This window comes from Ceratotherium simum, chromosome 14, assembly GCF_057802395.1.
Source record: "Ceratotherium simum simum isolate JZ-2026a chromosome 14, ASM5780239v1, whole genome shotgun sequence".
NCBI classification, from domain to species: Eukaryota; Metazoa; Chordata; class Mammalia; order Perissodactyla; family Rhinocerotidae; genus Ceratotherium; species Ceratotherium simum.
Genome location: NC_141913.1, coordinates 9,612,220 through 9,900,577, shown reverse-complemented (window position 1 = coordinate 9,900,577; position 288,358 = coordinate 9,612,220). Strand labels below are relative to the sequence as shown.

Below are 288,358 nucleotides of genomic sequence, written 5' to 3'. Positions count from 1 at the left end.
AGATTCTAGAACATGTGAAACTAATCTATAGTGACAGAAAAGACAATCCTGACAACCTGCCTCAAGTGGAGTCAGGAACATACTTGAATAGGTTCCAAGGGAACTTTAGGGGATGAGAGAAATGTCCTTTATCTTGATTGGAGTGGTAGCTCCATGTATGTTTATGTGCCCAAACTCATGAAACTGTACAACCTTAATCTGTGTATTATAATAAATGTAAAATATACCTCAAAAAAACCATTTTGCAAAGAAACATTTTTATAAGGCTTGCAGGGTTGCAGAGAGCTTTGTTTTTTAGAAGTTATGAATATTAATTTTGATATGACACTGTTTGGTTTTTAGATATAAATTACTTATAAATAACAAGTGTTTCTCCTCACACAACAGCAAAAACAATACCTAACAAGTCAAAGCTTTTTCACACCAAACACAGTATTAAAAAAAATCACACCAGGTATGTAAATGTTATCTCCTCAGGAAAGAAAGTCAATTCCTTCAGGGAGGGGTTAACAGTGCCTTTTTTTTATGCTCCCAACAAGCACTTTATTCAATGCACAAATCTTTACTATGCCTCTAATACAGGACTTCTCAGTTAATATAGGCACTACCTGTTTACAGTCATGCACTGCATAAGGACGTTTCAGTCAATGACAGACCACATACACAACAGTGGCCCCATGAGATTAGTACCACACAGCCTAGATGTGTAGTAGGCTATATACCACCTAGGCAGGTTTACCTAAGTACACTCTAAGATATTCGCACAATGACGAAATCACCTAACGACGCATTTCTCAGACCATATCCCCGTCGTTAAGCTATGTGAGACCGTATATAGTAGCATAGGTCCTCCACTAGAAGATAAGCTCCATATCATTTTTGTACCCCAGTTATTAAACAATAACTATGTCTATTTACAAATGATGGATTTGACCACATATAGAACCATGGTATCTTAAGAGTTGGAGGGCCCCTAACTGTTATCTACTGGCATTAGAATCCTGAAAACTGCAAAAATGCCTCAAGAATAGCTGTGCCAAAATCTATAAGGGGAGTTCAACTCTAAGCCCACTCATGGGCAGTAATTTTTAAAACATTTTAGCCTTGGAAGTTTATCTAAAGGTTAAAAACATAAAATCATGTTAAGAAGAAGGGGGGGAAGGGAACAAGGGGAAGGGGAAAGGAGGAGAAGCAGGTGCTGTTGCTACTTACTATTTCCATTCACAACCCACCAAACTCACATACCTGAGTCAACATCTGCCCACTAGGACAGTGGCCTCTAAGGCTATTCTGAACAGCACAGTTTGAGAAAGAGTAATCGAGAGTTGCACTGTCCAATACGGTATCCATTAGCAACATATAGCTATTAAGCACTTGAAATGTGGCTAGTCCAAACTGAGATATTCTATAAGCATAAAATACACATGGGATTTCTAAGACTTAGCAAGAAAAAAAGAACGTAAACTATCTAATTGGTAATTTGTATATTGACTATATGTTGAAATTTCTTTTCTATATTGAGTTAAATGAAATATTAAAATTAATATCACTTGTTCCTTGTTTTAATTTTTAGTGTGGCTACTAGAAAATTTTAAATTACATATACGGCTCACATTTGTGGCTTGCATTTTTTTAATGGACAGTGCTAATACTGGTCTAAAGAACTAAAACCAGAAAAGGAAAACTAGCACTAGTTTCAATATATATCTGCTAGAAGTGATATAGGTTCCCACCCTGCTGTGTACTACCAGTGGGCTATTCTTTTTTTTTTTTGACAAGGTGGGTAGTAAATGGAAACTCAAAACAAACATGTGGGGACATCTGGGCAGATACAGAGGAGGCTGAGAACTCTGAACTCCCAAATCCCCCTGAATATTCCTTGCCTGCAGATGAACCCCACCCCCAACCAGCCTTCTCCTATATAAAAACCTTTCAGTTACTACACCTGAGCCGGGTGCCTCAAAAGGAAATACCAATTCTCCTCAGCCAAAGGAGAATTAGATCCCAACACACTCCAGAGAAATGAGAGACCAGTTCTAGGAAGAAACAGCCTCTACACTAACCATCAGCCCACTTTTGAAGCCTATAATCCAAAAGTCTGGAGATCAAAAGTGGATTCTAAAAGTAATAAACCAACAAAGATGGAATACAAGACTTGATCTGACCATTTACTGTCATGGATGGACTCACCTGATATTCTCTTTCTGCAAAAGGCCAAACAGCAAATATTTTAGCCTTTGTAGATCACACATAGTCGCTCACACATTCTTCTTTGTTTTGGGGTTTGTTTGTTTTTTTTACAACTCTTAAAAAAATGTAAAACCGAGTGACGTCAGCATCATGGCAGAGTGAGCTTCCCCAACTGAACTCTCCCCCTCTAAGACACAACAAAAAGGACATTCATATTCCAACAGAAGCTATTCACATAACACAAGGGACATCTGAGGCACCCAGGCAGCCGTACACCCGAGGACTGAGGTGCTGGAATCTCCAGAATAAGTGGAAGGAGCTGCTTCGGCTTGGCCTGTGCGCAGGCTCCACCTGACTTGGCGCCAGCAACTTTGGCCCACCACACTCCAGTTCCAGCTTCTTTGGCCCAGTGCACTCCAGTTCCAGCTTCTTTGACCCAGCGGCGCTCCAGCTCCTCCTTCTTCGGCTCAGCACACTCCAGTTCCAGCTTCTTTGGCCCAGCGGTGCTCTAGCTCTCCCTTCTTTAGCCCAGCACACTCCAGTTTCAGCTTCTTTAGCCCAGCGGCACTCCAGCTTTTCATTCCTTGTCCCAGTGCACTCCAGTTCCAGCTTCTCTGACCCAGCAGCACTTCAGCTGCAGTTGCTTCAACCCACCCACATGGAAGCCCCAGCTGCTTCAGCCTAGCTGCCCTCCAGCTCCAGCTATTTCCACACTTCCCCGCCACAAGCCTCCACTCAGCCACGCCTCAGATCAGCCAGGGGCCGACAAGAGTGCCCACAGATTGAGGCAGGCCAGAATACATAACCCTTGACTCCCACCCAGCGGCAGCAAGAGGAAATTGTGACCATATATTTTCACTATGAGGAAAGGTAAGCCAACACCAACAGGCACCATGCAAAAATATATTAAATCTCCAGACCAAAAGGAAAATGACAAGCACCCAGAAGTCAACCCGGAAAGCACAAAAATGTATAACCTTAATGACAGAGAATTCAAAATAGCCATCACGAAAAAGCTTAATGAAATACCAGAAAACACCGACAGACAATTCAGTGAAATCAGGAGTTTCTTCACAAAAGAGATTGAAACTATAAAAAAAAAACCAATCAGAAATCTTAGAGATGAAAAACACAATAGAGGAGATAAAGACAAATCTGGAAGCCTTAAGCACCAGAGCTGACAATATGGAGGAAAGAATTAGCAATACTGAGAACACCAATGCAGAAGTGCTCCAGAGGGAGGAGGAAGGAAAACTAAGACTAAAAAGAAATGAAGAAACCCTCCGAGAAATATCCGACTCAATTAGGAAATCCAACATAAGGATTATAGGTATTCCAGAGGGAGAAGAGAGGGAAAAAGGAGCAGAGAACTTGTACAAAGAAATAATATCTGAGAACTTCCCAAACCTGGGGAAGAAGCTGGAAATACCAGTGAATGAAAGCAACAGATCTCCTAAATATATGAACATGAAAAGACCCTCTCCAAGGCACATAGTAATAAAGCTGGCAAACGTCAACGACAAAGAAAAAATATTAAGGGCAGCTAGACAAAAAAAAAACAACATACAAAAGATCTCCTATCAGGCTCTCAGCTGATTTCTCAACAGAAACTTTACAGACTAGGAGAGAGTGGAACGATATATTCAAAATTCTAAAAGACAAAAACTTTCAGCCAAGAATACTCTATCCAGCAAAAATAGCCTTCAGGTATGATGGAGAAATAATAACTATCCCAGATAAACAAAAGCTAAGGGAGTTCATTGCCACAAGACCCCCCACTACAAGAAGTGCTCAAGGCCCTCATCCCTGAGGAAAAAAAGAGAAAGGGGATTCAAAGTTTTGAACAAGGAGGAAAATAGGTCATCAAAACCAGAAAGATTGCAGTCCTCTATCAAAATAGATTAGCAAACACTTAATTATAAAACCAAAGATCAAGGGAAGGTAAGCACCAAACATAAATATAACCTCATTATATGTAACACGAACTTGCAACACAAGAAGGAATAAGATGTCACAACAATAACATAGAAGGGGAAGAGGAAAGAGGTTGAATCAACTTAGTCTAAAGGAATCAGAGGCCATCAAAAAATGGACTATCACAGCCACGAGATTTTTTTATATAAACCTCATGGTAACCACTAACCAAATAATCAGAACAGAATCACACACGATAAAGAAAGAGAAAACTAACAGAACCCCCACACAGAACTACCAAACTGCACTAGTAGTCCGAAACACATGGAATGAGAAACAAAAAAATGCAAAAGAACCAGAAAAAGAGTGATAAAACAACAACAACAAGCCCCCATATGTCAATAATTACCCTAAATGTAAACAGACTGAACTCTCCAATCAAAAGACACAGAGTGGTGGGATGGATTAAAAAACAAGACCCAACAATATGCTGCCTCCAGGAAACACATCTCAGCTCTAAAGACAAACACAGGCTCAGAGTGAAAGGATGGAAGACAATTCTCCAAGCTAATGGCAAACAAAAGAAAGCAGGTGTTGCCATACTTATATCAGACAAAGTTGACTTCAAGATAAAACAGGTAATGAGAGACAAAGAGGGGCAATATATAATGATAAAAGAGACATTCCACCAAGAAGACACATCACTTTTAAATATATATGCACCCAATACAGGAGCACCAAGGTACATAACGCAACTATTAACAAACCTAAAAGGAGATATTAACAACAACACAATAATAGTAGGGGATCTTAACACCCCACTCTCATCAATGGACAGATCATCCAGACAGAAAATAAATAAGGAAACAGTGGATCTAAATGAAAAACTAGATGAGATGGACTTAAGAGACGTATACAGAGCACTCCATCCAAACACAGCAGATTACACATTCTTCTCAAGCTCGCATGGAACATTCTCAAGAATAGACCATATGTTGGGAAACAAGGCATGCTTACATAAATTTAAGAAGATTGAAATCATAACAAGCATCTTTTCAGACCATAATGCCATGAAGTTAAAAATCAACTACAAGGAAAAAACTGGGAAAGTGACAAAGCTGTGGAGACTCAACAACATGCTACTAAACCACCAATGGATCATTGATGAAATTAAAGGAGAAATCAAAGCATATCTGGAGACAAATGAAAATGAAAATACACTGTACCAACTCATATAGGATGCAGCAAAAGCGGTCCTGAGAGGGAAACTCATGGCAGTACAGGCCCACCTTAAAAAACAAGAAAAAGCCCAAATAAGCAACCTCAAACCACGCCTGACAGAATTAGAAAAAGAGGAACAAACTAAGCCTAAAGTCAGCAGAAGGAGGGAAATAATAAAAATCAGAGCAGAAATAAATGAAATTGAAATTAAAAAAACAGTGGAAAGGATCAATGAAACAAAGAGCTGGTTCTTTGAGAAGATAAACAAAATTGACAAACCCTTAGCCAGACTCACCAAGAAAAAAAGAGAGAAGGCTCCAATAAATAAACTTAGAGATGAAAAAAGAGAAATTACAACAGATACCAGAGAAATACATAAGATTATAAGAGAATACTATGAAAAACTATATTCCAACAAATTGGACAATCTAGAAGAAATGGATAAATTCCTAGACTCATACAACCTTCCAAAACTGAAATCAAGAAGAAATAGAGAACCTGAATAGACCAATCACAGTAAAGAGATTGAAACAGTAATCAAAAACCTCCCAAAAAATAAAAGTCCAGGACCAGATGGCTTCTCTGGAGAATTTTACCAAACATTCAAAGACTTAATACCTATCCTTCTCAAACTATTCCAAAAAACAGAAGAAGATGAAACACTTCCCAACACATTCTATAAGGCCAACATCACCCTGATACCAAAGCCAGGCAAAGACAATACCAAGAAGGAAAACTACAGACCAATATCCCTGATGAACATAGATGCAAAAATCCTCAACAAAATATTGGCAAATCGAATACAGCAATACATTAAAAAGATCATACACCATGATCAAGTGGGATTTATACCAGGGACACAGGGATGGTTCAACATCTGCAAATCAATCAATGTGATACACCACATCAACAAAACAAAGAATAAAAACCACATGGTCATCTCAATAGACGCAGAGAAGGCTTTTGACAAGATCCAACATCCATTTATGATAAAAACTCTCAACAAAATGGGTATAGAAGGAAAGTACCTTAACATAATAAAGGCCATATATGACAAACCCACAGCTAACATCATACTCGATGGGGAAAAACTGAAAGCCATCCCTCTGAAAACAGGGACAAGACAAGGGTGCCCACTCTCATGACCCTTATTCAACACAGTACTGGAGGTTCTGGCCAGAGCAATTAGGCAAGAAAAAGGAATGAAAGGAATCCAAATAGGCTACGAAGAAGTGAAACATCTCACTTGCAGATGACATGATCTTACATATAGAAAACCCTAAAGAATCCATTGGAAAACTATTAGAAATAATCAACAACTACAACCAAGCAGCAGGGTACAAAATCAACTTACCGAAATCAGTTGCATTTCTATATACCAACAACGAACTAACAGAAAGAGAACTCAAGAAGACAATCCCATTTACAACTGCAACAAAAATAATAAAATATCTAGGAGTAAATTTAACCAAGGAAGTGAAAGACCTATACAATGAAAATGAAAACTACAAGACATTACTGAGCAAAATCAGTGATGACATAAAGAAATGGAAAAAGATTCCATGCACTTGGATTGGAAGAATAAACATAGCTAAAATATCCATACTACCTAAAGCAATCTACAGATTCAATGCAATCCCAATCAGAATCCCAAGGACATTCTTCACGGAAATAGAACAAAGATTACTAACATTCATATGGGGCAATAAAAGACCCTGTATAGCTAAAGCAATCCTGAAAAAGAACAAGGCTGGAAGCATCACAATCCCTGACTTCAAAACATACTACAAAGTGATAGTAATTAAAACAGCATGTTACTGGTACAAAAACAGACACACAGATCAATGGAACAGAATCGAAAGTCTAGAAATAAAACCTCATATCTATGGGCAGCTAATCTTTGACAAAGGAGCTAAGGACATACAGTGGAGAATGGAAAGTCTCTTCAATAAATGGTGCTGGGAAAACTGGACAGCCACTTGCAAAAGAATGAAAGTAGACCATCTTCTTTCGCCATACACAAAAATTAACTCAAAATGGATCAAAGACCTGAAGGTGAGACCTGAAACTATAAAACTCCTGGAGAAAAATATAGGCAGTACACTACTTGCCATCAGCCATAAAGGGATCTTCTTGAATTCCATGTCTACTCAGACAAGGGAAACAAAAGAAAAAATAAACAAGTGGGACTTCATCAGATTAAAGAGTTTCTACAAGGCAAATGAAACCAGGATCAAAACGAATAGGGAACCCACCAGCTGGGAAAAAATATTTGCAAACCATATATCTGACAAGGGATTAATCTCCATAATACATAAAGAACTCACACAACTGAATAACAAAAAAGGGCCGGCCCCGTGGCTTAGCGGTTAAGTGCGTGCGCTCCGCTACTGGCGGCCCGGGTTCGGATCCCGGGCGCGCACCGACGCACCGCTTCTCCGGCCACGCTGAGGCCGCGTCCCACATACAGCAACTGGATGGATGTGCAGCTATGACAGACAACTATCTACTGGGGCTTTGAGGGGAAAAAATAAATAAATAAAATCTTTAAAAAAAAAAAAAAAAAAGAATAACAAAAAAACAAACAACCCAATCAAAAAATGGGCAGAGGAAATGAACAGACACTTCTCCAAAGAAGATATACAGATGGCCAATAGGCACATGAAAAGATGCTCAACATCACTAGTCATCAGAGAAATGCAAATCAAAACCACACTAAGATATCACCTTACATCCGTTAGAATGGCTATAATCACCAAGACAAAAAGCAACAAATGCTGGAGAGGCTGTGGAGAAATGGGAACCCTAATCCACTGCTGGTGGGAATGCAAACTGATGCAGCCTCTGTGGAAAACATTATGGAGATTCCTCAAAAAATTAAAAATAGAAATACCTTATGATCCAGCTATCCCACTACTGGGTATCTACCCAACGAACCTGAAATCAACAACCGAAAGAGGCTTATGCACCCCTATGTTCATCACAGCATTACTCACTATAGCCAAGACATGGAAGCAACACAAGTGTCCCTCAACTGATGAATAGATAAAGAAGATGTGGTATATATATACCATGGAATACTACTCAGCCATAAAGAAAGACAAAATCATCCCATTTGCAACAACATGGATGGACCTGGAGGGTATTATGTTAAGTGAAATAAGCCAGAAAGAGAAAGACAAACAGGGCATGATTTCACTCATATGTGGAAGATAAACCAACACACTCATAGATAGAACTGTTTGGTGGTTACCAGGGGCTAGGGGGGTGGGGGGTGGGGGGTGGGCACAAGGGTTGGAGGGATGCACTTATATGGTGACTGATAAACAATAATGTACAACAAAAATTTCACAATAAAAAAATAATAATAAAAAAATGTAAAACCATTTTTGGGGATGAGGGAGGGGAGGAGAACTGACCAAATTTGGCCCAAGGGACAAAGCAGTTTATCAACTCCTGCTCTAGAGCACACGGGAGCAGCATTAAATAGTCTGTTAGGTTGATTAATTGAAGCCTAGACTCAATAGTGGCCTAGTCAATGAAGCTGAAACGCTCACTTTTCCCAGGTTTACTGAAGCAGGAGTTAAAAGGTTAGAGAGACAGGATTGCTAGATTAATCTACTCTATTCACTCTGCTCAGCCATACCCTAACTCACACTCCTGGGCAGCTCTAAACACCATCATGGTTCTGATAACTGGATACTGAGACTGTGCCCTGTCACTTGGGCAGGTTACTTGCCCAAGGCAGAGAAGGCAGTCATGTGTGACTGATACCAGGGTTGCTGCTACACAATGAGAGCAAGGAGGACTATTTCAGGAACTCAGAGGATTCACTGGGGCACCTCTTAAAACCTCTTTTTCCAGTATCTTGGTCAACAGACAACAAAGACAGGACCATCAAGCACTCAGATCCCACAGAATGAATATCCCCACCAAACTAAAAACAACTCATCCAGTCCAGTGCTAGCATAAACCAACATGATATAGGTAGATAGAGAAGGTAACCATTATTAATTTAGGCTTCATTACCACTTGCAGAAGAGAGACCCATGGCTAGTAACTGTTTTATATTATTTCTTTTCTCCCCTTCTCCTCCTCCACCATGTATGAAGGGCAAAGGTGGTGGCTAATGTTTTAAGTTGCAGGTGAAAAAAAATGACTGATTTGACATCACCGTCCCCCCTCATGATATGTTTAACAATGATACGACATTAATAATGAAAACGGAAAAACATACGACAGTACAAATAGCACAAAATAAGTAGATTTAATCCCAAATATATCAGAAATTACATTATATGTCCATGGATCAAATCCTCTAAATAAACAGATTATGAGACATACTTAGAACATAGAGATAGAGGAAGGTTTAAAGGACAAAGAGAAAGAAATAAACCATAAAAATATCAGCCAAAAGAAAGCGGGTATAGATACATTAATATCAAAACAAGAACTTTAAGACAAAAGCAATATTAAAGAGGGTCATATCATAATAATAAAAGGTTCAATCCAACAGGAAGATATACCAATATCAAACTGCATTCATCTAAGAACATAATTTAAAAATACAAAATTCCCGAATTGACATTTATAGTCCCCTAATTGACAGAAATACAAGGAAAATATACGAATGCAAAATCATAACAGAGAGATCTGGACACACCCCTCTCAGCAACTGAAAGAACCAGACAAAACAAACAAAAAAACTCCACTTATTATACAGAATATCTGAACAATTAATTTTAAACTTGACATAATGGATAGATATACAACATTATCCCAACAATTGCAAAACACATTCTTTTCAAGCAGACACAGAACATTTATAAAAATGCCCCTAAACACAGGACCTAAAGCAAGTCTCCACAAACATCCAAGGAATGATACCACAGAGTATGTTCTTTGATCACAATGCAATTATACTAGAAATGAATAACCCCCAAAACTCTATGTGGAAAATACCCAGAGGTTTGGAAATTAAGAAAATCTACTCCAGGGCCGGCCCCGTGGCTTAGCGGTTGGGTACTCGCGCTCCGCTACTGGCAGCCCAGGTTCGGATCCCGGGCGCACACCGGCGCACTGCTTGTCTGGCCATGCTGGGGCCGCGTCCCACATGCAGCAACTAGGAGGATGTGCAGCTATGACACGCAGCTATCTACTGGGGCTTTGGGGGAAAAATAAATAAATAAAATTAAAAAAAAAAAAAAAAGAAAATCTATTCCACATAACCCATAAGAAATCACACTTAAAAAAAAACACAAGGTGGGTGAACTTGTCCTACCAGATGTCAACACTTACCATAAAACCACAGTAATGTGTGGTATTGGTTTAGGGATAGACAAATAGACCAATGGAACAGACTAATGACACAAAATTGAGTGCTCAGAAATCAGATTCATGTATATATAGTCAATTGGTTTATAACAGTGCTACAGCTAGGAAAATAGATTTTTAAAGAAATAGTGCTGGGACAACTGGATATCATTTGGGGAAAAAAGTGAAATTGGATTCCTACCTCATACCATATACCAAAGTCTATGCCAAATGGATTGATTAAAGACATAAAATGTGAAACGTGAAACACAACTTAGAACAGATTAGTATCCACAGATTAGGTAAAAAAAAAAAAAAAAAAAAAAAAAAAGAAATCCCACAAACCAATAAACAGCCAACCAAAGAAAAAAATGGACAAAGACAACGGCAAAGGCAACGATGACCAAGAAGAAAAGCGCGATGGACAACCACCACAATGGCTAAAATTTAAAAGTTTGGACACACAGTGTTGATGAGAATGTGGGGTAATGTGCAGCTGATGGCAATATTAATTGCTCAAACACTTTGGAGTACAGGCCAGAAGAGCAACCAATCCACAATGAAATAGATGCATGAAGAATCCTAAAAGGAACCTTGAGGCTAGTGGGGGAGGGATAGGGAACCTCTGGACCTGACATTTGAATATGGGTATTAATGCCAGGCATGTGACACTTGGGGGAAAAAACACCCTAGCATCTTAGAAAACTAGGCAAAAGAAAAGTGAGGCAATTATTAACTCCAGGAAGAAAGAAAAGGGGGATATAGTTTCAGAAGAATACTTAGCTCAGCAACAAACAATATTTACACAGTTATAACAACACTCACTATTGGCTTAACCAATAACTGAAATATAACTCTACTAAGGGGATATAGGAGAGAAAGCAGGAGAGCTAAATTCTAAACTAGAGGCAGAAAGTCAGTAATGTCTGAAATTGATAAATCAAAATACAGCAGTTATTGCATAGCACCAAAAATATGGAGCTAGACACTAAGAGAAACAACTAGAAAAGTGAAAGTGGTAGCTTCTGGAGAAAGGTACTAGGAGATGGGGAAAGGTGAGGAGTGGAATATTTGTCACTGTAAGGTTTTTAGTGCAATTTGACTTTAATAACAATGTACATGTACTACTTTGAAAATTTTAATAAAGTTCTCCACTCACTGCATTTCTGTCAATTTATCCTGGCATTCAAGAGATGTGCTTTATTAGCATATAAAGGTTTTAGCCATTTTTAAAATTTAGAGTACATGTAAAATATATTTTAAAATCTCACTAAAATAGAAGTTCTGAAAATTATTTACCCCATTGACTCAACAGGTCAAAGAAAATGAGAACATAAAAATAAATCTAGAAATGCAAGAGAACATAATTCAATATTTAAAAAACTTTAATTCATAGGAATACTATCCAGAGAGAGATTTTTATTGGGCTACTAAACATCTGAAACTCATCCCCAACTCTTCTCTTAAACTTCATATCCAATCAATCCATCCTTAACAAAGCCTGTCTACCTTCAAAACACATCCAAAATCTGACCACCTAACATCTCTACCACTACCCACACTGGTCCAAGCCACCATTATCCTTCACCTGGAGTTTTGTAATAGCGTCCTAATTGGTAACTCTGCCTTCAGCCTTGTCCCTCCTACCTCTCCCCTTCAGCTTCTTCTCAACAAAACATCCAAGGTGATCCTTTTAAAATTTAAGTCAGGCTCTGTTATTTCTCTGCTCAAAACCCTCCAGTGACTTCCCATCTCAATGAGAGGAAAAGCAAAGGCTCGATGTTAACTATTAACTACGTCCTAGTTTTGCCTCTGCTCATTCTGCTCCAGTTATTTGGCCCCCTTGCTATTCCTTGAATGCATTAAGCCTATGCTCATCTGAGGCTAAAAAGTGTTCCAGGCAGAGGGAAAAGCTCTGCTTTCAAAGAACTGACCATCTTTTTGTTCCAGAATGCAGCAAAAGATAAGTTACCCAAAATAATACAAAATGTGTTTTGATATCAAAATTAGTGTGCATGTGTACAATGTGCACAAGCACACACACACACTCCTAATCTCATATACAAAGAGATATGAAAAGCCCAAATTAAAACAAATTAGCATTTTTAAGAGAACATAAGCATAGCTAAATGATCTACCACCACCAAGTAAAACTGATAAAAGGAACACAGATGATTGAATTTTAGAAATTCTATTAATATACGACATCAACCAGTCAGACAAAAACAATTACCCTATCAGCTCAATGTAACTACCCCCCCACCAAAAAAAACACTTCTTAAAATTAAACACCCTTTTTTCTACACAGCCATAGGACTATTTTACCCAATCTGCTCTTGGTATATCAAACATCATTGGAAACTTCTAGCCATTTCAAGGTGCAGTAATTCCATCAGAAGATTTCAGCTCAGTACACTTCTCAATTCCAAAATAATTTACTAAAGGACTGTTTCCCCAAGCAATTACAAAAGCCTCTTCAGTTCCATAAATCATTGGCGCAAATTCAGGCCATCTAACCAGCTGGGAAAGATTTCACTTCTGAGACAACAGAATAACTTTTCACCAAAAGTCAGCTTGAACCTGGCACAAAGCGAAGACTGCAAGGTCTACCAAAACCATCAGACTTCTTACACTGAAGAGCTTCAATCCGCACAGATCCAGTCTTAAAGGCCCTCATATTGGTTATCTTTTCCCTTATCATCTTTCTCCTGACTCTCCTTCCACTGCTGATCTCCCTCTTTCTTAACTCTTTCCACTGGGGCTCACATGAATCTTGTCCCAGTGAAAATAAGCTTCCTACCTTCAATCTCTTCACATAATGCAAAGTCTACTTCCTAGCTTTAATTGAAAAATGGTTCTCTCCAAACTATCCCTTTTTCTCTACAGCTCTCCAGCAGTGGGCTAAATGGTAGCCCCCAAAAAGTACATCCTCATCCTAATCCCTGGAACCTGTGAATGTGACTTTATTTGGAAAAAAGGTCTTTGCAGATGTAATTACGTTAAGGACCTTGAAATGAGATCATCCTGGATTACCCAGATGGGCCCTAAATCCAATGACAAGTATCCTTATAAGAGACACACAGAGGGAGACAGACACAGAAAGGAGAAAGTAATGTGAAAACAGAAGCAAAGACTGGAGTAATATGGTCACAAGCCCAAGAATGCAAAGGCAGCCACCAGAAGCTGGAAGAGGCAAGGAACAAATTCTCCCCTAGAGCCTATGGAGGGAGTGTGCCCATGCATACACCTTGATTTCTGACTTTTGGTCTCCGGAACTGTGAGAAAATAAATTTTTGTTGTTTTAAGTCATCAAGTTTGTGGTAATTTGTTACGGCAGACATAGGAACTGATATACCTCCTAAGCAGGTTATATCACACGAAGGGACCTACAGTGTTCCCAGCACAGCAATTTTTCATCTCTTAAACAAAATTCTTTTCTTTTAAGGTTTATGCCATCCTGCTCTTATATCCTCTATTTTCCCTCATTATCTACTGACCACCAAAAACTCTTCAATCATAGTTTTCTTCCCAAACCAAACTATTACCATCGTCATAGGCTATAAAGTTCACACGAATGACCCTTAATCTCCTTAACTCCAATAACCTACCAATTTTTTTTTTTTGTGAGGAAGATCAGCCCTGAGCTAACATCCATGCCAATCCTCCTCTTTTTGTTGAGGAAGACTGGCCCTGGGCTAACATCCATACCTATCTTCCTCCACTTTATGTGGGATGCTGCCACAGCATGGCCTGACAAGCGGTGCATAAGTGCATACCCGGGATCCGAACCCGGGCCGCCAGCAGCGGAGCTCGCACACTTAACCACTACGCCACGGGGCCAGCCCAGAGCCTACCAATTCTTATTCCACTTCAACTGCACAATCCTTTTGCCACATCCAAGAGATAAGAGAAATATTTACTGAAAGTCTGAGTCTGGCGGTTTGTCAAGTTCATAATCCCTGTCTGGTGCTTTAAAAAAAAAAAAAAGCCTTAGGGAGTTCACAAATAGTTACATTCTGAACCTCCTAACCCTGCATGCTCCCCATAACCGATTAGATAAGGGTGGTTCCTGACCCAAGAGTAGCCAACACATAGTGACTATAATGCAAAGTTTCCCAACCTCGCCACTATTAACATTTTGGACCAGATAAATTCTTTGTTGTGGGAGAGCTGCCCTGTGCATGGAGGATGTTTAGCCACAGCATTCCTGGCCTCTACCCACTAGATACCAGTAGCGTCCCACCTTCAGTTCTGACAATCAAATATATCCAGACAATGCCAAATGTCCCCTGGGAGGCAAAATTACCACTAGTTGAGCATTTGGCCTTCCTTTTAATTCCCCTAGCTAGGGAAATTACAACAAGGTAAACCAAATGCTAGAGCTGCACTATTCTCAGCAACCTTCTGAGTCCTGAAATACATTCAGGTTTGTTTAAGGCCTGGTTTGTTGTTTTCAGCAAAGCCCAGTGTTTGGTGATTCCTATTCTTTTCTTCCACAGGATCTGGCTCTATAAATCGAGTCGTCTCTTCCTTATTTCTCTGTATCCTGCCAATTCATTCACCCACTATTTAAGGTAATCCAAGTGTTTCTCAAATTCAAAATGCCCAATAAATACCTAGAGATTAAAAAACATTTTAAGGGGCCGGCCCTGTGGCTTAGCGGTTAAGTGCGCGTGCTCCGCTGCTGGCGGCCCGGGTTCGGATCCCAGGCGCGCACCGACGCACCGCTTCTCAGGCCATGCTGAGGCCGTGTCCCACGTACAGCAACTAGAAGGATTTGCATCTATGACATACAGCTATCTACTGGGGCTTTGGGGGAAAAAATGAAAAAAAAAAAAAAAAAAACCATTTAAAAACATTTTAAGGAACATAAAGTTTAAACTAATTAATACTAACCAAAAAACATATGTCACAACTGAGGCGACAATAGACCATTAACAGAGAGTGCAACAGAAAACACACATGATAACACAAGGTATTGCCCCTAATAAATTTCTCTAAACATTCAAAGATTAAATCTCTCTATTTACAAATGGCTCCAAAATATAAGTGGGTGACATGCTCATCAACTCATTTTAAGTGTGCAATATGGCTGGGCATCTAAAACTTGAGAACAAAGCTAAAAAGAAAACTATAAGCCCCAAGTCAATAACATTTTAGCAACAAGATAGCCACTATCACCAAGTAAAGTTTATTCTAAGAAGAGGAGAAACATCACCATAAAAACTGTTTTCAGAATTAATCATTTTAATAGAAAAAACAAATTGTAAAATTCTTATAATTTTCTCAGTAGATTGATAATAGGTATTTAGTAAAAGTCAACATTAGTTAAAACTCTGAAAAAGCTAGACATGGACAATTTCTTTAATTTTTTAAATTCTCTTCCTCCACTGGCCTTTTATAAATTAACATTCCTCATGGTTTTGTCTTCTCATCACAAAAGACACTCACTGGGTAATTTCATCTATATTCATACTTTTAATTACTACCTATAAACTGTTTACATACAATGAATATCCCCAACACAAATCTCCACCCCTAGTGCTCTCAGATACCCGACAGCCTACTGGACATCTCCATTCCGATGTCTTAAAGGCACCTTAAACTCAACTGTCAAACACTCAACTCATTCCACTATGTCCACCCTCCACAATTTATTACACTACCATATACCCATATCAAAAGAATAAAGCCCCCTGCCCAAAAAAGACAATGTATACATATGACAGCAATGACAACAGCAGCAGCATTTATATTAGCAAAAAATATACATAAAACAGCCCAAATGCCCAAAAGAGAAAAAATAAAATGCCAAGATAGATTTTTGATAGTCATCAGAAATGAGGTACATAAACTGCACAAATATAATTTTGTAATAAAAATATAAATTAATGTGTCATACATGTGTGTGCTAACATATTAAACACACTAAAAGAATACACACTAAAATGTAAACAGTGGTTAACCCTAGCATCGTAAAAGATGGAGACGAAAGGGTATACAAAGAATGAAAGAATACCTGCACATTTTACTTATATGTTTATGCACTGTTTGAACCTTTCACATCAAAAATGAATATACTGGGGCCGGCCCAGGGGTGTAGTGGTTAAGTTCAAGCACTCTGCTTCAGCAGCCCATGGTTCGCCAGTTCGGATCCAGGGTGCGGACCTCCTCACTGCTCATCAAGCCATGCTAAGGCAGCGTCCCACATAGAGCAACTAGAAGGATGTACAGCTATGACATGCAACTATCTACCGGGGCTTTGGGGGAAAAAAAGCAAAAAAGGGGGAAGATTGGCAACAGATGTTAGTTCAGGGCCAATCTTCCTCAAAAAATAAAAAAGAAAGAAAGAAAGAAAATACTTACCAGTTGTGAAATAAAAAACTATATACTGTTTATACACTGAGAAAGCTCAAAAGTGAATGTCAATACTAATACACAAATGTTCATAGCAGCATTATTCATAATAGCCAAAAAATGGACACAACCCAAATGTCCATCAACTGATGAATGGATAAACAAAATGTGGTATATACATAAAATGGATGCACTATTGTGATTTATAAAAAATAACATATTTGGTCATTCAGATGACCAAAATACATTTCTCATATACATTTGGTCTCCTTCGACAGTTCCTGGCTCACAGCTCCACAACTGGAGGAATTGGAACTAGGAATTTCAATTTCCTAAGTGACGAGAGCCATAAAGATGCCTTCTGCTATGTTAACAAAGTGACTTTTGGAACTCATCCAAGGGTTGGGGCTGGTTGCCAGGTGAAGCAGCCACGTGATCCGAGGATTGGAACTTTCAGTTCCACCCCCTGATCTCCCCAGTGGCTGGGGGGGGGGGGGGGGCCTTGAAGTTGAATCAATAGAGAATAGCCAATGACTTAGTCAATCGTGACTACTAATGAAGCCTCCATAAAAACCCAAAAGGACAGCATGTCAGCCCTTTTTTTCAGAGCTTCCACATCAGGGAACCAGAACACTTCCATGTGCCATCGTGCAGGGCCCCAAGCTCCACGAGGACAGAAGCTCCTGTGTTCAGCACCTCGCCCTATGTATCTCTTCACCTGGCTGTTGATTCGTATCCTTTACTATCCTTTGTAACAAACTGGTAATCTAGTGAGTAAACGGTTTCGAGTCCTGTAAGCCATTCTAGCAAATTAATCAAACCAAAGGAGGGGGTCATGGGAACCTGCCATTTGTAGCCCACAGGTCACAAGTACCTGGGCTTGTGACTGGCCTCTGAAGTGGAGAGCAGTCTTGTGGGAATGAGCCCTTTACCTATGGAATCAGATTCTATCTTCAGATAAATAGTGACAGAATTCAGATGAATTCTCAGACACCCTGCTGGCATCTGAGAACCCCTTGTTGGTATGGGGAAGTCTCCATACACACGTTGGAACTGGGTCCAGGAACCCTTTGCAATGGAAGATTATATTTAGCCATAGATAGGAATGAAGTACTGATATATTTTTTAAGGGATGAACCTTAAAAACATTATGCTAAGTAAAAAAAGACAATCACAAAAGGCCACATGTATAATTCCATGAAATGTCCAGAAGAGACAAATCCACAAAAACAGAAAGTAGATCGGTGGTAGTAATGCACTGGGGAGGAAAGGAAATTAGGAGTGACATATTAGTACAGGTATGGGGCTTCTTTTTGGGGTGATGAAAATATGCTAAAATTAGACATTGGTAGTGGTTGCACAATTCTGTGAATATACTAAAAACCACTAAGTTGTATGCTTTAAGGGTAGATTACATCTCCATAAAGTTATTACCAAAAAAGTGAATCTGAAATGATACAGATTTTAATATGCATCACATTTTTAAAATAAGCCTAATTTGTCTTCCGAAAATTATTAACTATTTTTGTTTTTGAAGAAAAATTTCACTTAGTAACTCAGTGACAACAAACTTTCAAATACTAGTTGAACTGACTTAACAAAATAAAACAGTAAATTTCAAATTTTCATGTTAACAAGATTATCTTCTTAAAAACTAGCAGGATTTTTTTTATCTAACAACTCAACTTTCTGATGGGCTAAAATAGTCTAAAACTATATATGTTAAAAATATACAGGGCCGGCCCCATGGCTTAGTGGTTAAGAGCTCGCGCTCCGCTACTGGTGGGCCGGGTTCGGATTCCGGGCACGCACCAACGCACCGCTTCTCCGGCCATGCTGAGGCCACATCCCACATACAGCAACTAGAAGGATGTGCAACTATGATGTACAACTATCTACTAGGGCTTTGGGGAAAATAAATAAGTAAATAAATAAATAAATAAAGATTTATTAAAAAAAAAAACACACATATACAGAGAGAGATGCTGAGGACAGGCGTATTCCCTATCCTTAAATATCTTACAGAGAAATTATCTAAGAAGTGTATGTTCTCTGGGCCGGCCTGGTGGCGCAAGCGGTTACGTGTGCGCGCTCCGCTGCAGCGGCCCGGGGTTCGCCGGTTCAGATCCCAGGCGCACACAGACGTGCCACTTGTTAAGCGATGCTGTGGCGGCGTCCCATATAAAGTAGAGGAAGATGGGCACAGATGTTACCCCAGGGCCTGGCCAGTCTTCCTCAGCAAAAAAGAGGAGGATTGGCATCAGATGTTAGCTCAGGGCTGGTCCTCCTCAAAACAACACAAACAAAAAAAGAGATATGTTCTCTAAAATGGAACTATACCTGCATTATTAAGAATATAGGGGCAGGCCCCGTGGTGGAGTGGTTCAAGTTCAGCGCATTCCGCTTCGGAGGCCCAGGTTCACGGGTTTGGACCTACACCACTCACAAGCCACACTGTGGTGGCGACCCACATATAAAGTAGAGGAAGACTGGCACAGATGTTAGCTCAGGGCTAATCTTCCACAAGCAAAAAAAAAAAATAAGGAAGATTGGCAACAGAGGTTAGCTCAGGACTAATCTTCCTCAGCAAAAAAAAAAAAAAAAAGAATGTCAGAAAGACTGTACTATCTGTATAGAAAAAATTAAGTTGTTATATTAGTCTTTCTCTTAACCATCAATAAAGATGACACAATATAAACATTTCCTAATATAAAGTCCTTAGAAAAGCTCCTGGAACATCATAGGCACTTAAGTATTAGCTATAATAATAATTAGCCATAATAATATCACTGATACAATAATATTTTTGATGAAAAGAGCATAAAAAAGAAAATGTTTACCTTAGTTATCCTGGTTTCACTTAACTACTTGACAACTCCATTTCCATATTATAATTATCACTTTCAGCTTCAATAACTACATTAATTCTAAACTATTCTATTATTTACGTTAAAGCAGTAGTTCCCAAAATGTGGTATGGCAACCGTGGGCATTCCAGAGACCCTTTCAGGGGTTTGTGAGATCAAAATCATAAGTGAGTAAAAAGATCAAAATGCAAACAGATCAATGAACTTTAGTGCAACATTGTACAAAAAGTATACAGACATGGCTTCAGATTCTACTCTGCAACTAACCTTTAAGAAATTACCACTTGTTGGGGCCAGCCCGGCGGCGCAAGTGGTTAAGTGTGTGCGCTCCGCTGACGCAGCCCAGGGTTCGCCAGTTCAGATCCCGGGCGCGCACCGACGCACCACTTGTCAAGCCATGCTGTGGCGGCGTCCCACATAAAGTGGAGGAAGATGGGCATGGATGTTAGCCCAGGGCCAGTCTTCCTCAGCAAAAAAGAGGAGGATTGGCAGATGTTAGCTCAGAGCCAATCTTCCTCACAAAAAAAAAGAAAGAAATTACCATTTGTTGAGGTTTGTTGTAGCATCAGAGAAGAATATCACAATTATCTCAAAAGGTTACTAAAGTACTCCTCCCAACATAATCCCAAGATTATACTTTAACCAGAACAATATATAACAACAGACTGAATGCAGACACTGATAGAAGAATCCAGCTGTCTTCTATTAGGCCAAACATCAAAGAGATTTACAGGGGCTGGCCCAGTGGCATAGTGGTTAAGTTTGCGCTCCGCTTCAGCAGCCCGACATTCACAGATTCAGATCCCAGGCAAGGACCGACACACCACTCATCAAGCCATGCTGTGGTGGTGTCCCACATACAAAATAGAGGAAGATGGGCACAGATGTTAGCTCAGGGCCAATCTTCCTCAGCAAAAAGAGGAAGATTGGCAATGGATGTTAACTTATGGCCAAGCTTCCTCAGGAAAAAATAAATAAGAGATTTACAAAAATGTAAAACAGTTGCCATTCTTTCACTGATTTTTTTTGTTTCAGAAAACAGTAAAAAATGTTACTTACATTAACTTGTAGTTTCTTAGCTTTTTTTTTTTTTTTTGCTGCAGAAGAGTCACCCTGAGCTAACATCTGTTGCCAATCTTCCTCTTTTTTTTTGCTTGAGGAAGATTAGCCCTGAGCTAACAATCTGTGCCAATCTTCCTCTATTTTGTATGTGGGTCACCACCACAGCATGACTGATGAGTGGTGTAGGTCCGCACCCAGGATCTAAAGCCGCAAACCCAGGCCGCTGAAGCGGAACTCGCTGAACTTAACCACTACGCCACAGGGCCGGCCCCAGTTTATTAGTTATTTTTAATGAATTAATAAATATATTTAAATTAATTTCAAATACAGTAACTATCAATAGATATAAGCCATATAAAAAAACGCTATTTGGAGTCCCACATAATTTTTAAGAGTGTAAAGGGATCCTGACCAAAAAGTTTGGGAACCACTACATGAAAGTAATACTTAATACCCCATTTTTATTTAAACTCAGAGTTGTTTTCTCTGTGAATCTCACATATGCAGCCATAAATGTTTAAAGTAAGCCAAAGATAGTAGAGGACATGAATCTTGCTTTCTTCAGATGTACTGCAATGAAATTAAGTGTAAGAGATAGCCCCCTCAAAAAAGAAAAGACAGGATTTTCAGGTTAGCGGAATGACATATTTGCCAAAAGCAACTACAGTAGCATAATATAGCTGTAATACAAAACTTACGCAGAAATAGAGCCAAAGAATTTTCACTGTGCCAAGAAAAAAAGATGCACAGAAAAACATAAAAGTCTGGGCTTCCAAAAGGTTAACTGTCCTTAAGTGAATTACCTATGATAACAATTTTACTGGAGTTACACAACTACCATCTAAATTTCTGATCACATTCAGTAGAGGTTATTCAAAGAACTCTATGTGTAATATAAATCTGTTAATAAAAGTCATGAAAAAATATTTAACTATTAAAAAATCCATTATTTTGAATTGTATAATGCTAGTCACTCTCATTATCAGAATACACACAATCAGCTTTGTGCTGTAACGAATTACCAAGCTAAATAAGGCCATCCAGCAAAGGGGGTCAATGGCCTTCATTAATTAGGTTCCTTTCTCAGTTCTTCTGGGAGCATAACATCGATTTTGGGGAGGTGGGTAACTTATCAATTTAAATGCCTAGCACAAAACCTGTATGGGGCTGATGTTAAAAAAATTACTTGTTCACTACAGAATTATAATACTGATCAATGAGAAATGATAGCATATTTTCCTCAGCCTGGAATGAATAAGGAGGACAGAAGCTCATAAGCCAGTGCAAGTTCTGTTCTAAGAAGAGTACTTCCAAAGTCACACATATGACCTAAGGGGCATATACTGCATTCTGCCTAAAAGGAGGAAGTGTCTCTGTTAGTTTTCTCATTTCCTCACATGCCCTAGCCCTGAATTTGCAGCTTCCAAATTAAGCACTTTTTAAGCACTTTTCATGCTACCCTCACATCTAATTCCATGGTGAGAATTTTTTAACTTTTTCAAATTAAAAAAGTTCCAGTGGTGCTGGTGCCCCATGCAAAGCAGAAACTAAGGACCTAATCAGAAGAGAGGCTGAATACAGCATAGTTATCTGAAAGCAGAATGTTTTAAACTGAAATCCGTGTTTTACTCCGTTTTTTAAAAACTAATGTTTAGGTAAGGAAAAAACAAAACCCACACAACATCCTGCTATTCCACTGAGTAGCATTCACTTATTGGTTTCTGCAAAGACTATTAACTGAAATATCATTCGATGATACTATTGAAATACTTTGTGCTGCAGTTAATCCATTTCAGCTATCCAAAGGCTACAGAAAACAAGGTTCACAGCACTTCTCAAATCTCAACGATTTAACTCCTTCCTCCTTCCCTGCTGCGCCCTCCTCTCTCGGAAAACACCGTACCTGCTCGGTTTTCAGAACTTAACATTGAGGGGTGGGGGAGGGGAAGGTTGGGGGTGTGGGGGTGGGAGAGTTCTCTAATTTTTGGACTTGCTATCCCATTCTGCCTGAGTACAACAAACCCCTGTAGTAAAAGAACCTTATGAATAGTGATGAAAATCGAGGACCAATTTCCTTCTGCTCGCTTCTCTCTATCTCTATAAACTTCACTACGGCCCTCAATGCACCCATTTCTACGCCAGAGCAGCCCTACCTGTGCCCAGACGCCCCCTGCCCAACTCGAACTGCTCTATGAGCTTGGACCCGGGCCACTGCTCCCCTCCCAGTCTAAAGACTGAGGAACCAAGATGCCCATCTCCCGCCGCGCAGACTGCAGAGGCCTGAGGGTTCAGGCCGGGTCAGCGAGGGGCGGCGGGGGCAGGGGAGCAAGCCGCAGGGACCGCAGCTCCGCGCCGGCTGGTGGGGCTGGCTCCGGAGAGACGCCGGGAGAGAGGGACGCCGGGGGCGGGGACAAGGCCCGGGCTACCTGCGGGCCGCCGCCCTCACCGCCCCAGTAGTCGCAATGGCTGCAAGAGACCGCCGCGCTCTGTGAACCCTCGCGGCCGCCTAGGGAGCCCCGGCCTGCGCCCGTCCGCGGTCACGGCCCCTTCATTACCTCTGACCGCCCGGCAAGCAGCAGCAGGTGATGCGGCGACTGGGCAGCCGAAACGCGCAGGCTGGTCGCCTCCCACCCCTCCCAGGGGCGCCAGGAGCCCGGACCAAAGAAGTGGGAAGAGGCGTGCGAGACAACGCGACACAGAGGGGGGACAGGGAGGGGGAGAACCCTCCGGCTCTCCGGAGGGACTGGAGAAAGGGAGGCGAGGACGCAGGCGGCGCGACACCACGCGGTGGGGACGGTCGGGACGCTCGCGTACCTTCCTCACTCCTCCCTGAGGGTCCAACGCGAGCCAGCAGATCGCCTCACATCCGGGTATCAAGAGACACTCAGCCGCTTCTGCCGCGACCGCCGCCTCTCCCGCGGCGCAGAAACGCCGAACTTCCGGCGACGACGGCGACGCCTCGCCGGTCAGATGGGAGTTACCTGCGACCGTCTTGGGCGCGCTTGCGCAACGTTCCTCTTCAGCCCTAACCGGCTCAGCTGACGTACCCAGAAGACGAAGATGGCCGCCACGCTCGCTGCGTGTCACTCCGTTTTTCACCCGGCCGGGCCCGCTGGGCGTCGGGGAACAGGGAGCCTGTGTCCATCCTCGGCGCAGGCGCGGTGGGAGGCCTCGCGTGCGCTCACCGCGGGTGGGCTGCTCGCGGGGAAGCGGCGGCGCCCCCTGGCGGCGGCCTCTTGCTCTTCCCGCGGTCGTCTCGTGGAATAATAACACCCACGCCCCCAGCGGTGGTGGTTTGTCGTGGAAATTCGTCGCCCCCGCTTCTTCTGTTGGTTGCGGGTACTGCTCTTCTGCGACCTCCAGGTCACATACCTTTAATCTTCGACATGGACCAATGTAACGAAAAAAGGAGGCAACTGACCCTCTCTCTCCTTCCGCGGCACTGCACTCCCTCGCTTCCAAAAAATGCAGGACTTCACCGTCTCCGTGCACACTTTCCTCCTTGTGCACCAAAGCACAAGCGTCGACAAGAAATTGTATAATGTTCCACTAGATTTAGTCATGGCGGGTATTCAGATAAAGCTTTGGCTCTTCGAAGCCTCTAAAGATAGAATCCAGCGTTCTGTCACTAGGATCGTGGTTGCCACACTGCTTTTGAACGCTTTCTGTGCTACTCCTTCCTTTTTTGCAGAGATGTGAGGATGGATAAACGCTACTCTTGCCTTTGAGAATCTAGAGAGAGGTGATCATAGGTAGGTTCTTCCCTTCCTGACCTCTTTTTTTGAAGCCAGGTACAACCAAAATGTGCTCTAAGTTTGAGAAGCCTGATGTTTTTCTGACATTTCCCACAAAACTTTATTGAACTGCTTGTTACTTTAGTCTGGGGAGATTCCATGGTTTAAAAAACAAAATAGGTGAGGCCATTACCCACATCACCGTAGGTTGTGTTACTTAGCAAAAGCCTGTCTACTGCCTCCCCCACCTCCAATTCCTAATATAGGTATATTCTTTTTTTTTTTTTTTTGTGAGGAAGATCAGCCCTGAGCCAACATCCATGCTAATCCTCCTCTTTTTGCTGAGGAAGACCGGCTCTGAGCTGACATCTATTGCCAATCCTCCTCCTTTTTTTTTTTCCCTCCAGAGCCCCAGTAGATAGTTGTATGTCATAGTTGCACATCCTTCTAGTTGCTGTATGTGGGATGTGGCCTCAGCATGGTGGGAGAAGCAGTGCGTCCGTACACTCCCGGGATCCCAACCCGGGCTGCCAGTAGCGGAGCGCGTGCACCTAACAGCTAAGACACGGGGCCGGCCCTATAAGTATATTCTTTAATGACATATGCCAAATGTCTTAAATTGGGAAAAAAGTCAGGAGTAGACTGCTGACCTGATTGAAGCTGGTTATCTACCAGAGCATCGGACTTATATCTTCTTTCACCTTTAGATTGTCAGACAACTGGTGTAATTTCTTTCTGTGTGTAAACCACTTTATCTTCAGTAACTTAAATTCTGGCATACACACACACAAACCATATTTACAAGTTTCCATTCCCACAAAATAGGCCTCTGCTTCTGAGTGATCTGTTCCCCTATATTTGTTTTGTGGCCACGATCCAGAGCATAGCAATCCTTACAAGTCTCACACCATATTAAATATATATAATAAATATAAAATATATATAAAACATAAATATAATTATTTATTTAATTTTAATTTTAATTGGCACATTTAGGCCTTGTTTTTAATCCAGGGGCTCATTAATATCATCATGAGTTTTGTTTTTTTTTAAAAGTCTCTCCTAAGACTGGTTTTTCTCTTGGTTCTAGGTGAGTTCCCAAACTGCAGAGGCTACTACCTCTCCATTCACATCCAAAAGGGAAGAGTATTCCCTGCGAAGGTCTGATTGGATCAGCTTACATCCCAAGCCCACTGTGGACAAGTAGTGGAATGTGATGAGTGACAGTTAAGGGTAGAGTCAGCTTCCTTAGGACCACATGGATCACCAGGACACTATTAGGAACTGTTGGGAAGAGAAGGGGATACATATTGAGAAGACAACACACAAATGTCAATTACAGTCTTGCTACCCAAATTGTGGTCCATGGACTAGGGGCATCTTCATCAACTAAAGTCTTGTTAGAAATGCAGAATTTCGGACCCCACACCAACTGAATCAGAATTTTCATTCTAAAGTTTCCTCCAGGTGAGTCCTATGCATATTAAAATATGATGAGCATTGCCTTACAACACCCAAGACTTCTGATGATCAGAGGTGAAGTCCAGGCTGGAGATACAAATTAAAGCTGTGGTTTTGGAGATCACCTAGGCTAAAGACCAAAGTATCCATAAGGAGACTACACCCAGGGAAAGCCCCAAAGCACTCCAATATGTCATGGCTCAGTAGAGGATGAGGCAGCTAAGGAGACCTAGAAAGAGTAGCTAGTAGGATAAGAATAAAACCAGGTGTGCTTGGCATCCTGGAAGCCAAGAGAGGAGGGTGTTCAAAAGGGGAGTGTTTGTGTTGAATGCTTCTGAGATATTGAGTAAGATGAAGATAGAAGTTTGTCTTGGAGGTTTTGATAACTATTAGACAAGCAATTTCAGTGTAGTTTGAAGACTGAATTGGAGATGATAAAATAAGTGTAGACAGCTCATTCAAGAACTTTTTCTGTGATCGAAGTCTGGCAGTAGCTGGAGCTGCAGCAAAGGAGAACTTTGTTTTGTTTCTAAGATAAATTTGTTTGCTGATGGAAAAAATTCAGTAGAGAAGGAGAAATTGATGATTCAAGTTAGAAGGGGATAACTGAAGGAGTAAAATTCTTGAGAAAATGACAGATGGGATCCAGGCTACAATGAAAAAGAATTTACCTTTGAAAGAAGCAACAATGCTTCCACCCTTGTGATAGGAAGGAAAGCAGAAGGATGGCTTCTGTTTTCTTAAAAAAGTATGAAACATTAGCAGAGAGTGATTTGGGAGATGGCCTGTAAAAGGTTTCAGAAGGAGGAAAGAAAGAAGATATGAACTAATTTGTGAGATTATTATAGAAGCATAACACAGTCTCTGAGTAGTACCTCTTTGAGGTTTGTGGTCAGAATTTAAGGTAAAAATAATCAGCTAAATCGTGTGATTTTCTTCAGGTACATTAAGTAATGCTGAGGTTCCCGGTGTTGGAGCAGAATTAGCATAATCCTTTGGGCTTCTCTCAGAATTTCCCTTCGTGCAGGGATATATTTAGTGCTGCATAACACATGGCGCCCTGTCGTGGCGAAGTGCGACGGCGACAGGCCTGCTAATTGGATTTAATCTCCTCAAATCTCCCTCTTGCGGGAAATTTCCTTTTAGACTAGTCCTAACGCCCTCAGCAGTCGCAAGGTACACCTCCAGCCGCCAGAGCCCGTTGTGGCGACCCTCGCGCCGGAAGTGAGTGCGGCCCAGCCGGCCTCGGCGTTTCCGCCGTGCGTAAGCAGTGCTCAGCGCGCTCTTTGCGTCGGAGCCCCGGCAGTAGGCGTTTCCGGCCATTCATACTCCCAGTCCGTTGGCGCTTGGTTGTGGCGTTGCGTGCACTCTCGGATCGAAAGGGCGACGGCGCCGCTAGCATGAAGCTCGTGAGGTGAGGAGGTGACCAAGCGGGATGGGAGCTGTGAACGGACGGTTTGGGCCGGGAGCCGGGCTGCCCCAGTTCCAGGAGGCGCGAAAGCCGCGTGCGCGCGCGGCCTGCTGACGGCCTCCGGCGCCCGCCGCTCCCGCCCCATCTAGGCCGCGGGCGCTCGCGCGTGGCTTTCGGACTGAATCGCGCGGGGATCCCGCGTGTCTTCCAAGAAGTAGACGTAAGGCCGAGACGTTTCTTCCCACCTAGTGTCTTAGAGGCCTTAAAGGTGCAGCGCCAGGCTTACAAACTCGTACTTTCGGTTCCTTACCGATTTTTATATCGAGTACAACTCGTGTTCTAGTCTAGGTTACTTTTCTGGCTCCTTTCAGCTCCCAGAACCGGCAAATATAGGTAGGTCCACGCTCCCTGAGAACGTGGGAGACAAAGAAAAGGAAAATTATATGCTTCTGCGAAAGTAGTTTAAGTTGATCCGCTTTTCGTGATGAAACTTACGTCGCATTTAAAAAGAGTACTTAGAAGTTGCGGGAGTTTATCTGGAAATACCGAAACCCATTTCCGAAATGTTTTAAAATCGGGGTTGGACTTCTGACTTCATAAGTTGGTCTTTTTCCAGCTTTATTGAGATATACTGGAATTTTTTTCAGAAGGTAGAGCCCCTGCCTTGTTGGAACTTTATGTTTTGTGATGAAGACAGACAAGTAGATAGTTTCTAGTATGTTTGAAATAACATATAAAACCGTCAATATTTTATTCAGGGTGGACTTTGTAGAGAAGGCATTTAAGGTTAATTTTTAGTCCATTTTTGTTTGAGCTAGAACTTTTGGAGAAAAAGTCTCAGAATTTAAAGTACATTTTCTCGATACCTGCCAGTTTGAATGTGTTTATAGTTTCATATATTTATAATTTGATATATTTTGAATCATGCAGTATGCCTGCTTTTTGTGTAAAATTTCTTTTACTCAGCATATTTTTTTTGAGATTCGTCCACATTGTGGCGTGTATCGCTAATTTATTCCTTTTTATTAGTGAATAGTAGTCCATTGTGCATTTAAGAGTTACGTATTTTGTGTAAAACTGTTTTGAACATTCTTGTGTAAGTTTTGTGTTTTGTTCCTTCATTTCTCTTGGGTAAATACTTAGGAGTGGAGTTGCTGGATCGTAGCACAGGTAAACGTTTAGTTTCATGAGAAACTACCAGACCATTTTCCAAGGCGGTACTATTTTACACTCCCGCCAGCAGTGTATTAGAATTCCACTTGCTCCACATCGTCACCAGCATTTGTTGTCGTCAGTCTGTTTAGCCATTTTAGTCCTTGTATAGTGGTGTCTCATGGTGTTAATTAACAGTTTTCTAATGATTAATGATATTGAGCACTTTTTCACCTGCTTATTGGCCATTTGCATGTCTTTGTGAAGTGTCTTGTTTTGATTGTGTTGTTTCTTTTTATTGTTGAGTTGTAGGAATTCTTTATATATCCTTTGCCAGATATAATTTCTCTCAGTTTGTGGTTTGCTTGCTCATTTCCTTAGTAGGTAATGTCTTTTGGTGAGCAAAAGTTTATTTTGAGGAAGTCTTGATTTACCAGCTTTTGGTTTTATGGTTCTTACTCTCTATGTACTGCCAAAGAAACCTTTGCCTACTCTCAAACCATGAAGATTTCTCCTGTTTTTCTCTAAAAGCTTTATAATTTTAACTTTTATGTTTAGGTGTGATCCATCTTGAGTTAATTTTGGTAAGTGGTGTGAGTTAGAGGTCCAGGTTCATTTTTTCTATATGAATTTTTAATTATTCCATGTTGTTATGGATTTCATCATTTGTTGAACAGGCTTTCCTTTGCCTGTTGGACTGCTTTGGCACTTTTGTAGAAAATCAACTAAATAAATGTAGATTTATTTCCGGACTCTATTTTATTTCGTTGATCTATTTGTTGTTCCTGTGTCTTGGTTACTATAACTTTAACCTATATACTACTCTAGCCATCTGTCTTCCTAGAGATTGTCCTAGAGATAGAAGGTTGGTAACAATTAGTATTGATAAGGATTTGCATAATGGATTTGTAATAGCAAAATATATATATGTGGCCGTGGAAATATCTTCAGTATAAACTGCTAAATGAGAGTACAAGTTATAGAAGTCGTTAAAGTATGGTCCAATTTATGTAAAAACAAAGTTTATGCATATGCTTATAAATGCATGTAAAAATGTAGTAGAAGAATAGCCCTGCATACAAAGAGGGAGTTAAAAAGGGAGACTTTTACTTTTCTCTATTTAGACATGTACAATAAGTGTGTAATCTTTTACTACCAATTATAATTTCCTGATTTCAATTTTGTGGCTTATAATGACTTTGAGATCTGTATGTCTGGATTGGAGGTTAAGCTATATAATGGTTTTTGTTAGTGCCATCAAGTCAATCCCGACTCCTAGTGACCCTGTATATACAGTGAAGTGGAACCCTGTTCCATCTTGTTACGCCATCCTCGCACCTTCCGGCGCTATATCGGGCAATGCTCCACTGCTATTCGTAGGGTTTTCATGGCCAGTTTTTGGAAAGTGGGTGGCCGGGTCCTTCTTCCTGGTCAGTCTTAGTCTGGAAGCTACACTGAAACCTGTCCACCATGAGTGACCCTATTGATACTTGAAATACTTGTAGCGTAGCTTTCAGCATCACAGCAGCACGCAGGCGCCACAGTATGACAACTGACTGACAGATGGTGTAGTTCTCCGGCCAGCAAACAAACCCAGGCCATGGCAGTGAGAGCACTGAATCTTAAACGCTAGACTACCAGTATAATGGTTTAGAGAATCAGAAATATCCAAATGGCAGTTTCTCTTATTATTATGCTCCTTCATAAATGTTGAGGGTATAATTCAGGGAAAGCTGAAATTGTTATGCAGATTATTAATAAGAATTGATACAGATAACATCTCTAGCAGATTTTCAACAGCTGGAAATTTCACCCTTTTGACTTAAAACATGATTTTAAAGTGTTAAAAGTGAAAATTTATTTTATTCGTAGCAGATTTTCAACAGCTGGAAATTTCACCCTTTTGACTTAATAAACATGATTTTAAAGTGTTAAAAGTGAAAATTTATCATTTTATTCCTACTGTCTTCATAGATTTTTGATGAAATTGAGTCACGAAACTGTAACCATTGAATTAAAGAATGGAACACAGGTCCATGGAACAATCACAGGTATGGAGGTTGGACTGCTTTATAACGCTTTTTTTTTTTTTTTTTTTTTTTTAAATCTTTTCCACCTGCAGGTCAGAGTTCTTTTTTGGTTGCTTAATGAACATTATTGTCATATAGATCTCATTGTTTTTGTCTGAATTATTTCATTGACCTTCTTACTTAAACCTCACCTTAAGTACTTATGTTACGACCAAACTATATGTGACCCCTGTTTTCCTGCTTTTGTGCCTTTTATGCCTTTGCCAATGTGTGTGCCCCTCTGCCTGGAATGTTGCTTCATTCGAAATACATTTTACTTTTTAGGATTTTGTGTTCTCTGTAGAGATTGTAAAGTCCTTGAATAGAGGATGGGGTTTTTATGTCTGATTACCTCGAGTGAAAAATATGTGGTAAATGGGGAGGGGGTAGCGAGGAACCATAATTTTAACCTCACTAAGACAATAGCTGTGAGCATAACATTTTGAAGTATTTTGTCTAAAGCAAAGAGTTAGGTCTAACTAGTTAGGTCTAACTCTTTGCTTTGATAATATTGTATATTTGGTTTTATATTTAAGGCCACTACATTTCTTCACTCATAGTAGATGTCCCAAAAGATTTCAAATTTTCAAAAGAGTTGATGAGCCAAATGAAATAAAATTCTATCTTAGCATCTGATCCCATTCTCTGGAATATTTAAGTTATAAATTTATAAATAATTTTTTAATGTGTAGATCCAGCATCTGAATAAACCAAGAGAAATATACAATATTAAACTGGTATTATTTGTAAATACACTAGAATTTTGCAACACCAGTTCCTGTGAAAGAAAATCAGTACAGTATAAGGTTTTGATGCAGTCTCTGACCATAACTGAGGAAGTGTAATTGCTGTCCTGTTAAAATTCTGTAAACAATAATTGTCTGCTCTCTCCTGAGCCCTGTGTTAGATGTTGTAGAGGAAGCGGAGTGTTCTTGCTTTCTAGGAGCTCAAAATCTAGTGATGGAAGACACACACCCACACGCAAATAATGTAATGCAAGGTTTGCCTAACATATAGTAGGCACTTAAATGATTTCCTAGTGGGAAAGTTTTAGTAAATTGGAGGAGCAAAATCCAGTAAAAATCCAATTCCTTCCCCCACTGACAACCACTGTTACAAGTGTCTTGGGTCCTATGTGAATATTGTAGCCTTCACAGGGGAGATAGTCATACTATCTACCATAGGGATGTTGAGGATTAAATTAAAATGCCTTAGCATGCAATTCCTGGAACATAGAAGGAGCTCATAAATCTTTTTTTCTTTTTTTCCTCTCTTGATGGATCAAGGTCCTCAAGGAGATGGAATATATCAAAAGTATATTAATTTTAAGAAAGAAGAGGACCTCCTCTTCCTCTGACTGGCAGGAAGGAGGAAAAGATTAATAATACTGAAAATTTTGAGGTGAATGTTGGGAAAGTTGAAAGAATTCATGTTTTCTAGCGTTAACTTTCTAAGGACAGAAATTAACTAGAGCTTTAGTTTCCCATTTGTTCACATATATTGGTAAAGCCTCCAATAATCAGATGTTGCTGCTATAATGCCATATATTCTTGCAAGGCAACGTTGCTTTTATTTTGTAAAATCTCATACTAAAAGTAATGGCTTAATGGGAGCAGTAGTTTGAGGGCAGACCACTCAAAACCTGTGCAACTTGGTAATCAAAAATATTTTAAAAAGGGCCAGCCCCGTGGCTTAGCAGTTAAGTGCACGCGCTCTGCTGCTGGCGGCCCGAGGTCGGATCCCGGGCGCACACCAACACACCACTTCTCCGGCCATGCTGAGGCCGCGTCCCACATACAGCAACTAGAAGGATGTACAACTATGACATACAACTATCTACTGGGGCTTTGGGGGGAAAAATAAATAAATAAAATTAAAAAAAAAAAGTATTAAAAAAAAGAGTAACAATCCTTTCCCAAAAAACACAGTTAAAAAGACACGTGAGAGGGCTGGCCCTGTGGCGTAGCGGTTAAGTGCGTGCGCTCCACTGCTGGTGGTCCGGGTTCAGATCCCAGGCACGCACCGATGCACCACTTGTCAGACCGTGCTGTGGTGGCATCCCATATAAAGTGGAGGAAGGTGGGCACGGATGTTAGCTCAGGGCTGATCTTCCTCACACACACACACACAAAAAAGACGTGAATTTCTAGTAATAAGGAAAAATACTACAGTACGTATAGGACTTTATTTTAAAAACAAAGATGAAGATAGCTTCGTGGAATTGGGTGTAAGGAAGTTATGGAGACAGTGGGAGAACCATGCAATAAGCATTGCCAACCCTGAGATAGGATACATGGGGACACTGGAAATAAGGCATGTATACCAGTCACGGTTCCTCCAGGGCTTGCTGCATGCACTTCTGTAAGCATACCTAACTCTGCAAAACGTTAGCATGCTAGGGAAAATCTCTGTGAAGGAAAGATTGCTGATTTTAACTGGCATTATTCCTCCATTTAGCAGTTGGACTAAATTATGTCATAGAAACTTGCACTGTAGCAGAACAAACAGTACTCTTTGTAATATGGTGTTGACTGTGGTTTGATTAATTGGTTGCCTTCGTATCATACTAATAATTGCCCTATTTTTTTCCCTTTAGGTGTAGATGTCAGCATGAATACACATCTTAAAGCTGTGAAAATGACCCTGAAGAACAGAGAACCTGTACAGCTGGAAACACTGAGTATTCGAGGAAATAACATTCGGTATTTTATTCTACCAGACAGCTTACCTCTGGATACACTACTTGTGGATGTTGAACCGAAGGTGAAATCTAAGAAAAGAGAAGCTGGTAAGTTTGAAAGATTATAAATGTTTTTGTGAATGGTCTATTTATACCCTAATCCACTATTCAAAATATAAACCTATGTGAACAACACAGGTGTTTTTGTTTTTTTTAATCTCATATATTTGCCGTGAGTGCGTATAGTGTATTATAGTTCCTGGTGTTGTTATTAAAAAGACTGATGCTGTTCTTACTTCTCGTCCCTTTGTGCATGGCCTTGTTCCCCACCCCCTACACACTTTGGAAGATTTGGAGATTGACTCTTTATTCCTGTTTTTCTGAAATTTCTTTTTTTTTTTTTTTTTTTTAATTTTTTTACTAATTTTTAAAATTTATTTATTTTTTTCCCCCAAAGCTCCAGTAGATAGTTGTATGTCATAGTTGCACATCCTTCTAGTTGCTGTATGTGGGACGTGGCCTCAGCATGGCCGGAGAAGCGGTACGTCGGTGCACGCCCGGGATCCGAACCTGGGCCACCAGCAGCAGAGCACGCACACTTAACCGCTAAGCCAGGGGGCCAGCCCTTTTCTGAAATTTCTTAATGACTTGGCATAGGGTCTTTGCTTGCCCTCACCTTTTTTCCCTCCATTTTATTGTTCTGAGTACCTGGTGGACCCTTTCAATGTGGATATTCTTGCCTTTTAGAGCCAAGAAATTTACTTGTATAACTTTGATGAATTTCTTCTCTTTTGCTTGTTCTGTTCTTTGTTCCTGGAATTCTTTTTTTTTTGAGGAAGATCAGCCCTGAGCTAACAACCCTGCTAATCCTCCTCTCTTCTGCTGAGGAAGACCGGCTCTGAGCCAACATCCACTGGCAATCCTCCTCCTTTTTTTTCCCCGAAACCCCAGTAGACAGCTGTATGTCATAGTTGCACATCCTTCCAGTTGCTGTATGTGGGACGCAGCCTCAGCATGGCCAGAGAAGCGGTATGTCGGTGCGCGCCCGGGATCCGAACCCAGGCCGCCAGTAGCAGAGCGAGCGCACCCAACCGCTAAGCCACGGGGCCAGCCCCTGGAATTCTTTTTTTTTTTTTTTTTTTTTTAAAGATTTTATTTATTTTATTTTTTCCCCCCAAAGCCCCAGTAGATAGTTGTATGTCATAGCTGCACATCCTTCTAGTTGCTGTATGTGGGACTCGGCCTCAGGATGGACGGAGAAGTGGTGCCTCGATGCGCACCTGGGATCCGAACCCGGGCCACCAGCATCGCAGCGCGCGCACTTAACCACCAAGCCACAGGGCCGGCCCAAATTTATTTATTTTCCGCCCAAAGCCCCAGTAGATAGTGGTATGTCATAGTTGCACATCCTTCTAGTTACTGTATGTGGGCCGTGGTCTCAGCATGGCCAGAGAAGCAGTGCATCGGTGCACGCCCGGGAACCGAACCCGAGCCGCCAGCATCGGAGTGCAAGCACTTAACCGCTCAGCCACGGGGCCGGCCGTGGCTTTGGAATTCTTAATAATTGAGTCTTGTGACTGATTCTTTAAGTCTTACCTTTTCACTCTTATTTCTTCTCTCTTTGTCTTTTTGTTCTTTCTTCTGAGAAATTTCCTTGATCTTACCTTTTAATATAGTTTATACTTAATCTCAAGCCTCCTTGTACTCTGATAATTTTTCACAGAATCCTGTTCTTGTTTTATGGATGTAATTTTTTTATCTGAAAAATATTGTTAGAATATTAATTATAATTTTGGTTTTTGGAAGTCTTTTTGTGTGTGTATGTGTGTGTGAGGAAGGTTAGCCCTGAGCTAACATCTGTTGCCTTAAGTATCTTGCACTTTGTCCATCTATTATTTAACTAGGGCTCTAAAAAGAGAAGTTCTGGGAAGGGAGGCTGAACTCCTCAGCTGGTGGGTTTCACTGTAGGGTGGTTTAGAAGTGAGTTGACCTCTTCACTGAGGAGACCGAAATTTTCTGGATGTGGGAGTCTTTTTCTGGAGCTGGTTTTCTCACGAAAAGATTCCATTTGGGGCCGGCCCCGTGGCTTAGTGGTTAAGTGCTCACGCTCTGCTACTGGCAGCCCGGGTTCGGATCCCGGGCATGCACCATCGCACCGCTTCTCCGGCCATGCTGAGGCCGCGCCCCACATACAGCAACTAGAAGGATGTGCAACTATGACATACAACGATCTACTGGGGCTTTGGGGCAAAAAAAGGAGGGGGGTTGGCAATAGATGTTAGCTCAGAGCCAGTCTTCCTCAGCAAAAAGAGGAGGATTAGCATGGATGTTAGCTCAGGGCTGATCTTCCTCACAAAAAAAAAAAAAAGATTCCATTTGCCTACTGTGGGAGACTTATGTCTGGCAGCCAGCATTATAGGAGCAGGGCAGGAGAAAAGAGCTGGGTAGATGTTTATGTAATACCACGATTTTGAGACTTGTTTCTCCCTTCCAGCCACACTAAGAAATATACTTTGCATCGTGACCCACTCATACATATAACTGTAACAAAAGTCTTAGGAGGAATCACTTAGTCTTAATTCATGCAAATGCCCTTAAGTTTTTTATCCTAATCTCTTTCAGTTAAAAAAAATTTCGGGTTGCAACCCATAGCTTGAGAAACACCGACTTAATCCCCCTCTCCCTTCGCCTTAGCTCTGTGCCTTTTGCTGCTGTTTACTTTGCAAGTGTTTTCAAATATGAAGCCTTTTTGCCTCAATATCTGTAGGTTTATTTTACCTTTCCTCTCTTACCTACCTGTTGGGGATATAATCATTAGTTTTGCAAGATGGGGAAGAGGCCTGGCCAGTCTACTGCTCCACATAAGGATTGTCAAACCTTTTTTTTCTGTTTTCAGCCCCGTGCCTCATCATCTTACCCCTGGCTTCCATGGTCCTAGATCTTTTGGGAGTTGGTCTTCCTTTTACTAAACATTTACAGTTCTCCATCTACTTTCTGGCTTAAAAGTTTGTTGAAATCTTTCAACCACTGTGTTTTCTCTGCTTTTTTTTTTGCTGCTTATAGGTGTTTATCATCTTTATCCCTTTTCTATTATGAGTAGTATTTCAGAAGGAATTGGATGTGTGTGGTTAATCTGCCTTGTTTTAACAGAAGTCCTAGACTTATTCTTTATTGCTTTGAGTGGTAGACTATAAACAGTAGGTAGAAATTTAGGTTGTGACTGACTTGAACTCCATGTCAGGATTTTTTAATATTCATATCTGTCTGAAGATGAAATAAGTTCATTTGGGAGATGAGTTTCCATCACTGTGATATTCAGGTAGAGTTTGGATGACTAGGTGACAGGGATATTTCCATATGGATTAGAGTAGTACTAGGTTATGATTGGATCAAATGATTTAAGATTCTGAAGAGTCATGAGGTTGTTATTGGATGTAATATATTTTAAACTTTCTTGGCTCTTGCTTGGTTGGATTCTATTCAGTAACGAAAAATCTGGCACATGGTGTTCATGTTCTATTCCATTAATATGATTATCTCTTCCACCTTGTGTGAGGTTCAGATCATTTGCATTTCATTTTGTGGTGAGTTTGACACATGATACAAACAAAGAATGTTTTTAAACTTGATGAATTTCTCAGTAAATAAGTTCAAACGAAACAAAAAAAGTATCTTTGTAGGCCAACAGTTCTTGGTTCTGCATGATAATGTGTTGGGAGGGGTGACTCTGAGGTTACCTTTAAGAGAAGCAGAGTTAAGGTTTTCTTCACTATAGATGCTGTTTTGTGGTGGCCAGGTAACATCAGCCCAGAAGAGAATTTACCTTACTTTGTTTTTTTCTTCCCTCAGTTGCAGGAAGAGGCCGAGGCCGAGGAAGAGGAAGAGGACGTGGCCGGGGCAGAGGAAGAGGGGGTCCTAGGCGATAATGTCTCTCAGGATTACTGTTTCAAAGTGATATGTGATTTGGCATCTTTTTTGTACAGGTTTTGTTTGTTTATGTCAGTTTTTAATAAACATAAATGTAGGACAGTTGTCTGTTGACTATATCAAGTTAAGTTTTAATAGTTCATATATATTCATCATACTAGCTCAGTAAGATCTAAGCATTACTACTAGGCAGTCCCAGAATAATTCCATTCTTAGATCAGACTTTCAATTTTTTAAACTAAAATATTTCTTTTATGAATATATATAGAATAGACACCTTTTTACTTCACATGCACTGAGTATGCATTTTGTTTTACTTTGACTCCGTTCTGTGGAGCTTAACTACAAGTGAAATAATAAATTCTTTTTGGTACTCAGGAACTAAAGTCCTATGGAATGGGGTGTAGAATTGGTTCTCCTTTCCTGAGTTTTGCTCAGGAAGACTTAGAAACTTAGTATGGAGACTTAGATACTTAGTAAGAGATGATAGTCATCTTGTAATTCAGGAGTCATTGATTTTTTTGTCATTGTTAACGTTTTTTTGGTTTTGTTTCATTTTTTAAGTTCTCAATAGAATATAGTTTTACATTCTCTTGAGTTGAAACTGCAGATAACATTCACTAGATCATCAGTTGTGAGCAGTGTTGAAACCTGTTAATGTGGAGTGTACGTGTCATTGGCTCCTTTATCAAATACTTTTACGAGGAGTTTTTAAGAACAAAAGGAAGAAGACTAATTTTGTTTGACAGCAAAACTAGATTCTTTCCAGTTATTAATAAGGATTTTTTAAAAGTTGTTTTAATTGATTAAGCTTAGAGAAAAATACCTCTCGGTGTGTACAGTCCTTGTAAAGTTTACTACCATTTGTTTATATGATTAGGAAAAAACCTAACTTTGAGGATTAGGGGAGAACTAAATCTGTGTTTTCATTTAATCATGCATGTGGAGTTTTGTTTTTTAAATAAGAAGCAGAAAGATTGTTATTGGAAAAAAAGGTTTAGGTCTTATAAGGTTATATAAATTGAGAGAGAAAGAGCATATGTGTGTGTGTCTGTGTGTCTCATCCTTTTCCATCCTCTGGTCTTTGGTGCTCCTATTAATGGAACCCAAGCAGAAGGCAAAGGAGCCAGCCTAGTAATGCAACAAGGTGGAGAGGAGATTTGAAGAGGACAAACGGAAAAGACTTGGTGCAAGGAGTGAATAAACATAAGTTGACTCCTGCCCTCATGGAGCTTATATGCTAAAAGGGAAGTAGAGTTAAATATTGATATGTAATTGCAAATTGAGTACTCTGATGCTAATGAGTATTTCATCTTATCTTCTCTGTTTTAAAAGCAGTGCATATGGCAGCTCATTTTGGTTTTAAGTCAAATGCCAATGTAACATAAAAGATTTTAACTATGTTTTATTTTTTGAGTTTTAACGTCTAGATGTTTGCAGTGTGAAACCAGTCTAGTAATAGTTTAAATGTAATACTAAACTACAGTGGGGGGCCGGCCCCGTGGCTTAGCAGTTAAGTGCGTGCGCTCCGCTGCCGGCGGCCTGGGTTCGGATCCCGGGTGCGCACAGGCGCACCGCTCCTCCGGCCATGCTGAGGCCGCGTCCCACATACAGCAACTAGAAGGATGTGCAGCTATGACAGACAACTATCTACTGGGGCTTTGGGGGAAAAATAAATAAATAAAATCTTTAAACTACAGTGGGTACTAGATTGGGTTTATTCCACTAGAGGTCATTATTTCATTTTTATGTGAAAAGAAATTACATGAAGAAAAAGCTGTCTGAGCTGATTGCCATTATTAACTATAATGGAAGCGTTGCAGTACAAATAGAAAACAGACTCGACTGTAATATGCTTCTTTCCTAAAAAAAGTATATAGATAGGCTCTTAGTGCTGCTGCATTTCACACACATCTGATATCTTTTAAAGCTTAAGGTTATATTCGTAAAATTTGGTTTGTTTTTTAATTGAGGTAATGTTGGTTTATAACATTATATAAATTTCAGGTGGACATCATTATATTTCAACTTCTATATTAGACTACATCGTGTTCACCACCAAAAGTCTGGTTGCCATCCATCACTGTACAAATGTGTCCCGTTACCGTTTTCCCTCTCCCCCACTAGTTTTTTTTTTAAGGAATTTATTATGGGTTTAAGTAGAAAACCGTAGGTGAAATACTAGTCAAATTTCACAGCATGTTTTAATCTATTATAATTGTGTTATGCAAGGATGGCTTAGTATTTTGAAATGTATTAATATAGTCAGCAGACAAAATTCACGTGATCTTCTATAATAGATGTCAGAATGACATACCACACTCATTCCTGAAAACCCAAACTAGAAGATACTTGCTTAACATGATGAAGAAAGCCCATCTTAAACTAATAGCAGACATTTTCTAGAGACATTGCAATTAAAGGAGCAACAAAAAAGTATGTCTGATATTGGTCTTCATTATTTAGTGTGAAAATTCTTGTGGATCCACAAAATAAGAGCTATACTTTGAAAAGGAGAAATTTTGCATTATTTACTATTTTCTGTGTGGGAACATAGTAGTGTTCCATTTATCTGAACCAGCTTTCCCTCTCAGTAAAGTTTTAAAGTTTTGTTTATGTATTTCATATATTTTGGGTAGGGTTAGTATATAATATGAGATTCATTGTATGAAAGAAGAATAGCAAAGGCTCTACATGTCACATAACAGTAGATCTGGTTATTTGTGGTCATGTTCTATAAAGTTGCTCTGAACCCTGAATTAGGACGTATTGAACCACTGCTTTTAGGGAAAATACAGGGTTAAATTTCTGTGAGCCTCTGGTCAGAACATTTTCATCAACCGATCAATACATAACCTTGTTTTATGTGTGTTTGTTTAAAAACAGGTTATTTAATATATTTTGTATCATTTACCTTGAATTCACAACCAGCAGCACTATTAACTCATGCCTGAACAAAGTTTTTCTAGCACATGTATTTTCTCTAAAAGGCACATGACAGCCTTCTTGTGCCTACATAGGCTTGGGGGCCATTTTAAACAACATCAAAAATATTTAAAAAATTTTTTTAGTGTGGCACTAAATTGACCATGAAAAGGAAATTTGTTTGCAGTAAGAGAGCTAAAATCAGACAGAGTGATGCTTTGTTCAGCCTCAGCTGGGAACATGCACATCAGGTGACAGATTTTTTTGTTTCTCTATGCATGTCCATGCATGACCGTGAAAGCACCACGAGTATTGGTTTTGGAGTTAAAAATAAACTTTAGCAAGAAAGTAACTTCCCAAATACAGAATCCATGATTAATGATGATTGATCATACATAACATGTTTTGGTAAGGTTATACCAAGGTATTTTATGTTACAGTGAAGAGATATTTTATCCTACTCTAATTGAATTCTGACTGTTTCAACAATTCTAAGATGGATTTTTAAAATATATTTAAAAATCTCTGAAATTGAGATTCATCTTAAATGGTAAATTTAGTATCAAATTTAAAGTCAGCAAACTTTTGCTAGTAGTAGATAAAATAAGTGCATCTAAAAATTGATTCGATGAACTGAACTACAGAAGTTTGTTTTTTGCTGCAGAAGAATGGCCCTGAGCTAACATCTGTTGCCAATCTTCCTCTAGTCTGTACATGAGCCACCGTCACAGCACGGCCACTGATAGAGGAATGGTATGGATCTGCGCCTGGGAACTGAACCCCAGGCTGCCCAAGCAGTGTGTGCCAAACTTAATCACTAGGCTGCCAGGGCTGGCCCCTGAACTACAGAAATTATAGTGTGATTCATGTGGTTCTTAAGTAGAGCCGTGTGAGTTACTATGACCACTTTGTGTTTAAAGGATAACATGCATTGTGAATCTGCAAGGAGAGTAAAGATTTTTCATGTTTTCCAAAACTTTGTGATTTCCCCCTCTTCAAGTACTTGTGGAACAGTGGCAAAAATCAGTTTCTAGCTTCTAGCTTTTTGTAAAATTCCTGAGTCATAAAACCTAGAATATACAACCATGTACTGGGGCTTTTGGGAGGGGGAAAAAAAACCGAGAGTAATACCATATTCCGGGGTGAGAAGACTGAACAGTATGAAGATAGAATTCTTCCAATTTGTAGGTGTAATGCAATTATCTTGGTGAATTTTTGAGTAACTTCTTTATTGATAGTATGTCAACTAATAGGTATTTAATGCTCATTCTGTGTGAGATTTTTCTGATTAATTTATAGATTTAGTGCTATCGTCAAAAAAAGATTTTTTAGTGGACAGTATTAACTACTGTCATTTGACAAATACTGGAGTGCTTACTCTGTGCCAGGTCCTGTGCTAAGCTCTTTACATGTTATTTCCTTTTTTTTTTTTTTTTTTTTGTGAGGAAGATCAGCCCTGAGCTAACATCCATGCCAATCCTCCTCTTTTTTTGCTAAGGAAGACCGGCCCTGAGCTAACATCTATTGCCAGTCCTCCTCTTTTTTTTTCCCCCTTTTTCTCCCCAAAGCCCCAGTAGATAGTTGTAAGTCATAGTTGCACATCCTTCTAGTTGCCGTGTGGGGGATGCGGTCTCAGCATGGCCGGACAAGCGATGCATCGGTGCACGCCTGGGATCCGAACCCAGGCCGCCAGTAGCAGAGCGCGTGCACTTAACCGCTAAGCCACAGGTCCGGCCCTACATGTTATTTCTTTTAACCCTCAGAACAACTCTGTAGCAGATAGTATTTTCTGTTATCAGAGAGAAAACTTAAGCCCAGAGAGGTTAGGTAACTGCTTAAAGTTCCAGTTTTTAAGCAGCAGAGCTGGGAATTAGATGCAAGTCTGTGTCCAAGAACCCTGTGTTCTTAACTGGTAAATTGGTTCTGATGTTCATTCTGAAGAATGAAGAGGCTGTAGGAGTTGCATCATTTTGCTAGAAAAGACTTAGAAAGGAGTGGGGGAACTTAACTTGATAAGATACCGCACATTGTTAAGTATTAAAATCAGAGGAAATTATCTTGATGCTCATGCAATTTCGGCCAGATTTCATTTTTGATTTATCAAGTACATTTTTTAATAGTGCTTTTTGCTGTCGAAGGTAGAAGACCATTTGAGCTGGGTTAATGGTAAGATAAATTTAAAAACTTTAAGCAGTTTATCAAGATCTCTCAAAAGCCTTAAATTTTTTTTCTGTCCTTTGATCCAGGATTCCATTTGAGTCCAAGGGAAAAAATTGACACAAACTTAGTCATAAAGGTACTCATCACGTTTCTTAATTAAAAAGGAAAACAACTGTGTATTCCAAAATTAGAGGAATGGTTAAGTAAATCACTTATAGAATAGACCAGGAGTCACCAAATTTTTTCTGTAAAGGGCCAGATAGTAAATATTTTAGGCTTTGAGGGTCATATGGTCTCTCAACTATTCAACTCTGCTCAAAGCAGCCGTAGACAATGGATGAACAAATGGGCAGAGGGCTGGATTTGGCTTGCAGACGATAGTTTGCCAACGGCAAATACACTCTAGTGCCATTGTAAAAAAAAAAAAGGTTTTGGCAGTCAACTGACTGAAAAAAAATACTTGCAAAGCCTATGACCAATAAAGAGTTAATATCCAAATATAAAATACTTCTTTAAATTAGTGAGAGAGAGAATCCAATAGAAAAGTGACTAAAGAATATAAACAGGCAATTCCCACAAGAGGAAAGTCCGATAAAATGGAGAAAAAAAGCTGCCTAACATCTCTAGAATTATGGGATGCAAAAGTAAAAATTTGCTGCACATTTACCCAAGGGTATATATTCAAGAATATTGTAGTATTCTTTATAATAGTTAAAAAAAAAATTGCTAACTACGTAAATATCCAACAGGAAAAGAATTAAGTTGTTTATGTATATAGTAAAATACGTCAATGAAAATGAACTAGAGCTGCATGCATCGACATAGATAAGTTTCAAACAATATTGAGCAAATAATGCAAGTAGCAGAATGCATATAGTGTTCTATAAAAATACTATTAAGAGGCTGGCCACGTGGCGTAGCGGTTTAAGTGCTTGCGCTCCACTTCCGCGGCCTGGGGTTCGCAGGTTCGGATCCTGGGCGCGCACCAACGCACCATTTGTTAAGCCATGTTGTGGCGGTGTCCCATATAAAGTAGAGGAAGATGGGCGCGGATGTTAGCCCAGGCCAATCTTGCTCAGCAAAAAGAGGAGGATTGGCATCAGATGTTAGCTCAGGGCTAATCTTCCTCAAAAAAAAAAAAAAAATACTATTAAATAAGGAACATATAAAACTTGTGTAAGGATGCTGACATATGTGGTTAAAGTTTAGAGATGTGAGCGAGAATGGTTGATAAATTCAGGAGAGTGATCACCGCTGAGGGTTGGAAGGAAGGAGAGGAGTGTGGTAGTAGATGGGGACATGAGTTTTAACCGGATAATGTTCTGTTGCTTACGCTGGGTGATGGGGGTACTTACATTGAACCATACGAAATTGCTGATATTTGATTTCTTGATCTATAAAAACATCAGTTTCATATGGTTTAGCTTAGTATTTCTGTGCGTTTTTTAATATAAAATAGAATTGAAGCTGTGCATGAAAATTTGGCTAAAGGAAAATAAATATTAATCCAAGTACTATCACTTCAGCTACATTATCTCTGACATTGGTGAGTGTGGGCATAAGAGGTGGACATTTGCCATTATGTATGTTTGGTTAGTAAAACTTAAAGCTTGCTGGGAAAGTTTCAGAGGCCCACCTACTGTCAGCCATTTAACGATTTGTAGCATTTGCTGACTTCTCTTTTATTTATTTATTTATTTATTTATTTATTTATTTATTTATTTATTTATTTATTTATTTATTTATTTATTTATTTATTTATTTATTTATTAGTGAGGAAGATCAGCCCTGAGCTAACATCTGATGCCAATCCTCCTCTTTTTGACGAGGAAGATTGGCCCTGGGCTAACATCCGTGCCCATCTTCCTCTACTTTATGTGGGATGCCACGACAGCATGGCTTGACAAGCGGTGCATCAGTGTGCACCCAGGATCCGAACCTGGGTTCCCCCGGCTGCCAAAGCACGTGCACTTAACCGCTGTGCCACCAGGTGGGCCCCCGCTGACTTCTCTATCATGGCAATTTCAAACTACCAACATGCTGTTAACCAGCTCACAACATTTCTGAAATTTTGACAGTCAGCCTTTGTACAGTGGTGTTGCACACCATGACCATCTCCCCACCTCCCCCCTCTTTTCTCTCTGTTCTTACTTGAGGGATAAACAGCTCATTGTTTCTATCTGGATTGGTAAGCTAGGCCTTTTTTGGTATGGTCCTGACAAGATGAAACTATGGAATTGGAGATAGGTTTGGGGTGGTTGGTTAATGCAGGTCCTGGGAGTTAGAGTGATGGGTATGGAAACCCATAAAACCCTCTGCTCTAAGTGGTTCGCAAAGTCTCTTCATTGTAGGTTTTCTGGCCAGCACTCACTTCTTGACTTCCTGTACCAAATTTCTTCAAAATCAACTGTCTAGGGACAATCTATGCTCCCAGTCTCTTAATGCCTCTACAGTCCAAGTTTTCCCCGCTCTGCTACCTCTGGCTATTTGTTTTAGCAACAGAGAGGTAAAAGGTGATACCTTTCACTTTAGTTAAGTTGTAGTGTACCAAGGTCTGTGTTGACATGTCTGTTGAAGCACAAAATGACAAGAAGGTTTTCCTATACAGTATTTGGAAGGTGTGTTTGAATATGTTTTTTTTGGTTAAATATTGGGAGTCACATTCCTGAAGAATGTGAGGAAACTCCATTTGAGAATAGGCACTGAGGATCCATGGGTGAATGACAAACACCCATAGAATGTGGACCTTTAAGTAGTATTTCTGGTGAATACCTTCTGATAACTCGTTGCAGTTGATAAGTAAATTAGTTGGCTTGGTATAGAAAATTATATCTATGTCAGTGTCGGAAGATACTTTGTAGTTCAAGTTCATATACCAGAAGAGCTGATTCTAAGTAATTTTACTAAATTTTTTTTTCTTTAGACCTTAAGCCTTATTTTTTCTGAAATTTCAATTTTGTCTTTGAATATGCTTGAATTTTTACTGACACGTGGATATATTTTTTTAAAAACAGTTGTATGGAGATGTAATTCACATACCATACAATTTACCCATTTAAAGTGTACAATTCAGTGGCTTTCAGTATATTTAGAGTTGTGCATCCATCACCACATTGCATCACCCCAAAAACGAAATCCCATCCCCTTCAGTCATCACTCTGCAATTCTCCTTGTCCCTCTATAACCCTAGGCAACCACTAATCTGTTTTCTCTCTCTATAAATTTGCCTGTTCCAGACATTTCGTATAAATGGAATCATAATGTGTGGTCCTTGAGAACTGACTTCTTTGACTTGGCATCATGTTTTCAAAGTTCATCCAAGTTGTAGCATGTGTCCATACTTCATTTTTATTGGTAAATAATGGTGTGGATATACCACATTTTCTTTATCCATTCATCAGTTGATGGACATTTAGAGTTGTTTCTATTTGGGGCTGTTTTAGGTAATACTGCTGTGAACATTCATCTACAAACATATGTTTTCAATTCTCATGTATACTTCTAGGAATGGAACTACTGGATTGTGTGGTAGCTATGTTTAACACTTTGAGGAACTGCTAGACTGTTTTCCAAAGTGGCTGTACCGTTTGACATTCCCACCAACAATGTCTAAAATGTATAAGGGTTCCAATTTCCACATCTTCACCAACACTTAATTATCTGACATTTGGATATTATTTGTATTCTGTATTGCCATAACACTAGGAAATGCAGTGTCCATGTTGTGCTAAATTAAAGAGACTAAAGTATAATCACTGTACCTTCTGGGTTCGAATGGCAATTTTTTTCTCCAAGAATGTTGCTACATTTTAAAACGTGACAATCATATTAAAATCACTAAGACAGCATTTCCACCTGCATAAAATGAGGCTCATAAAAATTAAACATCAATGAGATTTTCACCTACATCTACCCCAGAACTACTAGTGAGAACACATCATGCTAGGTGGGCCTGTCCCTGGAAGAGGAGGTGAGAAGTCATCCATTATCTTGGTGACTGAAATAGGATTCCAACAAGATATATGCTTCCGGAAACAAAACCTCCCTATCAGCTCTTGTTCCAAATCACTGCCATAGTCTCATAATAATTGTCCCTTGTCAACTGGCTGCAGGAGAGAAGTAAATCCTGGACAATGGAAACTGCTAGGCGGCTAAGGCCATGATTGTCCTGTCTTTAAACAGCCTTCATAGTGGCAGAGCTGACCATTTGAGGACAGAGCCGTCCCTGAGCCTTCCACTCTGGGAAACCTCTCAGGTTAATTTCATGCATCTGAAAAAAATCAGCCTTTCTTTCCATAACAAGGAAACGTTTTCATCCTAGAAGCCAAAATAAAATATGGAAAAGTAACTGACAGGAACTTCCAAACAGTTTAGTGGTCATTCAGTAGCTACATTTTTCCAGTAAGAGCCTTCTAAAACAGGAGATTTTGCAATTTCAGTGAAGACATAGGCCCCAGCAGGGTGTTTCCAATTAAACAACAGTGCTTCCACATCTGCTTGTCACAGACTGACCTACAACTCTGCACAATCTGAATGTAGGCTCTATTCTGCAGTTTTAAGATTTGAGCCACAGGCCTGGCATTTGTTTTTGTTGGGTATTTTCCACTAACTCTGCACAAGTAAAGCATTTGATCATTGTTCTTTGTTGCTTCTTGCTGGAAATAATGTACATCATCTGAGAGATTTAGCTAATATGAATCTTAATGTACTGGTAGATTAAAGGAAACCAATAAACTTTTGGGGGAACTCTATTAGTCAGGATTCTCCAAAGAAACAGAACCAATAGGAGGTATTTATATATAAAAAGAGATTTATTATAATGAATTGGCTTATACAAACATGAAGGCTGAGAAGTCCCTCGATCAGCCCTCTGCAAGCTGGAGAGCCAAGAAAGCTAGTGATGCAGTTCCGATCTGAGTCCGAAGACCTAAGAACCAACGGTATAAGTCCAAATCCAAAGACCTGAGAACTGGGAGAGCCAATGGTGTAAGTTCAGTCAGAGCCTAGAAGACAGATGTCCAGTTCAATCAGGCAGAGAGAGCAAATTCTGTCTTCCTCTGCCTTTTTCTATTCAGGCCCTCAATGGACTGGATTTTGCCCACACAAATTGGGCAGAGTAATCTGCTTTACTCAGTCTACCAACTCAAATGCTAGTCTCATCCAGAAACACCTTCATAGACACACCTAGAAATAATGTTTAACCAACTATCTGGGCATCCTGTAACCCAGTCAAGTTGACACATAAAATTAACCATCACAAGGAACAATTCTTTACATCATCTATCTTAATCATCTCCTTCTCACTTGCATATCTACTCCTCACCACTAGTCATAACCACCTCTAATCTAGTTTCTCCACCCACTAAACTGTAGTCTTCCCATTCAGAGTCTGTCTTCTACATATGTTTACACTTTTTGTGTAATATCGACAATCTCTGTATGTGTAGATGTTTTGTTGGCATCCAACTTAGAAAAAGCAAACATTCTGCGAAGAACATATTGTATTTCAATGAGAAGCATGTTTGTTTAGGCCAAGGTCTTTTTGGATTATTATTTATTTTGGATTTATTATGGATTATATTTCATAAGAAATAATGTGCTTGAGTTTCCTAATCATGTTTTTATAATAGGTTCCCCCAACCTTTACTAAATGTTCTCATAAAATGACAACTGTCAGGGAATGTCCATGAAAATTATAACCTAAAATTATCTTTCTTATAGGGGCAATATGTCTCTTCCTCTTTCTATATTCCTGCCTGAGCCCATAAAATAGAACAAAGCCCATAAAATATTGAGGGTCGAAAAGGCTTGGTCATTTTGTTTACCTCAGTCCCCAAAGGAGCCTGTGTTCTGCTGATATTCTCCAGGGGCATCTGCTGAAAGGCAGGCATGGATGTCCCCCACACTATGTGACTTTCCATTCTGTGTGATCCGCACACTGGGTAAGTGTGCTCTGTGCACCCAATTATTCCCCTAAGCTTGTCCTAAAGTGTGCCTTGGGGGAAGAAAGGCATTCTGTTTTATCTTCCAATCCAAGCTGTGTTCTTTCATCTAGCTATAGCAGTAATAACGCAGGTAATCTGACTCTAACTGTCTTCTCAATTTGATTCAAAACCCAGAGATGAAGTATAGTTGATTGATACTTTTGAAACCCCAAAGCATCACAATATAGATACAGATAAGATCCTAATAAATGACTTTGGTCATGAATTCCTGACGCATGTTTGCAACATACATGCATACATAACGTCTACCTGTCTATCCAGCCCTGCTTTATTTAAAGATGGATTGAGGTCAACCATAAGCCAGAAAATTGAAAATCTGAAATTTTGGAGACCTCAGGTTAAATGGGTTCTGTAGTATACACTGTTAGTCACAAATCCAATATTCATTCTCTGCTCTTACCAACAGAACCCAATTTTGGGGGGAATAGAAATGTGTCTAACTTTAAAACCTTTATTTTCCCAGCCACCTTGTACTTAGTGGGAACCCTTTACCCTAGTTCTTTTTTTTTTTTTTTTAATAATTTTATTTATTTATTTTTTCCCCCAAAGCCCCAGTAGATAGTTGTATGTCATAGCTGCACATCCTTCCAGTCGCTGTATGTGGGACACGGCCTCAGCATAGCCGGACAAGCAGTGCGCCTGTGCACGCCCAGGATCCGAACCCAGGCCGCCAGCAGTGGAGCGCGCGCACTTAACCGCCAAGCCACGGGGCCGGCCCCTACCCTAGTTCTGATTGATGATATGTAAATGGAAATCTCTTATGAGAGCTTCTAGAAAAACTACTATTTTCAGATAAAAAGGGACAGACTCATCTGAATTGGCCCTTTTACTCTATCCCTTCTGTCTTCCTCCCTGGAATATAGATGGGATGACTGGAGCTGTAGCAGCTATCTTTTATCAATAAAGAAAAGTCCAAGAGAATGGGAGACCTAGACTCTGACATTCTTGATATGTTGAATCAATGCCAGCAACTGTCTTCCTCTGAATTTCTTGTTCTCCAAGAAAAAAAAAATCCCTTTAGAATAAACCATAGTAAGTTGGTTTTTTCTATTTATCTGTTGCCAAATGTCATTCCCAAGGAATACAGGTTCTAATAGAAGAGACTGTTTAGGCTCTGTGCTGTATGTTTTCTGCCAATCTTGTTTTTTCAGCTAACTTGGTAGAGACGGGATGAATCATAAAGATAATGATTCTGTGGAAATTAATAAAAGAAACCTCAACTAAACTGGAGTTGAGAAGGCCTGTAGAGACAGCTCTCACACTCAATCATATTTTATCAATTATTCCAAAGAGGAAGAGACATAAGTTTACATCTCCAGCAGGAAGTGCAACTACTTTACTACCAAAGGAAGATTTCTCTCCCTTCCTGGCAACAACAGAGTCAATGAGAAGCTCCACAGCTCAGCCAATGAGAAACTGTCGCCACCCTGAACTGCTCCTTTCCTCCAATGGACTTTCATTTAGAACAGCCCCCTACTCCCCTTTTGCTGTATAAAAGCAAGACTCTTCGTCTCTTCTGATTTGCCTATGGTTCACCTTAACACATCCCAAATTGCAATTCTTTGCTTATCCCAAGTAAACCCATTTTTGCTGGAGCAATAACTGGCTATTTATTTAAGGTCAACAATTCTGTACATCATTAGAGGTTTAAATCAGGGCTTGGAAAGAGCACATGAGTTATAGCAGAGCAAGTTGGTTGTGACAGTGCACCCTCCAGTGCTTTAAGGAGTGAGGCACCTGTGAATACCACAAGTGTGCTCCATACCTACTTGGTGAATAGTTTCTTTTTTTTTTTTTTGGTGGGGAAGATTGGCCCTGAGCTAACACCTGTTGCCAGTCCTCCTCTTTTTGCTTAAGGAAGAGTGGCCTTGAGCTAACATCTGTGCCAGCCTTCCTCTATTTTGTGTGTGGGACGCCACCATGGCCTGATGAGTGGTGGGTAGGTCCACACCCGGGATCCAAACACACGAACCACGGGCCACGGAAGCAGAGCATGAGGACTTAACCACTATGTCACCAGCCATCCCCAGATGAATAGTTTCATTGGATTGCTGCACTGACTGCTCTCAGCAGGATTCTGAAGTGGTTTGGTAGACGGTGATTAATTATATTTGCCTTAGAATAGGTATCCCCTAGGGGAATTATGTACCACTTTTATTATAGCTGTACCTTTCAAACATATGCAAAATAGAATAGTACATTGAACCCCCATATAGTTATTACCAACCTTCAATGGTTATCAACTTATAGGCAAACTTGTTTGATCTATACTATCACCCATCTCCCCACCCTTACCCCTCACCATGAACCCCTGGATTATTTTGGAGGAAATCTGAGATATTTCATCTATAAATATTTCAGTATGTATTTCTGAAAGATAAGGGCTGTTTTTAAAATATAACCACAATATCATTCTCATGCACAAAAATGCTGTCAAATATCCAGGCAGTGTTCAGATATCTGCAATTTGCCTCATAAATGATATTTTTGCACTTAGTCTTCTTACTCTGTTTTGGTTTTTCCTTCACAGTTTCCTGACTTCTTCCTTTTGCTGATTGCATCCCCATGTGGTCTTTTAACATGTTCCTTTGTCCCCTAAATTTCCTGTAAACTGGAGGTTCAATCAAGTTGGACTAATCCTCTTCAAGTTTAATATTTTGTCAAAAATATTTCATAGGTGGCATTCATATTCTTTTTCATTCTAGTCTTCTTTACAGCTTCTTAAGCAGTGTAACAGTGATTAAAAAGGGGAGTCCTGGGTTTCAATACTGAGTTTCTGAGTTTCAATACTGGCTCTGCCCTTCACTTTTTGAATGACCTTGGAAAAGTTACCTAGACTTTCTGTCTCAGTTTCCTCATCTTTCAAACATGAAAGGTGTGTTGGGAGGATTTAAGTAACAAATACATGTAAAGCCCTCTAAATAATTTGGCATGAAGTGAGAGGTCAATGAAAGTTATTATTATAAATTCCTTTTTTTAAATTGACCCTCAGAAAGCAAGGGTAATAAATATTAATTTTTGGAGTATTAATACTTTAGTAACAGTAACTAATAATATCCGACATTTTTTTTATTATTATTATTTTTGTGTGTGTGTGAGGAAGATCAGCCCTGAGCTAACATCCATGCTAATCCTCCTTTTTTTGCTGAGGAAGACCAGCTCTGAGCTAACATCTATTGCCAATCCTCCTCCTTTTTTTTCCCTAAAGCCCCAGTAGATAGTTGTATGTCATAGTTGCACATCCTTCTAGTTGCTGTATGTGGGACACGGCCTCAGCATGGCCGGACAAGCGGTGCATCGGTGTGCACCCGGGATCCGAACCCGGGCCACCAGTAGCAGAGCGCATGCACTTAACCGCTAAGCCACGGGGCCGGCCCAATATCCAACATTTTTAATAGCATTCTGCTGGCTAATAAACACTTTCGAGTACTTGATATAATTTGATGCTCATAATAATTCCCAGTGTTAACATGGCATATTACGCCCATTTTCAGATGACAACACTAAACTTCAGAGAGGTTAAATGTCTTTTCCTAGGTCTCATAGCTCATAAATGAAAGGGGCAGATCTTCTATAGGGTTTGCCATTCGAAATTCGGGGTTTTTTTTCAACACTATCATACTGTTCAGAGAAAAATAATATGCTATTCTAATAGATTGATTCCAGTAATTAATTGGTGGACCCTTTTGGATGCGTATTTGGCCATAATGGAGAGTTTTTAGGAACTGTGGAATCATACGACCCCTCTCTAAAACAACCAGCCCTCCTAAAATGGCTGGAGAATATGATGGCTGTTTTAGCCAGCTCTCACCTTTGGGTAAGCTATTTTGAATCCTGAACAGATGCTTTTAACATTTTTACTCTCAGAATAGGTTGCAGGTGAGCAACTCTGAGCTTTCTTTGGAGGACTTTGGGGATGCTGGCAGGAACTTTAGAACCATAATAGTTCACCTGCCGCTGCTCTCTACCCCATTCCCAAAGAGTCAGGTAAGGTGAAAACATGGGGAAAATATTTCCCAATTAGTGATGTATACAATAGGTAGGCATTGTTTTTTTTTTTTCTTTTTGGTGAGGAAGATTGGTTGTGAGCTAACATCCGTTGCCAATCTTCCTCTTTTTGCTGAGGAAAATTGGCCCCTTACTAACATCTGTGCCCATCTTCCTCTATTTTGTATATTGGATGCCACCACAGCATGGCTTGATGAGTGGTGCGTTAAGTCCATGCCTAGGATCCAAACCTGCGAACCCCGGGCCACCAAAGCAGAGCACACGAACTTAACCACTATGCCACTGGGCTGGCCCCTATGCGTAGTTTTTTTTTTCCTGTGTAGAAATGAGGTTTAAATAAGCAATTGGAGTCTCTTACAAGAGCTATGTCTTAATTAGAGTAAAGGAGAAATGGAGTGAAAAGTCTATAGAGGAAAAAAATTAAATATGAATGAAAATTGTAAATTATTTAACATGACTTCATAATGCTTTCTGCTTAAGGTTTGGGGATGAGGAAGGGGCTTTCTAAAAGCCAGGCTTTCCAACTCCTTTTGCAAGATGCCTTGTAAGTGCCTCAAAATACGTAACTGCAAAATATTCTAATATTCCTGTCAAGACCTAACTCCCTTTACTTCAGTAGTTTACCTTTGGCTCAAGCAAATGCATAGGTTCCATACTCTGTTCAATTTGGGCAAAAGATACGATTTATAATGTAATAAACCTAAAAAGCATATTTATGAGTTTATAAATCAGAGAACCATTTTGCCCTGTCCTCACTTTCTGGTGATGGGTTCTCTCCAGTAATAGTGCCGATGAAAACCACGATTACAGATAGCCAATGGAACAGTAAACTATCGGTACATTAAACATACCTATCATATCAACTCATGCCTATCAACTGGTTTTGGTCTTCCTTCTGCTTACATAGCTTAAAATGAGAAGTGGGAGAAGATACTTTTTAATTAATTTTCAAGTGGTATTTAAAATGTTCCTGGTTATGTTTTATGCCTATGCCAAAGGTTCAGAAATAGCCAAAGAAAAATCAATGAATCAGTGAGGTAGTAATTAGTAAAAGTTTATTGTGCACACACCAAAAAGACAGCTTGCAAACTGGGAGCACTCAGCTAAAACATGGAACGAGGCTCAGGGGTATATTGTCATAAAGCAGCTTATATAGTGAGAAAGCAGTGCCTGTTTATTCTTCACAGTGATTGGTTATAATATTAGAATTTCCCCAAATGACAGGGAATTGGTCAGTAATTTCATATCAACCCTGGGAAACAGTTTAAGTTTTGCTTATGATTTCCAGAGACATAAGCAAGAAATGACCCAGGTCAAGTCAGTCTTGCAAAACAAGCTAAATTAAGCTTTGTTTGTATGACTAAACTGGTTTTGTCTGCTCAGGGGATTTTCAAAGTTGGTCTCTGTTTGTTTTTTATTTCAACAATTCCCCCCTTTTGGTCATTCTCTCAGCAGGCTGACAGTATGACCAACCAGTATAGCGTTACTCTTGGTTACCACTGTTGATGTAGTTAGGCCGAAGAATCACATATTCGCTGTTCCACTAGTTGAGTCATCAGGCCAGAGGGCCATGTAGTCACAGTCTTCATCATTTATATGTTTATTGTTGATTTCATCCAGCTGTCTGATCCTAATGGACACCACTTGGCACGTGAGTAGCCGCCAACAAGTATTTAAAATGTTCAGGGGCCAGCCCAGTGGCGCAAGCGGTTAAGTGCGCGAGCTCTGCTGTGGCGGCCCAGGGTTTGCCGGTGAGGTCCTGGGCGCGCACCGACGCACTGCTTGTCAAGCTATGCTGTGGCGATGTCCCATATAAAGCGGAGGAAAATGGGCATGGATGTTAGCCCAGGGCCAGTCTTCCTTAGCAAAAAAAGAGGAGGATTGGCAGATGTTAGCTGAGGGCCTATCTTCCTCACAAAAAATATAAATCAATAAAATAAAATGTTCAAAAGTATACAATGCAGTAGAGAGGTTAATATGATGACTATAAGGAGAGCAATAGCCAAAAATTGAAAATTCCCTGGAGCAGAGACTCCCAGGAGCCAAGATTTAACCAACTAAATAAATCAAACGGGTTTCAATTTTTGTTATTGTTGTTGTTATTTATGTAGGTACAACATGATGTATTAGCAATCACATATTCTTATGATTACTTAGGACAGGATGAACTTGAGGATATTTTATTTCAGAAAGCAGTGTTGCAGGCGAGCTTCCACCTAAATTAGGCCTCTATATGTTGTGAGCAATTAGGTAATTTAATGAGAGACATTTCTACAGAAACAAAAGAAAAACAAGCATTAATATTTCAAGCAAATTATAAATTTAGTGTCTGAATTTGGAGAACAGCCGGTCGAGAAGATTTCTAGAGGGCCGGTTCTAAGTATCTTCAGATGGAGTGAGGGCAGGCAGTGGCAATCTGAGAAATATTCCTAGTTTGAAGTTTGAATGTCTGTGGTGATGTTTCTTAGTGGCTACATAACAATAGACATGAAGATTGTCCACAAATGAGCTGTTGTGATGATTTCTCAGAAGTTTGCATCACGTTGTCCAGCTTTAGCTTGCATGGCTTCAGGAAAAGGGCAGTTTTAGTTTCATAGTGATTCCAAGTCAGAAGAGTGGGAGAAAATTGGAAATGTTAGTTTGGAGAGTTCTAGCCAAATACTGGAGGAAATTGAAGAATTCAGGATCCAGTCCAGTTTAAAGGTAGAAAACAAAACCTCAAAGACAATTAACAGTGCTAGAATCTGATATCCATAAAGGTATATTATTGAAATATAATTTTTCTCTCTATAATCATCCCCATTTCTATCAAAGATAACCACAGTAAGCTAATTTGTTTGAAAATTAAGTCTAGTTTCAATAAACTTGGCCTGATTATTTGCATAAGTGCAGCAAGAATAGTGAATGACTATATAGGCTCTTTTTTTTTTTTATAATTTTATTTATTTATTTTTCCCCCAAAGCCCCAGTAGATAGTTGTATGTCATGGTCGCACATCCTTCTAGTTGCTGTACGTGGGATGCGGCCTCAGCATGGCCGGACAAGCAGTGCGTTGGTGCGTGCCCGGGATCCGAACCCGGGCTGCCAGTAGCGGAGCGCAAGCACTTAACTGCTAAGCCACGGGGCCGGCCCTATATAGGCTCTTTTAAATTGACTTTGCTGGAAATTTTCATAAGGAATCTCAGATTGGATTTTCAAAAGCCTCTCGAGGCTAGGAAGTCAAGCCAAGGATTTGTCCAATTGTATCCTGTTGCAAGGAAAACAGATTCTTATTGAACTTATGCAAATACATATATTGTCATGAAAAATAAGAATATTTATTTGAGCCTTCTCTCTTTTTTTCTTGGTGAGTCTGGCTAAGGGTTTGTCAATTTTGTTTATCTTCTCAAAGAACCAGCTCTTTGTTTCATTGATCCTTTCTACTGTTTTTTAATTTCAATTTCATTTATTTCTGCTCTGATTTTTATTATTTCCCTCCTTCTGCTGACTTTAGGCTTTGTTTTTTCTTCTTTTTCTAATTCTATTAGGCGTAGTTTGAGGTTGCTTATTTGGGCTTTTTCTTGTTTGTTAAGGTAGGCCTGTATTGCTATGAGTTTCCCTCTCAGGACAACTTTTTTTTTTTTTGAGGGAGATCAGCCCTGAGCTAACATCCATGCCAATCCTCCTCTTTTTGCTGAGGGAGACCAGCCCTGAGCTAACATCTATTGCCAATCCTCCTCTTTTTTGTTCCCCTTTTTCTCCCCAAAGCCCCAGTAGATAGTTGTGTGTTATAGTTGCACATCCTGCTAGTTGCTGTATGTGGGATGCTGCCTCAGCATGGCCTGACAAGCAGTGGGTTGGTGCACGCCTGGGATCTGAACCCGGGCTGCCAGTAGTGGAGTGTGAGCACTTAACCGCTAAGCCATGGGGCTGGCCTCCTCAGGACCGCTTTTGCTGCATCCCATATGAGTTGGTACAGTGTATTTTCATTTTCATTTGTCTCCAGATATGCTTTGATTTCTCCTTTAATTTCATCAATGATCCATTGGTGGTTTAGTAGCATGTTGTTGAGTCTCCACAGCCTTGTCACTTTCCCAGTTTTTTCCTTGTAGTAGATTTCTAACTTCATGGCATTATGGTCTGAAAAGATGCTTGTTATGATTTCAATCTTCTTAAATTTATATAAGCATGCCTTGTTTCCCAACATATGGTCTATTCTTGAGAATGTTCCATGCGAGCTTGAGAAGAATGTGTAATCTGCTGTGTTTGGATGGAGTGCTCTGTATATGTCTCTTAAGTCCATCTCATCTAGTTTTTCATTTAGATCCATTATTTCCTTATTTATTTTCTGTCTGGATGATCTGTCCATTGATGAGAGTGGGGTGTTAAGATCCCCTACTATTATTGTGTTGTTGTTAATATCTCCTTTAAGGTTTGTTAATAGTTGCTTTATGTACCTTGGTGCTCCTGTATTGGGTGCATATATATTTAAAAGTGGTGTGTCTTCTTGGTGGAGTGTCTCTTCTATCATTATATATTGCCCCTCTTTGTCTCTCATTACCTGTTTTATCTTGAAGTCAACTTTGTCTGATATAAGTATGGCAACACCTGCTTTCTTTTGTTTGCCATTAGCTTGGGGAATTGTCTTCCATCCTTTCACTCTGACCCTGTGTTTGTCTTTAGAGCTGAGATGTGTTTCCTGGATGCAGCATATTCTTGGGTCTTGTTTTTTAATGCATCCCACCATTCTGTGTCTTTTGATTGGAGAGTTCAGTCCATTAAATTTAGGGTAATTATTGATACATGGGGGCTTGTCGTTCTTATTTTATCACTCTTTTTATGGTTCTTTTGCATTTCTTTTGTTTCTCATCCCATGTGTTTCGGACTACCAGTGCGGTTTGGTAGTTCTGTATGGGGGTTCTGTTAGTTTTCTCTTTCTTTATCGTGTGTGATTCTGTTCTGATTATTTGGTTAGTGGTTACCATGAGATTTGTATAAAAAATGTCATGGATGTGATAGTCCATTTTTGATGGCCTCTTATTCCCTTAGACTAAGTCAATTCGATCCCTTTCCTCTTCCTCTTCTATGCTATTGTTGTCACATCTTATTCCTTCTTGTGTTGTGAGTTCATGTTTAATATGATGAGGTTATATTTATGCTTGATGCTTACCTTCCCTTTTTTTTTTTTTTTTTTTTGTTTTTTTTTTTGTGTGTGTGAGGAGATCAGCCCTGTGCTAACATCTGCCAATCCTCCTCTTTTTCTGCTGAGGAAGACTGGCCCTGGGCTAACATCTGTGCCCATCTTCCTCCACTTTATATGGGACACCGCCACAGCATGGCTTACCAAGCGGTGCGTCGGTGTGCACCTGGGATCTGAACCGGTGAACCCTGGGGCGCCGCAGCGGAGCACGCGCACTTAACCACTTGCGCCACTGGGCCGGCCCGGTGCTTACTTTCCCTTGATCTTTGGTTTTATAATGAAGTGTTTGCTAATCTATTTTGATAGAGGACTTTAATTTTTCTGGTTTTGTCAACCTGTTTTCCTCCTCGTTCAAAACTTTGAATCCCCTTTCTCTTTTTTTCCTCAGTGAGAGGGCTTTCTTGAGCACTTCTTGTAGTTGGGGTCTTGTGGCAATGAACTCCCTTAGCTTTTGTTTATCTGGGATAGTTATTATTTCTCCATCATACCTGAAGGATATTTTTGCTGGATAGAGTATTCTTGGCTGAAAGTTTTTGTCCTTTAGAATTTTGAATATATCGTTCCACTCTCTCCTAGCCTGTAAAGTTTCTGTTGAGAAATCAGCTGAGAGCCTGATAGGAAATCCTTTGTATGTTATTTTTTTTTTTTGTCTAGCTGCTCTTAATATTTTTTCTTTGTTGTTGACTTTTGCCAGCTTTACTACTATATGCCTTGGAGAGGGTCTTTTCGTGTTCATATATTTAGGAGATCTATTGATTTCATTCACTGGTATTTCCAGCTCCTTCCCCAGGTTTGGGAAGTCCTCAGATATTATTTCTTTGAACAAGTTCTCTGCTCCTTTTTCCCTCTCTTCTCCCTCTGGAATACCTATAATCCTTATGTTGGATTTCCTAATTGAGTCGGATATTTCTCGGAGGGTTTCTTCATTTCTTTTTAGTCTTAGTTCTCCTTCCTCCTCCCTCTGGAGCACTTCTGCATTGGTGTTCTCATTATTGCTAATTCTTTCCTCCATATTGTCAGCTCTGGTGCTTAAGGCTTCCAGATTTGTCTTTATCTCCTCTATTGTGTTTTTCATCTCTAAGATTTCTGATTGTTTTTTTTTTATAGTTTCAATCTCTTTTGTGAAGAAACTCCTGATTTCACTGAATTGTCTGTCTGTGTTTTCTTGTATCTCATTAAGCTTTTTTATGATGGCTATTTTGAATTCTCTGTCATTAAGGTTATACATTTCTGTGCTTTCCAGGTTGACTTCTGGGTGCTTGTCATTTTCCTTTTGGTCTGGAGATTTAATATATTTTTGCATGGAGCCTGTTGGTGTTGGCTTACCTTTCCTCATAGTGAAAATATATGGTCACTGTTTCCTCTTGCTGCCACTGGGTGGGGGTCAAGGGTTATGTATTCTGGCCTGCCTCAATCTGTGGGCACTCTTGTCGGCCCCTGGCTGATCTGCAGTGTGGCTGAGTGGAGGCTGCTGGGGGGGAAGCGTGGAAACAGCTGGAGCTGGAGGGCAGCTAGGCTGAAGCAGCTGGGGCTTGGGTGCAGGTGGGTTGAAGCAGCTGCAGCTGAAGTGCCACTGGGCCAAAGAGGCTGGAACTGGAGTGTGCTTCTAGTTGGGCGTCTAGCATCTGACATAGCATCTGACATATGGGCTACCCTTCTCACATGGTAACTTTTTTAATATGGCACAAAATATGTTTTGTTTTTGTTTTTTTTATGTGAGGAAGATCGGCCCTGAGCTAACATCTGCCAATCCTCTTCTTTTTGCTGAGGAAGACTGGCTCTGGGCTAACATCCATGTCCATCTTCCTCCACTGTATATGGGACGCCGCCACAGCATGGCTTGACAAGCAGTGTGTCGGTGTGCGCCCGGGATCTGAACCAAGGAACCCTGGGCTGCCGCAGCAGAGCATGCGAACTTAACCGCTTGCACCACTGGGCCGGCCCCAAAATATGTTTATTAATAGACCCAAATATCTTTCATCTCTCTGTAAAAAAATAGAAAGCCAAAAGTAGATAAACTTATGTTTATCATTTAGTGTTTATCTTATTTAGAAATGATTTGGATATTCAGTGAATATCTGTTATTTAGCCTAACTTAGTATAAACTTTTATCTTATTTACATTTATTTTAATTACTGTCTTTTAACAATTATGCTTGGATTAGACATTAAACAGCTAATGATCATCTTAAGTTATTTTTCTTGTTGACAAATTTTGAAGACAAGCCTGCTTTTATTAAACCAACAAACTTAAACTAGCTTTTATTTTTCAAAGATTATCCCAGATTGTGTGAACTTGAAAAACATTTGGGTCAATTTCTATATTTCTGCGAGTATACTTGATTTATATAAATGCTTAATTTTCTTTAAACTAGTTAAAAAGAGCTCTTTACAAATATCACATATTCATAATATAGGCATACGTAAACATACATACAGACACAGAGATCCTATAGCTTTTGTTTTAAAAATTTTAACCATGTCTCAGATACAAAATTCAAAAGAACAGTTGGATGTAAATTGTGTTTTTCGTAGATGGACTAAGTTAAGGTTATCTGATCAGATGGCCAGAGTTTTTACTAAAGATTTTTTATTTGCATTTTGTAAGGATCCTTTTAGAGATATTTTTGGAATCATTTTGTCTTTAAGAAGCTTCTGCATATCAATCAAAGAATGTATTCCATTGTCTTTGAGAGGTTTGGAATCCTCTCTTTTAAGGGTGCCCCATAAGATAGATCATCTAAGTCAAAGCTTCCCCAAAATGGCCATTGTAATTCCAAATTATACAAAAGTTCACCCATTTTTCCAGAAAGGTACAAGATCCTGGTCCAAAATCCAGGTGGAATCCATCTTGCCTTTAGATTCCCTAAGATGTCTTGACTGTGAGGGGCCCTGTTTTTCAACAGCTGTTCCAAAACACAGGAAATCATGTTTTTCCCCCCTTTTGAGCAGAATATGGTGACTTACCAAGAAGCTTCAACAAACAAAAACAGATACCAGAAAGCAAAACAGAAACAGAAAACTAGTGCACATGATAAAGTTGGGGAGCTCAAAATGCAAAGAGAGCGGAGCTCAGATCCAAGAGAGACTTATCTAAGAACTCTGTGGTCACTGAGGAAGCAGTGAGCACAAAGGGATGTGTGGGTACCAAAACCTGGTTTGCTCATTGACCCTGGAGTTGCAGGAGGTCATCTTCTTTGGATTCTGCTTCTGATGCCATTAAATTTCAAAGGTTCAGAAATAGCCAAAGTAAAATCAATGAATCACTGAAGTAATAATGAGTAAAAGTTTATTGTGCACACACCAAAAAGATAGTTTGCCAACTGGGAGAACTCAGCCAAAACATGGAATGAGGCTCAGGGGTATATTGTTATAAAGCAGCTGGTATGAGAAAGCAGTGAGAAAACAGTGACCGTTTACTCTTCACAGTGATTGGTTATAATATTAGAATTTCCCCAAATGACAGGGAGTGGGTCAGTAATCTCATATCAACCTTGGGAAACAGTTTAAGTTTTGCTTATGATTTCCAGAGGCATAAGTAAGAAATGGCCAGGTCAAGTCTTGTAAAACAAGCTAAATTAAGCTTTGTTTGTATGACTAAACCAGTTTTGTCTGCTTGAAATTTTCACAGTTGGTCTCCGTTTGTTTTTGATTTTAACGCTTGATATCAATCACTTCCACCTTTCAATTTAGGTTGCTGGGTTTTGGTTGTAGTTGTTGTTTTGTTTGTTTTTTAGCAGTAGAATAAGAGGAAGGACACATAGGGAACTAATGAGAAGCTATAACAAATGAATTTCTGTCTTCAGAGAGATTCACTAAATCTTGCGCTCAGGGTTCTCCAAAGGTACATATCCTCCACTGTTACTCTGAGGAGCTAGAATTTCGTTTATACTGCCTTCCTTCGTTGTGCAAAGAAGCTGCAGAAAGTCACCCAGAGGTCATGAGACGTGAGGTTGTGATTGAAACATCCCCTCTCCAAAAGTCAAGTTGGATGAAGAGTTAACTTGTGGGAGTTAGGAGCATAAAATTGTTATGGAAAGGGGCTGGCCCGGTGGTGCAAGCGGTTAAGTGCAAGTGCTCCGGTTTGCCGGTTCAGATCCCGGATATGTACTGACACACCGCTTGTCAAGCCATGCTGTGGCGGCGTCCCATATAAAGTGGAGGAAGGTGGGCACGGATGTTAGCCCAGGGCCAGTCTTCCTCAGCAAAAAAAAGAAGAGGATTGGCAGATGTTAGCTCAGGGCTGATCGTCCTCACACACACACACAAAAATTGTTATGGAAAGAAATGATTTAAATGGATTCGTCTTTCATTTATTTCAGTAGTCCCCTCTTATCCATGGTTTTGGTTTCCACAGTTTCAGTTACCCGTGGCCAACTGTGGTCCGAAAATATAAAATGGAAAATTCTAGAAATAAACAATTCATAGGTTTTAAATTTCGCACTGTTCTGAATAGCTTGATAAGCAGGCCGTCCCACTCCATCCCACCTGGGACACGAATCTTCCCTTTGTCCAGTGTATCCACACTGTATACACTACCCATCCATTAGTCACTTAGGCCATGTTCGTTATCAGATCCACTGTCGAGGTATCTCAGTTCTTGTGTTCAAATAACCCTTATTTTACTTAATGTCCCAAAGCACAAGTGTAGTGATGCTGGCAGTTCAGATATGCCAAAGAGAAGCCATAAAGTGCTTCCTTTAAGTGAAAAGGTGAAAGTTCTTGATTTAATAAGGAAAGAAAAAGAATCCATGCTGAGGTTGCTAAGATCTAAGGTAACTTTTATTACAGTATATTGTTATAATTGTTCTATTTTATTACTAGCTATTGTTGTTAATCTCTTACTGTGCCTAATTTATAAAGTAAACTTTATCATAGGTATGTATATATGGGAAAAACCTTAGTATACGTAGGGTTAGGTACTATCTGTGGTTTGAGGTGTCCACTGGGTGTCTTGGAACAGATAAGGGGGCACTACTGTATATGTGTCTGACTTCATCGTTACCAAGGTTCTCAGTATCCATCACAGCCTAATACTATGTCCTGTACGTATGTGAAACTCAACAAATGCATATTAAATTAGAACGCTTGCTAATCTTGTATCTTCTTGAGTAGTATGAAACTCGATATGTCAATAAAAAGCTTTAGAGGCTTGGGAGCTTTCAGAGAAATGGGAATTTCAGAAAGGGAATGGAAAAGAGGACCTCTGGATTAGATAAATTGAAGTAGAGGTTTTGGAAGAGAGAAAAATAAACTCTGTTATTTGTTCTGCATTTGGTTCTTTCCTTTTTCTCTTTCTTTACAATGAAAAGAGTACCTCCCTTCCTACTTTCTTTGGCCAAATCCTGAATCTTTAATCTGGATCACATTCTTTTCTACCTCTTCAGGGACTTAAATCCATCAATTATCCCCTCTCTAACTGCTTCTTCAACTTCTTCCCTCATGCGAAACCATGTCATATTAGTACACAAGAGTGTTTCTAACGTAGGGCTGCAGATTATTCCCCTGTGAGAATGAATCATAATTTAACTTCTACTCTATCAATGGACATTTATAGTTTTCAATCTTTTGATATTACAAACAATACTTTATTAAATACCTTTATCCTTTTGTTATTTTACACATGCCAGTGTTTCTGTAGGATAAATTCCTGTAAGTGGAATTGCTGAATGAAAATGTTGGAGGGGTGCCACCAATTTACACATTTTCCAGAAGTATATGAGAATGACTGGTTCCTTACACTGTTGCCAATATATGGTGTTATCAAACTTAAGAAAAATCTTCCCTGGGGGCTGGCCCTGTGGCTTAGCAGTTAAGTGCGCACGCTCCGCTACTGGCGGCCCGGTTCGGATCCCGGGCGTGCACCCACGCACCGCTTCTCCGGCCATGCTGAGGCAGCGTCCCACATACAGCAACTAGAAGGATGTGCAACTATGACATACAATGATCTACTGGGGCTTTGGGGGGAAAAAAAAGGAGGAGGATTGGCAATGGATGTTCTCAGAGCCAGTCTTCCTCAGCAAAAAGAGGAGGATTAGCATGGATGTTAGCTCAGGGCTGATCTTCCTCACAAAACAAAACAAAACAAACAAAAAACAAAAAAAAACCAAAAAAAAAAACAAGAAAAATCTTTGCCAATCTGATAGGTTAAAAACATTTCTAGTTTAAGTTACCATTTATGAGTGAGGTTGAACATTATTATTGTAAGAGCTATTTGTATTGTTGTATACGTGTGTGTGAACTGTTCGGCCATGTCTTTTGCGCATTTTTCTCACTGTGCTTTTGGTTACTCAAATTCTAATATATATTTGGGCCTTTTTCTAGTTCTTTATTCTGTTTCAGTGATCTGGCAAGGTCTGCACCAATACCTGTTTAAAGATATTGCAACCTAATTCACTTTTCAATATCTAGTAGTAAAAGATCCCCCTTCTTTTAAAAATATTTTTGACTATTCTTTTCTGTCTCTTGTAGATAACTTTTAGAATTGCTTTATTGATTTCTAAAGAAATTCTACTTGGATTTTAATTGGGATTTCATTAAACCTATAAATTAATTTGGAAATAATTCATTTTTTGCCATGTTGAAACATGTTTTTTTGGTTTATTCGTCTTTTTTTTTTGTATTTCTCAGAAAGTTTTATAATTTTCTTCACAAAATTCCATTTAGCATTTATTTTCTTAGCATAGCTGAAGACCTATAAATCATTTCTTAAAACATAAGAGAATTTAACTTTCCTTTTAATTTAATTTCTGGCTGAAACCAAAGATGAAATAGAAACCAAGGACTTGGTAGAAAGGAAGATCAGGCCCTTAGCATAATTATTCCTCAGCCCACCATTCTTAAGTGTCTGAAAGTTGGAATATATATATAATTTTCTGTAAACATACATACAGAAAAGTACACAAATCATATGTGAAGCATATGTAATCAGATTAAGAGATGGATCATTAACAGCAACCCAGAAGCCTCCTGTGCCCCCTCCCAGTCACTGTTTTCTCCCAAAGGGTAATCGCTATCCTGATTTCCAACAGCATGGCTTATGTTTGCCTGTTTTTGAGAATGGTACAGTAGTCCCCCCTTATCCATAGGTGATATGTCCCAAGATCCCCAGGGGATGCCTGAAACCACAGATAGTACCAAACCCTATGTATACTAAGTTTTTTCCTATATATACATAGCTATGACAAAGTTTTACTTATAAATTAGGCACAGTAAGAGATTAACAATAATAACTAATAATAAAATAGAACAATTATAACAATACACTGTAATGAAAGTTACCATAGATATTAGCAACCTCAGAATAGGATTCTTTTTCTTTCCTTATTAAGTCAAGAACTTTCACCTTTTCACTTAAAAGAAGCACTTTATGGCTTCTCTGTGGCATATCCAAATTGCCAGCATCACTACACCTGTGCTTTGGGGCCATTATTAAGTAAAATAAGGGTTACTTGAACACAAGCACTGTGATACCAGGATAGCGATCTGATAACGGAGATTGACTACTATGTGACTAACGGGCAGGTAGCATACTGTGTGGATACGCTGGACAAAGGGATGATACACATCCTGGTGGGGACATCACTAGATTTTATTATGCTACTCAGACGAGCACACAATTTAAAACTTATGAATTGTTTATTCCTAGAATTTTCCATTTAATATTTTCGGACCATAGTTGACCACGGGTAACAAACCACAGAAAGTGAAACTGCAGATATGGGAGGACTTCTGTATACCACTTTTGTTTTTAATGCTTTGGGTATTTCTACTTTTATTTTTATTTTACTTTATTTTTTTTATTGGCCCTGTGTTAACATTTTCTGCCCATCTTCCTCTTTTTCTTTTTTCTCCCCAAAGCCCCGGTACACAGCTGCATATCATAGTTGTAGAGTTGTGGCTCTTCTATGTGGCATGCCCCCCAGCACGGCTCGATGTGCAGTGAGTAGGTCCCTACCCAGTATCTGAACCAGCCAGCCCAGGGCCACTGAAGCAGAACGCATGAACCCAACCTCCACACCGCCAGGCAGGCCCCTTCTACTTTTATTTGATAACATAGGGACTGCATCCATGGAGTGCGTCCCTGCTGGGAGGTATTACTTGTTGCTTACCCTCTGTAAGTGGAAAAAGTCCAATGATTGGTGTTGTGAGAAATTAGGGAAAAGAAAATGGGTTCGAATCTAGCCCTCCTGCTATTGCTGAATGTGTCAGATATTTGAGCCATAAGCTCAATTTTCTTATCTTTTTATGCAGGGTGACTGTTGCCTATTATTTAATTACAAAGATACCATTTATTTTTCCAGCAACTTGAATAAGGAAAATGAAAGAAAAAGAAAATCAAAGAGTATAAAAGATAACTATCTTAAATTAACTATTTCCATATCTTCCTCTGTCTCTCAGTTTCTATTTCTTAATATTTTCACATTTTTCTCTGATACATTTTCAGGTAATAGCAAAATTTACACATCTACATAGTTTGAATATCTTGAGCTGACTTATTTAGTTTTAATAGCTACCTGTTTAACACCTATTAGAATGATTAAAATTAAAAAAAAAAAAAAAAAACGATAAAGGCTGTGAGGGTGCAGAGTGACTGGAACTCTCATAAATTCCTGGTGGGAATGCACATGGTATGGCCACTTTGGAACATAGTTGATCAGTTTCTTATACAGTTAAGCATACACCTACCATTTAACCCAGCAGTTTCACTCCTGGGTAGCCACTGAAAAGAAATGAAAACTTATGTTCACACAAAAACCTGGGTGCAAATGTTTATAGTACCTTTATTCATGGTCACCAAGAAGTGAAAACAACCCAGATGTCTTTCAACCAGTGAATGGATAAACAAAGTGTGGTACATCCATACAGGGGAATACTACTCACAAATAAAAAAGAATGAACTTCTGAATCACACAGTATAGGTGAATCTTACATGGATTTTGCTAAGAGAAAGAATCAGACCCAAAAGGCTTATACAATGTATGATTTCATATATGTAACACTCCGGAAAAGGCAAAACTATAGGGAGGAAAACAGATCATTGGTTGCCAGGGTCTGTGGGGGTGGAGAGAATAGTTTTCTATACTTATGTATCATGGGGGAATTAGGTGGGTGACAGAAATATTGCATATACAACTGAGGTAGTGGACACACAACTCTATGCATTTGTTAAAATCCATAGAACTGTTTGCCACAAAGAGTAAATTTCATATAAATTATAAAAATCCACCAGGACGTGGAGAGGAGGATGGAATGCAGATGGTGACAAATGACTCTGTCTGACAAATGAGTCACGTAACCACGCTGGAAGGAGTTAGTAAATTTTAGTTAGTAAGTTTTTCTCACAGGGGTGGAGGCTGGGAATTCTGAAACTACTTTTTTATTTGTATCATTCAACAAGTAAGTAAATATATTGTAGGTAATCAGAGCCATGTTTCTCACTGGGAGGAAGAAGTTACAAACAAGGAAAGACGGAGGTTAGAATTAATTCTATGCTGATAAATTGGAGTCAGAGGTAACAATATGGACTTATGTTTATTTATAGATGATAGGTAAATATAGATGTGTATGTTTATGCATTGTATATATAATTTTTTCCTCACTCCATTGAGAGAGGCTACAAGCAGGGGACCCTAGCAACAATGAGCATATCTAGCATCTAGATCTTGGTTTTTAAATGTCATTCTTTAACAAAAGGAACCAAGGCTCCTTGGAGAGCTAAATGATTTCAGGGCTGGAGTACGAAAAATACAAAATGAGCCTAGAGCATCTTGTGGTGCCAGAGTGCTTAAAAACAAAAACATATCAAAGCAACATAGAAACAACCAGAAAGAACTCCCAAATTGAAACAACTTGAACAACAAAATAACGATAGTATTGAATTATAACCCAAAGAAAAAGCAAATTATCCATGGGTCTATACTGATATTAATAAATGAATAAATAAGGAAATGGGGTGGGAAGTGAGAAGTAACAACTCTTTCTTTTAGAAGAATTCCGATTATAAACATAGAAGGAATATGGGAAATAGAAAATCACCATCAGAACACCACAGTAATTGCTTCAGGCCAGATCCACCAATGAGTGGACAGAAGTTTAAACAGAAAGAGGATATTTGCAAATAAGAAGCAGATAATAAACTATTACGACTAAGTGTGACAACTGCCACAGACAACAGTGACTTCTTTCTTTAACTTCTAGTAACATCTAGAATTCCAGTGTTTTTCAAACTGCAAGTTGCAACCCATTAGTGGGTCTCAAAAGTGCATTTTTGGAGTAATTTTTAAAAAGTAATAAAAAGAAAATCTACGCACAAAAGTAGAGAGAATGATGCAATAAATCCCATAGCCATGGCCCAGATTTAAGAACATGATTTTTCACTTTCCCACTTTGATTTTAAAAATGAAAATGGGGGAGTTAAAAGAATAAAATAGACCGGGCTAGAATAGGTTGGGCTACAAAATATGAGAGTGTATTGCACTATGAATATTGCACATAGTAAGTATTGTTCTATAAAACTCGTGTGTATTTACTGGGTTCAAGATATAAAACAATGTATAGGACTCTGTCAAAAAGGAAAGAAAGAAAAGAAAAACAGTGTATCCGTTTGTATCCCTATTGCAAATACAATGCTCTGTAAGGCGGCTTTGGGTAAATGATGATGACAACAACCAACAGAAACATGAGCAGACAGCTAGAGAAAATTCCAGGATATACTTAAAATTAACTTTTCAAAACAGGGAGCCAGCTTACAAGGTAGTATTTTCATGCTTATGTCGCTATTATTCGGCTAATGTTGACTGGAGACCTACTCTGTTCCAGGCAATATGCTAAGTTTGGGATGTAGAAATAATTAAAACCCAGCTCTTCTTTCTCAGAGCTGGCTATTGTGTGGAGAAACTGCGGGGGAGAACAGTTTATCCTCCATGTAAAAGAATCAAGACTTGAAAAGGTTCACTTCATCATAACTAACACACACACAACCACATGCATGTATAGCCGTATTTTATTTTTGTTTATACTAATGAGATCATCTACATATGAATCAACAAATTGTTTTTTCGTTAAATAATCTATCGCAAATATCTTTATAAATCAATACATCTAGTGCTACCTCATTCTTTTTGATGGCTATTTAATGTGAATATGTCATAATTTACCCACTCCCCTACTAAACAAACAGGAGGTTATCCTGAATGTCTAGAGCTGCAAGGAATCTCTACCTTTACACACCCTTGCTAGCTTTTCTATAGGACAGACTCTTCAAAATGAGATTGCTAAGTATAGTTGCTCTTGTATTTTAATACTATCAAAATTTTTTGCCTTCCAAAAAATAATTGCTAGTTTACATACCTACCAACAATTTGAGCAGCTATTTCCCCACACTATCACCAACACTGTATGTTATTAATCTTGTATGTTATTAATTTTGCAATTTTATGGTCACAAATATCTTTGTTTTTAAATTTTTGCATTTCCTAGATTACTAGTGAGATTGTCCACCTTTTCATATATTTATTGGCTATTATTCTGTTGCGTGTCCTTTGTAGATCCTTTACCCATTTTTCTATCAGGTGTTTCATTACTATTTTTTAGGGGTTCTTTAGCTATTTGGGATATTAGCCTTTTATATACTGCAAACATTTTTCTCTGTCATTTGTATTTTAATTTTGTTTATGGTGGTTTTATATAACTGAAGTTTTTCATCTTTATGTAATCATATGTATCACTTTTTTTCTTTATAGCTTCTCATTTTTATATTTTGCTTAAGAAGGACCTCTCCACACTAAAATTATAAAAATAACCTCCCATATTTTCATCTAGTACATTTATGGATTTAAAAAACATCTATCCCTTTAATCTAGCGCCCTGCGCTAACGTCTGTTGCCAGTCTTCCTCTTTTTTGTTTCTCCCCAAAGCCCCAGTACATAGTTGTGTATCATAGTTGTAGAGTTGTAGCTCTTCTATATGGGACGCAGCCTCAGCATGGCTTGGCGTGTGGTGAGTAGGTCTGCGCCCAGGATCCGAACCAGCGAACCCCTGGCTGCTGAAGCGGGGCATGAGAACCTAACCGCTATGCCACCAGGCCAGCCCCCACAATTTGTTTAAAATCTAGAAGATAACACTGAAAGGCAGGATCAGCCCCAGCTAAACCACATAGACTGAAAGTAATCATTACTAATGAATCAGAATATTTGCTGAACAGACCAAGAAAGCACTAGTATTATCAGTGCAATTATCCTAGACACAATTTTAAGGAAGTCTCCAGTACATTATCAGGAACATTCCAAAAGGTGGCATTTTTAGTAAATAATTTTGTGTTAATATGCTTTTTTGTACATGGGAAATATGTGAAATGTGAAACTTGGGGCAAAAATATACATATTTTATAAACAGGTCCAAATGGTAAAAAAGGAGAGAAAAGATGTTGAATGGTATGGAAGGTATCACTATTGGCTGGCTAGCCTAACAACCATTGCCGATCCCCTCTCCCTGGCTTGCCTCTACAATTGGAAAAGTTTACGTTCTTGATTTCCTAGCCTCCTACTCAATCAGGGTGGCCATGTGACTCAATTCTGGCCAATGGATATAAGTGCAAGTCTTCTGGGAAAGCTTTCACTTTCCTAAAAGGGCAGATGTGTCTGGCCCCAATCCTTCCCCTTTTTCTTTCTCTGAATACAAATGTGATGTCTGGAGCTGCAGCAGCCATCCTGTGTCTAGGAGATAACTAGCTACCCTACTAAGGATGGAGTGGAAACAGAAAGAGCCTGAGTCTTTGATAATACTGGTAAACCTCTACACCAGCCCTAGCCTGCCTGCCTACCTGGAGACTTCTCGTGATGCAAGATAATTAAATATTGTTATTCCTAAGTCACTGTTGGACAAGTTTCCTGTAGCTGAAAGTATTTTTAATTGGTAGGAATGGTGTGAGCCCAATATTCTGGAAACAGTGAAACAGAAGAGTTTTAATATTTCTCACTAATGCATTCATGAAATTATCATAAACTACTTTCTAGTGATTACTTTTTTGTAGATAAAAACTCACAAAGAAACAATTTAAAATGGTAGAATTTCTTTTAATATAATGATATATATGTATGCACATATTCTATTTTAAAAAGAAGCTTGTAAACTATAATCATTATAAAACATAAATTAGCCTTAATTTAATATTAGCAGAGTAAAAGATCATGTATAGAAGTCATTCTAACATTTCTGCATTTGCCTTTTAACGTTAGAATACACAAAATATTTAGCATATTGTATTTTATCTTATTTCAGTTTTCATATTATCATCATTAGGTATAAATACCTTTAGGAATGTGCTGACTTATAACTTACATTCAAACACCCAAAATCTCTCAGCAGTTATTAAAGTACCATTAAACCACCTAAAATGAGTAATCTAAAAAAATACTAGCCTAAATTAAAACCCTGAGGAATTAAAATCTTTTTACACAATAGTTTTGGTTAAGTGCAATTCCATGTTTGTACTACTTGATTTAAGGTCATACTTGGTAAGGCATAGTAGAAATAAAATCTACATAAGTTACAATCTAAATCTATATTACATTTCTTGCTACAAAGTTGTTTTGTTTCCTCAAAAAGTAGTTTTTGCATGTCATTCTGGACCTCTTCACCACTTGCTGACTTATTTGCTTTATATACAGTAGTTAAAATTTGTGCACCACGCTGAGCTCCCTTTACATGGTGGTTCGGACAAAATGCACCCGAAAAACTACATGCTAGAGAGTTCATGTCCATGCTCGACCACGGCCTGCATGAACTGCTGGTAGACTCGATCCATGTAAGTGGACTGCCTTGGCCAGATTCCTTCCAGAAAACCAATATGGCCTCCATAAGAAGTAAGGACCAAAGCAACATTGGGATTTTGCTTAGCAGTTTCTATTGGAATAGCTTAGGGGAAAAAAGGGTGGGGAGGTAAGAGAGGGGTAGGAGAGAGAAAAAATACATTACCAATTTTTGTTAGGAAAAGTGTATGCCTTTATCATTTCCAATAATTATAAACCAAAACACCATTAAACATATAAATATTTGTAATGAGTATGGCTAGTGGAATAAGTCTGACTAATTTATATCAACCACCTTAGTCTTGTAACAGTCCATGTTTATGGTTATGTACTGGACCATCATTTCTGGAAAAAATCAATCCAAGCAACAGTATAGGCCCAGTCTTATTTTGAGAAATTAAAGTAAGATAATTCAAGGAATAGTGAATACTTACATTTTGCTACAAGATTCCCACTTAGGTGTTACAGCAGAGAAAAAAACACAACTAATCTTTTTACCTTTGTGAGAGTTATAAATTCATTACGTATGACTTTGGTTAACTTTACATGAAGTTAGATTCCAGGCGCCAATTGGTGGTTGTGTTAAGGATTCAAAATTGTGATATGATTTATATAGTAAAAACATATATAAATAGCAAAAAAGAATGGAATAAAATACTCCCAAGTGGTAACAGTGTTTATCTTTGGGTAGTGAAACACTGGTGATTATTTCTTTTCTTCCTCCTCTATTTCTGTTTATAGTCAGGAGAAAGAAAAACTGTATTTTGAAAATATAGTTGCTGTATTTAAATAATTCACCAGTAATGACAGTCTTTTCATTTGCTCTTCAAAATCTGAGTAAAACATAGGGGCCGGCACGGTGGCGCAAGCGGTAAAGTGTGCGCACTCCACTGCGGAGCCCCAGGGTTCGCTAGTTCGGATCCCAGGCACACAGTGACACACCACTTGGGAAGCCATGCTGTGGCGGCGTCCCCTATAAAGTGGAGGAAGATGGGCACGGATGTTAGCCCAGGGCCAATCTTCCTCAGCAAAAAAAGAGGAGGATTGGCAGATGTTAGCACAGGGCTGATCTCACAAAAAAAAAAAAAAAAAAAAAAATCTGAATAAAACCTTGACTCTAAAGATATGAATCATAGTTGTTTTTTTTTCCTCCCATGCTTCGAGTTCAGACAGTGAAAATGTTTTGATTTAAGATCTATAACAGATCACAACCTGGCATGAGAAGTGTTTTGATTTCAGATATTACTAAATCTTATCTAATTAAGATAACATGGTTGATGTAATATCTTTGCCCAATATCTTGGGCAAAGTCTTAGGGGTGAATGAACTAATGAAAGGTAAGAGATCTTTCCGCCATGCTCCTCTAAGGAAGGAAAGGAAGCTGACACACTACCGGAGAACTGAGCCGCTTCCAAGGCAGAACGGCTGCTGTGCCTAAACTGCCTGTTGAGATGATGCTCTACATTTGACCCCTCACAGCCCTCCCTGAAGGATAAACTTAGAGATCCTAAATCAGCAAGTGAAGTCCTGGTCTAAAAGGGGTCCTGAACTCACGTCCCTAGCCAGCCACACCTAAAAATAGACATCTCCTATTTTGGCATCAGGTGTGAGAGCTTAAGGGGGGGCAGGGGAAATGACTGATGCTACTTTTGCTTTTCCTTTTTCACCTTACTTTAAGGGCTTAGATTTAGAGTCCTTCATTTGCCTCTAATAGAATTATGAAGAGCCCCAATTTCACACTCTGGATACACTCAGGAATTTCTAACACTGATAGTCACAGTCATATCAGAAGAACAAAAGGCTGTGTCACATTTGAGTCATGTGAAAGATGCCGGCTGCCTGTGCTCTCAGAATGCAGACAATTGTCCACTATTTCAATGTGGCGAGACTATTTTAAGGGCTCAAGAAAGAAAAGGAAATAATGAATTTAACCCTCAATGAACTGGGTGAGGTTAAATGCTGAGAAATTTCTGATGGTAGAAGGGTCAGTGACATATAAAAATAGATGAAGGCATACTAGACTTACTTAATCAATGAAAATAGGCTAAACAATCACTGTGTAATTCAACTGAAATTAAAGTTCACTGTTTCATTTTCTAATTTGTGGTCAAAGGCCACAAGTTCCAGCCATCTAAATTACCTGTGACTAATGATAAATCATATAATAAAATGATATCTCTCTAGGAGATATCATTTATTTTTATATACTTTGGGGATTTTCTGAAATTTTGACAATACATATGTATTGTGTTTGTAGTTAGAGTAATTTTTTTTAATGAAGTAGTTGGGGGAAAATGTTTTAAAAGTATTTAGAAGGGAAATAAGGAGAAAAAGTTTTATCAAAAATTTTTGTGAAATTTCAATAGAAAAAGAGTAGAGGTCAAGTCTACTGATCCTTAAGATACGACTACATCTAATCATCTCACACTGGGCCGGCCCATGGCTTAGCGGTTAAGTGCGCGCTCTGCTGCTGGAGGCCCGGGTTTGGATCCCCAGTGCGCACCGACGCACCGCTTCTCCGGCCATGCTGAGGCCGCAGCCCACATACAGCAACTAGAAGGATGTGTAGCTATGACATACAACTATCTACTGGGGCTTTGAGGGAAAAGAATAAATAAATAAAAATTATAATCATCTCACATTGCTTCAATGCACACACATATGCATATGTATCTTTGCTACCAAATTCCATATTCTTGAATTAAGAGAGCAAGGAAGTTAATTTGGGCATAATTTTTCTTTACACAATCTCCAGGGAGAAAACAAAGACTGTTTCCCTTCAAATATGACCATGTAGTCTGAATGTGCCACACCCATTGGGGTATTCAAGGACATCATGTTCATAAAGTCTCAAGTTCTCTTCCAGGCTAAAAGGGGAGAAAAATTCCAAAGCCTTCTGTACAGGAACCTCAGAGAGAAAAGGCAAGTGAAGACAACATACTCCTGAGGGAAAGATACTGTAACAAAATCTGTCCAAAGAACATCATTTGGTGTATTTAATAAGAAGGAAAGGTTGTAAAAATGAGGACAAGCAAAATATTGAGAGTCATAATTTGTTCTGAGGCTCTCACAGTGGATTAGATAAGGGTCTATGAAAACGTTTAAAGTGATCTGAGACATTTAGATACTAAATTATGAGTATCTAGCTACTTTTTTCTGTTTATCACAGTGGAAAACATATAACTGACATTTCATTTCTTACTACTCAATTTTCTTAAAAAGAACAATATTTTAAAACAGCTAATTCATGTCAAAATGTATACAAAGACGTTAATTTTACCATGACTGGGTGAAAAAACGTCATCCACAGAATTCAGACACAGCACTGGGATCCTTACTGACTTCAGTCTACGATTTGGACTGGCATCAGTGTAGTAATCGTCGATTGTTCGGTATCCAAACATGACCGAAGTGAATCGCTTATCAAACTCTCTGATGGATTTAGCCTAAAAAACAAAAACAGATTATATCTATTCTTGGAATCAAATGACAAAATAAAAGTATACATAAATTTTCCCTCCTACCTTCATGACATGATCCATGTCAATCTGCTTTACAAACATATGCCGGTGCCTGGAACAAAAGAATTTCAAAAGTGAAAAGTTAAGGCCATCCCCATCTCAAACATACCTAAAATACATAATAATAAATAACTTCACCTAGCACAGGGCACAAAGTTGGTACTCAGTAAATATTTACTTAATCAGACATAGCAGGAGTACATTGATATTTGTCCTGAAGACATTTTTTAAAAGTACTTTTTTCTTAACTGAGAAAGAATGAACTAGTTTTGTAATAATAAACATAAGTGTTGTTTCATAACAAATTGTACCTACACACTGCTGCTAGTAAACCAATTTGGCTAAAATGCCTTACTTAAGCCAGAAGCTTACAATGAGATAAATCATCTGAAGACATTATTTTTTTAATTGTTATACTGAAAGTTAGAATTTATATTTTTGTACACTTATATTTCAAACGTTGGTCATTTTTATTGTATTTTAATTCAAATCATTCTCCTCACTTTTCTTGCGACAGTAGCAAGAAACCACATTATATGATGATTATTCACTATTTTTAGCAATATTTTATAATTACCATCTGTAATTTAACAAATAGGTTAAGTTTAATCTAAGGTTTAGTGTCAACTTTTGGGACACCTATGGTTTTCAGTAAGTCATGCACAAATTAACTATACTTTTAATTTAAAGTTTAAATTTAAATTTATCAATTCACTTAAAAATACATGGTAACAATCACCAAAAAATAAACAGAAACATCTCTATGTTCTTTGCTACCATACCATTTAACTGTTAGAAGATACACAAACAATTCTAGAAAAACTAATGCAAAGACGGTATTTTGGTAACATTATGAACTGTGGGGGCTGAGAATACCCAAGTGAACTGCACTCTCCTAAGCCTCTAAAACATACTATGCTTGTAGGCACACGCTTAAGGAATCATATTATTCAGCACTGAAAAAACACATACTACTTAGGAGAGATTTAGGTATTGATAAGATTAGCAACAAGTAGAAAATCCAGGGAAATAGCCCACAATATTACTCAACACATTGAGTATTAATGTTTTTAGTCTTTTAGAGTAATTTAGAACAGTGATTCAAAGTGGGGGCACATCCTGTAGGGGTTGTACAAGATAATCCATTGGGGTACAGAAAGAAAACATTAAAACTTTTATCTATATTTGTAGTTTATACTTAAAATCTTTTTATTTTTGTACATATTTACCATATAAAGAATATTTTGGTGTAGTAGTAAATGAATATAATGTAAACATAAATATACATATTTTAGCAGTGTTATGCTTTAAAACTTTTTACTGTTGGGGCACGTAATCCAAAAAGTTTGGCAGCATTGGTTTTTTTTTGTTTTTTTTTTTTATAATTTTATTTATTTATTTTTCCCCCAAAGCCCCAGTAGACAGTTGTATGTCATAGTTGCACATCCTTCTAGTTGCTGTATGTGGGACGCAGCCTCAGCATGGCTGGAGAAGCCGTGCTTTGGTGCGAGCCTGGGATCCGAACCCGGGCTGCCAGTAGCAGAGCGCGCGCTCTTAACCGCTAAGCCACGGGGCCGGCCCCAGCATTGAGTTTTAAAGATGACTCACTTATTAACTGAAGACTGGAGGCAAGTCGTTAAATAATAATTAAAAAGCAGCCAGTTCAGTGGTTTCTCCAATGACTCTGAGCAAGCAAAAACATTCCAACCAACTGAAAAAGTTGCAGCTGCCTTCAAAGGAGTTTTTGGCCCAATTTTGCCCAGGTAATTTAAAAGCAGCATTCTAAAATGAGAAGAAACAGTAAATTTAGTAATGAATTTGTCATATCTCTCAAGACACCCCATTTTTTTCTTTCTTTATTTTTTTTTTCTGAGGAAGATTCGCCCTGAGCTAACATCCACTGCCAATCTTCCTCTTTTTGTACGTGAGCTGTCACCACAGCATGGCCACTGTCAGACGACCGGTGTAGGTCCAGGCCCAGGAACTGAACCTGGGCCACCAAAGCAGAGCCCACCGAACTTAACCACTAGGCCACCAGGGCTGGCCTCTGAGACATCCCATTTCTAACTATGGACTTTACATTAACTATGGAGAAGAAAAATATAAACCAGTGTTTAAGTCTTCTATCTTGGGAAAGCATGCAAGTTATCTTCATTCTTTCCTTACATTCATATACTTATTTATCTTGCAGTTGACTATTGTGAATGGGACAAAGCATACAGTTATTGCCTATATGTGTATCCTTCTATGAAGTAAAACATGAGAGAAATCTACCATAAGAGTGGTTTCCCTTTTTTTTTTTTTCTCAAAATGATGTTGGGGACTTATTAAAAATTTGCAAATCCCTGGGCCCCAGCCTCCAGGTGAATGTTTAATTTAGTATATGAGAAGTGTTTTTCTATAAAAGGCCACTCAGTAAATGTTTTGGGCTTTGCCGGCCATTTAACCTCTGTTGCAACTGCTCAACCCTGCGATTGCAGCGCAAAAGCAGCTGTAGACAATACATAAATGAATGGATGTGACCACGTTCCAACAGACATTATATACGGACGCTGAAATGTGAATCTCATATAATTTTCACATGTCATGAAATATTGTTCTTCTTTTGATTTTTTTCAACCATTTAAAAATATAATAACCATTCTTAGCTCTTGGACTGTACAAAAACAGACAGCTGGCCAGATTTGGCCTTCGGGCTGTGGTTTGCCAACCCTTGGCATAGATGAAAGAGAACAGAGGGAGTGGTTTTCAAACGTGGCTGCACATGGGAATCATCTGGGGAGTTTTTAAAACCATTACAGATGTCTGGGTCACACCCCAGAGCTTCTGGGTAATCGGCCTGGGCAGCCTTTCCAGTTGCCTAGCCTCCTTGCACCTATATACAGCAAGTCTCTGAAGGACTCCATAGTCTGGAGTTAGACTTTCTGAGTTGTGGCAGAGCAAGTGGCCCCTAAAGTCACTTGTTTTCTCTTCCTACTCCTTCCTGTTATTTGTCCTTATCTCCTATCATATATTTTCCTCTTGTTCTATCAATTTTCCTGACTCTAATCTGGTTCTACTTTGGTAAGAGCGACAAGAATGGAATTTAATCTAATCCCAATGTCAGATATCTGTTTAACACTGCCAAGGAAGAGAAAGGATGATATCCTAAGTTCTTTTTCTCATTATATTTTCCGTTCTTTATTTTTCCAATTGCCCAGGTTCTGAAATAGGAGAAATGGGTAAAAATTCTCTCTCATTCTTTTTTCCAAACCAAATGGCTTACAGGAATGGAATAACGTTTTAGATCAAAAGTGGAAATTTCGTTTTGACTCTTCACAATGATTGTATTCCTTGTACACAGTACTGTAGTTCAATAAGCCATTTAAAGGATAATACTTACTGTCCTGCAAAGGGTTCCTTCCAGGGTCCTAGTTTTGGTGGTCCTATTCTTTGGCTGGAGGTCTGAGACTTCTGGGAGGCTGGTATAATGGGCAAATGGGAAGGATCGGAAGGGAAGCTCTCAGGAGTAGGAAGGACCAGGTGTAGCCATGACCAAGAAGGTGGGGATGCTTCTTGGTTATTACTCAGAAGCAAAATAATGTCAAGATATTACCCGAAAAATGTGTTTTACTTCGACAGGAAAAGGACTCCATTTTTTCACCAAAAGAAAAAAATTACCAACAACAACAACAACAACAAAAAAAGGGCGAGATGGAGAAAGAACCCATGGATTAAGAGACTTAAGGGGCATATCCCAATGTGTGGACTTTGGGCTCCCCGACTCAAACAAACTGTAAAATCCAACCAACCAACCAACAATCAGTTGTCAAAATATGACACTGACTGAATATTTGATGATATTTAGGAATTATTGTTAGTTTTGTTCAAGTGTGATAACGGTATTGTGGTGTTTGTTTTAAGAGAGACTACCTTTTAGAAATACCTACTGAAATATTTATAAATGATATCTGAGATATATTTAAAAATAATCAGAAATTGGGAGGGAATAGGGGCTGATACAAATAAACAAGATTATCCATGAGTTGATAATTACTGAAGCTGTGTGATGAGCGTTGATTATTACTGAAGCTAGAAGATGAGTACATATGGGGGCTCATTATACTCTTCTCTTTACTTTTATGTATACCTGGAATTTACTATACAGTTTTTAAACTTGTTTACCAGCTTATTAGGAGACTGGAATCCGACTGGGTCTAAAGCAGTGTGGGTTCCTTGGCTGGGCTCAGTTCTGGCTCAAAGCTTCTACTTGGCCCGAGGCATCACGGGCTTGGGAATAACCCCAGTCTAGAGGGGTTGGGGGGCCCTGGCCATAAGGATCTTCCACAGACTATGCTTTTGTCTGCTGCATCGCCAAAAGAAAAAATGTGTCAAGCTGTAAAACACATCCCCAAGAGGGAAACCCACTTGGGGACGTGTCACAGCGCTAGGCAACTAGAAAGAGTGCTTCCTTCAAACAATTTACAAGACATTAATATTCAACCGGCTGCAAAGGACAATGGTCAAGTTCTGCCTTCAGGCACTGAGGCTTCAATGCGACATGAATAGGCATTTCCAGGAGCTTCTGAATAGAGAATCTGGGCCTGTTGATGTGAAGTCTGGCCTTAAAAAAGTCAATAATTTATATGATTAAGGGAAAAAAGTTCAGCTGGCAGCCTCTCCTTTAAGAGTCACATCATGGGGCAAGGGAAACAGAAGTGAAACACTGTCCATTAAGCACAATTCAGAGACTCAGCCCAGGGTTTTCCGCACTGATTCCGATTTCTTCCGTTAGTAGGTCAAGTCAGACCTTCCATGCTAATGTAGAATACGTGTTCTTTTCTGAGTTTCACGTTTATCAGAATCTAAAAAGCTGTGGTGAAAGCCTATTTTTCAGTCTATCATTTGCGAAGGCTATTCATTTTCAAGTAAATATGCTCCTAAGATGTTTTGAAAATTGAAATGACAGATAAATCAATTACAAAATTAAGAAAAAATATCATTTTCTATCTCATCTGCTGATTTAAAAAAGTAGTTTTGGACAATGGTTTAGGGAATCTAAGCATAGTAAAATGCCAGGTAATAAAAATTTTGGATTTTATTAAGCTCACTATCATTAGAATAAAACTATAAACAATTATTAGTAGAAATGAGCCTAAATATATACATGGCATAAAAATTCCAAATAAGCCCCAATGTAATTGCAAGCAGCACAAATTATAATAATATACATATGCCTAAAATAGCAGCTGGAGTAGGTGGTTAACAACAAAATTTCACAGCTTCTAGAAGAGCATTCCATTGTAGGTCCATTTGCCCAGCAACAAAACAAAACAAAACAAAACAAAACGAAACGAAACGAACACCACCTGGGGAAAAACAATTTTGAAGGCCTCTTCAGTTGGAGAGAGCAAGAAGTGATTATTTCTAGGATTGGAGTGATGAAAGTCAGGTTACAGGTTCAGCTTCCTGAGTGCTCCAGGAGAGCACAGTTACAGGGATGGCTGGGAGCACATCAGGGAATCTGAAGGTTGACATGGCAGCTACCGAGTGACAGAAATCAGCTCCACGGGGTTCAGACCAGCCTTCAGATTTACAAAACCCTGAGTACCCCAAGGAGGTGCTTGTATCCTTTTTACCACAGAACCAGTAGTCAAGGAACATATTAAAATTCACCTGAGTTAATTCCTTCATTCATTGAACCACATATGGTGAAATATGATAAAAATAACCAAACATTTATTTTAAAATATCTATGTAGCTTATAGTCTTCCGAAAGAGTCAGTTGCTAAGACCATTGCCCTCAGACATTTTGGAAAGGAAAAACCTTACCCTCCCATTGAAACCCCTGCTGCCAGAAAAGGAGCACAAGGGTACAGACTGTGTACGTGGTGAATAACTGTCTCCAAGTCTTCAGTGTTAGCACAACAGTAAGTCCTTGGCGTCTGTAAGCAGTGACAGGTAAAGCACAAACATTAAAATTATGAGGTTAACGATTTGTGTAACGCAGAAATGTAAAAAAAGCGCAAGAAGTCATAAATATGAGAAAATAACCTTTGTTTGCACATACTATTAGTAATAATAATTTATCATTTTCATATCTTGCAGTACACATATATACCATTTAAAGTCAACACTATTCAAGTTGGCAGTAACAAAATCATGCAAGGAAGCCTTGATGGAAATGGGGCAAGACCAATACAAATACCTTAAATTAAACAGACACTCAGTACCATACTCAAATGTGTCTCTGACTTAACAAGAACAGAGTCAATTTAGGAAAAAAAATGTGGAGAATTATACTTTTTTACAGGAAAAAAACACTTATGCTTGACAAAGCCAAAGCAATTCTTTATTAAAAAAACAAACAAGCAGGCAAGAGAACAAAAAAGGCTTTCCAATAATGCCACAGAAAATTTAAATTGTGGCTCCTTTCCAACTGGGGAACTGTTTTCTCTATCCTGAGTGTTATCTACCAATGAAGGGGTGTGGTTTTCTGGCACTGCCTTCATTTTAGATCAAGCAATATTCAGTCTGATTTATTAATTAAGTATTTTCTTCTACAATAATATATTCATGTAGTCCCAGCTGTGCTTCACTGCAACAGACACTTAAGACGTTAAAATATGTAAAGCTGATTATACCTCAATACATAATACATCAAAACAAATGATTTTCACGTGAACTGCATCAATAAGGGCTCTGTTTCTAGCAGAAAAGCTTCACCGATGTCTCATTTTAGATCTGGGAAGAGAGGGAAATCCCCTCTGTAGATAGATGTAAGAGTGTGTGTACAAATAGAGTATATGTGAGATAAAATGACCAGAAATTGAATAACAAGGAGCAGAATCTGGTAACTTTAATAAAAACACCGAAACTAGTTATCTGCACCACCCCAATTTTAATATTCCAATAAATCATGATTGCAATAGGAAGGTTGTGTGTCACCCACCATTGAATCACTAATGAGTAGCCTGAGAAAAATCACAATTTTCAATGATCCCTCCAATTAAACTCAAGCCTAAAACACTACCTATTGCCTACAATTATCTTTTTGAGATCTGCAAATAGGAAGCTCTCCAAAAGACAAATGTTAACCTGACAGTATTTACAATGGCTAATGTGTATTGAACAATTAAATTTGTGCCCACAAAACCCTGAGGAAGATCCTATATCTATTTTATAAATAGGAAACTGAGTTTAGAGAGGTTGAACGACTCCTGGAACACCTTAACAGCTAACAAGTGACTAAGCTGAGATACTTTTAAAAATACTTTGTGACGAAATGCATTTGAGGGGCACAAATTCAGTGTAAAATCTAAATAGAACAATATCTACTACCAAGCTCATTCATAGTGACTGCAGAATTTGTCACAAGAATTCAGGTGAAAAAATCATCCTTACTCGGTATTTTTATTACATGTGAGTCTATTCATATTGCATAGCTTTAAAATTTCGGAATTATTTATGAACAGTCATCAACATGTACTCTTGTTATGCAGGCTTGAAGTGAGGCGTGTGTGCACATGTAAGTATGCATGCACACACACACATACACATGAACATACACACAGAGTTAGGGTTTGAGAAAAATGGCCTATGGAAAATTATTAGGATCAAAGACTCCTAGTGCCAGGAAGGACCATAATAGCACCTGGTTCCTTATTTACACATGAGGAAATTGAGGCTCAGCAAAGTTGAGTAACTTGCCAATGGTCACAAAGAAGCAGAGCCTGGATTATGTTTGTAATAAGTAAACCAATTCTTGTAAAGCACTGGGATTCCACGAGAGATTTAGTAAATAACTCAACATCTGGTACCCTCAGATATAGGAACTGATTTTTCCTTAAATGTTTTTTTTTATAAATGGATTACATTCAGATCAACACTGATAATACTGGTATGGATCCAAGTTGCCAGAACTCAGCAAATCTAGAGGCTTTTAAGCATGATCTGCCTCCTGCCGGCTGTTCCCTTGGCTTCTGTGATGGCACTATCCTGTTCTCCTCCTGCTTCTGCAGAAATTTTCTTCAGGTCTGAAGATACATCTAGCAGCTTTTTTGACAAAAACTGTTGGTTAATTCTCAGTTGCTAGGGCTGCTAATGCAACCAGCAACTATCTCATTGCAGTCATTCCTGTCTTTTTCCACGCTTCCAGAACAGAGGTAGAGTAAGCCACGCGTAAACAGAAAAGGGATGAAGGAAGACTTGGCAGGACTCAGCTGGGTGGTGAAAACGCCTTTTAGAGTGAGATGAGGATGGGAAGGTATTCTGGAACAGTGCAGAAAATCTAAAGGATAGATAACCTTCCAGCAGATGTTTGGGCATAAATGTTTTATAAGTTATATAGAATAATTTGACAATAATTACAAACCAAGATTGTTCAAATTGTTCAACTGTAACTATGATCAGACAAAAGCAACAGTAATTTGCTTAATGGCTGTTAGGGGTTAGTTTTTAAAAAGCATTAAAGAGAATAATGAAATAAAATTAATTCTTAATTATTCATACATAATAGAAGCGAAAAGAATAAAGCATATATTTTACATTTATCTATGGACTACATCTAATGTATCCTTCTTAATCAGCTTCAAACAAACTGATTTCTCCCTAACCTGAAAGAGAATTTTCTTGTCCTGGTTTAGAAGTCATTTGTTTTAAAATGCAAATTTCGTTAAGAAAAATTTTTTTTTTTTTGTCTAGAAACAAATTAAAATTCACCCTTGGGCCGGCCCCGTGGCTTAGTGGTTAAGTGCGCGCGCTCCGCTGCTGGCAGCCCGGGTTTGGATCCCGGGCGCGCACCGACGCACCGCTTCTCCGGCCATGCTGAGGCCTCGTCCCACATACAGCAACTAGAAGGATGTGCAGCTATGACATACAACTATCTACTGGGGCTTTGGGGCGAAAAAAATAAATAAATAAAATCTTAAAAAAAAAAAAAATTCACCCTTAATCAGGTAGCCTGACTCTCCCTAGCTATTCTGGGAGATTAATTTGCCAATCTGCAGTGGAAGCCATAACCCTGGACCCTTCTCTCAATGCTGGGACTGCCTGCCACACATCCAGTACTGAACTGGGCCATCTGGTAAAAAGATTTTAGTTTTCTGCTCAGAAAAAAGGAAAACTGAAAAAGACAAGCAATGTCCTTTTAAAAATCATTTAAGTTTCACATTTACTTTATTATAAGATCTTGATAATCATCAGGAGCTTAGAATATGTCATCTTACAGTCTTTCTCTCAAATATTTAATGATCTCTACTCAAATATTTGATAAGATGCTGCTTAAATGAACTCTGTGATTCTTGTGTGGATGTAGGCCCCCCAAAATGAATAATCCTTTTATAATAGGACTAATTATGCTTTTTAATGATTTCTGCAGTGTGCTTTTGTTGTTATTGTTGTTTTGTTTTCATTCTATCCACCCCCAGTCCAGTACCTAGTAAACTGACCAGATCATTCTCAGGAAAATTGATCTTATTTTTGGAAGATGAGTTTGTGAAATAAGGAGTCAGAGAAAATAAAAGTATGTGTACATAAATAAAACCCACACTTCAATGAATAATCATTTCGCCCAGTCATTGATAGACGTATAAAACGACCAAGTGTCTAAATTTGGGATTTGCTAATTATTTAAAATAACCAACCACAAAGTAAAGGGCCCCAGGAAATATCCTGGCCACTACTGAGGCCAAGAGGGCCTATGTGCCATGTTCCTGCTAACATCATCTCTAGATGGTGATGGTACACGCTCATGCAGTCATGCTATACAAGCTACACCAATAAATGAGCACAGTTTTGTTAGTGGCTTAGAGTAGGTCAGCCAGGCACACAGGAGTTATCCTCAGTCCAGTCTCTTAAGAAGCAAACCTCATGCTCTCCCCTGGCTGGGTTTGGGGCCAGAGGTGACTCACCTGGGCCAGGGTCCTAATGGAGGCTGCCATATCCAGGACTACCCACCACCTCGCAATGCTTTTCAGTCCTGCCTGCACATTAGACTCACTGGAGTGTGTTAAGACAGATTACAGACACCTGGACTCCACCCACAACCAAATGAATCAGAATCTTTGGGGGATGGGGTCCAGGGATCAGTATTTTCTAAAGCTTCCCAGAGGATTCTAATGTGTAGCCAGGGTTGAGAACCAACTGCTTGAAGAGAATAAAGAAACAGGGTGAGAGTGGAGCCAAGAGAGGAGGAGGCTGCAGTGATGAGAATGATAAAACCTATCTAGCGTGACTCGGGGAGAGGAAAATCTAGTTCCTCGGGGATTCCTTGCACTGCATGGGGAAGTACTGCCAAGCATCTCATTCCTTATAGGATCTCCTGGCACATATGTGACATTCAATAAATGGTAGCTAGCTATTAAATTATTGTTATTATTATTCCTAAAATTTTAAAATTATTTAAATATTCTTCTGCTTTTATTTGAAAATTGTTTAGAGAATCGTACAATCCTTTGGGTACCCACCACTTACAACAGCTGACATTACTGAACTGGATCTATCAATGTTAGGAGAAAATTCTAAAGGATTCAGTGCATTCAGACTCACATCTGCCTGAGGTCAACCTTCCTGGGTTGTTCTGATGGGCGTCAAGGGAGGAGGGAGAAGTTATCTTTGGAGCACGTAGGAAAGGGCCACTTGGGTGGGACACAATGGTTGTTGAATAGGAAGGTATTGGGTGTGGGAAAGGGGGTGCCTGAAGGTACGATTCTGACAGCTGAATTGTGCCCAGGCTGGCCCTGCCCTAGATGCTCCTCCTCTCTCAGACCATAAGGGAGGTCCTTAATCCCTTCTGAATGCATCCTGCAGGAAACAGGGCTCCTGAGGGGAAGGAGCCCTACATCCTTCCTACCCCACAAGCTTCCATGAAAAAGCTAAGGTGAAAAAGCTCAGTAGGAAACAAGAGCAGATTTCTCTAGATCTGTGTCCTTAATTAACCACCAAAGAACCTGAGGTTGAGGCGAGAACCCTCTCTTTGAAACCACTCTTTATCTCCACCCCCAGGTTTTCAGGCTGACTTGACTTAAAGACAGTGCTGAAAGATTAGACACTCGACTGGACAGTCTGAGTGCCTGCCCTGAGACCACTAATCAGCTTTATGACCCCAGGCCAGTCACCCCACTTCTCCAGAGGCATCCTCATCTATGAAATGAGGCTTTTAGGATTAGAGGATCTCGGAGGCAGAGCTAATCAAAGTGCCAGTCCAGGAAGAGATAAGGGGCTGACATCAGAATATAAATCAGCATGCTGCTTCTCTCATCAAGAGAGGATTGCTACGAGAAAAAAAAATCTGCTCACCTTAATAGGGTGCTTGGAGCTGAAGCTAGTTTACATTCTGTCGCAGCCCCCCAACCTGTCAGGGACTGGTATCAGAGAGTTTGAGATGTGGAAGCTGGTCCACAAACCAACCACACTTGGAGCAGCACTGCTTAGAAGTATCTTTCAGCTTCATTCCCCCTGTTGGCCCTCCCTTACGTGCTGAACGGGCTGTAACTTGAACTGGAAAGTTCCTGAAGGAGGCTTTTCTTTTTAATAGCTTTACGAGACATGATTCACATATCATACAATTCACCCATTTAAAATGTACAATTTGGGCCGGCCCCGTGGCTCAGCGGTTAAGTGCGCGTGCTCCGCTGTTGGCGGCCTGGGTTCGGATCCCGGGCGCACACGGACGCACCGCTTCTCCGGCCATGCTGAGGCCGCGTCCCACATACAGCAACTGGAAGGATGTGCAGCTATGACATACAACAATCTGCTGGGGCTTTGGGGGGAAAAATAAATAAATAAATAAAATCTTAAAAAAAAAAAAAATAAATAAAATGTACAATTCAATGTTTTTTGGTATATTCAGAGTTGTGCAACCACCACCACAATTTTGGAACATTTTTATCACCCCACAAAGAAACTCTACCATTAGCAGTCATCCTCCCTCCCCCAGCCCTAAGCAACCACTAACCTGCTTTCTTTCTGTCACCATAGATTTGCCTATTCTGAATATTTCATATAAATGGAATCATACAATATGTAACATTTTGTGACTGGCTTTTTTCAGTTAGCATAATGTTTTCAGGGTTCAGCCATGTTGTAGCATGTATCAGTACTCCATTTCTTTTTTAATGCTGAATAATACTCCATGATATGGATATAGCACATTTTATTTATCCATCTGTCCTTTGATGCACATCTGGGTTTTTTCTACCTTTTGGTTATTATGAATAATGCTGCTATAAATATTTGTGTACAAGTTATTGTGTGAACATATATTTTCATTTCTCTTGGGTATATACCTAGGAATGGAATTGCTGGATTATCGGTAACTCAATGTTTAACTTCTTGAGAAATTGCCAGACCATTTTCCAAAATGGCTAGGAGAGTTTTCTTGTTGGTCCTAGGGACACAGAAGTGTGTATGACCCTATAACCAAAAGGAAAGGGACCCCTATGTAGCTTTCAATAAACTCAATTTTGGCTGAGTTTTTTGTAAATTATCATTCCTAAACTAAGCTGGAAACATGATAGTTTACAAAGCAATAATTAATATTTGGGAGTTTGTGGGTAACTTGGATTCCTGGATTCCTATTCTTGAAAACCAAACTGGAGAGAGGAAGAAAAGGTACCATGTACTCTGAGGGCTCCAAGAACCCTGTGGAATATCTGAGGATCAGTCTACTGAGGCCAGGACTATGTGTCTCCTACAGGTAACAGCCCCAGGGAGGGCAACGTGCAGGCTTCTCATTTCCTAGCGAGCAAGGCTTTTGGCTTTTGATCCTGCAATGACTAATTGGAAATGAAGACAATATGGTGGTGGGAAATGTCTACTTTCTTATTCTGCTGTGCAGGAGCCATAGTAACCCTTATAAATTCTAAGTCTATCACCAACATATTCCAGCAAACCTTTTACTTTTGCATTTCTTCCACTCCTAGGAGATCTGCTTACCCTAAATCCCATTTCACTTTTGCTAGCTCTTTTAGGTTCATTTCAGTTAGAGGCAGTTCCTTCCTGTTTGAATTGCTGATTCATCTTTTATTCTTTTTTATGCCTACCTAAGGTCTTACTGACTCTGGGTCTGAGCTACATTAAATCCTTTCTGGAACAAGGTGAGGTATAAATAAACATAGAGTTCCTCTAGTCTGATATAATAATTGTTCATAGCTCTAAGGTAGAAAGAAGGGTTATCAAGAGATCTAAATATCAAAGCTAGCTCTAATAATCAACATTGGCATCTCATTTTTGTGATCCGTTAGGGTGCAAGAAGTATGTATTAAGTTATAATTAATTTACTCCCTTAAATTTCTTTTTTAAAGCAGTTGTTCTAAGAGGATATAATTATAACTACATTTTGGTCATTTTACATCCTTATTCTTTCTTAAATTAGATCCCATTAGCCTTTATGATCAGATATTTGCTGGGAGTACTAGTTCATCAGAATTCAATCCAGGGCGCTGGATAAGACTCCAGAGACCAAGCTACTTCTATTCTCTGAGAACTTAGTGAATTCTTTAAAATAATAATAATAAAGAAGTTTGTCTATATACTCTCCCTTTGTAAGAACTCAAAGTGTTCTCGGAGATTTTTCAAAAATCTAATTAAAGTTTATGGCTAAAAGTTACCGGGTTGCTGCATTCTTTCAAAGTAAATTTCTGATTAACTTTCAATGGTAAGGGTAGAAAGTTTTTCAAGTTTCCTCCTTTCTTTCTCTCCTCCTTCCTATTTGTCATTTTCTAAGATTCTACCCACAGACCTCTCCCCTTAACTCTACAAACTCTCCCTAAGCGATGTCAGCCACTCCCGAGCTCCAAGTACCATTTGTGCACTGACAATCCATTTCTTTCTCTAGCCTGTACATCTCTCCTGAGAGCCAGGTTTACTAGAAATTTCCACCTGGATGATCTAAAAGCACCCTAAACATCTAAAACTGCATTTGTTATTTTTATCACACCAAAATCTTGTAAATTCTCCTAAATGTCCTATTTCAGTAAATATTACCTTTTACCATACTAGCCTTTTAGAAGTCAGCAAAGTTAGAAATGTCAACCTTGACTCCCTTCTCTTTGCTTCCCACAATACAATTAATACTATTCTTTCTGCCCCGTGAATACCCCTGATCTTTGTTCTCTCCTCTTCAGCCCTCCTACATCTGCTTTCAAACTCTGGGTAGGTCTACAGTAACTGCCTTCTAACAGGTCTCCCAGCCTCCAGCCTCCTTCCCCTCCAGCTGTTTTCTATACACTGCTGCCATGGTCCTCTTTCTAAAACATGACCAGGATCAAATTATTTTATACGTCAATTATACCTCAATAAAGCTGAAATTAAAAAAAAAAAGTCAACAGTTTGATGCTAGGTTCCTGGCGATTCTACACACGACTCTTCAAAATCTAGTCCTACCTCTTCTAGAAGAATATCTGTCACTTCCTGAATAACAAGAGGGAGTACAAGAACATAAGCAGAGAGTCAGACTGCCTGGGTCTAATCCTGGCTCTGAATTTCTTGGCTAGGGCAAGTTCTTAAGCTATTTATGCCTCATTTTCTTCATCTGCAAAATGGGGATGATGGTGGCTGTGCTTACCTAAATCACTGGGTTGTTTCTACTGCTGAATTTTAAGTCCAAAAAGACATAACTGATATATTCTAAGGACTCAATAAATATTAAATAAAATTTTCATCATCATTAGCCTTCCAAAAGTAAGTACTTGCTATCCCATGCTCTTTTTTTTTTTTTTTTTTGTGCGGAAGCTCAGCCCTGAGCTAACATCCATGCTAATCCTTCTCTTTTTGCTGAGGAAGACCAGCTCTAAGCTAACATCTATTGCCAATCCTCCTCCTTTTTTTCCCCCCCCCAAAGCCCCAGTAGATAGTTGTATGTCATAGTTGCACATCCTTCTAGTTGCTGTATGTGGGACGTGGCCTCAGCATGGCCGGAGAAGCGATGCGTCAGTGTGCGCCCGGGATCTGAACCCGGGCCGCCAGTAGTGGAGCGCGCGCACTTAACTGCTAAGCCACGGGGCCGGCCCTCCCATGCTCTTTAATACCTTGTTCTTTATGCTGAGAAAGCTTCTCTGTCCCCTCTCCTGTTTCAATACTACAGCCTTCAAGATCCAACTCACATTTACCTCCACCATGGTGTTCTCCTGTTTCCCTGAGGCAGTTAGTTACTCCTTCCCTTTATGCTCTGTAGCCTTAAAAAATCTTGCTACGGTTATACTTAGCACTGTACTGTGCATATTTTTATGTATCTGACTCTCTCCTGCAATTGAAGTTAAAGCTCCTAAGGGTTAGAGTTGTGTTTAATAATGTGTACACTCCTCACCCTACTGTTTTGTACATTGCCTGGTGTGATAGGCATACAACATGGATTTGCTGAATGAGCAGATCTTTGTCCCTCACTTTATGGGACCTAATAGACTTTACTTTGCAGCACATTATTCTCTTGAGAGCCTCAGACCATGTCTTCCCCGTCTTTGTGTCCGAAGCACCTGGAAGGATACACAGCAGACAAAAGCTGCTCAAAAACAAGTTGTTTGGTGACAAATTCAAATCTTCCCCTTCAGAGTGCCTACCCTCTGTCTATTAGATTCCTAAAGGCTGGACTAAATAAGGCAATGTGAACCTTCACATCAAACTATTTATTATGAGGCACTTGAGTAAGACCATAAACACTTTATAACTTTAGCTTTTGAAATCATATTGATCTTGATTCCTTCCAGGGCCTAAGTCACTGTAAAGCCAAGTGCAAGAGCTCATTTTATTCCCAAGTTCTCATAAAGTACTGACATTTGTGACAAGATTGTAAATTTTTATTTCCAGCATAACTTAATTAATTATAGTCTTAATATCATTCTCTGTCAACGACTTAAAAATAAAATTTCTTTCAATTCTGGTAGAACTGCCTTTGATCTGTTGAAGTGCTGAGGGACCAAAAGTTGAAAAACTTCAAGAAAATTTCAGTGAGTGTAATAGTTTTCATTCCACCTCATAAGTTTAACATCAGATAGGGTGATAATTTTCTAAGAGGTCGAAGAACTCCTACCCTAGCAAAAATTTTAGGGGTTAGAAGGAAAAAAAAGCTGATTTAAATAAAAGGATTTAAATAATATTTCCTCTACAAAAACTTTGGCTGGAAAATAGGCATATAACATACAGTCAAGCTGTTTCATGATAAAACTGAATTTCCTAAGTGAAAAAAAGTATCATTACACTGGTGAATTTGTTTTCTACTAGTTAATTTTTATTTATTTTTATTTTTTTATTATTATTATTTTTTAAATAATTTTATTTATTTTTTTTTCCCTCCAAAGCCCCAGTAGATAGTTGTATGTCATAGCTGCACATCCTTCTAGTTGCTGTATGTGGGACGCGGCCTCAACATGGCCGGAGAAGCGGTGCTTCGGTGCGCGCCCGGATCCGAACCCGGGCCGCCAGCGGCGGAGCGTGCGCTCTTAACCGCTAAGCCACGGGGCAGGCCATCTACTAGTTAATTTTTAAAGAAAATGTGTTTTGTATTAAAAAGGATATAGATAAATATCTCTTGATGGTAAAATATAGTAAGTACAAACGTTAAGTTATAAAATACAACGTTAATTTTTATAAAAATAGAAATATACTGCATATATTTTATTTATATATAAGATCTGGATGAACATAGACTAAGGGGATTTCCCTGGTTGTGTAATTATGGGTCATGTGAATTTCCTTTTTTTCTATGTGTATTTTTCCACAATGTACTTGTATGGTTTACGTAATAAGAGTTATTTTAAATAAAAAAGAATGTACTTAAAAAAGGACAAAATCGTCCCATTTGCAACAACATGGATGGACCTGGAGGGTATTATGTTCAGTGAAATAAGCCAGAAAGAGAAAGACAAACAGTGCATGATTTCACTCATATGTGGAAGATAAACCAACACACAGACAGATAGAACTATTTGGTGGTTACCAGGGGCTAGGGGGGTGGAGGGTGGGCACAAGGGCTGGAGGGATGCACTTATATGGTGGCTGATAAACAATAATGTACAACAAAAATTTCACAATAAAAAAAGAGAAAGAGAAATTAGGAAAAAAAAAAAGAATGTACTTTTCGTTATAAAACTGGAAATGATTCTTTTAAAAATTAAGCTGTTGGGGCCAGCCTGGTGGCGCAAGTGGCTGGGTGTCCACACACCGCTGCGGCAGCCCGGGCAGCCCGGGGATCCCGGGTGCGCACCCACGCGCTGCTTGTCAGGCCACGCTGTGGCGGCGTCCCAGATAAAGTAGAGGAAGATGGGCACAGATGTTAGCCCAGGGCCAGTCTTCCTCAGCAAAAAGAGGAGGATTGGCAGATGTTAGCTCAGGGCTGATCTTCCTCACAAAATAAATAAAATAAAATAAAATAAAAATAAAAATTAAGCTGTTGTCATTAATTTAAATTTACTTACCAAGAGATTCTCCCCCGCCATTCCTCTGTTGTTAAAAACCACACATCTAAAAACCAGGAAAGTAATTTTTGTTATTTTTACACATGATTCTTGCTCACAATATAATATTAAAATCATCTTACTAGCACTCTTTTAGAGCACCAAAAATTTTTAAACGTCTGTCCTAAAGACATGAGAATGTTTGACAATCTCATCTAAATGAACTAAAATACATTTCCAGCTCTCTAAATTCAACATGTGGGTTCAAATCAGAAAACTCTATATTGAAATGATGTTAAATTTTCCTACCAAAAGCCGAATTTTTACAACTTCTGCCTATGCATGTGCGTAGGCTTCCAATAAGTATTATTAAAACAATTCTAAATACAAGTCAAATTTAAACGTTTTGCCTCAGATAAAAAAAAAATGTCCTCTACCTATTCTATTTGTAACATTAATAAGTGTCTATCCCTATCCTAACAAATAGCTCTTGTTTCCTCAAGGCTCAGCAAACAGGGAGACTGGAATTTTACCTGAGGTGAAAACACTGCCACAGGTAGAGCTGCAAGGAGCCTGGCACCTGAGCTGGCAGGATGGGCCCCCTCTATGCTACTGCTCAGTGTTCAGAGGACCTAGGGGAGGAAAGACTACCTGTGTAATCTTTCCCTCTCGTGGGTCAAGGATCACATGTAAAGGGCTTAGGGCAGTGTTGGCTCACGGTAAGTACACAACGACAGTCAGCTGTTGGTAGCAATGGTACTTGTAGCGCCATGCTAGCTTTTAAAAAGTCATTCTGCATTTAAAATATTTCACTCTCATTTAACTTTCAGCCAACCATAACCCTAGATGTGTATTTGTTGCCATCCTCAAACAAAATCCCGACTTGAGCCTGCACAGGTTCTCTTTTATTTACTGAATCTATATTCATGTTGATTAAAATTCATTTTGTCTGTTTACTTATCCAATCAATCAAGGCCACTAAAGGTTCTAACTTCCTTCTTTCATGGTGCTGCTGATCACTGTATAGGTTCAGGCACCGATGAACTGACTGCCTTACAGAACATTCACAACTCGGACTCTCCTCTCAGTGGGGTTAGATTTCAGTGTGGCATTCAGGATATGTTTCTGCAAAGGAAGTCTTTCTTGCATCTGAAAGGTCATACAGAGAATTTTATTAGGCCCAACTGAAAGAAGAGAAATGTTCAAAAAGCTCAGAAATCTGATTTGAGAAAAAGCTAGAAACGTTACATTTTATTGACTAGTCAAAGGAAGATCTTAACTATACTATAAAAACATGCAGAAAAGTTAAAGTAGGGTCAGTTAGTCCCTAATCTTTTCTTGCTAACAAGAATGGCAAGACAGACTAGACATAAATAAAATTTAAGTTAGCCACTTGTATTTACTTGCATAGCACAGGAATTGGGACTAAAGTTAATTGTGACCTTGAACCTTGAAGATCCTAGTCATCCAGAAAAGAACCACTTTTAGAGTGCAAATACTACATAAGGATAAAAATGGCTTCTGGGGCAAGATATTATCATGTGACTGCCACTGAGTGAAGGGAACAGAACCGGTGAGGGGGAAGACAAAGATGATCTGCAAACTCATGAAAAAGCAGCCTATACCTCTGGGATTTTCTTCCAAACTGCAGACTGGGATATTTGCGCTTTCCTTTAGGCACCTTTGAAAAGCGGATCACAGCTCTGGTGTCTCTTGCTACAGGAGGATCTGCCTCAACCTCTCCATTGGCCTTTGTTCCTGACACTGTTCTATCAGTAGCAGTCATCATTGTATATACTTCTAGCCTTGGAAATGGGGCAGAGAGATAAGGAAGAATGAGGGAGCAAAGCAGCCCTAGAAGAAGGCACAATGAGGGTTGCCGTCCTGCCCTTTTCTCCCGCTCCAGCTGGTAATAAGCAACCAGCTTCTTCTTTCATTTAACCCCTTTTCTGCCCTGAGAGTTATCAGGGAACACTTTACACATAAAGCTAAGAGCTAGTGTGAAACAACTACTGTTCCTAAGACATTAGATAAGCCTCTGTTAACTTTGTAACAGCTCTCTCCAAATAATTTTTACAATTTCTTCAATTTCAAAGGGTATGTATGTGAGGAAAATTGTTCTGCAAAACTTATTTTTCCTACATATTTTAACTATTTAAATTTTCTTCTCAAAACAGGAAAAATATAAATAAAGAGAAAACATACCAAATAAAGAATAAATCTGCTATTAAGAACTTCTGTGACAACAGAACACGTTAATCAGGGAAGCAGGTGAGTCTCTTTTAATGAAGGTTAAATAAAAAGCTGAGGGTTACCTACAGCACAGGATTTCTAAACCTTTAGCTCTATGGACATTTTGGACCAAATAATTCATTGTAATAGGGGCTGTCTACAGTCGCCCTTGGTTGAGAACCACTGTTACAATGAGATGGACCAGATAGCTTTGAATGTACTCAAGCCCAGTGATCTACCAGAATAAAGGGATTTTATCAGACGATCTTAAATATTTTCCAGTTCTAAGATTCCACAGGTCTTTGAGTCTAAGAACAGATATAACTGTCAAAGGGTGGAGTGAGACGAACATTCAGAGATCGCTACACTGATTTCAGATAATAACAACAGATAACATTTATTAGTGTTTACTATGTGCCAGATCATGTTCTAAGCACTTAACATGAATATTAATATTGGATGATTCATTCATTCAAAAATTTATTTTACAAAATATTTACAGAACTAAAGATTGAGTTAGAGCTTGTAGGAGGAAAAGCATAATAAAAATATAAGGTTCCTGGCCTCAAGGAGAGTACAATGTAGTTAGGTTGAGAAGACATGCACCATATTTTCAGTTTAGTGACTACAACAAAAGTGATAGCACAAGGCAGTACACGATTCAATGTCCAATGAGTGGTATAGATAATAAAGCCATATGAGGTCAAGATGGGCAAAATTGATTAGGAAAAAATTCATGGAGAAGGCAGATAGATTTTATGCTGAGACCTGAAAAATAGTAAAGATTTCAGCAGAAGGAAAGTGTGGGATGTATTATGGGTTGAAGGGAGCAATGTGAGCAAAGACACAAGATAGAAATATATAAAATTTTCTAAGGGATGAGAAAATAGATTATCTTAGCTGAAACATGGCTACATAGAAGGTAATGATAGAAAATAAGAATGGAAAAATAGGTTACGACCAAAAAAGACATAGAGTTCTAAATCCTAGGTTAAGAAAAGATGACAAGGAGGTTCTGCTTTGGGAAATGACAGAGCAGACCCTATTGGGCTAACCCTTCCTGGAATGATAACTATCAACACTTGACAAATTATAAAGGCAATGAAGAACACCTAAAGCAGGCAGAAACTGAATGAGAATTGACATTTGGAAAAAGAAAATGGCATTGGGTAAGTTTCCTGTTTTTACACGTTTCTGCCTGAGGAGAGGCACAGGTTGGTATTACTCAATGATGGATCAAAGTCAGATAGAAATGCTCAGTCTCACGGGCTTAAAACACCAGAAAACAGAGTTTGGTGCAACTATAGCAGTTAGAAAATGAGGGGAAAATCTCAGAAAAGAGAGACACAGAAGGAGAGTCCTGAATTCTGGATAAAAACTGGGCCCAAAGCTCTGGCTGACCCTTCATCTACATATATGTGAGGCAGACTCCAATTAAAGATGAAAATACTGAACAGAGGTGCTGGCCCGGTGGCCTAGTGGTCAAGTGCATGTGCTCTGCTTTGGCAGCCTGGGGTTCGGATCCCGGGTGCACACTGATGCACTGCTTGTCAAGCCATGCTGTGGTGGCATCTCATATAAAGTAGAGGAAGATGGGTATGGATGTTAGCCCAGGGCCAATCTTCCTCAGCAAAAAGAGGAGGATTGGCATCAGACGTTAGCTCAGGGCTAATTTTCCTCACACACACACACAAAAAAAAACTAAACAGAGATTTTTGCTGCTGTCTACCACAGAGAAGACAAAGTTTTAACTTTTGAGTTAACTTGAGTTTAGCCAAGTTATCTGCCTGATAAAACAAACAAACAAAAATCAGTACTCTTTGGGAAAATAAAACAGAATCCAGAGCCTCTACAACAGATCATTCAAACTGTCCAGAACACAATCCAAAATTACTAAACCATGAAAAAACAGGAAAACATGACCTATATTTAAGAGATAAGATAATCAATGTAACTGACCCTGAGATGGTCCAGATGTTAGAATAGATGAGGATATAAAGCAGCTATTATAACTATGCTCAAGGACATAAAGGAAAATAAGATTGTAATGAATTAAAAAAAATAGAAAATCTCAGCAGAGGAATAAAATCCATTAATAAATGAAAATTCCAGAACAGAAAAATACAACATCTGAAGCAAAATTTCACTGGATTTGTAAATTGCATTTCCAATCTAAGGGTAAGAGAGAAAAAAAGATTTTAAAAAATGAATAGAGGGGCCGGCCCCGTGGCTTGGTGGTTAAGTGAGCGCGCTCCACTGCTGGCGACCCGGGTTCGGATCCCGGGCTCGCACCGACGCGCTGCTTCTCCGGCCATGCTGAGGCCGCGTCCCACATACAGCAACTAGAAGGATGTGCAGCTATGATACACAACTATCTACTGGGCCTTTGGGGGGAAAAAAATAAATAAATAAAATCTTAAAAAAAAAAAAAAAAATGAATAGAACCTCAGTGATTGGTGGAACAATATGCAAAAATCTAATATACGCATAATTGTAGTCCCAGAAGGAGAGGAGAGAGAGAATGGGGTAAAAAAAATTTGAAAAATAGTGGCCCCAAATTTTCCAAATCTGATAAAAAGATAAAAACACATAGACATAAAAAGAGAAAGAAAAGTGGTGGTGCTGGTGGGGGGAATAGAGGAACAAAAACCAGAAAACAAATAATAAAATGGTAAACCTTACATCCACCATAGCAATAATTACATTAAATGTAAATGGACTAAAAACTCCAATTAAAAGGCAGAGACCATCGGACTGGATAAAAAAGCAAGACCCAACTATATGCTATCTATAAGCAATACACTTTAAACACAAAAACACAGATACTTTGAAAGTTAAAGTATGAAAAAAGATATATTATGTAAATGGTAAGCATAAAAAGGCTGGAGTGGCTACAGTAATATCAGATAGACATCACAACCAAAGATAAAGAGGTACATTTCATAATGGTAAAAGAGTTAATTCATAGGAAGACTAACAATCATAAACATATATATGACTAATAATAAAGCCTCCAAATACATGAAGCAAAAATTGACAGAATTAAATGGAGAAATAGAAAATCCACAATCATAGTTGATTTTGACATCCTTCTATTGATGAGCCAAAGAAAATTAGTAAAGATGTAAACAGTCTGGGGGCCGACCCCATGGTGTAGTGGTTAAGGTCAGTACATTCCACTTCAGCAGCCCAGGTGTGCAGGTTTGGATCCCAGGTGCGGACCTACGCTACTTGTCAGCCACACCGTAGCGGCGACCCACATACAAAATAGAGGAAGACTGGCATAGATATTAGCTCAGGGCTAATCTTCCTCAAGCAAGGAAAAAAAAAAAGAAGAAGATTGGCAACAGATGTTAGCTCAGGGCGAATCTTCATCAGCAAAAAAAAAAAAGATGTAAACAGTCTGAATAACACTACCAACTATCTTAACCTAAGTTACATTTATATAACACTACATCCAACAACAAAATACACATTCTTTTAAAAGAAATGATAATACTTGAACATTTCCAACCTCACTAAGATCATAAAGATATTAAAACAGATTAACATAATTCATATATCTTTTTCTAGAATGTGAAGTGTCAGAAATCAAACACAATAATTAACAAGAATACATTACTGACTATATTACATACCCAACTCCCGATTATCACACAGTAACAGAGAACAGTAAAAGTTAATTCATAATTTAAGAACCTCATTCTCTTGTTTCAACTCTCTCCCTACAAAATCTATACCCTGAGTAGGAAACATGACTTGTTTGCCTGTCATGTCTGAATTTCCCTGATAAGACTGAGTCCTATGATATTACAGGTCTACGTTATCCCAACAGGCAACAATCATGGGATTTGAGGAGGTAGTTGTTCCCAAGCTAAGAGCCTGAGACATCCAAGGGTGTAAAAAGGTAGTAAAAAAGAGTTTTCAAAAATGATCAACATTTCAAAGAGCCTAAAAGAAATCACACATTTATTTGCAGCAAAGCTGTACAGTTGAATATTAACCCTGTCACAGACTAATTTGGCAAGATTACTAACACTGTAGTTCTGTTTTTGGTTAGTAAAATAGGGATAATAATATATATCTTGGAATTGGGTACATATTAAGTAAAATAACCTATGTATAGCACCTAGTATGGGCCCTATCATGTGGTAGGCACTAAACAAAGCTAAATTTATTAATAGGAAACTAAAATTGCAATTCTAGTTATCTCTTGCTGTTCATAAGTTATAAGTGGCCCTATGAATTAAAATTTTAAAAAAGACCAAGAAATTAACATTTAAATAATACAGTTTATTTTTTAGACATAGTATTTCAAAACCAGTGGCCACAAGGGGAAAAAAGAGTCAAAGTTATCCTCAATGTGAGGAAACTGAAAACCTATTATACAACTAGCATCACGAGTTCTCTTTCAGGGCCGGCCCCGTGGCTTAGCGGTTAAGTGCACGTGCTCTGCTGCTGGCAGCCCGGGTTCGGATCCCGGGCGCACACCACTTCTCCGGAACATGCTGGGGCCGCATCCCACATACAGCAACTGGAAGGATGTGCAGCTATGACATAAACTATCTACTGGGGCTTTGGAGGGAAAAAATAAATAAATAAAATCTTTAAAAAAAAAAAAAAAAGAGTTCTCTTTCAGTGATCTCTTATAACACTTTATTGGAATCTTTTTTTTTTTGCCATTAACTCGAACATTTTTCCCATTAGTTCTCCCATTTTCCCTAACATTTACTCAGTTGCTTTCTGATGTTCTCATATTTTATCTTACTCATTTGAATTCTAACTAGATCTCTTTGGTATCTTTGTAGAATCTGTCAACTAAAGCCCTAGTTGAACTAGCCTACAGAAAAACCCTATTTAATAACAAACCTACTCATGGGCCGGCTCCGTGGCTTAGCGGTTGAGTGCGCGCGCTCTGATGCTGGCGGCCCGGGTTCGGATCCCGGGCGCGCCCCGAGGCACCACTTCTCCGTCCAACGCGAGGCCGAGTCCCACGTACAGCAACTAGAAGGATGTGAACCTATGACATGCAACTATCTACTGGGGCTTTGGGGGGAAAAAAATGAATAAATAAAATCTTAAAAAAAAAAAAAATAACAAACCTACTCTTAATAGTACTCTGAACTAATAGGAATTATTCCAGTGTCACAGGTCACTGCTGGCAACTTTATTACGCAAAACTGAGTCAGAGACATGTATGTGTTCCAGGATGTAGACTCCAGCAACCACTCCACCTGAGCAAGGCATTACCTTCTTTCTCCCTGTGGGATCTAGGCAGGAAGTACCTCATTTCCGTCTGACCAGACTAAAAGAGTGAGGCTCTTCCCTAAGCCAGACGATGGCCTGATTCACTCCTTTACATTTCATAGCTAATACTTTTTAAAATGTTCATTACGGGCTAACATTCTTCCTGTACATGAGGTGCAATCCTCGCAACCCTATGAGGTATAGGTATCTTTACAGATGAGAAAACTGAAGTACAGAGCAATTACATAATTTGTCCATAGATACACAGGCAGTGTGGGACAGAGCTGGGATCTGAATCCAGGCAGATCTGACTCAAGGATCCACTTAACCAGCTCACTAAGCTGCCTCATGCTATCTAAGCTAGTAACATTCAAGTCTCTTTTTCCAAAGAAGACGGGTGCTCTGAACACAGAGTACCCTTGGAGTGCATGCCAGCTCTGATAAAAAGAGCTTTGCCCCTGAAAGTTTGTTAATTGAGGTATCATTTCATAGTGGAACATCTAACAATTAGTTCCCTAGAGAATGGGACCACTTGTCAGTACCCACTGTAAATTTTCCCAGAAATACCTTCATTCAGTGCTTTCTAATAAGCATTATTTCATCCTGCCAGTCTCATAAATAATCAGTCAAACTGACTCATTCTCAAAATTTTAAAAACCAAATTATTTTAACAACAACAACAAAATGATAAAAAAACTTTTAGATTAAAACATTCTGGTGTCAATTTAAAATGACTTCTTACCTAAGATACTGCTTTTAGACTGGGGAGTAGGCAGAACTGCCCTTTTGTTTCACTGCCTCATTTTCCTTAGCGCAGCCTCCCCTTCCTTCCTCCCTCAGGAAGAGTCTGTAGATGACCAGAAAATGCACTCCTAATGCTGCAGGAAAAGCTAAATGTCACCTAAAACCTAGTATCCACTGGTGCTACTTCCCCTGAATCAAAAATGTGCAGGCCCAATCCCTAACTTGAAAGTAAAGGAACATTTAAAAGTAGTCAAATGTGTGATCCACTCCTGCTCTTGCCTCCTGAGGTCATCTTAACCCCCAGCAGTTGGGCTTCCTTCCTCATTGCCACACTGAATCTTCTCAAAGTGCTTTGTCCGTCCTTGTTCTCCTCGCCCTTTCCGTTGCATCTGACACTGCTGACCAATTCCTTCCCTTCATAAAATGTCTTGCTTGGTTTTTCTGATATTCCAGAATCCCTCCATTTGTAACACTCCAACCACTCAGTGTTAGAGGCAGCCAGTTATCGCCCTTCTTTCCCCTCCCCTTCTTTCTCAGTAACAGAATCCCCCAATTTCAAGTGGCTACCTGGCTGCCCAAAATAAAGACTTCACTTTCAAGCCTCCTTTGCAGCTAAGAAACAGCAGGCTGAAGTGAGACAAGTAAAAGTGGTGTGCACGAGTGCCGGCAAGCATCCTTAAAGGAAGTTGATGCGCTCTCTGGTCTCCCTTTTTTTCCTTCTTGGGTGCTGGAACACAGATGCGATAGCTGAAGTTGAAGCAGCCGTGCGTTGTGAAGAAATGCAAGAAAAAAAGCTCACTTTCCTGACACTGCAGAGCACAACACAAGCCCCGGTCTACCTTCTTGGATTACTACAGGAGAAAGAAACTTGTATCTTAAGTCACTGCTATTTTGAGTATTCTGTCACTTGCAGCCAATCTTCGTCCTTTAATGCGTTTCTTCCCTACTACTGCATACTCTTTGTCACCTCAACTAGACCATATACTCTTTGGGAATATAGGTTCTGATACTGTATGGTACCAAAATACTTAACGACTGACCTAGATTTCAATATGAACTTATTATTACATAATTCTGGATGTGTCACTCTTTTTAATATTAATTGGGGGTGGAATAAATTGGTAGATGAAGGCTCTCAATAAAAGAGGTCAAAGTAAAAGATGATTTGGATATTCTCAGAGTTACTGACTTTCTCCCCGTTTTTAGTTGTAGTCCTGGAAATTAATTCAGAGAATGGGAAAAAGATTTAAGAAAACAGGATATTATTCAGCCACACAAAACAATATCTATTAGGCTGTGTTACTGAATAGATATTTTTTAAAAAGAAATGTTGAATAAATGGATAAGATTTCTAACTACTTTATCAATCATATGGGTGGAACTTACTAGAGGGAACAACTTTTCCTCTAGTTTCTGTGAGGAGGGATTCTCTCTAAACACACTCCTGGCCTCCTGGCCTTTCTCAATTTACTCACTCTCCAGAAGATGGAGGACTTATCTGATTGATAAATTTTGGAAGAATGATAAAATCTGGAAGAATGGCTGGGACTGTTTGGCTCAGCAATTCTCTTCTCCTCTCAGGGGCAAGTTTATTCAGGGAGTACATACTGGCACTCTGCCAGTGAACATGGACAACGTGCAGGCAGGCCAAGTACTCCCCATTCAATTCTATTTACCTTTTTTTTTTTTTTTTTAAATTTTTTTTTTTTTTTAATTTATTTATTTTTCCCCTAAAGCCCCAAGCGATAGTTGTAAGTCATAGTTGCACATTCTTCTAGTTGCTGTATGTGGGACGCGGCCTCAGCATGGCCGGAGAAGCAGTGCGTCTGTGCGCGCCCGGGATCCGAACCCGGGCAGCCTGCATCGGAGCGCACGCACTTAACCGCTAAGCCACGGGGCCGGCCCCAATTCTATTTACCTTTGACTTAGTAAAACCTTTGCTCACAATTAGCATAAAGAAACTTTGGCTTACTTTCCATCCCATCCATTATTAATTTTGAATTAGTGAAACTAACAGAAAAGTTTTGTGTCTTTGTTAGTTTTCAGGTACAGGAAAAAAAATTTGTTTAATAGCAACAATAGTAAACTCTTATGTTTCATTTGTCCACACGCTAGGAGTTAGGTTCTCTCTAACGTCTAAATCATATCTCACCGGTAAAGCATCAACAGTTCCCTGGTGACCTGACAGAATTCGTGACCCTCCCTAAACACTCAACCTTTACACGAGTTGGTAACTGGGGCCCTAAGGCAAGTGTACCCCATGATATTGGGGTGTTCATATTGCCTATGAAACTCTATTGTATAAGAGACATTATAATAATATCCAAGCATTCCTGTAAGGAAACTAGATGTTTCTATTTCCCAAGAGGTAGGTTTGCTTGTACCTGCTCTTTAAATTATAAAAAATGTTCTTTTTTGATCAGGGAATAGAAGATCTGAGAAGGAAGACATAAACATTTCTAAAGACCCACTTTGTTCAGGGCACTAAACCAAGTACTTTATCCATTCTAATTCATTTAAACTCTCTGCAGTAAGCAAGAAACTGTGATTGGGGTAGTTAAAAATTAATTGCCTAGGGTCACTCAGTGAGTGGCAGTTCCAACATTTGAACCTGGGCCTGGCTCCAAAGCCCTTGCACATCCCTTGTATTACGTAGCCTTCCACAAGCTCTGTTACCTACCAGATCCTATGCTACAGTATAATGACTTCATCTGTTTTGTGACTCAACCTAGCCTTGCACCAAAGTTCCAGATCCATTTTTTACCTCAGTGGTCTTTGAAACTACTTGGCTGTCTGTGGTAAATTGCAAAAATATTTTATAGCTCTTCCTATCAAGAGGTGAAGTCTATTTCCCTACCCTTTGACCCTGGGCTGACCACGTAACTCGCTTTGACTAGAATGTGACTTGCTCTGACTGGAATGCAGCAGAAGCAACATTGTGAGAGTTCTCAGCTTGGGCCTCAAGAACCCTTGCAGCTTTTACTTTGCACTCTTAGAACTCTCTGCCACTAAACAAACATGCTTGGGGCAAGCCTGATGGTGGATGAGAGACCATGTGGAGCTGAGATGAGTCATCCCTGCTGAGGGCCCCCAAAGCACAGAGCTGTCCTGGCTGCTGACCACAAATGCATGAATGATCCCAGCCCAGACCAGAAGAACCACCCAGCTGAGTTTAGCCCAAATTGCTGACCCAGGGAATCATGAGCAAAATGGTTGTTTTTAGCCACTAACTTTTGGGATAGTTTGTTACACAGCAAAAGCTAACTGATACACCCTCTCTGACCTAGATTCAGAGATTCCTTGCAGTTAAAAATACATGATGATAGGCCCAAAGGCCATTGAAGAGTTTATTGACCATTGCTTATTCACGCATTTGCTACCTTCAAGCCCAGTCTGATTCAGTGTTAGAGGTGCCTAAACTCAAATAAGCTGGGTCTTTAATCAGCTGACAGTGACCTGTCCAGCCTTCCCCTCTCATAGGCTCCCTGAGGCAAGGACAACTGCTCACAACTCTTTGCATCTCCTCATAGTACCTAAAATAAGCGCACAGCCTTCCTTATATCACACATTCTCAATAAAATTTTGGAATCCAATAGAAGAGATTTAGGCCCTTAGGGAAGCTAGAACCTTCCAACAGCTTTGAAGCACAGTATAATGACAGCCATGGTAATAAAGTTTGGCAACTTTTACAAGTGATGGAAGAAAGTCATGCGTACGAGCAACTCCAGGGCTTATGAGATTCAGTCCTTGAGTTTCAAGTTTATTGTTTTTAAAGATTTTATTTATTTATTTTTTCCCCCCAAAGCCCCAGTAGATAGTTGTATGTCATAGCTGCACATCCTTCTAGTTGCTGTATGTGGGACTCGGCCTCAGGATGGACGGAGAAGTGGTGCCTCGGTGCGCGCCCGGGATCCGAACCCGGGCCACCAGCATCAGAGTGTGCGCACTTAACCACCAAGCCACGGGGCCGGCCCAAGTTTATTGTTTTTAAAAGCGCTTTCTAAGTGTTGGGAGGCAGCTCAGGCCAAGTACAGAATCAGCAAGTTAAACAGGTACAAAAGGCTTTATGATCTGTACTTTTTGAGCATGACTAAGTTTTAGAAAAAAATTGGAATCAAGCCTCACATCTAACTGGATGGTGCTTTATTTATTTATTTTTGTGAAGAAGATCGGCCCTGAGCTAACATCCATGCTAATCCTCCTCTTTTTGCTGAGGAAGAGCGGCTCTGAGCTAACATCTATTGCCAATACTCCTCCATTTTTTTTTTCCCCAAAGCCCCAGTAGATAGTTGTATGTCATAGTTGCACATCCTTCTAGTTGCTGTATGTGGGACGTGGCCTCAGCATGGCCAGAGAAGCGGTACCTCAGTGCGCGCCTGGGATCCGAACCTGGGCCGCCAGTAGTGGAGCGCGAGCACTTAACCCCTAAGCCACGGGGCCGGCCCTGGATGGTTTAAACATGGATTGATGATGAACTCGTGCTATTGCTTAGAGCAAATTTCATTGGAACCATAATTCTGGAACACCATATCAAAGCTGAAAGACTGCCACTTCATGGACAAAATAGGCTTTTTCTGTAAAAGATCAGAGTTTACTTGTTAAAATTGAATGACCTATTATGGCATTTTCCCCTTTATATCAAAATGTTTTTATTAATATAAACTCAACATCAATTTTTCACACAAACAAATGTTTAACAAAAATACAACTTACTTTAAAGGCAACTCAGAGTATTCCATTATAAAAATTACCATCAGCTAAAAAAACTGAGGCACAGAAAAGCAGTACCTTTCACAACGATGCTTTTTTTAAGATTTTAGAGCTGAACCAGAAACTTAAAGTTACTAAGTCACTTGCAAAAAATTAAGTTGTACCTGGTGACTGAGTTGAATAATGGTTACTCAAAAATGCTATGGCAGGGCTGGCCCAGTGGCACAGCGGTTAAGTTCACATGTTCTGCTTCAGTGGCCCGGGATTCACCGGTTCAGATCCTGGGCATGGACCTAGTCACCGCTCATCAAGCCATGCTGAGGCAGTGACTCACATAGAAAAGCTACAACTCTACAACTGTGATATACAACTATGTACTGGGGCTTTAGGGAGGAAAAAGAAAAAAAAGAGGAAGATTGGCAACAGATGTTAGCACAGGGTCAATCTTCCTCCAAAAAAAAATTCCATGGCATTATCAACAGGACACTAGCCATGTGCATCTGCAAACTCAGAGGGACAGAACAGGCATGAGTCACCTTGGAAAAATAAGGATGACCTACAAGCTGATTCTGAATACTTTTTATACTTGGGATCCAAGCCAACGAGACAAGATTAGTGGATCCAGGGCCCAAATATGGAGTGTGACATGAGGGCCACTGTGTACTCTCTCAGGCGTTTGTAATTGCTATTTTCCATAGCACTCCCTTCAGTGGGGCCTACTGCTTCTCAGACCTGGTTCCTATGTCAATTCCTAGGTGATTCTAATCTCATTCATTCATTCAACCAAAATCTGGTGAGTGCCTCCAATACTAAGTGGTATTTTCTGTGAGACGATTCAGTTATGTATCTTCCTGAAACAAGAGGGAAAATAGAAAGCAGAGAAAAATAATAATTTAGGGGATTGCTTAAACCAGGGAAGAAATAACAAGTATTTCTGACACAAACATGTAGATATATTTGTGCTTCATTTAGAACGAATTAAGTGAAAAATGGAAAAAATCTTTCACTGATACCTGTATCCCAATTCTTCACTGAGATGGATCATATGAAGGATATATGATTCCTTGCTTGTTCCAGTGAGGCCGGGCAACAATAAGATAGTAGGTCTGATGCTGGCATCCATATAACATTTACTGTTATCATTATCAAACCAGTCCAGTAAAATCTGTCCTCCATCTGCAGTTTTAATAAGTTCACTGAAATAAATAATTCAAAAGACATACTCACTAAGTGTTTCAAGTCATGTCTTAATATTAGTGTCAATTCTATAAATAAATTACATTATTTGGTCATCTCAAAATAACTTTTTTCAGCATTCACTAACACATACACTTATATCACTTTCATTACAGGAATGTTATGAAATTAGTACCATAAAGTAACTCCAGCAACACCAGTAAAAGGTAGTATATAAAAATGACCTTCAAAGTACTTCAAATATTTATCGTAATCATTTCCTCATTATTCTAAAATATCTAGCATTTAACCCCTATTTGATTGAGGTCACCCAAATAATTCAATAGGGAATTATGAATAAGTGAAATGCTGATCTGATCACTGCTCTGGATCTCTGACTCAATAATGCAGTCTCCCCACAGAGAATATTACAAAATTTGATTCTTAAATATCAAAAGTACTTCTCACATAGTATCTATGAATTTAAGTTTCAGTTAACAAAAGGAACTCCAGAAAAACTAGATGACTCAGAGAAATTAATAATAGGCACCATTTAAATCTCCTGGTTACTGATATATTCTGGACCCTATCTCTAACACCTCAAGGGCATTATCATCAAGAACCCATTTGCTGGGGCGGCCTGTGGTGTAGAGGTTAAGTGCGCGCGCTCGGCTGCTGGCGGCCTGGGTCTGGATGCCGGGGTGCACCGATGCACCCCTTGGCAGGCCATGCTGTGGCTGCATCCCATATAAAGTAGAGGAAGATGGGCACAGATGTTAGCCCAGGGTCAGTCTTCCTCAGCAAAAAGAGGAGGATTGGCATGGATGTTAGCTCAGGGCTGATCTTCCTCACAGAAAAATAAAAAAAGAACCCATTTGCTTATCAATATGAAGTCCTTTTACAAGAGTCCATCACACAAAATCCAAATTAACCGGCATTCTCGCCCCCACCCCACTCCAAGCATCAATGAACTGGTGCATATCATCAATGAATTGGTGCATATCATCAAAGGACCTAGGTCCATAGGGACAGATGCATGACAGTTAGAAAAAGAGTGACCCCCATACACTTCTCTTCTCCTAGAAATAAACCATTAACATCAGGGCACCAAAAAAAAAAAAAAAAAAAGGTCAAAGGCAATACCTGAATATTTCCCTGCAGCTGGGTGTGGGGTGGAGGACATACTTTCCATTTTCATTCCCCCTTTGTTTTCCTTTCACTTACTAAACCAGAGGTGCTATTAGCCAAGAACTGGGAGTATGCAAAAAACCATGATTTTGAAGAAATGACTGAAAACGGAAATTTACTTACTTCCTGTACTGCACTGGGGGCTTGGACGTGATGAAAGGTCTCAGCAGTGTCTGTCCTCGACTCTCCCAGCACCAGACCGTCGGGTAGTACGTTTCTGTCAACACGGGGCAGTGGTCCTGAAGGAAGCGGCTGAAACTCGCACCCCCTGTCACTAACTGGGGTTTCTGTAGGGAAAGCCAGTATCAGTGAAGGATCCAGAAGAAAGCAAAGTTTCTGCCAACTGTAAACCAGAAATCAGTACAGACTCGTCCCTCGCGCGCGCAATCCCTCCGATTACATCTCCTTCTGGAAGCCCGACGCAAATAAATCACAGTCACAACGGACTTAAAAGACTGGTTTATCAGACCCCTTGAGGGAAAGGTAAGAGTTGGGATAAGGGAATAATTCTCAAAAGTGCTACAGCATTGCCGAGCAGCCTCGCAGGGTTAGTGAACGGTGACAGGGCAGCGCCGCCAGCGCCGAGGTCAGCAGGGTCCGGGCTGCGGGCCGAGGACCGGGGCCGGACCCGCCGGCAGGCGGGCAGTGGCTAGCCGGCTTTCCCGCGAGCGCTCAAAGGGCGTCCATCAGATGGCGGGGAAAGGCAACAACTAGGGAGCAGCATGCTCGCCCCAGCACGGCCCCAGCCACCCGCCCCGCCGAGAGGCAGCCTCCGGCTTCGCCCGATGCTGTCGCTCCTGGCAAAGCCACCGCGGCCCTGCGCCTCGGCGCCCGCGCCACCCCTAGCTCACCTTGGCAATGCTGCTCAGGTAGTAGCAGGCATAAGCGACGCTGAAACCCAGGATCAGGGATAAGCCCACTCCCGAACCGAAGAACCCAACCCGGACTTGGTGCTCCAAGTAGAGGGAGAGCTCCCGGGAGAGCATCCGCAGGTCCATGGCTAAGCGCTGCATGGCCCGGGGAGCGCGAAGCGCAGGTTCTGCGGTGAGCGGCCAGCCAGCCGGCAAGCGGGCGCAAAGGGACACGGCGCCGCCGGGGACCCGAGCCCAGAGCGGCTCCTTCTCGGCAGAGCCCGGCTTCCGCCAACAGGCGCGGCCGAGCCGCCCGGGGAGGCGTGGCTCGGCCCGCCCCGCTTCCCTGGAGCCGCCCCCACCGCCAGCCACTCAGGAACGTTCCAGAGGCGCGGTTCCAAGCTCGGCCACCGGAAGGGTGGAGAGGGGTCTCTAGGCCAGGTCGCAGTCAGCCTGGATGAATCCCAAGAGTGGGGAGAGAGCGGGCGTCGACTTCAGAGAGAGAAATGGGCCTGGCAGCCCACGTTCAGGTCCTGGAGTAGGCACCTGCCCCAGTGACCTTGAACGATTCCGCACGGCGGCAGGTCTCGGTTAATCCTTCCCGTAAACTAGCGGTTTAGGGTGTCTTGGATTTAAAGATTTGAGGAGTTAATGCCGAAGCTATGTTAGGAGAATGCACTACGTAGTGAAAAAAATCCTACTTCCCCCAGGAAGTTGTGTTGTCCCAAAAGGCTATCAAAAGAGAAAATGTATTCTGTAAACATTCAAGAGTGAAGACATTCATACTTGACTTTAAATCTCTCTGTGACTCTTTTTAGTAGCTGTGTGCCTTAAATGAGAAGTGGTTCCTGAAAATAAATGAGATCAAGACTAGAAACTGGGATTCAAAATTTTTAAAAGCGTATTTGTTTTTCATTAATGCTTTGAACTTAACAGACTCATGGAAATTCACAGTGACCTAATGTACAGCCAAGAAACCATTTATTTATTTATTTTTTTATTTAATTTTTTTTTTAAAGATTTTATTTATTTATTTTATTTCCCCCCAAAGCCCCAGTATATAGTTGTATGTCATAGCTGCACATCCTTCTAGTTGCTGTATGTGGGACGCAGCCTCAGCATGGCCGGAGAAGTGGTGCGTTGGTGCGCGCCCAGGATCCAAACCTGGGTCGCTAGCAGCGGAGCACGCGCACTTAACCGCTAAGCCAAGGGCCCGCCCACAAGAAACCGTTTATAAAGTAGGTTCTTCTAGGCTTATTTATGGCAACGTGACTAAAGCCAGGAGTTACTGATAGGCATCCAAAAGGGTTCGATTTAACATTTTGTTATTAGGAGTTCCTCCCACCAAGAGGTACTGAGTGGCAAGACTTAAATAGGCAAAAGGAAAAAGATAAGGGCTGTATAGACTATGAAAAATTTCACAGGATTGTAAATTAATGATATAAATTAGTGATAGGGAAATGGGATGGGCTGGAAGTGAGAAATTTATTTGGCTTTGATTTGGTCACTACAACTTGATGGTTGCTAGTACCCAGAATAATTCAGTTACCTTCCTGTGCCTGTTTTTTTTTTTTAATCTGTAGAATAATAATTTCAATGTTATAGAGTTGTTGGGAGTGACTAAATGAAATAACGTATGTGCTAGCCTCCCCTTAACGTAAGTAATTCTCTTTCACTCACTGGCTCTGCACCTGAGCACACCCAGAAAACACAAATGCATGTGGTGGTTGCCATGCTTGACAATTTACATGTGACTTTCTTTATAATGCCTGCCCCTGCCTTCTGCTCTGCCCACCAATAAATACATGTATATTTCATTTTCCTTAAATTTAAAGTGAAAATACCATAAAATAAAATAAGTTACTTTATAAGCATCACAATATGTGGAAAATGTGCTGACCTGGGAGTAGACAACTCTGAACTCATCCACTGAACTTAGGCAAATCATTTACTCTTTCTTTTTTCTTTTTCTTTTTTTGTGAGGAAGATTGGCCCTGGGCTAACATCCATGCCCATCTTCCTCTACTTTATATGTGGGACACCTGCCACAGCATGGCTTGATAAGTGATGTGTACCCCAGGATACTGGCCTGTGAACCCTGGGCCACCGAAGTGGAGTGTGCAAACTTAACCATGACGCCACCAGGCCAGCCCCTCATTTACTCTTTCTTAGCTTCAATTCCTTGTCTATAAAATAAGGTGGTTGAGATGGAAGATGTCCAAGTTTCTTTTCTATTAGAAAAATATTCACAATCTTCTTTAAGACAAGAACTATTACATCCAGTTTAGATGAGGAAACGAGAGCTGAGATCCTAACATGACCCCCCCACGATCACTTGGGGTATCCATGCCTTTGTATAATCCCTTCCCCTTAGTGCAGGTAGGACCTGTGACTTACTTCTAACCAAAAGAATATAGTAAAAGTGATGGGATGTCACCCCTCCTGTGATTCCATTATGTTATATGACTCTAGCTTAGCGGACTGGAGCTAAAGGCTGCTGCCTGCCTTGAGGAAGCAAACAGCCACATGAACTGCCCATAGAGAGGGTCACATAACAGGGAACTAGTGGTGGCCTCCAGGACTTGTGGTGGCCATTAGCTAACAACCAGCAAAAAGATGGGGCCTTCAGTCCTGCAACTGTAAGGAAATGAATTCTGCCAATACCTTGAATGAGCTTGGAAGCAGATTCTTCCCCAGTCATGCCTCCAGATGAAAACATAGCCTGGCCAACATCTTTTTTTTTTTTTTTTGGTGAGGAATATTAGCCCTGAGCTAACATCCGTGCCCATCTTCCTCTACTTTATATGGGACGCCACCACAGCATGGCTTGACAAGTGGTGCACAGGTCTGTGCCCAGGATCTGAACCTGTGAACCCCAGGCTGCCAAAGCAGAGCACACGAACTTAACCGCTACGTCACCAGGCCGGCCCCTGCATGGCCAGCATCTTGACTGAAGCTTTGTGAGACCTGAGTAGAGGACCCAGGTAAGTTGTGCCTGGACCCCAGACCCACGGAAAATGTTAGATAATAAAACGTGTAGTTTTAAGCTGCTAAATTTGTGGTAATTTGTTATGCAGCAATAGAAAACTAATAGAGAACATAAAGAGGTTCTACAAAAACATTCAAAGGTTAATAAATATCAATGACTCATTTTTGCCTACCAATGTATTTACTGTAGGAATGTTTTAAATAAAGATTTCAGGTCTTTCAATCAATATTCAAAATTAAAGAAACCCATTAAGAGATTTTTGGGTTTTTTCTTTATATTTCTTTTTTTAATGGTCACAATGAAAATTTATTACTTTTTAAACAGTAAAAAGTAATTTTTTAAAAAAAATTACAAAGCTAATCTTAAAGAAGTAAATCACATGAAAAATATATAGCTAAAAGTAAGAAAGGCCAAAACATTCCAAGACGTAATGAAAGACAAGTTTTAAATAGGAACACATCTTCACAACTATTGTGTAACATGCCCTGGTTCCTTTTATTGAGGAATGGTATTTAGAAAGCAAGACTTGGGTACTGGGTGTGGTTGATGTTACAGGAGTGTCATTGTGTTTAGGCCCTCTTAGCTAACATAGTTAGGTAATACATCTATGTATACTAACCTAGATATATATATACGTATAGTTGTTTCTGTGTCTATCCATCTGTATTTACATAACTCTTGTGTGTGGACTCCCTGAGGGCTTTTAGGAGGAATTAAACCTCTTAATTAGCAATATTTCTGTTTTTTTTCCTTTAATTTTTGGATAAAGCAAAATTCTATCTGTAATAGACAACACCCTATATCCTTAACCTCCTCCATTCTATAGCAAATCAGCAACAGAAATCAGGCAGAGGACTTACAGAGAATGTCAGGAGTGAAAATCACGAGACATACACTTAAAAAAACAAAAATTTTAGGTTACATTCAATTAAAAAATATATATTGTAGTTCTATATGGATTGTTATAAAAAATTGCAGATGTCACCAAATTCTTTACTAATAAAGCTGTGTAATAAAACTATGACCCCAAACTCCTCAGTTCTAATACTTATCATTGCGCTAATTGTAGCCCTATTTTTAGCACTAACAATCTCTAATACTAACAAAGCGCAACCTTAGCACTAACAATCTAATTTGCAACTGATTGATTTCTTTGGGAGGAGCACTGTACTCTAAGAACTGAGGCCAGAGACTTCAGAATGAGAAAAGGAGTTAAAATAAGGAAGGGATCAAGTAACAGGCAAAGGGTCATGCTGGAAAGGAGGAATGTACATGTGGGACCTCTGTAGGGAAGAAGCAAGTTGAATTCCTTGAAGGCTTAAAAAGTGATCAAGGGGAGAGATGAGTTTGTGGTCCCCAGCCCCCACTCCCCATCTGTACTGTTTAGACTCATCACTGGAGACTTGAGCAAAAATCTGCTTAAAGCTTCCCTCAAGGTTAATTTGTGTTTATTAGATTCAGGGTATGGCAGCCAGGTAGTATCCATAATAGGGAGGTAAATTAGCCTGCTTCCTCCAAGGTAACAGGAGTCATTTGGGAATACCTTCCTGTGGAGAAGATTAATTTACAGACTATAACCCAACTGGAGGAACATAAAGTTGATGCTTCCTCTTCTTCCTTCCCCAGGGAAAGCCAAATACATACTCTGTGTGAGACAGAACAATATACGGGAGGGAAGGAGGGAAACTATCATATGGGTTTCAACTGAAATGGTTGAGATAAAAATTATCTTAATAGAACTTCAATATATATTTCCCTCCGTCTGCTTCCCCTTCATGCATAGATGCAGCTTTCTGATCATATTTAGTTGAAAAGAGAAATATTTTTGGGCACCTTGACATCTGTGAAAACACCCTGCCCTGTTAATTCCCAAATAGCTTGTTTACAAGTAAATGTACCCATAGTAGACAAGTGTGGAGTGATCATGTAAAACACTGCAAGGATGTGCTAAAATCAGTTCTTAAGCAAGGCAACTCATTTAAGTAAACAAAAAAAAGAGAATAGTATGTTCTTAGTTGTATACCTTCAAACTTACCTCTGTATACACTTGTGTGACTGATGGGATATGGTGCTTGAGGAGGTAGGAGGCATGAGACCCAAAACCAGGTGAAGGCAATGTTCTTTCCTACCTCATCAAAGATCACAACCTATAGTTGTGATAGGCAGAATTCTAAGATGTCCTCCTCTCAAGATTCCTCCCCTGGATGTACACGCCTTTCTCCTCTCCTTGAGTGTGAATGGGACATGTGAATATGATGGGATATCATTTCTGTGATTATTTAACATTATATGGCAAAGGTGAAGTGATTTTGTAGATGTAACTAAGGTCCCTAATCAGTTGACTTTGAGTTAATCAAAAGGGAGATTACCTTGGGTAGGCCTGACCTAGTCGAATGAGCCCTTTGAAAGAGTGTCCGGGGGTCAGACATGGAAGAAGTTGGAGACTCTTTCTTCTGCTGGCCTTTAAGAAGCAAGCCTCCATGAGCTTTACAGCTGCAAGAAAATGAATTCTCCGAACAACCACATGAATTTGGATGAGGACCTTGAGCCTCAGATAAGACTGCAGCCCTGACCATTGAGTATAATGTTAGCTGTGGGTTTTTCAAAAATGTCCTTTATTTTGTTGAGGAAATTATCTTCTATTCCTAGTTTGTTGAGGATTTTCATCATGAAAAGGTGTTGGATATTTTCAAATGCTTTTTCTGCATTAAATGAGATGCTCATGTGATATTTTTCCCTTTCATTCTGGTAACATGGTATAGTACATTGATTGATTTTCATATGTTGAACCACTCTTGCATTCTGACTTTTAAATCCCACTTGGTCATGATGTATAATCCTCTTACCGTGCTGCTGGGTTAGGTTTGCCAGTATTTTGTTGAGAATTTTCTCATCTATATTCATAGGGGATATTGGTCTCAAGTTTCTCTTTCTTGTGTTGGTTTTGTCTGGCTTTGGTATCGGTAATGCTGGCGTCATAGAATGAGTTGGAAAGTGCTTTCTCCTCTTGCATTTTTTGGAGGAGTTTGAGAAGCATTGGTGTTAATTCTTCTTCAAATGTTTGGTAGAATTCACCAGTGAAGGCTTCTGGTCCTAGGCTTTTTCAGGGGGAAGGTTTTTTTATTTTTATTTTTTTAATTTTAATTTTTTGGTGGGGAATATCAGCCCTGAACTAACACCTGTGTCCATCTTCCTCTATTTTGTATATGGGATGCCACCACAGCATGGCCTGATGAGCGGTGCATAGGTCCATGCCTGGGATCTTAACCCATGAACCCTGGGCCACCAAAGTGGAGCGTGTGAACTTAACCACTACACCACCAGGCTGACCCCTTTTGGGGGAAGGTTTTTAACTACTGATTCAATCTCTTTACTTGTTTTAGGTCTGTTCAAGTTTTTCTATTTCTTCTTGAGTCAGTTTTGGTAGTATGTTTTTTTCTAGGAGTGTGTCCATTTCATTTAGGTTATCTAATTTGTTGGCATACAGTTGTTCACAGTATTCTCTTATAATCCTTTTTATTTCTGTAAGGTCTGCAGTAATGACCCTACTTTCAATCTGATTTTAGAATTTGCATCTTCTCTCTGTTTTTCTTAGTCAGTCTAGCTAAAAGTTTGTCCATTTTGTTGATGTTTTCAAAGAATCAACTTTTGGTTTCATTGATTCTATTGTTTTTCTATTCGCTATTTTGTTTATCTCTGCTCTAATCTTTATTATTTCCCTCCTTCTGCTAGCTTTGGGTTTAACTTGCTCTTCTTTTTCTAGTTCCTTAAGGTATAAAGTTAGGTTATTGATTTGGGAATCTTTTTTCTTTTTTAATGTAAGCATTTTCAGCTATAAATTTCTCTCTGAGCACTGCTTTCACTGTATGAGTGAAAGTATATTTGAGTTTTGGTATATTGTGTTTGTGTTTTCATTCATCTTATATTATTTTCTAATCTCTCTTTTGATTTATTCTTTGACCCACAGGCTGTTGAAGAGTATGTGGTTTAATTTCCACATATTTGTGAATTTTCCAAGGTTCCTTCTGTTACTGATTTCTAGTTTCATTCTATTGTGGCCAGATAAGATACTTTGCATGATTTCAATCTTTTAAAATTTATTGAGACTTGTTTTGTGGCCTAATGTATGGTCTGTCCTGGAGAAATTTCCATGTGCAGTTGATAAGAATGTGTATTCTGTTGTTGTTTAGTGGGGTGTTCTATATATCTCTGTTAGGTCTAGTTGGCTTATAGTCTTGTTTGACTCTTCTATTTCTTTATTGATCTTCTGTGTGGTTGTTCTATCCATTACTGAACTGGCATATTGAAGTCTACAACTGTTATTGTAGAACTATTTATTCCTTCAATTCTGCCAGTTTTTGCTTCATATATTTTGGGGCTCTGAGGTTAGGGAGATATATGTTTATAATTGTTATATCTTCTTGATGGATTGACCTTCTTATCAATATATAATGTCTTCCTTTGCCTTTTGTTAACAATTTTTTACTTAAAGTTTATTTTGTATGCTATTAGTCTAGCTATCCCAGATCTCTTTTGGTTACTATTTGCATGTTGTAGTGGGTTGAATAGTGACTACAAAAAAGATATGTCTAATTCGTAACCCCTGATACATGTGAATGTGACCTTATTTGGAATAGGGTCTTTGCTGTAGATATAATTAAGGGTCTTGCGATCATCTTAGTTTTAGGGTGGGCCTTAAATCCAATGACAGGTGTCCTTATAAGAGAAAGGAAAGGGATATTTGAGAGACACACAGAGAAGAAGGCAATATGAAAATGGATGCAGAGATTGGAAAGATGCATCCACAAGCCACGAAATGCCAAGGATGCCAGCAGCAACCAGAAGCTAGGAGAGGCATGGGATGGATTCTCCCTCAGCCTCCAGAAGGAACTAACCTGGCTGACACCTTTATTTTGGACCTCTGGTCTCTAGAACTGCAAGAGAATAAATTTCCATTGTTTCCAGCCACTCAGTTTGTGGTAATTTGTCATAGGGAACTAATACACATGGAATATATTTTTCCATCCTTTCACTTTTCAACCTATTTGTGTTTTTGATTCTAAAGTGAATCTCTTGTAGACAGTATATGGTTGGATCATGTTTTTTACTTATTTTTTTAATCCATTCAGCCAATCTCCGTCTTGTTTTTAAAAACAGCTTTACTGAGGTATAATTCACATACTATACAATTCACCTGTTTAAAGTGTACAATTCAATAGTTTTTAGTATATTAAAGTATAAATTTTAAAAAATTGTGGTAAAATACATATAACAAAATTGTCAGTTTAACTATTTTTAAGTGTAAAATTCAATGACATTAATTACATTGACCATGTTGTGCAGCCATTACCACTTCTATTTCTACAACTTTTTCATCACCCCAAACAGAAACTGTGACCATTGAGCAGTAACTCCTCATTCCCCTCCAACAACCTCTCTGGTAACCTCTAATCTACTTGCTGTCTCCACGAATTTCTATTATAGACACCTCATGTAAGTGGAATCATACAATATTTATCCTTTTCCTTCTGGCATATTTCACTTATTATAATGTTTTCAAGGTTCATCCATGTTGTAGCTTCAGAACTTCACTTCTTTTTGTGGCTAAATATTCCATTATATGTATATACCACATTTTGTTTATTCATTCATCTGTTGATAAACACTTGGGATGTTTCCACATTTTGGCTATTGTGAATAACGCCGAAGGAACATTGTCATACAAATATTTGTTTGAGTGCCTGCTTTCAATTCCTTTGGGTATATACTTATGAATGGAATTGCTGGATCATATTGTAATTCTTGTTTCTTTTTTTTATTGTGGCAAAACATACATAACATAAAATGTATCATTTTAACCATTTTTAAATGTACAGTTCAGCGGCATTAACTACATTCAGATTGGTATGCAGTCATCACCACCATCATCTCTAGAACTTTTTCATCTTCCCAATAGAATATTTCAGTGAGATGTTATAATTGTGGTAGATATTGGAGGTAGAGAAGTAACAGAAGAGAAAGTTTGTACAGTTTGGCACTAGGAATTATAATTGGACTCATTGCCAATTTGCATCTTTTTCTGTGATGGAATGCCTGAAAACACTCAAAAGAGTTCATGGTAACATGAGGAGTTGCTGGAATTTATATGTGGAATGTTTGACTACATGCCAACAGGAAGGGAAAAAATTGCTCTGTAAAGTCTTTGTGGGAAAAAAACAAAACAACTCTAAGATTTCACAAGAATCTTGTTGCATCTTTCAAGTTCTTACTGTTGGTAAATTTAATTTGGGAGGACAAAGGAAAAGAAGTGCTGTTTGTTGGTTGGGATCCGAGGTGCTAGTACAAATTTGTGGGGATGATGTGAGTATGTCTCAGCTCCCAAAGACAGATTCTGACAGCCGGGGAGTGGGGAGAGGCCGATATTGTTCCTACTTCTGAGCAGAGTGCCTTCAAGAGCCAGCCTGGCACACAGGTCAAAGATTATGGCCCCTAATATGCTTTCATTTCTGACAAGTGGGGCCACACAAATGTTTGCTGTGACTCTTCAGACAGCAGCCCTTGGCACTTCTCAAACCTAAGCATGTTAGGATATATTAAAAAATGAACCAAGAACCATTATATGTACAAATATTATTAACTCCTTTGTCATACACTTGAGGCTGCTGGGACCAGAGAAGTTATATGGTTTACTGAAGCCCACAGAGCTAGTAAGCATCAATGTTAAGCTAGAACCAAAGTCTCCTGACTTCAGTGCTCATTTCATTTCACCACATTGTTTCTATTCAAAACGCTGACACTATCTAAAATGTCAGATGATTTCCTCTAAATCTGTTTGAATCTCAGAATTCAAACAATTTCAGTTTAAACTCTGCAAGAGATGTTCCAACATAATCATTAGTATTCTTTTTTCAAAATGTTTTTTTCTTGAGCATTTATTCCACTTTCTTTGCGCTGGTTTCCTTGCTTCTGCTCTTGGACCAAGTGCTCTGGGTAGAGCTGACATCACACCCAACTCAAGAGTAACATGAAACCCAGGCCTATCATGATCTCAGAGTTTTATTCAAGGATAGATATATGGTCCACGCAGTGTTGTTTTGTCACAAGGAGACTTTTGCGGGGAACGTTGGGAGAGGCGGGGACCTCTTTTTTGCTGGAACTTCTAGCAATAAGGATGCACGAAGCTAGGAGCTTGAGGGCACTTGGTGACGACAGAGGAGGCCAAGAAAAAGAAAGGCAGAAATGAGAAACGGAGAAAAACTGAATCCTAAAGATGTTGTTTGAGCTCCTAAGTCAATATACATATTAATCTAGAACTTCTGTTTTTTTCAGTTATATAGTCTAATAGATTTCTTCTTTTGGTTAAGCCAATTTGAGTTGAATTTTCTGTCCTTTGAAGTAAAAAGGTCCCAACTAATATAACATTGTTTTCATTGTTCTGAAAAAATAATTTTAGAAAGGAAGAGGATGGAAGTCACTAGAGAGTAAATTTAAGTAACATATTTAATTATGAGTCAGGAATTTGAATTAGTTAGGATTGCTTTCAGCTTCACGTTACAAAAACAACTAAATAAGAAGGATCTAAAAACAACTTAAACAAGAAGGATATTTATTATCTCATATAAAAGAAATCTAGAAGCAGAGAAGCAAGGAAGTACCAGGGTTGGTTAACTCATCAGTGCAATGATATCATTGAGGACCCAGAATCCCTTCTATGTAAAAGTTGGGGCATAGACTGGGAAAAAGTGGGACCCTGAGACTTAGAATGAAGACATTTGGGTAGATTCAGACAAATCTGGGACACTTGAACCCTGGTGTCCCCCTTAGAGTCTTCTTTTTTTTTAATGTACAGTGTTGACTAGTCCTTCCTTCTGTTTTTTTTGAGGAAGATTGGTCCTGTGCTAACATCTGTTGCCAATCTTCCTCTTTTTTCTTTTTTCTCCCCAAGCCCCAGTACATAGTTGTGTATCACAGTTGTAGAGCTGTAGCTCTTCTATGTGGGATGCTGCCTCAGCATGGCTTGATGAGCGGTGAGTAGGTCCGTGCCCAGGATCTGAACCGGTGAACCCTGGGATGCCGAAGAAGAGCATGTGAACTTAACCGCTATGCCACCAGGCCAGCCCCATATTCTTCTTTTTTTGTGTCTTTCTTTTTCTTTTTCACTAACTTCTTATGTTAAAATAGTTTAAGACTCATAATAAGTTGCAAAAGTAGTACAGAGTTCCCATGTACACTTTGCCCAGTTTTCTCCAACGATAATATTTTATATAACCATAGTACCTTGTAAGAAGTAGGAAACTAGCATTGGTACAATACTATTAACTCAGGTACAGACCTTATTCATATTTTGCCAGCTTTTACATGCACTCTTTTTTTTTGAGGGAAGTGTACAGTTGTATGAAATTTTATGATATGTGTGGATTCAAGTAACTATCACCACAATCAGGATTCAGAACTGTTCCATCACCACAAAGAAACTCTTGTGTTACCCCTTAACAGCCACACCCTTTCCTCAGCTCTAACCCCTGGCAACCACTGATCTGTTCTCTATCACTATAATTTTGTCACTTCAAGAATGTTGCATATTTGGAATTATACAGTATGTAACTCTTTGAGATAAAGCCTGTGAGATCCATCCAAATTGTTGTGTGCATTAAGTTTGTTCTCTTTTATTGAAAAGTAGTATTTCATTCCCCTGAGCCGTCTTTGCCAATCAAAACACTCCTTTTCCCCATGTCTGAGGAGACTAGTCTTCCGGTGATCGAAGACCCTGTAGTGAATTCATCTGAAGTAGTTCCTTGTCTGACCTGGGAGAAGATAGATTATAAAACACCCCCAAACTGCAAAATTTTGCAAATTTATATTGTCAGAGACCTAAGACTATGTGTGGGAGTGGATTCTACAAATGCTAGAGAAAAAAGAACAGAACTTAACATCGGGCTGGGTCGAATTTATCAACATGGGAGCCCTTACCAGAGTTTTCAGACACAATGTGTAGCTCAAGCAGCAGGTCAGCTGACTGAAAACTGGACTTAATGGTGGCTTACTTTTCAGTAGGTGGAGATGCCAAAACTTCCCTGATATAATTTCAAGGAAGGAACTCAAAAGCTTCAGGAGTAGGAAAAATTGTCCCAGAGGACACTCTCTTCACTAAGATATTGAGAAATGCATTGATGAGGGGATCACCATCGTCTTTAAAAAGCTCATTGACGGCTGCCATCTACAGGTCAGGGATGATAGTGGGCAATTTCATCATTGAAACAGGTTCCTTGATTTCAAGCCAGAGTAACAGAGGCCAGGTGTCAGTGCTTAACCACCAGAGACTAGGTAAATGCACTTACTAAAACGGGCGATAAGACCAGAGTGGCAGTCAGATATTTTAACTCACATAGATCTTTGGTAGTGGCTATTAACCACAGTGAATTAAATAGATGGGCACCTTAAGTAATTTTTGATCTACACAATCAGAAAAACTCTAGCCCTAGTAGGCAGAGATCTGTTTTGAGTCACCACAGTGAAGAGCCATGGCTTTCCATCCAGTGTATGGAGTGGTAAGCCATTTCACAGGTCCTTGAATGAAGAGGAGGCTAGGTCTTCATGAGAAAGGACCCTGTGACACAGCCAAAAATTTATCCTATAACTCCCCCCCGTTTTTCTCCCCAAAAGGTACCAGCAGCCATTTTCCAGAGTGAATGGGCACTAGGGAAAGGGAAATTTCATTTTTAGGAATTCCTATATACTGGCTATGAGTATGCCAATCCTTGTGGGCACCCAAGAAGCCACTGGAATCCATTGGTCAGAGTGGTAGCTTATGGCGGTCACATGGTTAATCCAGTTTTGGCTCTAGTACATTCTATAATGATAACCACAGTTAGTTCCCTAGTTTCTGAATGCCGAGCTGGAACAGACATACTTGGCAACTGCAAGAATACGCACATCGGCTCCCTGATCTATGGAGTGAGACATAACAGTAAGAACGTCCAAATGGAAGTCTTGTAACTGCCCTTCTTACTGAAACAATAAACCAAAAGCAAAACCACATCCCTGGGGGAAGTGCAGAGGTTAGTGCCAGCATCAAAGACTTGAAAAATGCAGAGAGAGTGATTCATATCACCTCCCTATTTAACTTGCTATTTAGCCTGCAAAGGAAGATGTGTATTATTGTAAAGTTAATCAGGCAGTGACTCAACTACAGCTACTGTTTCAGATGTGGCCTCTTTAATGGAACATATCAATATGCAGCTCCAGCTATCGCAGCTGTTATAGTGGCAAGTGCTTTTTTCTCAGTGTTACTTGACAAGTATCATTACAAACATTGCTTTCACCTAGTAGGAGCAGTAGCATAAATTCAATGTCTTTCCTCAGGACTATGTAAAGTCTACTGCTCTCTATCATCATTTAGTTTAGAGAGACCTTGATTGTCTTGCCATCCTACAGGACTTCATGCTGGTCCATTATAGTGATGACATTATATTGATTTGACTTGGTGGGCCAGAAACATCAAGAATCTTAGATGCCTTAATAAGACACATGCATGCCAGGGGATGGGAGATAATCTCCAAGAAAATTTAGGTCTCATCACTTTGGTGAAGTTACTAGGAGTCCAGTAGTATGGGGCATATGAGAATATCCTCTCTAAAATAAAAGGCAAGTTGCTGCGACTTGCCACTTTGCTAAAAAAGAGGTAAAACACTTGGGCATCTTTGGATTTTAGAGGCAAGATATATCACATTTGTATTGCTCTGTCCCATAAGCCAGTTTTGAGTAGGTGCCAAAGCAAGAGAAGACTCTGCAGCAGGCCTGGACTGCAGGGCAAGCTTCTCTGCCATGTGGGCCATATGACCCAGCAGAGCCAATGTTGTTAAGTATCTGCGACAGATGGAGATACTATATGGATCCTCTGTCAAATGTTGATAGTAAAATCCCAGTGTAAAACTCTAGGGTTTTAGTGAAAAATTATGCCCTCTTCTGTCAGTAAGTATTTTCCCTTTATGAAACAGCTCCTGTTTGCTCCTGCGTTGTGGTTGAAACTAAATGCCTGACCATAGAATACCAAATGAGTTATATGCTTTGAACATGTGACCAATATATGGTGCTCCCATAGTCATAATTGATAGGTTCAGGAATCAAGGGTTTGACATGGCTCTTTTCACTATCACACTAATAAATAACTACCCTGGAAAATTTTTTTGATTCTCATTTCTACAACTTTGTGTTTTACTGGTTTAAAGAACTTATTTCCCAAATGAGGAATGTTTGTACCAGAGGACATTAAAATATTTCCACTGAATTGGAAGTAGAGACTGACACTTGAATATTTTGGGTTCCTCAAGCCACTAAACCAACAAGCAAAGAGAGAATTACTGTATTGACTGAGTGATTGGTCCCAATTATCAGGTGGAAGTGGGATTCCTGCTACAGAAAAGGTTAAGAAGGGACAGTTTTTGGAATCTAGAGATTCTTTGGGGCACATTTTCATATTGTTTACTTATGTTCCAGTAAAATTTAACGGTAGCCTACATGCATTAGTTAGGTTTCTTCAGAGAAACAGAAGCAATAGGATGCGTATATATATAGATATATACATCTTTATATTATATATATTATTATATTGTATTATTATTATATATAATATATAATTTTATACATATATATATAAAGAGATTTATTATAAGGAATTGGCTTATCTTATGGAGGCTGAGAAGTCCCAAGATCAGGAGTTGGCAAGCTGGAGACCCAAGGAGAGCTGATGTGTATGTCTGAGTCCAGAGGCTTAAGAACTAGGAAAGCCAATGGTGTAAGTTCCAGTCTGAAAGTACTGCAGACTCAAGACCCAAGAAGAGCCGATGTTTCAGGAAGAGTCCAAAGGCCAGAAAAAAAACTATGTCCTAGTCGAAGTAGTAAGGCAGGAGCAGTTACCTCTTACTCAGACTTTTTGTTCTATTTAGGTCTTCAGTTGATTGGATGAGGCCCACTCCTATAAGAGAGGGCAATCTGATTTGGCCAGCCCTTGGGGTCCAGTGGTTAAGATTCAGTGCTCTCACTGCTGCAGCCCTGGATTCTTTTCTGGGTCAAGGAACCACATCACTTGTCTGTCAGTTGTCATACTGTGGTGGCTACATGCTGCTGTGATGCTGAAAGCTATGCCACCAGTATTTCAAAAACCAGGAGAGTCACCCATGGTGGACAGGTTTCAGCAGAGCTTCCAGACAAAGACTTACTAGGAAGAAGGATCTGGCTACCCACTTCCCCAAAAATTGGCCATGAAAACCCTAAGAATAGCAGCAGAGCACTGTCTGATAACAGTTTCTGAAGGTGAGAGGATGGCGCAAAAAGACCGGGCAGGGTTCTGCTCTGCTGTACATAGGGCCACTAGGAGTTGGAATCAACTCTACAGTACTAACGAGTCTGCTTTACTCAATCTGCCTATTCAAATGTCAATCTCATCCAGAAACACCCTCACAGATACACCCAGAATGACGTTTGATCAAATGTCTGGGTACCCCATGGCCCAGTCAAGTTGACACATAAAATTAACTATCACACTACAACAACCCACTAAGGACTGAGAATGAAGTCCTTCAGGAATGAAGATTTGGAACACCTGCCTGGTATGGGACTCTAATCAGTTGATGTGCTGGCTGGGGGAAAAGGAAATATGGGCTATGTAATGGAAAGAGGGAGTTATAAATATCAACTACAGCCTTATGACCAGTAATAGAAATAAGGACAGTAACAGCTATGCTGATTTTCTTCCTTTCTTACATTAGTTTCCTAGGGCTGCTGTAAGAAATTACCAGAAACTTGGTGGATTAAAACAACAGAAATTTATTCTTTCATAGTTCTGCAGGCTACAAATCCAAAATCAAGGTGTTGGCAGGGCCAGGATCTTTGAAGGCTCTAGGGAAGAATCTTTCCTTGCTTCTTCCTAGTTTCTGGTGGTTGCTGGCAATTCTTGGCATTCTTTTTTTTTTTTTTTTGTGAGGAAGATCAGCCCTGAGCTAACATCCATGCTAATCCTCCTCTTTTTGCTGAGGAAGACCGGCCCTGAGCTAACATCCATTGCCAATCCTCCTCCTTTTTTTTCCCCCCAAAGCCCCAGTAGATAGTTGTATGTCATAGTTGCACATGCTTCTAGTTGCTGTATGTGGGACGTGGCCTCAGCATGGCCGGAGAAGCAGTGCGTCGGTGTGCGCCCGGGATCCAAACCCGGGCCACCAGTAGCGGAGCTCGCGCACTTAACCGCTAAGCCACGGGGCTGCCCGGCATTCTTGTCTCATAGGGGCATCACTCCCATCTCTGCCTCCACTGTCATATGGCCTTCTTCCCCATATGTCTGTGTGTCCAAATCTCCTTTTCTTGTAAGGACACCAGTTATTGGATTTAGGGCCCACTCTATTCCAGTATGACCTCATCTTAAGTTGATTACGTCTACAAAGACTCTTTTTTCAAATAAGGTTATATTCAAAGGTACGGGGTGGGGGAGTAGTTAAGACTTCAACATATCTTTTTGGAGGCCATAATTCAACATGCAGCACTTGTTATGTATAAAACCAATTATTATTATTATTTTTTTATTGATGTTTTAATGGTTTCTAACATTGTGAAATTTTGGGTTGTACATTTTTGTTTGTCCATCACCACATATATGACTCCCTTCACCCCTTGTGCCCACCCCCCACCCCCCACCCCCACTGCCCTGGTAACCACAGTCCAGTTTTCTCTGTCCATGTGTTGGTTTATATTCCACATATGAGTGAGATCATACAGTGTTTGTCTCTTTCTGGCTTATTTCACTTAACATAATACGCTCCAGGCCCATCCATGTTGTTGCAAATGGGACGATTTTGTCTTTTTTTATGGCTGAGTAGTATTCCATTGTATATATATACCACATTTTCTTAATCCAATCGTCAGTCGAGGGACACTTAGGTTGCTTCCACTTCTTGGCTATGGTGAATAATGCTGCAATGAACATAGGGGTGCATAAGCCTCTTTGGATTGTTGATTTCAGGTGCGTTGGATAGATTCCCAGTAGTGGGATGGCTGGATCATAGGGCATCTCTATTTTTAATTCTTTGAGGAATCTCCATACCGTTTTCCATAGAGGCTGCACCAATTTGCATTCCCACCAGCTGTGTATGAGGGTTCCTGTTTCTCCACATCCTCTCCAACATTTGTTGTTTTTTGTCTTGGTGATTATAGCCATTCTAACAGGCGTGAGGTGGTATCTTAGTGTTGTTTTGATTTGCATTTCCCTGATGATTAGTGATGCTGAGCATCTTTTCATGTGCCTATTGGCCATCTGTATATCTTCCTTGGAGAAGTGTCTGTTCATTTCCTCTGCCCATTTTTTGATCGAGTTGTTTTTTTGTTGTTCAATTGTGTGAGTTCTTTATATATTATGGAGATCAACCCCTTGTCAGATGTATGTTTTGCAAATATTCTCTCCCAGCTGGTTGGTTGTTTGTTCATCTTGATTCTGGTTTCATTTGTCTTATAAAAGCTCTTTAATCTGATAAAGTCCCACTTGTTTATTTTTTCTTTAGTTTCCCTAGTCTGGGTAGGCATGTCATCCGAAAAGATTCCTTTAAAACCAATGTCAAATAGTGTGTTGCCTATATTTTCTTCTATGAGTTTTATAGTTTCAAGTCTCACCTTCAGGTCTTTGATCCATTTTGAGTTAATTTTTGTGAATGGCGATAGCACATGGTCCACTTTCATTTTTTTGCATGTGGCTGTCCAGTTTTCCCAACACCATTTATTGAAGAGACTTTCCTTTCTCCATTGCATGTTCTTAGCACCTTTGTCAAAAATTAGCTGTCCGTATATGTGTGGTTTTATTTCTGGGCTTTCAATTCTGTTCCATTGATCTGTGTGCCTGTTTTTGTACCAGTACCATCTGTTTTGATTACTATTGCTTTGTAGTATGTTTTGAAGTCAGGGATTGTGATGCCTCCTGCTTTGTTCTTTTTCTTTAGGATTTCTTTAGCTATTCGGGGTCTTTTGTTGCCCCATATAAATTTTAGTATTCTTTTTTCTATTTCTGTGAAGAATGTCATTGGGATTCTGATTGGGATTGCATTGAATCTGTAGATTGCTTTAGGTAATATAGACATTTTAACTATGTTTATTCTTCCAATCCACGTGCATGGGATATCTTTCCATTTCTTTATGTCATCATGGATTTCCCTCAATAAGGTCTTGTAGTTCTCATTGTATAGGTCCTTCACCTCCTTGGTAAGATTTATTCCTAGGTATTTTATTCTTTTTGATGCAATTGTAAATGGTATTATCTTTTTGAGCTCTCTTTCTGTTAGTTCATTATTAGCATATAGAAATGCAACTGATTTTTGTAGATTGATTTTGTACCCTGCAACTTTGCTGTAGTTGTTGATTGTTTCTAATAGTTTTCCAACAGATTCTTGAGGGTTTTCTATATATACAATCATGTCATCTGCAAATAGTGAGAGTTTCACTTCTTCGTTACCTATTTGGATTCCTTTTATTCCTTTTTCTTGCCTAATTGCTCTGGCCAAAACCTCCAGTACTATGTTGAACAGGACTGGTGAGAGTGGGCAGCCCTGCCTTGTTCCTGTTCTCAGAGGAATGGCTTTCAGTCTTTCCCCGTTGAGTATGATGTTAGCTGTGGGTTTGTCATATATGGCCTTTATTATGTTGAGGTACTTTCCTTCTATTCCCATTTTATTGAGAGTTTTTATCATAAATGGATGTTGTATCTTGTCAAATGCCTTCTCTGCGTCTATTGAGATGATCATGTGGTTTTTATTCTTTGTTTTGTTGATGTGATGTATCACGTTGATTGATTTGCGGATGTTGAACCATCCCTGCTTCCCTGGTATAAATCCCACTTGATCATGGTGTATGATCTTTTTAATGTATTGTTGTATTCGGTTTGCCAATATTTTGTTGAGGATTTTTGCATCAATTTTCATCAGCGATATTGGCCTGTAATTTTCTTTCTTTGTATTGTCTTTGTCTGGTTTTGGTATCAGGGTGATGTTGGCCTCATATAATGATTTAGGAAGTGTTCCATCTTCCTCTATTTTTTGGAATAGTTTGAGGAGGATGGGTATTAAATCTTCTTTGAATGTTTGGTAAAATTCACTGGAGAAGCCATCTGGTCCTGGACTTTTATTTTTTGGGAGGTTTTTGATTACTATTTCAATCTCTTTACTTGTTATTGGTCTATTCAGATTCTCCATTTCTTCTTGGTTCAATTTTGGGAGGTTGTATAAGTCTAAGAATTTATCCATTTCTTCTAGATTGTCCAATTTGTTGGCATATAATTTCTCATAGTATTCTCTTATAATCCTCTGTATTTCCATGGTATCCATTGTAATTTCTCCTCTTTCATTTCTAATTTTATTTACTTGAGCCTTTTCTCTTTTTTCTTAGTAAGCCTGGCTAAGGGTTTGTCGATTTTGTTTATCTTCTCGAAGAACCAACTCTTTGTTTCATTAATCCTTTCTACTGTTTTTTTGGTCTCAATATCATTTATTTCTGCTCTGATTTTTATTATTTCTCTCCTTCTGCTGGCTTTGGGCTTTGTTCTTCTTTTTCTAGTTCTGTTAGGTGTAATTTAAGGTTGCCTGTTAGGGCTTTTTCTTGTTTGTTAAGGTGGGCTTGTATCGCTATGAGTTTCCCTCTCAGGACCACTTTTGCTGCATCCCATATGGTTTGATATGGCATGTTATCATTTTCGTTTGTTTCCAGATAGTTTTTGATTTCTCCTTTAATTTCATCAATGATCCATCGGTTGTTCAGTAGCATGTTGTTTAATCTCCACATTTTTGTCACTTTCCCAGTTTTTTTTCATGGTTCATTTCCAGTTTCATAGCCTTATGGTCTGAAAAGATGCTTGTTATGATTTCAATCTTCTTAAATTTATTGAGGCTTGCTTTGTTTCCCAACACATGGTCTATCCTAGAGAATGTTCCATGCGCGCTTGAGAAGAATGTGTAGTCAGCTGTTTTTGGATGGAGTGCTCTGTATATGTCTACTAGGTCCATCTCGTCCAGTTTTTGATTTAAGTCTAATATTTCTTTATTAACTTTTTGTCTGGATGATCTATCCATTGCTGTAAGTGGGGTGTTAAGATCCCCTACTATTATTGTGTTGTTGTTGATTTCTCCTTTTAGGTTTGTTAATAGTTGCTTTATGTACATTGGTGCTCCTATGTTGGGTGCATATATATTTATAAGTGATATGTCTTCTTGATGTAGTGTCCCTTTTATCATTATATATTTCCCTTCTTTGTCTTTCTTAACCTGTTTTATCTTGAAGTCTACTTTGTCTGATATGAGTATGGCAACACCTGCTTTCTTTTGTTTGCCATTAGCTTGGAGTATTGTCTTCCATCCTTTCACTCTGAGCCTGTGCTTGTCTTTAGTGCTAAGATGTGTTTCCTGAAGGCAGCATATTGTTGGGTCTTGCTTTTTAATCCATCCTGCCACTCTGTATCTTTTGATTGGAGAGTTCAATCCATTTACATTTAGGGTAATTATTGACATATGAGGGCTTAATGTTGCTGTTTTGTCACTTATTTTCTGGTTCTTTTGCATTTCCTTTGTTTCTTGTCCCATTTGTTTTGGACTGCCAATTCCGTTTGGTTGTTCTGTCTTATGATTCTTCTAGTTTTCTCTTTGTTTATCATATGTGGTTTTGCTTTGATTATTTGTTTAGTGTAAAACCAATTATTTTTCTCCTTCTTATTTCCCTTTTTTATTGAGGTATAATTGATATAACATTCTATTAGTATCAGGTATATGACATAATGATTTGATATTTGTATATACTGCAAAATGATCACCACAGTGTCTAGTTAGCATCTGTCACCATATATAGTTATAGAATTTTTCTTATGATGAGAACTTTTAAGATCTACTCCCTTAGCAAATTTCAAATCTGCAATATATATATATTTTTTTTTGTGAGGAAGATCAGCCCTGAGCTAACATCCATGCCAATCCTCCTCTTTTTGCTGAGGAAGACTGGCCCTGGGCTAACATCCATGCCTATCTTCCTCCACTTTATATGGGATGCCGCCACAGCATGGCTTGACAAGCAGTGCATTGGTGCGTGCCCAGGATCTGAACTGGCGAACCCTGGGCCACAGCAGTGGAGCGCGTGCACTTAACTGTTTGTGCCACCGAGCCGGCCCTGCAATGCAGTATTCTTAACTATGGTCACCATGCTGTACATTACATCTCCATGACTTATTTATTTATTATTTATTTTTTTCTTGGTGAGGAAGATTAGCCCTGAGCTAACATCCCTGCCTATCTTCCTCCACTTTATATGGGATGCCACCACAGCATGGCTTGACAAGCCGTGTGTTGGTCCGTGCCCGGGATCTGAACCTGCAAATCGTGGGCTGCTGAAGTGGAGCGCGCAAACTTAACTGCTATGCCACCGGGCTGGGCTCCTCCATGACTTATTTATTTTATATCTGGAAGTTTGTACCTGTTGGCCCCCTTCACCCATTTCACTCATTCCCCAACCCCCACCTCTGGCAACCACCAATCTATTCTCTCTATGGGCTTGTTTTTTTTTTTGGCTCCCACATATAAGTGAGTTCCTACAGTATTTGTTTTTCTCTGTCTGACTTATTTCACTTAGCATAATGCCCTCAAGGTCCATCCATATTGTTGCAAATGGCAAGATTTCATTCTTTTTTATGGCTAAATAACATTCCATTGTATATGTACACCACATTTTCTTTATCCATTCATCCATCAATGGACCCTACTATTTTATATAAGGAGTGTGGGTGGTTGTTTGAGCCTTCTCTCTTTATTTTTGGTCAGTCTAGCAAAATGTCTGTCAATTTCGTGGGTGGTTATTAACTTTATTATTTTTTTTTTTAAGTTTTTTTTTTTTTTTTTATTCATTTTTCCCCCCCAAAGCCCCAGTAGACAGTTGTATGTCGTAGGTTCACATCCTTCTAGTTGCTGTACGCGGGACTCGGCCTCGGGTTGGACGGAGATGTGGTGCCTCGGGGGCGCGCCCGGGATCCGAACCCGGGCCGCCAGCATCAGAGCGCGCGCACTCAACCACCAAGCCACGGAGCCGGCCCAGTTATTAACTTTATAATGTAGGTTAGAGGGTATCCAGGAAGGATTGTGGCTGAACTAGAAGTGGAATTATCTATATGGTAAGGGACGGGACTTTGTGCCTTCTCTTTTTGGGGATAAGGGGTGAAGGTATCTTCATTTTAAGTGGAATAGTTGCATCCTGTTAGGCAGATGCATGATGTTGTTATGTGGAAGTTTAAGTATGGTGGAATGGTGAGAATGGTGCTGAGTACCCAAAAGGGTAGACTATTCCTGTTATTAGAGAGACTAATGACAAACCAACTGACAAGAGGAGAAGCCATTTTTTGTTTCCTGCTTCCGATGGAGCTTCTAGCAGCTTCGGGTTTCTACTCAGGCAGGGCAGTTCCAGGGGCTGCAGTGGCAGAGTGTGCCCTGCACTCATGGAGCTCTGACTTTGGCAGTGGTAGTGACAATGGTAGGCAACTTTAGGCTCCTGGTCCCCTGCAGCTTCAGTGTGAGTGTCAGCCAGCTTCCGGGCTCCTGGCTTACTGCAAAACAGCAACAGTTCCAACCTCAGCAGCCTCAATGGCACAGTGATCATGGAGGTAACATCGTTTTCTCTTTTGCTCCTCTAGCCCTAGGGGATGGTGTTTCCCAGTAGTTATTAATCCCTTTTTGCTTCTGCAGCCCTTCCAACACTTTTGCAAACAGTTTGCTGTATTAAATTCCTTCTGTTTGAATACTTAGAGTGATCTATGTTTTCCTAAGTGGACACGAGCTGATACACCTTTCTTCTTGGGCACCCAGCGAAGCTACCCTTTTTCCTCCCTTTTAGTTAGATGTGACTGAATTCTAGATGATGAAATGTGATTGAGTGATATATGCTATTTTGGGGGCCAAGACTTTTGAGAAGTGAGTATGCTCTCTTCTACACTTTTTCCTACTTTCATAAGCTAGACTTGGATAACTTTAGGGGATGGTGGAACAGTAAGAGTATCTGAATCACCATGTGGAGGAAAGCATTAGGCTATTATATGAATGAGAAACAAAAATTGTATCTAAGCCTTTATGTGTTTTGGGGTCTATCTGTTACAGCAGATAGTGTTACTATACTAAAGTTACCCTCCAAATATTACACATTTTTTGTAGACTGTAAAGCAGCCACAAATTCATTCATAGTAGTAGAATAGTAGGTGAATAGCAAAACTACTTCATTTCTGGGGCAAGGATTTATTTATTTTATCTTACTTATGGTTGGAATGAAAATCTTACTAGTTTTGAATGACTCTAAATGTTTCTGAACAGATGGGCAGATAAGCAAACATATGTGCAAAATGACTGGGTTCTAAACTTGACAGACTCATGTATGACATAGTGGTCTCCAAAGTGGGGTGCATCTCCTTTGGAGAATACCAATTTAAACATGTATGGATGCAGAAGATGATCTATTGGAGTGAGGAAAGAAAGTATGAAAGTTTTCTATATATATCTTATCCTCTTATAATTTCTATTTTTGAGTATGTTCTATTACATATGTAATATGGTAGTACGTATATAATTTATGCATAAATAAGTACACCTATTAGAAGTACATGTTCAAAAATTTTGTACTGAAAGGATGTAGGATCAAAAACATTTAGAGACCATTGGCAAACTGTATTGATTTAAGGGCCTTGAAACAGTCTTAGCAACATGATATTGTCATAGATTCACAACATATTTAATAAGGGATGGATGGATAAGAAAGTGTTTAATATAGAGAAATACATCCAGAATTAGATGGGTTATCATTTTTAGCTCTATCTCTTAACTTCCTCTGTAATCCTGGACAAGTTACTTAGTCCTGGTCTCATTTTCTTATCAAATATGGGGATTGGGCTAATTTGAGGTTTTCACACTGTGCTCAGTGGTACTCCAGACGTTTTGACGAGTTTCTGTAGAGCCCTTGCAAAGGTAGGAGGAAGGAAAGACTACAGGCAGGCTCCTGCCTTGCTATATTGCTTCATCTAGAGTAACTAGCTCCCTTTATAGATCATATGCACAGCGAAAGAACAGAGGGTTTGGGGTGGGGGGAGAAAGAAAAGAAAACCACTGGGCTAGATCACCTCTTAAGAACCTTTTCCATTTTAAGGGTAAATAAAATTCAAAGTTACAACTAATCTCTGGTAATAAGAATAAAAGCCATGTCTTAATAAGTATAAAACTTCCCAGATGAGATAAACACAATTAAACATGTGGAAAGCCATTATTAATATGTGTTTGATGTAAAACGCAAGTTGCACTATTGAGTTTAACATCTCAGTTGGCCTCTACTTGAGTAACTTACTTTACAAAGTCAACCACAAGTATAGCTGTGCAGTGGCTATATTTTTTTCTAAAATCTTTTTATCAGCTTATTAATTCATATGATCAATTTAACTGGTTAACAAGGAAAGAAGAAAACCAGAAAAGATTCCAGAGAGAGAAGACAGAGTTGGCAGAGTAGGAATACTTAACAGCGTCCTTAATTGAATAGTTGCAGTTGAGTAGCTCTGGCAATAGCACCTTTAAAATTTCCAAGATGAAAATGTTTGAAACAAACTAGAAATCTGGCTGGCCTATTTTGAGCAAATATTTTAACTGTTTAGTTTCGAAAATTAGCTCTCCTTGGCCTTTGGGACTCCATGTTGGCATTTTCCTGTTACTTCTATTTACATGAAAAATTAAGAACATTTTATTGATTTCACTACATAATAATTCATTGGTTACATTTTACACTCCCTTTCTTTCCACTTGATTATTCGATTCTGTTCGACTACTCCCCCCTACCTTGACTCAGGAAAAGCAACAGTGTGCTAACAACAGTGTGCCAGCATGCGTGCTGGGCTGTGAAACAATGGTTTTAAATCCTACACAATATATTGTCCTTGAAGTACTATCAGCCAGAAACCACTCTCACAGTCCTCTTATTTTTCTTTCAAGGTTATATTTTGTGATTGGGGCAGAATTTTGTCGTGAGTGGGGGAGTTATCGATAGGCAAGGTGCTTGTAAACTCTTTCCCAGGAGCTTGCGTTGTTGGGAGTCTCCTTACCACCCTGACTCCGCATGAAGGCGAGACACACATCATTCAGTACCATTCTGCTCAGCTTAAAAACATCACTAGTCAGCCACTCTGATTTGAAATGTTTCCAATTTACACTTAATTTATGCTATAATCTATCCTATTCCCTGCCCGGTTAAAAAAGAAGACTAAAACAACACGGAATCCCAAATTCACACTTAGTACACCCAGGTACACTAGAACTCAATGGAAGACTGACTTCGTCATAGCTACCCAGTTTCAGCAGCCTGGTTCGCATCCCCATCCTCACTTCCTCCGCCTCCACCTCCAGGCCGGCGCGACGGAATTCCTTCCCCGTCCTTTCCTTACAGCCAATGGGGCGCGCCGTACCAACAGTAGGCGACAGCTCCAGGGAACCGCCCCTCCGTCGCCCCAGCCTGGGGCTGGGCGTCTACCCCATTTTTTCCGGTCTGCGCGCATGCGCACTCTCACTGGGCCCTGGAGAGACGCTTAGGCATCGATTTTCCTCTCCTTTCTTTTCCCCGTCGCGCGGCTCACCAAAACCGTTCCCCCTTTACTGTTGCTGAGGATCCCTCTGCTAGTCACTCAGAGGAGGTGCTGCTCCGGCCTTGGGCGCGGCAGTACCCGGATGTGGAGCCGCTCTCGCCAGGCGAGGACTCTGTGGCGGGGCGGAGCGCGGCGGCGTGCGCGCGGGCAGACAGAAGGGGGCCCCTGGGCCCCGGCGGGACGCCGGGAGGTACCACCGCTGCTCACGGGGGAGGCGGCGGCGCCGGCGCTGGGGTGCCCGCCCCGGAACGGGGAGTCAGGGGAGGAAAAAGGCCGGCAGTTAACCTTGCTTCCTGCCGCCCTCGCCGTCTCCCCCGGGCCAGCCTCCCCCGGCCCCCTGCGCTCCCCGCGCTCCCGGCCGGGGGAAAGCGTGGTTTCCTGGCGGCCGTCGCTGTAGCCCGGCCGGGGAGCCCGGAGGAAGCGGGGGAGTCCCCGCCCACGGCCCCCTCCCCCCTGCCCGCCCGCCGCCGCCGCCGCTGCCGCCGCCGCCGCCGCCGCCGCCTCCGCCTCCGCCTCCGAGCCGCTGCGGTCTGGCCTCCAGTCCGAGCAGGGGGCGCGGCGGCGGCGGCCACGGCTGGGGAGCGGCTGTGGGCTCGGCGGGGACCGCGCCGCCGGCCCCGTGAGTTATTCCCACGTCCCCCGGGGCTCGCTGCCGCCCCCGCCGGCGCCGCGAGTCCGGCCCGGGCCCAGCTCCCTCACGGGCCCCCCGGCGGCGGCGGCGGCCCCCACCGCACGGGCCCCGATGAGTAACTCCCGGAATAACCGGGTGATGGTGGAAGGGGTCGGGGCCCGGGTAGTGCGCGGCCCAGACTGGAAGTGGGGGAAGCAGGACGGCGGCGAGGGCCATGTGGGCACGGTCCGGAGCTTCGAGAGCCCCGAGGAGGTGGTGGTGGTGTGGGACAACGGCACCGCCGCCAACTACCGCTGCTCCGGGGCCTACGACCTGCGCATCCTGGACAGCGCGCCCACGGGTAAGCGCCGGCCACCTGGCCCCGGGCCTGCGCGCGTGGGGGGAAGGGGCGAGGCCGGGGTGGGCGTCCGGCCGCCTTGGAGAACCTTGCGGTGGAACGTCTCGGCCGCAGCGCCCGGCTGGAGTAAGCGGAAAGGGAAAGAGCCAAAGAGAGTTTTAGGTTCAATATCTAGTAAACAAAAACTTGCCTAAAAGACTTTCCTCCCGCCTCCCCCAGTCCCCAAGGGAAATGATGGCAGTACCATCACAGAATGCTTTCAAGCCTGGAAGGCACAAAGCAGCGGGGAGACAACAGACAGTTCCCTTCCTCTTCCTCCTCCCCCTCGTCCTCCCCCTCTAGGGAAGGGGTCTGGAGGGGCCATTGAAATTAATCAGCCTCTAAGTGATAACTGTCTGAAGGGAGGCTTGCCTTGCCATATGGTGTTCACTTGAGCGGTTACAATTGCTGAGGGGCCTTTCTTACCTCAGATTTGTTGAGGTTTTTTTCCCTCTGTCTTTCTTACTCAAACACGTAGAAAGACTTGAAGTTCAGTAGCCTAGTGCTACTTGGGCCCTGTGGAATGATTTTTCTTCTGAATTGTTTCATTTTATATCTTTATACCAGTAGAGGGAAAAACAGTTAAAGCTGTTGAACCATTTCTTTGTGTTAAATACTTCTTCCAAGTGGAAGATAGGCACAGGGGACACCTGATATGTTTTTTTGTTAACATCTTATTTCATTTGTAAGGTTATGTCAGAGACTTATCCATTAACACAGCGATGAGTCAATGTCCTTGATTCACAAAATTTCAAGGATATTTGTTATTGACTGTAGAATTTTTATGTAGTCTGATAAACTGAAGGCTTGCTCTCACAAAATAAAGATCTAATTTATTTTAATGGAATTCATTTTCAAATAGATTTATCCTTGATATTCTATTCACTAGAAAATAGTTCAAATTTAAGATTTCATACTTTTCAGAATGCATAAATAAGCTCCTTCTAAGGCTTTATGATTGAGTTTGACAAAGCCTAACAAATCCTGAAATGGGTACGTAGTTATTGTTAGCAATAAAAAGGAAATTAACAGAAGCCAAGTCAGTTTTTGAGTAGGTAATTCATAGGATTATGTTTCTTAGCTGACTTTTTAAACATTGAAAAGGATATATGTACAGGACCAATAGAAAAGATTCAACAGTACAAAAAGGAGGCAGCCATTGTTACTACTTTCTTGGGTATTCTTACAGAATACTCTGCATCGCAAACATATATATTAATATACTGCAAATCTACCACCCTTTTAAAGCCCATGTGGTAATAAATTATATTCTCTTCTGCACTTCTGTTTGTTAACTTAATAAAACATATTAGTGATTGTTCCATGTTAGCACTTATAGGTCTACCTTATTCTTTCATAGCTGCATAGTATTCCAGTGACTGGATGCAGTAATTTATTTAGCCGGTGCTTTGTTGATGGTCATTTATATTGTTTCAGGTCACCTTATTTACAATGATGCAGTGAATAAATCTTTGTACCTACGTCCTTGTGTGTATGTGTTGAGTACTTCTGAAGTGGAATTGCTGCATCAAAGGGTACACATATTTGGGGCTGGCCCCGTGGCATAGCAGTTAAGTGCGTGTGCTCTGCTGGCTTGGGTTCAGATCCCGGGCGCACACCGAGGCACCGCTTGTCAAGCCATGCTGTGGTAGCGTCCCATATAAAGTGGAGGAAGATGGGCACGGATGTTAGCCCAGGGCCAGTCTTCCTCAGCAAAAAGAGGAGGCTTGGCATGGATGTTAGCTCAGGGCTGATCTTCCTCACCAAAAAAAAAAAAAAAAGAAAAGAAAAAAAGGGTACACATATTTAACATTTTTATAGATGTTGACTAATTGCCTTGGAAGACATTTTTTACCAATTTACACTCCTAGCAACAATGTATGAGGCATATGCCTGTTTCTGCACACTCTTAAAATTTCATCATGCTAGTTCAAGCTAAAGTTTGACCACAACTCACTAATTTGAAGGCATCTTGGGATCAGTAATTGTAGGTTTATGGGGAAACTGAAATATCTTTTCAGGGTAAAGGTAAAGTGTAACATCCTGTACCACTGATTTTTGAAGGGATGTTAATGTTATCTATATGTTTTGTAGTATGGAGTTTATCTGTCATATAAATATTCATTATCTTGTATAAAAGCAGGTGTTTTTCAGAGGTAATTGTTTTAAAATCTTAGTTTAATTTACAAGATAATTTTACACATTATTTAATTTGTGTGTAGCAATTCATCTTGTTCATCTGATTCTTTTAGCAAACATTTTGAAAGCATTTCTAGATGTAGGATAGCCTTATGAAATGCTTGTTGAAATGTATTTTAATTTCTGTGGCTTAATTTCTGCAGGTTTTCTTTTTTTTTTTAAAGTATTGAACAAATCACAAACCCTTGGCTCTGGTTTTGCTCCAGAACTATAATACTACTTTCAGTGTTTTTCTTATCTTTTTTCTTCAAAATATTTAATAATTAATGTCCATTGGCATTTTATTACATTCTCAATATTTGCTAAATATATTTATTATATACAGTACTTGATATTTATTTATATAATAGTTAAGTAAAAAAATTTAACCTTTCATTTGGAAATAATTTCAGGCTTACAAAAAATTACAAAACTAGTAAAAAGAGTTCCCTTCTGCTCTTCACCCACTTTCTTCAAATGTTAATTAACATCTTACAAAATACAATTATTAAAACCAGAAAAGTAACATGAATACTATTAACTAATCTACAGACCTTATTCAAATTTCACCAGTTGTCCCACTACTGTCCTTTTTCTGGTCTGGGATTCAATCCAGGGTCACATATTGCATTTAGTTGTCATTTTGTCTCCTGCAATCTGGGCCAGTTTCTTGGTCTTTCTTTGTCTTTCATGACCTTGACACTGACCAATAATTTTATAGACTATCCCTCAAATTGAGATTGTCTGATATTTCCCCATGATTAAATTTAGATTATGTATTTTGGGCAAGAATATCATAGATGTAATGTTTTGCCCTTCTTAGTGCATTATATCAGGAGGTACAGGCTACCCATATGTCTCATTAATGAGGGTGTTAACTTGGCTAACTCACCAGCATTTTTACCCACCATTGCTTTGCACCTTTAGTGCAATGCCAACATGAAAAAGGCAAATAATGTCTTGGTATTATTATGAAAATACTTTTGACTTCATAAAACCCCTGAAAAGGCCTTGGGGACAACCATAGGGGTTCAAGAACCAAAGTTTGAGAATTACTGCCCTAGAGAGAATCTCCCATTGGGCATCAAGAGGCTTGTATAAGAATATTCACAGGAGTGTTGTATGTAAAAGCAAAAAGTTGGAAAAAACTTAAATGTGCATAACAGGAGAATGAATAAACGAACTGTGTGAATTTATACAAAGAAAATAAAGTTTCTTGAAAAAGAAAACCTACGGTGTGTTAAAATGCACAACAATACTATTTATTGTTTAGGGCAGGGTTTCTCAGTTTTGGCACTGTTGTTCTTTTGGACTGATTAGATGATTCTTTGTTGTAGGGGCTGTCCTTTGCATTGTAGGCCAGCATCCCTGGGCTCTACCCACTAGTTGCAGTCATGATAACTCACAGTATTTCCAGACATTGCCACAAATCCCCTGTGTGGGCAAAATTGCCCCCAACTGATACTCATTGGTTTAGGGACTCATTGGTTTAGGGATATGTACACGTGTGGTTAAAGTATAACAAAAAAGTAATGATAAATGCCACGTTCAAGGGAGTGGATATCTGTATGTTGAAGGAAGTAGAGTGCAGTTGATGAAAGTACCTCAGGGGCTATAACGATTTTGGTAATGTTTTATGTTTTAAACTGGGTGGTGGGTGCATAGATGTGTTATATTTTTATGCCTTTTTGTGTGCTTGACATATTTATAGTTAATTTGAAAAAGTCTTAATGATATTTACCAGAGGATAACTGAGATTGTCATTCTTTGTTCCTTACTTATACCTGCATTATATGAACAGGAAATTTATTGCGGTATGTTTGGGAATTACAAAATGGGTGATGTTTAAAGTAAATTCTGTGCAACTTTTCTGAGAGTTAAGGATTCTACAGTGGTTGGGTCATTGTGAATCTTTCCCTTATTGCGTGTTGGAGGTTTTGTCTGAGGGTTGTATGTGGGGTCTGTAGTATTTTGGCATATAGGCTTTATTTTTTTTCTTTCAGATAACACACGATAAGTTTGAATTTATGGTCTAGAATAGTCAAACCTTGAGAAGAGGATCATTTAGTATATATTTGAATGATAACACTTCTATCCAGATATATTTGGCCAGTTTGTAGTGAGCAAGAAGATTGTGGAAATATATGTATGTTATTGTTGAATTAGTTTGGAGTTAATTTTGTGAAGTCTGTTATTAAGTAGGCATAGTTGACCTTTTATCTTTTAGGTAGTGATTTTACAGGATTTGGGGAGAAATGTGTTTTTATTTAACGCTTGTTCTGTGGTCACTTGACTATAGTGTTGTATTGTTCCCAGGGAAAGAGTCGAGAGAATGATTTTGGGTTTCTAATTGAGGTTCTTTCTACCCTCTTGGGTATGGATAACAGAAAGTTAGAGGGATTAGGTTTATTCAAAACTGGCTTCCAGTATTGTTGGTCCAGGCTGTTTTGGGGGCAGTTCTTTGTCCTTTTCTTGCACCCCCTAGCTAAGAGTGCTTTTTAGGTCACATGTGGACAGACTTCTCAGATGTCAGTACTCAATTGAAGGTCTAAAAGTGCTCACCCTGGATAAAAAATGAAATGAATTAACCCTTAGCTTTTCCTTTCTGAGGCCCCCTATTTCTCTCCTGGTTTGTTTCTAGAACTATAGGAGAAAAGAGTATTATAAGGGGTCAGAGCCTTAGGGAAAAAACAGGACTTATGGGAACAGTGTTTAGGGAATAGGATGCCACACCTGAAAGGGATGAAATGTTGTGAGATTTTTCTTGCTGATGGCACCTGTGGGGAAAACTTGATTTTTTTTTTCTTACAGATCCTACCTATTTTAAAGACTTACGTAAAATGTCTTTCCCTTTTTATCTCTGTCTGCTAAAACAATGTTTTAAGTGATGAAAGTCCATCAAGTTTTAATACTCCCTGTAGATTGCAGCTTGGTTGAGCTGAGGACCTCAAGAAGGCGAGTAACCCCTGTATCAGTACTTCTCAAACTGTAGTAAGCACACAGATTACCTGGGGACCTTTAGAAATGCAGATTCTGATTCAGTAGGTATGGGATTCCGTGAGATTAGTTCTCACAGGTTCCCAGGTGATGAGATGTTGTTGGCTCATGGACATACTTTGAATAGCAAGATGCTAAGTGACTACTTGTCACTTGAGATGCCCAGGCTCTCTGTTGTCTCCTTTTCCCCTCAGCCGATTCCAAGCCTTGATTGTTTGTTGGTAATACATGTCTTCAGTTTTAGAGATTGATGTTATCGGGCAGGGAGAAGAGAAGAGTGTGTACATCTGAAATAAAGGAACATGAAATAGCTTTCTAATATATGTATTTGTTTGCAAATATAACACTATCTTAATATATATTTCTGGTTGTATACTTTACTGCTTTATCCCTCTGGTTGGATTAGATATATTTTTTTTGGATGTGTTTCCAGATAGCCACTCACCAGGGTCTTTCCTCTACTTTCTTTAATTGCTAGACAGTGTGATCCCAGTGCACTCTGTGCTTCTATCTGTTGCCGTAGGTATGCTGTGTTGTAATTGTCTTTTACACTAGATTGTTAGTTTGAGAGGAAGGAGTGTGTGTGTATGAGTGAGTGATCCTTGTATCTCCATTTTCTAGCAGTTATGGCTCTGAACGAATATTTTCTGAATAAAGTGCTCTTTTCAAAGAGCTTTTGATTCATTTGATTTGAGGTTAGATAGATATTATCTTAAAACAGATAAAAGGAAACTGAGAGATTAAGAAACTTGTCCAGTCATAAAGCTACTGAATGGCAGATATAGGGACGAACAGTCAGTTCACGCTTTTCCCTCTCTCTCATTCTGTCTTCCATTTATAATATAGTAGTTCAGAAACGTCACCATTTGTATCACTTTTCCTGAGGGAAAATTGATTAGGAAACTTAAATACTTACGCTAGTCTGTGGTATGGTCATTTGATTAACTTATTGTAATATTATTGTTGGACATCAATGGTTTTTCTGTTTGTGTGTGTATACAATCTGTAACAGGAGGGGCTGGTCCGGTGGTGCAAGTGGTTAAGTGCACGCACTCCGCTGTCGCGAACCAGTTCAGATCCCAGGCGCGCACCGATGCACCACTTGTCAGGCCATGCTGTGGCGGTGTCCCATATAAAGTGGAGGAAGATGGGCATGGATATTAGCCCAGGGCCAGTCTTCCTCATCAAAAAGAGGAGGATTGGCAGATGTTAGCTCAGGGCCGATCTTCCTCACAAAAAAACAAAAAACAAAAAAAATAATCTGTAACAGGTAGTTCATTATATATAATTATATTTAGCCTCCTTTAGAAAACATATCAGTCCTGTGAAAGAGAGTTTTTGCTGTCAAAGCAAGTAATTGAACTGCACGTGAGGCTGTCAGATTCTCCAGCTCCAGCTGGTCAGCCTTCACTATCATGGTATTGTTTTTTTACTTTATTGGGGTTCTTAATCTTTTATGTTTTCTTTGTTCCAAACAGTGGCTCAAAGTCCCAGTCATCCTACACTCTTGAAGCCAAGCTCTGCACTTGGCAGAAGATATGACATTGTCATATCTACTAAACTATCAGATCTTACCCAATATTCAAATTACTGAAATCTCACCTGTTTATAAAGCTTCTTTTGTTTTACGAGGAAAATCGGCCTATTAATATTTATGTTTGTATGTGTGTGGTCAGGGGCAGCCTAGATAATTACATTACCTGGTGTGGGAGAAAATTTTCAATTAGAGGTTAGAAGCCAGCTAGCTGGCTTTTTCCTTTAACTATAAAATAAATGGATTAGATCAATTTAAATATAAATTTTCCTCTAGCTTTAAAAATTTGATTTGATGTTAATAGCAATGAGCTAATAACTATTCACACAGCTAACTCACAGCTAACCCAGGAAATACAAATAAAAAAAAGATATCTTTAACCCCAATTGGATTGACAAAAATTAGAAGTCTAAAAATAGTATGTATTAGGGCCGGCCCCATGGCTTAGTGGTAAGTGAGCGCGCTCCGCTGCTGGCTGCCCGGGTTCGGATCCCGGGCACACACCGACTCATCACTTCTCCAGCCATGCTGAGGCTGCGTCCCACATACAGCAACTAGAAGGATGTGCAGCTATGACATACAACTATCTACTGAGGCTTTGGGGGAAAAAATAAATAAATAAAATTAAAAAAAATAAAAATAAAAAAATAAAAATAGTATGTATTGATAAAGAATATGGGGAAATTAGAGCTCTCAAGTTATCGAGATTGTAAATTGGTACAACTACTTTGAGAAGCAATTTGGCAACACCTTGTAAACTTTGAGAATGCACATATCCTGCAACTGAGAAAATTCTAGGTATTTTTCTATGAGATCTCAATCACACATCCATAAAGAGACATGTATTAAGAAATTCATTGCAGTATTTTTTATAAAAGCAATAATTTGGAAACTACTAAAAGTTTATATGTAATGAGTATATTATATTACATGCATCTCAGACAATAAAATATTAGCAGTTAAAATGAAAGAATTAGCCAATATTTACCAAATAGGTTGTGAAAAAGTAGGTTTCAAAGGGACACTGTAGACAATACTATGTTTTCTATGTAAATTTTAAAGAAGACTAAAAATTATGGAAAAATACATGTAGAAAAAGGATAAATGCTAAGATTGAAAGGATCTAACCTTCAGGGTGGTATTTTGGTATTTTGCTTCTCATCAAAATATTCTTTTTCAAAAAATGAGAGCAATGTGATTTTTCTTCATTGTTTTTGAAAATCTTGGTTTAATATGTTAGTAAATCAAGTCTGATTCTAAATTCAATTTGTTTCCATTCTTGATTTTGCTTAATGCTATAGCTTTTAGGAGACCTCACAAAGATAGATAATACATTCAAAGGGAAGAGGTGCATTTCTGGTGTATGTATGCTGGTTATTAAGCTCTTGTCTCTTGGCTTCAAAGCCACCTTCTGTACTCTGCCATGTGAGCCTGGGCTGGGACTCCGCACATGATATTTCCCCTTTGCTAGCTGGATGCCTGTTGGCTCTGCCAATAGGGCATGCTGGAAGGAGACTGGAGGGGGAGAAGGGACTTGTTCTTTCCTGTTTTGTTTGCTCTTCCTGTCAGTATCATCTCAGCAGGATTTCAGTATCAGTATTTGATTCCAGTTTGCTTATTTCCAACACCACCAGAAACAGCCTCCATTGTGCCACCTCCTCCTCCCCCTCCACCCCAGCAACACCAGCACCAGCACGATCCCTCTTGAAAGATCTGGATCCCTGCCCTATGGGAGCCCTCCTTTAAGCCTCTTACATTGTAATAATCCCATTTTTTTCATTGTTTCCCTATTTCTAGAGGTGGTGGATTGGTTTCTGTCTCCTGATTGAACCCTTGACTAATACAATGTGTTTACCAAATCTCAATCTTATTTTTCTATCCTGTTTACCAGTTAAGTAAAAATTTTCATTGAAATTTAGCTGATAAATTTTCATTTTTTCTGATGCTAATCATTTCTTACAAATGAGTTGGAAGGTGTTTCATTTTTATATTTTGAATAAATGAATTAAAAATCCACTGAATTTAAAATGAAGTAAAAAACTATTTTCTTTTAAGGATGCAGATGTGAGAGTTTATTGGTGATACACATTGCTTCAGCATTAAAGGCCGTGTAATGATGGAAACATATCCAAACAGCAATTTTCACATTGCTCAGTCTAGTTTCTTTTGGATAGCATTTATTTTCTCATTTATTGTCAGACATCATCTTTACCTGGAAGGGACAGATTAAATGGGTATAATTAAAGAAAAAATCTTCTAAAGAGCATAACACTAATGACTGCTTTTCATCACAGAAAATGTGTGCAATTTTGGAACACATTATCATTTTGTAAAAGAAAAATATAGAACTCATTCTTAATTTTGACTCTTAAGCACTTTGTCTCAAGATAATCAACAATGTGTGGTTTTGTATCATTAGTATACACCCCACAAATCTGATTAACTAGGCACAGAAAGCTGCAGCATGTCTTAATGTGCCAGAGGTGAGCAGCAATGTTAGGCCCTCATGCTCTCACCTCCCACTCACCCTCAGTATACCTTGTGTTCCCTGTGTGACATGTGATTTTTTGTAGGGACCCACTGAGGGTGCTAGTGTCAACTGACTAATTTACAATGAGTAAAACCTAATTTCGTTCTTAGATTTTTAGAAAAATAAATATGAAAGTAAATGTTGTAATGAAAGTTAACTCTTTATTCAGAATGCTTGGGACTGAGTTTATAAACTTTTGAATTTTAGAACTGTAATATGATGTGTTTGCCACATAGTACATAACTAACACCCACTTTGAGGTCCACAGCAGCCCCTTGTAATCAAATACAGTAATATTTCTGCAGCGAAGCATATGAGTAATTATACTAAAGGGATAAATAAAAATTACATACTGTATATAGCCTGTTGTTTGTTCAGATCATGGTTTAGCACTAAGTGAGTTTGCTGCTAATTTATTAAAAAACTTAAGAGTTTTTGGATTTTGGAATTACAGATAAGAGATTGTGGACTTATATTATTTTCTCTTGCATTTCAAAGCATCATCTTCTGTGTCTTCTGGGTCATGTACCTCACTTTGGAAACCATTGCTCTAAGTCAGTAAGCAAGAGCTTATGCATTTTAAGTACCTGTAGGAAAATGGCTTTTTTAGATTATTCCTCCTCATTCTCCTCAACCCATTTCTTTGCTCACGTACTTGTGTATGTCCCCGCACTATTTAGCTTGCCTCTTTTACCATCGTGTCTGGATTACAGCAATTGAACCATCTCCTCAGATGGAACTAGGAACACAGCAACAATTTTTATCTTTGTAAGCCCATAGATTAGCTCTATGTAGAGTAGATAGGTTCCTGTAAAATAGTCTGGTACTTAAGTTATCTTTAAAACTTGGTTTCTGAGGGAAAGTTGCTTCTGAATTCTAAACCACTGGCTTATAAATGAACTTGTAGAACTCAACTAAGGTAAGGTGGGGTTTAAATTAGTAGAGGAGCTAATGGAACATAGCAGATAGTCCAGACATTCACTTTTGGCTTTGGAATACTTCTTTTTTAAGCACATTTACTTTTGTAGATACTTGCTTTGGTTAGAATTAATTTATATTCTCTAGGCACACTCATGATGTGAGTATTTGGTTTTCTCCAGGAGTGGATTTATGTTCTTGATGATAATTTTGTCCCTAAAAAAGCAAGAAATGGAATGGAAACCTTTTTTTTTAAAGATTTTATTTATTTTATTTTTTCCCCCCAAAGCCCCAGTGGATAGTTGTATGTCGTAGCTGCACATCCTTCTAGTTGCTGTATGCGGGACTCGGCCTCAGGATGAACGGAGAAGTGGTGCCTCGATGCGCACCCGGGATCCGAACCCGGGCCACCAGCATCGCAGCGTGCGCACTTAACCACCAAGCCACAGGGCCGGCCCTGGAATGGAAACCTTTTGATATTAAAATCATTATTTGAATTTTGGGAGTTTTGCAGGGCTAGTGATAATAAGTCATAAAATCTTGGGATTGTAATATCTTACATTATGGTGCCTCCCTTACCCCTCTCCCCCAGTCTCTCTTCATGGAGTAGTGGAAAATGTACCAGCTTAGTAGGGAAATCCAAGTATTTGTTCATTCTTGATTTTATCAAGTGGGCCTGTTAACTAGGAGAATGGACTAACATTTACTGAGCTCCAGTCGTGTCAGGCACTATGCTAAGTGTTTTACATACTTTATCTCATTTAATCCTCATAAAAATGTTATTCCATAGCCTTCATTTTACTGGTGAGATAACAGGCCATGAGAAATGAACTAACTTGCCTAAGATTTCACAAGTTGATGGTGGAGATTCAAATCCAGGTTTGCCAGCACCCCCTGGCCCCCCAACTTTATAACAGTCTCTTTGAGCTTTAATTCTTCATCTGTAAAATGAAGTTGGAGTAGGTCAGGGTACAGAGACAGGTGTTTTGCTTCTAAAATGAAATGAGTTTTTACCAGTTAGCATGAAAAAAAATTAAAGTGGATAAAATTCTTAATTTTGTTTGACTTCATTACGTTTCTACCCCTATGTAACAAGTGCTAGATATGTTGCTAAAATTGCCAATTGTGTGCCTAATTTGACACCTTGTGTCTTTTGTTGGGACTGTGTGGGGCATGATGCAATTTTATTAAGCAAGCTTGTAATAAAGGAGAGTAGCAAAGCCTGCAAAAATAGAAAAGAGAATAACTTGTCCAACAGAAAAGATACGATGAGGGAGTTGTAGATTTTGGGTGAGACATCTTCAAAGACATTTTCTTAAGGCGTAACAAGAGTTGGATGGAAGTAGATGGTGTTTCACTCTAATACACTATTGAAATTAATTAAAAATAGATAATATTTTTAATTTTTAAAACATTTCTCTTTGAGATTTATTTGAATATTAGAATAGGATTTAATAACTTGTATTTTGAGTTCGGTAGGTCAGATGGGGAACATGATGCCCTAGATATGTAACTATTTTTCATATAAGATCAGAATGAAGTAGGAAAACACCCTGGTAAAGTGAAGAGCATAAGAGGCCAAGCTTTGTAATCAGACCCACCTGGGTTTGAATTTTGGCCTGCCAATTGTGTTGTGTGACTTCAGGCAAGTTCTCTGAGCCTCAGTTTCTTCATCTATAAATGGGGATAATAATGCCTACCTTTTAGTATTGTTAGGAAGGTTAAATAAAATGTATGTGAAACACCAAACTTGATACTAATGAATAGTGGCCAGGATTATTAATAATAACAAACCTATTTTTATTAATTTAGTAATACTCAAGAGTAAGGAATGTGGAGTATACCAACCAGCTGGCAGGTCACAAAGGCCTCACCCTAATTAGGAATTTTAATTACACTCGAGACAGTTTCTAAACCAGTAAGTAGTTTGATGGTTCAGGGAGAATAAGATGCATACTCTAGTTGGTTAACCCTCTTTAATCTCTGTAAACTTTTTGTCACATTGATTTAGGGTTAAAGTTGAATGAATCCGTAAATCAGAAATAGGATTTCTTGGTTGGTTGAATGACATCAACAAACAGTTTTGCCACAATAAGTAATTTAGTTTAAACACTGGTTAATGACTTGTAAATTATTTTTTAATGTTAGGTGAAATCTTTTAATTAGGGCACCATACTAGTCTACTAGGGATGTTTATTTTTTATTTAAAACATGTTTAAAAATTTATTATATAATATTTAAGATATCCAAGTAGATACGTGATTAATAAATACCTGCAAATCCATCTAGAAATAAAGCATTACTAATATATTTCAAATACTCTGTGTACTTCTTCCCAATTTCATTCTCTTCCTTCCTCTCCTAAGGTAACCACTATCTAGAAATTAGTTATTTCCATGGGTTCTTTACATTTATGCTATATTTTTATACATCTGTAAACAATATATAGTACTTTGTGACATTTTTTATTCTTGTATAATTGAAAAATTCAGCATTATGGTTGAAGGATTCATCCATGTTGAATTTTGTGGCTGTTGAACATTCATTTTAGGTATTCCATTGTATACCTAATATATGTTTCCACTCTCTTGTTAATGAACAATTATATTGTTTACCTTTTCTTTTGGTGTTACTCAAAGTGCTAATTCAGATACTCTTGTTCCATGTTGAAGAGCTTTGCAGAGTGAACTGCTTGTAGTGAGAGCTCTTTCCGTCATCTTTTCTATCTAGAAATTTAACATTTTACTTAAATAAATCAGTGCTTTGTGAATTGGAGCTGTTTTCCTGGCTTTCTTAAGAACACGTGGTTATTGATCTTGAGTAGCATGTTTTACTGTTCTCATAAAATTTTCCAACAAAAAGATTTAAGCAACGTAAGTTCTCTAAGTTATTGAATTTAGGCGAGATGCCATTAAAAGGTAGAGCAGATGGTCATTTGAGTATTAGTAGAATGAGTCAAAAGCTGTCGTCAGGTGGTTCATTTAACGGTGGCAGATGTCTTCATAAAGCTTAGCCAAAGGGAAGGAGCATTCACTCTCTGGTCAATACCGTATTCTATAGGAAGGAGAAAAAGCACTAATAGGTTTAGTTAGGGAATTAAGTTTTATGAAATGAAAACTTGAAGGAATAACTCTTGCCAGTGCTAAGGAGGTTTAGACTAGGAGGGAATGGTTTTAGATGGGAATGAATTGGGTGGATGTAGTAAGGGGAAACAAAAAAGCTACCAAAGTAAGAGATCAGTAAAATGTTGGCCTTGTTGATTTAATGCCCTTTCTCCTGTTTTATGTTTTCTTTAAATATCAACTTTTGTTTTAAAGTCAATTAATTGCATTCTCATTAAAAATTCCATAGTGCTCATTTTGGTAGTGGAGTGGGTTGCTTTGTTTACTTTCTCTAGTTCTCAGCATTGGTCTGTTTCACAGCTGTTCAGTAGCTTTGTTGGCATTTGAACTATGGGAACCAAGAAAGGATTTGGATGTGCTTTTGTGTGCATTAATGGTTTCCCTGAAGTATTCTTTAAAACCATGAATCGTAAAAGGTTTTTTGTTTTTTCTTTTTTTTTACCAGTTATCATTGTGTGTTTAAAAGGTTCCTTTTAAAGAATGCCTATACTCAGATTATGAGCTCATGAATGTTATCACTATACTTTGTGGAAAATGAACTTTGAGATGAAAAATTTATAAAACTGGACTTTTTCTCATTTTGGTCAGGTGGGGAGGTGGGGATACATTTTCTCTATGCCTTTCATCAACCAGCTCTTATTTGAGGAGCTGCGCAGATAGTTTAGGATAAACCCCTGAGTGCATAGTGGATACCAATTTGTTTAGTGCGTTTTACTTTTTGTGATGACATAGGAGACCTATTTTAGACCTTGTTAAGAAACTTAACCGTGGTGTGGACATTGACTATTACTGCTATTTGATATTAATTATGATGTTTTTGGTCATGGTGCTTTCCTGTGGTAGAACAGATTAGACTCTAACTTCAGGCCTGTGGCAATGAGGAGTGTACTTAGGTAAGGTATGTATTGTCTTTTCATAAGCATGGAATAGCTCAGTTAGTGTAAGGGTTAAAAGAAATAAAAACTTCTAAGTAGCCGTTACATACCAAATTGCTAAAGCAACTATTTGCAAGTTGGTTTCTGTAACTATTTACTTAGAGTCCCTCATGTTTTTATTTTAGCTTTTATTTTAATTGTGACATACACCAGCATCTCCAGTGCTTATACAGCATCTCCAATGCTTATATAACTGCCCCAACTCACTCAGCTGCTTCCTAGAATTAATCCACAGTCATTGTAGAAAACTTGGAAAACCACAAAGGGTAAGCCTATCAGCACATTTTGGGGATTATCTTTCTAGTTTTTCTGTGCACGTGTATTGTATGTATTAGGTAATTTATTTACCAAAATGGTATACTGTAATTCTTTGCAAACTACTTTATAAAATAACAATATAGTTCACCATGTCAGTAACATTTCTTCTACAACATGGTTTATTAACTGCATTGATTTTTTTCCTCTGTGGATTATCATAGTTTACACATAAATAGCCCCATATTTTTTTTTTTAGATTTTTTTTTATTTATTTTATTTTTTTCCCCCCAAAGCCCCAGTAGATAGTTGTATGTCATAGCTGCACATCCTTCTAGTTGCTGTATGTGGGACTCGGCCTCAGGATGGACGGAGAAGTGGTGCCTCGATGCGCACCCGGGATCCGAACCCGGGCCACCAGCATCGCAGCGCACGCACTTAACCACCAAGCCACAGGGCCGGCCCAAGCCCCATATTTTTGACACCAGTAATGTTAAATTTTTGTTTTTACTACACACAATTTAGTATCTTTAGATGTACCTTTTAAAAAATTTGAAGGCAGTGTCAAGTCTTTTAAGGCATTTGAAACATTTTGTCTTACCTTCCATAGAGGTTGTATCAATTTATATTTCCTTCTCAGCAGTATCTGTCTGGCTCTCTTGACACCATCTTCACATGCACCGACATATTATTTTTCATGTGTGCCAATCTGAGAGGATAAAATTGATCTCTCTTGTGTTTCCTTTTTAAAATTATGGAATTAATATGTGTCTAATAAAACTAAATAATTCAAAAGTGTATAGAACAAAGCATGAAAGTGCCCTCCCCCTCCCCATCTGTGCACCTCCATCCACTGTCAGCAGTTTGGAGTGGGTTTTCAGATTTTCTCTGTTTATACGCTGTGTATACGTGTACTCACAAGAGCATGCGTGTGACTTCTAGGTTTTGAAACTATGTATGATACATTTGAAATATTATTTCCTACTTTACAAAATGCTGTGTTGTTATTTTTCCCCTTAGAGAATAATATTCAAGTAAATAATACTTGTCATTGACGTAAGCATGTATCCTTGTTTTAATAGGCATCAAGCATGATGGAACCATGTGTGATACCTGCCGCCAGCAACCGATCATTGGCATTCGATGGAAATGTGCAGAGTGTACAAATTATGATTTGTGTACAGTTTGTTATCATGGAGATAAACATCATTTAAGGCATCGCTTTTATAGAATTACTACACCAGGAAGTGAGCGGTATGGAAAACAATTTTTCTTCAGTTGCAATTCCTTTTTTGTGTTAAATTTTTTATACTATTAAGCCTTAAAAATAGGAGTAGGAAATCGTTTCTGGCAGCTAGTTTAGTCAGGAGGTAGCAGGTAGCAGGTAGCAGGCTAGAGGTGGAGCAGGCCCCAGGCCTGCTATATAGTGAGAAAAGAGCTCTGTGAAGATGGAGCTGTATGTATTATTCCAAGATAATCTGGGCTGTTCTTTGTCTCGTATAGAGACTTGGCACTACTCAATGTTTGGAAATGCAAGGGCAGCCCAAGAGAGGCTGCTTATTTTCTTCTTACTATGCATTCTGTTCTATTAATTGCTATCAGATGAACACTAGGGCCCATTGATTGAATCAAGAGGCATTTATTAAGTCTATGGTGTAGCTGCTGTACTTGTGCACATTTGAAGACAAATAAGACAGTATTCTTAAGGAGTTTACAAGTTAAGGGATTATTTGATCAACAGTGATTATCATGTGATGTTTTGGACTTTCTGTAGAGATATGTGTTAAGTGTTTTAGGAGCAAAGAGAGAGGAGTATTGTGAATGGGTGTAGAGTTTCAGGTGATTGAGTCTTCTCACGTAGACATGGATAATGCATAGAAGCAAGAATCTAGCCAGTCAAAAGGAGGCAGCAGGAGTAGTAGAAAAATGGATTTTGATGTCAGACTGTCTTGATTCAAATCCTGGTCCTACCATTTATTAACTGAGTAATTTTGAACAAGTTATTTATTTTTGTCTTTTGCTTACAATTTTTTAAGTTAGGGTATAAAAAAGACATTCTAAAAATGAATAGAATAATGAGATCAAGTAGAAAAACAAAAGAAAAAAACCCCCCAAATCTTCCTGATTTCATGAATGAGAAAGTTGTAGAAGAATAAAGGTTAGATGATGTTGGAGAACCAAGCTGGTCCAGGTAGTTGAGTGTAGAGTCTTTTTCAAGGTCCATAGTCTTCTGTAGGTGTGTAATGCCTTGGAGACAGTTTACTGTATGTCAGATCCAGGCCACAGATGTATTTTACTTGGCATATACAATGCTCTAAATTTTTGAACAGTTGCTAACCTTTTAAAATCAGGTGATTTCACACAAAAATCTAAGTTTATGAATTCTGAACACACACACACACACACAACAGACACACACACACGGACACAGACACACAGACACAGACACACAGACACCCAGAAGACTGTCAACACTGGGCCTGCATTTGTTCATGGCAGTAGGTGGCTAAAGTGTATAGAAGCACCTGCACCCTTTAGACAGGTGGTGCTTTTTAGTTCAGCAAAGTCCCTACCACTCCCTGTTGTCTTCCTAAGCCTGAGGTCAAGTGCCACTTGCCATTTGTCATTGCTGTGGTGCTGTCTTTCTTAGGCCCTCATTTATATTACTTGCCTGACAGTTGTAGGGATTTGAGTTGGCTATCTCTAAAGTAGTGAAGAGTTTAATGATACTCTGAAGTGATTAGAATGGGTTCATGTGTTGATTGCATTACTGTTTACTTTTGTGACCTTGGGCAAATTACTTACCTTTTTGAGACACAGTTTCCTCATTTGTAAAATGAATAATATAATGATACCTTCCTCTTAAGGAGCATAACAGACTTGATACCTCTGTAAGTGCTTTTGTGTATAGTACAAGCTCAGTGAATATTAGCTGCTGCTGTTGTTATTCAAACTACTACTATTATCATCATCACCACCAACTATGGAATCTAGAAGGTATTCCTGTCACATACTGCTATACAATGAACCAGAACAAAGAAAAATTTTTATATTTTCAAAATAACCCTTTTTTTACAATCTTGTTTAAAAAAATAAATTACTGTTACCTATTTTATATAAATTTGAAAATAAATAATTTTATTTTCAGGGTTCTGTTGGAGTCTCGTAGAAAATCTAAGAAGATTACAGCCAGAGGGATCTTTGCAGGTGCCAGAGTGGTACGAGGAGTGGACTGGCAGTGGGAAGATCAGGATGGAGGAAATGGCCGTAGAGGAAAGGTAAAGTTTTTTTCCTGATTCATCATGTTATTCTAGAGTATTCTTTGTTCAGGAGATTTTTATTTCTACTATAATTAAATTTCTTGGCCCATTTTTTTTCCTATGCCAAAAAAATTTTTTTTAAATCTTCATTTGTTTTTTTTCCTGGAAGAAAAGAGATTGTTCCTGCTCTGTTGTAAATATTGGCATTCCTTGAGAAGGTCGTTGGGTAGATTTTGCCTTTAGGCTTCATATTGCCATTTTGTTGCCTAGAATGCCTTTGTGAACATCCTCTTTGGACCAGTCCTCCCTAAGCAGTCTCATGCTCTCCACTTTCTTGATATTAAAATTTCATTTGAATTTACTTGTTTTATATTCCATTCCCTCAAAGTCCTGTTTGTTTCTGAGGGGTAATAAGGCAGCTACTTTGTTATCCAGTCCACTTAAGTCCGTTACCCTCCTCAGGTAGCGTGTAGAGCTGTCTAGGGGTCAATTATAGTGGTTGTTCTGAGGGGAATTTTGTACAGCCTGTTTAACTGATGTGGGGTAGCCAGAGATATTAGGGTAAGTGGGTTGTTGGTTTTATTTTGAGTTTTATGTTGCCTTTGCTGATTATTCATTCATTAATTCAGTCAACAAATATCAAATGTGTATACTCTGTGTTATGCTAGATTCTAGAGGTACTGATGTCAGCAGAATGTCATGTTTGAGACTTAGATGTCAGTCACTATCAGTTCCACTATTACCTTCTTGAAAAAATTGTTTTTAGCATTGAGGAATGATTTTAAAGTCTGTCATCTGAGGAACCCTTCACAGGAACTGGAAAGTGTTTTTTGTACAATTTGGTACTATATAGATTCTTTTGAATTTAAGATTTTTAAATGTTTTTTCAAATAGATGTTTTCTAAATTCAGAGTATTATTATATTGATCTCATTTTAAATAATAAGGTCTAGTTTTAATGTTTGGAAGTCAGACAGATGTATTTTAGCTATTATATTTTAAGTACTTTAATTTTTATTAAGGAAGCAAACTTTTGCTTTTTTTAAAAAATTCAGTAAATATTTATTGAACACTTACTGTGTTCAGGCTTCTGTTTCAAGCATCAGGGATATAGCAATAAACAAAAGAGTTGAAGTTCCTACTCTCCTGAAACCTATATTCTAATTAGGAGAGAGAGACAAAAAATATAAATCTAAATTCTGTGACTGTAGTGTAGCCCGTGGACCAGCAGTGGTGGTGTCACCTGACAGCTTGTTAGAAATATAATAATAGTTCCCCTTCTTCCTAGACCTTCTAAATTAGGATCTTCATTTTAACAAGATCCCTAAGTCCTATATATGCACATTAAAGTTTGAGAAGCACTGCTCTAAAAAGAAAAAGAGAGCAGTGTGGACTTGGAAAAAGGCACCACCTCTAGATGGATGGAATGCTGTGAGGACATGCTTGGCAAGCTAATGGCAGAGAAAAGGACCCCTTTGGAGGTGGGCGCAGGAGCAACCTTGTCCCAGCTCATGGGGTGTTGGTAAGTGGAGCTCAGGCTGTATGTTCAGCCCCTACTCTCCTCCTTGGCGAGGCCCATTGTGCAGTGAACAACTTCCACAACCATTTGTAGCAGTCCTGAATCACATAGAAGAATGTATAAAACGTATGTGAAAGTTTAAAGAATATTAATAAAAATGAACCCTTTTGTTCCCACTGTACAGATTAAAAAATAAAATGTTATGAGTACCTTTAAAAGCCTTCTGTTTACCCTTTTTCAGTTGCAGGCCCCCCAGGGCAGCTGAATTTTGCTATCATTATTCCATTGTTTTTCTTTATTGTTGTATGACTTAGTGCTGTGTACTACAACATTTAGGATTTAATTTTTGAAGAACCAAGTAGCAAGCACAAATCTAGCTATTGTGAGGACAGAGCAGAGTTACCACTTTTAGATGAAGTCTCCCAGGAGATAAAAACCGAATAGAGTCTCTGGGTAACTGGTCTTACTTCTCTGGGAGTTTAAAAGAGGGCTTCTGGGATGGTCAGTGGACAAGGTCGTTAGTGGGTTGAGGGTGCAGCACAGTCTGGATATCAGGCAGGGCAGAACTATGGGCCAAGTGCTGGGCATTGGGCAGGAATATGGTCAGAGGGGATGGGTTACTATGTATTTTTTGCTTCTAAGCTTACCATGGGCCGCCTCAGAATTTTAGTAGTAGGTCAAAGCAGAATATTCTGTGGGGTGAGATGAGAGACCTCAGCTGATCTAGATGGCAGGGAATGGAGGATGGAGGGGAGAATGGGAACTTCATTATTACGTAGTCCGCAAGCCAAGTACACTTGAGAATTAGGGTCAGGCTCACTTGTGTGTTGTCCCCTCAGGTCACTAAAATGGTATAATGACAGTAGGGATCTTGGTGATAAGGTAGCCTTCAGCGTGTCTGGCCTATGAATCACATGGCTGCAATTTGGACAGATCACCCTTGGTGCCCAGCAGTCACCCTGGAAGCTCCCTTTGATAACTACCTTTTCCTCTTTCCTGGCTGGATCTCATGTTTTCTGTATTTCAGTACATTATCTTACTTAGCTTACTCTTTCCTTTCATAGAGTACACATTCTAGTAACTTCTTTTGAAAGAGAGCACGAGAAGTAAGATTTTAATGCTTTCATTCTAAATATCTTTTTAACTTTATATTCTTCCCCACAGTTAATTATATGGTCAGAGGGTTGGAAGTTATTTTTTCATCAGCTTTTGAAGGCAGTTGCTGTTAAAGTCTGAAGCCATGTAAATGGAACTTGCTGGGGTTTTGTTTTATTGGCACTTTTAGGGGGTAAAAAGTAGGCATTCTTGAAGCTTTGATTCGTCAGTATTTCATTTTTGGTTTGTTACGATTTAATACGTTACATTTTAAGAATGAAATGAGGAAAAATAAATGAAACCGTCTTGCACATGTGACTGTGAGTGAGGGAACTTAATATGATAATAAATCTTCAGGGTAACATTGTTTAAACACGTTTGAGATCAAATTCAGTTTTTATTTCTGACTTTTGATCTTGTATGTGAATAAAGAGTTTTTAAGTCCTCCTTTTTCCTTCAGTGCCAGCTGCTCTGTCCCAATCCCCTGGTGTAACCCACATGAATAATACGTAGTGTATGCTTTTCTTTTTTTTTTTTTTTTGAGGTTTAAGATCCTTACATCACCTTCATTACTACATGTGTTCAACTATATGGCTAGTATGAGCTGTGTTATGGGTTATATACCAACCCAGGCTGATGTTGCAATATTAGTGCAATCTGTGGCCCACCACATGCTAGCATGTACCATGATTTGCATGGTGATAACAGTGTTCACACACAAAAATAAACATGTCAAGTGTAGACTTTGGCAAACATGATGTAAAGACGTCATGGAAGTGTGTAGTGTGTTCTTAAAGGGTTTCTTAAGCACCACTACCTGTGTTAGTATTTTAAGACTATTTTTCATTTTACAAATGCTTTTGAATATATGTCAGTTAAGTATTTCATGTAGGTACAGTAGAGATAGTTTCTATGGTACACCAGAGTAGAAAGAGTAGTATAACAAATTCCCATGCACCCATCACCCAACTTCAAAAATTGCCAACATTTAAAAAAATGTAGGGGCTGGCCCCGTGGCTTAGCAGTTAAGTGCGCGCGCTCCGCTGCTGGCGGCCCGGGTTCGGATCCCGGGCGCGCATCAACGCACCGCTTGTCCGGCCATGCTGAGGCTGCGTCCCACATAACAGCAACTAGAAGGATGTGCAGCTATGACATACAACTATCTACTGGGGCTTTGGGGGAAAAAAATACATAAATAAAAATCTTAAAAAAAAAAAATGTTAAGCCAGCCCTGATAGCCTAGCGGTTAGAGTTCAGCGTGCTCCGCTTTGGCGGCTCAGGTTCGGTTCCCGGGTGCAGGGCCACACCACTTCTCTGTCGGTAGCCATGCTGTGGCGGTGGCTCTTCTGGACGAACCAGAAGAACTTACAACTATACGCAACTATGTTCTGGGGCTTTGGGGGGAAAAAGGAAGGAAAAAAAGGAGGAAGAGTGTCAACAGATGTTAGCTTAGGGCGAATCTTCCCCTGCAGAAAAAAAAAATGTCATTTATTTGTTGAAGAAATCAGGTTCTTTTGATTTGGCCAGTTGATTCTTGATGATATTCTTTAACTTGGTCCTCTAACCCTTGTATTTCATATAAACTAGTTGTTAGATATAGAGGCTTCATTAGATTCAGGTTCAGTTTTATTTTGGCAAGAATACCTCTTAAGTGGTGCTATGTACTTTTTATTGCATCACATCAGGAGGCACATAAAGCCTAATTTGATTATCCTACCATTAGTGATGTTAAGATTGATCAGTGGATGCAGGTATTGTCAGTTTGATCCGTTATGGAGTTTCTCAGCAACCTTTTTTTTTTTTTTTTTTTTGTGAGGAAGATCAGCCCTGAGCTAACATCTATGCTAATCCTCCTCTTTTTGCTGAGGAAGACCGGCTCTGAGCTAACATCTATTGCCAATCCTCCTCCTTTTTTTTTTTCCCCCAAAGCCCCAGTAGATAGTTATGTCATAGTTGCACATCCTTCTCGTTGCTGTATGTGGGACGTGGCCTCAGTGTGGCCGGAGAAGCGATGTGTCGGTGCGCACCTGCGATCGGAACCCGGGCCGCCAGTAGCGGAGCGGGCGCACTTAACCGCTAACCCACGGGCCAGCCCTCAGCAACCTTTTACTTAATGATTTTAGCAGCCATTCTGCATGTATTTCTTAATCAGAATTGAAAGTATAAAAGTAATGTAGTTATTTTCTTATGTCTTCCACTGTGTTTCCCCCTCAATAATAAGTCAAATTATGTTAACAAATTAAGGAATTTTATTTAGTGATTCAGAGCTTGACTAGCAAACTTACTTATATCCCAAGTGATTTGAAATTTAAGGTATATTTGATTTAAATAAAATATGTAGTCTTGGTTTTTTAGTTAGTGAAATGTTTTTTTGTCCTCCTTATAAAAATACAGATTTATTTAATCTAGCATTGCATTTTTAAAAACAAATGAAGTAGAATCTGACTATATTAGAATCAGAAGGAATTTTTTGCTAAAGACTGCATGTTTCACTTTAGAGTGTTAGAAACTGTTGCTTTGTTAATTATACAGTGGTTAGTTGTAAAAATCATAAAGCAAAGCAAGGCAGGGTTGGATTCTAAATTCAGGATGTTAGTTACCTCTGTTGGGAGGCAGGAGGATGGAATTGATGAGGGGCACACAGAGGACTTGAAAAATACTGGTAATATTCTTTTCCTTAAGGCTGATTTTCATTTCATTTTTTATTGTTCTTTAAAGTTTACATATGTTATATATTTTGAAATTAAAAAGAATGGACTCATTTACTAACAATTTGAAATATTTCTCAAATGTTTGATTAAATCCTAAATATAAAACCGTTTTATCTCTATAAAAACACCATAAAATACATAGCTTACAAAACTGTTTCTTTAGTACAGGGTAAAAATGAAAGGGTCTTTATATCTTATTTGAAATAATAGTCTGTTTTTAAGGTCATGCCTTAAAAATTGTATTTAGCATCAGCCGGGCATTCTAAGTAGCTATGAAGGGTGGCTGATTATAGGTGTCAAGATGTAGAGAAGTAATGAGTTGCATATGTGTAACTTCCCCTTCTTAGCTGTAAACTGGTTTATTTGGGAATACTCCAGTTTAATGCTCGTTGTATGTCAGTTTTGTGTAGTTGATTCTTGGCCCTTAAGCAGTAGCAACCCTAGTTTTTATTTTATTTTTTTTAATATCAAATGAGCTTACGAATCAGTCTGGTGGCATGTGGGGCCTAGAGATTGTGTTTGGGTTTCCATTGTAGGCATGGTGTTTTAGCTTAGATGGCCTGCTTTTTGGGGCAACTACTGCTGGAGGAGCAAAATCACTCAAGTCTTCTTTGAACACTGCCATTGAGCCTTGTGCTTCTCATCTTTTAGCTGACCAGAGAGCAGGTTTATCTTGAATCATTTTGGGCAGTTGGTTAAAAATTTAAAATTTTCTATCGTATAATGGGCTTAAGAGAATACACTGTTCTTTGAAAAGTAAAGATTTAAAATTTTGTGTTAAAGTGTATATTTTCTGGTAATCTATTACTGTAATTGCTAAGCCTTCCAATTTAAAATTTCTACAGTGGTTTCATAAATTACTTTATAATTCTGGAAAAATGTCTCTAATTATAATTTAATTATACATTAGAAGTGACATATTTGGCAAATTAGTATTTTTCATGATCTTGTTACACGGGATGGCAGCTGAAATGATTTTTAAGATTTAAATATAGTTAAAAGAACTAACCTCTCCTCTCTGTTTTTTAAAAAATTATTTTCTCCAAAAATTCCGTTAGGTAACAGAAATCCAGGACTGGAGTGCATCGAGCCCACACAGTGCAGCGTATGTTCTCTGGGATAATGGTGCTAAGAACCTGTACAGAGTTGGCTTTGAAGGCATGGTAGGTAGTACGAACCACAAAAGATGACAATATTGGATGGATGAATAAAGGGAAATAAAAATAGCCCTTATTGGTTTTTAATTTTTTTATTTTGTCATATCCTTTTGTCAGGGTACAGCCATCTGAATCATGAATATGCAATAGGAGGGAAAATCTGTAAAGTGCAAATTTAATAAACTTTACATTTTTACTACGATTATTTAAACTATTTAATAGTAAATATGATTTTGTCCTCAGTTAATGTTTGATAACTTACTATACATTGATTGTATAGAGCTGATCCCTTATAAATGTAAGTAGGGATTTTATTTACTAAAATCTGTCACAAAGATTTAGAATCATCTATAAGGCTGCTCTTTGGCATGGACATTGAGAATAGTATTATAATGAGATTTTTGTGGTATATTTGTATTCTAGGATCTGGTAGCTGATAAAAGTATAAATTACAATAGGTGTTAAAATTATTTTTTAAGGAGATTTTTTTCCCTGTATTTTTCAAGTGTGGTGTTGATAATTGAAAATGATTGTCCTAAAAACACTTTGAATTACTTAAGTGCTTAGGAGAATAATGGATAGAGAATAATTGATGAGCCTGTGTTTCTGCGCTTCGTGGATCATTGTTCAAATGTTGACCTCAGCTATTTAATTCATAAAGTATAATTAAATAGTATATCAATGTCAAAATATTAATGCCTTTTATATCCCTTCCATCTTGAATATATTCCTCATGCAAAGAATTCTTTAAATTTAATTTTTTTCCCCACTGTTTTATGCCCCTCGTTAGGTGGGGAAAAAATACTCCACTGTCCCTTTGCTTTAATTTCTTCCATTTATATATAAAGCCAGGCATGTGAATCTAAACAAATACTTTACTTGCCAATTTTTATAATAATATATAGCATTTGTTATCAGTTTTTCATTATTATCTTTGTGCCTCTCCCTGTTTTTAAATTGTGGATTCTTGAGGGTTCCAACTGATTATTAACTTGCCTCAAATGAAGCTTTAGTGCTTTATGTGCTCAGGTGCTTAATGAGTAGTGTGTATATATAGATTGATCCTGTTATGTTTATTGATGGCTGAGTAATATTTCTCTGTATGGTTATGCTGTTATTTATTTAATGAGATTTCTGTTGAGGGGGGTATCTGGGTTTTTTTTTTCCTCCCATTGTTGCAAGCATTGTTTCAGTAAGCATTCTTTTGCATATGTCTTTGCACATTTATGGGTGTATTTCCTTAGGATAGATTCCTAGAAGTGGAATTCCTGGGTTAAAGTATCAAATTAAAACAGTTTGACCTGTGTGTCTTTTTGGTTAGGATTGAACTAAATGTGATGCTCTAGTGGCAAAGAAGACTGTGAAAGAGAGTTGGGTTCTGTGTGTGTGTGTGTGTGTATGTATAAAGGAGCTCCTTTCCTTAATAGAGTGTGTATGTACTGATTGCCTACTATGTATATATAGGCATTTTTAAGGAAATGTACTTCTAAATTTTCACGGTAACCCTCAAGGTTGCTCTTCTAAGTTCATATTTTCTGTACTTTCCATTATACCAGGACTGCCTCCCCATTCAGATACTTAAATAATAAATTTGTTTTCTTATGAAAGCTGAGTGGGAAGGAACTTGCGTTAACTGAGTTATGGTGAAGTAAGGACTAAAGTTGACGTGTGTAGGAAAATTGACTGGGCAAGGAATCAAATACTGGATTTGGTTCTGTTCTTTTCTACTTTCTGGCTGTTTAGTTTTGGATAATTTCCTTTATAAAATGAGTTAGTACCTGCCTTGTATATTTCATAAAATTGATTAGAAAGATCAAATGAGTTGAACTTTTTTTGTTAAAAGTATCTTTAAAATGGAATGTGTTAGGTACGTTTTAAATATTAGATATTTGTTATAGTCCTTTTTTTTAGCATGTGTTTTTGGAAATATTATAATGGTAAAGATCTAGGCATTTTAATTTTGAACTTTAAAAGAAAGCTAAAAATAAATAAAGTATGACCTATCTGAAGATCAAGTTTATAGTTTTTGATGGGTCCTTTTGAAAGCAGTGTTTAGTGTGACTGTTAACTCAGAACTACTCTTGACTTCTGCTGAGGGTATGTTCTGAATGAACATTTGTCTGTTTTAGATATTGACCTATGCTTGAAGTTTTCAAGGGTGATTTTTCTGGTTTCTTTTCTTCTTCTTAGTCTGATCTGAAGTGTGTCCAGGATGCCAAAGGAGGTTCTTTCTACAGAGATCACTGCCCTGTGCTAGGTGAGTTAGCAGACTAGAGAAAATTACTAAGTAATGGGTCAGAGTGCATGGAATCAGAAAAATGGTTAAACTGGACTTTTTAATTGGACTTGAAAAAAATTATTTACCACTAAAGCTGTTTAGAGAGATAATTTTTTGGTTTTAAAGCATTTCTTCTTTTTTAATGATTTATTTAGACTCTGAAAGACTTGTCATGTCTTGAGAATTGATATGCCATTTATATGTCATAATATATTTGAAACTTTTGTCTTTCATAAACTTCTATTGAAAAATTTTGTTAGATTATCAATGTTATATCTCTTAACACTACTGAGAATAGAATCTGACAATTTAATGCTTATAAATTCCTTAGAAGTTTTTGAAAATTGCCTTTTTAGTACAAGAACAGCTCCAAGATTAAGGTAATATAATAAATATAACTTCATATATCATTAAAATAAAAAGAAAAGAACGAGAAAACCAAAACTAGCTTCATTTTATAGATTGTTATTGCCATGGTGAACATTTACCACATTCTTTTGATTGAGCCTTTAGTCCCTGAATGCTTTCCTTTCTCACGTGAACTCTGTGTTCTTCTTTCCAAATCATTTGATTTGTCCTTTTGCCAAAAAGTGCTGTTTTCTTGCAGCATGCCTTAATTTTTTAATTTTTTTTTTTGATGAGGAAGATTGGCCCTGAGCTAACATGTGTGTCCATCTTCTATTTTGTACGTGGGATGCCACCACAGCACGGCTTGATGAGCGGTGTAGGTCTGCGCTCGGGATCCGAACCTGCAAACCATGGGCTGCCAAAGCAGAGCGCACCAAACTCAACCACTGTGCCACTCACTGGGCTGGCCCCTAATTTTTTTTTTAAAGAAGAGTGTAGAAGAGATACTTATGTTTTGATGAGCTCATCCATTTCTCTTGCTGTCAGAAACTTTCCTGTTTTGTGTCTTACCTTCAGAAGAAAAGTGCAGAGTCAACATACACATTCTGAATCCGTCAGCATAGTGTTTTATGATCATGAATCCTTTATTCCAGAACTAGCTTTGAAAATAACGTAGGGAATGGGCTTTGAAATATCTACAAGTGCTCTTTAGGTAAAAATCACAAGAACCATTTGGTAAAAAATAGTACTAAGCACTTCAGAGAAAAAAATAATTCCAGGGTTCTCTTTCGTATTCTCTAGTTAGTTATTATGGTCCTGATGCAGTGATAGTCAAAGAGTCATCCAGGCAGAAAAGTGAATGTTTTCAACACCCAGAACTTTGTGTTCTGATATAGGGTTGCATAGTCTTTTAAAGATTCTACTCTTGTTCACTCATTGTTATAAGTCATCACATTATTTCAATTTTAGAGTCTGATGTTTGTTTTGTTTTGTTTTTTTAAAGCTCTCCAGTTCTAGAATCTGATACTTACAGTATATTCTCAAAACATTTCAAGATTAGGTGGTAACTAAAACATCTAGAGCTTGTTCTTGTTTAAAGATAATGCAGTTGCATGTTGTTGCTGTGATTTTCCTTTTTCTTTGTCAACTCCCTTTGCAATTACAGGTGAGCAGAATGGCAACAGGAATCCTGGTGGATTGCAAATTGGTGACCTGGTAAATATAGATCTTGACCTAGAAATTGTACAGTCTTTGCAGCATGGTCATGGAGGATGGACTGATGGCATGTTTGAGACTTTAACTACAACTGGAAATGTTTGTGGCATTGATGAAGACCATGACATTGTAGTACAATATCCAAGTGGCAATAGGTTGGTGATATTTCTTAATTTTCAGTAATGGCAAATAAAGTTAGTATGTACACGAAAGAGCCTTAAAGAAAGCAAATAATGTGATATAATCAAAGTCTCCTTAAAGTTAGCTCTTAGTAGATAAAAATCCAGAATATGTTAGTAAGGTGGAGTGGAACAAATGATGAGAAAGAGAGAGAGAGAGAGAGTGTGTGTGTGTGTGTGTGTGTGTGTGTTGTGTTGTGTGTATGTGAATTTATATGAATATATTTATGATACAATATTCTGTGCACTTTTTTTCCTTCGGGGAGCAGAATGCGTTATATCAGTGTTAGATCCAGGTATAGCTAAAAAGTTCTGTGTTCATAATGGACCATATGAATCTACTCTGAATGACAAGGATAAAATTAAACTGCTGTGGCCCATATCTCCAGGGTCATCTCTTGGTAACACAGCTCTCCCTTGTCACAGACACATATGCACACACTAATCCTTATCAGCAACATAGAATTGCTTTCATTTCCTCAGTTCTGTACCTTTGCACATACCACTGTCTCCGTGCAGAATACCTTTTCCTCCTTTTCTCCCTCTTTCTCTGGATTATCTCCTCTGTATCTTATATTGAGCTTATATGCTTTGGGAAACTCCTCTCTCATCCTCCCTACACTAGTCATCTGTTTAGGTCTCCTATTTATTAAAACAATTATTTATTTAGGTTGTGAGTTTTCTTTGAGACTGGGCCAGTGCCTTTTATTTATTTGACCCTAGGGGCCAAAATATATCCAGTTTACCAGTATGTTTGCAGTATTTTATTTTATTTTATTTATTTATTTTTTAAATTTTATTTTTTATTTATTTTTGTGAGGAAGATTAGCCCTGAGCTAACATCCATTGCCAATCCTCTTTTTTTTTTTTTTTTTAAAGATTTTATTTATTTATTTTTCCCCCCAAAGCCCCAGTAGATAGTTGTATGCCATAGCTGCACATCCTTCTAGTTGCTGTATGTGGGACGCGGCCTCAGCATGGCCGGAGAAGCGGTGCGTCCCTGCGTGCCTGGGATCCGAACCCGGGCCGCCAGCAGCGGAGCGCGCGCACTTAACCGCTAAGCCACAGGGCTGGCCCTACCAATCCTCCTCTTTTTGCCAAGGAAGATTGGCCCTGGGCTAACATCCGTGCCCATCTTCTCTACTTTATATGGGACGCTGCCACAGCATGGCTTGACAAAGCGATGTATCAGTGCGCGCCCAGGATCTGAACATGGGAGCCCTGGGCTGCCAAAGCGGAGCGTGCTCACTTAACCACTGCGCCACCAGGTCGGCCCGTTTGCAGTATTTTAAAGAAAAAGCAATAGTTAAATTGAATAATTGTCAAAGCTTTATTAAAGACGTGTATGTAAAGAAACTAACTCTATGAGGTTCTTTAAGGGAGGGATTATATATAGAATAAGAAAAATTAACATTAAATTGCTTACCAAAGTATAGAATTGGCTGTAATTGTGTTCAAATCTTAAGGATATATATCAAGAGACACAGAAAAAGCATTTGACAAAATCCAACACCCTTTCATGATAAAAACACTAAATAGACTAGAAACAGAAGGGAACTTCTTCAGCTTGATAAAGGACATTGAGAAAAAACCAACTTCTAACATCATATTCAATGGTGAAAGACTGAATGCTTTTCCCCTAAGATCAGGAGCAAGGCAAGAATGTCTGTTCTCCCCACTTCTATTCAACATTGTTCTAGACAGTCTAGTCAGGGCAATTAGGCAAGAAAAAGAAAAGGAAGAAGTTAAACCATCTCTGTTCTCAGGTGACATGATCTTGTGTGTAGAAAAACCTAAGGAATCCACAAAAAAAACTGTTAAAAATAATGAGTTCAGGAAAGTTGCAGGATGTAAGATCAACATAGAAAAATCAATTGTATTTCTGTGCACTAGCAATGAACAGTCTGAAAATGAAATTAAGAAAACACTTCCATTTACAATAGCATCACAGAGAATAAAGTACTTAAGAATAAATTTTGCCCAAGAAGTGCAAGACTTCGTATACTTCAAAACTATAAAACATTGTTGAAGGAAATTAAAGAAGATCTAAATAAATGGAAAGATATCTCCTGTTTATGGATCAGAAGATTTAATACTGTTTAGATGGTGTATTAGTTTCCTAGGCTGCCGTGACAAATTACCACAAACTGCGTGGCTTAAAACAATAGAAATTTATTGTTTAGGGCCGGCCCCGTGGCTTAGTGATTAAGTGCGCGCGCTCCGCTACTGGCGGCCCAGGTTCGGATCCCAGGCACGCACTGACGCGCCGCTTCTGCGGCCATGCTGAGGCCGCGTCCCACATACAGCAACTAGAAGGATGTGCAACTATGACATACAACTATCTACTGGAGTTTTGGGGGGAAAAAAAATTTATTGTTTCACAATTCTGGAGGCAAGAAAAGTTAAGGTGTCGGCAAGATTAGTTCCTTCTGGAGGCTCTGAGGGAGAATCTGTTCTGTGCCTCTCTCTTAGCTTCTGGTGGTTGCTGGCAGTCTTTGGTGTTTCTTGGCTTGTAGATGCATCACTCATTTCTCTGCCTCTGTCTTTCACTTGGCCTTCTGCTCTGTGTGTCCCTATGTCTTCACAGGACTTTCTTCTTTTTTTTCTGGGTACAAATTTTAGTTTCAAATGCATTCAAATCAATCTCTGATTAGTCAAGTTCAGACAGTCATAGGGAGATCATTTGAGACTGAGAGCCACATAGAGAGTCTCCTAGCCCACTATTTTATTTTCATCAGCACAACATTTGTAGCTTAACCATCTATGGGGAAGGAACGCTGAGGAGGCATAGAAGGAAGTTAATTGCTCATGGAAATTCTAAAATCCTTTACATAGAAAATGATCAAAAGCTAATTTCACATGACTTTCTTATAAGGACACCAGTCATTGAATTTAGGGCCCAGCTTAATCCAATATGACCTCTTTTTAACTTGATTATATCTGCAAAGACCTTATTTCTAAATATGGTTGCATTCAGAGGTATTGGGGATTAGAATTTCAACATATATATATATATATATATATATTTTTTTTTTTTTTTTTCTGAGGAAGATTAGCCCTGAGCTAACTAACATCCGTTGCCAATCCTTGTCTTTTTGCTGAGGAAGATTGGCCCTGGGATAACATCTGTGACCATCTTCCTCTACTTTACATGGGATGCCTGCCACAGCATGGCTTGACAAGTGGTGCGTCGGTCTGCACCCAGGATCTGAACCTGCAGATCCCGGGCCCCCAAAGTGGAGTGTGAGAACTTAACTGCTAGGCCACTGGGCTGGCCCTGCAACATATCTTTTTGACGTAATTCAACCTATAAGAAATGACAGCATCCCCCAAACTAATCAACAGATTCATTGCAATCTCTATCAAAATCCTAGTGCCTTTTTTACAGAAGTTGGCAAACTTATCCTAAAATTCATATGAAAATTCAAGGGAGCCAGAATAGCGAAAATAATTTGAAAAAACAAAAGTTGGAGGACTCACAGTTCCTGATTTCAACATTTGCCACCATCAAGACAGTGTATTACTCACTTAAGAATAGACATGTAGATTGGTAGAAAAAGAATTGAGAGTCCAGAAATAAGCTCTAGCATTTAAGAACGGTTGATTTTTGACAAGGGTCCGACACAGTTAAATGGAGAAAGAATAGTTTTTTCAACAAATGGTGCTGACAGTATATGCGAATATTGAATCACTATGTTGTACACCTGAAACTAAGATAATGTTATATGTCAATTATACGGCAATTAAAAAAAAATAAAGCTACAATAAAAAAAAAGCCCTCATAAACATACAAAATGGTGCTAAGTCAACTGGTTATCAACATGCAGAAGAATGAAATTGGATCCCTGCTATGCACCATATACAAATATTAAGTCAAAATGGATCACACACAAACGTAAGAGTTAAAACTACAAAATTCTTAGAACAAAACATAGATGTAAATCTTTGTGACCTTGGATTAGACAGTGGTTTCTTAGATATGACCCCCAAAGCAGAAGCATCCAAAGAAAAAGTGAATAAATTGAACTACATAAAAACTAAAAAATTTTGCATTTCAAAGGAAACTATCAAGAAAGTGAAAAGACAACCCATGGAATGGGAGAAATATTTGCAAATCATATGTCTGATTAGGGACTTGTGTCTAGAATATATAAAGAACTCTTACAATTCAACAATAAAAGACAAATAACCCAACTGAAAAATGGGCAAAGGATTTTAATAGACGTTTTTTGCCAAAGAAGATTTAGAGATGGCCAATAAGCTAGGGCTGCCATAACAAAATACCACAGACTGGGTGGCTTAAACAGCAGAAATTTATTTTCTTACAGTTCTGGAGGCTGGAAGTCCAAGATCAAGGTGCCGTCAGAGTTGGTTTCTGGTGAGACCTCTTCTTGGCTTGTAGACGGCTATCTTCTCACTGTGTCCTCACATGGCCTTTTGTCTGTGCCTACTCAGAGAAAGATGTCTGTGATGTCTCTTCCTCTTCTTGTGAGGTCACTAGTCCTGTCGGATTAGTGCCCCATCTTTATGACCTTGTTTAGCCTTTGTTACCCTTAAAGGCTCTGTCTCCAAATACAGTCACATTAGGAGTTAGAGCTTGAATATGTAAATTTTGGAGGGAGACAGTTCATTCTGTAACACTCATGAAAAGATGCTCATTATTATTAGTTATTAGGGAAATGCAATTCAAAACTATAATGAGATACCATTTCACATATAGAATGGCTAGAATAAAAAAGTCGGATAATTACAAGTGTTGGTGAAGGTGTAGAGAGATTAGAACCAAACCCTCATACATTGATGGTAGGAGTGTGAAGTGGTCTAGATGCTTTAGAAAACAGTTTGGTAGTTCTCCAAAATGTTAAATATATGGTTACCATATGACCCGGCAGGTCCACTCATAGGTTTATACCCAAGAGAATTGAAAACGTGTGTCCATGCAAAAACCTGTATATGAATGTTTGTAGAAGCATTATACATGGCATCAGCCAAAACGTGGAAATAACTTAAGTGTATATCAACTGATGAATGGATAAACAAAATGGATATGTCCATATGATGGAATATTATATTTGGCCGTAAAAGGAAGGGAGTACTGACATATGCTGCAACATAGATAAATCTTGAAACCATTATGCTGAGTAAAAGAAGCCAGTCACAAAAGGTCACATATTATGTGATTTTATTTATATAAAATGTCCAGAATAAGCAAATTCATAGAAACAAAGTATATTACCCGTTGTTAGGGGGTGAGGAGACGGGTGAATGTGGAATGACTGCTAATCGTTATGGGATATCTTTCTTCAGTGATAGAAATGAAATTAGATAGTGGTGCTTGGTTTTACAACTCTGAATGTACTAAAAGCCACTGAAGTATACATTTTAAATGAGTTAATTGTATGGGATTTGAATTACATCTCGAGAAAGGTGTTAATGAAAAGAAGGAAAAAAATGTAATTTCAGGTTAGCATGTACTAACACATTTTGTGTTAAATATTATCTGGTTTGTTGTTTGGAAATGTTAGGTTAACACAAATTAGGATTATTACTTGCAGAATTCTTCTTTGATCAAAATTCTTTCTTGGGCAATAGTTTTAACAGTAATATGACATTTGAGTTATAGAAAATAATATTTTTTTCTTTATTTATTCAACAAAAATTTATTAAGTACTTATCCAGTATTAGGCCCTATGATTAGTGCTAGGATTACAAAGACAATTAAGACATAGTCCCCTGCTTTGAAGGGGTCTCCCTTTTAGTTTAGAGAGGCAAAACCAGAAATAACTGTATTAAAATGTTGTAAGTGATTATGATAGGTGAGTGTTCAGGGTATTCTAAAGGTACAAAAGCAGAGTAGTCATTTCAGCTGGGCAAATCAGAGAAAACTTCAGAGAGAAAATTACATTTAGAGTAAGTTTGAAAAATTGACTCGATTTTCATCAGGGCAGGGAAGCACTGTAGGCAGAGGGAACAATTTGAGTAAATACTATTGTATTCAGGCACTATAATAGGTCTAGTAAGTTTTGGAATATTGGGAGTAGGGTCAAGGGCACTGTGATTGATAAGGCTGAAAAGAAAACTTTGTGTATCTGATTTTTATTCCTAACTGGTCAGAGGCACTGCTTTCTCTTTGTGGTTGCTTTAGAAAGAAAAATTTACTTACATGGTTACAGGAATTTAATAAACAGATTTTTTTATGTTGTGACCTCTCAGAGTCTTTTATATGCTAATGACCGTTAGAATTAAGGAGAGGAGGATATAATATGCCATATTGTAAAAGCTTATTTGACTAGGGAACTTTTTTGCTTTGGAGTGCCATGTGGGACTATGGGAAATGTGTTATACGTTGTGGTACAACTATTTGGTGGAATATTAAGTAGTCAATAAAATAGTGATTATAAAGATGGGAGCAGCATAGAAAAATGCTTGTGTATAGAGAAGAAGAAATCAGAATCCAAATTTGTTTTGATACAATGATTATAATCATTTAAAATACCTAACCATGACAAATTAAAACTAGATACTATTTTTATCCATGAAGTTGGCAATGGTATGGGGGAATGCTGTACTCTTTGTAGAGCAGTTTGGCTGTAACTATCAGAATTGTGAACAAATATATACTTTGATGAAGTAGTTCTTTTAGGAATCTCTAATGACAAAGTGACCCCATGTGCACAAAGATGTACATACAGGGATGTTCTTTATGCTATTGTTCATAATAGTGAAAAATTAGAAATACTTTAAATGATAGTTAATAGGAGAATGATTAGATACATTAGTGTATATCCATGCTATGAAATACTCTGTAGCCATTAAATTGAAATATGTAGATCTATGTCTGTGACATTGAAAAATAAATCTTCCAAGATCCATTCTCTGAGAAAAAAGTCACAGAATAATTATATATATATGTATATTATGATCCCCATTATGGAAAAGAAAACAACTCTCTCTACATTGTAACTATCACTCAGCATATTGATAGGTAATCTGCGAGGATACACAGTGGCGTATTAACAGTGGTTTCTAGTGGGGTGGGGAATGGTGATCCAGGTGTGTTTGTGTGAAATGGAACTTTCGCTTTTTATGTTTCTGAATGTTTTAATTTTTAACAGTGAGTGCTTATTACTTTTATAACAGTTTTTTAAAACATGGAAGAGAATAAATCTAGACAGAAGTATAACATATTAGAGTGGTGAGATTATGGATGACTCTTTTCCCAAATTTGTATAATAAAATTATGAAGAGAAATACAAATCATTGAGGATGTAACTGCAAAGGAATGCTTTACTCTTTTGATATGTTATAGGGCTTTTCTCCCTGCAATGTTTAACTAAGAGTGTTGTGTTAAAATTAAGTAAACTTACCCACTTTGAGTTTTGGCTTTGATCTTCAGGTGGACCTTCAATCCTGCTGTTCTCACTAAAGCAAACATTGTACGAAGTGGGGATGCTGCTCAGGGTGCAGAAGGAGGCACCTCACAGTTTCAAGTGGGTGATCTTGTGCAAGTTTGTTATGATCTGGAAAGAATTAAACTTCTACAAAGAGGACATGGAGAATGGGCTGAAGCTATGCTCCCAGTAAGTATATGTAAAATAGTTCTGGACTAGGAATTATACCATGCTTATGTAGTTTTTAAAAGTACTTTAATTTTAGAAACTAAATTAGCATAATCTTTTGAGAGTTGTACTCTTCATTTGCAGCTAGGCATACTTATAGCTTTTATTTTCTAATTTATTTCAGTTAAATTAGCCCAGGGAGGTTCAAAAAGAGCTACAGTTAATATTTTTTGATAGAGCTATTAGTGGAGAAGGTAATGTAGGGGAAGGCAACAGATGCTTTCCTGATGCTTGGCACCAGAAATGGGAGTGACGTGCTCATCCATCGCTAGCAGTGCTGGACCACTGCTGCTTTCCTCACTTGGGGCTCTGCCTTGCTGAAACTTAGAGTGTGGAAGGGCCGCTCAGAATGTGTGCCTTCTGAGGCGACTTTGCTCCCAAAGAGCTACGGTTTAATTTTTTATTTATTTCAGTCAATACATTTTTTTTTATCATATGTTAAGCAACAACAAAAAAATTTGTTTGCCGCCTTTTCGTCCATCCTTCTCTTTCTCCCTCTGTCCCTCCCTTCTGTCCTTTTGTCCCATCCTGCTACTCCCCACACTGCCTTGCCCTTTATCCCATTTCCTTCCACCTTGCTATGTCCTGTTCAGCCTTCTACTTTGCCCACTCCCTGCTCCTGTCTCATCCAGTCCCAAATCCCATCCTGTTCAGTGCCTCCTTCCTGTCCCGTGTACCTCCCCTCCCATCCCTCTTCGTATCCCGTCCCCCCTGCCCCCTGCGCTGTGTTGTCCAGTCCCTTGTCCTGGCCTGCACCTCCTTCTCTTCCTATCCAGCCTCAACTCCTGCCCCATCTAGCTCTCTGCCCCCTCCCATCCTGTCCAGTCCCCCCTCCCTGTCCTTCATGTTGTTTTGTCCCTAATCAGTCCATCCTTCCTTCCTGCCTTACTTCTTCAGCAGATATTTTAGCACAAACTGTGCCTTTTAGGCTTCGGAGATATAATAGTGAACAACACAGAAAAAAAATCTCTGTTGTTTTGGTGCTTTCATTCAAACACATTTCGTAGTTTACAGAGGCTGCTGATGTTATTTTTTATTGCTTTAGTTAGATATTGAATAAATGATGGTTGTGTATGTTTTTCAGGACTATGTATTTTAGAATGTTTATTTTTGTCAAACAAATTAAGTTCTATATAATCCCTCTTTGTTTTGTTTGCTTTTGATGTTGAAGTTGGTTAAAAGAATGTATTGATATACTTCAAGCCTCATTGTAGTGTGGTTTTATTTAAAATGTAATCTTTTGACTTGTTTTATAGGGGCTATATATACTATTTGAAGATTTTTCATAGTCAAGATATTTTTGTTTTTCCACTTAGCAATGACACCTTGTAGTTGCTTCTGTCTGTTGAGTGCCCAGTTATTCCAAGCACTGTGCTAGATGATGTGCACATGTACACACGTGCACACGTACATGTATGTATACATGTAACTACATATACATGTAGACTTTATTTGTCTTAGGAATATTATATGTAGGTGGTGGTATGGCATCCTTGTATTAAAGATGAGGAAATCAGAGCTAAGATTCTGAACTGGAATTTGAACCCAAAAGCTTAAGTACTCTGTCTCCCCTATTAAGCTGCTGTAAAAGCAAAACCTCTAGATAATTTCTAGAGAGGAATTCTGGGATTCTATTAGTGGTGATATAGATTTGAATCTTCTCAAATCTTCTTGATAAAAATAGTCAACAACTAGATTAGCATAACCAAAAAAGCCACAAACAACTGTACCAAAGCCAGGTGACAGAGTAGCCTGTTGAGCCCTAAAATATGAATGAGTGGAGATAAACCGCTGACAGCTACTGGGTCTGCATCTGTCTGTATGGCAGCAGAGAAAATTAGTGGGGCATCAGATGGACCTGAGAACAGGGGAACTCCAGTATAGCTAACAAATGTTCATTGGCTAGTGTGGTCACAACCACTGAACCTGAGAGGACTCTCGCAGACTCTGGTTTGGGGTGAGAGCAATAGGTCTGTGCTATAGTCTGAAGGGACTGGAGCAACCTGGGTCTGTAAACTCTCAGAAATAACCAGCCGAAGCTCCCTTCCAGGGCAGAGCCCTCCATTGAGGAGAAAGTGCTGAGAAGAGAAACCAAACTGAGTAGGTTAGAGACAGTAGGGACAAAGGAAAGAGTAGGTCCAAATAAAAGTTGGATGGATCATGGTGGAATCCCCATACACAGTTATTATTGAAAAAAAAGAATAAGGAATAGAATAACTTCTCTACAGACAAATGAAAGTACATGAGAAAGATATGCACAGAAAACTAAAATCTAATAATGCAAAATGAGCTAAAAGAAATTAAGAAAATGATAAAAGATGTGAAAGAATGAATTAAATCATAATTAGAAATGAGGTGACAGAACTTAGAGAATTGAAAAGATTGTTTCAGAAATGAAGAGTAAGATAGAAACAACACAGAGCAAATAAATACAACAGATAATGCCTTAAGAGAAATAGAAGATAAAAAGGAAGAATATTTTTAAAATCAAAAAGATAAAGTATATGAGAGAAAGTGACAAATATAGAATATCTAATATATGTGTATTAGGAGTCCTTGCAGAAAGGAAAAACAGAAACCAAAGCAATGGGATATAACAAATGCTAAAATGTGTAATTCTAGAAAAATTTTCCTGAAATTAAAAGGTTTGAAACTAGATATTGAAAGGACACATTGATGGGCTGGCCCAGTGGCATAGCGGTTAAGTGCGTGTGCTTCCCTTTCGCGGCCCGGGGTTCACAGGTTTGGATCCCAGGCGTGGACTGGTGCACCACTTGTCAAGCCATGCTGTGACGGTGTCCCATATAAAGTAGAGGAAGATGGGCACAGATGTTAGCCCAGGGCCAGTCTTCCTCAGCAAAAAGAGGAGGATTGGCATCGAATGTTAGCTCAGGGCTGATCTTCCTCACACAAAAAAATAAATAAATAAAAATAAAAGGACATATTGCATATCTGGGCAAACTGACCCAGAACACCAAACACTGAGCCATATTCTGGTAAGATAACTGAATCTTCAAGAAAAGAAAAAGTTCTTTGGGTATCTAGTAAAAAAGACAAAGTTACTTATAAAGGAAAGAAAATCAGATTGCTGTTAAGAAGTCTGATCTCAATGTTTTATGCCAGAAAACAGTGAAATAACATTTATTTAAGGTACTCAAAGAAAGAAAATGTAAGCTAAGGATTTAATATGTAACCAAACTGACTTTCAAGCGTAAAGGCTACAAATTGCTGTAAACATGTAAGAATTCAGAGTCTTTTCCTGTGAGCCTTTTCTGAGAATTAGTTTCAGACAACCAAAATGACTACAGAGACACCAGCTGAAGGACTGGTGGTGATCACTGAATATATATTTATTTGTTGAACCACGAGTCTGTAATGGTTATAACGTAGATATAGTACACTGTGAAAAAGTGGGATGGGAATGGAGAGAGTGTAGGGAAAGTTTAATAAGGTATTTTATTGCCTTTTAATTATTAATTGAGACTAAATACTGTTAATTTAAAATCTGATTTAAAATCAAAATATTAGGGAGAGAAGAGGGAATAAGAGTATATAATATATAACTATAAACATAACTATTAGGACAATGTAGTTTAATATAAAGTTTTAATATAAACTTTATATTAATGAAAGCAAAGAATGGCAGGATTAACCATAAAGTTAAAAAATTGAGTGTTCATGTATAAAAGCAATATGATATAGGGGACAAAGGTAGAAGGGAGATGTCTTTGAATATGTCTTGTTTTATAGATTTAATCTGAAATCACATACACATTTTATACAATTATATAACAAAATTAAATTTAAAAAAGGAACTTCTAAAGTGGAAAATAAAATGAAGTGATTTTTAATCACAGTAATTTGTCTTTATGTCCTTATAGGGGAATATACCCTACAGAACTGCATAGAAAAAGAAATATTTAACAATTTTCAGAAATCTTATTGTTTGTGATAGTGTTAATATCGTTATTCTGAGATTATTGTGTCTGTAATATGACAAAAAAAATGAGTAGTCACATGATAATTTTAATTGTTACTCCCAGTGACTTTGAGAACCAGAATGATTAGAGTGGGAAAAGGAGATACAGGTCTAATACAGAAGAGGTTCAGTAAAAACCCTGTAGTCTTGAATTCGAATTGGAAGTGTTTGAACTTCTGATTTCATCTTTTAAAACAAAATAAAACAAAACCCCCTTTTTCCTAGCTCTGTTCATGAAAAGGCCGAGAAACAATGACCATTCCAGTAACAATAACCAACTTTAGTGCCCAGATTGTGGTCTTGAAATAGCCTTTCCCTCTGTAAAGAACCAGGGCTCTTTGGAGAAATGGCTAATTCTAGCTCTTGGGGAGGAAGTGAACCTCAGAAATGACCCTCAGAAATGGCTAATTCTAGCTCTTTAGCAGGAAGATGATCCTCATACCAGATAGCAAGGAAGCTATCAGAGATTTCTAGGTCATGTTAAAAGGATCTAGCAGCCAACTTGAGGATTTCTTACTAAATTCAGAAACAGATGAACCTATTAAACTATACCAATTAGCAAAATTCAGGTTGTAAGAAACTTTATAGGACAAATAACCCTGTTTCTTCAACAAATAATTTGCAAAGAAAAAAAATATATGTAGACTTTCTTTGGAGCTTGATTTAAACTTAAACTATTTATGTTTATGACTCAGTTGGAAATTTGAACACTGACCGGTATTTTATGTTACTGTAGAGTTATCGATAATTTTGGGTAGGTTGGTAATAGTATTGTATTATGTTTGTTTAAAAAAAGAGTTGACATGACAAAATAATACAGGAAGGGAGAATGGGTAGGGGAAAATTGGTTGATGAGTGAGTGAGGATTCAGTATACTATTGTCTACTTTTGTGTGTTTGAGATCTTCCATAATGAAGTTAAGGAGGAAAAAGCAGAATGCAGCCTCATAGAGTTTGAGATTATGGTGGAAAATTCCAAGTGAAAATGTCTAATGAGAAGTTAAAATTGGAGTGTGTTGGGGGTTAACAGAGGGATAAACAGGGCTAGAGAAGTGTATTTTGGAGTCTTTAGAAATAAGATGACAGTTGTCAAAGTGGATTAAATTTTTAAGAAAGAAGAGTAAAAAATTAGGGAATAAAATTTTGGGAGAATGAATAGATTTAGAGATCTGAAGAAGGAAAAGAAGTCAGTGAGTGGAGAAAAGGAAGGACCAGGCAGAAGGATTAGACTGGCATCTGGAAATCAAGGGAATAATTTCAAGAAGTGGGGGTCTGATGCTGTGGAGAGGTCAAAAGAGAAAAACAAGTCAAGGGCACAAGTCAAGGGCAATTTCTCCTCCAGTATTATCACTATTCTTCACCAATTTTCTAGTATTATTTGCTGTTCTGTTGTGCTCAAGAGATGGGTTTTGGACCTGAGTTTGAAATGGGGCTAATAATAGCACTTAACTTTCAGGGTTATACGTATTAGGTGAGTCAACACATATAAAGCTCTTAGAACAGTATCTTCTACATGTTAAGAGCTGCTGCCACTGATTGTGTTCTGCACCTGATTGCCCTGCTTATTCCCTTTATTTAATAAGCATCTTATTTCTACACACTTCTGTTTTGGAATCAGGCATGACTCCAAAAAGGATTTAAACATAGATGTAAGCTTTGAGCCCTTTTTGGTTTAAATAGTTTTTTTTAGAAATCAGAGTTTCTTTTTTTAGGCTGAATTGATGATGGATTTTGGACTTCATGAGTTACAAGTTCTCAAGATATATCTTGTGGGGTTAAAGAAGAAGGGTTGAGGGCTGGCCCCATGGCTTAGCAGTTAAGTGCGCACACTCTGCTGCTGGAGGCCTGGGTTCAGATCCCAGGCGCGCACCGATGCACCGCTTCTCTGGCCATGCTGAGGCTGCGTCCCACCTACAGCAACTAGAAGGATGTGCAGCTATGACATACAACTATCTACTGGGGCTTTGGGGGGAAAAAAATAAAATAAAATGCTGTATATAAAACTACTTGAATAAACTGACTCATATTTAAAAAAAAAAAAAAAAAGAAGGGTTGAGTATCAAAAGGCAAAATTTTGTGAACTTTATGAATAAGATAGGCTGTCATGATTTATTTTTGTTTTTATATTCTTGTGGAAGTATAGTAGTTTTACTAAAATATTTTTTAAAGATACTCTTTAAAGTTTGTAACTAGTAAATAACCCCTTTGAATATGGTTATCCTTTATTTATTTATTTATTTATTTATTTTTTTTTTTTTTAAATAATTTTATTTATTTTTTTTCCCCCAAAGCCCCAGTAGATAGTTGTATGTCATAGCTTCACATCCTTCTAGTTGCTGCATGTGGGACATGGCCTCAGCATGGCCGGAGAAGCGGTGCGTCGGTGTGCGCCCGGGATCCGAACCCGGGCTGCCAGCAGTGGAGCGCACACACTTAACCACTAAGCCATGGGGCTGGCCCATATGGTTATCCTTTAAAAGTTTTTTCATTAGGAATCAAGTAAAATTAATGCTTTACACATGTGAAAAATGGTGATTGATTTTTATGGTATATACTTTAGACTTGGAAACATGAATCTAATGTTTTTTTAAAGACTTTAGGTAAAGTTGGCCGAGTACAACAGATTTATTCAGACAGTGATTTAAAGGTGGAAGTTTGTGGAACATCTTGGACGTATAATCCAGCAGCAGTTTCCAAGGTGGCATCTGCAGGATCAGCCATTAGCAATGCATCTGGTGGTATGTTTTGTGTCATGTTTCTTTAAAAGTAATATGTTTTACAATAGAACAATTGCTAATTGCCTATTGTCGTATACAGATAACCTCGTGTGGGTTCTTGGTTTTCTCCCAGATCACATAACGTCACTTGAATGTTAACTACCTTTTCAACTTTCACTGAAGATTTTTTTCTTTTTTCATACAATGAACAACCTTTGTTCTGGCTGAGGTATGCCCTGGAAAAGTTCAAGGGCTTCTCCATATCAAATCTGAGATACCTGAAATTTGACATTCTACTCTTTATTTAGAGCTTTTGTTTTCTGACAAAGAACCATCACTTTCTTAGACTGCTTTATTTTCTCTGTATTTCCAACATTATTACTAGCAGATGGCTTTCTTTCTGGATATTTTTACATATAAGCCATATTTTTCCCCTATATTATACATGTTACAGTGAGTAGAAAACCATGTTGAGATGTGGATACGCTGGATGCTTGGGTAGACTTTTGCCTAAAATCTTTCCTCCCTATGCTCCAGCTTTATATACACAGACTCAGTTCATTCTGCATCAAATTACAAGTTACTCTATGTATATTGTTGTCATGCAGAAAAGAAGATAGAACCATAACTGTAGATAATAAAAAAGTAAAGGAAAACGTTGGGTGACCTCCAATTTTATTTTGTAGAGCTTTCATACTTCCTCTCCCTCTGTCTCTTCTCTCCTGCTGTAATTTGCTAGTCTGCTTGAAGTTTAAATTAAGAGGTGTTTATTTTTACCTTGAGGTTAGATGGCATCACAACAGGCTGACTACATACGAATTAGAAGAGTGAAAGATGGTTACTATCCTTCTCTCAAATAATGTGGACTTAGTGTTGGTCCTCTGCCCCACTTTGTGATTTCTTTGCTTTCCAATAAGTAGACCCAAGAATTAAGGAGTAGAACTAGGTAGGTTCTCTACTGATTAGTGCTATTTAGAAAAAAATGTTATAAAAGGGTCTATATAAGTACATCTCTGGTTTGTTCTTACTTTAGTCAAAACTAATCAGTTGTCACCTTTGAAGTACGTTATTAACACTTAGATGTCCATTTTCAACTGAAATTGGTTTGTCCCTAAAATAGTTGGCTAGATATCATAGAGATTACATTGCTTTTGCATCATAATCATTGACCTGTTGATTTATTCTAAGGTCTGTAGCATTGAGCTCTGCGAGTCAGTGTGGTAGGCTTAAGACCTGAAAGGAAGTTTGTATCATTATGATACTCCCATTGTAGTATGTTCATTCATAATATCTTTGGTGTGACTTCTAATTGATGAATTATTATTTGTGTGTAACTCTACTTTTTCTGATATTTGAACTTGAAATACATGAATTGGAGAAAACTGGGAATACTTATGTGCTTGAATTGAATGCAGCTTTATATGGTAGTAATTATAACTTGTATGGGTAATATCTGTAGCATAGTACAAAAATAACATTAATGGTAGAAATAATAAAAAAGAAAAAGTATGTGTTATAGGCATATAGGTAATGCTTGCCTGTTAGTAGTTAATGTTTGAGATCCTCCTATATTAGCAACTTTATTTGATGCTTTACAGAAAGACTCTCCCAACTCTTGAAGAAATTATTTGAAACCCAAGAATCTGGTGACCTCAATGAAGAATTAGTTAAGGCTGCTGCCAATGGAGATGTTGCTAAAGTGGAAGATTTGCTAAAAAGACCAGATGTGGATGTGAGCATTTTAAAAATTATTTTGAAGCATATACAAAAATAGAATAGTGTAATGAACCTTATACTTCAACAGTTATTAAGATTTTACTGCATGTGCTTCATCTATTCCTTCTTCCTTGTTTTTCTGAGGTATTTTAAAGAAGACACCACACATCATTTTTCAGTGTGCACTTCTAAAAGATATTGATGTTTTCTTATTTTAATACTGTGACCTTTTTTATTTTATGATTGACAAAACTTAGATTTAGGTTTTTAAGTGGCTAGTGTCCTTTTGGGAAATTTAGTGAATTTTTCTCATGTAAATTTCATCTTGTCATGTCTTTTAAATATATTTTAATAACTTTTATAAGCAGTTTTCTATCCCTCTTTTTAAAACATTTAAACATTTTCCTCTCCCGCCTCCTGTGAAAGTTGACTATTTCAGAGTTTATAATGCAGATAAATTGGAGGTTATGCATTTTGTACATCTTAATAGTTGATGTAATTTTACTGTTCACATAAGCTATATTTTAAGTGGGCCATTTTGGTTCTTGCTTAGTCATCTGTTGGCTTTCCCATTGCTACTGTGCTGGCACTGATACGATGTTCAGTGCCCACCAGGAGATTGTAGATGGAGTGTCACTGTGATTCATTGTCACTGTGTTGTGAGGCTTTTGTTGCCACACCTTTGCATGTAAGTATGCTAGACAGTTTGAAGAAGATCAGATCTATAATTGTAAGGTGTAAACATTCCTATGAGCTCATGTGGCATTTTAGGTTTATTAGAGAGAGAGTAATTGCAGCAGCACAACTCAGTGGTTTCTTGATTGATCACAAATAATTTGTTTCAGATATTAAAGTACCAAGTGTTTTTTGTGTTTGAAAGATAGAGTCAGACTTCTCATCTATATATTTTATTTAAGGTTTACATTTTATTATACTTAATTTTTTTCTTCATTTAATTACTAATTTATTTTAGTTATTTTTTAACAATGTCATACATTCTAAAAATTTAAAGGGAAAAATAGTTTTACAAGGTTTATTATGAAAAACGTGTCCTTCTCAACCTTATTTTCCCATTCTTCAGAGGCAACTATTTTTACCTCTTTCAGCTGATTTCCTTCATATATTTACCTTCACATCTTCCAGTAACATACTTCTGTTATTTATTGATTTTTATGTTTTAGGAGTTATCTTTTGATACTTCACTGTGGAAGTGAGGATTCAGCTTTCTTTTACCACTTCCAGCCCACCTTCACCACACATATACACACTCCTCCCAGCTCCTTAACGTGGTTATATTGTGTTGTAATTTTAAGATTAGAATTAATTGTGCATGTTATTATTTAAATGACATTCATATCTGAGCTGTGGACGATACTGGATTGTGTTTTCTTACAAACCTTTTTGTTTTCCTTGGTGTTCATAGTTGTTTTTTTTGAAAAACATTGAGGTGTAATTTACATATAGTGAAATAACATGGATCAGTCAGTTTTGACAAATGCATACACCCACGTGATCCACGCTCCTATTAATATGTGGGACGTTTCTTTCATTCCAAAAAGTTCACTTGTAGTTTTTCCCAGTCAGTCCCTTTTAACCCCAGACATAATTAAATTTTTTTCTCATTTGTTAGTAATCTGTATTGTTATAATTAATTTTTCTCCGAACTTCTCTCTAATTGTCTGATCTCTCAAGACATTCAGGCACATCAGGTACGTATTCATTTCATCATCTAAGATTGCTTTCAGTGCCTTCTAATGTGATTCATTGGGGCAGGTTGCCCTCTGCACCTGATGCCCGTTTGGAATGTCTCCTCATCCATCAGCCTGAGGGTTCCCTTCCCCTCTCTCCTTTGTTGGATTTCTTGTTTTCTGTATCCTTTGTCTGTTTCCACGTTTACTCTCTTTTGTGAAGTACAGTCTTTGGTAGCTTCTTAAGAAAGTGTTCATGGGAAATAGATCTCTAATATGTAATTTTTTTTTAACCTTACAATTAAATTTTAGATGGGAATAGAATTCTAGGTGGGACATCATTTTCCTTCAGAATAATTCCATTTTCTGCCAGCATTCAGAATTGCTGTTGAGGAGATTTAAGCCGTTCTGATTCCTGGTCCTACACGTGAGCAGTTTTTTTTCTCTCAAGTATGAAGATCTCTTTTTTTTTTGCTAATATTGTGAACTTGCACAATGATGTGCCTTGATGTGGGTCTATTTTTATCCATTGCTTTTGGTGTTTGATCTTTTTATTCTGGAAGTTGTGTCTTTCCTATCTGGAAATTTTATATATATAAATATATATATATTATATATTAGACTTTATTTTTTTAGAGCAGTTTTAGGTTTACAAACTAAAATTGAGAGGGAGTTACAGAGATTTCCCACATACCCTCTGCCCACATATGTATAACCTCCCCCATTATCAGCATCACTCACCCGAATGGTACATTTTTTACCAAGGATAAACCTACGTTAACACATTATAATCTCCCAAAGTCCACAGTTTACCTTAGGGTTCATTCTTGGTGTTGTACATTCTATGAGTTTGGACAAAAGTATAATGACATATATCCATCATTATAATATCATACAGAGTATTTTCACTGCCCTAAAAATCTTCTGTGCTCTGCCTATTCATTTTTTGCCCCACCCCATCCCTGGCAACCACTGATCTTTTTATTGTGTCCATAGTTTTGCCTTTTCCAGAATGTCAGTAGTTGGAACCATACAGTAAAGCCTTTTCAGATTGGCTTCTTTCACTTAGTAATATGCATTTAAGTTTCTTCCGTGTCTTTTCATGGCTTGATAGCTCATTTCTTCTTAGTGTTGATTAATATTCCATTGTCTGGATGTAGCACAGTTTATCCATTCAGCTACTGAAGCACATATTGGTTGCTTCCAAGTTTTGACAATTATGAATGAAGCTGCTGTAAACATCCATGTGTAGGTTTTTGTGTGGACGTAAGTTTTCAGTTCCTTTGGATAAATACCAAGGAGTGTGATTGCTGGATCATATGGTAAGAATATATTTAGTTTTGTAGAAAAATGCCAAACTGTCTTCCATAGTAAGCATACGATTTTGCATTCCTATCAGCAGTATATGAGAGTTCCTGTTGCTCCACATCCTTGCCAGCATTTGGTGTTATCAGTGTTCTGGATTTTGGCCATTCTAAAAGGTGGTAGTGATATCTCATTGTTGTTTTAATTTGCATTTCCCTGATGACATATGATGGGGAGCATCTTTTCATATGCTTATATGTCATCTATATATCTTCTTTGGTGGGGTGTCTGTTCAGGTCTTTAGCTCATTTTTTAATTGGACTGTTTTCTTCTTGTTGAGTTTTAAAAGTTCATTGTATATTTTGAATAAGAGTACTTTACCTGCTATGTATTTTGCAAATATTTTTTTCCCAGTCCATGGCTTGTCTTCTCATTATCTTGATATTTTGTTTTGCAGAGCAGAAGTTCTTAATTTTAATGAAATCCAGCTTATCTTTCTTTCATAGATCATGTCTTTGGTATTGTATCTAAAAAGTCATTACTGTACCCAAGGTCATCTAAGTTTTGTCTTCTATGAGTTTTATAGTTTTGTGTTTTACATTTAGTCTATGATCCGTTTTGAGTTAATTTTTGTGAAAGATGTAAGGTCTGTGTCTAGATTCATTTTCTTGCAGGTGGATGTCCAGTTGTTCCAGCACCATTTGTTGAAGAGACTTATCTTTGCTCCATTGTGTTGCCTTTGCTCCTTTGTCAAAGATCCTTTGGCTATATTTATGAGAGTCTATTTCTGGGCTCTCTAGTCTGTTCCACTGATCTATTTGTTCTTTGGCCAGTACCACACTGTCTTGATTACTGTAGCTTTATAGTAAGTCTTAGAGTCAGGTAGTGTCAGTTCTCCAGCTTTGTTCTTCTCTTTCAATGTTGGGTTGGCTACTCTGGGTCTTTTGTCTCTCCATATAATTTTTAGAATCAGTTCGTCAATATCCATAAAATAACTTGCTGGGATTTTAATAGGGATTGCACTGAATCTATAGATCAAGTTGGGAAGAACTGGCATATGACAATATTGAATCTTCCTGTCCATGAACATGGAGTATCTCTCCATTTATTTAGTTCTTTGATTTTGTTCATCAGAGTTTTTAATTTTCCTCATGTAGATCTCGTACATATTGTGTTAGGTTTATACCTAAGTATTAAATTTTGGGGGGTGATAATGTAAATGGTATTGTGTTTTTATTTGAATTTCCCTGATAATTAGTGATGTTGAGCATCTTTTCATGTATCTGTTGGCCATCCATATGTCTTCTTTGGAAAAATGTCTATTCAGATTCTCCGCCCATTTTTAAATCAAATTGTTTTTTTGCTATTGAGTTATATGAGTTCTTTATATATTTTGGATATTAGCCCCTGATCATATATATGATTTGCAAATATTTTCTCCCATTCAGTAGATTGCCTTTTCATTTTGTTGATGATTTCTTTCGCTGTGCTGTGGTATTGTGTTTTTATTTTTAAATTCCACTTGTTTACTGTTAGTATATAGGAAAGCAGTTGACACTTGTAATATTAATCTTGTATCCTGTAATCTTGTTATAATCGCTTATTAGTTCCAGGAATGTTTTTGTTTATTCTTTTGGATTTTCTACATAAGTGATCATATCATCTATGAACAGACAGTTTTATGTCTTCCTTTCTAGTCTGTATATGTTTTCTTTTCTTTTCTTGCCTTATTGCATTAGCTAGGACTTCTAGTATGATGTTGAAAAGGAGTGGTGCTTTGAAAAGTTGAAAAGGTGCTTGCCTTGTCCCTGATTCTAGTGGGAAAGCTTTGAGTTTCTCACCATTCGGTATGATGTTACCTGTACTTTTTTTGTATATAGTCTTTATCGAGTTGAGAAAGTTTCCCTTTATTCCTAGTTTACTGAGAGTTTTTGTCATGAGTGGGTGTTGAATTTTGTAAAATGCTTTTTCTGTATCTATTGATATGATCATGTGATTATTCTTTTTTCGTCGGTTGATGTGATGGATTATGTTAACTAATTTTTGAATATTTTACCAGACTTGCATACCTGGGATAAATCCTACTTGGTCGTGGTGTATAATTCTTTATGTATATTTTTGGATTCAATTTGCTAACATTTTGTTGAGGATTTTTGCATGTTCGTGAGGGATATTGGTCTGTAGTTTTCCTTTCTTGTAATGGCTTTGTCTGGCTTTGGTATTAGGGTACTGTTGCCCTCATAGAATGAGTTAAGAAATATGCCCTCTGCTTCTGTCCTCTGAAAGAGATTTTAGAGAATTGGTATAATTCTTCCTTAAATGTTTGGTAGAATTCACCCTTCTGGGCCTGGTGTCTTTTTTTTTTTTTTGGCTCTTTGTCCATTCGTATCTGAATAAGATATTAAAAGGCCAATTGGTAGCTCTCTTTACCTGGACAGGACTTGGTGACTGACTTTGCATTATGGTGATTGTTGTGTGTAGAGCTTTTGAAGATCTCCAAATGCCGTCAAGTAGGTGTCTGTTCTCTATGGCTATTCAGTTGTTTGAGGGAAGAAATGTCCTTTTCCCTGCCTAGAGACATGATGCATGGCAGCTAATACTCTGTCCTGGAGTTCGAGGAGTGGGCCTGGAGTGTGGCCATTGCACATCAGATTTATACCTGTGGCCTCTCTTGTTAGCCCTCTGATGTGCTTGCATTTGCAGGCTTTGAATTTGTCTGGGGTTCTCAGCCGTTGTCTTCCGTTTCTATAATGTCAGAACTTCTTTGTCTGCTTGCTTTCTTTCAAAATTGTGTTGTTTTCTGATGTCAGCTCTCCCTTTCTCTTTGTCTTTATGGCTTTTGATGTTTGAAATTATTTTACTGTCTTCTTAGTGTAGTCTCAGGAAGGATAGGATATAAACATGTTTGGTCAGGCTATCATCTTTAACCATCTTTTATGGTTTTATGGATGGGAGTGAATGCGGTGAGATTAAGAAATTGCACTTAGCCTTGGGTATGTTCATGGGTAAGTTATGCATTCGCGTAACATTCAAGGTAAAGAAAAGATTGGAAATTACTGCTTTATAAACAGAATAATTGTATATAGCTCAATAATATATATATATAGCTCGTTAACAATAACAGAATAATTGTATATAACTCATTAATCCTTCATGGAAGTTTGCTTGCAGTTGGTATTCGATATATTTGTCTAATTGAATTTATTTGTACTATAGTAGAAAGTATCTTCTCTAAAAGTTTTCCGTTCACCTTATTGTCCTTTTTTATTGAAACATAGGCTCTGAGATATAATAATCCAAATAGAAGTAAATATACAAAACTAGTGTAACTTACTTCCCTTTGTGTGTCCCTCCTTCTTTCCCTTCCTTTCTTTCTTTTTTCACCTTTGTAGATTCTCTCTTTGAACGAGAGAAGTTACGTCTGTTTAAAAAAACGCCTGCATCCCGTCTCTACATTAGAACAGTTTCTGGTGATCTGTACTGGGATATATGGAACACCAACCTAAATTGTTTTCATAGAATCATACAGTGTGCTAGAGTTAAACCTATACTACGTGCATATATTGGCTCTGTCTGGTTTGTGACATTCCTTCAGCCTTTGGTTTTTTTTTCTTTAGGTAAATGGACAGTGTGCTGGCCACACAGCTATGCAAGCTGCTAGTCAGAATGGGCATGTTGACATTTTGAAGTTACTTTTGAAGCAAAATGTGGATGTAGAAGCAGAGGTAATTAAACTAAGCTTGAAAACTATTTTAAGTAAAAATGGATGTCCCAGAAATAGTACTTCTATATCATGAGATGGATTTTTTTCATTCTTGAAATTTAATGTTCACCTAAGGCTCTTGTGACTGAAAAGAAAAATTTGACAGATGACAACTTGAAGCATGTCTTGTTTTTCTGTAATCCTTCAATATTCTAGGCATAACCCTAAGTGAAGATAGGAGTTGAGTTTCCCTTTACTATGGTAGGACCAGGATGCTGTTGGGAGCCCTGTTGGGCTCATCTAAGAATTATACTGGGTAAGTTGAGGGAAGGGGAGTATAGATCATGTAGGCCAAGATTTTTCCTGATCTGTGACGCCCAGAGGCCTTTCTTTGTTTTTTTTGTTTTTCTCATAAGGGAACCAGTAAATTAGAATTTGTTTAGTCTTATTGTTTCTTACGTTAATGTGGATCTTTGAAGATTTTACAGTGCATTTTATTGCTCTATGTATATGCGCTTAATTTAATTTAGAGTATATTCTTATTAAAGGGAAATAAATACTTTTTACTATCATTGGAATTTCAATCGAGAATCTGTACGAGTGGAGTGAAGGATGGCTTCCTTTGTTGTAGTTAACTATAGCCTCATTACTTAAAATATATATTAGAATTACACTTGTTTTAGTCTAATGCAAGATTATTCAGGAGTAAGTCAAATTCAGTCAAATTTAGACTAGGCAGAATGTTGCAATTTTGTCCAAATGATGCTCTCATCCGAGGAAGCTTAATAAGGACTTAAACTGGTGGACCAGCCTGTTTTTACTAATTAAAAAATTTTAAAGATACCTATCTGAAAGGAGAAGTCTTATATTATTTTTGCTTTTTTCTCCAATTGTATGCATTTTGAGTTGTTGGATAGCTACTACAGAGCCATTGGTGTTGTAGGTGTAAATAAGTCGTCTTTTTTTTTTTTTTTAAAGATTTTATTTATTCAGCTTTTTCACCCCAAAGCCCCAGTAGATAGTTGTATGTCATAGGTTCACATCCTTCTAGTTGCTGTACGCGGGACTCGGCCTCGCGTTGGACGGAGAAGTGGTGCCTCCGGGCGCTCCCGGGATCCGAACCCGGGCCGCCAGCATCAGAGCGCGCGCACTTAACCGCCAAGCCACAGAGCCGGCCCTAAGTCGTCTTTGATGTTGAAATTTTCTTTTGCCTAGAAAGAGCTTAAATTTTAAATTAGCATAATAGACATCATAAACTATCTGATAGTTTTATTACTGTGATGTCTTTATGAAAGAGATTATATAATTTGATTTTGCTTTTACAGTAGTAATTTTTAATTTAAGTCACATCTTTGTTGGTTGTGAATTTAGGAACCCAGTATGTGTTATAAGGTTTTTTGGTAATACGGGAAAGGCTTAATTTAAATTTAGTATTTTGTAAATGTCAGGCAGTTAGTTTATTTTATTATTGTTTTAGTCTGGTCTGGGGAAATGGAGTGAAATTCCCTGAATTGAATATCTCATTTTTAATTCAGTGAATCCAGAAACTACAATAGCAACAACTACTAAAATATCAAAGCCCTTCTGATTATAGCTAATAAGGCAAGAGACTGAAAAACCAAATTTCTTTTTGCCTAATTTTTTTAAAAAGTATGCTTTCTGATTCAGAATTTAATTACTAAACCAGGCAATATAAGACTATCAATAAATTTGTGTTTCTAAAGACTTTTTGTTCACATGAGAAGCTCTGTAGAATAAGGGTGCAGCTTTGGGGTGGGAACGAAGTTGGCACTTTTTTTTTCAAGAGTGGGTTTCCTTTTTCCTTAATTGAACTCAAGTACAAAGCAAATAATTAGTTAATACTATAAACATAGTAAGACTGGAGTTGGAGTGAGGCTCAGTAGGCTAGGTGTTTGTAAATAATTTATCTTTCAGTTTGAAAACTGTGTGTTGACTAGAGCGGTGAGATAACATGTAGACTTCTACCATACCTACTCATTTGGATTTACGTTCCGTGCATTTTCTGTTTTAAAAACCATTGTAGGCAGATTTAATTTGTAGATGTCTGGAGACATTTTTGATTGTGACTAACTGGTCAAGGAGGGGCGGGGAGAGTACTACTGGCATCTAGCGGGTAAAAACTAAGGATGCTACTGAGTGTCCTACAGTGCACAGGACAGCTGCCACAACAAAGAATTATCTGGCCCCAAATGTCAATAATGCTGAAGTTGAGAAACCCTGGTTTAAAAGATGAAGAAATTCATTAATTTTACAGATGCACTTAAATTTGTGATTCATCATTTACCAGTTTGTTATTAATTTTTTTATTGGACATTTTAAACATTTATAAAAGTAGAATAGTATATTGAATCCTATGTACTCATGAACCCACTTCAATTATTTTTCGTGACCAATTTTGTCTTATCTGTACCTCCTTACCTCCCACTCTCTCCACTAAATTATATTGAAGCAGATCCAGATGTCATATCATTTCATCTATAAATATTTATGTATCCTAAAAAGATAAGTGCTCTTTTTTTAAACTTTATTATACCTTTAACACACCTAAAAACAATAATGATTAACAGTGATTTTTAAAAATCCAATTTTATTAAAATTTTTGAGGTTAGCTGAAGAATAAAGAAAATAATATATTTTGTTCTCTGTTTATCTCATTCTGTAACATTTCATTGTTTTCATCTGCATTAGGAAGTGGGCTCAAGATAGTATAGATCAGGGGTTGCAAATTATGGGCCCCAGGCCAAATCCAGCCCCCCATTTGTATTGTTAAGTATATTGGAACACAACACACTCATTCATTCATTTATTGTGTGTGGCTGCTTTCGTGCTACAACTGCAGAGTTGAGTAGTTGTGTGGTTGGGATGAGAGACTGTATGGCCTGTAAAACCTAAATATTTGTTTTCTGGCCCTTCACAGAAAAGTTTGTTGGTCCCTAGTATAGATGACTATTGTAGATTTTTTTCAGTTGATTTAAGCTGTTATCAAACTAAATTATTTAGTATATATCATTCCTTTTGACTATATGATAAGATTACATTTTTTTTTCTATTTCTTTTTTTCTTTTTTAGGGGGGCTAATTCTTTTTTTTTTTTTTTAATTTATTTTTTTTCCCCCCAAAGCCCCAGTAGATAGTTGTATGTCATAGTTGCACATCCTTCTAGTTGCTGTATGTGGGACGCTGCCTCAGCATGGCCGGAGAAGCGGTGCGTCCGTGCGCGCCCGGGATCTGAACCCGGGCCACCAGCAGTGGAGCGTGTGCACTTAACCGCTAAGCCACGGGGCTGGCCCTTTTTTTCTATTTCTTAGGGAAAACTCAGAGAGCTATTTTGGAATGTTGGTTGTCTCCATGTATGACCTAATGAGTACAACAGGATTACATTCTGTTTCCTCTTTATTGTATAGGTAAAGGCACCAAGGACTGTGAGATCTTAGTCATGTTGATATAGGTGAGCTAATTTTAGATCCTCCAGGGACTCAGTATCTTTTTCTTACTGATAAAGTGTAAGAGTAAAGGTGTGGAGTGTTGAATGGAAGACCAGTTTTTTTTTTTTTTTTTTTAAATTTTTGTGAGGAGATCAGCCCTGTGCTAACATCTGCCAATCCTCCTCCATTTTTGCTGAGGAAGACCGGCCCTGGGCTAACATCCGTGCCCATCTTCCTCCACTTTATATGGGACGCCGCCACAGCATGGCTTGACAAGTAGTGCGTCGGTGCGCGCCCAGGATCCGAACCGGCGAACCCTGGGCCGCCGCAGCCGAACGTGGGCACTTAACTGCTTGCGCCACCGGGCCGGCCCCCGAAGACCAGTTTTTGAAAGTGTGTCTTTTACAATAAGTTTTCAAATACAGTACAAATATATACTGAAGTTATCAGGAAACTTGGGGTGGTTTTATTATTTAAGGTTAATGAAAACTGTTTTGAATGGAGAGGATTAATAGTAGGGAACAATACTAGACTTTGTCACAAAACCCACGTTGTAAGGGTATTGCTGTCTAAAATGGTATTGGGTGAAAAGTTTGATTGATATAAGCCTTAGTTTCCTCATGTATGATAATAACTTAAACGGTTGGGATGTGAAGTAAGGGCAGTAATTAAGATAGCAGTTATAGTATACAACAGCATGGGAATTTAAGGTGTTATTACTTGTGTTTGACTGTTCTTATTAAACATTTCTCTCCAACTGGTGGAAGTTAGTACAGTTTCTCAAGAAACATGCTAATTCTCTCTGATTCTGCTTGTCTAGTTAATGAAAACAAACTGTAGGAACATTTTATTTAATTGTAAAACTGAGAAGGAGAGGGCAAGTGGGCTTCAAGACTGATCAGTTTAAGGGAATTATTTTCTTAAAAACAAGTCAGGACCCAGAATAATAACCTCCAAAATGGTTCTGGGAATTGGTATACATAGGGATCTGTATTAATTCAGGTTGTGAGTGGAGACTTCCCTCTTTCCCTACCCCTACACCCTTCCTCCCCCCAAAACTGGCACTATTGAAACATGGCATGTCAAAGAAAGATTCTGTTTATAAGACCAGAAAACAGTCTTTAAGTTGCCTTTTGCAGGAAGGCAAACTAGAATCTGAGGTTGCCCAAACAAACAAGGTCAAGTTTTAGGGGCTGGCCCTGAGGCCTACTGGTTAAGTTCGGTGCGCTCCACTCTGGTGGCCCGGGTTCGGTTCCTGGGCGCAGACCTACACCATTCGTCAGCCATGCTGTGGCTGCGACCCACATACAAAATAGAGGAAGATTGACCACAGATGTTAGCTCAGGGCAAATCGTCCTCAAGCAAAAAGAGGAAGATTGGCAACAGATGTTAGCTCAGGGGCACATCTTCCTCAGCAATAAAAAGAGGTCAAGTTGTAAAAGGGGAGATGTCATAGTTTTACAGTCTTCCCTTATCAATAAATTCTTTTGGTTGCTCAGGTTAGTTCTTAAGAATCATCGATTCCTTTTTTTTTTCATGTTCTTCATCTGATCCATCATTAAATCTTGTTGGTGCCTTAAAACATATCCAAAATTTAAGCAGTTTTCACCCTTCCTGCTGACACCACCCTGATCTTCACACTTCTCTTCCCCTAGATAGCCTCATGACTTTCTCTCTCACTTCTTTCAGGTATTGACTCAAACCTTCCCTGGGAGGCCATCCCTTGGCTGTCCTATCTAATCCTTCCTTGCTATATTTTTTCCTTGGCACTTTTTGCTACCTAAAATTTATTATTTGTTTACTTATTTTCTCTCGCACTGCAATGTAAACTATGAGGGCATGAACTTTATTTTGCCCATTGTTGTATTCCCAGTGTCTAGAACAGTCTGAGCGCATAATAGGTACCTAATAAATACTCATTGAAGGAATGAATGAATGCATGAACCAGAATACAGCATTCCAAACAATCCTGTTGAGGTTTTAATATGATCAAAATACCAGCATCTTGATTAATTGAATGAGTTTTAAGGAAAATAAGATGAAGTATAATATTACCTATTATATTTGAGAATAATAAAATAATTGAACTAATTTACTGAAAATGTCAGTGTGTTCAGGAAATGTTTAATTCAATTTATGTTAAAAATCATGATGGTTACTGAGAGGATTCTGGGAAGATGATGAAGTAGGAGGTACTAGGAATTTGTCTCCCCACCTAGACAACAACTGCTCTGGCAGAATCTTTCTGATATAACTATTTTAGGCCTCTGGATTCTATTGAAGGATTTCTACTTTCAGGGGAAGGCTTGGAGGTTAATTACGGTTAATTTTGGTCAATTTCAGCTCTTAGCTCAGCAGGAGCTACCCATATCCCACCCTCCAGCCCAGTGGCAGGCAGCTAAGCTAAGTATGTGTTCCTGGATCAGGTTGCAGGAGGCACAGTGGGCAATAAGGACCCTGTTGTACAAATATCAAGATCTGTGTTCTGATGGCTAATTGCTACTTCTGATCATGGAGGTGCAGACACTGAGGTGGGCAGCCATTGTTCCATCCTCCCATTGTTGCAAGCCCTTTCTTATCAGCTGAAGTGACTTCCAGAGGATTTAAGAGTCTGTGCCCTTTTCCTTTCCCTTCCCATTTTTCTCTTTTTCTCCTTTTGGGAGCTTAGCATTAAAGTCTAGTACATTCAAAATCAACTGCATGTGTGAGGGAAATTAGAAAGTCACTGCACATGCCCAAGGAAAGGTGCAGGCTCAGAAAAGACCTGAGAAGACCTTAAGTTTACATCTCAGGCTATAAGCATGAAGAAGCCTACATCAGTCAAAAATAAAACAAAAAACAGCAAACTCTGTGGGAGGGAAAGAATTTGATTTCCAAAGTTACCACATTATTAGATTCAAATGTCCCATTTTCAACAAAAAATCACAAGGCATACAAAAGAACATGAAAGAATGACCTACTCAAAGGAAAAAAAAATAAACCAATAGAAACTGTACCAGAGAAAAACCAGATGGCAGACCTACTAGACAAAGCCTCTAAAACAGTTGTCTTAAAGATGCTCGAAGAACTAAATGAAGTTGTGTAGAAAGTCAAGAAAATGATGTGTGAACAAAATGGAAATATCAGTGAAGACATAAATAACATAAAAGAAAACCAAAAACAAATTCTGAAGCTGAATAATACAATACAATATGATACAATAACCTGAAAAGTATAAGAACTTAGAATGAAACATTCATGGAGGAATTCAGAGACAGATTTAACCAGGCAGAAGAAGGAACCAGTGAACTGGAAGATAGGACAATGGAAATTATTGAGTCTGAGAAACAGAAGAAATAAAAGGTTGGAAAAAAATGGAGAGAGCCTAAGCGACGTTTGGGAAACCATTAAGCAGACCATGATACACGTTGTAGGAGTCCTAGAAGCATAAAAGAGAAAGAGAGAAAGGGGCAGAGAGATTATTTGAAGAAACTGTGGCCAAAAACTCCCCAAATTTGGTGAAAAACATGACTATAAACATCTAAAAAGTGCAGTGAATTCCATGTAGGATGAACTCAAAGGGACCCCCCCCCCCACACTGAGATACATTATAATCAGACTTTTAAAGAGAGAATCTTGAAAGCAGCAAGAGAAAAGTGACTTGTCACTTACAAGGGATCCTGTTAAGATTTTCAGCAGATTTCTCATCAGAAACTTTAGAAGCCAGAAGATAGTGGGCTGATATATTTAAAGTGCTGAAAAGAAAAAAAACCTATCAACCAAGAAGCCTATATCTAGCAAAACTGTCCTTCAAAAGTGAGGGATAAATTAAGACATTTCCTAGACAAAAGCTGAGGGAGTTTGTTACCACTAGAGCTTCCTTGCAAGAAATCTTTTTTTTTTTTTATAATTTTATTTATTTATTTTTCCCCCAAAGCCCCAGTAGATAGTTGTATATCATAGCTGCACATCCTTCTAGATGCTGTATGTGGGACGCGGCCTCAGCATGGCCGGACAAGCAGTGCATCGGTGTGCGCCCGGGACCCAAACCCGGGCCGCCAGTAGCGAAGGGCGCGCACTTAACCGCTAAGCCTCGGGGCCGGCCCTCCTTGCAAGAAATCTTAAAGAGAGTCCTGCAGGTTGAAATGAAAGGATATTAGATAGTAACTCAAAGTCATGTGAAGAAGTAAAATCTTAGTAAAGGTAAATACTTGGGCAATTGTAAAAGATAGCATTATTTTAACAACAGCGTGTAACTCTACTTTTTTTTCCTACGTGATTTAAGAGACTAATACATTAAAAAATTATTAGTCTAAAATGCAGTTTTACTTTAACTTTGGTTTGTAACTGCACATTTTGTTATCTACATAATTTAAGAGACTGATGGATTAAAAAAACAATTATTAGTTTATGTTTTTGGACACACAGTGTACAAAGATGTAGTTTTGTGACATTAGTACTGAAAGGGGTGGTGGGATGGAGCAGTAAATCAGTAGAGTTTTTTGTATGTTGTTGAAGTTCAGTTGATGTAAATTCAGATTAGAGTCTTATAACTTTAGGAAGTTAAATGTAATCCCCATGGTGACCAAAAAGAAAATAGTTGTAGAATATACACAAAAGGAAATGAGAAGGGAATTAAAATGTTTCACTACAAAAAATCAACTAAATACAAAAGAGACAGTAATGTAGGAAACAAAAGACAAAAAAGCTATATGACATATAGAAAACAAATAGCAAAATGATAGAAGTTCTTCCTTATCAGTAATTACCCTAAATGTAAATGGATTAAACTCTCCAAAAGACAGAGAATGGCAGAATGGATTAGGAACAAAAACAAAAACAGAAAGCTTGTTCTAACTGTATGCTGTTTATAGGAGACTCACTTTAGATGCAAAGACACCAATCGGTTTAAAGTGAAAGGATGGAAAAAGATATTCCATGCAAGTAGTAACCAAAAGAGAGCAGGGGTAGCTATACTAATTTTACACAAAATAGACTTTAAATTAGAAAGGTTATAAGAGACAAGGACATCATTTATTAATAAAAGATTCAATATAGCAAGAAGATGTATTAATTATAAACATTTACATACTTAATAAAAGAGCATAAAAATATATGAAACCAAATTGACAGAATCGAAGGAAGAAATAGCTTCTACAATAATAGTTGGAGACTTCAATATCCTACTCTCAATAATGGAACAACCGGACAGAAGATAAGTAAAGACGTAGAGGACTTCAACAATACAGTAAGCCAACTAAAGCTAACAGACACACACAACATTCTGCCCAACAACAACAGAAAACACATGCTTCTCAAGTGCACCTGGGACATTCTTCAGGATAGACCATACGTTAGGTCACAAATTATGTCTCAGTAGATTTAAAAAGGTGGCTATCATACAAAATGTCTTCTCTGACCGCAGTGTGATGAAGTTAGAAATCAATAATACAAGGAAAACTGGAAAATTCACAAATCGGTGGAAATTAAATAGCACACTCTTAGTCAACGGATGAATCAAAGAAGAAATCACGAGGGAAATTAGACAATACTTAGAGATGGATGAAAACAAAAGCACAACATACTAAAACCTATGGGATGCAGTGAAAGCAGTGCTAATGGGGAAATTTATAGCTATAAATGCTTATATTTAAAAAAAAAAGTTACCAAATCAACAACCTAACTTTACAACTTAAGGAACTAGAAAAAGAAGAAGAAACTAAACCCACAGGTAGTAGAACGAACGTAATAAAATATTCAAGCAGAGATAAAAAACAGAATAGAAAAAACAATAGAGAAAATCAGTGAAACCAAAAATTGGTTCTTTGATCAGAAAAATTGACAAATGTTTAGCTAAATGGACTAAGAAAAAAGAAAACCAAATTACTAAAATCAGAAATGAAAGTGAGGACATTACTACCAATTCTATAGAAATGTAAAGAATTACAAGAGTATTATAAACAGTTGTTATGTCAACGAATTGGATAACATAAATGAAATGGACAAATACCTAGAAACACAAAACCAGCTAAGACTGAATCATGAAGATGTTACAGGAAATCTGAATAGACCTGTAACTAGTAAGAAGATTGAATCAGTAATAAAAAATCTCCCGACAAAGAAAAGCCCTGGACCTGATGATTTCAATGGTGAATTCTATCAAACATTTAAAGAATAACTAACACCAGTCTTTCACAAACTTTTCCAAAATATTGAAGAGGAGAGAACACTTCCTTACTCATTCTATGAGGCCAGTGTTACCTTGATATCACAGCCAGGCAAAGACACTATAAGAAAAGAAAACTGCAGACCAATATCCTTTATGAACATTGATGCAGAAATCATAGAGACAGAAAGTAGAATGATGGTTTCCAGGGGCTGAGGATAGGGAGAATGGGGAGTTACTGTGTAACGTGTATAGAGTTTTAGTTTTGCAAGATGAAAAGAGTTCTGGAGATGGATGGTGGTGATGGGTGCACAACAGTATGAATGTGCTTAATACCACTAAACTGTACACTTAAAAATTGGTTAAGATGATAAGTTTCATGTTATTTATATTTTACCACGAAAAAAAATCATTAAAAAAGCAAGATTGTTATTAAGGCATATTAAGGATTCAATTCAGCACCCATTTTGGTTCTTATTAGTTAGTAGGCACTGTGGTATATCCTGGGAATAAAGATGATTAAGTCACAGTTGTAGATGCCAAGAAGCTCACAGTCAAATAAAAATGACAGACTTGGAAACAAATAATTATATTGTAGTGTGATAAGTGAGATAATAGAAGGAGAGATAAATTAACTTTGTGAGAGTCAGGGGAAGTTTCTGTCAACTTAAAAAAAAAAGAGGCAACTGCAGAACAAAAGGAGAGCATTTATTTGGGGTCTTAGAATTGCAATTTGGGGAACACAGATTCCCTGAGCAGCCAGACAGGTGTCCTCCTGAGGAGTAAAAGTCAGGAGTTTCTATTAGCAAAACGGAGAGCCCAGACCAATTACCTCAGTTGTTTGTCAGGGAGGGTAGATTTATATTACAGTTCATTGGCTTACTCAAGGACATCTTGTTGCAACCAGAAAAAGTATATTTTTGCACAGTCCTTCAGAAAGTCCCTTCTCAGCAAATAATTCCCTTTTGGCAAGTGAGCAAGTTCAGCACAATTTCATATTTGTAACAAGATGGAGTCCAAGGTACAAAATGGAGTCACTGTTGCCACCTTGATTCACATTTCATAGGAGAGGAGTTGCGTGAGCTGAGTTTTAAAGGCTATCTATTCTCAAGCCAACAAGGTGATAAATGAGAGCATTGAAATCTGGAGAGCAGCATATGAACATATGGGGTCAAATAAGTTGATAAGTGTTTTTTATGTGAAGCAACTATGGCAACAGATGAGTCTGGGATGGTCCACAGAAGTAGGCTTTAAACGAGGTTTGTTCTATATACTAGAGTTACATTAAAGAGTTTTAAACGTAAATTTTGTGTTTTACAGAGAGAATTCTGTCTTATGTGTGAAAAATAGATTGGGATAAGAATAAAGTGGAGGCAGGGTGAGCTATGGCAATAGGTCAGGTGAGAGAAAATGAAGGCCTGAATTAATCAGTGGTAGAACTGGTGAAGAGAACAGATACGAGCATAAATTGAGCAGCAAAAGCCATAGAATTTGGTGCTTGCGTATAGGGGCTCAGGGAAAGGAAGTAGGTGAGCATGACCTACTCACCATGTTTTGTTGGTGGTTGTGTTGACTATATGGTCTTTGGTTCTATCAGCTAAGATAGAGAAGACTGGAACAAGAGCAGTTTTGGAAAGAGAAGGAGACAAGAGGGTAGAAAGAACCAAGATCAGTTTTAGATTTAATTTGAGGTCCCTCCACAAATCCTTTTTGGTAACCTTTTGGAGGCCAGCTATAATGTCCCTCAGCATCTCATTTGGTGCCAGTATCAGACAGAATAATGAGCTGTATGTTTTAGGTTTATTTGGAATACTTAAGATGAATCCAAAAGAAGACCCTGTTTAAGGTCTTTGTGCAACTGAGGTTTCCTCATTTAGAAGAAACCTGGAAATAAATTTAACTGTTGTTTTTTAGTGCATCTGTATTTTTGAAAATCTTTTTTTTTTTTTAACATAAATAAATTGTTGACAGAACCTGCATAAAAGTGTTTCAGTAGCAGTTTTCTAACAACCATAAGTGTATGGTACACTTCATACATTGTTCCTCTTTGCATTCAGTGAGTGTGAGTGGTTCCTTTCTTAACGGAAGGAGTAACACTAGTTAAGCTTAAAAATTGTAACAGAAAGTAAATCCAGATTGGAGGTTAGGAAGATCTTTTTAAATATAAGATTCTGAAATATTGAAGTGCCTTACTAGAGAGGTTAAGATACACACGCGCGCACACACACGAACATAAATTTTTTGTGTGTGTGTGAAAAGCTTGTTTTTCTGGGATGTTTAATATAATGCTGCTCAGAGACACAAGAGTTGAATCTTGTCTTTCATGTGATAGTTTGCCAGTTTCTTTATACTCAAGGTTGATAGGAACAAAAACTCCTAGCCTGGTTTAGCTGAAATATTCATAAGGTGGAAGTACTCCTGAGTCGTGGTTTTCCTACCTTTTCAAGAATGGTTGTCAAATCTTTGTGGACTCCTGTATGAATGACTTTACTTTTAATATCCGTTTGAGAAGATATGCCAAGACCAAAAACTATTTTGAAATCAGCAACTGTTTTTTTTAATGTATTTAAACACATTAAATGTATTTAATCACAACAGTGTTTATCTCTTATCCTTGAAAAGTAGTTAAATAATTCTGAGTACCATATGAATTTTCAAACCCCTTGCAAAAACCACTGCTCTGGAGAAAGTCTTAGAGCAGGCTTACTTTTGAAATGGAGTATGGAATAATATAAAATAAAAAAGGGTATATAATATAAAAAGTCTTTATAAAATTTTTTAAATGGAAAGTTTATATAGTTGTATCATAATTTAACACTTTCCTAATGTTAACTTATCGTCATGGCTGATAAATTAGGAGTAATGAAGAATTGAACTACTTCTGATAAAACTCTTTGTCCAGGGGCCGGCCCCGTGGCTTAGCGGTTAGGTGCGTCTGCTCCGCTACTGGCGACCCAGGTTCGGATCCCGGGCGTGCACTGATGCACTGCGTCTCCGGCCATGCTGAGGCCACGTCCCACATGCAGCAACTATAAGGATGTGCAACTGTGACGTGCACCTGTCTGCTGGGGCTTTGGGGGAAAAAAAAAGAGGAGGAGGATTGACATGGATGTTGGCTCAGGGTTGATCTTCCTCAAAAACAAAAAACTCTTTGTCCAATATATGTGTGACATGATATATTGATCCAGGTTCATCATTCATCTTTGGAGTTAATCGCTATTCAAGTGAATTTCTAATTATTTTGTTGGCTCCATTCTGTTTCCCTTTCTCACATTAATCTGGTTCTTGGTGAATTATAGCTTCAGGTTTTTCTTTCTTAAGTATTCATTAATTCAGATTGAAATACTGATGTTTAGGATAAAGATGGAGATAGAGCTGTTCATCACGCAGCTTTTGGAGACGAAGGTGCTGTTATAGAAGTACTACACCGAGGCAGCGCTGATTTGAATGCTCGCAACAAGCGCCGACAGACACCACTTCATATTGCTGTCAATAAAGGTCATCTTCAAGTTGTGAAGACGTTATTGGACTTTGGCTGTCATCCCAGTCTTCAGGTAAAACTTTTAAAGAAATAGATTCTGCAGGTATTGCTAGAATCCTATTAGAGGGAAGTACTAGGTTCTATGGTAAGCATTCTGTTGTTATCAGTTCTTGCTTGTACAGTCATAGTAAATGATACCAAAGGTGTAGAATATAATAAAATTGGCAGCTATTCCTTCTTAGAAAAGCCTTTTTAAAGAAAATGTCAGAATAGTTTTATATTGGAGGTGGGGACGGGGACTTGAAGTATGATTGGCTGCATTTCATAATAGTTACTTCATAACTATCTAAATTATTATTATTATTATTTTTTTTGTGAGGAAGATCGGCCCTGAGCTAACATCTGCCAATCCTCCTCTTTTTTTGCTGAGGAAGACTGGCCCTGGGCTAACATCCATGCCCATCTTCCTCTACGTTATATGGGATGCCACCACAGCATGGCTTGACAAGCGGTGCGTCGGTGCGCGCCCGGGATCCAAACCGGCGAACCCCGGGCTGCTGCAGCGGAGTGCGTGCACTTAACTGCTTGCGCCACCGGGCCAGCCCCACTATCTAAATTATTTTAATTGTAGCTTAATTTATCTTAGAGTCTTGGTCTAGTCATTAGTCTAGTCTTGGAAGATTTTCTGTTTTAGAAAATATATAGGGTTTTAGGGTTGATTTACAGTTGGATCTAATTTTTGAAGCAAGAGTCCTCTAAGAGGTGATTCTTCCCATCCAAAGTTTTAGCAACCGAATGAATTAAATTGGGTAGATCTTAGAGAAGTAATGAAGAAGAAGAACTGAGGACTGAGAGTTTGAGAAGAACTGAAAGAATCAGAGGTTTTGTTCAGCTAGCTGGTTATTAGAGACTAAAATTTTTGAGGTATAGCCATTTTGGAACTGACAGCTTCTAAGTGGATGGAAAGATTGGAGGATGGGGGAGGAATTAGGGAGTGTTAATCTGTTGAAGGAGAGGGAATTTATACCTGCTCACTTTTTTTGTCTAAAATGGGGGGCAAAGTCATTTGTTGAGAGTGAGTGGGGAGTGGTAGGTATAGAAAGGGTAATTGAAACGAATGATAAATGTTTGGAACAGCTACTGTGGGGACTAGAAGGCAGGACAGATCAGGGCTTGTAGGAGCTTATTCCAGCCGTGTTAAGAGCCCATCTCAAGTTGGAGTCTATGAATTTTTAGTGCCATCAGATAGGAGGATAGCAGATGGATTGTTGGAGTGAACCTGTATTAGGAATTTCTTATGTGGGTAGATGAATATATGCCTGGGATTGGCAAACTTGTTCTGTAAAGGGCCAGATAATATTTTAGGCTTTCATATGATTTCTGTCACAGCTATCCAGTGCTGCCATTGTAGCATGAAAGCAGCCACAGATAATACGTAAATGGATGTGTGTGGCTGTATTCCAATAAAACTGTTTACAAAAATAGGTGGCAGGCTGGATTTGGCCACCGTAGTATATACCATAGGTTAGGCTATATATGGCTTTACTGAAAATAGTATTTATGAAAGTATAAAATGAATGAGGTCTAAATTATCCATTTATGCAGATGACTGATAATGAATAACAACTTATTGCTAAATTAGTTGATTAATGAAAAAAAGTAGTCAGTAAAGGATTCAAGTCAAGATTCAAGTCAATCTTGAAAAAAAGGTAGACTGAGATGCCAGATTTCTTCTACATTTGTTTTCACTTTGAGTTAACTAGCTACTTTCCTGCCCTTTGAGAACATGTAGATTAGTGATTCTCAGCCATGACTGCCCAATATATTCAGCTGGAAAGCCCTGAAAAACTACTGATGCCTGGGTCTCACCCCTAGAGATTCTGGGGTAGTTGGTCTGAAGAGCAGCCTGGGTATCAGGATTTTTAAGAGCTCCCCAGCGGATTCTACAGCGCAGCTGAGGTTGAGAACCACTCACTTTTCATTCAGTGCTATGGGGCTCCAAGACTGGTGTAGGTTTGGTGTGGAAATTCAGGGTACAACAATTAATGGTGGGAATATGGTATAGCAGGCCATTTTAAACTAATGAATTTTTGGAGGCAGCTTTTCCAAATCATTAATATTGTTATTTGCTGAATTATCTTTGAGAGTACTTCTTTGATTTTTCTTTCTTTGTTGTATTTTCCATCTAGATTGAGTATGAGTTTATTTACTATAATGAGGCTAATGTTTCTTGCCTGTATTTTTTAATTTAACACACAGCATGTTTTATTGATGTTTGTTGGATATGGCTTCTGTTTTTGTTTCTTTGTTCAGTAGTTCAGTATAGGTATTAATGTTACATGTGATGATTAATTGAAGAAGAACTAATGAAAGTCTCTTTAAACTTAAACCAAAAAGGATTCTGAAGGTGATACCCCTCTTCATGATGCAATAAGTAAGAAACGTGATGACATCCTGGCAGTTCTTCTGGAAGCTGGAGCAGATGTTACCATTACAAACAATAATGGATTTAATGCTCTACACCATGCTGCACTAAGAGGAAATCCCAGGTAAAGATGTCACCTTTTACTATTTTATATGCAATTTAAAAATATTTTCCTATTGCTAGTTCTCTTTTTCTGATACTGATGAGGAGATAATTTTGGCTTATTGTAGTGTTTTAAATAGTTTTAAGGTCTGTGAAAATTATATCTTCATTAAATAGATTAGTTTTATGTGATGATATTTTGGTTGTAAAACTAATACAAGTTTTACAAAATGGCTATTTAAATATATATTAAATATGGATATAAAGTATCAGGAATACTTGCTTATCTTCTAAAGATTTAATTAAAATTCATTTTTTTGTTTCTTCAGGATCACTGTCAGGGGTACCCTCTAATCATGTTATCCATTTGCATAGTAATTATTTTTTTAAACTTGTGGCTAAATAACTATTAAGTTACCTAATTCCTTATTAATAATATAGTTATATAAACTTCTAGTATAGATGTTCTCCAACCTTTGATATAATAATAGGTGGTCTGCTGAGAAAAGCATTTGCTGGTTAAAGTTTAAGAAAGACTTTTGGGAAGTCATAGAATTCATAAAATATCTGGAAAGTCCCACAGAAAAGGAAAATGCTTAGCTTTGCTTAACCTAGAACTTTCCATGACTGAATGTTTTAGAATAACTTTACCTTGAGAAATATTTTAGAAAATTCTGCATTAGATGTCTTCTGTTGAATCAGCCTTACATGTCTTGACTGAAGGAAGTGTTCACTTTGGAATTTGCTTATTTATTTATTTATTTATTTGTGAGGAAGATCAGCCCTGAGCTAACATCTGATGCCAATCCTCTTTTTTTTTTTTTTTTTCCCTGAGGAAGAGTGGCTCTGAGCTAACATCCGTGCCCATCTTCCTCTACTTTATATGGGATACCGCCCCAGCATGGCTCCACAAGTAGTGCATCAGTGTGCGCCCGGGGTTCTGAACTGGTGAACCCCGGGCCGCCGCAGCGGAGTGTGCACTTAACCGCTTGCGCCACCGGGCTAGCCCCCTGGAGTTTTTGATAATTTAATCGATCCTGAATTTTTTTTAATTGAGATATAATTGACATATAACATTATATTAGTTTCCGGTGTGGAACATAATGGTTAGATATATGTATATATTGCAAAATGATCACCACAATAAGTCTAGTTAACATCCATCACCACACATACTGACAAATTTTTTGTGTGTTGAGAACTTTTAGGATCTAGTCTCTTAGCAACTTTCAAATATACAATACAGTATTATTAACTGTGGTCACCATGAATTCTTATTCTTTGGTTCCATATTGCATTTTTCTATCATGTTTCCTTCTGATTTTTTGCTATTTTTTAGCTTCTTAGGATCACCACTAGAGGGTGAGCACAGAGAACAAAAGGATTTTATTGCTTTTGCTTGTTGGTACCCATAAAAAGGGGTACACAATGTAGGATGAAATAAGTGACCATATTTTAGATTATGTCTTGATTTGTTTTTTCAAATTACAAGTATTTGAACACTTCACAACACTTGAAGTTGTGAAGGAGACAAAATAGTATCATATGTTCCCTGCCTTTCAAGTAGAAGATGATGATGGTAGCACTTACCACATGCCAGGCCTCTTCTGAGTGGTTTACATGCATTATCTCATTTAAGCCTTTGAATAGCTTTTTGAGGTAGGTGTTAATATCCTCATTTTATAGTTGAAAATGTGAGGCTTATAAAGAGATGACTTATTCAGGATCACACAGTTGACTAGTGGAGCAGCTGGAATTTGAGCAAGGTCTATCTGACTTTAGAATCGTAGTTCTTAAGCACTTTATATTACTTTTTCTGTATTATGGTCTATATGTGAGGCAAGACTGGAACACATGGACAGTGTGAATGATTTAACTAACAATGTGTTCATACGTCGCTCCCCATGCTCCTTCTTTGCTTAGGGTTATCTTTGACTACTCGCTCACTCATTCTGAACTTCCAATTAGTTCGAAAATTCCATTTACTCTACAAGTCTTTTCAGTCCATTCCATTCTTTCTATTTCCATCGTTGCTGACCTAAGTAGTCACCACTTTTACCTGGACCATTACAGTATCTTTCTAATTGTTCTCCCTCATTTCCGTCTTATCTCTGATTTTAACTTTCATACAATTACCAAATTATCATTCTAAAAGCGTGGATCTAATGACTCCCCTCTCCTGTTCCCAAATCCTCAGTTGCTTCCTATTGTACATAGAATAAAATCTGTACACCTTGACTTGGCATTCAGACTCAGTTCTGGTGTGTTCTGTGCCTGTCTTTCTAACTTTATCTCCCACTAATTAAAAGCCCTCTGCCCACCTTGCCCTTTAGCTACACTACACTACTCTTCTTTCCTAAGTCTGTCTGCTTTCTTCTTTCATTTATTTGAGCATTTTCTTCTATCAGGATGCCCTTATCCACCTTCTTTATCTTAACCATCTTTCTTCCAGAACTAGATCTCATCATTGAAATTATTTTCTATTTGCCCTATATTTCCTTGTCTGTGTTCTTATTTTATTGCACTTATAATCTGCTTTGTACTGTCCCTTAGTATGTGCATTTTTATGTTTCTTTCTTTTAAAATTGTGGGCCCTCATATTCATCTGTATGTTTCCCACAGTGCTTTCACTGTAGTAGGAACTCAATAAATGTTAGTCTTAATTTGACAGTCAGCACAGTGTTAATTATCACAAGAGTGTTTATATCAGTTACAAAATAAATTCTGTAGAGAAACTGTTAGGAGTTCAAACAGAGCAATTACTTCAGATTAGAATGGTCAAAAAGAGATTTTATTGAGGGAATTTAGATTACAGTATTAAATCATAAAGTTTAAGATAAACTGAAAATTGAAGTGTTTAGGAAATGAGTAACTTGCAAATATTTTGAATTGTTTTACTTTATTGGGAGTAGGTATAGTAGATTTAATAATGCCGAGTATATACAAGGGGGAGAAAATAGACTACTTTTGTTTCTTCAGTTTTTGAGAATTCCTCTGAAAATTTATAAAATGACTGCTCCAAGCAGATAATTGGTGTCAGATAACATTAAGAAAAAAGGAAGAAAACCATTTTCATTCTACAACAAAGTGGTGCTTCAATTAAAGCTACATGACTTCTTTGTTCCCATTTCCTTAAGACATTTTATGTAGATTGCCAGATAAAGAGTGTGATTTTAATTGGACACTAAAGAGTATCAGAAGATGACACAACTTATATATCAGTTGTAATTGCAAGTTGGGTTGTTTTGAGTTCTTTTTTCCTTATCAAATTTCTTATTCTTAAAATTGGCCCCTGTGCTAACCAGTGATGTCATAAGACAGAAGGAACCAATTCTGAGAAGTACTCAGAATTAAAAAAGTGTTTGGCTTTAACACTTATTTGTGAAAACCAGCTATAGTACATTTTTATTTCCAGAACCTGATGAACTTAGCATTTGTGGATAAAATATTAAATATGATTAACAAATGTGCTAACATTTTCTCTTTATAAGCATTTTATAATTTATATAACTTAATGACTTCATTACCTTGAATTATAACATTTTAATTTGTTCTTTGTGATCTTTGTTTTATATTGCAGTTATACTTCTTCAGTATTCTTGGCTTAACTGTTAGACTTTATGTATAGTCAATTTTAATCGCAGTTGATGGTGCTTTAGTTAGTATAATTCTTAGCTATTTTTTGAGTTTTTTAATTAGAATGTCTATATTTTTTCTACTGTAAAAATATTACCAGCACAAATATTTACTTAGAATTGTTTTGATTTATTATGGTTAGTAATATGGAAAAACTTGCAAAATTTGTATGTGCATGTGTACACATGTGGAATTTAAGTATTATTCTGTTCCCTAGCTTTGCTTTTAGTTAACAATAATAATTTTTCAGCAATAAGTCAGTAACACAGTAGAGTTAATAATTATTGGATTTGCTTTTCTAAAAGAAAATGTAATTTTGTCATCAAAAATATGTCTAGATGTCCTATATTTCTGAAGAATGTACTTTGAAATCTAGATTTCAAAGCTGCAGATCAATGGGGATTCCAGATTTTAAAGTTGATCTTGATGTTTCCTCATAATATGACACTAGCTGAAATAAAGACATTAAGAGAAAAGGAGTTGGGCGGGCCCCGTGGCTTAGCGGTTAAGTGCGCGCGCTCCGCTACTGGTGGCTGGGGTTCAGATTCCGGGTGCGCACTGACGCACTGCTTCTCCGGCCATGCTGAGGCCGCGTCCCACATACAGCAACTAGAAGGATGTGCAGCTATGACATACAACTATCTACTGGGGCTTTGGGGGAAAAAAAAGAAGAGGATTTGCAATAGATGTTAGCTCAGAGCCGGTCTTCCTCAGCAAAAAGAGGAGGGTTAGCATGGATGTTAGCTCAGGGCTGATCTTCCTCACAAAAAAAAAAAAGAGAGAAAAGGAGTTATAAGCCATTTCTGTTCTTTCAGAATTGTGGAAGAGAATTATGTTTTTGCTGTGAGACACTGAGTACTTTTGTTGTGCTTTATAAAATTTGGAGCATTTTAGAACGCAGTTACAATATGTTTTAATATAGTAGTTTTTTTATTTTAAGAAATCTTAACTAAGAGCAATGCTGTTTTTGTATTCTGATATTTGATATTTATAGAGATGTTTTCCCTAGAGTTTAGCCATATTTTCTTTTCTTTTTGTATATGAGTAAAATTTCAGATTTAAATGAAGAGCAGAAATCATTTCTGTTGTTAAAAATGAAAACTAAATTTCTTTGGATTAGCATTAATCTGCACATTACTTAGGTACTTTTGTGAAGATGTTGCGCTTATAGCTGCCTTTAAGTTTTTAGAGCTCCCTCACAGACATAAAAGTAAATTAGCAGTATTCTCTGTAAAGCTGGCAAAAAACAGTATTTTGGAAGTGCTGGTGACAGTATTATAAAGTTACTTAGTGTAGTGTTATTTACAAATGTTTCATTAATATAAATTGAATGTGAAAAGTAACAGTAAAATATGAGTGAACATGATGTGATATACATGTTATGTTTTCAGGTTAGCGCTAGAATAACTTCACAGGCATTTCTTATTTACTTATCTATCTATTCCCACAAAGACACTTACTAAATCTTACTGAATATGTGAGCAACTCATATTTTCCCTCTAGAACGTTGTGATACATTTATTTAACTTTTTAAATTCTGAAATATAGTCTGGTAAATGAGACTATGTTGAATATAGGAAGATTTGATAATCTGACCATATCTTGGTGTTTAGTGTTTTTCTTTTCTTATAAACTCTGAACATGCTGAGTGCTTTATGGTCATGTGTTACTTAATGAAGGGAATATGTTCTGAGAAACGCATCGTTCAGTGATTTCGTCATTGTGCAAACATCATGGAGTGTACTTACACAAACCTAGATGATACAGCCTAATACACCTAGGCTATTTGTTACTAATCTTATTGGAGTACTATCATATATGCGGCCCGTCGTTGACCAAAATGTTGTTATGCAGCACATGACTGTGTATAAAAAATGGCTGAGAGTCTATTAGATGATAGTATACTTACAGTTTGTCCAGTTTCTCTCGTTATATACATCTACCCTTGTAACATATAAATATATTGAATGTGACTGACTGAGATGTAATTAATATCAGCAAGGCGGCCTATGAACTTGAATGAAGTGATAAGATTTATTTACATATAACTTCTTTTGCCCACATTCTTTTAGGGGAAGATCTTTACTTTGCAATAGAGGAGTGGTCAGGAGTTGACAATCATGTGAACATCTAGGTTTTCAATACGATTTGTCATCAGTAACCCTTCATTAATTCTGAATGTTTGTCTCTATTTATTAAAGAACATTACATTGTCTGTAGTTTTATTGCAGTCAGTAAGAAAATTAGAGGGATATTGGATCATTTGTCATTTTCCTCTTCCTTCATTTCTCTCCACTGAGAGAGAGAAGCTTGTGTGTATATTTTTCCTGAAGGACAGAGAAGGCAGAAAGAGTGAGGAGAGTCATAGAATGTTATTATTTGAAGAGATCTTCATTTTTACAACTGAGGAAACAAGTATGGAGAGGTGAAATATCTATGTGAGTGAAAGTAGCAATGCCTAGCATTTTCTTTCTTTTTTGAGGATTAAAAACTTATGGTTCGGGGTCAGAAGAATTACATACTTACTGTTTAAACCTCTCCACAAGGTATTCTGCAGTATCATCATCTCCTTTTTCACCTTACCCGTCAATATTCAGGTAAATAGCAGTAAAATTAAATGCTAATCCTGGGGCCGGCCCGGTGGCGCAGGTGGTTAAGTGTGCGCACTCCACTGCTGCGGCCCGGGGTTCGCCGGTTCGGATCCCGGGCACACACCAATGCACTGCTTGTCAGGCCGTGCTGTGGCGGCATCCCATATAAAGCGGAGGAAGATGGGCACGGATGTTAGCCCAGGGCCAGTCTTCCTCAGCAAAAAAAAAAAGAGGAGGATTGGCAGATGTTAGCACAGGGCTGATCTCCTCACAAAAAAAAAAACCAAAACAAAACAAAAAAAAATGCTAATCCTATGGAAGATAGTGACCCAATGCTTCTAGAGTGTTATTTTATCTAATGTTCTATTTTTCTTTAATTTAAAATATGCACATGTCCATGCAAACCACATGGTGGCATTCCTGGTATGGTTTTAGGTGACCTTCCCAGATATTTTCTTCCTCTGAAGGAAGTTTTTTATTATTATTATTATTATGCAGCATAGTCTAGATTTCATTACCATTTCTTTTCTAAAGGATAAGAAATTTAATACCAAGAGACTATAAAGAAGTAAAATTATTTTATTTGAAATCCTTAAGTCATCCACACATTTTTCGTAAAGCTTTTTATAAATATCGTTAACCACTATGGCTCTTCCAAGTAGAATTAACAGTGACAAATTATTTGATTTAAACCACAATTTGAATAATTGAAATAAGTTGAAATTAGTTGACGTGTGATTGATATTCATAAATGAAAACGTTGGTTGTCCTGTAGTAATCAATGCATAGCTACAGCTGGTTGAAGGGGACCAAATCCATTGAAGAGGCGATTTGGTTCCATTTTACCAGCTCTAGCAAAGCATTGCAGTGCGGCTAGTTTGGGATCCAGAACAGTTAAAATGCTTTTTATATATAAAATTATGGTTATGGACTGTCTACAAATGTTAGAGATTTTCATATTGGTACTTCAGTCATTGAATTGTAAAATTTTCTGTTTTGAAGGCAGTTTTCCTACTGTGTACTACTCTAACAGTTCAGAAGTCTTCATCCTTGAATATGTTGTTAATGCGTTAAGGAATTATCAGTGTACATCTTTGTTTTTAACACCTTCACTTAATTCTTAAATGTAGAGAATAACCTGTTTTCAAAACCAGCAACATTTAAAGGAACAAATAGACCTTGATGTGTTTCCGAGTGTTTTCTATTTATCTCTAAGCAGTAAATTAAGTAAGTAAGCTAATAGGTTAAGGAAGAGTACTGCTAGTCACACGTTTCTACCACCACTGCTTTTTTTAGTCTTATACTTGAAGACTAATAGCAAGTTGCTGACAGTGGGTGGAGGAATATGAGTGGCCTTAAGAAAGTACCTTTGGCCTTTGGTTTATAAATAGATCACACGTGTATTCAGTGTATTGCTTGGACTTGTGTTGAAAGGAGCTACCATGTGTGCCAACTTATTTTTCTTTGTTTTTGCTTATATAGTGTTACTAATCATCGGTTAGTAATTTAACCCTTTTAAAGATCTATTTCCTTGACTGAATTCTCTATTGTTTTGGGTACAGATTGCTTAGTTCTCATTCTCAGTTTAATAATACATTGACTTGTGGTAGTAAGCTATAATCCATGAATTTGAATATTAAAACCTACCATTTAAAAGTCAATGCAACAAATTTTTGTTATAATGTGATTTCAGTGTTGCATTTCAATATCGGGAAGGGATGTCTTCTGAAATACACTTGCTTAAAATAAAAGTTTGAGAAATTATAGTTTGCCTATCAGGTAAATGCTCTCAGTGAAATGTAAAGAGTAAAATAGTTACTGTTTTGAACTGAACTGGGAGAAGGTCAACATGAATTCAGGCAGTATTCAAACAATTCTCATATTAAGTATATTCTGCATCTGTTGGTTGGTAAGTATCTTGCTGCTGGTGAAATTAATGTAACTTATAATTCTTTCCATTATTTATTCTAATAGAAGTGAAACAGGTGTTAAATTGCCTGGACTTAAGTGCTGAAGATAGCAATAAAACTGGCTTCTATTTTTACTAGTTATATGGGAGCTGTTTAGTAGATCCAGTTGCTCAAGTGTGCTTTTGGATGGCAGTTCAGTTTCATATACTGGCCATATCGGGGCAAGGAGAGGCCATGGAAAAAAAAAAATAGTACAACATTTGATAATGTCAGCATCTGTTATCCCTGTCAGAGAGACAGTTGAAATGTTTGAGTTACACCAGTGTCAGCAGATGCCCAGAGTTTAATATGTACTCAGTTAAAAATGAACAGCTGATCTAAGTGATGGATGTGACATTTTAGAGTGATTGAAAATACTTTTAGATATGTTAAGTTAAACTTGTAGGCACTAGAATCAGTATATATAATTTTATTTTTTAAAATTAATAACAGATGCTGTCATTTTATTTTCTGTTTCTTATTATAGCAATAAGAGTCTTAGCGCTGGGATGTTTTCAAGTCCAGCTTGAAATATAAGTTTTTTAATAATATATTAAAAACTTTTATACCTATAGAATAACAAATATAATTGTTCATTATAAAACATGGGTATAGTAATACCCTTTGAGTAGTTTTATAGAGGAACCTCTACTTTTGAGATACGTATTTTCAGTTTTTGGTATTTAGGGCGTGTACAATTAAACTTAACAAATGGAATGTGAAGCATTGCCATTCTATTTGTGAATGATCAAAAAGAAGGGCTATGCTTAAGTGAGTTAAGCTTTGAACTAATTTTTTCTTTGAAAATGTAGAATTTTTAAATCATGAGCTTTTTATAATTTCCAGTAAACATGCAATTACTTATATGCTACCATATCTAGTCATTCTTTCATTTTTTATAATCTGTTGATAAAATGAAAATCATCTTTTGACAACTATCTAGTTGTCTTATTAAACAGAGAAAATTAACTATACTTAACCTTATATCCATTTCTATGCAACTTGTGACACACAAAAAATTAAAAATATGATTATGCTTTTTACACATCTAAATATTCCAGTTGAAATAATATTTTCAGTAAGAAATGATTAGGATATATGAATATTAGTATTAGAATTTCTTTTTTCTAAGTGTGTTGTAGCTTAAAACAGATACTGTTTATAAATTGTTGCTAGCATCTTTATTATTTATAATTTTTATTAATATATAAATATGTATTATACAAAATAAATTTTGTATAAAATACAAAAAAGTATTTTGGTATTTCTAACATGCTATAAATGGTCTATCATATTTATGAAAATTGAATTATAGTTGCATAATACTAATAAAAAATGGTTGTTCTATCTGTGTAAATTGGTTTCTTGACTATAGTGTTTTCATTTTATGTGCCCCCTTTGGGGAAAGCAAATTTAAGGATAATATAGATAATAAATTAATGTTTTAAAAATATTTGGCAGTCTATTGCCAATGTGCCCTGTTGACTTACAGCTGTGGCCCAGAATTTTGTCATTTTTCATGCATTAATCTTATGTTTTAATTTATTCTAAGTAATAACAGCATTTAAACTAGAGACTGGGTTAAGGACCTGATGAACTTGAAAACGACAAGGACCACTTTTTTTTCTTTGAGAGTAGAATTTTACTTAAAAGATAGTCTTTTAGAATTGTGACTATGTAGCTTTCAAAAAAGAAAATCTAAAACAACAAAACTTGCTTCAGAAATTCCTCTAATATTATTAAATTAAAAATTTATCAAAATATGAAGAATAGCTGTTAATGTAAATGAAGTCAGCTTTTGTTATATCTTGTTTTTCTTAACAAATCAGTCGGCCCTGCTAATGTGTTATATTTAAATTAAGATCAAATTGTGGAGACAGAAAATAGGTCATGTGTATCCTTTATTCTTTTGTGCTAGTAATACTGTCTTCTCTTTTGTATTCAAATTTTAATCATGAGTGCTTAATTTAAAAATGTAAAATGTAGTATGTTTTAAACTTAAAAGATTTAAAAGGCGTTTCATGATAATTTTAAATCTATTTCAGTAGAGCTTTTTTTCTTCACAAAATATAAATCTTAGTGACATTTACTTTCCATCTGTAAGTATTAGGTACATTTTTATGGTGTTAGTATTACCAAAGGTCATCTCTTTGATGCTAGGTTAATTTATCATATGAAGGTCATTCACATAGAAAGAAGCAAGGGCTTCTTTTGGCTGCAGTTTAGTTCCCTCTTGGTGGTTTATTGCCTACCAAAAATACATACTTCTTTACATTCCATAGCATTGTATGTTCATATGGGTACATAAAGAAGTATGTACTCTGAGTAGGTATTACTAAGTTGTTAGCTGTAAAAACATGAAATGTTTTATTTTCCCATTTGTTAGTAAAACAGCTAGCTTACTGATGTAGAGCAATGGTAGATCATTTGCAGAGACTATCAAAGACTAAACTTTTGATAACAAATTTACCTGAAGCATGACATTAGTGCCATTTATAGTTCCTTGTTCTTGGTGGACATGTACTTCTAAACATTGACCAGTTATCTGTTGAACTTTGTCCTGGTTTGGTTGTTTTTGCAAGAGATTCATAGAGTCAGTGGAGTTTTACAGAGTGTATTTCAGAAATTGGTAAGACCAGCGTAGTGTTTCTTCATAGTCTTCAGAGTGAATTTCTTCTTATTTTGTAGTTTGCCTCTAGAGCCTACAAATAGACAGTAATTAATTTGGTGCAAATTCTTTTTACAAACTAGATATCTTATTAAAAACTGAGAGTGTGAGTAAACTCAATTTTTAAAGATGATGAATTTTTTGTTTTTTTTTAAGTTCACAGATAAGAACTCATGATCATTTGAAAACTTCTTTGTTGTTCCTTTGTCTTTATTAGTTACTTAACCTGAATTTTGCATTTTGGTGCTTCTGTTTAGGTTAAATGTAAATTCAAATAAATGTATAAATATCTAATTTTGGTGAATTTAGTTTTTGATTCTTTATTTTTTTAGTATAAAGGATAATTACCAGAACAGCTGACTCTTTCGAAGTGTCACTTAAAAGAACTGAAAGGTGTTAGCCTATGAGCACTTGGGTTTTAGCTTAATCATTTAGCATGAAAAGAATTATAGTTGGTGTGTTGCCTTTGATTATTGTGGTATTAAAAGGTTAATTTAAAAGAAACCCGTACGAAATTTTCAGATTTGGGAAAAGAGGGGGATAAAAGGCAGGGAAAGTAGAATTTCTGCAGCGTGTGATAAAAAGCTAGTGCAGCTCATAGAGAGCAAATCAGAACATAGCAGTAGATAGCCCAGTACTACAGCAGTTTCAGCAATGCAGCATTAGAATTTCACCATACATATTCTGATTTATTTTTGTGGCCAACTAAGAGTAAGCATTAAAAAGTATTTTGTGATCTGCCAACTTTCTTGGCTGACTAAACCTTGAAATAGTTAATAGTTTTTAAAAAATGGCATACTTTGGAAGCAGGGTGTGCTTTACTAGGGATGCAAAATCATTTGATCTGAAATAATAAAAACTAAATCTTTAATAATGTAAATGACAGTAATGGATTTGTACATTTTTGAGATCAAGAGTTATGAGCCGTGGTATTTGAACACCATTCCTTTTTACACTACATAAGCTCTCTGCTTGAACTGTGAAATTAGGCTATGCCCAGATAGAATTTAATTTAACAATAAAAACATATATCGATTCAATAATAGGTAAGCATGCAGAAAGTCATAAGCATCCTTAAAAGTACAGGCCCTGTGGTGCTGTTACCTGTGAGCTTAGTGTCATGCAGCGTTTGCAGCAGGAACAGAGATAATGACCTAGAGAGTCATAGCAGCAGCAGCCATCTCATCTTGATGGTTCCTTCACTCTATTCGCTGATTCAGCACTTCTTTTCATGAGCTGGGTGAAGTGAGGGGAGGTATCAGTGAACACAGAACCTTACCTTTTAAGATGAATTTGAAAAACAAATGAACAAACAAAAATAAATCAGCCATCTTTTCCCTCTTCCTTCCCTTACTCTTAAAAAAAAAACTACAATAGAATTGAATCAGCGTTGGCCATTTGATTTGGAATGTCATATTACCAGTATAGCACAGATATGAGTACCTTGTGTCTGCTGTACATAAAGTTAAGCAACCGAGGAAGGTTGCTACAACGGCCAAGAAAATGAACCTCACTTATTTCTCAGATAAAATGCTTCAGAAGAGGGGAAAAGTTGCAGAGGAAGTTAATGTTATAATTAAAAAAAGACAAACCGAAAAACAAAACACACCTCACTCCCCCCAAGTAATTGTAAACATTCACCCTATTTTCCTTTGCCCACCAGAATAGATTGGGTTCTTCTGACTTCCCAGGAAATATTCTGCATCTTTCTTGCTGTGAGATTTTTTTGGTTTTTAGTTTCCAGGATTAAATGGTAGATCTGTATTGAAGCTACCTTGTCATATCCAGAGGTCAAGTCTGCAAGCAAGGTCAGGACTTCCACATGGTCACTACAGAGGTTAACTTATATTCTTCCCTCAGTGGCCACAGGCTGAACTGTTGCAGCTTTATAGGCAGCTAAGCATTTGAAACATGCACTCCCAGGCAAACAGACTCTCTTGTGCCTCTCTCTTCCCTGACCATATTTAGTCAACCATAGCAAAAAATAGTCTCTCAGCTGTTGATTGTCGATCCAAAAGCTGAGGAAGCCTCTATCTTGCTTTCTGCCTATTGATTGTTCATCCTGCGGTCTAAACACTGCTTTGCCATTTGTCCTGCCCTTTTTTTTTTTTTTTTTTAAAGCACTGCCAAATAAAGCGGTCTCTCATGTTTCCACTTACATTTCCCAGACTTTCACTGAGCTTGCGCTGAGACTAGGAAAGCCTGATGTGGCTGTCACTATACTTAGAATCACTGCAGAGAAAAAGGAAAGAGGAAAAATCACCCCGGCTAGTAGCAAGACAGTCTTTAGACAGATATGGAACAAGTAAAATCCCTCTGCTGCCCAAAGATATTTTATAACCTGATTCTTTGTTGGTAAAAAATATTATGGATAGTGATATTTTACATAGCTAAAGGCCCGAAGGGATTTTGTAGTGTTATCTTTAGAGCTAGTTGTTGCTATACATGCTTTTTAAATTTAATGAATAGTATTTGAATGAAAAATATGTGGAAATGGTAAATAGAACATGTATATTAAAGGTGGAGAGAGATCATTGAGGAAGAAGACAGTAGTGTGTAAATGAAATTTTGAAATGCTACTTAAAACTTTTAATTGTGTCAATTTCAGTTAAATTTTTATAGTGCTTAGATGAAAAACAGTCGAATACTTTTGAGAAATTATGTACTTGTATATTGAAACTATACATATATATGACTATTAAAATGCATTTTATTAATTAAATTTAGTTTATTTTCAAATGTGAAGTGGTTTTTTTATCCCTTCTATGTGTCGTTCCTCCTTAATTTTCTGTAATAGCATTTCTCAGAGGAAAAATACTTCTGCTATAAATTTTAATATTGAAATTTATTTTTTTAACCAAAGAGAAAAAATATAACATCAAATTCAACAAACTTGTGGAGATACAATTTAAGATCTTACAAACCTAAAAAATGCCCAAGAGAAACCAACTATACCTCGTTCGTAATTCAAATATATTCTCTTAAGTATTGATTCAGTTAAGAATTTAGAAAAACCGTTATCAGCTTTCTAAGCTCCTTCTCCTGCAGGAGAAGTTTGTCCTTGACCTTCTTTTTATCGTCAGCATTTAATACCGTAGAGGTTTAATTATTTTGGATAGCTATTTTAAAACAGTGATATAAAGAATGCTTCTTTAGATATTTGGCAGTTTTAAAGAACCAACTTTTCCTAGAAATTGAAATAATCTTACGCGTATTGTGAGAAGGTGACACGTGTTTCAGAGTGTGTAAGATAGGTGAATTTTCAGGTTTCTGAATTGCTCCATATTTGCTAACTATTTTGTAGCAGTGAGAGGCTTTTTTTCCCCCCGCTGGCACTTACATAATATATTAAGTGCCGGGCACTCTTCTTAGCCCTTTTGAATTTTCGTAACAACCCTGTGAGATAGGATTTGTGATTCTTTCACATTTTATAGATGAGAAAACTGAGGCATAGAAGTTAAGTAACGTGCTCAAGTCACCAGCCGTTCAGTTTGCTATTGCCAGAGTTTAAACTCAGATAGTTTGGCATCAGACTCCGAGCTGTTCACCACCATGCTGTGCTGCTGCTCTGGTTTGTACTAATGAAATCAGTTAGGGAGTTACCACTCCTGGGGACTGGAGCATGCACCGAAAATATAGTATGTTGCTAATATCCTTGCCTCAGTATATTCAGAAAGGTGATTGTTCATTTGATTGTTTCTTCATTTGTTCCATGCAACAAAACTTTGAGCTTCTTATACTAGGTATACAAAGGGGACATAAAGATAAACAAAATGGGTTTCCCTGGCTTACAACATAGAAGGAGAAAAAATAAGGGCTGACTGGTCATTTAAGAGATCATTTTGGTTGTCTTCAGTTTAAAAATGATCAAGTACTCACCTATACAACTCTTCTGCATCCTGTATTGTCATTTCGAGCTAAGTTCTACTACGTTACCAAATTTCTAGTAAATGAATTTAAGCTAAATTAATGAACCTTTTAATTATGGTACCTGTCAAAAAAGAGTTTGTAGGAAAAAAATAAAACCCACCAAAAAAAGAATTAAAAAACATAAGTAATGTCTATTCACTGTAGTTCTTTCATTGAGAGAAAAAACCATCCATATTCATTTGTTCAAGTGATTACCATGGATAGCATTTTGGTATATACCCTCCTAGACTTCTTGTCTACATTCATTCAGATAGGGATGTGTATTGAACAAAAATGTGTTCAGACTTCTTACATGCTAACCTGCTTTTAGCAAGCCCAAAAGAACTTCTATGTGGGATTGATCAACTTTCTTAATAAGTTCCTTTATGGATTCTGGACCACCATACTTTAACTGATATTTGAGGGATTGTTCATTAACTTAGTAAACATTTCTTGAACCCCTAATATGTGCTATAGTGCTATTCTAATGTTTTTTTTTTTTTTTTTCATTAAGTAATACTAATATATAAGGCCTCCACAGTATGGTTTGTTTGGAAAAACGTTGCCTATCTCTGAAGAAAGATTGCAAAGCATCACAGGCCCTAAAAATGGACCCGGTGCCATTTGACGATTACATACCAATGCAGACAGCTGCTTGTCTCCTCTACTTCTTAGAACTCATTTGTTCATCATTCAGCAAACGTTTGAGTGTTACCATGTGCCAGGGATTATGCTGGGCACCACTATTAGTTGTTCCGGAACTTAATGCTTCTTTGGCACTATTCACAAATGCCTGCTTAACTGGTAGTAAGATCTTATCTTTAAACTATCCATGTCCTTAACCTCTTGGAAAACAACCAGATTGGGAAATAAAGAAGAGTGTTGGAGCATTGGGGAAAATATCTCCAAATGTCATATACTGTGTTCCAGAGGTGAGAGTCTATTGGCTTAATAAAATGATTGATTTGTTGAACTGGTAATACCCTTATCCCAGCAACTCTGTGGGCCTCTGTGCTTGCAGGATAACAACAGGCTCCTCTTAATTAACTAAGGTGCTGTAGAGAACAGCCTGCAACTGGCCTTCATAGTTATATTGTGGGTTCCTAAGGTTGTCTATCCCATGGAAAGAAAGGAGACAAGCCTCTCAGAGCAGCTCTTGATGTGAGGGTAAGGGGACCAGAGACTGTCCTGTTTAACTTCTCCTTAGCTCACCTTGCAGCCTGGGCCCAAAGATTGGCTCTTTTCTTGAGGCCTTGTATTATTTGTTTCTGTTTGGTTGGTTTTCACGGGGAGGAAGGTCAGTAATGAACGTTAATTAGTGGCTTTCTAGTTATTATGAGAGGGTTATAGTTCTCTGTAAAAATTAATCTACCCCAAATCTCCAGTGTAGAAGTTTTCCAAATAATTTATGTAGGTACTCCACCCTCAAGGGAATGGAACATAACTTTCTACTCCTTAAGTGTAGGCTGTACATAGTGACTTCCTTCCAAAGAGTATATTGTATAGCGTTCTGTAGTATAGAAAGGGGGAAGAAGAGTAACTTTACAGTGGAGAAACCTGACAAACACTGCCTCAGCCAGGTGATCAAGGTTAACATTGAGAGTGATAAGTCATGTTGATAAAATGCACCTTTGATGTGATGTGATGAAATGGCACGTTACCTTTGTGAACTTCCTCCCCGAAACTCATAATCCCAGTGTAATCATGGGAAAAACATCAGACAAATTCCAACTGAGGGACATTCTACAAAATCCCTGATTAGTATTTATCAACACTGTCTGTCAGAGTCATCAAAAACAAGGAAAGTCTGAGAAATTATCACAACCAAGGGGAGCCTAAGGAGACTTTTCAACTAAATGTAATGTATTCTGGAGCAGAAAAAGAACAATAAATAAAAACTAAAGAAATAGAAATGAAGTATGGACTGTAGTTAATCACAATCAGTGCTGGTTCATTAATTGTAATAAATGTACCATACTAATGTAAAATGTTAACAGTAGGAGTGAAGAACTTTCTGTACTATCTTCACAATTTTCTGTAAATCTAAGAGTTCTAAAATAAAAAGTTTATATACAAACAGCAACAACAAAAATTAATGTCACTCCTGGCTAGTTGACAGTTGACTTTTGTGTTAATTTTGATTTGGGGCTATCTGCAGTGTTTCTTCCCATGTTAATCAGGAGTTGATTTTGCTGTAATTGAGTTATCAACAAAATAGTTTAGTCTTGTGTTCTTTTAAAAGTATATTAAGGCAAGAGACTATATTTTAGAATAATTTTTGTCAAGACCATTCTTTTTTTTTTTTTTTTTTTTTTTGTGAGGAAGATCAGCCCTGAGCTAACATCCGTGCTACTCCTCCTCTTTTTGCTGAGGAACACCGGCCCTGGGCTAACATCCGTGCCCATCTTCCTCTACTTTATATGGGACACCACCACGGCATGGCTTGACAAGTGATGTGTCGGTCTGCGCCTGGGATCCGAACCTGGGAACCCTGGACTGCCGAAGCAGAGTACGCGAACTTAACCCCTATGCCACCAGGCCAGCCCCTGAATTTTCCATTTTAATATTAGGATTTGATTTACTTTGTAGAATGTGATCTAGAAGTGACGAGGATTATTTTGTCACTTCCAACAGTAGCCTGGAATTACTACCTTTCCCTTGTTCTGACAGTTCAGTTGTGCACATTGTGCTAAGAGAGGAAAAAGCAAAAAGACACAAAGTAATGAGAGAGCAGAGAGGCAACACGCTTTCAAGAATACATATCTGTTTCTGTTTAAATGCCTTAGTAACTTGCTGAGCCGTTGGCTCTTCTTTCTGAGGGGCCTCAGCTTTCTCTACCTTGTTCACTTATAAAATGCAAGACTGGAAGAACAAGTTAAGTGATGGCTCCATCTCAGCAGACAGCTTATACTCAGAGGTTGAATTGCTCCTCTTTCGCTGTCCTTCCTTTGAGCTATTGGCAGTGTAATATGGGAATGTACTTCTGAAACTGGAGTGGAAGACAGAGGGAAACATGGTTCCATAGGAACCAACTTCTCAGGAATATCTATTCAATAATGTGACTTAAAAAAACAACTTGATGAAATTAGCGTGGACCACACTGTGTAATTTAAAACTTACTGTAACATTTATATATCTTAGCTACAAGGAGTAAAGTTGCAAATTAAAAAGATTGAATATAATAAGCCCAAATATTATCTTAGTGTTTTAACTTACATTTTTTTAATCAAACTAATATATATACATAGTTAAGTCAAATAGTACTACAAAGCTTATAATGAAAGAGAACTGTCTTCTGCTTTATCCCTCTTCATCTCTGTCCTCCTCCTCCACCCCCCAAATAACTTGCTGCTTATCCTGCAATTTCTTAGTTTATCAATTGTAAACATTATCTACTGATTTCCTGTCATGGAAAGTGAATATTTAAAACTGTTAACACTCTCTATTACCACCATTTCTGTCAACATAGTTATATCACAGTTTTTCTTTAAATCAATAATGTGTTTGCATTATTATTTTTAATGATTATATTTTGTGTTTAGTAAAACTTTTTTTCCCATGATTTAATACTTGCATCTTCAAAACTCTCCAAAAGAATTATAAAACTCCTATAAATTCTGTTTTTCCCATGGTCATGTGTGTAGAGTAATAGATAATGTATGGCATTAGCATCATGATTATGTCATATCCAAACATTCAGTAGTATAATGTTGGACCAGTACTTTTCCCTGTTAAAAATCTGAGTCCAGGTCTACATAATATTGAGTATTTTATTTTAATCCACTGAGTGAGGAGGATTAGAATCCTTATAATTACTGAAAATGAACTAAAGCAGGAAACCTTAGCTTTGTGTGAGGTTCATGAATGGGATTTAGGGGTCTGTAGACTCCCTCAGAATTGTAGGTAAAGATTTTTACATGCATTTCTCTGGGGTCCGTAGATTTCCAAAGAAGTCTGTCACCCCTAAACAATGATTGTAACTTCAGTAACAACCACTGAAGGATATCTTTAAGCTGTGATTCTCAATATACTTTGTATCATAAACCTGTTTAAAAATCTGATAAAAGCTATAAACTTCCAAATTTGAGTACAGTTTTAGAGGTTCTGGGATACTCGAAAGCCTGCTTTCAGACTTTTTGGTCTTCCTACATGGGATTCATAGACCACTGCCATTAAGGAAACATATTCTGGGTCATGTTAGGCCATAGTATCATTATTTTAGAGACTTAAACAGTTTCATTTGCACACATTCTTATTCTGCATCTTCAGACCGTTTCTCCACATGTTTATAACATTTCTCTGTTTGAAAATTTTCTCTCTTGTATATATCACCCTAGGAAAAACTATCCCAATATGTATCTTACTATTATTTCTTGCCCTTTTTTACTCTCACTGGGACAATTTTAAAAGCTTTTCTTTTCTGCGTTTACTGCCTTTTTTAGGTGTGGGGGAAGATTCAGTGTCTAACATATATATATATCAGTGCTGTCCCTGCCAAGTCCAACACTTCTTACAGGAGCAGCTACCTTAGGTCTCAGTCTTAAAAAAAAAACAATTGGTGGATAAGTATATTAAGGGAACTTTTTTTCCAAATTATATTATGAGGTTTCCACATACAACCTTTCTGTTAAGAAAAGTTACTGATGTATGTTAAGAAAAGTTGCTTCTAATTTCACTTTTCTTTTTTGGGAGTAGGGTGACTTTTTCTTTAAGAAGTATCATTTCTTGATAATTAGTTCCTCTGTTCTTTTATGGTTTAATCTTTGGTGTTCTTTAGGATAACTTTGTCTTTTTTGCTTTGAAAATACTTTGTTACCAATTCTTAAATTTTAAGTATTAGATTATGACCATTTTGTGTCTTTTGCTGTCAACTGGATTTAGCACTACTAAATGACATATATCAGATTTTTAACTCTGGAGAGTTCATGATAATTTGCCAGTTACATAAAATTTGTCTCAATTATCACTATTTTTCCTACTTTGTTATTGTTGTTACCTGGTTGTTCTTTATTAACTCTTTCGTTAATATGTACTATTCAAATTGAACCTAAGAGATTCCACAAAGCTAAAATTGTGTCCTTATTAGGATAATTTTTTTTCTCCTTTGGTTTTTTTTCCTCTCATAATGTTTCCCCTTTGTAGCACTCTCATTCTATTTTGGTTCTATTCTCCAAATAGTGATATTTTGTTTACTTCTTAAAATATCAAAAAGCTGTACATTTGAGATTTAGAAAAATTGAATTTCTGTTTGTCTCTAAGGGCATAATTTTCTTTACAGAGGAATATTTTCATTTGATTTCAGAAGTTTCTTTTGAATATTTTTTTCTAAAGAAAATAAAATATTAAATATAAAATTATGTAAATATTAAAATAATGTAAATTTGATTTTCAGTGCAATGCGTGTTTTACTATCTAAATTACCAAGACCATGGATTGTGGATGAGAAGAAAGATGATGGTTATACTGCCTTGCATCTGGCTGCCCTTAATAATCATGTTGAAGTGGCTGAACTGTTGGTACATCAGGTAGGAAAAGCAGTTCAATAATTTTTAACAATTTTGGACCATTGCCATTCATTTATTACTTCATCACCTACCTATTAGTAGGTTACAATAAAATCCCATGATGATGCAAATTCAGCTATAGTGCATATTCAGTCTTCTGCCTAACAGTGGGTCTGCCTAACAGTGGTTCTTAAATAGAGGGAGGTGGTGTGTGTGTGTGTGTGTGTGTGTGTGTGTGTATGCGAGTGGATCCATCAGCTCAGTATTCCCTCTGCACAGTCTTTCTGGATTGGTCTGATGAAATGGGCATTAACTAAAAGGAATTTCCCAGAATTGCTGTCGCTGTTATAAAAGTATCAGTCAGCCATGGGACCAAGAACCATCATGTTGATATCTAAGCTGGGGATTGCCATCAGGTAACACCAGGCTGTAGCCAAGATCTGGGGATTCAGTTCATGACTCCTGATGAACCTCTGGAATCTGTGGCTGGAAAGTGACACAGGCTCACCTTAGTCATTTCATTCATCTCAGAAATAGAATGACTCTGCATTTTTATGAAATTGGATTTTTTTGGGAACCTATGTATTGCAGTTTTATGGTGTTTTAGTATATTCAGCAAACTTGTTAAGTGCTTTAATCAAGCATATGCCATATAGAAGCACTGAAGTTACCAAAGAATTATCTGTGATCCCTGACTTCAAGGAACTTACAGTCTAGTTAAGAAGATGAAATAGCAGAAAAATTTAGTAGATAGTACATTATATATAATTAAGTCCCAGATCATAGGATAGACACTCCGTAAACTACAGAAATTTAGATAACGAAATAGTGCATGGGGGCTGGCCCCGTGCCCTAGTGGTTAAGTTCGGCATGCTCCACTTTGGTGGCCTAGGTTTAGTTCCCGGGCTCAGACTTACACCACTCGTCAGTGGCCATGCTGTGGCAGCGACCCACATACAAAACAGAGGAAGATTGGCACAGATGTTAGCTCAGGGTGAATCTTCCTCAGCAAAAAAACAAAAAAAGAAATAGTTCAAAAGTTAAACTGCCTTTCCCCTGCCATTTTCAGCCTTTATTAAAGTTATTTCTATTAGGAGTATTGTTAATTATTATAAATTCCTTTTCATCCAAAATCTAAGGGACTGACCTTAAGCCAATACCACACTGTCTGCGTTATTATTGCTTTATAGTAAGTCTTGAAATCAGTTACAGTAAGTCCTCCAACTTTGTTCTTCTTTCTCAAATTACTTTAATATTCTAGATCTTTTGAATTTCCATATTTTAGAATCAGATTATTAGTTTCTATTAAAAAGTCTTTTGGTAGTTTGATTGTTTTTGCACATACTAGATTTATCTTTAGGTAATTTTTTGATGCTATTGTAAATTGTTTTAAAATTTCAATTGCTAATTCTATATTACTAGTATATAGAAATACAGTTTTTTTTGATATATTGACCGGGTATCCTGACTTTGCTTAAGTTACCATTGGTCATTAGGGAAACAGAAATTACAGCCACAATGAGATACTACTACTCACCAATTACAGGGACTAAAAACCAAGTGTTGATGAGGAGGTGGAGCAGTTAGAAATCATAAACACTGCTGGTGTTTTTCAAAGCAGACACTTTGAAAAACAATTTGGCAGCTTCTTCTGAAGTTAAACATGTGCTCACTGTGCGATCTAGCAATCCCACTTCTAGTTATGTACCCAAGACAACTGAGGACACATTTCCACACAAATACTAAATATTTATAGTAGCTTTATTTATAATAGCTCCAACCTGGAAGCAAGCCAGATGTTCATCAACTAGTGCCTGGATAAACAAATTATGTACATCCATACAATGAATGCTACTTTGGAAAATCTAAATGGTGGAAAAGTTCAGGAAACTTAAAAAGAAAATCCCTCACCTTCTGCATTTATATGAGAACAGACATGGTAAGAAAACAAGCTGAGATCAGTACCTCATGATCAACTCAAAGAAACATAAATAGTGAAAACAAACCTGAAACTCCCATCTTCCAGAATATGTCATGGCATTACCGGAGTTTCAGCTCTACGTGATGCTCCTAGCAAGGGCACAGGTAGGTAAGTATCAGACTTGTAGTCAGAGGGCATGAATGGTTCTGAGACGTAAAAAGAATGATAAAGTTTATCTTTTGAATCTGTAGCCCTTTTCTTAATTTCAATTTTTTTTTTTTTTTTTATTATACTAGACATTGTGCTAGGCAGTTTACATGTTACTTTTCTTAATCCTCTCATTGACTCTGTAAAGTAGGTTATGCTGTTACCATTTTGGAGCTGAGGAAATTGGCATAAAATGGTATAATGCTTGCTTAAGTTTACAAAGCTCATAAGTGACACTGCTTGAACCCAGGTCCCCTGATGCTCACAGTTCAGTGCTTTTGCCTCTCAGTCCCTTTCCTTTGTCCTTGGCATCATATGTTCCCTTATGGTCCTTTGGCTATCCCAGGACCCTGATGGGACTTGCTGCTCTTCCTTTAATATGTATTTTTAATACTAATTAAGCATTGTCGTCTTCTCACTCTCAAGCAAAGTTCCTTTTCACTGAATGGGGAAGAGCTCAATTATGCAACAAGAGGAAGTGACCTTATTAGGTCACGAATATAAATCTGAATCCCATATGAACTTTTCAGGAAGTATTTACAGTTAAAAGGAGCTGATTATCTCCATTGCTCTATAATGGAGATTGAAAGGAAACTATGTTTGACTCTGTCCTGTACTTTCTCCTTGAACTGTTCTTAGATGGAGTCACCATAATAAAAATAATTATTTTAAACTTGCTGTTCTACTTCAGAAAGTTTGCTGCCCCATCCGTTTCTTCCTGTGTTACCTGCAGCTGTTACCATGTGAGAACAATGCCCCATCAGCTAGAGGAGAGAAGAGTGGTCAACAGTGTCCAATATTGTTTATTCCTCACAAAGAGTTACGGTTTTAGTGTTTTTCACTGTTGTCAAATTTTAACTCTGTAAACTTTGTTCTTCTTCAGGGTAATGCAAACCTGGATATCCAGAATGTGAACCAGCAGACTGCCCTACACCTTGCTGTGGAACGACAACACACCCAGATCGTGAGGGTACAGTGTTTACTGACATGTCTCTGAGCTTACAGTTGTATTTTAACAGAGTTCTAGAATGTCTTGAAATTTAAATGAAACGTTAGATTTCTCAAAAGGCATAGTTAGATGTAAAAATTATGATTTTAGGCTAATATTTTATATCAATTGAAAGAATTTTAATTTATAATAGGGAAAAGTCTTAAAACTCTGATATTCAAAGTCTTTATAATTTTGTTGCCAGACTTGTGAAATCCCAGAATATCAAATCATAGAATTTCAGGGCCGGCCCCATGGCTTAGCGGTTAAGTGCGTGCGCTCCACTGCTGGCGGCCCGGGTTTGGATCCCGGGCGCGCACCAATGCACCACTTCTCCGACCATGCTGAGGCCACGTCCCACATACAGCAACTAGAAGGATGTGCAACTATGACATACAACTATCTACTGGGGCTTTGGGGAAAAAAAAGGAGGAGGATTGGCAATAGATGTTAGCTCAGAGCCGGTCTTCTTCAGCAAAATGAGGAGGATTAGCACAGATGTTAGCTCAGGGCTGATCTTCCTCACCAAAAAAAAAAAAAAAAATCATAGAATTTCAAAGTAACATATAAAATAGTTTTTAAAAAGTACCTTCCCTCTTAATTTGTATAATTGAGAGTGAGCCATAATTAAAAACTTTGGCTGGACTGTTGCTGCAGATTCCAACAAAGCTGAGATATGTATTTTTATTTTACTCATCTGGTTTTTCTAGACAAAATGTTTGAAAGATTATCTATTTAAAATTTTTTTGTAGAGTAGTGATTCTTAAAGTTTGGAGGCTGAACCAGCAGCATCCTAGAAAGGTCCTTGGGCCCTACCTCAGACCAGCCAAATCAGAACCTCCGGGGTGGGGAACTAGCAATTTGTGGTTTAACAAGCCCTGCAGGTAATCCTGATGCAGTTCAAATTGGAGAAGCACTGCCCTAGAGTGACATTTTATGTAACCTTTTTGGAACAAAGTAAAAAAAAAAGAAAAAGAAAGGTAATTTGCTAAGACAGGTAAGACCGTATGCTTGAGATTGGCTTCTGTGTACAGTGTTTTTCTAAAACTTTGATAACATTTGTAGAAAGGATTAGGAAAATTCTTAAAGCACCATAAGCAAAGTCTTTAAATAAAGTTATATTTACTACTTAAAATCTATTGAAATATGTCAATTATGCATTTTATGTAAGAGGTTGTAGTTTAGCAAACAATTCACATTTATTGTATTTAAATTCCTCTTGTTAAATATTCTTCCTTTATCTCTGATAATGACTTTCCTTATGTGACCATACATTTGGAGAAAGTTGACCAAAGATAATAGAATAAATAATAACTTTTGCTTATTTGTTTAAATAATAGAAGAATTTTGAGCATTATGAGTTGGTCCCATTGGAAGTACTTAAAATGTCCCAACTCACATATCTGAAATTAAAAGGAGAAAAAAATTGTCCTAAATTTCCCCCAGTTATCTTGATCTTAGAGTAGGTGAATTAAACAACATATTGGTTCTCATTTCTTTCTGTTCTTTCTAATTTGATGTATTTGAATAACCAGAGCTCATCACTATTTGTAAGGAGCCATAGGGGTATAGAGTAGTAGGAAGCAGATACATAAAAATAATTAGCTTTAGTGGCAACTCCTTCAGGTAGGTCCAGGGCTCTCTCACTGTTACTGTAGAGATGTTGTAATTTCTTGTGGCAGGGATACTTTAGCAAAATGAGATGTTTCTCTTTTAGCTTTTGGTCCGTGCAGGTGCCAAATTAGATATTCAGGATAAGGATGGGGATACTCCTTTGCACGAAGCTCTGAGGCATCACACCTTGTCTCAGCTACGTCAGCTCCAAGATATGCAAGATGTGGGGAAGGTTGATGCTGCCTGGGAGCCATCCAAAAACACAGTGAGTAAAGATAATCTTTGATTCAGTACTAGTGGAAGCATCTTTTAATGCAAGATCTTATATTTATGCTAATTTAACCTGCATCTGATAAAATATTTTATCAGAGCTAGGTAGAAATTTAGTTTATGAACTAAGTACTAGTCACATATTGCTTTACATTCTTACCAAAAGTTGTTTTGTGGTTCTTTTTTAACTGTAGCCATTCAGATAGGTGTGTTGTGATATCTTGTTGTTGTTTTAGTTTGCATTTCCCTAATGACTACTGATATTGAACATCTTTTCATTTGCTCGTTTGCCACGCACACATATTTGATGAACTGTTCATTATTTTGTTGAGCTGTTTTCTTACCATTGAGTTTTGAGAGTTCTTTATATAATCTGAATACAAGTTCTTTATCAGATATGTGATATGTACATATTTTCTCCTGGTCTGTGGCTTGTCTTTTCGTTCTTTTTTTGGTGAGGAAGATTGACCCTGAGCTAACATCTGTTGCCAATCTTCCTCTTTTTTGCTGAGGAAGATTAACCCTGAGCTAACATCTGTGCTCACCTTCCTCTATTTTGTATATGGGACGCTGCCACAGCATGGCTTGATGAGCGATGCGTAGGTTCCAGCACCATTTGTTGAAAAGACTGTCTTTTTCTGCTTAATTGCCTGTTATGCCTTTATCCAAAATCAATTAACCATATATGTGAAGTCTTTTTTCAGATCCCATGTTCTGTTCTATTGGGCTGTGTCTTGAGCTGTGTGATACCAGCCCACTGTCGTGATTACTGTAGCTTTATAATAAATGTTGAAGTCAGGTAGCATAAAGTCCTCCAATTTTCTTCTTTTTTGAAGTTGTTTGACTATTGTAATTCCTTCACCTTTCCTATGAATTTTAAAATCATTTTTAAGAATGTAAAGGGGTTCTGAGACCAAAGAGTGTTTCAGAATTGCTGCCTTTCTCTATGACCAAAGGTAAATTCTCTAACTCCTGTGTGCCTCATTTTTCTCATTTTAAAATGAGGGGAGGAGAGTAACTACCTCCATAAGGTTGTAAGGATTAAATGACTTAATTCATGGAAATAGTTCTTGGTCCATTGTAGATACTCTATAAATGTTCACAATTATTATGACTATTTTCAAATAAGATGTTTGAATCAGTAGCTTGGATGATATCAGAGCCTGATTTGTCTCATTCTTCATTTTTGGTTTAATTCCTAGGTATGGTTCTTTCCTCAGTTTTCTCTCCCCTTATTGTTTCAAGTTGGTTGCTAGCAGCTCCAGAGCCAAGCTGAATAGAAAAGAGAGTACTGTTTCCTCAATATCTCAATCAGAATTCCTGTTGCTGAGTTTCATTGGCCTTAAATTGACCTGACTTGGGTTATATGTCATCCCTGAACTAATCACATAGATGAGGTGGGAGGTGGATACCTGACTGGTTTGAGTCATCTTTGGTCCACCTCTAACACTAGAGAGTCGGTCAGTCCTCAAACTATATGCCTGAGAAAATTAGGGGTAGGAGGGAGGGGGAATGGCTATTAGGACTGCAACTCAAATGTCCACCATATCTATATAGTCTGTAAGTTCTTCCCAGACATGTATTTTTATATATAATACACACATACACACATTCATATGTTTATAGTCATGTGCTGCATAACAGTGTTTTGGTCAATGACGGACCAGACTCCCTATATGACAGTGGTCCAGTAAGATTAGTACCATATGGCCTAGGTGTGTAGTAGGCTATACCATCTAGGATTGTATAAGTACACTCTGTGATGTTCATACAACAAGGAAATTGCTTAACAACGTGTTTCGCAGAGTGACGCAGGTCTCTGTTTTTAAGTGACGTGACTCTCTCTATATATACATACGTATATACACATACATACATATATATATAGTTGGTGGTAAGAGTTGATAACAGATTCCTAAGGGGAAAATAATGACTCGCTTCATTTGATTTCAGTTAATAATGGGACTTGGTACCCAGGGGGCAGAGAAGAAGAGTGCAGCATCTATTGCGTGTTTCTTGGCTGCTAATGGTGCTGACCTTAGCATTCGAAATAAGAAAGGTCAATCGCCGCTTGATCTCTGTCCTGATCCAAGTCTCTGCAAAGCACTGGCAAAGTGTCATAAAGAAAAAGTCAGGTTTGTATTATTTATTATCATAAAACTTAATATTCTATACATAAAATATCATGTGGTTTCATAATGGAGGACTTGATTACTTGAAAATGTCTTTGTCTTTGCTCTTCCTCTATCTTTGTGTTGACCCTTTCTTCTTTAAAAGTTTTCCTACAGGTAGCGTGTCTCTTATTTCATGTTGTATTCTCTACATTATTAAATATGATGCTTTGTGCATAATAAGTTCTAAAAAACTTTTCTAAACCAGTCTGATCTTCCAGTACCCTTATATGTTAGAGAAATTTATCTATAAGGAAAAGTCTCACTAGTGAAAATGCTGTGATTATATGTATTTAAAATTTTAATAGACTGTTTCAAAGAGAGGCAATTTACACGCTCACCTGTAGGATATATCTCACACAAACTCTGTAATAATTCTGGCACCCTGCACAGTGCCTCACAGATACTTCATAAGTATCAAAGAAAGAATGAACAAATGAATTAACCAATTCCTGATGGAGTTTTCTCTAAAAATGATCATTTAGGGCCAGCCCTGGTGTCCTAGTGGTTAAGTTCAGCGCACTCTGGTTCCGTGGCCTGGGTTCAGTTTCCGAGTGCAGACCTACACCACTCATCTGTCAGAGGCCATGCTGGGACGGTGGCTCACATACAAAAAGAAGATTGGCCCCAGATGTTAGCTCAGGGCAAATCATCCTCAGCAAAAAAAAAAAAGAAAATCGTTTCACACTTGTCTTCTTTTCCAAAAGTAAAATATGTTAATGGTTTTAGTTATTGTTTATGATATAACTAAATTTCTTATTAGATATTATAGACATACCAAAAGATAGATCTCATTTCTTTTTCATCCAAACGGTGCTGTACAACTGTTACTGCTCTTTATACCTGGTTCTTATCGTTGGACATTTCAATAGTTGTTCCTTGACCTTTGTGCTCCTTTCCCTCTCTTATAATTTGTGTGTAGTGATGAAATGACATCTCTTTGGAATCCATGCATAGAGCTGTGTTATAGGGAAATTAATAGAATGAGGTGTATACATTTCTTTAAGTTTATCCTTAAGGAGAATACAGTTCTATTACAAAAAGGCAGAATGCATCTAAAAATATATAGATACAAGGCGCTATAATTACTGCAGTAATAACTTTAACACTGGGGTCTAAGTTGAAAATGCTTTGTGTATGTGTGTCTGTCTGCACATGTGTTCATGAGTTTCTGAAGATTGTAGTGGAAATGGAGTATCCTTTTTCTCTAGGAGTAGTTTGTCATTTGTATGTATTTCTGTGTCTTGTATCTATATATTTATAGATGCAGTCTGTCTTTATATATCTATAGATACATTCTGTCTTTCTATAATAGAATTCTATGCTTCTTAAGGATACACTTATATGTCAAAACAGCAGCTGCAGTGACATATTTTCTTATTTGTCAGTTGTGGATTCTGATGCTGCTTCATTCTGTCTGTAGTTAGGATAACTAACATGGGCTCTGGTTAGGATTTGTTTGATTTCTGTGCCTTCCTTAGCTGGTTCTATGTAGAGTGAAACTGTGTTTATGTTGAATTTTTTTTTCATCTAGTGTTTTTGATTTCCTTGTTACAAGAAGATTCACCCTTTTCCACTAGGTGAGGATTTGTTCACTTGAAATTTGAAAAGTATTAGAAATATGTAAAGATGCAGAGATGTATATAAATAAAATAATAGTATATAGTGTTTCACATACAGATATTAAAGCTTAATTTTTTAACATAACTAAAGCTGTTTTTATATATAATAATGATGCCCTACATGTTTTTAAAAATATTTTAATTAATGAATTTGTAACAAATATTCTGATAGGCTTGATTAGAATTATTTTCTTTTATTAGTGGCCAAGTGGGTTCTCGAAGTCCTTCTATGATTAGTAATGATTCTGAAACCTTAGAAGAGTGTATGGTGTGTTCAGATATGAAGAGAGATACTCTTTTTGGCCCATGTGGACATATTGCTACCTGTTCTTTATGTTCTCCACGAGTCAAGAAATGCCTCATCTGTAAAGAACAAGTTCAATCCAGGACAAAGGTAATATGTTTTTAATATAATATTTTATCATTTTATGAAGTTCTTTGAGACTACAGTTAATAAGATTATATAATGCCATGTGTCTGTTTAATTTTGTTCTTCCTAAGAATGATTAAGTATAGGAATGTATAATTTATACATTTATCGAGAGACCAATTATGAGTTTCCTTCTTATGTGTAAACTGTAGTAGTCAAAAATAAAAGTAATCTACTGTTTTGCTTTCAAAGCCTCTTATAACTGAAAGATGTATTTAATTCCACTTTGTATTGTAGTTATTTGTACATTTCACCTTTTTTGAGTGCATGGATTGATTTGTATTGTATTGATCTTTATAGAAGACCAGTTGATTTCGTTTTTTTGGCATGTCACACATTCTGGATTTATTTGATTATTTTATCATGGCATTGTTTAATTTGTTTCTATATCCTCCGTGTTTCCTGTAAACTAGAAGTTAGATTTAACAACTTGATTAGGGTTAGCTTACACATTTTTGGCAAAAAAACTTCACAGATGATGCTATTCATTTTATAGTGTGTCCCACCAGAAAGCAAATAAAGTCTGATTGTCTTGCAATTAGTGATGGCCAAATTCTGAATGCAGTCTTAACTTATGTCATCTGACTCCTTTTGCTTTTTGAGAAATAGTATTCTTTTCTAGACTTCTGATTTCATTCTTTTTCCATATAACCTAGTGCTTTATCATAACTGTACCATCTTACTCATTTTGGTTTACTGAAATAATTGATTTTCTTTTTCAGTTTTTCCTAATGTGTGTGTATGTGTGTGTAAAGTGAGATTTAAGTCTCTTACAAATGATTTCTCTCAAGATGAGTAGCTTAAACCAAAAGATACGTTGGTTTTCTTTGGTTTCATATATGAAGTTTACACTCTTTTTTTCGTTCCCTTCTTTTTATTATTTTCATTTTTCTTTTGATGTCTCCTAAGCTATTCATTAACCTTCATTAATTAGAAAGGAACTGGCACTAATTCTCATAATGAATTAGCTGGTGGTGACTTAAAAAGTGTTATCTTACCAGTGCATCTTACATTTTCATAGGGAACCTTCTAAGGCTGGATATTTTTTATGATCCAAATGAATATATCTTTGGTAAAACTTTTGGTGCAGGAAAAAGTATAAAGAAGTTATTTTTGGATGGAAAGTGCTGAAATAGTCGTACATGTGTTGCTGTTTAATCTATTTGTGAAGCTGAGGAGGATGAGCTAACAGCACTTACTGTGTGCCAGGCACTGTGTCGGTACTTTATGTGCATTATGTTTGTGTCAGTCCTGCTTAATAAATTAATGTGGATCATTCTGCCTGGTGTTTGTAATTTACTTTAGTTACCTGCTTACAAGGTAACAGTTTGGGAAAGAATCTGAAAGAAAAAAAATTAAGCCATTCTCTTGTTAGATTGGACTATGTATTCTGCTGTCGTGCTTGAAACTTTTTGTTAGATTAAGCCCTATTTCAACAAACCTTTATTGAGTACTTGTTTTGTAGTCAAGACAGAGATGTATATGATAATTCCTTGCTAAAAATTTGTAATCTCTTGGCAACTATGTTTTACATTAAAAGCTCGTCTGCCATATAGGATGTTGTTGGTGCTTTGAGAGAGAGTGTAAAGTGAGTTCAGAGCCCCAGGTTGTCAAAAGCAGAGTCTCAGATATGGAATAGCCCTTACTCATCGTCTAGTCCAACTCTAGGTATTTACAGTAGGAAGAACTGAAGCTCAAAGAAGAATACTGACAGTTTGGTCTGCAACACAGTTCTCTGGATTCTTAAGTCCCTCTTCTTTCCACTGTGTTATGGTACACAGACAAAATTAAAAACAATGTCTATAAGGGAGGGTTGATGGAACAGGGAGGTAGAGAGGAAGGAATATGCTGTCATTTCTTTTTGGACCAGTTCTGAATTCCAAGAATTAATAAGCTTTCAACTGACTTTTTGAATTATGGAATTTTCAAACCTGTAGAAAAATACAAAAACTAACACACCCACCAGATAGATTTGCCAGGTTGGTGCAGAGCCTTTGAATATAAAGAACTAGTGACCCCAAGTGGTTAAAAGATAATGAACATCTTCACTGAAGATAAAACAAATTATAGAATTAGTATTTGGAGGGAGGGAGAATAAACAAACTTGGTCTCTTTAGCAATTAAAGAAATACAAATTTAAAAACTATGAATTATTATTAACCATTTTTGTCGAATTAGCAAAAATAAATTTTAAAAAATGCTAGCCTGGAAAGTGGGAAATGGGCACTCTCTTAACACTGCTGGAAAGTAATGGAATAAATGGATTCATGTTTTTGAGAGACTGTCCTGATAATATATATATATAATAAACATGCTTGGATATAGTAATCCCATTTCTGGGAATATAACCTAAGGAAGAAATCCAAAAAGGGGAAAAAATTATGGTTACAAAGCTTTTTTATATGTATATATTATAGGGGAATGGGTAAGTAAATGATTATTAGATCAATTTGCTACATTATTTTAAACTCTTTATAAACAATTCAAGTACATAGACAGTTGAATTGGGGATCATTTTAAAAACCAGTACATCACTGTATAGAGAGGATAAGAAAATTATCATGTATTGGGCACTAATTTTAAATTAGACATTGAATTAAACACTTTACACATAGTATCTAATTTATATTTTTTTCAAGGTCATATGTGAATCTTTGGCCAGTACTTAGCACATATAGTTCTTAAAATATTTGTATGAAAATGCTTCTTGGGTACAAGTGGCTAGATCATCAGAGTTTCGCCTCCTTGCCATCTTTGCTTTTGAGACTTTTGTCCATCTCTCTAGTTGCTAACATTTGGGATTTTCATTTCTTTTTTCACCCAGATTGTGCCTACTTTTCTGTTGACCTTACTAGCCAGCCACATAGCTAGCTGACACACCTTTGAAACTTAGCCATGGTACTCAGCCCTACCCAGTCTCCTTTATGAGAGAGGAAAGTCTTTGTCAGGAGCTATGAAAAATTAGTGTGCCTACCTCAGGTCTCTTAGGCACCTGTTTCCAAGGTCTTCCTATTTCTGCTCCCCACCTGCCGTTCTAGTGGTGTACTGCTTAGTGTTTGCAGTCTGGGGGTAGATTGGTGTACTGAAGGTAACCACTCCCTCATTGTACTCTGACCTTGAATACGACTGAAGCCTGGATGTGTCGTCCTTGAGTTGGAAAGAACACCCTGGTCATGAGTCCTGTAAGCTGTAGGATACTGAAATTTGTTTCTTTCAACTGTTTTGAATCAATTAGTCAAGTTAGAAACTTAGCAGATATCTTATTAGATTTTTTCACCATTCCCCACGTTTTATTATTTACCAAGTCTTCTTAAATATTTCTCAAAACTCTTTCTACCCCTCCATATTGCTATGTCTTAGTTCAGTTATGCCCTCACTATCTCGTATTTAGAATTGTTCAAGGGTATACTTGAATTTGGGTCACTTAACTTCTCTATCTTCTAATTTACTCATTATTATCCTGTAAAGAGGGATTGTTCTTTAATGCTCAGATGAAAAAAAGCTGCAGCTCAACTATGTTAGGTAATTTGTTGGTATTGGCACTAGAATTGGAATCCAGGAATGTCAAGATTCTGACCAACTGTGTCTTACTGCTTTCCACATTACTACAACTATGTAAATTCTATGTGCACAGCAAGATATAAGTTGGGCAAGTCCATAGAGAGAGAGTGTGTGCAGTATTTGGTTGTTTAGGTGAAGTTATAGGTGAGTGATAGTCATCATTTTTGGACAGTAATATAAAATGACACAAGATATGGGTAAATGTGAGTGTGTCAGAAGGGAGAAGAACAGGTGCAAGATGGATGTGAAACCAAGGGCAGTGTGGTGGGGTGAGGGTGAAAGGGGCCAGGCCAAGGCTAAGAAATAGTTACACACTCACAACTCAGGTTAAGAGGAGATGAAGAAGAGGTAAAATCGAGGGAAATTATGAATAGGTTGTGGAAGACTTGTGGCTTTAGAGATCAAGAAGAGAGAATAGTGCAAAGCTTTGGGCTCCAGCCATGTGGGGGAATTGACCAAGTCCTGGAAAAGGTTGTGTTAGGTAGAGTTCCTTCAATGTGGGTAAACAGAAGAATCCACCTTGGGCTGTAGCAATCTGGCTAATCTAGCTGGATTTTTATTAATATGAGAAATCTATCTTATCTTAGTCATTTTTTCTTTTTCTTTTTCTCTCAACAGTAGTTTTCAAAAAAAAGAAAATTGAAGTCTAGTTTGGTCTTCCTGACCTCAGAGGAAATGGAGTTTTGCTATATCATTCTTTAGCGCAGAGGGGGAGACTAAAGTGGAAATAGAACCTGTTAAGCTGCAGTATACAAAGATGCAAACTCTCTTTACCAAGAGAGTAAAGGGACAGAGCAGTGTGTGTGAAATTCCTCTGTGCCTAGGAGTGTTTCCTTATAGAGGAAATACATTGGATACAAAAGGAACTGTTAGAGTTACTAGATGTATCTGTAGATGTTCACCCGTGTGCTGTAACCTCTTTTTTGTAGATTGAAGAATGTGTGGTATGCTCTGACAAGAAAGCAGCTGTTCTTTTTCAACCATGCGGACACATGTGTGCTTGTGAGAGTAAGTAGCCTATATAAAACTTCCTCGGTATTATTATAAAAATAGAATGTGAAACAAATTATATCTTTGAATTTTTTGTGTGTGATAACTCACGAACAGAAAAGTTGGTGGGCCTCTAGTACTTTCCATTTCTTTCTCTGTACTAGAATGTCACCTATTTTCCTCCTTGCCCCTGAGCGTTAGAGAATGTGCTGTTTTCTACCAGCCTGAATTTTGATTTCATTTGTATTAGCACAAAGGATCTCTTCTCACACACAATAGAAATTTATTTCCAAAAATGAATATTAAGACATTGAGTCTAGCTTTTTTCACATAGAAAATTAGCACGTCTTCGTTAGTCTTCACCTTAGTATTGCCTCTCTCGAGTACATTCCCCACTGCTAAAGCACCCACAGCAGCCATTTGGGGCTATAATTTCTGGCCTTCTTAACCTTTCTTAACCTCTATGTCAAGAGAGCTTGTGGAAATCTTTTCTTTGTGAGGATAATATTAAAGTTTGAGAGATGTTTTAAATTTTGCTTTTCTATATCCCCCTTGTTCTTTTTAAGTTCATACACTGTTCAGTATTAATATTCTCCTCTTCCCTTCGCTTTTTACATTTGTCAAGGAAGGATTTTAAACAAGTTTAACAACTTATACCTTACTTATTGAATGACCCCAAGGTAAAGCATGGTGTTTCCCATTTACACAATAGTTCAATCAGTATGTGTTGATTTTTAATATAATATCTGACTAAAGTAAGATAGAAATTGTATGACAGATGACTTTCATTGGTGTATATTTGCTTTAAGCCTTGGTGTTTTTTTCATTCTGACAGAGAGCTCATTAACTAAAGAAAGGATCAAGGTTTTTCCACTGTAACATTCTGTCGCTCCTAACTGTTTCTGTTTGCCAAAGGCTAGTATATGGCTGTTATCAACTGTCAGAGGGCACGGAGAGAGACATCTGTCTTAAGTAAAAAGACTTGGGTTATTAGAGTTTTTATAGACCAGGGGTTAGCAAACTTTTTCTGTAAAGGGTTAAATAATAAATATTTTTGGCTTTGTGGGCCACATGGTTTCTATAGTAACTATTCAACTTTTTCCAACTACTCAACTCTGCCATTGTAGTGCAAAAAAAACCATAGACAACATGTAAACAAATGGGCCAGACTGTTTTCCATTAACTTGGTTTACAAAAAAAGGTGGCAGGTTTGGTTTGGTTTGGCTTACAGGCTGTAGTTTGCTGACCCCTGTTGTAGACCAAGGTGATACCTACAGAGACTTGAAAGCTAGTTATAATTAGTAGTTGATAACACAGATTCTAGAGCCTTAATGGATTTTCCCCAGGAGTTTCGCAGAGTTTTTACATTGTCCTTGCTTTAAAATGTAACAAGAGCAACAGCTAACTTTTACTGGACTCTTAACTCGTACCAGGCATTTTAATCTCTTTTTGAGTATTTCTTCATTTATCTTCACAACAACCCTAAGAAGTAGATTGTTTTCTCCATTTTACAGACAAGTTGTTAAATATTTATTTTCTAGGGAAGATGAAATTAAGGTGGAAAATGTCCCTCTCTCAAGGAGTATGCAGTAAAGTGGTTAGTACCCATATCACAGTAACGTTAAACAGGGTATTGGAGTCTTGAAGAGTATAGAGTGTCTTGACAGGTCAAAGGAAGGAGAGATTATATCTTTTTTGGAGGGACTGAAGAAAAATTTTAGGGAAACAATATAACCTAACTTAACAGTTATAAGAATTTGAGATAATTGTGATTATGTATTGAGGTAATTAAATTAATCTTTTAAATTTAAGAAAAAAGATCTGCCCTCACATTGAAGACAAATCCCAAACCAGATTTCTACTAGCATTATCTCCTACCCAATGCATCCTTCATAGCCCAGCATCAAACCCATCTCTCTTTAGGCCTTGGCATGAGATCGGCCTTGAGAGCAATTCTCTGTCCACCAGCATAAGCACTCTTATGAGTATGTGCCCTCCACCTTGTCCACATCAGTGGTTTTGTGCTTTGTTAAAGTTTACTGTCTTGTCATAAGTTATCCCTGGATATCCTGTGATAATTTCTGTTATTTTTTCTGTTTTTGAAATGATAAGACATTTGGTACATAGGCTAAGGTATGGAGTGTACTTTCATAATAAATGCTAATTGGAAAGAAGTTGTTGAAGTGCTATGTGTTATTTTATAATTAATTAACAACTTTAGATGTAGTACAGTCATGCACTGCATAATGACATTTAGATCAATGGTGAACTGCATATACAACAGCAGTCCCATAAGATTAGTACATAAGGTTAGCCTAGGTGTGTAGCAGGCTATACCATCTAGGTTTGTGTAAGTACCGTAGGGGAAGAAGAAGTTTTCCTCTACCCTTCTAGGTTCTTCTGGCTGACCTAAGAATTAAATTGACATGAGACAGATTAACAGGAGAAAAACAAACAAAAGTTTAATAACATGTATACATGGGAGAAACTGAGGAAAACCGAGTAACTCGCCAAAATGGCCAAAGCCCTCGCCTTCAATACCATCCTTAGCTAAAGACGGGGAAGATATTGGGGGTCGGGAGAGTCAGGGACTTCAAAGGAAAGGAAGACAATTCACAGGTAGGTGAAAAGGAGCAAAGGTTTGGAAAACAAGTGTGTGTTTGGCCAGACAGAAACAAGAGAACACAGAGGGGAGGCCAGCAAACAGGCTTTTCTAGGTTCCTCCCTATCTGCTGCGTAGTTCATGTTATCCTAAGGTGACAGCTCACTTCCTGAGACAGGTTTTTTATCTGAATTCTTTCAGGCAGTTAAGAGAGAGGTAATAAGGAAAACTTTCTGAGTCTTTTGTTTCTTAAAAATAATCCTTATGTTAAAGAGACACATTTTGGGGTGGCCAATTTTGTTCCCCTTAGTATGTTCTGTGATATTTGTATGATGATGAAATTGCCTAATGATGCATTTCTCAGAATATATCCCTGTTGTTAAGTGATGCATGACGTATTAGCAATCAATAACCTATAATTGTGCCTAGATATTTCTTCTTGGAATGGGAGAGCATTTTACTGATATACAAGTATTAGAGAGTCCATCATGATAAAATTTTGATATTTTCATGACTGCTACATTAAAAAAGTAGTCACTAAGTGATTTCCTTGTTAGAGTACATCAATTTGATAGAAAGAGACGGAAGAGAATTTTTCAAATATTATAGGAATTTTAGAGATAAGCTATTTATAATAGAAAGTATTTTTAGAAAATTATCATGTGAACAACCTTATAATTCTATTATTAATTAAAATTTATGAAGGATATCTCCCTCCTTTATTGTCAGGCCTTAAATATTTATGATGTTGCTTATTCAAAAAAAAACAGAGAAGCCCCCTGTCACAATTTTGTTCCAATGTATTAGAAAATGTCATTATTTTCTTAATAATGGACTCTCTATGCTAGAGACTACCAATGGAGAATTCCTGGTTTGATAACATTTTAAGAAGGTAGAGTTGTCTATTGATACAACTTAACGTTTATCTCAGTGTTAAAATTAAGTTATAAAAATGAACAGAGAGGGGTCAGCCTGGTAGGCGCAAGCAGTTAAGTGTGCGCGCTCCACTGAGGCGGCCCAGGGTTCGCCGGTTCGGATCCCGGGCGTGCACCGACGCACCGCTTGGCAAGCCATGCTGTGGTGGTGTCCCATATAAAGTGGAGGAAGATGGGCACAGATGTTAGCCCAGGGCCAGTCTTCCTCAGCAAAAAAAGAGGAGGATTGGCAGATATTAGCACAGGGCTGATCTTCCTCACCAAAAAAAAAAATGAACAGAGAGAGGCAACTCTCTTATTCATGTTTTCTCTTGTAAGAAGTGTCCTTGTTGCTATTTTCCAGACTGTGCTAACCTGATGAAAAAGTGTGTGCAGTGTCGGGCAGTAGTTGAACGGAGAGTGCCGTTCATTATGTGCTGTGGAGGGAAAAGTTCAGAAGATGCCACTGATGATATCTGTAAGTAGATTTTCTTGGGCATTTTCACACTTTGCTTTCTTCTTGGGACTCGCAGAAACATCTCTTCTTATGTGTAGTATACTGTTGCCTTGTAACATAAGGTACGTGACTTGAATCTACAGAAGAAGAGGTTTTGCTCTTGTTACCTTACAAGAAACCTGAAATTATATATGTTTTTAGTTTGCAATATGATTATAGAACTTTAAACATCAGTCTTTTAAGAAACCTCCATGTATGATATAAAGAATATTGTTATATTCTTGCTTAAAGAAAATTTGCTATCTGTTTTTAAGATGAAATTTAGTGTATCTTGGGGGAACATCATATTACAAATTATTTTTTTAGTTTACACAACTATTAACCTCATTCCTTTACGTAGCAGGTTTACCTAGTGCATTGAAGTATTTTATGAAATAGTAATTATTTGGGACAGAGAAACTGTAAACTGAAGTGTAACCCAGTGAACAAATGGAAAGGTGAAAAGTGAATTGTTTACCTTCAACCTTTTCCATAGTACAGCTGTGTAAAAATATTTTTTATCTTTGCACTAGACATAAGCTGGATGGTATCTTTGATTTCTTTGTTCTGTATACAGATGAGGAAGAAAATTAGCATAGCCACTTCTGCCCAGGGCTTTTTGTCTATATTACCCATAGAGCAGAATAAAAATACCAGGGACAGATTAACTAGAGTAAAAGACTGAGAATCTAGAGAGTAGGAAAAGTGGAATAAACAGTTAGCAGTCGTCTGGTTAGCAGACCACTGATCACGGCCTTTCCTTCATGAAGATCCTCATCTCAGAGCAGTAACAACAAAGAGAGTCGGGCATAACGAAGGAGTCTAGGCTTTTGTGTGTTCTCATAAACATCATCTAAGAGACTTGAAGATAATTGCTGCTGCCAAAACTGGCTGAAATGCCATGCTGCTTACCTTCTTGGGTTCGTACAATTCAGGATCAGAGAAAACAAGCATAAAGTGTATTTGTTAGCTTGCCAAAGGAAGCAAGTAGAGCCTTGGAAAACCCAGAAATCTATGTGTAGATTGTTGCCCAGCTGCGTTAAATATAAGTAGAAGTTAATGTGCAAAGTTATTTATTTTTGAAGATTATAAATGAAAGAGTATAACATGAATGTCATTACTGTATTTGTCATCTCCGTGTGAAAAAATTTTTAAAAAGAATTCTAATAATAGTCTTGTGTTTTTTAAAGATTTATTTATTTATTTTCACCCCAAAGCCCCAGTAGATAGTTGTATGTCATAGTTGCACATCCTTCTAGTTGCTGTATGTGGGACACGGCCTCAGCGTGGCCGGAGAAGCGGTGCGTCGGTGTGCGCCCGGGATCCGAACCCGGGCCGCCAGCATCAGAGAGCACGCACTTAACCGCTAAGCCACAGGGCCGGCCCTCTTGTGTTTTTTAAATTAAAAAACAGTAATAATTTTAGAAATAAAATCCTTGTTGTGAAAAGTCATAACATTAAAATTTTTTATCTATATTATAGCAAGTGGAAATATTCCAGTGTTACAGAAGGACAAGGATAATACCAATGTCAACGCAGATGTGCAAAAGTTGCAGCAGCAGTTACAGGACATTAAAGAGCAGGTAATAATGATTTCTTCGTGGTAAACAATGATTCTGAGAATGGCATTTTGTATTTTTCTGTAAAACTACAAGTGTTTTCTGTAGTGAGTGTGGTTATCACTCACTATATAGAGCGATAGTGTATCACTTGCAGTATTTGAATATTTGCAATAGGTAAAATCTGATCAGAAGACTTCATCAGGCACTTTCTAAAATAGGAAACACACTGACTGATAAACATGAAAAGATGCTTAACCACATTAGTAATCAAGAAGTGAAAATTAAAACCACGATGAGATGCATTTTTGAGAGGAAAACTCAGTGTTAAAAACTGTCGGTATCAAATGTTCAGGCAGAGTATGTAGCAGCCATAACTCATACATTGCTGGTGGGAATACACATTAATAAAAACACTTTGGAAAAGTTTGTCATTATCTAATAAAACTAAATCGAGTATTGTTTAAGGATGAACACTTAGGAAAAAAAAAATCATACAGAAAGTGTTTAGAATCAAGGGTACTGGTTTTCTTGGCTAGGATGGCCAAAGAGGGGGCATGAGGGAAGTTTTTAGAGTACTGAAACTCCATTTCTTGATCTAAGTGTCAATTACGTGCATTTGATCAGTTTGTGATCTTCTGTTAAACTGGACACTTAAGATTTGTGCGCATTTCTATATTGATGTGATACTTCAATAAAAAGGAGAAAAGCATGTATATATACAGTAGTCACCGCTTATTTTCAGAGGATACGTTCCAGGACCCCCAGTGGATACCTAAAAACTTGGATAGAACCCTGCAGTTTGCTTTCCTCCTTATCTGTGGTGTCACTTACTGCAGTTCAGTTACCTGTGGTCAGCAGTGTGTGTATGTATATATACATGCACACCATACAGAAAAGCCAGGGAGAGAAATGCAAAATTTAGAATAGGGATTATCAGTGAAGGGTGGAAGGAAAGGATTGGGGAGAACGTATAGACGGGCTTCAGAAGAAAGGGTAGCATTCCATGCTTTAAACTGAATGGTGGTTATATTGTTCTTTATATCTTATACATACCAACGAAGTACTCTTTTATATCTACTCAATGTCTAATAAAAGTAACAATAAAATAAATGTTAGCTAAAACTTATAGATATGTGGCAGAAAAGTCTTTTTTTTCCCTTTACCTTAACATTTGACCCAACAATTAAATCTGATTTAAAGGATTGAGCAGCAAAGCGTGTTCTTTGTTTAGTATGGCAGTCATACCAGTGTTGCTGTGCAGTTGTCAGAGTCATCATTCTTATCTTTTCTATCTGACTTTATAAGAAAGTAATATAGTCAAAAGATAGTGACCCAGGGTAACTAATGACCCTTGTGATAACTAATTTAGAATTAAATGTATATATTCCTTAGGAATATAAACAAACCTATCTGAAAAGATGAAAACTCTTTGATTGGGCCAGTTTTTCTTTTGAAATTGGTACCTAGTAATACTTGTTATATAGTGAATAAGTAAAGATAAATATGGATTTATAAGTTCTTAATGTAGGAATATTAAAATAGGAACATATTTAGCTCATTCTGATGTAAAATAAAATGTTTAAAAATTTTTAAAGCTTCTTAGAATCTCAGTTCCTTTCCCGTAAGACACTTACAGAAAGGTAAAACTGAAAACGCAGCTTCTGTGAAAAGCATTTTATCGCCTAATTGTGAATTAAAATTGTTCGTATAATGATTAATGACATGTATTGAGCCCTATTATGGATCCTAAAAGAATAATTCAGCCTACCTTTATCCAGAGTTTACCTTTCTTTTTTCTTTTAATTGGTTTATAACATTGTAAAAATTTCTGGTGTACATCATTGTACTTCTATTTCTGCATAGATTACATCATGTTCACCACCAAAATACTAATTACAACCCATCACCATACACATGTACCGAATTATCCCTTTCACCCTCCTCCCTCCCCCCTTCCCCTCTGGTAACCACCAATCCAATCTCTGTCCCTATGTGTTTGTTTATTGTTGTTATTATCTACTACTTAATGAAGGAAATCATACGGTATTTGACCTTCTCCCTCTGACTTATTTCACTTTGCATTATACCCTCAATGTCCATCCATGTTGTCACAAATGGCTGGATTTCATCGTTTCTTATGGCTGAGTAGTATTCCATTGTGTATATATACCACATCTTCTTTATCCATTCGTCCCTTGATGGGCACTTAGGTTGCTTCCAAGTCTTGGCTATTGTGAATAACGCTGCAGTGAACACAAGGGTGCATGTACCTTTGCAAATTGGTGTTTTCAAGTTCTTTGGATAAGTACCCAACAGTGGAATAGCTGGATCATATGGTAGTTCTATCCTTGCTTTTTTGAGGAATCTCCATACTGTTTTCCATAGTGTCTGCACCAGTTTGCACTCCCACCAGCAGTGTATGAGAGTTCCCTTCTCTCCACATCCTCTCCAACACATGTTGTTTCCTGTCTTGTTAATTATAGCCATTCTGACGGGCGTGAGGTGATATCTCATTGTAGTTTTGATTTGCATTTCCCTGATAGTTAGTGATTTTGAACATCGATTTTCATGTGTCTGTTGGCCATCTGTATATCTTTGGAGAAATGTCTGTTCAGGTCTTTTGCCCATTTTTTAATTGGATTGGTAGTTTTTTTGTTGTTGAGATGCATGAGTTCTTTATATATTTTGGAGATTAAGCCCTTATCAGAAGTATGGTTTGTAAATATCTTCTCCCAATTGTTAGGTTGTCTTTTCGTTTTGTTGATGGTTTCCTTTGCTGTGCAGAAGCTTTTTAGTTTGATGTAGTCCCATTTGTTTATTTTTTCTATTGTTTTTCTTGCCCGGTCAGATGTGGTGTTTGAAAAGATGTTGCTAAGACTGATGTCGAAGAGTGTACTGCCTATGTTTTCTTCTAGAAGTTTCATAGTTTCAGGTCTTACATTCAAGTCTTTAATCCATTTGGAGTTAATTTTTGTGCATGGTGTAAGGCAAGGGTCTACTTTCATTTTTTTTGCATGTGGCTATCCAGTTTTCCCAACACCATTTGTTGAAGAGACTTTCTTTTCCCCATTGTATGTTCTTGGCTCTTTTGTCAAAGATTAGCTGTCCATAGATGTGTGGGTTTATTTCTGGGCTTTCGATTCTATTCCATTGATCTGTGTGTCTGTTTTTGTGCCAGTACCATGCTGTTTTGGTTACTATAGCTTTGTAGTATATTTTGAAATCAGGAAGTGTGATACCTCCAGCTTTGTTCTTTTTTCTCAGGATTCCTTTAGCTATTCGGGGTCTTTTGTTGTTCCATACAAATTTTAGGATTCTTTGTTCTATTTCTGTGAAAAATGTTGTTGGAACTTTGATAGGGATTGCATTGAATCTATAGATGGCTTTAGGAAGTATGGACATCTTAACTATGTTAATTCTTCCAATCCAAGAGCACGGAATATCTTTCCATTTCTTTGCGTCTTCTTCAATTTCTTTCAGAAATGTTTTATAGTTTTCGGTGTACAGATCTTTCACCTTTTTGGTTAAGTTTATTCCTAGGTATTTTATTCTTTTTGTTGCAATTCAGAGTTTACCTTTCTAAAGAAATTTCTTCTTCCTTAAATAATCTTTCTTACCATATTTTCTCACTGAAGTATTTAAACAGTTATAACAAAACTCTCTGAGGAATGATGGGATTTCTTGTAGGGACTCCTTCGAGGTTACCAAGAGAAAGCATCTGAATAACTCTTTCTTTTTTTTATTTTAAATCTCCAATCTATTATCCCAATGTCTCTGTAACAGACAGAAATTAATTTCATATGCTATTGAGGATATATTAATCTCAAAGTAATGTAACCCAGGCTGCACAGATGTGTTTACTTTTTTTTTTTGTGAGGAAGACCAGCCCTGAGCTAACATCCGATGCCAATCCTCCTCATTTTTTCTGAGGAAGACTGGCCCTGGGCTAACATCCATGCCCATCTTCCTCTATTTTATATGGGACGCCGCCACAGCATGGCTTAACAAGCGGTACGTCGGTACATGCCTGGGATCCGAACCAGCAAACCCCAGGCTGCCACAGCGGAGTGCGCACACTTAACCGTTTGCACCACTGGGCCGGCCCCTGTGATGTGTTTACTTTTGGAAATAAGAATTATTAATGAACTATATGGAACTTTAAAAATTTAATGGAAAAGGACCTTTTTTTTTTCCTGGTGAGGAAGATTGGCCCTGAGCTAACGTCTGTTGCCAATCTTCCTCTTTTTGCTTGAGGAAGATTGTTGCTGAGCTAGCATCTGTGCCAGTTTTCCTCTATTTTGTACATGGGATGCTGCCACAGCATGGCTTGATGAGCGGTGTGTAGGAATATTAAAATAGGTCTGTGCCCGGGAACTGAACTGTGAACCCCAGGCTGCTGAATTGGAGCATGTGAACTTAACTACTGTGCCACTAGGCCAGCCCCAAAAAGGAACTATTTTAATGACACTAAAAAGCTGGTTTGGTTTTTTTTAAATTAAAAAAACATGATTTTTTTCAGCTTTGCTTCTCAAAACTTTTAGATAAATTTGAAAATTTACTTTGGAAGGGTAGGGTTAACAAGTTAGACTACAATTCCTTTTTTTGTTTCTTTTTTTCATAATGATCTCTGGTATTGTCAGAGTTGGTAACTGCACTGTCATATAGATTTTAGGCCTAGTTTATTAATCGAGACATTCTTTAATTATTTCATTTCTATGTTATGTGGGAAAAGTATAATTCAGAATGAAGTATTATGATATATTAAGATAAAATATGTTTTTATAAATATAAAATGTATTTTGTGAATTAATACATGATTTTCTAGAATGTTTTCACAGAAGTACCTAACATACTTTAAAATTCTTCTGAGTACATGATGTTACATTTATTAATATGTAAGTAAGGCTGATGGTTTTTTACTCAGGGAATCTACATTGATAGTAATGCAGTGCAGCATAATGTTTAAAAGCAAGAGCTCTGGGGCCGTGTGACCTCAGTTTGCATTATGGCTTGTTGTGGGAAAGTTTTTAACCTCACTAAGCCTCAATTTGCTCCTTTTCAAAGTAGGACTATAATAGGAATGAGGTTATATCACGTCTGGCTAGTGTTTGGCATGTCTTCTTAGCAACATCTCTATACTGCTCCCCGCTCCCTGTAGGCCTGATACATTGTGTTATTTTCATACAAGAACAGCATAGCACCTAGAGTTGGGGATCTGAATCAGACCGAATGGAGCTATTTTCATCCATTTCCTATTAGATTTTGCATTTGCATTTTTGTTTTATATAATATTTATTTTATGTAGTGCCTTTTAGACTGTCTTGACAGTACAACCAATATTTCTGTTTTATAGAGATGGCATTTTAACTATTTAAAAATTAAAAAATATTTTTTAAAGCAGCAAAAGATTATTTGACTAAAACAACAAAAGAAAATTTATGATGTTACAGAGTTGTCATGTTACACTTTCACAGTATAAAATGTTTCAGCATTTATAACTTTATTTGTTATCACATTCTAGACAATGTGCCCTGTGTGTTTGGATCGTCTGAAGAATATGATATTCCTCTGTGGCCATGGAACATGCCAGCTTTGCGGAGACCGAATGAGTGAATGTCCTATTTGTCGCAAGGCTATTGAACGAAGGATTCTTTTGTATTAACTAAGAAACTCAGTGTGTTTTGTTAGCTAACGTATTTGCTCGTGAGATCTTAGTGAGCTTTTAAGCTAGTCGGAGGTTCTAATGAATTAATTTTTAATATCATAGTTTCTTTACTAGAGTGTAATTAGACTATAAATGTACCAGAATTGAAAAACTCTACAAAACAGTGTTTGAAGCTGTGGGTTTTTTTTTTTTTTCTTCTTGTTTAATGCGAGACATCAAATCTCTGTAATTCATAGGTAGTTTACTTTTGGCTTCTAAGAGGGAAAAATCCTTTAAGGATCTCCTGTTATTTTTGTTTTTATTGCATTTTCTCTTATAGTTGATAAATTTGTTAGACCTCAAAAGATACACTTCCTTATGATCAGCTATCCTTCAGTTTATCATGATTTTACAGTGAGTTGACACAGGTACTCAGAAAAGTCATGCTTCAAATGAAAGGGGCAGCTCAAACCATTATGTCACATATATTAAATAATAAAATTATAGTACAAGTTCTACATCATTAAGGAATATTAAAAAGAGGATTCCCTTTTTAAGATAACATCAAGTTATTTAAATGATTGTTTCTGAATTCTTAGGGTAAATGGAAGCATAGAATGACTTTCCATTTACCTTATTTTCTAGATTTAAAAGGAAAATTGTTTAACTTGAATCAAATTGCCAGTTTCAAAATAACTGGTAGACATGAAAAGGAAAAATAAGCAATCAGTGGGGAACTGAAGAGGGGGAAAGTATCCAAGAAAAGAGTACCTATTAACTGACCATTAACAGTTGCCTTTCTAATATTAATTTATACACTGTTTTGTTCGGCTGGCCTTTAAGAAAATGTCTGTGAAAGTGTACCTCAGTTTTCCCTGTGGTTACTTATCCAGGCTTGATCTGACCAGTAAAATGATATTGCCCTATTTGGGCCTCTGAGGTTCCATTTAGCTTTTCTGGTGTACTGAAGAGTACCCCCGTGATCTGAGAAGGATAACGCATTGTCCAAAGGCAGCCGTCCTTTCTTCTCCATATCTGTTAATTCTGACAGTGTTACTGATTCTACCTTCATCATAGGCCTTGCTTCCATTCTCTCTCAAATGGTAAGGCTTACTGTAAAGAAAAGAATCTCTCTTTATACCTACGGATGACGATATTATTTAAAGTGCCAGCAATATCTAAAACATAGTAAATAACCTAATAATAAATGCTTACTTTAGAAAGAGTGACCAGGACATATACAGAAATATGTCTGGTTACCTGTAGATTTTTTTTTTTTTAACTCACTCTTTGACTCTAGAGCATCTAATCATTTTCTCTCCTTTGAATGAATAATCTTACAATGTCTAGGATGAATATACACATAAATAAGTGTTTTGGGGTTCATTGCTGCTAGATTATAAAAATATCAGCTGTTTACAATAGTGTCTACTATACTGTGTATAAGCTTACTCCTAAGGATAGTTATCTTTTTTGTAGTTTTTTCCCCCTTTGAATCTGGTTCTTATTTCAGTTTTTCTGCTACAACAACTAAATTTGAAAGTACAAAGTCTCTAGCTCTCATAACCTCATATTTCTGGCTATTTAGTGGCTGCTGCCTTTGCAAGTCCTGGTGAAAACAGTCGTGAGCTTTGCTGGCTGATTTGTAGTCTCTAATTCCATGTCTGTGTTCAGCTGAGTAACGTCATTTAGAACAGTACAATTTTTACAACTTTTAAATTTGAAAATTTATATTGACTCTACCAGTTATCTGATAAAGGGCCACTGAGGCCATTTTTTAAGCCATATTTTGAAGTTGTAAAAAGATGGAATATCTGACGAATGATGTTCACAGAAAGAGACAAACAGGCTATTTTCTTTCAGATTTGATAACAGCGTAAGTCAGGATTTTCCTTTTCTTCCATGCCATAGGCCACCCATCTCTTTTCCACTAGATCACCTGGTAAGGAGGGAGCACCTGGCTGACTCCTGCATAGTCTGGCCAACCAGAGAATTGTATGGTCTAGAGCTCTACTTTACTTAAATCCTTTTTGTCTTCTGAGCTGTAGTGCTAAAACTTATATCCCTAAAAGGCAATTTTACCTTCCAGACTAGTCTGTTTCCTCCATATTAAAAATATAATAATTTATGAACTATTACAAAAGTCATAAAGCCACTATAATTATAGTGCTATGTACTTGTGGATTTTCTGTATTTGTACCACTTTGAAATTTGTTTAATGAATAAAAAATGTTTCTCTATTGATGTTTTCAAGCACCTGAAAAATTATTTTAAATTTATTTTGGGTTTGTGAGAGAGAATAAGACTAAGAACTTAATTGTTTCAGTGACTCTCCTCTAACTCTGTGAAACTGCTACCTCTTATGATGTGTCTCTCAGCAGTATTTTCCCAATTAGGTATATTTCCTTCTCATTAGCATCTCTTTATCTTGTGCCTCAAGAGAGCTTTTGCTTTTCATAGAATCATTTAAAAAGACAAAACTGACATGCATTCATTCAAAAACGTATTTATTGCGCTTCAGGAGCTAGATACACAATTGAAAAAAATGGTCAGCATCTTAGCACATACAGAATTTATCATGCAGACATTGTATATTTGAAGTAATTTGTAGTCAAAACGAAGGAATCCAAAGGTACTGATACATTTCTTCCTAATATTTCAGAAGAGTTGTCATTAAGTAGTATTTGAATTCCCTCTCTGTACCTCTCACTCCTACCACATTTTCTCCTTCCTTTTTCTAAGATTGCCAGCTTTGTTACCCAAAACATACACACAACTTACCAGATGGTGCTATTGTAATCGTTTTTCTTCACATAATTTAACAGTCTTACTGCTTATACTATATACATATTTAATTTTGTTGGGAGCAAGAAGGTTTTTCAAGAGAAGATCATTTTGTATTAGTATAGGAATATTATATTAGACAAGTGTTCAGTTTAGCTGAGTGAATTATGCTTGGTTATTTGTAATTTTAAACGTTGCAAATTGACCAGCTAGCTACTGAGGCATAAAATTAATTGATAATGTTGAAAATAACTTTCTTAAATTTTTATCTTTGATGGCTTTGGCTTCTAAGAGCATTTTTGCATATGAAATGCATTTTGCTTAATATTTGTCCAGTTGAAATTTCAAAGCTTGCTGGGTCATTTTTATGTGGTAGAAATATACTGTCTAATTATGTGTTGCCCAATTGCTGTTCTTTGTTTATTATGAATTTTGGACCCTTTTGGACTAGGAATTAGTTACACTTATGAACCAAGAGAACTAGTTATGGGATAGGATAGGAAAGATAGTGAGGGGTTGCAGCAAGTAAGAAAGAAAAGTCGGTGTTTGAGTTTAGAGGGTAAAAGGGGATCATGTAGATTTCAGCAAAGCGTTAAGTGGAGAGTATATTTAATTGAACCATAGAAAGGGTCTTTCAGCCAGTTTTTAGTGTATTTAAATTGACAATTGCTTTGTGAATTATAGATTTTAATACAGCTTGCTTTAAAAAAAAAATCCAAAAGGAAAAGCACTTATCCTCTCAGAGTATCTAAAATATTTTATGGTAATAATTTGTGTAAAAATTGAATTTTGGAATAGAGTTTTTGTGGGGGTTTTTTATTGTGGTAATAACAGAACATGAAATTTACCATCTTCACCACCATTTTTAAGTGTACAGTTCAGTAATGTTAAAGTATATTCACATTGTTGTGAAACAGAGCTCCAGAACTTTCTTATCTTGCAAAATTGAAAGTCTATACCCGTTAAACAACAGCTCCCCTTTCCTGCCTCCCCCCAGTGGAATAGAATTTGATTAAATATAAATCAAGAACCATGTGAATTAATCGTAATAGTTTGTGTTTTCAAGATCTAAAGTCATGGTAAACATCAAGTTCCTAAAATTTGAGGGGATGACAGAATTTCTTCCCTCCCTCCCAATTATCATCGATCATAATTGCATAGGTTTTAAATGTCTGTTAATTGGGTTTGTTATTTCATTTTGAGCCAGAGGAGAGAAACACATTTTAAATATTAGAATAGGTTAGCTTTGAATTTGTACTAAATTGGGAAGGTAATAGATTTTCACAAATTATGTGTACCTCGTTGTTGAAAATATCAGTTATCTTAAAGTCTACTTGTAACTGTTTCAAAATACTTTTTTCTCTCAAAAAGCCAACTAATTTTATTTGCTTGAATATCATGGTAGGAATGCTTACTGACATTACTTGATAATTATATATAGTCTTGAAACTTTAACATATATATGTAAAAAACTATAACAACATTAATAATTATGGTTGTACTCAAACATTAAATTTAAAACCTTAAATTTGAGGAAAAACTGTTAAATGCTGTCTCATGTGTACATTGCTTTGCTACAGTGAGGGGGCAAATCCTTTAGATTGAGCCTTAGTTTACTGATAAATGGTTAGTAGTGGGAGAAACTAGAGTATAAAAATATGAACTAGATAGTGGAGCTGATGAATTAAAATTGTAAGTTGCCACACTAGCATTTTCTATCTTCTTTTCTGTCAGAGTATTACTTTTCCAGCATTTATTCATATTTGTGACTAAGGAGGAGACAGAAACCGGAGGTTAAAATTGAGATTTCTATTTTGCTGAAGATTTAAGCAGCAGGTACAGAAAGGTGACTTGTCACATCAATTTGGTGCCTAAATCCATAACTACAAGTTACAATTGACATGTACAAAATGTGTAAGAAAGATAATATTGCTGAATATTTTACTTTTCCTGTTTATTCATATTTGATTTGTTTTATAAACGTGACTTCTTTCCTCCAAAAAGCAAAATGGTCTTGTGATTTTCTGTAAAATAAAAAAATGTGCCATCTTGTCTGACATCTGTAATTTCAGAAAGCTATTGAAAATTCTGACTCAGGGCTTTTTAACAGTTTAAGCAATTGTTAATTATATTTTGGAAGGTCCATCTACATAATTCTTCAGTGCCTTGAAAGAATTATTAACTTGGCAACGCTACACTAAGACTTTGTAGAAGGTGGTCTTTAGTGTGTGTGTGTGGTCACACACACGTTTCCAAGTTGTATTGCTTAGCTTGTGTAATAGCAGTACTGCATGTGTGCTGGGTTTGGGTAATTCTTTAAAGGAAATTCTCTAGCTTTGCACTTGATATTTGTTTTTTGTTTTTTTTTTAACTGATTATTTATGGCCATGACACTGTTACCAGAAAAGTAATTCTATGTTAAGTCTTCATGCAAAGTCATGTATCAGTAGCATGTGGGAGAAGGAGATAGGGTTCATCCAGTTTGCTATTTTGGTATGAAAATTATCAGTAAACACTATAGTAAACAGATTATCTTCCCCTCAAATAAAAAAAGACCTTTTGTTCAGGTGATTTGGTTAAAAAAATTTTTTTTAAGGAAATCACAAATTGCATGTCATTCTTAATGCTAGTCTTACTTAGACTAAATCCACAACATTGTTTTTCTGTTCAGTTCAGTGTGCTTGTGTCGTACTAAATATAGTATAGTCAGTGGTAGAAAGCAGTTCGACTCAGCAGTGTTTTGCTTTGTATTATTCCAGTGTTTTTAGCTTTCACTTGATTAAATTTAAAGTCTTCCTTGTGAATATAGTTTTTGTATGGCAAAATGATTCTTGCTTATTAGCTTTTGTTAAAAAAATACTTAGCAAGAGCTAAACTTCTAAAAATAAATGCAAACATTTACCATTAATAAAACCTGTGATATAATATCATCATATAATGCTTTTCTCTCATCTTTTGAAACTGTACTTCATAGACTTATACATGAATTTTGATTCTTAAGGCATTTGAAAACAAACCTCAGTATATCAAATCTTTTATTATTGGGAAGGAAATTAGTATGTCTTTGAGAAACAAGGACATACATCTCCAACTCAATATAAGACATAGGTGCCCACGTCTGGAAGGCTCTCATTGCAGTTGTTTCCAGTGAAGGTACCTCTATCTAAAGGGCCAAAGAAGCTTTTGGTATTTTTACACCTCGCACTCTTTCAGGATTAAGATATATTGTGAAAGGAGTCTGAATAGGATAAATTTGATAGAAAATAAATCAACTAGTCAGGAAGACTCAACTTATTCTATAAAGTTTATTCTTCATCACAACTCAGATGTAGACTTCATTTTCAAGAGGTATACATTTTAAAGCAATGATTTATTTGGCTTTATTAGTGTTTTGTGACTAAATCAATAATTGAATACTTTGGGGGTTATTTTATTTTCCAAGTTAATAGAAGCACTTATTTGTGAAGTTACTGAGAGATTGTGTAGTTTTAGTTCAAAAGATTAATTATGTGTATCTCGGATGGTTAAGAGGAAAATGATCTGAAACAAAATCTTTTTTAATTGTTTGAAAAAAGCATATGTATTCCAACTTCCAAAATTGTGAATTTATTTTTGGATAACCTCTAATTAACTGTATTTCTGGGGTTTATTTCTGTTGCTGTATAATTACCTATTTCATGGCAATATTTTTTATTAAAGTGACTCTGTGTAGGTTTTTAAAATAAAGCCATTTTAGAAAATCTGATTTATATTTTTTTATCGCTGACAGTTATTCATCCTTTGCAGAAGTTAAAATTGTTTGTTGTTAGGCTTATAGTGTAGCATTTCCGAAACTTACTGACAATGAAAACTTCCATGGTTCATTGTAGAGCAGTGACAGGAGTTTATAGTTAGTGCATGGATTAAAGTAGAACACCAAAAATGTTCTCTCAGATAAATTGCTGAAGAATGAACATTTGACTAATAGTTTTTCCCTTTATAACAAAACCAGTTGATAAACTCATTATTTTGTTAAGGAAAAAAAAGACAGATAAACTTAATATGAAAGGATAAGACAAGACCCAGAACAGAGACCGTCCATCACTGGGTTGATGGCGTATCCATGAGACCATTAGGCAGTACTGCCTTGGCACTAATGCCCTAATCAGAAGTAATGTGATCATGTGCTGGGTGCCCCTTCATACCAGGTCCTTGCATTCTCTGATTTGGCAGCTTTCTGAAAGGCAGATTTTCAAGTCAATATAAATATTATTTCTCATATTATAAGAGTTTTACCCTCCCTTCCTTTCTCTCTCCTTTATTTCCACAGAACACTAATTAATATCTTGAGTGGGAAATTGGCATACAGTTTGGAAAAAGCTTTTATAGGTGAAGTTAACCCTGATTTAATAGGAAAATAGAGAAACAATAAAATCAGAGCCTTTACCTACTGACCATGGCCAAACCATTCTGAAGAAAGTGTGAACTTCAGAAAGATTATATGTTCTTAATATATATGTTACAGTACAAGAGTGTTGTATTAGTTTGTTATTGCTGCTTGAGATTACCATGAGATAGTGGCTTAAAACAATAGAAATTTATGATCTTGCAGTTCTGGAGGTCAGAAGTCTGGTGTGAGTCTCGCTGGGCTAAAATCAAGGCGTTGTCAGGGCTGTGTTCCTTTCTTGATGTTCTTGGGGAGAATTCATTTCTTTGCTCTTTTCAGAGGCAGCCCACGTTCCTTTGCCCCTTCCATCTTAGTGCCGGCAGTGGCCAGTCGAGTCTCACGTTGCATCACTCTGACATTGCCTCTTAACGCTTTCCATTTTTAAGGAAGCTTGTTACAGCCTTGGGTCCACCTGGATCATCTCTTTATTTTAATTTTAGTTAATAAGCAACCCTTAATTCCACCTGCAACCTTAGTTCCCTTTTGCCATGTAACATAACATATTCATAGGTTCCAGGGATTAGGACATGGTCGTCTTTGGGGGCAGGGGGTGTTATTCTGCCCACTACAGGAATAGATGGGAATTGGGGCCTGTATTACTGAATATTCTACATATAGAGAAAACGTTCTCAACGGATTTAGAGAAATGATTTGATTTCATTGAGAGGTTGACTTAAATCCACCAAAATTAACAGAAGTGGGATGTAGGCAGTTCCTAGTTTATGAATGTGGGATGAATTTCGAAATAATTTGCTCAAAATTTTGAATAATTCTAGAGGAAATTAATGATATCCCTAATCTATAAAAATGCTGGTATGTTACATGCTGTTCCTTATTCATCTTCGTATTCTATATTGATGATCTTACCATTACTGTGACTCGATTATCATCTATATGTGTGGAAGATTCCTGATTCTATACCCTAAGTTTCTTATTTCCAACTTCCTTTGGACATATTTGAATAGATATCCAGGCACTTCAAACCTAATATGTCCCAACCTTAAATTGACGATTTCCAATTTACTTGTGTTAATAAATAGTATTATTACCCAGTTTCTTAAATTAGAAACTTAAGTCATATTTGACATTTTATCACCTCTAATTATTTGCTGGATCCTGTTATTGCTTTGGAACTACCTCTTGAATCTAATCTTCATCTCCACTCCCACTGCTGTTGTCAAGGGCTTACCAGCAACTCCTTGATAATTTCAGAAGCATTCTACCTGGTCTCACTATGACAACCCTTTCCCACTTCAATCTTGTCTCCATATTACCTTGATAGTTATTATCCTTTGTAAACAAGTTTGGACTTCTGGTTTCCAGTCTGGCATGTCTGGAGTCTGGAGATTGGAAGTTGACACCCCTGTTCTCATAATAAGAAAAAAGCTGAACAAACTGAAAACCAACAGCTCTTCTTTGATCTGTCAGAGAATTGAGGTCACAGGACAAGCCACTACTCCAACAATTGTAGACACAGACAGGCAGATACAGAGAATCACAGCTTACAGGAGCAGAGGCCCAGGAGCTGAAATCCATGCTTTAACCAGCACTAGGGTGGGAAAAGCTAAGCTGTAATTGACGAATTGCTGGAGGCTCAGGACAAACCTGAGAGTTAAAACCTCCAGAGGGGCCCCCACACTTTTGTAAGTTTTACTGTCAGGAAACCTAGGAGGTTCTCACAGTGAAGAAAAAAATTTGCTTGTGCTTCTGGCAGGAGGAGGGGAAAAGTAACCATTTTGACATACACCTGGAGTGTTCTGTTCACCTTAACAAGGTCTGCCTTTAAGGGAAATGATTTTGCCAGAGCCTAACTGACAAAATGCCCAACTACAGCCCACTCTAGTCTTCTACTTGGGGGAAGACAGATACCTAACTCCAGCCCTCTTGTAGCCTTTCTGTCTCACTTAAGGGGGAAAAATACTGAGAAGCACTTGTGAAGGTGACAGTTCACTAAAGGACCTAATCACAGGACTATAGAATGCTTTCTTACCACCACATCAATAGGGCTTCTGTATAGTAACAGGATTACAACTGAAAGAACGGTATGTCTCAGATCTTATTTAATAAAGAGTCTCTAGGGAAACCCAAAGACAATAGGGAAGACAGAAACAAGGACACCAGAGAAAATTTTAGCCTCTGGTACAGCCTCAGCAAACAGTAACACAGCTTAACTCCCAGCCAAGGGCTGTAAGGAAGAAGTGAACAACATGCAAAAAGATAGTTAATGTAAGCAGAGAGATGGAAACTCTAAAAAAGAATCAAAAGTAAAGCCTAGAAATAAAAAACTATCAGAAAATGAAGAATGCCTTTGTTGGGCTCATCAATAGACTGGACATGGCTGAGGAAAAAATCAGTGAACTTAAAGACAGGTCAATAGAAGCTTCCAAAACTGAAATGCAAAGAGGAAAAAATGGAACAGAATATCCAAAAACTGGGAAAACTACAAAAAGTGTAACATATGCATAATGAGAATTCCAGAAGGAGAAGAGAAAAAGAACAGAAGAAATATTTGAAGCAATGATGACTGAGAATTTCCCCAAATTAATGATAGACACCAAACCACAGATGTAGGTAGCTCAGAGAACACAAAGAAGGATAAATACCAAAAATTGACATATGATAATATCATATTCAAACTGCAGAAAATCAAAGATGAAGAGAAAATCTTGAAAGAAGCCTGGTGGAGGTGGGGGAAATCTTACCTGTATATCAGACTTCTCTTGAGTCACCACTCAAGCAAGAAGCGAGTGGAACAAAATATTTAGTGTTGAAAGAAAAAACCCATTGACCTAGAATTCTGTATCAAGTGAAATTATCCTTCAAAAGTGAAGGAGAAATAAAGACTTTCTCAGAGAAACAAAAAGAAGGAATTTGTTGCCAGTAGCCTAGCCTTGCAAGAAGTGTTAAAGAAAGATCTTCAGAGGCCGGCCCCGTGGCTTGGTGGTTAAGTGCACATGCTCCGATGCTGGTGGCCCGGGTTCGGATCCCAGGCGCGCACCAAGGCACCACTTCTCCGTCCATCCTGAGGCCGAATCCCACATACAGCAACTAGAAGGATGTGCAGCTATGACATAGAACTATCTACTGGGGCTTTGGGGGGAAAAAATAAATAAATAAAATCTTTAAAAAAAAAAAAAAAAAAAAGAAAGATCTTCAGAGAGAAGGAAAATAATATTGGTCAGAAACTCGGCTCTACATAAAGAAAGGGAGAGCATTGGAAAAGGAATAAACAAGTATAAAGACTAGAAATTATACATAGTATTCTCACACACCACAGTGGAATTAAGAAATAAATAACAGAAAGATACATGGAAAGCCCCAAAGTTCTTGGAGATTAAACAACATACTTCTAAATAATATAGGTCAAAGAAATCTCTAGAGAAAATAAAAGATATTTCAAATTAAATGAAAATAAAAATACAACTGATCAAAATTTGTGGGATACAGTGAAAGCAGCTCTTAGAGGGAAATTTATAGCATTGAATGTATATATTAGAAAAGAAGATCTAAAATGATTAAGCTTCCATCTTAGGAAACCAGAAAAAAAAAAAAACACATTAAATCCAAAGTAATCAGAAGAAAAAAAATAAAAATTAGAACAGAAATCAATGAAATTGAAAGCAGGAAACCAATAGAGAAAATCAAGGAAACCAATAGCTGATTATTTGAAAAGATCAATAAAATTGATAAACCTCTCGCCAGGTTATCTAAGAAAAAGAGAAGACACAAATTACTAATATTGGAAATGAAAGAGGTGCCATCACTACAGATCTGAGACATTAAAAGGAAAATAAACAACTCTATGCCCACAAACTTGATAACTTAGATTAAATGGACCAATTCCTTGAAAGACACAATCTACAAAAACTCAAACAAAAAGAAATAGATAATCTGAATAGGCCTATATCTATTAGAGAAATTGAATCAATAATCAACAACCTTTCAAAACAGAAAGGAGTAGGCCCAGATGGATTTACTGGTGAATTCCACCATTTAAGAGAGAAATTATACCAATTCTCTACAATCTCTTCCAGAAAATAAAGGCAGAACCAACATTACCCTAATACAAAAACCAGACAAAGACATTACAAGAAAGGAAAACTACAGGCCAATATCTCTCATGAACATAGATGTAAAAATCCTCAACAAAACATTAGCAAAGTGAATCCAACAATGTTTTAAAAAAATTATATACCATGACCAAGTAGGATTTATTCCAGGTATGCAAGCCTGGTTCAACATTTGGAAATCTATTGATGTAATCCATCACATCAATATGCTAAAGAAGAAAAACCGTATGACCAAATCAATAGACTGAGAAAAAGCATTTGACAAAATCCCCACTTATGATTTAAAAAAAAACCCATTCGTGATGAACACTCTCAGCAAACTTGGAATAGAGGAACCTCCTCTTGATAAAGAATATCTAAAAAAATCCTACAGCTAACAACATCCGTAATAGAAACTAGAGGCTTTCCCCCTAAGGTTGGGAATGAGGCAAAGATGTTCCCTTTCACCACTCCTATTCAGCATTTTACTAAAGTCCTAGCTAATGCAATAAGACAAGAAAAGGAAATAAAAGTATTCAGATTGGAAAGGAAGAAATAAAACTGACTATGTTTGCAGATGACATGATTGTCTATGTAGAAATTCCTAAAGAATTGACAAAAAAACTCCAGGAACTAATAAGCAATTATAGCAAGGTTGCAAGATATAAAGTCGATATACAAAAGTTAACTGCTTTTCTATACGTCAACAATGAGAAACTGGAATTTGAAATTAAAAACTACCATTTACATTAGCACCAAAAAAATTGAAATCCTTGGGTATAAATGTAACAAGATATGTACAGGATCTATATGAGGAAAACTATAAAACTCTGACAAAAGAAATCAAAAAAGATCTAAATAAATGAAGAGATATTCCATGTTCATAGATAGACAAGCTCAGTATTGTTAAGATGTCACTTATTCCCAACATCATTTATAGATTCAGTGCAGTTGTAAACAAAATCCTAGCAAGTTATTTTATAGATATCGAAAAACTGATACTAAAATTTACATAGAAAGGCAAAAGCCCCAAAATAGCCAACCCAATACTGAAGAAAAAAGTTATAGGACGAACACTACCTGACTTCAAGACTTACTATAAAGCTAAAGTAATCAAGACTGTGATATTGGCAAAAGAATAGACAAATAGATCAATGGAACAGAATAGAGAGCCCAGAAATAAACTCATACAAATAGTCAACAGCTCTTTGACAAAGGAGTAAAGGAATGAGGAGCAATGAAATGGAGAAAGGATAGTTTTGTAAGACATGATGTGGAAACAACTGGGTATACACATGCAAAAAGAAAAGATTCTAGAAACAGACCTTACACGTTTCACAAAAATTAACTCAAAATGGATAATAGTCCTAAATACGAAATGCCAAACCATAAAACATCTAGCAGATAACACCGGAGAAAATCTAGGTGACCTTGGGTTTAGGTTATGAATTTTTAGATACAACACTAAAAGCATGATCCATGAAAGAAAAGATTGATAAATTGGACTTCATTAAAATTAAAAACTTCATCTTTGCTAAAGACACTGTTAAAAAACGAAAAGATAAGCCACAAACTGGGAGAAAATATTTGCAAAGCACACATCTTATAGAGGGCTTGTTTCCAAAATGTACAAAAAACCCTTAAAACTCAACAGTAAGAAAACAAAGAACCCAATTTAAAAATGGGCAGAAGATCTCAACAGAAACCTCACTATAGAAGATATACATAGGGCAAACAAGCATATGTCCTTCCAATTATTTTCGGTATCTAACTAGGCTGGAATTGCTGGGTCATATGGTAACTCTATGTTTTAGCCTTTTGAGAAACTGCCAGACACAAAAAGCCATGTACTGTATGATTCCATTTACAGTCATCCACCACATAACAACGTTTCAGTCAATGACAGACTGCATGTACAACGGTGGTCCCATAAGATTAGTACCATATAATATATGTATGTAGTAGGCTATACCGTCAGGGTTTGTGTAAGTACACTCTATGGTGTTCGCATAATGAAATCACCTAAGGACACATTTCTCAGAACCTATCCCTGGTGTTAAGCAACACATGACTATATATGAAATGTCCAGAATAGGCAAATCCGTAGAGACAGAGAATAGATTTCAGTAATTGCTAGTGACTTGGGGGAGGGGCGAATGGGGAATAACTGTGAACAGGTACAGTGTTTCTTTTCTGGGTGATGAAAATGTTCTGGAATTGGAATAGTGATAATGGTTGCACAACTCTGTGAGTATACTAAAAAACACTGAATTGTACCCTTTAAAGTGGTGAATTTTATGGTATGTGAATTGTATTTCAATTTTAAAAAAAGAAAAGAATAGGGGCGGGCCTGGTGGCGCAAGTGGTTGGGTGCGCACGCTCCTCTGTGGCGGCCCAGGGTTCGCAGGTTCGGATCCTGGGCGCGCACCGACGCACCGCTTGGCAAGCCATGCTGTGTTGGCGTCCCATATAAAGTGGAGGAAGATGGGCACAGATGTTAGCCCAGGGCCAGTCTTCCTCAGCGAAAAAAAGAGGAGGATTGGCAGATGTTAGCACAGGGCTGATCTCCTCACAAAAAAAAAAAAAAAAAAAAAAAAAGAATATTAGCAACCCCCACAAGTATTGTGCGGAGTCCATGTCTGCCAAGGCTCCTCTCCAGGAAATGGAAAGTTTGGCTTGAGACTCAAAGCATCATCTTAACCTGTCCAACCTGTTAACCAGGATCTATTCAGTTCCCCTCCCTTCCCAGCGAGCAGACGGTCCCTCTCCTCCAAAGCTGTTGCGGTGAAGCAGGGCTTTGCTTCAACGTGGTGTATTTACTTGTAAGATCTGCTAAAGAAAGTCAGGGACTAATTATTTCTGGTTTAACTGATTAATGAGTTGGTCCTCAGCATCTTACAAAGATGACCCAAAAATTTTTTTACAAATATTATAAAGTCACGGATTTAAACATGTTTTATATATTTTAATACCTTGCAGTTAATGTCCTCATTGATGCTCAAATTGTCCCATATTTGATCAGTGGAAAGTTATTCAAACTGGCTCCTGAGTTCTATTGCTCATCTTTGAGAGCTTCCTCCCTTTCTGAAATGACAAGATTTCCAGCCTCTTCTTGTACATTTTCTGCACAGACCTGGAATGGAACGTTGCTCCAAGGAGTCCTGATTCTGTTTAGTGAGAAATGGCATAACAAGGCCACAATTTGTGTGTTAGGGGTGTCAATGCTTTGGCGTTGGTCATTGTTTTTGGCCTTTTCAGTGGAAAGAGCTAGGAACATTTTTAAGAAAAAATATACCATGAGTTCAAACTGAACCTTCCAATTCAAATTGAGGACTACTTGCTATTTATTTAGCCTCATTGATTTTATATCTACATCTCTTTTCAACCATTTAAACATGTATTTGGTTTATTGCACAATAACAATATTATCACCAACAATATGATTTCTGAAATCAGTTAAATTTTTTTTGCAGTTCTGTTTATCATTAGAGTGTATTCCACTGAGCATGTTTAGTCAGATTACTATGTTTTTAAGTCCCTTAGAGTAGCTCTGTCTATGTAGTTATGCTACCAACTGGGTACACAGGTTTACTTTTACTTTTGGATATTAGGAATTGCTTTATCCATTAATTTATTTAATTTTGGGGCAGCCCCCATGGCTTAGCGGTTAAGTGCGCGCACTCCACTACTGGCCGCCCGGGTTCGGATCCTGGGCACTCACCGACGCACTGCTTCTCCAGCCATGCTGAGGCCGCGTCCCATCTACAGCAACTAGAAGGATGTGCAACTATGACATACAACTATCTACTGGGGCTTCGGGGGAAAAAAAAAAAAGCAGGAGGATTGGCAATAGATGTTAGCTCAGAGCCGGTCTTCCTCAGCAAAAAAAGAGGAGGATTAGCATGGATGTTAGCTCAGGGCTGATCTTCCACACACACACACACACACACACACACAAAATTATTTAATTTCATTTAAAATTAGGTAAAATATATACATTGTTCCAAAGTTAGTGCTACAAAATAAGATATATTCACAGAGGTCTAGCTTCCATTCCTGTCCCTTCCACCCTCCGTTCCTCTACAAATAATATTATAGCTTATTTACCCTCCATCTTTTTTTTTTTTTTTTCCATAATAGACAATACACACATGTGTATTTCGGTACCCCCTTTCTTTTTTAAAACACAAATATGCATACTGTGCATGAGGTCTCCACCTAACCTCTCACATTTTAATAATAATGACTTTTAATACCTTACTACATAGAAGAAGATTTTTTTTTTCTGTTGCTGCATAAAGGAGACAAAGAAAGGAAAAGTAGGAGAGTGGGGACCTTGGGAGAGTGGCCTAGAGAGTCGTAATTCTGGGCTGTCCTGGTTTGACGAATTGGGAGTCAAGGTTGCCTGGACAGTTGTGAGAATCATTCCAGGGGTCTGGCCAAGTTATTCCAAGTCAGGCAGGTTGGTTTCTTCTAATCCAGTCTCTTCAGTTTAATTCAGTGTCTGTTATCCATCAGCCCCAATCTCCCCTCCTCCGGGAAGAAAGGGAGAGAAGAGTGTGGAGGCATCACCCAGCCCCTAGTACCTTCTGTGGGGAAAAGCAAGTTAGCATATGCGCTTGTCCAGTGACCCCCCTCTCCATCTCACTACCTCCCTGCTTGGGAGAGCCCATCTGCCCAGGAGTGCTGAGGGCTTCTTACTCCAAAACGTTAGGAACCTCCAACTGCAGGTTGGGAAAATAGAAATTGTCTCCTTCCAGTCATAGCAGAGAGCATTTATTTCTGAGTGGGATCTCAGGCATTTCCTACAGGAAGATGAACGAAGACACACTCCAGAGCCTGAGACCGTCCTGCTGGCTCCATTGGGGAAGGAGGTCGTGTTCTCTGGGGCCCCCTTGAACACCCTCCCTCCTCTGGAATTCTGCTTGCACAAGGCAAGCCAAGCTTCCTGGACAAGAAGTGTTTTCTATCTGTGTGTGTTGTCAGAGACTGTCACACTTGGTCTCAACTGAGGAAATTTCATTGAAGAGAAACTTCTATTTTTTTTTCTCTCTTTTTAAAAGATGTTCTATACAGGAATATGAAGTAACTGTCTAATGAGCATCAGGATAATGAGTAAATAGGACATCATTATGTTTACTGATAGCAGCATAAACACTTATTTAGCGCCTACTGTGTGCCATGCACAGGCACTCTATACACATCATCTGATTCAGTCACTAGGGTTATGAGTTTCATTTTACCAATGAGGATGGAGAGGCTTGGAGAGATTAAACAAATTGCTCATAGTTTTTCATTTAGCTAGTAGCTGTCCTAGGATCCAAAATTGATTTTCTTTTTCTTATCTTTCCTCCCTCCAGTCCTCCTTTCCTTCATCCATCCCTTTTTTTAAACAACCAAAGGCCATATTCTTGATATCACACACCTCTTGCCTTTGATGAGAGCTCGGAAGGGTGTCAGGGAAAAAGTCGGTGGGAGAAGTAGTTGTAAATGAGAGTTTCAAGTTGAATGGGAAGAACTGGGGCAGTTAGTAACATACCTCACCCTGCTCCTTGAATTTCTCCCTAAAAGATTGTAGGAAGATTAACTTCTCCAAACTGGGATCTTCATTGGCTGCACCAACCTTTCTTTCCCACAAGGGGTCAGTAAAATCCTCTCGGTGAATTGAAGACCTGTTACTGCCATTAACCACTCCGCAGCTTGGCGCTGGGGCGAGGATCATTCTATTATTGAGCGGACCTCTGACCTTCACATGGTCTCTTCTCTCTCTATCACGCTGATTTTTTCAGGCTGAATTCACCTGACACCCGCACTCTATCCTCATGCTACCATGTGGTGTGAAACAAATGCAACGAGCACAGTCTCAATTCATTCTTTGCATTTAAACTGGTGTTTTAGTTAAAAATTGCTCTACATAAAATACCGTTACAAATGATTTCTTAAAATTCTGTATCTTGCAATTGTTGTATCTGAATAAGTATTTAGGACAAGAATTGACATATGTAAAGCAATAATAATATATTGAACACTTTTGAAGTGCCTTCCAAGGTGCTCTGGTTCATGCTTTAGATGGCATTTGAACCCTGGTGGTCTCGCCCCAGAGTCCCTGCCCCCAACCATCATAACACACTGCCTCTCTACCAGAGAGGCAGACACCAGTGTCTTCTGTTGTTCCAACAAGAGTGATTTGCAGGTATATAAGCTAATATTGACATTCAAGAGGGGGATTAAGATTTTGTGGGGCCTGGAGCTTATATAATCTGGGATACCCTCTTTAGGAAAACAATAGAAAATCACAAATACGAATGTAGACACTAAAGTAAATTTTTACTTAGAATGAGGAAATAAATCACAGAAAATAAATCACAACAAATCACAATTAGAAAAAAGACTGTAAACATCTCCAAATCCAGGAAGAAACGTATTTTTATGAATGAACTCCCTGACATATCTAATGCTCCTCCGCTACCCCCCATATCTTGACAGGAGAGAATGTCCATTTTGACTAGCTGTTAATGAGAACCGAATCTTTGGCTTACCATTTATATGTCTGAGGATTGAAAGGATTTTTCGCAGGCCAGCTTCTGGCTGCATTCATTTCAAACCTTTTTTCTCCTCCACGACCCGTGTGCTTCAGGTGCCAGGCGCCACAGGACACAGCATGTTGCCATACCCCCTCTGGCCCCATCTCTTTCCATCATAACACCAGGCGAGGAGAGAGATGGGAGTGTTTCTGGAAGCCATGTCTATACCAGGGTGGCTTAGTAATAACTTAGATATACACAGAAGTAACCGCAAGCCACATCAATGTAGCCCACCAACCCCAAATAAATGTATCCTTAACGTAGCCTCACCTGCCTCATCTCAAAAATGCTGGGCTACCCCATAGCCGCCTGACACAGAGAAGCAAAAGGAAAGTGGGAGTGGAAACACAAAGCGGTCTCAACTGATCGGAGTTAAAATGGATTACTTGTGCCTATTTTACAAACAACGTGACCATATGAGCACACTCTTGGACCCTTCCCAGGCTTGGAGGGGGCCTGTCTAGTGAGAGCCCTGCAGCTTAAGCTACTTTAGCTTTAGGGTAAATGCCCCTGTATACATCCTTAGAGAACTAACTCAGCCCCAGCCTGACCCACAGCTCAAAGGGCATGTGCCAGTCTATAGCAAAGAAACACTCATAGCCCGCTGTTAACAAGGACACCTTCTCCATCTAATGACGGGACCTCTCTAATGGTAGGCAGGCAAGTCACAGGATTTCCCCATGCCCCTCAATATTGCAGGATCTGCTTTGGATAAAATGCAATTTTTTTTGGCCATGAGTCATTGCATCAGTAAGTAAGATCGGGGACGTGCACGGCACAACAGAAGTGAGTGTACAACCTAACAATAGACAGCCATCTTGGGTCACTTATTCACTTTCCCTGGGACTCAGTGGTCATAAATGCTTTGCTTGGTCTTTTCCCTTGGCCTAAAACCATCTCCATCCAGCACACATCCCACATTCTGACCCGGAGCCACAGAGCCTTCCCAGCAACTCCAAGGCCCTCGGATCTCTTCTCTATCTGAACTCCTACAAGTTTTAACAAACAATTCCCGAAACAACTATTTGTTAAGTACCCATTCTGGGCTGGCCTTTGGTTAAATCTTAGCGGATTGCTTACAAAGCATTTTATGTGAGTCCATCTCTGTTTAGCCAGATTATAAACAAATTGGTGACAGGGACCAGGATTTCTTGCTGGCCTATCACAGTTCTGGACATGTCAGCACTGAATAAATACTTATTTGATTGATGCAGTTTTGTCTCCTCTCTGAGGACCAAACCTCTTGGCAACTTCCCCCTAAGTAGACTGGAGACTCCCTAACTGGGTGGAGAAGGTAGAGGTATCTTCTGAAGAAATTCTAATGGAGTTCCTCCAACCTTACTAATGGGCTCTTGATACTCTGCAGCTCATATCTGAAGCAACTTTCCTTCTCCGGTAAACCGGTTAGGAGCTTTGGTTTTTGACAAGATGGCAGTTCCAATCTAGTTACTGATCCCCCACCCCCACCCTAAATTTCTTACTTTGTGAGGTAGCGAGGTTTGGGGGCACTTGGGGCTGCATCAAACTCAGTATCCTCTAATGCAATCAGTCATGCTGCGTCTGGGTGCTTCCGACCTTCACTTGTTCTGTCTCTGTCTGGGAAGCAGCATAGAAATGTGGGAAGAGAGACTTGAATTTCACCCCGACCTGGCTTCAGTGCTGGCTCTGCCCTCATGGGCCGCGGGAGGCCTGGCCAAGTCCCCCCACCTCCCCGGGCCCTGCTTTCCTCCTCTGGAAACGGGGGATACTAACACAACTCCCTGCATGGTTCAGTTGATGAGTCGTTCAGTCATTCAGTGGTTGATGAGTTTCTTCTTTGTTTGTGAGGGTTCTCTTTTCTGTTTCCCAAATCCTGTCCTTGTAGGTTTTCTCACCCAGACACACCCCTGCAGTCTCTGCATTTGCCCCTACCCAAGCTCCAGAGCTATTAAGCTTTCTTCTCTTATCCTAACAATGAGGCTTCAGCAGCCGTGGCTTGTCTGGGGATCCAGGAGCAGGTTTGGCCTTTTTAGGAAGGAGCTCCGTTAATTCCTTTTCCGTGGTAGAAGAGTGGCCCTGCGAGGAAAACTGGAAGTGCCAAGACTCAGGAAGTTATCCTCCCTCCTGGTATGGGGGTGGGCATCTAACAGCAATGAGTAGACTTCAGAAATAAAGTAGCATTACCCGATTTTTAGGAAACTTAATTTTAAAAATCTTTTACTTTGCTAATTTAAGGTCTGAGCTTACAAGGCTCTGCTGTTTGCTGTGTCCTTACCTACATCTTAGGTCAGTGAGGATCCCTTTATCTGGGCCAGTCAGGTAACCTCTCTGTGTCTCAGCTTCCTCATCTGTAAAATGGGCATGTTTGTGATACCTGCCGGCAGAGGAGTTTTACCCATCTCAGTAAAGGGCAACTTTACCTTCCCATCGGCAGACCCAAACCTCGGCGTCAATCATTCTTGATTTCTCTTTTCTTCTCCTTCCTTAAGTCCGACCCATCAACCAATCCTCTGGGCTCTATCTTGAAGATTGATCTAGAATCTGATCACTTCTCCCTGCTTCCACTGCTAACCTGGACCCAGCCACCCTCTCCCTCCTGGACTGACAATGACCTCGCCAGTTGTCTGCCCTATGCCCCTGCCCCATTTCAGTCTATTCTTCACATTACTGATGGAGTGATCTGTTTAACATGGAAATTAGATCAAGTGTCTCCTGTGCTCAGGACCCTCCAAAGGTTCTGCATCCCACTCAGAAAAAACAAAATCCTTCCATGTTCCATGCTCCAGCCCCACGCATCCTCCCTCCCCAGTCTCTCACTACCTCCCCACCTGACTGCAGCTCATGGGCCTCCTTTCTCTTTCTTGAACATGCTAAGCACCTTCCTGCCTCAGAGCCTTTGCATTTGCTGTTCCCTCCACTAGGAATGTCCTTCCCATGGATTCCACAGGGCTCACTCTCTGACTTCTTTTAGGCATCTGCTCAAAGTCTCCTTCCTCAAGAGGCCCTCCCCGACAACTCCACATACAATAGCAAATGCCATCTCCTCCTACCCCGATCCCGTCACTCTGCCGTGTTTTCTTGTTTACTGCTTTTCTCCCCCAACCAGGCATAAATTCTGTGAGGGCAGGGCCTTGCCTCCCTTGTTCACTATTGTATTCTCAGAGCTCAGAGCAGAGCCTGGCACATCATAGGAGGCATTCATTAAATATGTGTTGAAAGATCGGATTAAGGGAACTAAGATGTGAAATTGCTGCATGAATTAAAGAGAATATACAAAAGTGAGTTGTTGCCAGCCCAACAATAGCTAACTAACATTTATTCGTTGTTTACTCTGGCCAGCCACTGTGTTCAGGGTGTACCACACATTATTGCTGTGGTTAATCCCCACAACAGGAGGAGAGATATCTACTGTTATTTCTTATTTTTAGTCAAAGAAATTATTTTCTTAGTAACTTACGTATTGATGAAGAAGAGGGAAAATAGAGTTACCAGTTGGTTAAAATGCTACTAACCTACACTTGGAGTGACTTGTCACTTTTTTAAAAAACATGACATTGTGGTGTCAGCCTTGTGTCTGTTTCCCCAAACCAACTTCTCTTGACCAGGCTGGGCTCTGTGTGAGGACAAGACATTGGGTGAAGTGAATGATGCCTTTGAAAACACGCTGCCTCTCCTTTCACTCGTCCTTCTCCTCCCTAATCTTCTAATGACTTTGTAGCTGGGGAAAAGGCCAAGTGGGGAAAACCCCTCTGGCAGCCTGAGAATTCTTGGTCTGAAGGGGCCTTCAAGGTCATCAGCTTGCCCCCTTCTTTTGACACAGAAGAATTTACAGAAAATTCAGGAAGGCAATCTCCCGATGGGATGGTGTTACTTTTCTTAACTCCTCGTCCCAAATCAGAAGATGAACCGTACACTTCATCAACCCATCTTGAACTTTGTAAGGCACTTGATGATTTTAAGGGACAAGGGACCACGCTTGTTCTGTATTTGCTGACTTCTTCTTGTAAAACTGACCCCAGGTGCTTTACTTGGATCCTTTAAAAAATATTTGGGACCCCATTATTCTCTTGAGTGATACACAGGCATCTGTTCTGATGACAGCAAAATAATAGCACACTTGGCTAAATGAAGTGCTGGGGTTTCACCATACGGTGTAGGGATACATCTTCCAAAAACCTGCTGCCAGAATCCATCATCACAAATCAGAAATCCCAAACCTGGCGTGGAAAATATTCCTGAAAAAAATTTTAAGAAGCAGGCAAGACAACTTTGTTCAGAAGAGTGTGAAAAAATGTTCTTCTTCCTCATTTCTGAATTATATAAGAATGTAAGAAAGGCAGCGAGAAGACAAAGTTCTAAAGTAATTTCTTTTTTCCTCTTCATTTTTATTAGCCCAAGAAATATCGTTTTATTTCAAAATATGTGCTTGCCATTGTTTTTACTAATAAATGAAAACAATTATAAAATGTGTCTTTCCAGAATTCTTTCTGATTGTCAGAAACAGGAAAATATCATAATTTCCCATAAAAAACCAGTATCAGTCAGCATAACATATTAGTACCATGCAGTGCCACTCCATTAAGCATTTCTTGGGCCTCTCACTAAAATATTATTTTAAAAAGACATTCAGGATGCCTCTGGTGCCAAGTCGGTCCTGCCTGGCTGTTCCGGCGATGATGAACAGCCTTCTAAGTGCATGTACTGAGTTTCAGAAACAAAACCCCCACAGCACGTAAAATCACACACCAGATCTCACACGGCCTGTGGCGCACACCCGCCCCTATCTCGCTGGATGATTCTTCCCCAAAATATAGGTCTGGCGCCTTGCCCTGAACGTCAGCCAACTGGACATTAGCAGACCAGGGTAGAGAGGGAAATTCAGATATGTTCCTCTATAAATCTCAACCAAAGCCAAACTTTGATTGTCTGCGGTGTTTGTGGGCAGCGGAGGAAGGGTGCTGTGGAGCGTGAGTAAGTAGAATTTGCAGACAAATTCAAATCTTATTTTAGACAATCAGAGAAAAAACAATTTCCAGATTTTCTGCTTTTGAATGCACTGATGAAAGGAGTAATAAGTAACAATTGTTGTACTCGCAGTGTTTTGAATCCAACCAGTTTACTTTCTGGGCGGGGTCTGAGGAGCGGTAAAGCCGCCAAGACATGGGTACGCGAGTCCAGCAGGAAACGCAGAGAGGGCTCAGGAGCTCCCAGACTGGAAAAGAAGTCCCCGGATAATTGAGCGTTAACTCTAGTACCGATTTCTTTCGTAATTACCCCGGAGTTAGTTCTACCGTGTAAAGGGCACAAGCCAGCCGCAGAGATGAAATTCTTATCCAGAGGTTCACATTAATATTTGAGTGCCTCAGGTCAAATACCTTTATCCTTGAGAAAGAAATTGTATATTTAAAAGTCTGATACTATATACACTTGTGCAAGTAAATGCCCCGAGCGCGGCCCTCAGGACACACAGCCAAGAGCTGACGGGAGCTCTGTTTGGGAAGTCGGGTGGGATGCGGCAACAGAGGTGGGAGCGGGCGGAGGGGCAAAAGGGGTGCTTTAAAAAACATTTTTGTTTGTATTTTAAAATGAGAATGTGTTCATGTAAGAAACATCAAAAATCATTGGAAAAGTGAGGCATCTTGAGATGAAGCTTCCGGAGGGCAGGGGTGTCCCTGGCACGGCAATATATTTGTGCCGACCTAACCTGAAAGCACTCTTTACAAGTCTCTTTTTGTAACTGTATTTGTCTAGCTGGGGTAATTTTATTTGCTGAGAAATAAATCATTTGCAGTATCATTTGTGATATGACATTTATGCAATTCTTATGATAGTGTTTTAAAATTACTTCCTGTTTCAGTACTCTTGAAAGGAAAGTGTAGGCTTCCCTCTTTTTTATAGGTAAAGAATTGTGACTAAAAGAAGAAAAGTATCTGTTCAAGGTCTTGTAATAGCAGACAGTTAGTAGAGGGTAGAAATTCTTGTTTATGATTTTAGTCTTTTCATGAAGTATTCCTTTTCTAGAAGTCTTTACTGGTCTGACTAATGAATAATTATCGTAATGCCTGACTGGACCTGGGTAAATCTTTAATCTCCTAAATGTTCCGTAATCTAAAGTAAAATCGCTCACTAGTCGGGAGTGGGGACAGATGAGTGGAGAAGTGAGTTCTTCCTTTCTTCTGGGGCCTTCCCTGTGATCTCCTCTGGGTTCCTTACTAGATACTGACTCAGGCCAGCAATGTGCACAGCCATGAGGATGGTGTTTGGGGCGAGCATTTGTAATTATCTCTCATGGGTGACAGAGGGTGACAATATGCAGGAATGACTTCCACTGTGGGGAATGATAAAGAAAACCTGTTGAATTTTTGAAGAGGCAAATTGATATGTCTCATCTCTTGACAATGTGGACATTGCTTCTTCTCTCTCCTACCCAGCTCAAATCTGGAATCTATATTCTAAGAGAGGCCAACAACTCTTAAAAGTTGGAGGAAATTGAGTTGATATGTTTTCCCCTCAACTAACCGGTCTATATTTTCTTTTAGTTATGATGTAGGATTTGGAATAACATAACAGCAATTATAATATGCAGAGGAGGTTATGCCAGTCAAATGAAGAAGATACACTTTGTTCTTTTTTTGTTGTTGCCCCATTGGAGAAGGGGAGAAAATCTCAGCGGAGAAAGGCTTTGACAGGTATAGTATAACTTATCAGGCTTTCAAGTAACTAGCTGAGGTTAGCCTTAGTTCAGATATGTCAGAGCTGTCAGAGGCCGGCCCTGAAATCTGTAAGACATTACAGACTGAAAACCCAGCGAGGACGGCTGAAGGGCTCAGTGGGAATTCCAACACACAAAAGAGTCTGGAGTGTCTCCATGCTTGGGCCTGACCCTTGATAATACTTGGAGTTTGCTTTTTTTGTTGTTGTTGCAGGATTACTAAATTCACTGGGTTTTTGTTCTTTTGGCTCCTGAAATTGGTCCATTGCACTTCTGGGACAATTCGTCATTGTGTAGGGAGAGATGAGGGATCACCTCTGCAGGGTCCACCCCAGGGCAGCTTGAGTATTAGAGATTAGCCAGCAGAGTGGACACAATCCTCCACATTAGCAAGGAGAGAATGAGTGCATGAAAGCACAGATAAAGTTTTCAGATGCCTCAAGTTGTTAGTACTGGTGTGAGAGATGTCAGTGGAAGCCAACAAATGATAAAATGAACTTTCTGAAACATGGCTTCTTGCTCAGTCTCACTCACCCCAACAGGAGAGAAAGTTAAATACTCCCCCAAAGAGGCAGAATAAAATACTTCAGTGAGAGGAAATGGGATTTAGAATTGGAAGTTTGTGCCAAATTTACCAGTAGCCTTCAGTCATCTACTTAACCTGTTTGACCCTTGGTCTTCCTACAGGTCCAGTGATGATGATGGTGATGGTTAATTCAGAAGGTTGCTGTGAGGATCATGTAGAGACATTTAGTCTATGATATGAAATTCCAGCATTATTTATAAATAGAGGCTTCAGGGTGGTCTATGAATTAGCACAGGCCTTGCACAGTACATGAGGGATTGCACTGCCAGTGGGTTACCCTGAGTACTTTAGTCAAAGTGAGACGATAGAAAAAAATTCAGACTGCAACAGAAGATGGTAGAGGAAATGCAATCTCTAATTGAAAGAGTATCTCACAGGGGGCACAGGCTGGTCTGCTCTGCACCCCTTGCCTTGAATACGGTCTTACACATTGTAGGAGCCTGGAAAATAATTGTCTAACAAATCAAGAAATGCCTACCTGTCTCATTCAGCCTTGTGTGGGGGATGAGGAGGGAGATTTGAGTTTCCCTGAACTAAGGCTGAATGTAGAATTTTTATCTTAAAAATCCTATGGTGTGACACGATGGGTTTATTTCCTGCCTGTTGAATCTTGGCTTTCTCACATTTGTTCCAGTTCTAACACCCTAGTTCATGTAACTTCTCTTAGAGAAAGAGTCTGCATTGCATGAGGCCATGTTTTTATTTTATTTTTGTAACTTAAAATTTAATAGTCTCCATCTCTCTGTCTCTCTCTCTGATTGTTGTTCTTTTATTCTTGTTTATCCAAAGTCAAGTTTAAGATTCCAAAGTGCTGCTTCCAGGCTGATCCCTGAGAACTCGCTGCTGGTTTCGTAGGGAACACAGCAGAGGTCAGGAGATAGGAAGGGCAATGTGGAAGAAATTCACTCAGATCTCCTCTTGCTTTATTTTTCATGGAGTTTCACTGTGGCTTGCGTTATGAATATAGTCAGTTACACGGAGCCCCATGAAGTGAGAATATAGGCCAGCCTGCTTGGTATGCCTAGGAAGCCATACATTTTGCAGTTTAGTATAAAAATTTTCCCTTTTTTGGATGAATGCTCTTTTTCAGTAATATGTACAGGCCACAGAGGACATGTGAACTGCATGTAAACTTTTTTGCTTTACTTTTTTTTTTTTTTTTTTTGTGACATCAGCCCTGTGCTAACATCTGCCAGTCCTCCTGTTTTTTGCTGAGGAAGACTGGTCCTGGGCTAACATCCATGCCCATCTTCCTCCACTTTATACAGGACGCCGCCACAGCATGGCTTGCCAAGCGGTGCGTCAGTGCGTGGCCGGGATCTGAACCGGCAAACCCCGGGACGCCTCAGCAGAGCGCGCGCACTTAACCGCTGGCGCCACCGACCGGCCCCTGCTTTACTTTTTAATCTCTTCATTCTTCTATTTGTCCCCAATCCAAAAATGTACCCTCCACTTCCACTACTAAAATTCTCTCCTTTGCGTCATGGAAAGCACTGTTTCTTTCTCTTTTTCTGAATCCCACCATTGTTCACAGTTCTAGCTCGAGTCCTTCCTCCACGAAGCCATCTTGGACCAAAACAACTCATGGAGCTCTTGGTACAACATATGAGGCATAGAAAACCCTCAAAAAATCTTAACTGAGACACTACTATCGAGGGTTGCTAAGGCCTCACGGCTTATCCATGTGCCTTGAAACACTTCTCTCAATGTTCTGCGTTATTTGCTTTACCCCTGGAAAGCCTCATTCAGTTGGTAAGTGGAAGAGTCCCTGCTTTTTTTAAAAAAGTCTCTTCATATGATTCTAATGTGTAGTCAGAGTTACTAAGCACTGATTTTTTCTTTTTTATTTCATGTGTTTAAGCACTGACTTTTTAATACGCGTGGTTGTTTTCATTTCCAATCATGAATGTCTTCCCTCCTCCATTCACCGTAAAATTCCCAAGAGGCTGAGATTTACGCTGTCTACGCCTCCTTGTGTCTTCCCCAGTGTCCGGCATCCTGTGGCCACTTAGTGAGCTGAGTGAATGAGGTAAGTGTTTTGTGGACTGTGTCATACATTAGGTATAGGGGAAAGAATCACTATGAATGAAATGGTTAGGTCAGAAATGGGTGGCCCTTGCTGACTGCAGTAACACTGACACAGCACCTCATCTGTGCCAGGCGCTTTACATGCACAGACCCGTTTAATCCTCACAGCAATCTTGTGTGGTAGTTACTTTATTATCCCCATGTGATGGATTAGGAAGCTTGAGGCTCAGAGAAGCTAGGTCCTGTGTTCAAGGTGAAGCCAAGATTCTAATCCCAATCTATGCACCACTCTACTACAAGCTCCTTGAGGGCACAGCGGATATCACAGTGCCTGCCACATTTGTAGGGGATCAATAAGTGTTTGCTGAAGGAAGGAATGAATAAAAATTGTAATAGTCAAGACCTGGACTTATTGAATTTTCATAAAGAGGAGGAAAATCTGGAAAAATTATCTAAGTTGAGTTGTGTGAGTATGGCTTCTAAGAGATAGGAATAAATGTCCCAGGGTCCTTCAAGTGTGTAGATAGGGTGACTGGATGTCCTGTTTGCCTGGGCCAATCCTAGCTGATGCCTGTTGTAATTACTACTAGGGTCCTCTTTTCACGTGTCCTGTTTGGGTGATAAATTGTATTAGCACCCTAAGTCTAGAAATGGTGTGGAAAGAGGCATGCTCTCTGAGTGCAACGGGGAGCATGAGGAAATAGTATTAGATTACCTGGTCCTCCCTCGAGGTCTGCTTCTTTCCCTTAGGATGCATGAATATTATGATGGTTCAATACTTGAGTTTGCTGACTGCCGCCGTGTCTCCGCTCTGGAGAGCGGATCCCACGTGTCCTTTCTCCTCCAGGAGCTTCCCAGGAACTCCTGTAGGTTTGATGACTACGTGAGATTGCCGCAGGGTGCTGGGGTTTCAGCTTTTCTGCTGCATCGCCCTCAAAAGCACATCCGTGGTCATCACATCTCACGTGCTAGTTTTGGGTTTGGAAAATACACACAGTGTACTGATGTATGTAAGATTGTCACCCGTAAAACCAGAATCTTTGCTTCAGTACAGTAGTCCCGTCTTATCCACGGGGGTATGTTCTAAGACCCTCAGTGGATGCCTGAAACTGCAATCGTACCGAACTCTGTACATACTACATTTTTTTCCTGTACATACATACCTGTGATAAAGTTTACTTTATAAATTAGGCATGGGAAGAGATTAACAACAATAACTTCTCTGTGGCATATCCAAATTGCCAGCATCACTATTCTTGTGCTTTGGGGCTATTTTTAAGTAAAATAAGGGTTACTTGAACACAAGCACTGTGATACCACAACGGTACATCTGATAGCGGAGACGGCTGCTAAGTGACTAACAGTTGGGTAGCGTTTAAAACGTGGGTACCCTGGACAAAGGGATGATTCATGTCCTTGGCTGGACGGAGCAGGATGGTGCAAGATTTCATTGCACATTTTAAAACTTATGAATTGTTTATTTCTGGAATTTCCCATTTAATATTTTCAGACCGTGGTTTACCATAGGTAACTAAAACTGCGGAAAGTGAAACCGCGGATAAGGGGGACTACTGTATTTATTAGTTTCCTCACTTTGCTTGCTTTTTCTCTGTGTGCATAAAATCCCTTCTTTATAAAAAATTGCAAATAATATTTGCATAGTGTTGTAGGGGCTTAAACTTATGGCAAAGTGATGGGAAACCACTTTACAAATATAAAATTCCATGTAAATGTTCAAGTGAAATTGCTGGCATGGAGCGTGTGCTGGGTATAACTCAAAAGACAGGTTATTATCTTAGAGCCCAGTTTCCCCAGAGGTGACCTTGCTTCCTGTTTACCTACTGGGTCAAAAGAGCTTAAAAGTTCTTTTACAAACTCATCTGAAGATACAAGTCCCTGAACATCGCAGAGGCCAGGTGTTTTCCATAGGACAGTGGAATTTCCCAGCTGTAAAACTTCCTTCCACTCCTGTTCTGCCAAAGCTCTGGGTTACTGGCCCTCAGGAAGGCATCTTAGGGGTTGACTTTGCCCTCATTGGAGGCATGTCCAGTGTGGGGGGTGGGGGGAGAAGAGGGGAAATTTTATTGTCATCCATGTGTTGGAGGTTATTGTGAAAACTTCTATCTTAGTGATCTAGGAAATAACCTACTGTGTGCTTTGTCCTGACCTATAAGATAATCCATTGTGGTAACTAAATTTTATCAAAAGTTGGAGGAGAGGGAGGCCTAAGGGAATACGGAAAAATGCTTTTTAATGGAATCATTTAATTTTAAACCTGAAAGACATCTGAAAGATCTTTCAGTCCACCTGTCTCTTCTTTCAGTTGAAGACAGGGAGGCTCAGAAAAGTTACAGACTGTACCCAAGGACTGCCAGTTAGTGGGAGAAGGCTGGGACCAGAACCAGGGGCCGTGAATCCCAGCTCAGAGCGTTTTTCATTACCACTTGTGAAGTGGATCTTCAGCCTGCCTCCATCATGAATGTCCTCCTTCTCTGGATGTGGCTGCTGAGACCAGCCGCCGTCGTTTCACAGAATTATAGCCTCCCCCACCAGCGGCGCTGGCTGCTGAAGCCTGTGGGGGTCGCTGTGGGCTCTGGATTGGGAAGGTTGGAGGGCAAGGGGATGGGACTTGAAGAAGCAAGTAGTGACTGGACGTGCTAGAGCATAAGAGGAACAGGCTATAGGAATCAGACTTAAAGCTTAATAGAAGACTTAAAGCTTAATAGAAGAATCTCATGGCTCCCTGTTCTTTTAGATGTCTGTGCCTTTCACTCATTTATGACGCTGGTAGAAAGAAAACCAGAGCTGGCCATTCCCAAATCCTTTAAAACCACCCCTCTGGACTTCTCTGTGTTTGCAGATGTAAATGCTAAAGGTCACAAGGGCTTAAAGCACCCTTTTCTCTCCAGCCTCTTCTTCACCCCCAGGTGCCAAAGCTGGGTCTCAAGAAAGTTTCCTTCCAGGAAAACCAGGGGGAAGGGCCTGTACCCACCTACCCACCGCCCTACCCTCACCCCCAAATAAAACAGCTGCCCAGAGCTTTGGATTTTTGTGGCTCCCTGCGCTTAGCAGGCCTGCACTTGGGGTTTTGGAGAGGCCTCTTTTCCCTGCCAGTTGCTAAGGCCGGCGCTGACTCCAGGCCTGTTATCAGGAGGAGGACAGTTTAAACAGGCCTTATCGCTGTGTGTTCAATCAAGGTTTATGAGGGCTGATAAAGATGTCACCTAGTTGCTTCGTGTGTTCATTAAAACTCTATTCCCTGATGGGGTGGCAATGCAAAGTTGTTTATTTTTTTTAACAAAATTTTGGGAACACAAGTTGTTCTTTTGTTAAATATGGGCCTTGTGGACAAGCTCCGCTGTGTGGTTGAATCCAGTTGTGCAGGCACAAAGCGGGTGAGGGCGCTCCTCTCGCGCAGCTCCCCTGAGAACAACACGTCAGTCTTTACCGCCTCAACTCCCTCTTTAATATCGTAGGTTATCATAATTGCCTATTTAATAATTCAATAAACATCACCACCGTGGGTTTAGGTGCAGCAATAAGCCATTGTGTGCTTTTAATTTTGTGGCCTTTTATAATACTGGATCATTATCACAAAAAAGATATTTGCTTTAATCTTTTATTTTAATAAGAGATTTCTAACCAAATGTGTTTGACAGAGTCCCTCTTTCTATGAGTTATTCTTCTTCTATTAGGGAAAATAAGGCAACATAGGCCATGTTACCTTTATTAACCCCTAAGTGTGTGTAAATGATCAGATCTGCAGGGAGCATGAAACAGGCATAAGAAATAGTATGCTTGGAGGGCTGTTGTGCCCTGAGCTTTATACTGAGACCTGGCCCTGGCACAGAGCTTATGGATTACATTTCCTGTTTATTAATACTAAGGCAGAACTGCAGAAAAGAGGGTAAGAAAGGTTTTAACTTTTCAGGTCTGCCTCCTCTTACAGTTCAAAAGATGCCATTGCATTTTTGTTTTTATTTTTAATGGTGGTAAAATACATATAACATAAAATTTACTGTCTTAACCATTTTTAAGTGTACAGTTCAGTAGTGTTAAGTATACCACACTGTTCTGCAGTCCCCATAATTTTTCATCTTGCAAATCTGAAACTCTGTACCCATTAAACAACAGCTCCCCATTTCCCCCTCCCCCCCGCCCCTGGCAACCATTCTGTCTGTTTCTATGAGTTTGACTATTTTAGATACCTCATATAAGTGAGATCATGCAGTATTCGTCTCTCTGTATTTGCTTATTTCACTTAGTATAATGTCCTCAAGGTTCATCCATGTTGTAGCATGTGACAGAATTTCTGTTCTTTTTAAGGCTGAATAGTATTCCATTGTATGTATATATACCACATTTCCTTGATCCATTCATCCATTGGTGGACATTTGTGTTGCTTCCACATTTTAGCTATTGTGAATAATACTGCTATGAAACATGAGTATACGAATATCTGTTCTAGTCCCTGTTTTCAATTGTTTGGGTACCCAGAAGTGGGATTGCTGGATTGTATGGTAGATCTATTTTTACTTTTTTGAGGAACCATCATACTGTTTTCCATAGCAACTGCACCATTTTACATTCATACCAACAGTGCACAAGGGTTCCAATTTCTTCACATCTTTGCCAACATTTACTATTTTCTGGTTTTTTGATAGTAGCTGTCCTAAGGGGTGTGAGGTGATACCTGCTATGGACTGAGTGTTTTTGTTCCTCCCAAATTCATGTGTTGAAACTCTAATCCCAGTGTGCTGGTGTTTGGGGATGGGGCTTTGTGAGGTAGTCAGGTCATGAGGGTGGAGCCCTCGTGAATGGGGTTACTGCCCTTATAAGAAGAGACCAGAGAGCTGGCCTGCTCTCTTTCCACCATGTGAGGACACAAGAAGGCAGCCGCCTGCAACCTGGAAAAGGGCCCTCACAGAACCTGACCATGCTGGCACCCTGATCTTGGACTTCTAGGCTCCAGAACTGTGAGAAATAAATATTGTTGATAAGCCACCCAGTATTTGAGTATTTTGTTACAGCAGCCTGAGATGACTAATACAATATCTCATTATGGTTTTGATGTGCCTTTCCTTAGTTTTTAGTAACGCTGAGCATCTTTTCATATGCTTATTGGCCATCTGAATATCTCACCACTGCTTTTTGACATCTGCATATCTCTATACCTTCTGATAATTCTACTTGGCCACTTAAGGAGATTTGCTTGCTAACATGTGTGCAAACTTTTCCTGCATTCTGAACATCTCTGATGTATGTTGACTATTAAACATGAGTGTCTTAGGGGTAAAATTACTTGTTCATTTAATATTATTTAATTAAATTTAGTGTTTTTTTTTTTTTTTTTTAATGTGAACACACCTCTTCACCACAGGGGGTCAGGCTCTGTATAGAGAATTTTCTGCTCATTGCATCCAACAATGCATTTCTTGGAGTTACTGGAGGGAAAGAAGCAAAGTCGTGTTTATAACGAGGAGGGACAGGAAGGTGAGGTGGTGGAATGGGAAGGGGAGGGGAGAAGCTGAGAAGTCAAAGGGAAGACCGGGCATGGACTGCGGGGAGGAGACAGGAGGAGGCAACTTTCAGGTTCAAACCCCAGGAAAGAGAGCTGCTCTTGGTGGGGGGAGGGGAGAGGGAGGGGAGGGATGCTCATAAACCTTTTGTGTCAGATGGTGGTTCAATGCCATAAGGTTCTTCGATAAGATTTGCTTGCTAGGGCCGGCCCCGTGGCTTAGCGGTTAAGTGCACGCGCTCCGCTGCTGGCGGCCGGGGTTCAGATCCCGGGTGCGTACCGACGCACCGCTTGTCCGGCCATGCTGAGGCCGCGTCCCACATACAGCAACTAGAAGGATGTGCAACCATGACATACAACTATCTACTGGGGCTTTGGGGGAAAAAAATAAATAAAATTAATTAAAAAGATTTGCTTGCTGTCTTAGGTTGCATCTCCCCAGAAGCAGACACTAAAACAAGGATTTGAGTGCAAGAAGTTTATTTGGGAGGAAATCTCAGGAAGCATCAGTCAGAGAGTGGAGAAGCGATAGAGGGAAGAGAAGGAAGCCACTCTGAATGTGTCTGAGCAGGTCTTCAAGCCCCCTGGGAACTCGGGGAGATGATGAAGAACCAGCCTCAGAGTCACTGCCTTGAAGGGGGAGAAAGCTGAGGTATTTGTCCTCTCACTCCCATCCATCCTTGGCTGACAGCTGCTCCCAGGGATGTTAGCTCCCCACAGTCTGCCCTGCCCTGTGAGCAGGCACAGACAGAGTAGAGGATACAGCAAGAGGCACGCGCTGGAAAGTGAGTGTAGGGAATAATGGGTGTGGTGCTGGCAGCACCCACCACACTTAAAACTTCCACTGAATGCTTTAGAAATTTATTATTTATTCATATTATCTATTTACTATTTCTATTTATTGATTATTAATATTTTACTGTACTCATCAATTCTAAGCTGGATCTCCCCCATTTTAACATTTATAAAGTTAGAACCCCACTCATAATCCGCAGGGCATCTTTCAATTGCTCTTGGCCAGCTGGTGGTTGCGACAGAGTTTTCCTTGCCTGTGCATGAATGACCTTGGATATTATTCTTGGTGACAGGACTGGACAACTACAATCTTTTGATGTTTCCAGTCCAAAAGGTATTTAAAAACCATTTGAAGCAGTGATATCCTGGTTATTGTCTAAAGAAAAAAACCTTCCTTTGATATCTTCTGGGGAGAATCAGAGAGCGCTAGCATTAAAACTTGCAGAAGGGGTATCAGAAGGTTGGAAGAAAATTCTGGAGATAAAGGAGCACTCATTTATTAGGTTGAGCCATAGGAAATTGCCATTTTTTGGTCACAAACAGTCAAATGTCAGCATTTCATTTGGTTCCTCTTATAAGAAAATGTGCACTAACATTCCTGATGAGAATGGAACTGTGTGCCAAGGCATGGGCATCGACCAGTCTGAATTAAAAAGTAATCCAGAAGAGCTGGATTCTGAATGTAATGAAGTTCTAGGAATACTTTAACCAACTTACTTTACTTATATTTCTTTCTTTTTATATATGACAAGGATAATATTAAAAAAATTTTCCAAGTAAGTCTAAAAGCATTTGCAAAAGTATAAAATAAAACTTTACATGATGAGAAAGCATTGTGTCATAGTTTAATTGGTAGTTTTCCTTTCCTAGCGACATCTTAACAATCAAAAAGTGTCCCAGATTTGGTGAAATATGGTATTTTTTCCCCATGAACCTCAGATGTAGAGAGTGAGGTTAATTATAATTCTCAGTTCATGTCACGTTTTCACCAGTGGTTTGTGGTAGGTCTCTCTCTGATTTTGTTATTTAATTCTTCACTTTTATCCACATTCCCCATGTCTATCGTCTCACACATATACACAGATGTTTATCCTTTGTTGGTTTTAGACATTGCAAATATCTTCTCCTATTTTATCTTTCTTTTAACTTTGTCTTTAGTGTCTTTTGTTGAACAGATATCCCTAATTTTGATGTAATTAAGTTGATTTTGTTGTTGTTGTTGCCTGATAGCTCATGTTTTTAAAGTTTTGTTTAAGGAGACTTCTTCTAGGTCACAAAGATTTTCTCCAATATTTTCTTCTGTTGACTTTATAGTTTTACTTTTCATACCTAGTTTTGTAACCCATCTTGAGTCCACCTTTATTTGTGGTGTTAGGTGGGGATTGAGTTTTCTTTTTCTTCCTAGAGTGAGCAAGATTTCCCCAGGCATCTACTGAACAATCAACTTTCCTCCACTGGTTTGTGGTGCCACCTTTATCATGTGTTAAGTTCCCACATATGTATGGATCTATCTCTGAAATCTCTAATTCTGTTCCGTTGGTCAGTTTGTCTGTTCATGCATATATTATCACACTGCTTTTATTATCACATTTAAATATATTTTAGTATATGCTAGAGCAACCCCCTACTCAATCTTTTATAAAGCGAATGAGCTATTTTTGTGGATACTTCTTCCATATGGATTTTTGAAGAAGCTTATTGAATTCTAAAAAAGTCCAATTGGAATTGCACTGAATTTGTAGATTAATTTGGGGGAGATTCAGGCAATCCATCTAAGAGCATGGAATTTCTTCCCATTAATTCAGATCATTGTATGCATTCTTTATCAGAGTTTAAAATTTTTTTCCACAGAGGACTTATGGTTTCTTGATTTAGTTACTTAGAAATCATATGATTTTTGTTGCTATTATGAATAGTACTCTATTTTTAAAAGTTAGGTTTTCTAGTTGGTTATCGTTTTTGACCAAAGATAGTCACACTTTATCTGTAAAGGGCCAGATAGTAAATAATTTAGGCTTTGTAGTCACATAAGATCTCTGTTGAATATTCTTCTTTGGTTTTTTGCAAACTTTTAAAAATATGAAAATCATTCTTAGCTCGTGGAGCCTTATAAAAACAGGTCTTGGAGGGGATTTGGCCCACAAGGTCCTAGTTTTCACATTCCTGATGTAGAACAATGCTATTGATTTATGTAAGTTGCTTTTTTACACTATAACTTTCCTGAGCTCTCTTACTAGTTCTAAACGTTTGGCTGATTGTTTTGTTAGTTTTTCTACATGGATGATTATATCATCTGCAAATTATGTTATTTTTATACCTTCTCTTTTCATTCTTACCTCTCTTTTTTTTCTCTTGTAGAGTTGGGCAGGACCTCCACTGTAATGTTCAACAGACATAGTGATGACATAGTGATAGTAGGCATCCTTATCTTGTTTTTGTCTTAAAGGGAATGCATCTAAAATTTCTCTCTTAAGTATAATGTTTACTGAAGGCTTTGATATATAACCTTTACAAAGTTAAGAAAGTTTCCTTCTGTTCCTAGTTTGCTAGGACTTAAGAAAAAATGAGTGGTGAGTTTTATCAGAAGCTTCTTCTTCATCATTTGAGATAATGCAATTTACCTCTTGTAGCCTATTAGCAAGGTGAATTAATTTGATAGATTCTCATATATTGAACCATCCTCGCATTCTTGGGATAAACCTTATTGGATTAGGATTCCATTAGCTACTATTTTATTTAGTATTTTTACAACTACATTCATAAGTGAAAGAGGCCTATAGTTTTCTTTTCTTATCATATCCTTATCTCATATTGGAATTAAGATTATACTGGTTTCATAAAATAAACCAGGAAGCTGTCACTTTTTTTTTGATTTTCTGGTACAACATATAATGTAGGAATTACTGTACAAACTTTGGTAGACTTCATCTGTAAATAATTTGAGGTAAATTCTTTTTGTGAGGGGAGGTTTTTGATTATCTCGTCAATTTCTTTAGTATTTATTGGCTTATTCAAATTTTCTATTTTTTCTGACATCAATTTTGTCATTTTTTTCTGGGAATTTATCCATTTCATTTTGTCTAAAATTTATTAGTGTATAGTTGTTCATAATACTCTTATTATTTTCTAATCGGTTATATTTATAGTCATCTATCCTTTTCAGTTCTATATTTCATTCATTTGAATATTCGCTTTTTTCTTCATCAATCTTGCAAGAGGTTTTCTATATTACCAATCTTAAAAGAAAACAGCTTTTAGTGTTGTTAAGGTTCTTTTATTTTTGTTCTCCCTTTCATTGATTTCTGCCCTTATCTTTAGTATAATTTCCTTCCTTTTTGCTTTTTTGGATTTTTTCTACTATACTTTCCCCAATTTTTGAGTTGAATTCTTATCTTGTTTGCTTATAATCTTTCTTATTTTCTTATAAGTGTGTTTAAAAATATAAATTACTGAGGCTGGCCTGGTGGCGTAGCAGTTAAGTTTGCGCACTCTGCTTTGGTGGCCTGGGGTTTGCAGGCTCGCATCCTGGGCGTGGACCTATGTACCATTTATCAAGCCATGCTGTGGCAGGCATCCCATATATAAAGTAGAGGAAGATGGGCATGGATGTTAGCCCAGGGCCAATGTTCCTCAGCAAAATAAGCGGATTGGCAACAGATGTTAGCTCGGGGCTAATCTTCCTCACCAAAAAAAAAAAAAAAAAAAAAAATTTTGAGCCAGCCCCAATGGTCTAGTGGTTAAAGTTCTGTACTCCCACCCTTGCAGCCTGGTTTGTTTCCTGGTCACAGGACCACACCACCCATCTGTCAGTTGCCATACTGTGGTGGTGGCTCACATACAGAACTAGAAGGACTTACAACTATGATATACAACCATGTACTGGGGCTTTGGGAAGAGTTAAAAAAAAAAGAGGAAGATTGGCAACAGATGTTAGCTCAGGGTGAGTCATTCCTTGCAAAAAAATAAAAAATAAATAAAAATAAATTTCCTCCTAGCACTGCTTTTGCTGTCTTCTCCATAATTTATCATACAGTGCTTTGCTATCATTTAATTCTAAATATTTGATTTTTTTAAATCATGTTATTTAAAATGCTATTTAGTTGCAAAACATATTATTTTATAATATGCTCTGGTTTCAATACATATAGTATTTTTAAGAAACTATATTGCTTTTGATTTCTAACTTTGTTACATTATGATAGGAGACAGAATTTATCGAAGCTACCTTTATGGCCTAATAAATGGTCTTGTTTTGTAAATATTCCATATGGACGTGAAAAGAATGTGTTTTCAGCTAACATCATACTCAATGGTGAAAAACTGAAAGCTATCCCTCTAAGAACAGGAACAAGACAAGGATGCCCACTTTTGACACTCTTTTTTTTTTTCAATTATTTTATTGAGATCATAACAGTTTATAACATTGTGTAATTTCAGATTTACATTATTAATAAGTTTCTGTATAGACTGCATCGTGGTCACCACCAGTAGTCTGATTTTTATCCATCATCATACATATGTGTCCCTATACCCCTTTCACCCACCCACCACCTCCTTACCCTCTGGTAACCACTAATCTGTTCTCTTTATCCATGTGTTTATCTTCCACATATCAGTGAAATCATATGGTGTTTGTCTTTATCCATCTGGCTTATGTCACTTAACATCATACCCTCAAGGTCCACCCATGTTGCAAATGGGATGATTTTGTCTTTTTTTATGGCTTAGTAGTATTCCATTATACATATATACATACCACATCTTCTTTATCCATTCCTCTGTAGAAGAGCACTTGGGTTGTTTCCATGTCTTGGCTATTGTGAATAATGCTGCAATGAACATAGGAGTGCATAAATCTCTTTGGATTATTGATTTCAAGTTCTTTGGATAAATATACAGTAGTGGGATAGCTGGATTGTATGGTATTTCTATTTTTAATTTTTTGAGAAATCTCCACACTGTTTTCCATAGTGGCTGCACCAGTTTGCATTCCCACCAGCAGTGTATGAGGATTCCCTTTTCTCCATATCCTCTCCAACATTTGTGATTTTGTGCCAATACCATGCTGTTTTGATTACTATAGCTTTGTAGTATATTTTGAAGTCAGGGATTGTAATGTCTCCAGCTTTGCTCCTTTGTCTCAGGATTGCTTTGGCTATTGAAGGTCTTTTGTTCCATATAACTTTTAGGATTCTTTGTTCTATTTCCATGAAGAATGTCATTGGAATTCTGATTGGCATTGCATTGAACCTGTAGATTGCTTTAGGTAATATGGATATTTTAACTATGTTTATTCTTCCAATGAGCATGGAATATCTTTCCATTTTTTTATATCTTCTTCAATTTCTTTCAATAATGTCTTATAGTTTTCAGTGTATAGGTCTTCCACCTCCTTGGTTAAATTTATTCCTAGATATTTCATTCTTTTTGTTGCAATTGTAAATGGGATTGTATTCTTGACTTCTCTTTCTGCTAGTTTGTTATTAGTATATAGAAATGCAACTGATTTTTGTAAGTTGATTTTGTACCCTGTAACTTTGCTGTAGTTGTTGATTATTTCTAATAGTTTTCTGATGGATTCTTTAGGGTTTTCTATATATAGAATCGTGTCTTTTGCAAACAGTGAGAGTTTCATTTCTTCCTTTCCAATTTGGATTCCTTTTATTTCTTTTTCTTGCCTACTTGCTCTGGCCAAAGCCTCCCGTACTGTGTTGAATAGGAGTGGTGAGAGTGGGCACCCTTGCCTTGTTCCTATTCTCAGAGGGATGGCTTTTAGTTTTTCACTGTTAAGTATGATGTTGGCTGTGGGTTTGTCATATACAGCCTTTATTTTGTTGAGGTACTTTTCTTCTATACCAATTTTATTGAGAGTTTTTTTTGTCATAAATGGATGTTGGATCTTGTCAAATGCTTTCTCTGCATCTATTGAGATGATCATGTGGTTTTCATTCCTTGTTTTGTTAATATAGTGTATCACATTGATTGATTTGCAGATGTTGAACTGCAATGTTTATACCAGGGATGTCCCTGGTATAAATGCCACTTGATCATGGTGTATGATCCTTTTAATGTATTGCTGTATTCAGTTTGCCAATATTTTGTTGAGGATTTCTGCATCTATGTTCATCAGGGATATTGGCTTATAATTTTCCTTTTTTGTGCTGTCCTTGCCTGGTTTTGGTATCAGGGTAATGTTGACCTCATAGAATGAGTTAGGAAGCTCTCTGTCTTCTTCAATTTTTTGGAAGAGTTTGAGAAGGATAGGTATTAAATCTTCTTTGAATGTTTGGTAAAATTCTCCAGAGAAGCCATCTGGTCCTGGACTTTTATTTTTTGGGAAGTTTTTGATTACTGTTTCAATCTCTTTACTCGTGACTGGTCTATTCAGATTCTCTATTTCTTCTTGATTCAGTTTTGAGAGGTTGTATGAGTCTAAGAATTTATCCATTTCTTCCAGGTTATCCAATTTGTGGGCATATAGTTTTTCATAGTATTCTCTTATAATCCTTTGTATTTCTGCAGTATCTGTTATACTTTCTCCTCTTTCATTTCTAATTTTATTTATTTGAGCCTTCTCTCTTTTTTTCTTAGTGAGTCTGGCTAAGGGTTTGTCAATTTTGTTCATCTTCTCAAAGATGAACACTTAGTATCATTGATCCTTCCTATTGTTTTTTTAGTCTCTATTTCATTTATTTCTGCTCTAATTTTTATTATTTCCCTCCTTATGCTGACTTCGGGCTTTGTTTTTTCTTCTTTTTCTAGTTCTTTTATGTGTAGTTTAAGATTACTTATTTGAGATTTTTCTTCTTTGTTGAGGTGGGCCTGTATTGCTATGAATTTCCCTCTTATAACTGCTTTTGCTGCATCCCATAAGAGTTGGTATGTTGTATTTGCATTTTCATTTGTCTCCAGGTATTTTTTTTATTTCTTCTTTGATTTCTTCATTGATCCAGTGGTTGTTCAGTAGCATGTTGTTTAGTTTTCACATATATGTGACTTTCCCAGCTTTTTTCTTGTAGTTGGTTTCTAGTTTCATAGCATTGTGGTTGGAAAAGATGCTTGATATGATTTCAATCTTCTTAGATTTATTGAGGCTTGCCTAGTTTCCCAACATATGGTCTGTCTTTGAGAATGATCCATGTGCACTTGAGAAGAATGTGTATTCTGCTGTTTTTGGATGGAATGCTCTCTCTATATGTATTAAGTCCATCTGATCAAGTGTTTTATTTAAATCCACTATTTCCTTGTTGACTTTCTGTCTGGATGATCTATCCATTGATGTAAGTGGGGTGTTGAGGTCCCCTACAATTATTGTGTTGCTGTTAATTTCTCCCTTTAGGTCTGTTAATGGTTGCTTTATTCACTTTGGCGCTCCTATGTTAGGTGCATCTATATTCATAGGTGTAATGTCCTCTTGGAGGAAAGTCCCTTTCATCATTATATACTGCCCCTCTTTGTCTCTCATTGTCTTTTTTATCTTGAAGTCTTCTTTGTCTGATATAAGTGTGGAAACACCTGCTTTCTTTTGTTTGCCATTTGCTTGGAGTATCATCTTCCATCCCTTCACTCTGAGCCTATGTTTGTCTTTAGAGCTGAGATGTGTTTCCTGGGTTTGTAAATATTGTTGGGTCTTGTCTTTTAATCCATCCAGCCACTCTGCGTCTTTTGATTGGAGAATTCAATCCATTTACATTTAGAGTGATTATTGATATATGAGGGCTTAATACTGCCATTTTAGCTCTTGTTTTCCGGTTGCTCTATATTTTCATTGTTTCTCTTCCTTTGTATTTCTGACAGCCATTTCATTTTGGTGGTTTTCTCTTTTTTTTATGAATTGTGGCCCTGCTCTGATTTTTTGTTTAGTGGTTACTGTGAGGTTTGTTTAAAACATCTCATGGATGAGATAGTCCATTTTCTGATAGCTTCTTATTTCCATTAGCCTAAGCATGTTC

At 38.1% G+C, this 288,358-nt stretch overlaps 5 protein-coding genes across 11 annotated transcripts in view; 3 read left to right on the top strand and 2 right to left on the bottom strand.

The window, feature by feature from the left end:
* ESCO1 (establishment of sister chromatid cohesion N-acetyltransferase 1) overlaps window positions 1-23,888 on the bottom strand; it is a 79,607-nt gene extending 55,719 nt beyond the window's left edge. For 3 of the 5 annotated variants that reach the window (XM_087439007.1, XM_087439011.1, XM_087439012.1), the window contains exon 1: window positions 23,739-23,888. The gene's annotated coding sequence lies outside the window, so the exon portion shown is untranslated. Of the gene's footprint in view, window positions 1-2,190; window positions 2,324-23,479; window positions 23,645-23,738 lie in introns of those variants that run through there. The other 2 variants (XM_087439008.1, XM_087439009.1) reach the window with 2 other exon arrangements.
* Window positions 23,389-27,348, top strand: LOC147915258 (uncharacterized). The gene is made up of 2 exons (XM_087439013.1): window positions 23,389-24,676; window positions 25,749-27,348. Exon 1 carries the CDS (start codon window positions 23,510-23,512, stop codon window positions 23,951-23,953), a length of 444 nt encoding a protein of 147 aa, XP_087295139.1. The 5' UTR covers window positions 23,389-23,509; the 3' UTR covers window positions 23,954-24,676; window positions 25,749-27,348.
* Window positions 27,349-27,397: 49 nt separating this feature from the next.
* On the top strand, window positions 27,398-38,396 carry SNRPD1 (small nuclear ribonucleoprotein D1 polypeptide). Its single transcript, XM_004421041.3, has 4 exons — window positions 27,398-27,533; window positions 30,657-30,733; window positions 33,348-33,539; window positions 37,281-38,396. Exons 1-4 carry the CDS (start codon window positions 27,520-27,522, stop codon window positions 37,355-37,357), a joined length of 360 nt encoding a protein of 119 aa, XP_004421098.1. The 5' UTR covers window positions 27,398-27,519; the 3' UTR covers window positions 37,358-38,396.
* A 32,307-nt stretch (window positions 38,397-70,703) lies between these two features.
* On the bottom strand, window positions 70,704-108,783 carry ABHD3 (abhydrolase domain containing 3, phospholipase). 2 transcript variants are annotated; one of them, XM_087438996.1, is made up of 10 exons: window positions 108,484-108,783; window positions 107,756-107,919; window positions 106,282-106,464; window positions 92,357-92,402; window positions 80,778-80,890; window positions 76,575-76,748; window positions 74,970-75,018; window positions 74,726-74,891; window positions 72,836-72,952; window positions 70,704-71,551 (listed from the first exon to the last, which is right to left on the bottom strand). In XM_087438996.1, exons 1-10 carry the CDS (start codon window positions 108,643-108,645, stop codon window positions 71,373-71,375), a joined length of 1,353 nt encoding a protein of 450 aa, XP_087295122.1. In that variant the 5' UTR covers window positions 108,646-108,783; the 3' UTR covers window positions 70,704-71,372. The 2 variants fall into 2 exon arrangements, with proteins under 2 accessions (XP_087295122.1, XP_004421099.1); XM_004421042.2 differs by lacking the exon at window positions 72,836-72,952 and having other exon boundaries at window positions 70,706-71,551; window positions 108,484-108,781.
* A 26,092-nt stretch (window positions 108,784-134,875) lies between these two features.
* Window positions 134,876-249,189, top strand: MIB1 (MIB E3 ubiquitin protein ligase 1). Of its 2 annotated transcripts, XM_004421043.3 has the most exons (21): window positions 134,876-135,106; window positions 150,694-150,865; window positions 152,760-152,889; window positions 159,254-159,358; window positions 161,543-161,609; window positions 163,144-163,348; window positions 170,769-170,952; window positions 177,563-177,707; window positions 179,285-179,418; window positions 186,013-186,120; window positions 199,045-199,242; window positions 201,567-201,718; window positions 221,842-221,974; window positions 224,965-225,051; window positions 226,787-226,948; window positions 228,907-229,088; window positions 230,948-231,140; window positions 235,667-235,745; window positions 239,608-239,721; window positions 241,222-241,322; window positions 246,823-249,189. In XM_004421043.3, exons 1-21 carry the CDS (start codon window positions 134,878-134,880, stop codon window positions 246,961-246,963), a joined length of 3,021 nt encoding a protein of 1,006 aa, XP_004421100.1. In that variant the 5' UTR covers window positions 134,876-134,877; the 3' UTR covers window positions 246,964-249,189. The 2 variants fall into 2 exon arrangements, with proteins under 2 accessions (XP_004421100.1, XP_087295121.1); XM_087438995.1 differs by lacking the exon at window positions 186,013-186,120.
* Window positions 249,190-288,358: the final 39,169 nt, after the last annotated feature.

Coding starts and splice junctions, on each gene's coding strand:
- LOC147915258 (XM_087439013.1), top strand. CDS start 23,510: ATGCGGCGACTGGGCAGCCGAAACGCGCAGGCTGGTCGCCTCCCACCC.
- SNRPD1 (XM_004421041.3), top strand. Junction 30,734..33,347: donor GGTCCATGGAACAATCACAG/GTATGGAGGTTG, acceptor TTTTCCCTTTAG/GTGTAGATGTCAGCATGAAT. Junction 33,540..37,280: donor ATCTAAGAAAAGAGAAGCTG/GTAAGTTTGAAA, acceptor TTCTTCCCTCAG/TTGCAGGAAGAGGCCGAGGC.
- ABHD3 (XM_087438996.1), bottom strand. CDS start 108,645: ATGCAGCGCTTAGCCATGGACCTGCGGATGCTCTCCCGGGAGCTCTCC. Junction 92,403..106,281: donor AGTGAAGAATTGGGATACAG/GTATCAGTGAAA, acceptor CCTGGTTTTTAG/ATGTGTGGTTTTTAACAACA. Junction 71,552..72,835: donor AGCGGCTCAGTTCTCCGGTA/GTGTGTCAGCTT, acceptor TTTTCCCCTAAG/CTATTCCAATAGAAACTGCT.
- MIB1 (XM_004421043.3), top strand. CDS start 134,878: ATGAGTAACTCCCGGAATAACCGGGTGATGGTGGAAGGGGTCGGGGCC. Junction 135,107..150,693: donor CCTGGACAGCGCGCCCACGG/GTAAGCGCCGGC, acceptor TTGTTTTAATAG/GCATCAAGCATGATGGAACC. Junction 170,953..177,562: donor GGGCTGAAGCTATGCTCCCA/GTAAGTATATGT, acceptor GTTTTTTTAAAG/ACTTTAGGTAAAGTTGGCCG.